The sequence below is a fragment of the Pristiophorus japonicus genome, chromosome 1 (genome assembly GCF_044704955.1).
Source record: "Pristiophorus japonicus isolate sPriJap1 chromosome 1, sPriJap1.hap1, whole genome shotgun sequence".
NCBI lineage: Eukaryota > Metazoa > Chordata > Chondrichthyes > Pristiophoridae > Pristiophorus > Pristiophorus japonicus.
This window is the reverse complement of record NC_091977.1, coordinates 120,013,710-120,302,067: the sequence shown is the minus strand read 5'-3', so window position 1 is coordinate 120,302,067 and position 288,358 is coordinate 120,013,710. Positions and strand designations below refer to the sequence as shown.

The 288,358-nt window shown below is 46.9% G+C and overlaps 1 protein-coding gene across 4 annotated transcripts; it reads left to right on the top strand.

The window, feature by feature from the left end:
• The first annotated feature begins 150,694 nt into the window (after nt 1–150,694).
• On the top strand, nt 150,695–287,380 carry LOC139265610 (beta-1,3-galactosyl-O-glycosyl-glycoprotein beta-1,6-N-acetylglucosaminyltransferase-like). 4 transcript variants are annotated; one of them, XM_070882757.1, is made up of 3 exons: nt 150,695–151,109; nt 248,501–248,571; nt 279,346–287,380. In XM_070882757.1, exon 3 carries the CDS (start codon nt 279,478–279,480, stop codon nt 280,768–280,770), a length of 1,293 nt encoding a protein of 430 aa, XP_070738858.1. In that variant the 5' UTR covers nt 150,695–151,109; nt 248,501–248,571; nt 279,346–279,477; the 3' UTR covers nt 280,771–287,380. The 4 variants fall into 4 exon arrangements, with proteins under 4 accessions (XP_070738858.1, XP_070738848.1, XP_070738866.1 ...); XM_070882747.1 differs by lacking the exon at nt 248,501–248,571; XM_070882765.1 differs by lacking the exons at nt 150,695–151,109; nt 248,501–248,571 and adding an exon at nt 177,800–177,840.
• The last annotated feature ends 978 nt before the right edge of the window (nt 287,381–288,358 follow it).

Below are 288,358 nucleotides of genomic sequence, written 5' to 3'. Positions count from 1 at the left end.
GCAGGCTAGAAGGGCCGAATGGCCTACTCCTGCACCTATTTTCTATGTTTCTATGTTTCTATGAACTCATTGAATGGCGGTGCAGGCTAGAAGGGCCGAATGGCCTACTCCTGCACCTATTTTCTATGAATTCTATGATATGTTGTGCTAGTTTACGTTCATAGTCTATCTTCCCTTTCTTAATAATTTTTTTCGTCATTCTTTGCTGGCTTTTAAAAGCTTCCCAATCTTCTGTCCTCCCACTAGTTTTGGCCACTTTGTATGCCCTTGTTTTTAATTGGATCTGCAGTCTACAGCTTTCTTCTTCGTTATCAATCATACAGCCGATTTTAGTATCATCTGTGTTTATCAATACCTCCTACATTCAAGTCTAAATCATTGACATATATCACAAAAAGACGACATTGTTTCCAGTTTCCTGGCCCCAACCATCTTCTTTTCACTCTGGACGTCCAATCCCTCTACACTTCCACCCCCCATCACGATGACCTGTGGGCTCTATGATTCTTCCTTGAGTAGAAGTTCAACCAGTCCCCATCCACCACCACCCTCCTCTGCCTGGCTGAACTTGTTCTCACAGTGAACAACTTATCCTTTAACTCCACTCATTTCCTCCAAATTAAAGGTGTTGCTATAGGAATCCGCATGAGTCCTAGCTATGCCTGCCTTTTTGTGGGATATGTAGACCATTCTTTGTTCAAGTCCTACTTGGCTCCCCTCCCTCACCTCTTTTTCCGGTACATTGATGACTGTATCGGTGTGTTTCCATCTCACCCTGAATTGGAACATTTTATTCACTTTGCATCCAATTTCCAGCCTTTCCTCACTTTCACATGGTCCATCTCCAACTCTTCCCTTCCCTTCCTTGACTTTCTGTCTCCATTTCTGTGGATAGTCTATTAACAAATATTCACTATAAGCCCACTGACTCCCACAGCTTCCTGGACTACACTTCCTCCCACCCCGCATCCTCTAAGGACAATATTCCATTCAGCCAGTTTCTCCGTCTCCGTCGCATCTATTCTGACGATGTCACCTTCCACACTAGTGCCTCTGATATGTCTTCCTTTTTCCTCAACCGAGGATTCCCCTCCTCCATAGTTAACATGACCCTCGACCGTGTCCGTTCTATTTCCCGCACTTCTGCTCTCACCCCTTCCCTTCCATCCCAGAACATTGACAGGGTTCCCTTTGTCTGCACCTTTCACCCCACCAGCCTCCACGTTCAATGGATCTTTTTTTTGATGTCTCCGCAAGATCCTATAAATCCCCTGCGAGGACAGACACACCGACATTAGCATCCTCGACCAGGCCAACATCCCCAGCATTGAAGCACTGACCACACTCAATCAGCTCCGCTGGGCAGGTCACATTGGCCGCATGCCAGACACGAGACTCCCAAAGCAAGCGCTCGACTCGGAACTCCTTCACGGCAAACTAGCCAAAGATGGGCAGAGGAAACGTTACAAGGACACCCTCAAAGCCTCCCTGATAAAGTGTAACATCCCATTGACATCTGGGAATCCCTGGCCAAAGATCACCCTAAGTGGAGGAAGTGCATCGGGAGGGCGCTGAACACCTTGAGTCTCATCGCCGTGAGCATGCAGAAATCAAGCGCAGGCAGCGGAAAGAGCGTGCGGCAAACCAGTCCCACCTACCCTTTCCCTCAACGACTATCTGTCCCATCTATGACAGGGACTATGGTTCTCGTATTGGACTGTTCAGTCACCTAAGGACTCATTTTTAGAGTGGAAGCAAGTCTTCCTCGATTCCGAGGGACTGCCTATGATGATGATCAATGGATCATCTTCCACCATTTCCGCCACCTCCAGCATGATCCCACCACCAATCACATCTTCCCTTCCCTACCTCTCACAGCATTCCTAAGGGACCGCTCCCTCCGTGATACCCTGGACCTCTCCACAATCATCCGGAGCACTCCCTCCCCTTCCCACGGCACCTTCCCGTGCAAACGCAGGAGATACAACACTTGCCCTTTTACTTCCTCCCTTTCCATTGTCCAGGGCCCCAAATACTCCTTCTAGGTGAAACAGCGATTTACTTTTACTTCTTTCAATTTAGTATACAGTATTCGCAGCTCACGACGTGGTCTCCTGTACATTGGGGAGACCAAACGCAGATTGGGTGACCGCTTTGCGGAGCACCTCCGTTCAGTCCATATGCGTTACCCTGAGCTTCCGGTCACCTGTCACTTTAATTCTCCGCTCCATTCCCACTCTGATATCTCCATCCTCTGCCTCTTAAACTGTTCCAACGAAGCTCAACGCAAGGGGGCAGGCAGATGGGCCGACCCATCAGAAATTGCCCTGGGCTGGGAGAGGTGGGAATGGGTTTCCACGATGCCCGTGCTGCTACCTGTTGGGCACGCATTGATTCCCTTATGATCGGCGGCGACCTCCTTTTTGACACCCGCGAAAAATTGCCCCATAGGAAATTACCTGCTGGAGTGGAGCGGCCACCGGTGGGTGCCACTGATAGCTTTCACTTTCCTTCCCTTTCCTGGCGCATTCATTTTATTTTAATTGTTGGGCCAACTCATACATATAAGATACTGAGGGGGCTCAATGCAGAGAGGATGTTTCCACTCATGGGGGAATCGAGAACTAGGGGATATAGTTTCAGAATAAGGGACCGCCCATTTAGAACAGAGATGAGGAGGAATTTCTTCTCTCAGAGGGTTGTAAATCTGTGGAACTCTCCACCCCAGAGAGCTGTGGAGGTTGGGTCATTGAATATATTTAAAGTGGAGATAGACAGATTTTTGAACGATAAGGGAATGAAGGGTTATGGGGAGTGGGCAGGGAAGTGGAGCTGAGCCGAAGATCAGTTCAGCCATGATCTTATTGAATGGCAGATCAGGCTCGAGGGGCCAAATGGCCTACTCCTGCTTCTATTTCTTATGTTCTTATGACTCCGAGGTCGGCCCGACAGTGGTGGCCACGGGGTTGGCCGGACCACCAACAGGCAACCTGACACCCCCTCTTGGGTAGACCGAAACCCTCCCTCGTGGCCCAGTGGGCCTAACTAAATTATTTGCAGAGTTTGCAGTGGCCCTCCCCTTTAACTGAAGGGGAGGGACGTTGTCGCGCTGATGTCAACAGTGCGGCATTGATGACTCATTGGGGCGGCCAACCCGATCCCCGACTGGAAATATAAAACAAAGAGGTGAATATTGGCGCAAGCTCCGCCCCATGGATTGGGGCGGATAAAAATTTTAAAGATCGGTAAGTGCGCCTAATCTTAGTCGGGGGCAATTTTGGCCCCCTCATCCTTTGCTTAGCCATTTTTACAGTCTCTGGACTCAACATCGAGTTCCACAATTTCAGACCACAATTTCAAGCCCCCCTTTTTTTTCTCTTTTCCATGGCAGCTGGTGATGATTCCATCATTCACAGCCCATCTAGACACATCTTTTGTCTCTTAATTTATTTCATTACCATCTCATAGTTGCCCTTTTGTCTCTTAATCTCTTCTGCCTTCCACCCTATCACAGGCCTTCCCTTTTGTTCTTTCCTCCCCTCCCCCATTCACTGCTCTTGCACTTCCTTAAGAATTTGTTATATCTCAAACTTTCCCTGTTCTAACAAAGGGTCACAGACCTGAAACGTTAACTCTGTTTCTCTCCACAGATGCTGCTTGACCTGCTGAGATTTCCAGCAACTGCAGTATTTTGCTTTTGTGACAGAGCTGTTTACTGTCCGGAGGACCAATGTCTCACAGTAATTGAATTCCCGAGGTTATTTCAATGGCTCGGAATTCGCAATGAGAATAATGGTGTGGCAATCAGCATTCACTGTTATAATGGAGGAAACCTGACAGCAGCTTCTGGAGTACACACATGCGTAGCTAAACGCGGAGTTCTAAAAGTTGCTGTCAGAGATACCTTTCTCCACCACAGGGTGCGATGTTGCAGTCTTCGTCAATAGACTCAGCATTAAAATGACTGCAATGGCGTAAACTTTCTGTACTTGTAGAATAGAAGCATAGACGTTTACAGCACAGAAGGAGGCTATTCAGCTCATTGTGTCCGCGCCGGCTGAAAAAGAGCTATCCAGCCTGATCCCACTTTCCAGCTCTTGGTCCGTAGCCTTGCAGGTTGCGGCATTTTAAGTGCATATCCAAGTACTTTTTAAATGTGATGAGGGTTTCTGCCTTTAGCACCCTTTCGGGCTTTACCACTAGTTCAGCACTAAAAAACAGCTGATGCATTCAGGAGTAAGTGAGTTTTTAATGGCGTAATAAGTGATAATTATTGCTAAACAATCTCTGGCCCTGAAGAATTAATTTTACAGATGTGGAGTTTCATTCCCTCAGAGGAAAATTAGTGTTGGAGATTTAAAAATATATATTTATTTTTTAATTTACTTTTTCTGTTTGTCTCTTTTATCTCCCTCCCTTAATCCTATTTGTCTCTGCAGCTCCCCGCAGCTGGCTGACCGTCTTTTAAATAGAAAAAGCAACACATGCACAGTATTTTGAATGGGTGGGGCTGCACATCCAAAATAAATTAAAGGGAAAATTGGCTGGAGGAGGTTACAGAGATAGAAGGGGCAAGGTCAAGGAAGTGGCGAGCTACATCGCCGAGCTAAGGCAATTTGCAGGACAATGTGAGTCTGATGGCTACCTGGAGCAAATGCTCAGAGACTTTTTTTTACTGGGCATTGGCCACGAGACCATCCTACGAAAACTTTTAACTGTAGAGACACCGACCCTCAGTAAGGCCATTGCGATAGCAGAGGTGTTTATGTCCACCAGTGATAACATCAAACAAATCTCTCAGCACACAAGTGCAATGTTCATAAATTAACTGGAACTGTGTTTGCGAGCAGAAATGTACAGGGCAGAAACCACGAGTCTGCAACTGCCAGCAGGCCTCAGGTGACCAAGATGACTCAGAGTCCAGAACAAAGGATGAATGCAAGGCAATTCACACCTTATTGGTGTTTTGGAGGCTTCCATTCAGCCTACTCATGCCATTTCAAAGGGTATGTTTGCAAGAGCTGTGGAACAATGGGGTACCTCCAACAAGCTTGCAGATGAGCTGCAAGCTCTGAAAAACCTGCTAACCACCACGTGGCAGAGGAAGATTGGTCCATGGTGGATCAAAGCAATTTCGAGCCTCAGAGAGAGGAGGCAGATGCTAAAGTACACGGGGTGCACACATTTTCGACGAAATGTCCACCTATAATGCTAAACGTAAAATTGAACGGCTTACCCGTAGCCATGGAACTGGACACTGGCGCTAGCCAATCCATCATGAGTAAAAAGATGTTTGAGAGACTGTGGTGCAACAAGGCACTCAGACCAGCCCTGAGCCTCATCCACACGAAACTGAGAATGTACACAAAACAGCTCATCACTGTCCTGGGCAGCGCCATGGTCAAGGTCACCTACGAGGGCATGATGCACGAACTGCCACTCTGGATTGTCCCGGGCGATGGCCCCACACTGCTTGGAAGGAGCTGGCTGGGCAAAATCCGCTGGAACTGGGATGACATCCGAGCGCTATCACATGTCGATGAAGCCTCATGTACCCAGGTTCTTAACAAATTTCCTTCCCTTTTTGAGCCAGGCATTGGAAACTTTTCTGGGGCGAAGGTGCGGATCCACTTGGTCCCAGAGGCACGACCCATTCACCACAAGGCGCGAGCGGTACCTCACATGATGAGGGAGAGAATGGAAATCGAGCTGGACAGGCTGCAACGTGAGGGCATCATCTCCCCAGTGGAATTCAGCGAGTGGGCCAGCCCGATTGTTCCAGTACTCAAAAATGATGGCACGGTCAGGGTTTGCGGCGATTAGAAAGTAACTATTAATCGTTTCTCGCTACAGGACCAATACCCACTATCTAAGGTAGTTGACCTATTTGTACCGCTGGCAGGAGACAAGATGTTCACCAAGCTCAACCTGACTTCGGCCTACATGGCGCAGGAGCTGGAGGAGTCTTCGAAGGGCCTCAACTGTATCAACACGCACGAGGGACTGTTCATCTACAACAGATACCCGTTTGGAATTCGGTTAGCTGCAGCAATCTTCCAGAGAAACATGGAGAGCCTACTCAAGTCGGGACCACGCACGGTGGTTTTTCAGGACGACATATTGGTCACAGGTCGGGACACCGTCGAGCACTTACAAAACCTGGAGGAGGTCCTCCAGCGACTGGATCGCATAGGGCTGCGGCTGAAGAGGTCGAAATGCGTCTTCATGGCAACAGAAGTGGAGTTTTTGGGGCGAAAGATCACGGCGGATGGCATCCGGCCCACAGACGCCAAGACAGAGGCTATCAGGAATGCGCCCAGGCCACAGAACGTCATGGAGCTGCGGTCGTTCCTGGGACTCCTCAACTATTTTGGTAACTTCCTACCGGGGTAAAACATCCTCTTAGAGCCCCTACATGTGTTATTGCGTAAAGGTGAGAGCTGGGCATGGGGGAAAAAACGAAGTAATTGCTTTTGAGAAAGCCAGAAACATTTTATGCTCCAACAAGCTGCTTGTATTGTATAACCCATGTAAAAGACTTGTACTAGCATGTGATGCGTCATCGTACGGAGTCGGGTGTGTATTACAACAAGCTAACGTTGCGGGGAAGTTGCAACCTGTCGCCTATGCCTCCAGGAGCTTGTCTCAGGCCGAGAGGGCCTACAACATGATTGAGAAAGAGGCATTAGCGTGTGTGTTCGGGGTAAAGAAAATGCATCAGTACCTGTTTGGCCTCAAATTTGAGCTGGAAACCGATCACAAGCCCCTCATATCCCTGTTTGCTGAAAACAAGGGGATAAATACTAATGTCTCAGCCCGCATACAAAGGTGAGCACTCGCGCAATCAGCGTATAACTACCATCCGCCACAGGCCAGTCACCGAGAACTGTGCAGGTGCCCACCACTTGGGTGGAAATGGTGCAGCCTGCAAACTTGTTGATGGTGGCGCAGCCCGCAGACTTGTTGATGGTCATGGAAGCGTTTGAAAATGATAAATCACCTGTCACGACCCGCCAGATTAGGACTTGGACCAGCCAAGATCCTCTGCTGTCCCTAATAAAAAACTGTGTACTGCATCGGAGCTGGGCCAACATCCCCGTTGAAATGCAAGAGCCAATCAAGCCGTTCCAGCGACGAAAAGACTCGCTGTCCATTCAGGCAGACTGCCTGTTGTAGGGTAACTGCGTAGTGCTACCCAAAAAGGGCAGGGAGACGTTCATCTCGGACCTCCACAGCACACACCCGGATATAGTAATGATGAAAGCGATAGCCAGATCCCACGTGTGGTGGCCCGGTATCGACTCTGACTTAGAGTCCTGTGTGTGTGCAACGCGCCCAGAGAGGCACCACTAAGTTTGTGGTCCTGGCCCTCCAGACCATGGTCAAGGATCCATGTTGACTATGCGGGCCCGTTTCTCGGTAAAATGTTCCTGGTGGTGGTGGATGCTTTTTCAAAATGGATTGAATGTGAATTAATGTTGGGAAGCACCACCATCACCACCATTGAAAGCCTGAGGGCCATGTTTGCCACCCAAGGCCTGCCTGACATACTGGTCAGTGACAACGGGCCATGTTTCACCAGTGCCGAATTGAAAGAATTCATGACCCGCAATGGGATCAAACATGTCACCTCGGCCCCGTTTAAACCAGCCTCCAATGGGCAGGCAGAGCGGGCAATACAAACAATCAAACAGAGCCTTAAACGAGTCACAGAAGGCTCACTCCTGGCAGCGACATGGATCTTCCTGTTATAATTTCAAATGGGCTTAGACCTGTAGTTCTGTTTGGGGTTGCCCTAATGCTACATAGTAGTGCCTGGAGCCATGGTGTTCCTTCTTGGTGATATATTGGCAAGCCGTTGTTTCAGAGTTCGATTCATTCGCTCTACTTGTCCTGATGATTGTGGATGATAAGGACAGTGTAAATCCCACGTAATGTTCAGTAACCTACAGACTTCTTGGCAGGCAGCACCTGTGAAGCGTGTTCCCTGATCTGAGTCAATGCTACTCAGGACTCCCCATCGGGGATTGTAATCCTTACACAAGACCTTTGCGTGTGATTGGCTGTGGCTCTTTTAGTTGGGACAGCTTCTACCCATCTAGAGAATCTGTCGACCATGACAAGAATGTTAGTGTATCCTTGGCGTGAAGGAAGAGATATATAATCAACCTGCAGATGCTAGAATGGTCCGACAGGGGCAGGGGGCCTCAGTTGGGGCATTACTGTGATGGGTCCAGAATTATTTTTCTGGCAGACCACACAGCGGTCTGCTACCAGCTGGGCATGTTTTTTTAAATCCCCGACCCCACCAGCTTTTCTGGAACCGTGCTGTCATCTGTTGTGAGACCAAATGTCCACACGAGTGGATCTGTTGGGCTAAAAAAGGAAGAAGCGCTTGTGGTACGATTGGCTTGTCGGTAACTCTTTGTCTCCAGACACCATCTTCACATAACTTAATTCCTGCCTCAATCCATGTCCATTTTTCCTCTTGGGAGCACTCGCCTTGCATTGTTGAAGGTCTCGAGTCAGAGTTCTGAGTGCTTTCAATCTGCACATCTGTGTTGGTCCTTCTGGGAGAACGGCATCTTTAGCTGCCTGTTTGGCTAGGGCATTTTCCTGTGCTTCTGTGGTATTTTCCTTGGTATGGGCCTTACACTTCAGGATGGACACTTCCTGAGGTAATTGTATGGCCTCCAGTAAGTCTCGGACTTCTTTTCCATTTCGGATAGGTGTACCAGCAGCAGTGAGGAATCCTCTTTTCTGCCATAACAGACCAAAGTCGTGAGCGACTCCAAAAGCATAACGCGAATCTGGTTAAATGCTTCTATGAGATCATTATCTTGTGACAAGCCTGTTTTGTTGGCTGAATTGTATCCTTGGCTGCGTCCTCTTCCCCGGCCGCGACCTTGCTGTTTTGCCCTGCACGTCTTGGCCCAGTGACCTTCTTTCCCACAATAATGACATTTTCTGGGTAATTTTCCGAATAACTATTTATCGGAATCCTGGGATTTCCATCCCATAGCCTGTACAGCTCTGACTTTAGCTCCCATATCCTGATCTAATTGGTTACATTGATCCACCAATGCTGCAAAGGTAGTTCCTCTACCTTCCCAGTCCGGTAACACTACCTTAGCATTTTGGACAGTTCTGGCTTTAGACCTGCCACGAAAGCTGCTTTCAGGGGTCCAAACACTTGTTCATCCATTTCCTCATCCGTATTATTCATATCCGAATGTTCTAGCCACGTGCATCTAAACCGCTCGTCATACTCCAGGACCTCCTCTGTTCCTTTCTGTTGGCAGGCTGCAATTTTTTCCCAGTCTGTCTTAGCTGGACTGGAGGCTTGCAGTCATGTTTAATCGCCTCCCACCCTGCATTTAATTCTTGCTCATCCTGCCCCAAAGCTTCTTCTACCTTGTCATGCAATGTTCTTCCCTGTGTTTTTGGTACCATTATGGTCAAAATTTGCACTCCGTCCCAGGGATGAAGTTGATATATATTTCTTAAGCGGTCCAATTGGTCCCACGTTTTCACTCCCCCTATCTTTGGATTGGCCAATTCCTTGGACCATTTATCAATTTTCTCTGGGTCTGCCGAATCATGAAATAAGTATTCTGCATACACCCTTTTCCTCGTTTTTTTGGTTCATCCCTCATCTGCAGTCTCTTCTGATTTGACTACAACTCGTCTTTTTTTAAACGGGGCAAAGCGCACCCCTAATTCTTCATCCTCCGACCCTGTTTCATCGGAGGATTCCGAATCCGTATCTGTTCCTCGATCGTGTCTTCGGGTTTACGCTTTTAATTTATCCAAACATGGGTACCCTGGGAATTGACCGATACATTTTCCTTTTCCTATTACTCTCTCTTGACCGAATGATTTTTTCCATTCTTTAATTTCACCTTTAAGATCTTTAACTTCCGCTTCCGACTTTTCAAGTTCAAACTTTTTCTGTCGCAGCTGTGCACAAACAGCTTGCAATTGGTCCTTTGTACTGGTCAGTTCTCGATCATGTTGGGAACATGTTATAATTTCATTTCGCTGTCAGATCTGTCCTATAACGGTTAGGGACCATCGGATTCGCTCTTTATTTTTCATACGGGTCGTTTTTCCCCAGACCCTTTTGATCTCGTCAGAGGACCATTGTCCTTTGGAGGTTCTGTACTTTTGTTCGATCTTAATACAGGTTTTAGATAAGTTGAATTGTTGCTCTATGCATTCTTTCAACTGTTGGAGGATTTCATCTATCGAAACCTCAGGTGGTGCCCACCCGCCTTTAACAGTTGTTGGCAATTCTTTGCTCTTATCTCCTGCTGCCATAATACTGATTTCTTTACTGGGGTCTTGAGTCATAGGCTTTCCAGCCGATCAGTGGGTTGGTGATTAATTAACTAACACACCGCCGAAGTTTAGACGTCTATGGGAGCTCGAGCCGACTACCAACCGGAGGGTTCGCAAACCGGAGGCTTTCGGAATCGCGTAGAAGGAGAGGCGAATTTAGACTTTTGACCGTGGACTTTTATAAAGAGGAGTCCTTACCTCAGTATGTAGGTCCGATGTCCAAAATTCAGTTTCTTTCCTCAGCGATCCTGTTGATGACGCCAAAATTGTTAGATCTCTTAATTTCCAATGAAATACGAACTCAGGTTGTAGTTTTAATGTAATTTTATTCTGGTAGCAGCAACAAGCTTCTGGCTTTAAGCCAGGCCTTTGTCCTTCTGAGACCACATGGCCAAAATGGCTGTACTTATAGCTGGCTCAGTTTACAGAAAAGAACGCGCCTTCTTTGACATTATTGGCTCAATTGATAGTCTGTTAACCTTTAATTGGCTCACTACCAAAGGCGTGAGGAGGTGCATCGCTGAGTCGGGAGCAGCACGAGGAGGTGCGTGGAGAGTCGTGAGTTCCAGTGTCGGTGAGAGGCCTATAAAGGCCCAACGCGGCGGCAGTCGGGAGCAGCATGAGGAGGTGCGTCGCTGAGTCGGGAGCAGTGTTGAGGAGGTGCGTGGAGAGGCGTGAGTTCCGGGGTCGGCGAGAGGCCTATAAAGGCCCAACACGGCGGCAGTCGGGAGCAGCGTGAGGAGGTGCGTCGCTGAGTCGGGAGCAGCGTCGAGGAGGTGCGTGGAGAGGCATGTCGGTGCAGCTACAGGGAGAAGGCAAAAAAGAAGTAGAAAGAAACAGAAAGGTGACATCACAGCCAAGGGGGTAAGTGATTGGCTGGTGATTGGTGAGTAGTTTTTCTTTTTTCTCTTCTATATCAGTGAGTAAACTCTAGCATTGTTGTTGCCAATTTAAATGTATCTAAGGGTTAAGTCATGACAGGAGAGCTCGGTCACGTGTTATGCTCCTCCTGTACCATGTGGGAACTCAGGTACACTTCCGGTGTCCCTGACGACTACGTGTGTGGGAAGTGTATCCGCCTCCAGCTCCTGACAGACCGCGTTGCGGAATTGGAGCTGAGGGTGGATTCACTCTGGAGCATCCACGATGCTGAGAATGACGTGAATAGCACGTTTAGTGAGTTGGTCTTACCGCAGGTGAAGGCTCCACAGCCAGCTAGGGAATGGAAGACCAGCAGGAAGAGCAGTGCAAGGAAGGTAGTGCAGGGGTCCCCTGCGGTCATCCCCCTGCAAAACAGATACACCATTTTGAGTACTGTTGGGGGGATGACTCATCAGGGGAGGGCAGCAGCAGCCAAGTTCATGGCACCGTGGCGGGCTCTGCTGCACAGGAGGGCAGGAAAAAGAGTGGGAGAGCGATAGTGATAGGGGATTCGATTGTAAGGAGAATAGATAGGCGTTTCTGCGGCCGCAACCGAGACTCCAGGATGGTATATTGCCTCCCTGGTGCAAGGGCCAAGGATGTCTCGGAGCGGGTGCAGGACATTCTGAAAAGGGAGGGTGAACAGCCAGTTGTCATGGTGCACATTGGTACCAACGATATAGGTAAAAAAAGGGATGAGGTCCTACGAGACGAATTTAAGGAGCTAGGAGCTAAATTAAAACGTAGGACCTCAAAAGTAATAATCTCAGGATTGCTACCAGTGCCACGTGCTAGTCAGAATAGGAATCGCAGGATAGCTCAGATGAATACGTGGCTTGAGCAGGGAGGGATTCAAATTCCTGGGGCATTGGAACCGGTTCTGGGGGAGGTGGGACCACTACAAACCGGACGGTCTGCACCTGGGCAGGACCGGAACCAATGTCCGAGGGGGAGTGTTTGCGCATGCTGTTGGGGAGGAGTTAAACTAATATGGCAGGGGGATGGGAACCAATGCAGGGAGACAGAGGGAAACAAAAAGGAGACAAAAGCAAAAGACAGAAAGGAGATGAGTAAAAGTGGATGGCAGAGAAACCCAAGGCAAAAAACAAAAAGGGCCACTAAATGTAAAGGGGCTGCAGGAGGGGTCAAAACTAAAAATCATGGTTTAAAAACTAGGATTAAAACACTCGACCTAAACGCATGCAGCATTCGAAATAAAGTAAATGAGTTGACTGCACAAATCATTACAAATGGGTATGATTTGGTGGCCATTACAGAAACGTGGTTGCAGGGTGGCCAAGACTGGGAATTAAACATACAGGGGTATCTGACGATTCGGAAAGATAGACAAGAAGGGAAAGAAGGTGGGGTAGCTCTGTTAATAAAGGATGATATCAGGGCAGTTGTGAGAGACAATATTGGCTCTAATGAACAAAATGTTGAATCATTGTGGGTGGAGATTAGAGATAGTAAGGGGAAAAAGTCACTGGTGGGCGTAGTTTATAGGCTCCCAAATAATAATTTCACGGTGGGGCGGGCAATAATCAAGGGAATAATGGAGGCATGTGAAAAAGGAACGGCAGTAATCATGGGGGATTTTAACCTACATATCGATTGGTCAAATCAAATCGCACGGGGTAGCCTGGAGGAGGAATTCATAGAATGCATACGGGATTGTTTCTTAAAACAGTATGTTACAGAACCTACAAGGGAGGGAGCAAGCTATCTTAGATCTGGTCCTGTGTAATGAGACAGGAATAATAAACGATCTCCTCGGAAAAGATCCTCTCGGAATGAGTGATCACAGTATGGTTGAATTTGTAATACAGATTGACGGTGAGGAAGTAGTGTCTCAAACGAGCATTCTATGCTTAAACAAAGGGGACGAGAGTGGGATGAGGGCAGAGTTGGCTAAAGTAGACTGGAAACACAGACTAAACGGTGGCACAATTGAGGAACAGTGGAGGACTTTTAAGAAGCTCTTTCATAGTGCTCAACAAAAATATATTCCAGTGAAAAAGAAGGGCGGTAAGAGAAGGGATAACCAGCCATGGATAACCAAGGAAATAAAGGAGAGTATCAAATTAAAAACCAATGTGTATAAGGTGGCCAAGGTTAGTGGGAAAATAGAAGATTGGGAAAATTTTAAACGACAGCAAAGAATGACTAAGAAAGCAATAAAGAAAGGAAAGATAGATTACGAAGGTAAACTTGCGCAAAACATAAAAACGGATAGTAAAAGCTTTTACAGATATATAAAACGGAAAAGAGTGACTAAAGTAAATGTTGGTCCCTTAGAAGATGGGAAGGGGGATTTAATAATGGGAAATGTGGAAATGGCTGAGACCTTAAACAATAATTTTGCTTTGGTCTTCACAGTGGAAGACACAAAAACCATGCCAAAAATTGCTGGTCACAGGAATGTGGGACGAGAGGACCTTGAGACAATCACTATCACTAGGGGGGTAGTGCTGGACAGGCTAATGGGACTCAAGGTAGACAAGTCCCCTGGTCCTGATGAAGTGCATCCCAGGGTATTAAAAGAGATGGCGGAAGTTATAGCAGATGCATTCGTTATAATGTACCAAAATTCTCTGGACTCTGGGGAGGTACCAGCGGATTGGAAAGCAGCTAATGTAACGCCTCTGTTTAAAAAAGGAGGCAGACAAAAGGCAGGTAACTATAGGCCAGTTAGTTTAACATCTGTAGTGGGGAAAATGCTTGAAACTATCATTAAGGAAGAAATAGCGGGACATCTAGATAGGAATAGTGCAATCAAGCAGACGCAGCATGGATTCATGAAGTGGAAATCATGTTCAATTAATTTACTGGAATTCTTTGAGGATATAACGAGCATGGTGGATAGAGATGTACCGATGGATGTGGTATATTTCAATTTTCAAAAGGCATTCGATAAGGTGCCACACAAAAGGTTACTGCAGAAGATAAAGGTACGCGGAGTCAGTGGAAATGTATTAGCATGGATAGAGAATTGGCTGGCTAACAGAAAGCAGAGAATCGGGATAAATGGGTCCTTTTTGATTTGGAAATCGGTGGTTAGTGGTGTGCCACAGGGATCGGTGCTGGGACCACAACTGTGTACAATATACATAGATGACCTGGAAGAGGGGACATTGTGTAAAGTAACAAAATTTGCAGATGACACAAAGATTAGTGGGAAAGCGGGTTGTGTAGAGGACGCAGAGAGGCTGCAAAGAGATTTAGATAGGTTAAACGAATAGGCTAAGGTTTGGCAGATGGAATACAATGTCGGAAAGTGTGAGGTCATCCACCTTGGGGAAAAAAAAAACAGTAAAAGGGAATATTATTTGAATGGGGAGAAATTACAACATGCTGCGGTGCAGAGGGACCTGGGGGTCCTTGTGCATGAAACTCTTTTGAGTTTACCTGAAAATAAACATAACATTAAAACCATGCCACCCGCCTGGGTGACAAAGCAGACATTTTCAAGGCCCCTTTTTTTTTTTTCTTTTTTTTTGGTTTTTTTTTGGGGCGCTAAAATCAAATTTTTCCAGTGCCCCCTATAAAAGGGGAGGGGGACACTAAAAGCACCGGCAATGAAAACAAATTAAACTTTAAAACGTAAAATCAAATTAAAATTTGGTTGCTGGGCGTGATAATGCACTCCAGTCCCTCCGGTGCCCACCTCTCGCGGAAGGCCGCGAGCGTACCGGTGGACACCGCGTGCTCCATCTCCAAGGACACCCTGGACCGGATATAAGAGCGGAAGAGAGGCAGGCAGTCAGGTTGAACGACCCCCTCGACCGCCCGCTGCCTGGACCGGCTGATGGCACCCTTGGCCGTGCCCAGGAGCAGTCCTACGAGGAGGCCTTCGGACCTACCCGTTCCCTTCCGCACGGGGTGCCCAAAGATCAGGAGAGTGGGACTGAAGTGCAGCCAGAATTTCAGGAGCAGCCCCTTCAAATAATGGAACAGGGGCTGCAACCTCGTGCAGTCAATAAAAACGTGGAACACGGACTCCTCCAGACCGCAGAAATTGCAGGCGGACTGGGAGTCCGTGAACCGGCTTAAAAATTTATTGCACGGCACTGCTCCGTGCACCACCCTCCAGGCCAAGTCCCCGATGAATAGTGGGAGGACCCCTGCGTAGAGTGCCCTCCATCGGGGACCCCCGCCTCCTCCGGACGGCAAGATGGTACGCCATGGCGTGTCCGGACGGCCGGCGAGGATGGCAAAGTTGAGAGTGTGCAGGAGCAGCCCGTACAGGAAACCCCTCCGCGCGGAACTGAAAGGCACGGAGGGGATTTCCCCGAGGCGGCTCAAGTTGTGAGGCGCCGGCCCCCGAGGGAGGTTCCGGGGTTTGGCGCCGATGAGGAATTCCGTCCGGACGGGGGTCAGTTCGGATGGGATCTCCCCACGTGCTTGAGCCTCCTCGATGCACCTAACGGAGTCAGGGCCCAGAGCTGTTTTTAGCTACTCGATGGCATTGGCCGCGTGGCGGACGTTGGCAGAGTTTAGGCGCCGCGCCAGCGTGTCTGGCGCCATCCAGCCCGCTCCTCTGCCATCGAGCAGGTCCCTGACCCTGGTCACCTCACCAGCCACAGCCCTCTCTTCCGACCGCCACATCAAACCTCGGCCGTGGAGGTACGGATTCCCGAGCAGCGGCTCCTGCAGGACGGCCGCCACTCCAGCCGGCGGAGAGCTGCGCTTGGTGGAGACTTTGTTCCAGACCCTGATGAGTTCCCTGTAAAAGACAGGCAGCTCCCGGAGGGCGGTCCTGGCACCCCCCAAGTTCACAAACAGGAGCTGCGTGTCATAATTGAGGTCGCGCTGCTGGCGGAAGAAATACCTCGCCAGAGCACACCACCTAGGAGGGAGCTCGACGTAAAGGTATCTCTGCAGGGTCTGAAGACGGAAAGTCGCGAGCTGGGCGCTGACGCACACCAACGACTGACCGCCCTCCTCAAGCGGGAGACTCAAGACCGCAGCAGAGACCCAGTGCTTCCTGTTGTTCCAGAAGAAGTCCACCAGCTTCTTCTGTATCTTGGCGACAAACGCAGGGGGCGGGGTCAAAGTGACCAGCCGGTACCACAACATTGCGGCCACCAGCTGGTTTATGACTAGCGCTCGACCCCTGTAGGACAGCACTCGGAGCAGTCCTGTCCAGCGCCCTAGGCGAGCGGCGACCTTGGCCTCCAGCTCCTGCCAGTTCGCCGGCCAGGTTCCCTCGTCGGGGCTAAGGTAGACTCCCAGATAGAGGAGATGGGTCGTGCTCCAGGCAAAAGGCCTGAGCTCCTCCGGCAGGGAGTCCACCCGCCACTGACCCACCAGGAGTCCGGAACATTTCTCCCAGTTGATCCTGGCGGAGGACGCGGCCGAGTAAATCTCCTGGCGCTCACGCATCCTCCGCAGGTCAGCGGGATCCTCTACCGCGAGGAGCACGTCATCGGCGTAAGCCGAGAGGACGACCTCCACGCCCGGCCCTTGCAGAGCCAGTCCCGTCAACCTCGTCCGCAAGAGGCGCAGGAAAGGCTCCACGCAAACGGCGTATAACTGGCCGGACATGGGGCATCCCTGGCGCACCCCTCTCCTAAAGCGAAGGGGCGCCGTCAAGGACCCGTTAACCTTAATCAGACACTCCGCGGCGGCGTACAAAAGTCGGATCCGGGCGACGAAATGCGTCCCGAACCCGAAAGCGCGCAGAGTTCCGAGCAGATAGTCGTGATCCACTCTGTCGAACGCCTTCTCTTGGTCGAGGGATAGGAAGGCGACCGACAGACCAGCCTCCTGGGAACAATGGATGAGGTCCCGGACCAGATGGATGTTATCGTGGATTGTCCGGCCTGGGACCGTGTAGGACTGGTCGGGGTGGATCATGTGGTCCAGCACGGCACCAAGGCGAGCAGACATCGCCCTGGCGAAGATTTTGTAGTCCGTGCTGAGGAGGGAGACCGGGCGCCAGTTCTTAAGGAGGCGGAGATCGCCCTTCTTAGGCAGCAGGACGATGACTGCCCTGCGCCAAGAGAGGGGCATCTCCCCGGTCGCCAGACTTTCCCCCAGGACCCGCGCGTAGTCGCTCCCCAGGACGTCCCAGAACGCCCTGTGGAACTCCACGGTCAGCCCGTCCAGCCCCGGGGATTTTCCCCTTGAGAGCCGGTCGAGGGCACCGGTCAGCTCCGCCAGGCTTAGCGGAGCTTCCAGATTTTCGGCGCCCTCCGGGCTGACCTTCGGCAGGTCCTCCCACAAAACTCTACGCGCTTCCTCGCTGGACGGATCCGGAGAGAACAGAGCCCCGTAATATTCACGGGCCCTGTTGTTGACGCCCTCCGGATCCGAGACGAGAGAGCCGTCGTCGGCCAGCAGCGTCAAGAGCTGCTTACGGACACTCTGCCTTTTTTCCAGCGAGTAGAAGAAGGGGGAGCCGCGGTCCAGATCCCGCAGGAACCGGATCCGCGACCTCACGAACGCGCCTCGGGACCCGACGAGCTGCAGGTCCTTCAGCGCGGCCTTCTTCGCTTCGTACACCGTCCGCAGGGCCGGGTCCTGGACGACTTGACCGAGACGGGCTTCCAGGTCGAGCACCTCTTTTTCTAGGCGCCCGACTCTGGCCGTCCGCCTCTTGGTCGACCCCCTCGCGTACTCTTGACAGAAGACGCAGACGTGAGCCTTGCCCACGTCCCACCATAGCCTCAAGGAGGGGAAGCCCCCCTGCTTCCTTCTCCAGTCGGACCAGAATCGACGGAACGAGTCCTGGAACCGCACGTCCTCCAGCAGCCGGTTGTTAAAGTGCCAGTACGCGGACCCCGTCCTCGCGCGGAGCGAAGCGAGCTCCGCCCACACCAGGTGGTGGTCCGAACACGGCACCGGCCGCATGGAGGCCGCCGGGACGCAGGAAACGTACACCCGAGACACGTAAAGGCGGTCGACTCTAGACCATCCTACTCCAGGCCTCACCCAAGTAAAGGCGCTGGAGTCGGGGTGGAGATTTCGCCAGACGTCCACCAAGTCGAAGGACCCGACCAGGTCCCTCAACTTCTCCATCGCCGTCATGCACTGCGGGGCACCGGAGCGGTCCCTCGCCTCGAGGGTGCAGTTAAAATCCCCCCCGAGGACAATGCAGTCGCCGACGTCGACGGAGCCAAGAAGAGCGGACACCTCTTCAAAGAAGCGCGTTTGCTGCGGGCCGGGCTGAGGGGCGTACACGTTCACGAGATGGAGCGGCACGCCCCCAGGCGAACCGTTACGTGCAGCAAGCGGCCTGGCATGGGCTCCTCGACCCCCAAGATCTCCGGCTGAAAATGCGGGCCCAGCAAGATGGCCACCCCACTAGAAATGGCGGTGAGGTGGCTCATGCGGACCTCTCCTTGCCATTCCAGGAGCCACGTGGCTTCGTCTCCCGGAACGGTGTGGGTTTCTTGCAGGAAGCACACCGCATATTTCCCCTCCCGCAGGAGCGAAAAGTTGTCAAATCTACGGCGTTCCCCTCTGCCGCCGTTGATGTTGAGGCTGGCTATGGTTATCTTCATGGCAAAAGCATAGTGCAACCTCTACCTTAACCTATTGTGGGGGAGGGAGCCGAGTCTTTTGTTGAACTCCGCTCCCTCCGCAGCCCAGCGAGGAGTCCCTCGAGCTCGCGCAGCTCAAGGTGTTGCGCCTTTGTCAAGGGCCCGCCCGCGGCCAAGGTTTTAACGGCGGCGCGGACGGACCCCTTGATCAGCTGTGGCTCGGACCATTTTTCCAGGGCCAGTCGGGCTTGGTTGCAGCGACCCCGGCTCTGGGCCAAAAAGTCCCGGAGTTCCTTTGCAGGAATGAGGATGGTCTCGGCGGCGGCCGCGAGCAGATCCACCGCCTCACTGGCGGTGGTCTCTATATTTTCTCCCGCGTCCCCCGCCGAGTCCCCGTCCTCCTCCGGGAGGTGGCCGCCAGCAGCCGGCCCATCGACCGCACAAGGTACGGCAAATGACCCGGCCGCTCCAACCGGCCCTGGCTCTGCCCCGATCCCACCCCCAGGATCGTCGGCAGAGGAGTCCCCACTGGGCTCTTTTAAAAATGGTGCTGGGTCGGGAAATGACAGCGGAAGGGGTTCCCCTTCCGCCCCAGGAACCGGGGAACAAGGAGAGACCTGGCCATAGGAAATCCCCAGGCTCCCCAAGTGCACCAGCTCCAAAGTAAGGGGCGAGGGTGGATGTTCCTCCCCCTCCCCGCTGCCACCCCCCGGCCCAGCATCTACAGTGTCATAATAAACATTTGTTTCATTTTCTGCCGGGTCGAGCGACTCCCGGGGGAAGTTGGGTATTGGCTGGGCGGGCTCAGGTTCGGCCTTTTCGGCCCCGCCCGCCTCAGTCCCCGGGTCGCCCGGCCCGGCGGCAATGCATTCCTCCGCGATCCCCACGCCCCCCAAGACAGGCAGATCTTCCAGCCATCCCTGGGAGGCAGAGGCTGGGCAGCCTCGACTGTCTCACCCTCCCCGGGGACAGACTCCTCTCGCCTACAGCGCAGCTTGGGGGCGCTGGTTGGGGACGCGGGACACGCGGCGGGCACCGACTCCTCCGCGGAGGGATGTTGTTCCCCCTCCGCCTCATCGGAGCCGCGCCTCCTTTTGTTCCTGGGGGCGTGCGGAGGCAGGGAGACCTCCATGTCTGCCGAGGCCTCCCGCTCCGCCCACCCCTTTTCCTTTTCTTGCCCGCGCCCGGGCCCCTCTGTGGTGTTGTTCAAGGGCTCGGGCACGGGCTCGGGGCACCCCGCGCTCGCCGGTGATTGGGTTGGGCCGAGCACGGTAAACAAATTGTCTGGCGCACCGAGGGGACCCGCCTCTGGATGTTTTGCCTTCTCCCGCGCCTTCTTTCCGATCGGATGCTCTTCCTCCCCCCCGCCGGAGGCCGTAATAGCAAGGGCCCCCGGCGATGCCCGCGCACCTATGGCTCCTGGCACGCGGACGCAACTAAGGGGAGGGGTGGCGGCGGCGCCAGCCTTGGCCGCCTTCGGTGGTTTGGCGGCCTTGGAGGCGGGGCAGTTCTTGCGAATGTGCCCCACCTCTCTGCAGGCATGGCACCGCACGCCGTCCGACGTCCAGAAGACGCGGTAGGCAGTCCCCTCGTGCACCACATTAAAGTGCCCTTCCGTCATGTCCTCCCGCGCCAGCCGGACAAAGAGCTGGCGGCGGAAGGAGAACACGTGGCGCAGGCTGTTCTCCCTGAGGCCGAGCGGTATGGGGTTGATCCCCGATCTTACCTCCCCCAGTTGGTGTAGGTGAGGGAGGAGGAGCTCAGCGGAAACAAAGGGCGGGACGTTTGACACGATGACCCTCTGCGCGGTGGCCTCGAGAGGATCCACCGGCAGGAACGTCCCGCCCACCGTGAGCCCCTTTTCAAGGGCCAGGGACACCGCCCGCTCCGACCCCAGGAAGAACACGGCCTTCCCAGACATCTTGGAGGCTGCGACAATGGCCGAGGGGCCGACTACCCCAGCCATCGCCCGCACGCACTCCTCGATGGTCATTGTTGGGTGAGTGTAGCTCTTGACCCCGTGTTTTTTGGTGATTAATCTGAAAGGTGGCAGGGCAGCGGGTGGCGCAGGAGGTGCCGTGGAAGCGGTTGCCACCTGCGCATATGTCCTTGCTGGCCCTGCCACCGGCGTGGATGGGGTCGCCATCACGGGGTCTCTTTAAGGGCTACACCCACCCCAAAGTCACAGGCCTTAATGGTCTTTATTGGCCTCTTGTATATTGACTGAGCAGAGGAGCCCTTAATGAGGCACACCTCTCCCCTAGTTGGCAATTGGGGAGGGGCCTTGCTCCCTCTGCTCAGTTGTCTCAATTGGTTTTTTTAAAAAAAAAATTAGGAGGAAGGGGCCTCAGAGAGAGAGGGGAGAAACAGAGTAACAGAGAAAGAGAGAGGGGGGTGGGAAGGGGGGGGGGAACTGCGAGGGCAGGTCTCCCCTCGCAGCTGTGGGTGGGTGCAATCCCCAGATGGCAAAACAAAAACACAGTCTTTGGGTTGGTCTTCAGGTGAGGGGAGAAGATGTCTTCACCTGGGGCAGCTCGAGCCACCAGGCACACACTCCTAATGATGTTTAATAGGGTGATTAAGGAAAATCTTCAGCCTGGTAGCTCCAGCTATCCCAGGCTAGGCAATTGGGGAGGGGTGGGGGGTTTCAGTTGTGTGTGGGGCCTAGTTGCAGCAAGGCCCCCACACACACTTCCACACACACACACCCCCCGCGATGTTCCGGCCCTCAGTGGTCTTCTTTCCTCCCCCCACCGATTCAACAAAGTCTTTTTGGGACTGTACCAATACACCCATCTGTTGAATGGTAGAGTCTCCCTCCTTCCACACTGGATGTTTGTTGGTCTTTCCCCCTCTCTCCAACTCTTTGCAGAAGTGGTAAATTGTTGTTAAATGTTTTCTGCTTCCTCCTCTCCCTCTGGGTGAAAGTTGGTGGTGAAGCCCCTTCCTTCCTTCTCTTCCTGGGCTGTTCTCAGGGCTCTCCAGGCAGGAGCTAAGGTTGGTAGCTGCTCCTCTCTCTGCAGCTCAGCTCCTACTGAGCAGGACACGCCTCCACTGCTCCACGATTGGATCCTTGTGCATGAAACTCTTTTAGAGTTTATCTGTAAAACATAAAACATTAAACCGTGCCACCCGCCCTGGATGACACAGCAGACATTTACAAGGCCCCTTTTTTTCTTTTTTTTGGGTTTTTTTGGGGCGCTAAAATCAAATTTTTTCCGGTGCCCCCTATAAAAGGGAAGGGGACACTAAAAGCACCGGCAATTAAAACAAATTAAACTTTAAAACGTAAAATCAAATTAAAATTTGGTTGCCGGGCGTGATGATGCACTCCAGTCCCTCCGGTGCCCACCTCTCGCGGAAGGCCGCGAGCGTACCGGTGGACACCGCGTGCTCCATCTCCAAGGACACCCTGGACCGGATGTAAGAGCGGAAGAGAGGCAGGCAGTCAGGTTGAACGACCCCCTCGACCGCCCGCTGCCTGGACCGGCTGATGGCACCCTTGGCCGTGCCCAGGAGCAGTCCTACGAGGAGGCCTTCGGACCTACCCGCTCCCCTCCGCACAGGGTGCCCAAAGATCAGGAGGGTGGGACTGAAGTGCAGTCAGAATTTCAGGAGCAGCCCCTTCAAATAATGGAACAGGGGCTGCAACCTCGTGCACTCAATAAAAACATGGAACACGGACTCCTCCAGACCGCAGAAATTGCAGGCGGCCTGGGAGTCCGTGAACCGGCTTAAAAATTTGTTGCACGGCACTGCTCCGTGCACCACCCTCCAGGCCAAGTCCCCGATAAATAGTGGGAGGACCCCTGCGTAGAGTGCCCTCCATCGGGGACCCCCGCCTCCTCTGGACAGCAAGATGGTACGCCATGGCGTGTCCGGACGGCCGGCGAGGATGGCAAAGTTGAGGGTGTGCAGGAGCAGCCCGTACAGGAAACCCCTCCGCGCGGAACTGAAAGGCACGGAGGGGATTTCCCCGAGGCGGCTCAAGTTGTGAGGCGCCGGCCCCCGAGGGAGGTTCCGGGGTTTGGCGCCGATGAGGAATTCCGTCCGGACGGGGGCAGGGCCCAGAGCTGTTTTTAGCGACTCGATGGCATCGGCCGCGTGGCGGACGTTGGCAGAGTTTAGGCGCCGCGCCAGCGTGTCTGGCGCCATCCAGCCCGCTCCTCCGCCATCGAGCAGGTCCCTGACCCTGGTCACCTCACCAGCCACAGCCCTCTCTTCCGACCGCCACATAAAGCCTCGGCCGTGGAGGTACGGATTCCCGAGCAGCGGTTCCTGCAGGACGGCCGCCACTCCAGCCGGCGGAGAGCTGCGCTTGGTGGAGACTTTGTTCCAGACCCTGATGAGTTCCCTGTAAAAGACAGGCAGCTCCCGGAGGGCGGTCCTGGCACCCCCCAAGTTCACAAACAGGAGCTGCGTGTCATAATTGAGGTCGAGCTGCTGGCGGAAGAAATACCTCGCCAGAGCACACCACCTAGGAGGGGGCTCGACGTAAAGGTATCTCTGCAGGGTCTGAAGACGGAAAGTCGCGAGCTGGGCGCTGACGCACACCAACGACTGACCGCCCTCCTCAAGCGGGAGACTCAAGACCGCGGTAGAGACCCAGTGCTTCCTGTTGTTCCAGAAGAAGTCCACCAGCTTCTTCTGTATCTTGGCGACAAACGCAGGGGGAGGGGTCAAAGTGACCAGCCGGTACCACAGCATTGCGGCCACCAGCTGGTTTATGACTAGCGCTCGACCCCTGTAGGACAGCACTCGGAGCAGTCCTGTCCAGCGCCCTAGGCGAGCGGCGACCTTGGCCTCCAGCTCCTGCCAGTTCGCCGGCCAGGCTCCCTCGTCGGGGCTAAGGTAGACTCCCAGATAGAGGAGATGGGTCGTGCTCCAGGCAAAAGGCCTGAGCTCCTCCGGCAGGGAGTCCACCCGCCACTGACCCACCAGGAGTCCGGAACATTTCTCCCAGTTGATCCTGGCGGAGGACGCGGCCGAGTAAATCTCCTGGCACTCACGCATCCTCCGCAGGTCAGCGGGATCCTCTATCGCGAGGAGCACGTCATCGGCGTAAGCCGAGAGGACGACCTCCACGCCCGGCCCTTGCAGAGCCAGTCCCGTCAACCTCGTCCGCAAGAGGCGCAGGAAAGGCTCCACGCAAACGGCGTATAACTGGCCGGACATGGGGCATCCCTGGCGCACCCCTCTCCTAAAGCGAAGGGGCGCCGTCAAGGACCCGTTAACCTTAATCAGACACTCCGCGGCGGCGTACAAAAGTCGGATCCGGGCGACGAAATGCGTCCCGAACCCGAAAGCGCGCAGAGTTCCGAGCAGATAGTCGTGATCCACCCTGTCGAACGCCTTCTCTTGGTCGAGGGATAGGAAGGCGACCGACAGACCAGCCTCCTGGGAACAATGGATGAGGTCCCGGACCAGATGAATGTTATCGTGGATTGTCCGGCCCGGGACCGTGTATGACTGGTCGGGGTGGATCATGTGGTCCAGCACGGCACCAAGGCGAGCAGACATCGCCCTGGCGAAGATTTTGTAGTCCGTGCTGAGGAGGGAGACCGGGCGCCAGTTCTTAAGGAGGCGGAGATCGCCCTTCTTAGGCAGCAGGACGATGACTGCCCTGCGCCAAGAGAGGGGCATCTCCCCGGTCGCCAGACTTTCCCCCAGGACCCGCGCGTAGTCGCTCCCCAGGACGTCCCAGAACGCCCTGTGGAACTCCACGGTCAGCCCGTCCAGCCCCGGGGATTTTCCCCTCGAGAGCCGGGCGAGGGCACCGGTCAGCTCCGCCAGGCTTAGCGGAGCTTCCAGATTTTCGGCGCCCTCCGGGCCGACCTTCGGCAGGTCCTCCCACAAAACTCTACGCGCTTCCTCGCTGGACGGATCCGGAGAGAACAGAGCCCCGTAATATTCACGGACCCTGTTGTTGACGCCCTCCGGATCCGAGACGAGAGAGCCGTCGTCGGCCAGCAGCGTCAAAAGCTGCTTACGGACACTCTGCCTTTTTTCCAGCGAGTAGAAGAAGGGGGAGCCGCGGTCCAGATCCCGCAGGAACCGGATCCGCGACCTCACGAACGCGCCTCGGGACCCGACGAGCTGCAGGTCCTTCAGCGCGGCCTTCTTCGCTTCGTACACCGTCCGCAGGGCCGGGTCCTGGACGACTTGACCGAGACGGGCTTCCAGGTCGAGCACCTCTTTTTCTAGGCGCCCGACTCTGGCCGCCCGCCTCTTGGTCGACCCCCTCGCGTACTCTTGACAGAAGACGCGGACGTGAGCCTTGCCCACGTCCCACCATAGCCTCAAGGAGGGGAAGCCCCCCTGCTTCCTTCTCCAGTCGGACCAGAATCGACGGAACGAGTCCTGGAACCGCACGTCCTCCAGCAGCCGGTTGTTAAAGTGCCAGTACGCGGACCCCGTCCTCGCGCGGAGCGAAGCGAGCTCCGCCCACACCAGGTGGTGGTCCGAACACGGCACCGGCCGCATGGAGGCCGCCGGGACGCAGGAAACGTACGCCCGAGACACGTAAAGGCGGTCGACTCTAGACCATCCAACTCCAGGCCTCACCCAAGTAAAGGCGCTGGAGTCGGGGTGGAGATTTCGCCAGACGTCCACCAAGTCGAAGCACCCGACCAGGTCCCTCAACTTCTCCATCGCCGTCATGCACTGCGGGGCACCGGAGCGGTCCCTCGCCTCGAGGGTGCAGTTAAAATCCCCCCCGAGGACAATGCAGTCGCCGACGTCGACGGAGCCAAGAAGAGCGGACACCTCTTCAAAGAAGCGCGTTTGCTGCGGGCCGGGATGAGGGGCGTACACGTTCACGAGATGGAGCGGCACGTCCCCCAGGCGAACCGTTACGTGCAGCAAGCGGCCTGGCACGGGCTCCTCGACCCCCAAGATCTCCGGCTGAAAATGCGGGCCCAGCAAGATGGCCACCCCACTAGAAATGGCGGTGAGGTGGCTCATGCGGACCTCTCCTTGCCATTCCAGGAGCCACGTGGCTTCGTCTCCCGGAACGGTGTGGGTTTCTTGCAGGAAGCACACCGCATATTTCCCCTCCCGCAGGAGCGAAAAATTGTCAAATCTACGGCGTGCCCCTCTGCCGCCGTTGATGTTGAGGCTGGCTATGGTTATCTTCATGGCAAAAGCATAGTGCAACCTCTACCTTAACCTATTGTGGGGGAGGGAGCGGAGCCTTTTGTTGAACTCCGCTCCTTCAGCAGCCCAGCGAGGAACTTTTTGAGCCGGCGCAGCTCAAGGCCTTGAGCCTTTAATAAGGGCCCGCCCGCGGCCATGGTTTTAGCGGCGGCGCGGACGGACGCGACGAACAGCCCCGGCTCGGACCATCTTTCCAGGGCCAGACGGGCTTGGTCGCGGCGACCCCGGCACTGGACCAAAAAGTCCCGGAGTTCCTCTGCGGGAATGAGGAGGGTCTCAGTGGCGGCCGCGAGCAGATCCACCGCCTCACTGGCGATGGACTCGAGATCTTCACCCGCGTCCTCCACCGAGTCCCCGTCCCCCTCCGGGAGGTCGCCGCTAGCAGCCGGCCCGTCGACCGCACGAGGTACGGCAAACGGCCCGGCCGCTCCATCTGGCCCTGGCTCTGCCCCGATCCCACCCCCAGGATCGTCGGCAGAGGAGTCCCCACTGGGCTCTTTTAAAATTGGTGCTGGGTCGGGAAGCGACAGCGGAAGGGGTTCCTCCTCCGCCCCAGGAGCCGGGGAACACGGAGAGACCTGGTTTAGAAAATTCTCCAGGTCCACCAAGTCCCTCAGCTCCAAAGTAGGGGGCGAGGGTTGTTGTTCTTCCCCCCTCCCCGCCGCCTCCCCCCAGCCCAGCGTGTACGGATTCATTAAACTTTTCTATTTTGTCAGTTTCTACCGAGTCGAGCAAATCCCGGGGGAAGTTGGGTATTGGCTGGGCGGGCTCAGGTTCGGCCTTTTCGGCCCCGCCCGCCTCGGTCCCCGGGACGCTCGACCCGGCGGCTACGCATTCTTCCTCTGGCCCCACGCCCCCCACGACAGGCAGATCTTCCACGCCCTCCCCAGGAGGCAGCGGCTGGGCAGCCTCGACTGCCTCACCCTCCCCGGGGAAAGACTCCTCGCGCCTGCAGCGCAATTTGGGGCCGCTGGTGGGGGACGCGGGACACGCGGCGGGCACCGCCTCCTCCGCGGAGGGATGTTGTTCCCCCTCCGCCTCATTGGGGCGGTGCCTCTTTTTGTTCCTGGGGGCGCGCGGAGTCAGGGAGACCTCCATGTCTGCCGAGGCCTCCCGCTCCGCCCCCCCCTTTTCCTTTTCTTGCCCGCGCCCGGGCCCCTCTGTGGTGTTGTTCAAGGGCTCGGGCACGGGCTCAGGGCACCCCGCGCTCGCCGGTGGCTGGGTTGGGCCGAGCGCGGTGGTCAATCTTTCTGGCGCACTGAGGGGACCCGCCTCTAGATGTTTCTTCTTGTTCCGAGCCTTCTTTCCGCTCGGACGCTCTCCCTCCCCCCCGCCGGAGGCCCTGAAAACAAAGGCCTCCGACGATGCCCGCGCACCTACGGCTCCCGGCACGCGGACGCAACTAGGGGGAGGGGTGGCGGCGGCGCCAGCCTTGGCCGCCTTCGGTGGTTTGGCGGCCTTGGAGGCGGGGCAGTTCTTGCGAACGTGCCCCACCTCCTTGCAGGCATGGCACCGCACGCCGTCCGACGTCCAGAAGACGCGGTAGGCAGTCCCCTCGTGCACCACATTAAAATTTCCCTCCGTCGTGTCCTCCCGCGCCAGCCGGACAAAGAGCTGGCGGCGGAAGGAGAACACGTGGCGCAGGCTGTTCTCCCTGAGGCCGAGCGGTATGGGGTTGATCCCCGACCTTACCTCCCCCAGTTGTTGTAGGTGAGGGAGGAGGAGCTCAGCGGGAACAAAGGGCGGGACGTTCGACACGATGACCCTCTGCGCGGTGGCCTCGAGAGGATCCACCGGCAGGAACGTCCCGCCCACCGTGAGCCCCCTTTCGAGGGCCAGGGACACCGCCCGCTCCGACCCCAGGAAGAAAACAGCCTTCCCAGACATCTTGGAGGCCGCGACAATGGCCGAGGGGCCGACTACCCCAGCCATCGCCCGCACGCACTCTTCGATGCTCATTGTGGGGTGAGTGTAGCTCTTGACCCCGTGTTTCTTCATAATGAGTCTGAATGGTGGCAGGGCAGCGGGTGGCGCAGGAGGTGCCGTGGAAGCGATTGCCACCTGCGCATATGTCTTCGCTGGCCCTGCCACCGGCGTGGATGGGGTCGCCATCACGGGGTCCCTTTAAGGGCTACACCCACCCCAAAGTCACAGGCCTTAATGGTCTTTAATGGCCTCGTATATTTAACTGAGCAGAGGAGCCCTTAACGAGGCACCTCTCCCCTCGTTGGCAATTGGGGAGAGGCCTTGCTCCCTCTGCTCAGTTGTCTTAATTGTTTTTTTTTTTAAATTAGGAAGGAAAGGGTTCTCAGAGAGAGAGGGGAGAAACAGAGGGTAACGGAGAAAGAGAGAGGGGGGTGGGAAGGGGGGGGGGGCTGCGAGGGCAGGTCTCCCCTCGCAGCTGTGGGTGGGTGCACTCCCCAGATGGCAAAACACACAAAAAACACAGTCTTTGGGTTGGTCTTCAGGTGGGGGGAGAAGACGTCTTCACCTGGGGTAGCTAGAGCCACCAGGCACACACTCCTAAACGATCTTTAATAGGGTGATTAATGACAATCTTCAGCCTGGTAGCTCCAGCTATCCCAGGCTAGGCAAATGTGGGGGGTGGGGGGGGTTCCAATTGTGGGGGGGGGCTAGTTGTAAGCACGGCCCCCACACACACTACCACACACACACACACCCCCCGCGATGTTCCGGCCCTCAGTGGTCTTCTTTCCTCCCCCCACCGATACAACAAAGTCTGTTTGGGGAAATGCACCCACACCCACCTGTAGAAATGTAGAGTCTCCCTCCTTCCACACTGGATGTTGTTGGTTTTTCCCCCTCTCTCCAACTCTTTGCAGAATGGTAAAGATGTACAAAGTTTCCTTTTCTCCTCCTCTCCCTCTGGGTGAAAGTTGGTGTGAAGCCCCTTTCTTCCTTCTATTCCTGGGCTGGTCTCAGGGCTCTCCAGGCAGGAGCTCAAGTTGATAGCTGCTCTCCTCACTGCTCACAGCTCCTACTGTGCAGGACACGCCTCCACTGCTCCACAATTGGTCCTTGTGCATGAAACTCTTTTTGGAGTTTATCTGCAAAACAAAACACATTAAACCGTGCCACCCTGGTCCTTGTGCATGAAACTCTTTTAGAGTCTACCTGCAAAACATAAACATTAAACTGTGCCACCCGACCTGGGTGACACACCAGACATTTACAAGGCCCTTTTTTCCTTTTTTTGTTTTTTTTTTGTGTTTTTTTTTTTGTTTTTTTTTGGGCACTAAAATCACAATTTCTCCGGTGCCCCCTATAAAAGGGAAGGGGACACTAAAAGCACCGGCAATTAAAACAAATTAAACTTTAAAACGTAAAATCAAATTAAAATTTGGTTGCCGGGCGTGATGATGCACTCCAGTCCCTCCGGTGCCCACCTCTCGCGGAAGGCCGCGAGCGTACCGGTGGACACCGCGTGCTCCATCTCCAAGGACACCCTGGACCGGATGTAAGAGCGGAAGAGAGGCAGGCAGTCAGGTTGAACGACCCCCTCGACCGCCCGCTGCCTGGACCGGCTGATGGCACCCTTGGCCGTGCCCAGGAGCAGTCCTACGAGGAGGCCTTCGGACCTACCCGCTCCCCTCCGCACAGGGTGCCCAAAGATCAGGAGAGTGGGACTGAAGTGCAGCCAGAATTTCAGGAGCAGCCCCTTCAAATAATGGAACAGGGGCTGCAACCTTGTGCACTCAATAAAAACATGGAACACGGACTCCTCCAGACCGCAGAAATTGCAGGCGGCCTGGGAGTCCGTGAACCGGCTTAAAAATTTGTTGCACGGCACTGCTCCGTGCACCACCCTCCAGGCCAAGTCCCCGATGAATAGTGGGAGGACCCCCGCGTAGAGTGCCCTCCATCGGGGACCCCCGCCTCCTCCGGACGGCAAGATGGTACGCCATGGCGTGTCCGGACGGCCGGCGAGGATGGCAAAGTTGAGGGTGTGCAGGAGCAGCCCGTACAGGAAACCCCTCCGCGCGGAACTGAAAGGCACGGAGGGGATTTCCCCGAGGCGGCTCAAGTTGTGAGGCGCCGGCCCCCGAGGGAGGTTCCGGGGTTTGGCGCCGATGAGGAATTCCGTCCGGACGGGGGTCAGTTCGGACGGGATCTCCCCACGTGCTTGAGCCTCCTCGATGCACCTAACGGAGTCAGGGCCCAGAGCTGTTTTTAGCGACTCGATGGCATCGGCCGCGTGGCGGACGTTGGCAGAGTTTAGGCGCCGCGCCAGCGTGTCTGGCGCCATCCAGCCCGCTCCTCCGCCATCGAGCAGGTCCCTGACCCTGGTCACCTCACCAGCCACAGCCCTCTCTTCCGACCGCCACATGAAGCCTCGGCCGTGGAGGTACGGATTCCCGAGCAGCGGCTCCTGCAGGACGGCCGCCACTCCAGCCGGCGGAGAGCTGCGCTTGGTGGAGACTTTGTTCCAGACCCTGATGAGTTCCCTGTAAAAGACAGGCAGGTCCCGGAGGGCGGTCCTGGCACCCCCCAAGTTCACAAACAGGAGCTGCGTGTCATAATTGAGGTCGAGCTGCTGGCGGAAGAAATACCTCGCCAGAGCGCACCACCTAGGAGGGGGCTCGACGTAGAGGTATCTCTGCAGGGTCTGAAGACGGAAAGTCGCGAGCTGGGCGCTGACGCACACCAACGACTGACCGCCCTCCTCAAGCGGGAGACTCAAGACCGCGGCAGAGACCCAGTGCTTCCTGTTGTTCCAGAAGAAGTCCACCAGCTTCTTCTGTATCTTGGCGACAAACGCAGGGGGAGGGGTCAAAGTGACCAGCCGGTACCACAGCATTGCGGCCACCAGCTGGTTTATGACTAGCGCTCGACCCCTGTAGGACAGCACTCGGAGCAGTCCTGTCCAGCGCCCTAGGCGAGCGGCGACCTTGGCCTCCAGCTCCTGCCAGTTCGCCGGCCAGGCTCCCTCGTCGGGGCTAAGGTAGACTCCCAGATAGAGGAGATGGGTCGTGCTCCAGGCAAAAGGCCTGAGCTCCTCCGGCAGGGAGTCCACCCGCCACTGACCCACCAGGAGTCCGGAACATTTCTCCCAGTTGATCCTGGCGGAGGACGCGGCCGAGTAAATCTCCTGGCACTCACGCATCCTCCGCAGGTCAGCGGGATCCTCTATCGCGAGGAGCACGTCATCGGCGTAAGCCGAGAGGACGACCTCCACGCCCGGCCCTTGCAGAGCCAGTCCCGTCAACCTCGTCCGCAAGAGGCGCAGGAAAGGCTCCACGCAAACGGCGTATAACTGGCCGGACATGGGGCATCCCTGGCGCACCCCTCTCCTAAAGCGAAGGGGCGCCGTCAAGGACCCGTTAACCTTAATCAGACACTCCGCGGCGGCGTACAAAAGTCGGATCCGGGCGACGAAATGCGTCCCGAACCCGAAAGCGCGCAGAGTTCCGAGCAGATAGTCGTGATCCACCCTGTCGAACGCCTTCTCTTGGTCGAGGGATAGGAAGGCGACCGACAGACCAGCCTCCTGGGAACAATGGATGAGGTCCCGGACCAGATGGATGTTGTCGTGGATTGTCCGGCCCGGGACCGTGTATGACTGGTCGGGGTGGATCATGTGGTCCAGCACGGCACCAAGGCGAGCAGACATCGCCCTGGCGAAGATTTTGTAGTCCGTGCTGAGGAGGGAGACCGGGCGCCAGTTCTTAAGGAGGCGGAGATCGCCCTTCTTAGGCAGCAGGACGATGACTGCCCTGCGCCAAGAGAGGGGCATCTCCCCGGTCGCCAGACTTTCCCCCAGGACCCGCGCGTAGTCGCTCCCCAGGACGTCCCAGAACGCCCTGTGGAACTCCACGGTCAGCCCGTCCAGCCCCGGGGATTTTCCCCTCGAGAGCCGGGCGAGGGCACCGGTCAGCTCCGCCAGGCTTAGCGGAGCTTCCAGATTTTCGGCGCCCTCCGGGCTGACCTTCGGCAGGTCCTCCCACAAAACTCTACGCGCTTCCTCGCTGGACGGATCCGGAGAGAACAGAGCCCCGTAATATTCACGGACCCTGTTGTTGATGCCCTCCGGATCCGAGACGAGAGCGCCGTCGTCGGCCAGCAGCGTCAAGAGCTGCTTACGGACACTCTGCCTTTTTTCCAGCGAGTAGAAGAAGGGGGAGCCGCGGTCCAGATCCCGCAGGAACCGGATCCGCGACCTCACGAACGCGCCTCGGGACCCGACGAGCTGCAGGTCCTTCAGCGCGGCCTTCTTCGCTTCGTACACCGTCCGCAGGGCCGGGTCCTGGACGACTTGACCGAGACGGGCTTCCAGGTCGAGCACCTCTTTTTCTAGGCGCCCGACTCTGGCCGCCCGCCTCTTGGTCGACCCCCTCGCGTACTCTTGACAGAAGACGCGGACGTGAGCCTTGCCCACGTCCCACCATAGCCTCAAGGAGGGGAAGCCCCCCTGCTTCCTTCTCCAGTCGGACCAGAATCGACGGAACGAGTCCTGGAACCGCACGTCCTCCAGCAGCCGGTTGTTAAAGTGCCAGTACGCGGACCCCGTCCTCGCGCGGAGCGAAGCGAGCTCCGCCCACACCAGGTGGTGGTCCGAACACGGCACCGGCCGCATGGAGGCCGCCGGGACGCAGGAAACGTACGCCCGAGACACGTAAAGGCGGTCGACTCTAGACCATCCAACTCCAGGCCTCACCCAAGTAAAGGCGCTGGAGTCGGGGTGGAGATTTCGCCAGACGTCCACCAAGTCGAAGGACCCGACCAGGTCCCTCAACTTCTCCATCGCCGTCATGCACTGCGGGGCACCGGAGCGGTCCCTCGCCTCGAGGGTGCAGTTAAAATCCCCCCCGAGGACAATGCAGTCGCCGACGTCGACGGAGCCAAGAAGAGCGGACACCTCTTCAAAGAAGCGCGTTTGCTGCGGGCCGGGATGAGGGGCGTACACGTTCACGAGATGGAGCGGCACGTCCCCCAGGCGAACCGTTACGTGCAGCAAGCGGCCTGGCACGGGCTCCTCGACCCCCAAGATCTCCGGCTGAAAATGCGGGCCCAGCAAGATGGCCACCCCACTAGAAATGGCGGTGAGGTGGCTCATGCGGACCTCTCCTTGCCATTCCAGGAGCCACGTGGCTTCGTCTCCCGGAACGGTGTGGGTTTCTTGCAGGAAGCACACCGCATATTTCCCCTCCCGCAGGAGCGAAAAATTGTCAAATCTACGGCGTGCCCCTCTGCCGCCGTTGATGTTGAGGCTGGCTATGGTTATCTTCATGGCAAAAGCATAGTGCAACCTCTACCTTAACCTATTGTGGGGGAGGGAGCGGAGTCTTTTGTTGAACTCCGCTCCCTCCGCAGCCCAGCGAGGAGTCCCTCGAGCTCGCGCAGCTCAAGGTGCTGCTCCTTTGTCAAGGGCCCGCCCGCGGCCAAGGTTTTAACGGCGGCGATGACGGACCCCTTGATCAGCTCCGGCTCGGACCATTTTTCCAGGGCCAGTCGGGCTTGGTCGCGGCGACCCCGGCTCTGGGCCAAAAAGTCCCGGAGTTCCTTTGCAGGAATGAGGAGGGCCTCAGCGGCGGCCGCGAGCAGATCCACCGCCTCCCTGGCGGTGGTCTCTAGTTCTTCTCCCGCGTCCCCCACCGAGTCCCCGTCCTCCTCCGGGAGGTGGCCGCCAGCAGCCGGCCCATCGACCGCACAAGGTACGGCAAATGAACCGGCCGCTCCAACCGGCCCTGGCTCTGCCCCGATCCCACCCCCAGGATCGTCGGCAGAGGAGTCCCCACTGGGCTCTTTTAAAATTGGTGCTGGGTCGGGAAATGACAGCGGAAGGGGTTCCCCCTCCGCCCCAGGAACCGGGGAACAAGGAGAGACCCGGCCATAGGAAATCCCCAGGCCCTCCAAGTGCACCAGCTCCAAAGTAAGGGGCGAGGGTGGGTGTTCCTCCCCCTCCCCGCTTCCACCCCCCGGCCCAGCATCTACAGTTTCATTAAAATCAATATATTGTGTTTCTGCCGGGTCGAGCAACTCCCGGGGGAAGTTGGGTAATAGCTGGGCGGGCTCAGGTTCGGCCTTTTCGGCCTCGCCCGCCTCAGTCCCCGGGACGCCCGGCCCGGCGGCTACGCATTCCTCCGCGGTCCCCACGCCCCCCACGACAGGCAGATCTTCCACTCCATCCCCGGGAGGCAGAGGCTGGGCAGCCTCAACTGTCTCACCCTCCCCGGGGAAAGACTCCTCGCGCCTGCAGCGCAATTTGGGGGCGCTGGTGGGGGACGCGGGACACGCGGCGGGCACCGACTCCTCCGCGGAGGGATGTTGTTCCCCCTCCGCGTCATTGGGGCGGTGCCTCTTTTTGTTCCTGGGGGCGCGCGGAGTCAGGGAGACCTCCATGTCTGCCGAGGCCTCCCGCTCCGCCCCCCCCTTTTCCTTTTCTTGCCCGCGCCCGGGCCCCTCTGTGGTGTTGTTCAAGGGCTCGGGCACGGGCTCGGGGCACCCCGCGCTCGCCGGTGACGGGGTTGGGCTGAGCGCGGTGGTCAAATTATCCGGCGCACTGAGGGGACCCGCCTCTTGATGTTTTGTCTTCTTACGCGCCTTCTTTCCGGTCGGACGCTCTCCCTCCCCCCCGCCGGAGGCCCTGAAAACAAAGGCCACCGACGATGCCCGCGCACCCATGGCTCCCGGCATGCGGACGCAACTAGGGGGAGGGGTGGCGGCGGCGCCAGCCTTGGCCGCCTTCGGTGGTTTGGCGGCCTTGGAGGCGGGGCAGTTCTTGCGAACGTGCCCCACCTCCCTGCAGGCATGGCACCGCACGCCGTCCGACGTCCAGAAGACGCGGTAGGCAGTCCCCTCGTGCACCACATTAAAAGATCCCTCCGTCGTCTCCTCCCGCGCCAGCCGGACAAAGAGCTGGCGGCGGAAGGAGAACACGTGGCGCAGGCTGTTCTCCCTGAGGCCGAGCGGTATGGGGTTGATCCCTGACCTTACCTCCCCCAGTTGTTGTAGGTGAGGGAGGAGGAGCTCAGCGGAAACAAAGGGCGGGACGTTTGAAATGATGACCCTCTGCGCGGTGGCCTCGAGAGGGTCCACCGGCAGGAACGTCCCGCCCACCGTGAGCCCCTTTTCAAGGGCCAGGGACACCGCCCGCTCCGACCCCAGGAAGAACACGGCCTTCCCAGACATCTTGGAGGCTGCGACAATGGCCGAGGGGCCGACTACCCCAGCCATCGCCCGCACGCACTCCTCAATGCTCATTGTGGGGTGAGTGTAGCTCTTGACCCCGTGTTTCCTGGTTATAAGTCTGAACGGTGGCAGGGCAGCGGGTGGCGCAGGAGGTGCCGTGGATGTGGACACCGCCTGCGCATACGTCCTTGCTGGCCCTGCCACCGGCGTGGATGGGGTCGCCATCACGGGGTCCCTTTAAGGGCTACACCCACCCCAGAGTCACAGGCCTTAATGGTCTTTAATGGCCTCGTATGTTAACTGAGCAGAGGAGCCCTTAACGAGGCACCTCTCCCCTCGTTGACAATTGGGGAGAGGCCTTGCTCCCTCTGCTCAGTTGTCTTAATTGGGTTTTTTTTTTAAATTTCGGAAGAAAAGGGCTCTCAGAGAGAGAGGGGAGAAACAGAGAGTAACGGAGAAAGAGAGAGGGGGGGGTGGGAAGGGGGGGGGGGCTGCGAGGGCAGGTCTCCCCTCGCAGCTGTGGGTGGGTGCACTCCCCAGATGGCAAAACACACAAAAAACACAGTCTTTGGGTTGGTCTTCAGGTGGGGGGAGAAGACGTCTTCACCTGGGGTAGCTAGAGCCACCAGGCACACAATCCCAAACGATCTTTAATAGGGTGATTTAAAGAATCTTCAGCCTGGTAGCTCCAGCTATCCCAGGCTAGGCAAATGTGGGGGGGTGGGGGGGGTTCCAATTGTGGGGGGGGCCTAGTTGTAAGCAAGGCCCCCACACACACTACCACACACACACACACCCCCCGCGATGTTCCGGCCCTCAGTGGTCTTCTTTCCTCCCCCCACCGATACAACAAAGTCTGTTTGGGGAAATGCACCCACACCCACCTGTAGAATGTTGGGTCTCCCTCCTTCCACACTGGATGTTGTTGGTCTTTTCCCCCTCTCTCCAACTCCTTGCAGAATGGTAAAAAGATGTTTAAAGTTTTCTGCTTCCTCCTCTCCCTCTGGATAAAAGTTGTGTTGAAGCCCCTTCCCTCCTTCTCCTCCTGGGCTGGTCTCAGGGCTCTCCAGGCAGGAGCTCAAGTTGATAGCTGCTCTCCTCACTGCTCACAGCTCCTACTGTGCAGGACACGCCTCCACTGCTCCACAATTGGTCCTTGTGCATGAAACTCTTTTTGGAGTTTATCTGCAAAACAAAACACATTAAACCGTGCCACCCTGGTCCTTGTGCATGAATGACAGAAGGATAGTTTACAGGTGAAGCAGGCAATCAGTAAAGCGAATGGAATGTTGGCCTTCATTGCGAGAGGGATGGAGTACAAAAGCAGGGAGGTCCTGCTGCAACTGTATAGGGTATTGGTGAGGCCGCACCTGGCGTACTGCGTGCAGTTTTGTTCACCTTACTTAAGGAAGGATATACTAGCTTTGGAGGGGGTACAGAGACGATTCACTAGGCTGATTCCGGAGATGAGGGGGTTACCTTATGATGATAGATTGAGTAGATTGGGTCTTTACTCGTTGGAGTTCAGAAGGATGAGGGGTGATCTTAAAGAAACATTTAAAATAATGAAAGGGATAGACAAGATAGAGGCAGAAAGGTTGTTTCCACTGGTCGGGGAGACTAGAACTAGGGGGCACAGCCTCAAAATACGGGGGAGCCAATTTAAAACCGAGTTGAGAAGGAATTTCTTCTCCCAGAGAGTTGTGAATCTGTGGAATTCTCTGCCCAAGGAAGCAGTTGAGGCTAACTCATTGGGTCCAAGTTTTGAGCCGCGCCTAGAATGGCGCAGTCCCGACCTGGTCGCCCATTTTTCGTGCCACAAAGTGCGCCTAAAAAAACCCACCAGATTCTCCATCTCCCTACAGGTCCTCTGGCCCTTGGCGCAGCGCAGCAGGAGCTATAGAGGGCGGAGCCAGGTCCCTGCGCTGAAAACAGTGCCGGGACCTCTGCACATGCGCGCTACAGTGGGCACGCAAGTGCAGTAGCTCCAGGTGCCCAAAACTGTGTGGGAGGGGCCGAAGCACACATCCCCTAGCCCTGGCCCAATGGCCTCACTTGGGCTGTGTGAATAAGGCTCCTCCCACGGCCAGCTCCTGCTTCCTCCCGACCTGACTCGACTCCCGCTTCCCGTCCCCCGCCTCCGGACCGGACCCGACACCGACCTGACTCCCGCTTTTACCCCCCGCCCCGGACCAGACCTGACACCGACCTGACTCCCGCTTCCTCCCCGCCCCCGGACCCGACCGACTCCCGCTCTACCACCCGCACCCCCCGCCCCCGCCTCCAGACCGGACCCGACAGCGACCCGACTCCCGCTTCCACCCCCCCCCCCCGCCCCGCCCCCACCTCCGGACCGGACCCGACACTGACCCCGACCCGACTCCCGCTCCCCCCTCCCCCCCCGCCCCTGGACTGGATCCGACCTGACCTCCCTCCCCCCGACCTGACCTCCCTCCCCCCGACCTGACCTCCCTCTCCCTCCCTCCCCCCGACCCGAACCGAACCGACCTCCCTCCCACCACTCCCCCGACCCGCGCTCCCCCCGACCCGACCCAACGCCACCTACCTGTAAATCTGGTGCTGGGGATGGGCCCTGCCCGAAGTCTCGGGCCCGGCCCGTTCAGCCTCCCTCCCCCTTCTCCTCCCCCCACCCAATCTCCTCCCCCCCAATCTCCTCCCCCCCCATCTCCTTCCCCCCCATCTCGTCCCCCCCAATCTCTTCCTCCCCATCTCCTTCCCCCCCAATCTCCTTCCCCCCCCAATCTCCTTCCTTCCCCCACAAATCTCCTTCCACCCCCCCAATCTCCTTCCCCACCAATCTCCTTCCCCCCCACCAATCTCCTTCCCTCCCCCCCAATCTCCTTCCCCCCATCTCCTTCCCCCCCATCTCCTTCCACCCCTCCAATCTCCTTCCCCCCCAATCTCCTTCCCCCCCACCAATCTCCTTCCCTCCCCCCCAATCTCCTTCCCCCATCTCCTTCCCCCCATCTCCTTCCCCCATCTCCTTTCGCCCCCTTCTCTCCTTTATCCCCTTCTCCCCCCCTCCCCCCTTCTCTCCCCCCTCCCCCCTCCCCTCCCCTCCCCCTTCTCCCCCATCCCTCCCCCTTCTCCCCCATCCCTCCCCCTTCCCTCCCTCTGCTCCCCCCCTCTCTCCCTCTACCCCGCTCCTCCCCCTCCCCTCGCTGTCAGAAACACAGACACTGACAGACAGAGAATATGAGACACACACAGACAGACAGAGAGATAGAGACACTGACAGAGACACACTGGCGTGGGGCATCCCAGCATGCTGTTGGACGGCTCCCGGTGCTGCAGTCGGTAAGTAGAAAATGTTTTATTTATTGATTTAAAAAAAAAATTATTTCTTTTTAATTTTTTTTGATTGCTTTATTGGTTGATTTATTGATGTATTTATCATTTATTATTGATGATAGCTATTTATTTGTAAAACTGAAGTGCTTAATGTTTGTAACCTTCCCTTTAAACCGCCCCTCCCCCCCCCCCCCACCACCATTCCCTACGCCTGATTTGCAACCTACGCCTGATTTTCTAAAGTGTTGACAAGGTTTTTTCGAGCGTACAAAAATCTTCACTAACTCCATTCTAAGTTAGTTTGGAGTAAGTTTTCACTCACGAAACTTTGAAATCAGGCGTAAGTGAAACTGTTCTAACTGACTAGAACTGGAGCAAACTAAATGACGAGAATTCCGATTTCTAAGATACTCCGTTCTACACCAGTTGCTCCTAAAAATCAGGAGCAAATCATGTGGAAACTTGGGGCCATTGAATGTATTCAAGTCACAGATAGATAGATTTTTAACCAATAAGGGAATTAAGGGTTATGGGGAGCGGGCGGGTAAGTGGAGCTGAGTCCACGGCCAGATCAGCCATGATCTTCTTGAATGGCAGAGCAGGCTCGAGGGGCTAGATGGCCTACTCCTGTTCCTAATTCTTATGTTCTTATGTTCTTATGTCCTAAAATGTCAAGTTGATTGATGACTTAATGCAATATGGTCTGTGTTTTCTCAAAACTGCAGCCAGGCTGCAGAGCTTGAATTCTCTAACATCCACTCTGCTAGTTACATCCTCAAAAAATTCCAGAAGATTTGTCAAGCATGATTTCCCTTTCATAAATCCATGCTGACTTGGACTGAACCTGTCACTGCTTTCCAAATGCGCTGCTATTTCATCCTTAATAATTGATTCCAGCATTTTCCCCACTACTGATGTCAGGCTAACTGGTCTATAGTTACCCATTTTCTCTCTCCCTCCCTTTTTAGAAAGGGTGTTACATTAGCTACCCTCCAGTCTATAGTAATTGATCCAGAGTCGATAGACTGTTGGAAAATGATCACCAATGCATCCACTATTTCTCGGGCCACTTCCTTAAATACTCTGGGATGCAGACTATCAGGCCCCGGGGATTTATCGGCCTTCAATCCCATCAATTTCCCTAACACAATTTCCTGACTAATCAGGATATCCTTCAGTTCCTCCTTCTCACTAGACCCTTGGACCCCTAGTACTTCCGGAAGGTTATTTGTGTCTTTCTTCGTCAAGACAGAACCAAAGTATTTGTTCAATTGGTCTGCCATTTCTTTGTTCCCCATTATAAATTCACCTGAATCTGACTGCAAGGTACCTATGTTTGTCTTCACTAATCTTTTTCTCTTCACATACATATAAAAGCTTTTGCAGTCAGTTTTTATGTTCGTGGCAAGCTTCCTCTCGTATTCTATTTTCCCCCTCTTAATTAAACCCTTTGTCCTCCTCTGCTGAATCATAAATTTCTCCCAGTCCTCAGGTTTGCTGCTTTTTCTGGTCAATTTATATGCCTCTTCCTTGGATTTTACACTATCCTTAATTTCCCTTGTTAGCCACGGTTGAGCCACCTTCCCCGTTTTATTTTTACTCCAGACAGGGATGTAGAATTGTTGAAGTTCATCCATGTGATCTTTAAATGTTTGCCATTGCCTATCCACCGTCAACCCTTTAAGTATCATTTGCCAGTCAATTCTAGCAAATTCACATCTCATACCATCAAAGTTACTTTCCTTAAGTTCAGGATTCTAGATTCTGAATTAACTGTGTCACTCTCCATCTTAATAAAGAATTCTACCATATTATGGTCACTCTTCCCCAAGGGGCCTCGCACAACAAGATTGCTAATTAGTCCTCTAGTTGGTTCCTCAACATATTGGTCTGGAAAACCATCCCTAATACCCTCCAGGAAATCCTCCTCCACCGCATTGCTACCAGTTTGGTCGCCCAATCAATATGTAGATTAAAGTCACCCATGATAACTGCTGTACCTTTATTGCACGCATCCCTTATTTCTTGTTGGATGCTGTCCCCAACCTCACTACTACTGTTTGGTGGTCTGTACACAACTCCCACTAGCGTTTTCTGCCTGTTGGTATTCCGTAGCTCCACCCATACCGATTCCACATCATCTAAGCAAATGTCCTTCGTTACAATTGCATTAATTTCCTCTTTAACGAGCAATGCCACCCCGCTTCCTTTTCCTTTCTGTCTATCCTTCCTAAATGTTGAATACCCCTAGATGTTGAGTTCCCAGCCTTAGTCACCCTGGAGCCATGTCTCCGTGATGCCAATTACATCATAACTGTTAACTGCTATCTGCGCAGTTAATTTGCCCACCTTATTCCAAATACTCCTCCAAATACTAAGTCCTTTATTTGTTCACTCCAGAGTGAGGACTGCACCTGGTGGCCTGCCTTTTTCTACTACAGCTAATCTACAAGTCTCCCACTGCTGTGCCCTCTGGTGGCACACCTTGTGATAATCCAACAGTAGCCATTTAGGATACAGGACATCACTCCCCCCTAAGCCTTTAGTGCAAATCGCCTCTGCATTGACTGTGCTCTGGGCTTAGCTCTATCTGGGATCTATCTGATTGACCCTTGGCAGGTCGTTTCAATCTTGGGTGAGTGGTTGGTGCAGTAGAGTGCTGGTGGTTGCTGTTTGTGTGTTTCCCTGACCATTCCATTCTCCCCCCTGCCCCCCCCCCCACCCCCCCGCAACACACATATAGATTATGCCAGAGGCTCATTGCATTCATCTACATTCAAGTTCAGAAAAAAGAAGTTTGCATTACATTTGTGGTTCCATTGTGAGACAAGTACGTTAGACTGGTGAGATACATTATCGATGCGGTGACCGCTGCGTAAGGACAAACTAGTTCCAGAACTGCTGGATGGTGTCCCTGCAGTCTGGTGGTGGCACGGTGCCCAGTGCTGGCAGTGGGAACCTGGTTGGCTCAAGTTGCTTGCTCTTGGGGCTGTTGCCGTGGTTCCTAGCGTCGGGCAGGTTCACAGATGCCTGTGACCTCCCTATCCTTTCTTTGCACGCTGGGTCGCTGCTGCTCCCTGAGGAGCTGTCGTCTAGCATTGCACAGGGCTAGCCTGGGAGTTGTTTGGTTTGTGATCCTGGCTGGTCCTGGTCCCCTTTGTGGGGACTGTAGCGGGTGACCCTTCGTTTCCAGGTATGGCATTGGTGGCGATGGGGTCTGGGGGCTGCGCTTTAGCACAGCTTGCACTTTCAGGCTCGTGGCAATTGGTGCCATCGGGTGCCTGAGAGGTGGAGCCGATCAGGGGCAGGGTATCGATACCGGTGCCATTGCCCTGCTGAGGTCACTTGCTCTGCAGCTCATGTGTATTGGCTGCTTGTGGCCACACTCCGTGGTGCATAACTTTGGTCCTTGAGATGCAGGCTACAGCATTGGTAGCTCGCTGGACCTGTGTGCTCCCGATGGGTGTCTGCCCGCTGCATTGGCTGCTTGCAATTGAAATCCTACATCGCACAACTTTTCATTACTTATTGTGGATGCTCTGGAGCTCCGATCGCGATCGTGCCACTTTTCCTCGCTGGTTGAATGTACACAACTCTGATGATCACTTACACAATTTACATGATCGCGCGACTTTTCCTTGCTTATTGTATGTACACAACTCTGATCGTCAGTTACATATTTTGTCTCTAACTTACAGTTGCTTGAGTGTGTGGAACTGTCCCTTTAATTGTAGTGGGTTGCAGGCCTCCTTTAAGAGAGTCTTGCTTGCTTTACCCCAATCCGCTTTTCCGTTTGGTGCCACGTGTTGCACCATCAGCGCTACACCTTGTGGTCTGGCCGCAGCCATCTTTTTCTTCAGCGCCTCACCTCATGGTTTGGGCGCTATCATGTATTCAACTGTCAATGTAACCCATGTATAAACTGACCTAAGTTGTGCACCATGAGAACACTGACCACTCGGTGATGAACTTATGAGAGACACTCCTAATCTGGACTTTCAGATATAAAAGGGGAAGCTCCACCCACCTTCTTCACTTCAGTGCTGGCTAATAAAGGTTACTGGTCGCAGAGTGACCTTCTCTCAAGTATGGGCTTCATGTGCATTTGTACTGTATAGTAAGGACATATTATTGGCGACGAGAAACTAGGATTTAAACTACGCGTGCATGGCCACTAGCAGCAGAGACAAGAGGTACTGTGTTGGTGATGATTTTATTGAGCGACTACAGCAAAGTTTTGTCACTAAGGAATGGCTGGGACAGGATTCGGCCGACAAACGCAGGGCTGATCTCCTGACGGTTTGTGGATCTAGGACGTACTCCCTGATGAAGGACCTTCTAGCGCCAGAGAAGCCGATGGACAAGACTTTTGAAGAGCTCAGTAAGTTGATCGGGGAACACTTTAAACCGGCGAGCAGCATGCACATGGCGAGACAGCGGTTTTACACGCACCGGCGGTGAGAAGGGCAAAGCGTTCCAGACTTCGTGGCAGACCTCCGGCGACTGGTGAGCCTATGTAAGTTCCCAGATGCATGCAGAGCAAAGATGCTGCGAGACTTTTTTATTGAGGGCATCGGGCACACTGGGGTTTTCAGGAAATTGATTGAGACCAAAGACTTAACCCTGGAAACGGAGGCTTTGATGGCCCAGACATTTATCTCAGGGGAGGAAGAGACCAGAATGATGTTTGACAAAAGTCTTGGTTTAAATGCAGCAAGTGGACAGGGAGTCAACATTGTTAACGCGGCACATAGTTCTCCAGGCAGACAAGGGCAATCGGACATGCCCCAGCATGTAGTCGAAGCCAAAGGGGGAATTCAACAGAGACAATGGCTAGCTGAACGGCGATTCATGCCATCGCAAGGGACAATGCGGCCAGTAATGGGACCATCAACACCTGTTAATGGTACGCTTAAGGACAGCTACAGAGACAGTCAGAGACGATCGACTGGTAATGGACCTTTTGTTTCCAACAACGGCTCATGTTGGAGGTGTGGAGGCAAACACATAGTCAGAGCTTGCAGGTATCAGCAATATACCTGCAGAAACTGCAACGTCAGCGGTCACTTGGCGCGTATGTGCAGGAAGCCTGCAGCCAGGTTGATGTACGAGGAGACGGGCCCGATGTAAGCCCTACGAGGCCAAATGGACACTGGGGTAAATCGCTGGAAGCTGAAGTTCAGCGAGTGCATGTGGAGCACATATACAGTTCATACACCAGGACGTCACCGATAATGATGAAAGTGCTCCTCAACGGCATCCCAGTATCAATGGAGCTAGACACAGGGGCCAGCCAGTCCCTGATGAGTATCAAACAGTTCAAAAGGTTGTGGGTGTCCAAGGCCAGGAGGCCAAAATTAGTGCCGACTGACGCACAGCTACGGACATATACAAAGGAGATCATTCCGGTGCTAGGCAGCGCCACGGTAGTCGTGACTCACAAAGATTCGGAAAACAGGTTGACACTCTGGATTGGCCCGAGGGATGGTCCCGCACTGCTGGGGAGGAGTTGGCTTGTTGTCATGAACTGGAAATGGGGTGATGTCAATGCAATTTCTTCTGTGGAGCGATTATCATGCTCACAGGTCCTGGACAAATTTGACTTACTATTTCAACCCGGCATTGGCACTTTTATGGGGACCAAGGTAGAGATTCACATAAACCCGGACGCCAGGCCAATACACCACAAGGCCAGAGCGGTGCCATACGTGCTGCGGGAAAAGATAGAAGGCGAATTGGACCGCCTGCTGAGGGAAGGCATCATCTCGCCAGTCGAATTCAGTGACTGGGCGAGCCCATTGTGCCAGTGCTCAAGGCGGATGGGTCTGTCAGGATATGTGGTGATTACAAGGCCACCATCAATCGGGTGTCACTCCAAGACCAGTACCTGCGACCGAGAGTGGAGGACCTCTTTGCGACGCTATCTGGTGGAAAACTTTTTTCAAAATTGGACCTGACCTCAGCTTACATGACCCAGGAGCTGGCGGGTGAGTCGAAGAAGCTGACCAACATCACGATACACAAGGGGTTGTTCGAGTACAACAGATGTCCGTTCGGGATTCGCTCGGCCGCCGCGATCTTTCAAGGAAACATGGAAAGACTCCTCAAGTCGATTCCAAGGACGGTGGTTTTTCAAGGCGACATCCTCATCACGGGTTGTGATACTGAAGAACACCTCCACAACCTGGAGGAGGTGCTACACAGACTGGACCGGGTAGTCTGCGACTGAAAAAGGTGAAGTGCGCCTTCCTAGCTCCAGAGGTAAAATTCCTGGGGATGAGGGAAGCAACAGACGGCATCAGACCTACTGCGTCCAAAACGGAAGCGATCCAGAGAGCACCCAGACCCCGTAACATGACGGAGTTGCGTTCGTTCTTGGGGCTCCTGAACTATTTTGGTAACTTTCTTTCCAAATTGAGCACGCTATTAGAGCCACTACACGTGCTCCTATGCAAAGGTCGTGAATGGGTCTGGGGGGACAGCCAGAAAAGGGCTTCTGATAGAGCACGCAATTTGTTATGCTCCAACAATCTGTTAACGCTATATGACCCATGTAAAAAACTTGTTTTAACGTGCGATGCGTCGTCCTATGGGGTCGGGTGTGTGTTGCAGCATGTGAATGCCAATGGTCAGTTGCAGCCGGTAGCTTATGCTTCCAGAAGTCTGTCGCAGGCAGAAAGGGGCTACAGGATGGTAGAAAAGGAAGCTCTTGCATGTGTATATGCAGTAAAAAAAATGCACCAGTACCTGTTTGGCACAAAATTTGAGCTGGAGACAGATCACAAACCCTTAACGTCCCTTTTGGCCGACAACAAGGCCATAAATGCAAATGCGTCGGCCCGCATACAGAGGTGGGCACTCACATTAGCCACCTATGACTATACAATTCAGCACAGACCGGGCACTGAAAACTTGCTAGTACCAAACGCTTACATGGATCATACAATACAAGCAATTTGTATGAGCATAACAATTTTTTTGCTTTTACAAAGGCATTTTCTTGGCTTTTACCTCAAACCCATTCACCCGCTTTTCATAGTAAGACATGTAGTGGTTCTAGCAGGGTGCTGAGACCCAGTAAGAAGTTACCAAAGTAGTTCAAGAGTCCCAGAAACGACCGCAGGTCCGTCACGTTCTGTGGCCTCGGTGCGCGCTCGATTGACTCTGTCTTCGCGTTGGTGCGCCTGATGCTGTCTGTCGCAATCCTCCTTCCCAGGAACTCCACTTCAGATGCCAGAAAAATGCCCTTCCGGCATTTTAACCTGAGCCCCACGCGGTTGAGTCGACCAAGAACCTCCTCCAAGTTCTGCAGGTGCTCGACTGTGTTGCGACCTGTGACCAAGATGTCGTCCTGGAAGCCATGGTGTGCGGGATTGGCTTCAGTAAACTTTCCATGTTTCTCTGGAATATCGCCACCGCTGATCGGATTCCAAATGGGCATCTGTTATAAACAAAAAGACCTTTGTGCATGTTGATACAGGTGAGGGCCTTCGATGATTCCTCCAGTTCCTGCGTCATGTTGGCTGAAGTCAGATCCAGCTTCGTCAACGTCTTTCCTCCCGCCAGCGTTGCAAAGAAGTCATTGGCCTTTGGTAGTGGGTATTGGTCCTGCAGGGAGAAACGATTGATAGTTACTTTGTAATCGCCACAGATTCTGACGGTGCCATCTCCCTTGAGGACTGGGACAATAGGACTGGCCCACTCGCTGAACTCGATCGGTGAAATGATGCCCTCTCTTTGCAGCCAGTCCAGCTCGATCTCTACTCTTTCTCTCATCAAGTGCGGTACTGCTCTCGCCTTGTGATGGATGGGTCGCGCCCCTGGAATTAGGTGGATCTGCATTTTTGCTCCTTGGAATTTCCCGATGCCTGGTTCGAACAGTGAATGAAATTTGTTTAAGACCTGGGCACAGGAAGTGTCGTCAGCAGGCGATAGCACTCGGACGTCGTCCCAGTTCCAGCGTATCTTTCCCAGCCAGCTCCTGCGGAGCAACATGGGACCATCGCCCAGTACCACCCAGAGTGGTAGCTTGTGCACCGCTCCATCGTAGGAGACCTTTACGGGAGCACTGCCAATTACAGGAATCAGTTCTTTAGTGTAAGTTCTTAGTCTAGTGCGAACTGGAGTTAAGACTGGCCTTGAGGCCTTGTTGCACCACAACCTTTCAAAAGTCTTTTTGCCCATAATGGACTGGCTCGCGCCTGTGTCCAGCTCCATTGACACCGGGAGTCCACTTAGTTCAACATTCAGCATTATCGGCGGACAATTCGTTGTGAATGTGTGCACCCCATGTACCTCTGCCTCCTCTATCTGAGGCTCTGGTTCGTAGTGATCCTCTGTGGATCTGTCCTCCTCTGCAACATGGTAGTTTGCAGGCTTAACAGGCTTAGCAGCTCGCATGCACACTCGTTGGAGGTGTCCCATTGTTCCACAGCCCTTGCAAACATACTCTTTGAATCGGCATGAATGGAAACGATGATCACCCCCACAGCGCCAACAAGATGTTAATGGCCTTGCATTCATTATCCTTGATGGTGGACTCTGAGACATCTGCAGATGTGTAGCTTCAGGTATGTGTGACCTGCCCTGTACGTTATGATTCGAAAACAACATCACTTTGTTCACAGTACTTGTAACAGCACTTATGTGCTGAGAGATTTGCTTAGTATTGTCAGTGGTGGCAATGAATGCCTGGGCTATCGCTGTGGCCTTACTCAAGGTTGGGGTCTCTACAGTCAAAAGCTTGTGAAGTATGGTTTCGTGGCCAATGCCAAGTACGAAAAAGTCTCTGAGCACGTGCTCCAAATGTCCTTCAAATTCGCAATGTCCTGCAAGACGTCTCAGCTCGGCGACATAACTCGCCACTTCCTGGCCTTCAGACCTTTTGTAGGGGTAGAACCGGTACCTCGCCATCAGAACACTTTCCTTCGGGTTCAAATGCTCTCGGACCAGTGTGCACAAATCGTCGTACGATTTCTCCGTGAGTTTCGCTGGAGTGAGCAGATTCTTCATGAGGCAATACGTTGGTGCCCCACAGACGGTGAGGAGGATCGCTCTACGTTTGGCAGCGCTCTCTTCCCAATCTAGCTCATTGGCCATGAAGTATTGGTCGAGTCGCTCCACAAAAGTTTCCCAATCATCTCCCTCTGAAAATTTCTCCAAGCTGTCCACTGTTCTCTGCACCTTTGGATTCGCTATCTGTATCTCATTGCCAGTTGTCATGTATGGAGAAAGAGTCATACTGAACACTGTGAGCTCAAAGTAAAGTGTGACCTTAGTCTTTAACTGCAGGTCTCCAGAGTGCCTCTCCAACCTGTGAAGCCTTCTTTAATACCTGTGCTCCTAAGGGATTATGGGATCCCTTGGGACTCCGGGGAATGAGTCCTCTGGTGGCTGTACAGAATAAATACAAGTCCACATATATAACAGTGGCAGGACAGGTTAACAAAGCAGTTAATAAAACCTGGGATCCTGGGCTTTATAAATAGAGGCATAGAGTACAAATGCCAGGAAGTTATGTTAAACCTATGTAAAATACGAATTCAGCCCTTCTGGAGTATTGTGTCCAAAACAGAAAACAGAGAGTCGGGATAAATGGTTCATTCTCTGGCTGGCAATCAGTAACTAGTGGGGTGCCATAGGGATCAGTGCTGGGACCCCAACTATTTACAATCGATATTAACGACTTGGAAGAAGGGACTGAGTGTAACGTAGCCAAGTTTGCTGACGATACAAAGATGGGAGGAAAAGCAATATGTGAGGAGGACACAAAAAATCTGCAAAAGGACATAGACAGGCTAAGTGAGTGGGCAAAAATTTGGCAGATAGAGTATAATGTTGGAAAGTGTGAGGTCATGCACTTGGCAGAAAAAAAAATCAAAGAGCAAGTTATTATTTAAATGGAGAAAGATTGCAAAGTGCTGCGGTACAGTGGGACCTGGGGGTACTTGTGCATGGAAAACAAAAGGTGAGCATGCAGGTACAGCAAGTGATCAGGAAGGTCAATGGAATCTTGGCCTTTATTGCAAAGGAGATGGAGTATAAAAGCAGGAATGTCTTGCTAGTTATATAAGGTATTGGTGAGGCCACACCTGGAATATTGCGTGCAGTTTTGCTTTCCATATTTACAAAAAGATATACTTGCTTTGAAGGCAGTTCAGAGAAGGTTCATTAGGTTGTTTCCGGAGATGAGGGAGTTGACTTATGAGGAAAGGTTGAGTAGGTTGGGCCTCTACTCATTGGAATTTAGAAGAATGAGAGGTGACCTTATCGAAATGTATAAGATTATGAGGGGGCTTGACAAGGTGGATGCAGAGAGGATGTTTCAACTGATAGGAGAGACTAGAACTAGAGGGCATAATCTTAGAATAAGGGACCGCCCATTTAAAACTGAGATGAGGAGAAATTTCTTCTCTCAGAGCGTTGTAAATCTGTGGAATTCTCTGCCTCAGAGAGCTGTGGAAGCTGGGACATTGAATAAATTTAAGACAGAAATAGATAGTTTCTTAAACGATAAGGGAATAAGGTGTTATGGGGAGCGGGCAGGGAAGTGGACGTGAGTCCATGATCGGATCAGCCATGATCGTATTAAATGGCGGAGCAGGCTCGAGGGGCCATATGGCCTACTCCTGCTCCTATTTCTTATGTTCTTATGTTCTTATGTAAATTATGGGACGCATGACGACAGGAGAGGGGAGTCTTGGAGGGTGAAGAAAAAAGTGGGAGAAGAAAGGGGAAATAGAATTGATTGACATAATACATTGTGCCTGTACCCTGGTAGCCTGCCAGAAGAAAACCTTTTAGCTGTAAAAGTTTGAAAGCGAAAGGAGTTATTAAAATGCAGCTGCTTCTCACTTAGAAAATAGACAGATAAAATGTTGAGGACAGACAAGATAAGGGAATGCTATAGTGGAATAGCCGAGGCCTTGGTTCAGTCTAGAGGCAATGGAAAGTTACTAAAGAGGAGGTGAAATGTTAAGTTCGGTGACAGAAGGAATCCAATCAACAACAACAACAACAATAACGTATTTATATAGTACCTTTAACATAGTAAACGTCTCAAGGCGCTTCACAGGAGTGTTATAAATACAAAACAAATAAATTGCAGCAGAAGACCAAAAGCTTGGTCAAAGAGGTAGATTTTAAGGAGTGTCTTAAAGGAGGAAAGAGAGGTAGAGAGGTGGAGAGATTTAGGGAGGGAGTTCCAGACCTTAGGGCAGCTGAAGGTACGGCCACCAACGGTTGAACAGTTATAATGAGGGATACTCAAGAGGGCAGAATTTGAGGAGCGCAGACATCTATGGGGGTTGTGAGGCTGAAGGAGAATACAGAGATAGGAAGGAGGGAGGCCATGGAGGGATTTGTAAACAAAGATGAGAATTTTGAAATCTAGGCATTTCCTGACCGGGAGCCGATCTAGGTCAGTGAGCACAGGGGTGAAGGGTGAACGGGACTTGATGCGAGTTAGGACACGGGCTGCTGAGTTTTGGATGACCTCAAATTTACATAGGATAGAATATGGGATGCCAGCCAGGAGTGCATTGGAGTAGTCAAGTCTAGAGGTAATAAAGGCATGGATGAGGGTTTCAGCAGCAGATGAGCTGAGGCAGGGGCAGAGGCGAACAATGTTACGGAGGTGGAAATAGTTATGTTGTGTTTATGTGGCTCATTTCAGGGTCAAATATGTCACCTAGGTTGCGAACAGTCTGGTTAAGCTTCAGACAGATGCTTGGGAGAGGAATGGAGTCGGTGGCTAGGGAACGAAGTTTGTGGCGGGAACCAAAGACAACGGCTTAGGTCTTCCCAAAATTTAATTGGAGAAAATTTCTGCTCATCCATTACTGAATGTCGGACAAGCAGTCTGACAATTTAGAGGCCATGGAGAGGTCAAGAGAAGTGGTTGTGAGGTAGAGCTGGGTGTTGTTAGTGTACATGTGGAAACTGACGCGTGTTTTCGGCCAAGGGGCAGCATATAGATGAGAAATAGGAGGGGGGCAAGGATAGATCCTTGAGGGACACCAGAGGTAACTACCACCCTGTTCCGCCAGAGGGACAAATACAAGGCATCTTGGCAAAACCCTTGCTCCTAACACTGGCATCTGCTCGACTACGTCAGCGTCTGAGTCAGGGATCGCATGGATGTGCGCATCACCCACGCCATGACAGGAGCTGATGACTGCTGGATGGACCACCGCCTAATCCAATCCATCATCAACATTAACATAACCCCAAAGTGGAGGGGACAGCAGAAGCAGTGCCGCAAAAAAGTAAATGCCGGGGCACTTAATGACCCAGCTAAGAGAACCCTGTACAGCCAGCGCCTTACAGCTAACCTGGCGTGCCTTGATGTCCCTGAGATGCTGAATGCCCACAGCGCTTGGTCTGCCCTCCAGGCCTCCATAACCAGTGCCTGTGGAGAAACACTTGGTCACTCAACCAGAAAACACCAGGACTGGTTTGATGTAAATGATCAGGAGATCCAACAACTAATAGATCGCAAGCACAAGGCATTTCTGAGCCTCAAGCAACAACCCAACTCAGAAGCAGCAGGGCAACATTACAGACGACTCAAGGCTGAGGTCCAACAAAAAATCCGGGACCTAAAGAACAGGTGATGGATGGAGAAAGCACAGGTGATACAACAATTGGCCGACATTCACGATATGCGAGGATTCTTCATCGCAGTCAAGGCTACCTACAGTCCAAACTCCCAAGGCCCCACCCCACTGCTGGCCAAGAACGGGGAAATACTCATCAAGGACACCGAGGCTGTCAGGGCCCGCTGGAAGGAGCACTTCGAAGATCTCCTCAATCGAGACTCTGCCTTTGACTCGAGTGTTCTTGACTCCATCCTGCAGCATGCGATCCGCCACTACCTCAGTGAAACCCCAACATTGCACAAGGTAGGAAAAGCTATAAAACAGCTCAAGAACAAGAAGGCCACGGGAGAAGATGGAATCCCTGCTGAGGCGATAAAGTATGGCGGAGAGGCGCTGTTGGCGTGGATACATGACCTCATCTCTCTCATCTGGAGGGAGGAGAGCATGCCGGGAGATCTCAGAGATGCAGTGATCATGACCATCTTTATAAAAGGGGACAAGTCCGACTGCGGCAACTACAGAGGAATCTCCCTGCTATCAGCCACTGGGAAAGTTGTCGCTTGAGTCCTCCTCAGCTGTCTTCTCCCTGTGGCCGAGGAGCTCCTCCCAGAATCACAGTGCGGATTTTATCCCCTATGGGGCACAACGGACATGATCTTTGCAGCGCGGCAACTGCAGGAAAAATGCAGGGAGCAGCGCCAGCCCTTATACATGGCCTTCTTCAACCTTACAAAGGCCTTTGACACTGTCAACGGCAAGAGTCTATGGAGCGCCCTCCTCCGTTTTGGATGCCTCCAAAAATTTGTCAACATCCTTCGCCTGCTCCACGACGACATGCAGGCCATGATCCTTATCAACAGATCCATTACAGACCCAATCCACATCTGGGCCGGGGTCAAACAGGGCTGTGCCATCGCTTCAACCCTGTTCTCAATCTTCCTCGCTGCCATGCTCCACCTCACAGTCAACAAGCTCCCCGCTGGAGTGGAACTAAACTACAGAACCAGTGGGAAGCTGTTTAACCTACGCCACCTCCAGGCCAGGTCCAAGATCACCCCAACCTCTGTCGTTGAGCTACAGTATGCAGACGATGCCTGCATCTGCGCACGTTCTGAGGCTGAACTCCAGTTGATGTATTTACTGAAGCATACAAAAGCACGGGCCTTACGCTAAACATCCATAAGACAAAGGTCCTCTACCAGCCTGTCCTCGCCGCACAGCACTGCCCCCCAGTCATCAAGATCCACGGCGCAGCCCTCGACAACATGGACCATTTCCCATACCTCAGAAGCCTCTTGTCAACAAAAGCAAACATTGATGCGGAGATTCAACATCACCTCCAGTGAGCCAGTACAGCCTTCGGCCGCCTGAGGAAAAGAGTTCGAAGACCAGGCCCTCAAATCAACCACCAAACTCATGGTCTACAGGGTTGTAGTAATACCCACCCTCCTGTATGGCTTAGAGGCATGGACGATGTAGAGAAGACACCTCAAGTCGCTGGAGATATATCACCAACGATGTCTCCACAAGATCCTGCAAATCCCCTGGAAGGACAGGTGCACCAACATCTGTGTCCTCATCCAGGCTAACATCCCCAGCATTGAAGCACTGACCACACTCGATCAGCTTCGCCTGACAGGCCACATAGTTTGCATGCCAAACACGAGACTCCCTAAGCAAATGATCTATGTGGAGCACCTTCACGGCAAATGAGCCAAAGGTGAGCAGTGGAAATGTTACAAGGACATCCTCAAAGCCTTCCTGATAAAGTGCGACATCCCCACTGATACCTGGGGGACCCTGGCCAAAGACTGCCCTAAATGGAGAAAGTGCATCTGGGAGGGCGTTGAGCACTTCGAGTCTCAACGGCGAGAGCATGCAGAGGTCAAGTGCAGGCAGCGGAAGGAGCATGCGGCAAACCAGTCCCACCCACCCCTTCCCTCCACGACTGTCTGTCCCACCTGTGACAGAGTCTGTGGCTCTCGTATTGGACTGTTCGGCCACCAAAGAACTCACTTCAGGAGTGGAAGCAAGTCTTCCTTGATTCCGAGGGACCCTATGATGATGATGATGATGATGATGATGTAGGAGTGGAAAGAGAACCCATTGTGGGTGATTCTCTGGCTACGATTAGATAGGTCGAGAAGGACGAGTAGGGATCGTTTACCTTTGTCACAGTCACAAAGGATGTAAGCCGTTTCGGTACCAGATTGAATGGAGTTCCGGGAAAGATGGAAGAAGATCAAGGGAGAAGAGGCAGATTCAATTTTACTAGTGGAAAAGAATCATATCAAAAAAGAGACATTTTGTATTTAGAAAAGTTAGTGCAACGAAAAAAATGTATGTCTACATTTCTGTACTAGTATCTGTTTGATCTACTTTGCTTGTAAAATGCTTTACATGCTGACTGAAGAAATAAAGGTATTAAGCCTGAAGCAACGAATAACTTGATTACTACTTAAGTAAAAAGACTACCTGGGTCTTTGTGGGTCTTTTAACTATCATTTTTGGCAAGGTGCCAGAACCTGAATTTACAGCTCTTTGCTCTGATAACTGTGTTGGTGTCGATATCTGACTGAGGTGAGACCTGAACCATTAAGAAATCAACCCAGATGAGCTGTGGGAGAAGAGTTAGACTAGTTGCACCATTGGCAACTTACCATGACAACTACGCTGCAGGTCACAGGATAAATAATATCTATGTTTGTGAGTAGTATACATTTTATAGGGGGAATAAAACAGATACAAAACTATGTGGTGCTTTGACGTAACAGTGGAGGAGCCATTGTGTTGCTATATAGACATCAATCTCTTATGGACATCACAGAAAGGGGAGGTTGTTGAAAGGAAGAATGGGGAGACTGATCACCTACACCTAGGAGCCAAATCCAAGTAGGGAAAGAAGTTGGATGTGGCACAGCTGTAACAAAATGATGTGAGCACCCATCTGGAGTATGTGAAAAGAACATACATTTATATAGCAGATTGACTATTTGTACTAATCCTTTTCTGTTCCTTCTGCGCCTGCGTCCTCTGGACTCCGCCCCCCGTCCAAAACCGGAACTGGAAGTTGGGACCCCTGACCGGAAGGGCCCCGCCATTGACAATGTTGTTCCTCCGAGCCTGCGGGCGGCGAGGATAGAGGCGACGGCTGGCCGGAAGAGAGGCAGCAGGTGGCTGGGAGGGAGGGGAGAGGTGGCAGGGGAGAGAGATGGCGGCCGGGGGGGTGGGGGCAGAGGTGGCAGGTGGCCGGGTGGGGTGGGGGGAGGGGGAGGAGGAGAGAGGCGGCAGCGGGGGAGGGGGTGGGGGGGAGAGAAGCGCCGGGTGACTGGGGAGGAGAGAGGCGGCGGGGAGGGGTATTGGGACAGAGGCGGCAGGGAGGAGAGAGAGGCGGCGGGTGGGCAGTGGCCGGGGGGGGGGGGGGGGAAAGAGTGACACACAGGGCGGGGGGGGGGGGGAAGAGGGGGAGAGAGACATATGGGGGGGGAGAGAAAGCCATGGGGGGAGCAGAGGCAGTGACATGGAGGGGGCGAAAGAGATAGACACGAGGATCAGAAGAGGGGGAACTCAGGGAAGATGGATCACATTCTTCCAACCACCTTTACACCCACATCCAAATTCTCGGAAAGCTCGGTGCATGTGTTACAAGGGATATTGTTGGAGTGGATGAAATGCAGAAGTCACGACACTATCACTATTCACTTCATATCCAATAAACCTGTTAACAATCCATGACCCACACAAAATGCCCCATCTATTGTGGGGGTTGCGGCGGGGTAAGATCATGCACTTGCGCTGGGGTAAGGGACTTCAGCTGGGGGAGGGATGCACCTGTGCTGGGGTAAAAGACCTTGGTGGAACTTGGTAGCTTTTGTTGGATTGTTGGAGATCTGTCCTCTCTGGCTTCTGAAGTCATAATGGATCGAATTACAATTTGCATAGTCAGCCAGAATCTGGGCTGGGAGGTTCCAGTTACACATTCCAGAGAAACTTCAGGGTGTGGCTTATCCTCCAAGGGGACCAATAAGCAATAGGTCATGTGACAATGGGGAGCCAATCAGAGACATGCTGCCATTTTATTAGTACAAATAAGCACATCTCTTTTATGACCACTGGATGTCTCAAAGCACTTTACAGAGAATGAAGTACTTTTGGAGTGTAGTCACTGTTGTAATGTGGGAAACTCGGCAGCCAATTTGCGCACAGCAACTCCCACAAACAGCAATGTGATAATTACCAGATAAACTGTTTTTGTTATGTTGATTGAGGGATAAATATTGGCTAGGACACCAGGGACATCTCTCCTGCTCTTCTTCGAAATAGTGCCATGGGATTTTTTACGTCCACTTGAGAGAGAGCAGACGAGACCTTGGTTTAATGTCTCATCTGAGAGACGGCACCTCCGACAGTACAGCCCTCCCTCAGCACTGCACTGGAGTGTCAGCCTAGATTTATGTGCTCAAGTCCCTGGAGTAGAATTTGAAGCCACAACCTTCTGACTCAGAGGCGAGTGTGCTACCCAATGAATCACAGCTGACATTGTGTGGTCAGAAGGCTATGTAAAAAAAATATTGTGAAGACCTTTTGAGGTTGAACAAACTAATGACCCAGATGGAGAATTTTCTATGAAGTGTGATAACTATAATGACACTGAAAGAAGTAAAAAAATAAAACAGGGTAACTGTGTGATGGCAATAATGCAAATAACAGTTAATCTCAACGAAACATATACTAGCTGTAAAGAGCAGAACTCTCAACAATCTAGTCAGAACAAGATCCTTCGGGCAGAGATAGAAAGTCTGAAAAATGAGCTGGGAGCATCTACAGGCAGAATGGAGATTGGCTGCTGTTCAACAGTTGGAAATGCACCAAGAAATAACTCAGCTACAAGGCTCTGCTGAAGTAATAATTAAGACATAGGGAAGATTGGATGATACTAAAGCAGTTTATCGGAAACTATGGGACTTGTCATGGGTGAATAAGGGCAGAGAGGTGGCAAGGAAATGGAAAGAGGAACAACAGGGAAGGGAGGAAGCCAAGAAGAAAATTAAAGAATTAAAAGTGAGTGTGGCAGCCTTTTCCGGGGGCAGTTATGAGATTGGAGAGGAGTCTAGTTGTAGTGACAATGACGATGAGGACCTCCATGTGATCCCATCAGCTCCTGCATATGACAGTGCAGAGACTAATGAGGGAGGAACATCCAGTAGTGCCTCAAGCCCTTCATCATTCTCCAGTGACAGGAACCAGGTCACTGATAACACTAGGTCTAAAGTGTCAAGTGTACACATATGCCCTGTAGTAACCAAGAGAGTGAAAACAAAAGGCCTGCTCAGCATAGACATGGGAACGGCACCTTATGAATATGAGAACCAGCAGGTAGATAGGGACTGACTCTTGCCGAATTGTATCAGATTGGTGCACAACTATCAAAGTATGAGGACATAGGTGACCACCATCCCGTTGTTAAACAAAGTACGGGCATTGCAGTTGTCCTATAGTCTGACAGACAAAGTTGCTTGTCGGTTAATACAAGGTGCGCTGCCACATCAGATAATCCTACCCCAGAAGTTTCTTCATGTATTTTCCCGACCCATGAGGACCGGGTTGATATGGTATCTACAGCCATTGGGTACAGAGTGGTGGCAGATATGGGCAAGGTAGTGGGTTATATGCCTGGAAATGAAAACCCTAGTCAGTTCATAAGGTCCTTTGTGAAGATATACAGCACTAATAGAGGAGTTGAAGACAGAGTGGAATTGGCAGGGAATGATAAAGAAAGAAAGACTTGCATTTATATAGTGCCTTTCACGACCACCGGATGTCTCAAAGCACTTTACAGCCAATGGAGTACTTTTGGAGTGTGTTCACTGTTGTAAAGTAGGAAACTCGGCAGCCAATTTGCACACAGCAAGCTCTCACAAACAGCAATGTGACCAGATAATCTGTTTTTGTTATGTTGACTGAGGGATAGATATTGGCCAGGACACCAGGGATAACTCCCCTGTTCTTCTTCTAAATAGTGCCGTCAGATCTTTCACATCAACTTGAGAGAGCAGACGGGGCCTTGGTTTAACATCTCATCCAAAAGACGGCACCTCTGACAGTGCAACACTCCATCCGCACTGCGCTGGAGTGTCAGCCTAGATTTTGTTATGCTCAAGTACCTGGAGTGGGACTTGAACCCACAACCTTCTGACTCAAAGGCACGAGTGCTACCCACTGAGCCACAGCTGACTCTATACATTTTGGGGGCTTGTTATTAATAAGTGTAAGCCCTTGTATGTTCAGCTTGTGAGTATACACTCCGTCAGTATGCTATGGAGTTAAGGGGGACTGCTCCAAGAGACACAAAAGGGAGGGATATCCAGGCAGCTCTCCAAGTCTGGTATGAATCCCATCTCGACCAGAAAACCCCAGCGATCCCAAAATCAAAGTGGGCAGCTCCACTCATGACTGATGAGGGAGCAAAAATGCGGAGGGCTTGCTATAACTGCAGGAGAAGGGGACATTTTGCTAAACACTTCCATGCACAGAAAAACTGCTATAACTGCGACAAGCAGGGACATGTCAAAGAATGGTGCTGGTTACAAGGAGGCGGCGCTTGTGAATAGGGACCCAGACAGAACAAACAACAGGGGGTTTTCTCCACCTCTCTGGGATGATCAGGATCTGTACTTAGAAGCTGTACGGGCCCTACACAATATGATAATGATAAGCAGGGAAGGAGCGCAGACCCTATAAATCCTTTGAAGAAAGATTGGCAGGGACAGGCCTCAATAACTGCAGTGAGTCAGCTTGAATATGAGGGAAGACCATATGTTTCAGTCTTGGTAAGAGGCTGCCGAGACAACACTTTAGTGTTCACAGGTGCTTCCTGCTCCATCATTCCCCATGAAGATATCCCCTCCAGTGAGCAGTGCTTGCAATTAATACAGGCTAGGGGGAGGAGGCATCTCGGCAGAGGTGTCCATTCTGCTTCAATTGGAAATTGGCAACATTGGCCCAAATTTTGCAGGGCCAATGACAGCATACTCATAGCGTACGCCGTCGTAAGCCCTCCGAATCACCCGCATGCATCCCAAAAATACTTTCGCTGGGCCAGAGTTGGGCTATTTGCCCAACTATGCCTTGCAAATGCCCAAGAAACCCTTACCAACATAAGAGTTAAAATGAATGTTAAATTAAAATTTTACAAATGATTAAAACATACAAAAACATTTATATGTGAATTTTGGCCTGGATTAAAATGTTTAAAATTATTTTTCAAAAAATATTTTTTTTATTTTGAATGCTTAATTAAAGGGACTTCTAATTAATTTTGAACATGGGAATTTTTATTTTTATTCGAGTTGTGTTAATTATTTATTTATTTGGGGATTTATCATAAGCTTATGGGGATTCTGTTCATAAATGGAATCCCCATAAGCTTATGTGGAATCCCCCTTTCTAATTCGTTGACCTGGCCCATGATCCCAGGGATGCTTCCTGTCATGTATGTAATCTTGATGTAACAACACTGCAATACTGTATATATGTAAGAAATGCACACCTTGACCACAGGGGGTGAACTTGTGGGAGACACTCCTCACCTGGTCATCTAGGTATATAAAGGGAGGTCCCACGCAGGGTCATCACTTCTTGATCCTGTGAATAAAGGTTCAGGTCATGGAGTGACCTTGTCCATAGAATGTGCATCATATGGATTTGTGGTATTGTGTAAGGACTTTACATTGGCGACGAGAAATGGGAATCAACGACCCACGAGAATGGCCACTGGCAGCACAGATGAACAGTACTGTGTTGGTGAGGACTGGGATGATTTCATTGAGAGGCTCCAGCAGAGTTTTGTCACGAAGGACTGGCTGGGAGACGCAGCGGCCGATAAGCGAAGGGCGCATCTATTGACCAGCTGTGGACCCAAGACTTACACGCTGATGAAAGACCTGCTAGCACCCGAGAAGCCGGCGGACAAAACCTTCGAAGAGCTTAGCAAACTAATCGGTGAGCGCCTCAAACCGGCGAGCAGCATACACATGGCCCGACACAGATTCTATACCCACCGACGTCGGGAAGGATAGAGCATACCGGATTTTGTTGCAGACCTCCGGTGCTTGGCCAGCCTCTGTAAATTCACAGACGCCTGCAGGGGGAGATGCTAAGGGATTTCTTTACTGAGGGCATCGGTCATGCTGGGATTTTCAGAAAGCTAATTGAGACCAAGGACTTGACCTTGGAAGCGTTGGCGTTGATCGCTCCGAATTTTATGGCGGGGGAGGAGGAAACCAAGAAAATATATGCGCGCAATGCGGCCTCCAACGTGACGATGGATCAGGGAGTTAATATAATAAACGCGACTCAGAGCCCCGCAGGCAGGCAAGGGCAGTTCGACACACCCCAGGCAGCAATAGACCCAAGAGTAAGTCTTCAACAGAGACAATGGCAGGCTGAACGGACATTTACGCCCCACCCAGTGGAAAATGCAGCCCGGGATGGAGCCATTGACACCCACTAACGGTGCTCAAGAGCAGTCAAAGGGACAATTAGCGAGGAATAAGAACATAAGAACATAAGAACATAAGAATTAGGAACAGGAGTAGGCCATCTAGCCCCTCGAGCCTGCTCCGCCATTCAACAAGATCATGGCTGATCTGGCCGTGGACTCAGCTCCACTTACCCGCCCGCTCACCGTAACCCTTAATTCCCTTATTGCCTAAAAATCTATCTATCTGTGACTTGAATACATTCAATGAGCTAGCCTCAACTGCTTCCTTGGGCAGAGAATTTCACAGATTCACTGGGAGAAGAAATTCCTTCTCAACTCGGTTTTAAATTGGCTCCCCCGTATTTTGAGGTTGTGCCCCCTAGTTCTAGTCTCCCCAACCAGTGGAAACAACCTCTCTGCCTCTATCTTGTCTATCCCTTTCATTATTTTAAATGTTTCTATAAGATCCCCCCTCATCCTTCTGAACTCCAACGATAAAGACCCAGTCTACTCAATCTATCATCATAAGGTAACCCCCTCATCTACGGAATAAGCCTCGTGAATCGTCTCTGTACCCCCTCCAAAGCTAGTATATCCTTCCTTAAGTAAGGTGACCAAAACTGCATGCAGTACTCCAGGTGCGGCCTCACCAATACCCTATACAGTTGCAGAAGGACCTCCCTGCTTTTGTACTCCATCCCTCTCGCAATGAAGGCCAACATTCCATTCGTCTTCCTGATTACCTGCTGCACCTGCAAACTAACTTTTTGGGATTCATGCACAAGGAGCCCCAGGTCCCTCTGCACCGCAGCATGTTGTAATTTCTCCCCATTCAAATAATATTCCCTTTTACTGTTTTTTTTTCCCTAAGGTGGATGACCTCACACTTTCCGACATTGTATTCCATCTGCCAAACCTTAGCCCATTCGCTTAACCTATCTAAGTCTCTTTGCAACCTTTCTGTGTCCTCTACACAACCCGCTTTCCCACTAATCTTTGTGTCATCTGCAAATTTTGTTGCACGACACTCTGTCCCCTCTTCCATGTCATCTATGTATATTGTAAACAGTTGTGTCCCAGCACCGATCCCTGTGGCACACCACTAACCACCGATTTCCAACCCGAAAAGGACCCATTTATCCCGACTCTCTGCTTTCTGTTAGCCAGCCAATTCTCTATCCATGCTAATACATTTCCTCTGACTCCGCGTACCCTTATCTTCTGCAGTAACCTTTTGTGTGGCACCTTATCGAATGCCTTTTGAAAATCTAAATACACCACATCCATCAGTACACCTCTATCCACCATGCTCGTTATATCCTCAAAGAATTCCAGTATATTAGTTAAACATGATTTCCCCTTCATAAATCCATGCTGCGTCTGCTTAATTGCACTATTCCTATCTAGATGTCCCGCTATTTCTTCCTTAATGATAGCTTCAAGCATTTTCCCCATTACAGATGTTAAACTAACCAGCCTATAGTTACATGCCTTTTGTCTGCCCCCTTTTTTAAACAGAGGCGTTACATCAGCTGCTTTCCAATCCGCTGGTACCTCCCCAGAGTCCAGAGACTTTTGGTAGATTATAACGAATGCATCTGCTATAACTTCCGCCATCTCTTTTAATACCCTGGGATGCATTTCATCAGGACCAGGGGACTTGTCTACCTTGAGTCCCATTAGCCTGTCCAGCACTACCCTCCTAGTGATAGTGATTGTCTCAAGGTCCTCCCTTCCCACATTCCTGTGACCAGCAATTTTTGGCATGGTTTTTGTGTCTTCCACTGTGAAGACGGAAGCAAAATAATTGTTTAAAGTCTCAGCCATTTCCACATTTCCCAATATTAAATCCCCCTTCCCATCTTCTAAGGGACCAACATTTACTTTAGTCACTCTTTTCCATTTTATATATCTGTAAAAGCTTTTACTATCCGTTTTTATGTTTTGCGCAAGTTTACCTTCGTAATCTATCTTTCCTTTCTTTGTTGCTTCCTTAGTCATTCTTTGCTGTTGTTTAAAATTTTCCCAATCTTCTATTTTCCCACTAACCTTGGCCACCTTATACGCATTGGTTTTTAATTAGATACTCTCCTTAATTTCCTTGGTTATCCACGACTGGTTATCCCTTCTCTTACCACCCTTTTTCACTGGAATATATTTTTGTTGAGCACTATGAAAGAGCTCCTTAAAAGTCCTCCACTGTTCCTCAATTGTGCCACTGTTTAGTCTGTGTTTCCAGTCTACTTTAGCCAACTCTGCCCTCATCCCACTGTAGTCCCCTTTGTTTAAGCATAGTATGCTCGTTTGAGACACTACTTCCTCACCGTCAATCTGTATTACAAATTCAACCATACTGTGATCACTCATTCCGAGAGGATCTTTTACTAGGAGATCGTTTATTATTCCTGTCTCATTACACAGGGCCACATCTAAGATAGCTTGCTCCCTCCCTTGTAGGTTCTGTAACATACTGTTCTAAGAAACAATCCCGTATGCATTCTATGAATTCCTCCTCCAGGCTACCCCGTGCGATTTGATTTGACCAATCGATATGTAGGTTAAAATCTCCCATGATTACTGCCGTTACTTTTTCACATGCCTCCATTATTCCCTTGATTATTGCCTGCCCCACCGTGAAGTTACTATTTGGGGGCCGATAAACTACGCCCACCAGTGACTTTTTCCCCTTACTATCTCTAATCTCCACCCAAAATGATTCAACATTTTGTTCATTAGACCCAATATCGTCTCTCACAACTGCCCTGATATCATCTTTTATTAACAGAGCTACCCCACCTCCTTTCACAACAATGGGAATCTCAGTTCATGCTGGAGGTGTGGGGGCAGACATGCTGCCATGACTTGCAGGTTTCAACAGTTCGTCTGCAGAAATTGCAACCTCAATGGCTATTTCGCCAGAATGTGCAGAAAGCCTGTAACCAGGTTAATATACGAGGTGGATGAACCAGATGAGGGGTCTGCGAGGCAGGATGATGCTTGGGGCAAATCAATGGATGCTGAAGTTCAGCGGGTTCATGTGGCAAACATTCACAGCTCATATACCAAAATGCCACCTATGATGATGAAAGTCCTATTAAACGGCATCCCTGTACACATGGAGCTGGACACGGGGCCCAGCCAGTCACTCATGAGTGTTGAACAATTCGAAAAGCTGTGGCCACTCAAAGCCAGCAGATCCAAACTAGAACACATTGAGATACAATTATGGATATACACCAAAGAAATCATTCTAGTGCTAGGCACTGCAATGTTGGCGGTCACACACAATGGATCGGTGAACCGGCTGCTGCTCTGGATTGTCCCGGGCAATGGTCCCGCACTGTTAGTGAGGAGCTCGTTAGCTGAGATGAACTGGAAATTGGGGGATGTGCATGCCATGTCATCTGTGGAGCCAAGGTCATGCTCACAGGTCCTACAGCAATTTGAGTCACTATTTGAACCTGGCGTTGAGACGTTCAAAGGTACCAAAGTAGTGATATGCATCACCCCGGACGCCAGACCAGTGCACCACAAAGCCAGAGCTGTGCCGTATGTGATGCGGGAGAAAATTGAGAGCGAGATGGACCAGTTGCTGAGAGACGGCATCATCTCGCCTGTTGAATTCAATGACTGGGCGAGCCCCATCATCCCCGTCCTAAAAGCGGATGGCTCGGTCAGGATCTGTGGCGACTACAAGGCCACTATCAACCGGGTGTCCCAACAAGACCAATACCCGCTCCCAAGAGCGGAAGACCTTTTTGCCACATTGGCAGGTGGCAAGCTGTTCACCAAGTTGGACCTCACTTCAGCCTACATGACCCAAGAACTAGCCGACGAATCTAAACTACTAACCATCATCACCACGCACAAGGGCACCTGTTCGTTTACAACAGGTGTCCGTTTGGCATTCGATCAGCGGCCGCGATTTTTCAAAGAAACATGGAAAGCCTGCTCAAATTCATTCCTAGAACAATCGTATTTCAGGACAACATCCTCATCACTGGTCGTGACACCGAGGAACACCTCCACAATGGGTAGGCCTACGACTCAAGAAATCTAAGTGTGTGTTGTTGGCTCCCGAGGTCGAGTTTCTGGGCAGCAGGGTTGCTGCAGACAGGATTCGGCCTACTGAATCCAAAACGGAGGCGATTCAACGAGCGCCCAGGCCCTGCAACACATCGGAGTTGCGTTCATTTTTGGGACTCTTGAACTATTTCGGGAACTTTCTGCCGAACTTAAGCACATTGTTGGAGCCGCTACACGTGCTCCTGTGTAAGGGTTGCAAATGGTTTTTGGGGGACTGTCAGGAACGGGCTTTCAATCGAGCGCGGAACCTACTTTGTTCAAATAAGTTGCTGACCCTGTACGACCCCTGTAAGAAATTGGTTCTGACATGTGATGCATCGTCCTATGGGGTGGGGTGCGTGTTGATTCAGGGTAACGCTGAGGGCCAACTACAACATGTGGCTTATGCCTCCAGGTCACTCTCTCAAGCTGAACGGGGATATGGGATGGTTGAGAAGGAAGCACTTGCATATGTCTACGGGGTGAAAAAGATGCATCGGTACCTTTTTGGCAGGAGGTTCGAATTAGAAACGGACCACAAGCCGTTAACACCCCTGCTGTCAGACAGCAAGGCTGTCAATGCCAATGCGTCAGCTCGCATACAGCGATGGGTTCTCACGCTCGCTGCGTATCACTACGCCATCCGGCACCAGCCTGGCACTGAAAACTGCGCTGACGCGCTCAGCAGGCTTCCATTGGCCACCACTGAGGGGCAGCGGAGCAAAGCGATGAGATGGTCATGGCTGTGATGCCTTTGACAGTGCAAGCTCCCCCATCACAGCCCGCCAGATCAAAATCTGGACAAACAGAGATCCCCTCCTATCCTTGATTAAAAAAATGTGTCCTGACTGGGGATTGGGCGCCCGCACGCAGAGCATGCCCTGAGGAGGTCAGACCATTTCACGGACGGATGGATGAGCTCTCCATCCAAGCCGACTGCCTACTATGGGGCAGCTGGGTAGTCATGCCCCAGAAGGGAAGGGAAGCATTCATCAGGGAACTCCACAGCGAGCACCCAGGCATCGTGCTGATGAAGGCCATTGCTCGGTCACATGTGTGGTGGCCGGGAATTGATTCAGACCTGGAACACTGTGTTTGCAGGTGCACGACGTGTGCTCAGCTAGGTAATGCCCCCAGGGAGGCCCCGCTCAGCCCGTGGCCCTGATCCACCAGGCCATGGTCACGCATTCACGTAGACTACGCGGGCCCGTTCTTGGGAAAAATGTTTCTCATTGCGGTTGATGCGTACTCGAAATGGATCGAGTGCATCATTTTGAATTTGTGCACGACATCCACCACCGTGGAGAGACTAGCGCGCGGTCCTTGCGACCCACGGCTTGCTGGACATCCTTGTTAGCGATAATGGCCCATGTTTCACAAGCTACGAGTTCCGGGAGTTCATGTCGGGTAATGGCATTAACCATGTCAGGACAGCACTGTTCAAGCTGGCCTCCAATGGCCAGGCGGAACGTGCGGTCCAAATCATAAAACAAAGCATGCTCCGGATTCAAAGACCCTCCCTTCAATGCCGCCTATCACGCCTCCTGCTGGCCTATAGGTCCCGACCGTACTCGCTCACGGGGGTCCTGCCCGCGGAGCTACTCATGAAACGAACACTCAAAACTCGGCTGTCCCTCATTCATCCAGTCCTGTCCGACATTTTTGAGGGCAAGTGCCAGTCCCAAAACAAGTACCATGACCGAAATTCAAGGGGAAGATGTATAGAAATTGATGACCCCGTATTTGTCCTCAATCACGCTTTGGGGCACAAATGGCTTGAGGGTACTGTAATAGACAAAGAGGGGAATAGGGTCATAGTGGTTAAACTTAACAATGAGCAGATATGCCGCAAGCATCTGGACCAAGTAAAAAAAAGGTTCAGCATGGACACTGAGGAATCTGAGGAAGATCATGAGATGGTATTCACACCACCGCCAGTGAACGAGCAACAAGAACATTCAGCAGCATGCACAGTCCCTGCGGTCAGCCCGCTCAGGCCGGAATCACCACAGGTGACAGACACGCATACCAAGGTTCAACAACCAGAGCCCCAACTGCGGCGCTCCACGAGAGAGCGCAGACCACCCGAGAGACTTAACCTATGATCCCAATAAGATGTTGAGGGGGAGGTGATGTCATGTGTGTAACCTTTATGTAACAATACTGCAATACTGTATATACGTAAGAAATGCACACCTTGACCACAGGGGGTGAACTTGTGGGAGACACTCCTCACCTAGTCATCCAGGTATATAAAGGGAGGTCCCACGCAGGGTCTTCACTTCTTGGTCCTGTGAATAAAGGTTCAGGTCATGGAGTGACCTTGTCCATAGATTTGTGGTATTGTGTAAGGACTTTACACTTCCGAACTGCCTGCGTCTCTGGGATCTGTGATGCTTCCGAACTGCCTGCATCCCTGGGATCCATGGGCTTTTACACAGGTGTATGCCTGCAGGCCCAGGACCCGAAGACTCCAAAGCCTGGGAGCCATCAAGTAGGTTTGTACTTTTTTTTGTGTTGGAGGCATACTCCGGAGGTACGCCTCTGACCACAGATTAAGTTTGAATTACCATTATGCATGGCCTCCACAGATGATGGGTCAATCTTAGGATCAGACGGGATCAGCAAAGGAAGACTGATTATTGATGTCACAAATCATATGATTTGGCAGGGACCTGATCCACCCCATGGCTCACATGTGCTAACTGTTGTACTTTATGTGCACTCAGTATAAACTGCAAAAAGGATGATGGTTAAAGATATCATTTGATCAGTGTCTGGCAGACTTAATTTGGAAAGATCAGAAAATATGGACACAACATAAGCATGTGGGAGGGTGACATGTATGGTGGTAGCAGTAGACAGTGAGGACCCTCTGCCCCAGAAGCTGTAGCCATATCCAAAAGATGCAGAACAAGCAACACGGGATGCCATGAAAACCCTATCAGATCAGGGGATAATACGGGAATGTGTTTCCCGTAATAACGCACCTGTAACAAAGCCCGATAGCTCGTGGAGAATGCCAGTTAAATCATAGGCAGTCCCTCGGAATCAAGGACGACTTGCTTCCACTCTTAACATGAGTTCTTAGGTGGCTATACAGTCCAATATGAGAACCACAGTCTCTGTCACAGGTGGGGCAGATAGTTGTTGAGAGAAGGGGTGGGTGGAACTGGTTTTCCGCACGCTCTTTCCGCTCCCTGCGCTTGATTTCTGCATGCTCTCGGCGACGAGACTCGAGGTGCTCAGCGCCCTCCTGGATGCACTTTCTCCACTTCGGGCGGTCTTTGGCCAGGGACTCCCAGGTGTCAGTGGGAATGTCGCACTTTATCAGGGAGGCTTTGAGGGTGTCCTTGTACCGTTTCAATGCTGGGGATGTTGGCCTGAGCGAGGACGCTGACGTTGGTGCGCCTATCCTGCCAGTGGATTTGCAGGATCTTGCGGAGGCAGCTTTGGTAGCACTTCTCCAGTGTTTTGAGGTGCCTGCTGTACATATTCAATGTCTCTGAGTCATATAGGAGGGCGGGTATCACCACTGCTCCATAAACCTGCTGAAGCACTAAAACATGGCGGAGAAGCACTACTGGCGCGGATTCATGCCCTCATCTCTCTTATCTGGAAGAAGGAGATCATGCCAGGATATCTCAGAGACACTGTAATCGTGACCATCTTCAAGAAAGGTGACAAGTCCGACTGCGGTAGCTACAGAGGAATCTCCCTGTTGTCGACCGCTGGGAAAGACATCGCAAGAATTCTTTTGAATTGCCTTCTCCCTGTGGCCGAAGAGCTCCTCCCAGAGTTGCAATGCGGATTCCGCCCACTATGGGGCACAATAGACCGGGCGGCAGGTACAATTTCTCCTTAATTGGCTTGGTGTCAAATTTTACATTTTAATACATTAAAGGTGCCATATAAATACAATTTGTTGTTGTTGTTTAAAGGCTATAATTGAGAGAACTAGGACATTCCAGAAACATATGGTGCAAATGATACACAAATAGAGAGATAGAGCAGGCAATCACAAGACTTGGGAATCATGAAAGGTGAGAAGTAGCTTCAAGTGTGGAATTACATGCTTGGGCTAGATTGTTCTAGATGGGGTTGGTGATAGCAAAGATAATAGCATTAGGGTGCTGGCCATTACATTATGTTGTGTAAGGAAATCGATGAGGGACATAGAAAATATAAGAACATATAAGGTAAAGAGATAGCAAGGGCATTGAGAGCGATCCCTAGCCCTTGGTGGGTAAAAAAGGTGCAGATTACAAAAAAATAAATTTAAAAAGTGGGACATGTTGGAACATGGAGAAGGAAAAGGCAGAGAGTGCTTAAAAGTTAGCTTAGCATATCAAATAAAAATCAATTAACTGAGACATTAAGAAATGAGCTTGGCAAAAAGGTAGGTGGGAAACAAAAAGCTAATTTAGAATAGAGAATAAGAAACATTATTTTGAGATAAATAGTGTGTGTGTGTGTGTAATTGATTGACATAAAGCATTGTGCCTGTACCCTGGTAGCCTGCCAGAAGAAAGCCTTTTCGCTGTAAAAGTTTGAAAGACGAAGGAGTTATTAAAATGCAGCTGCTTTTCACACACAAAGTAGACAGGTAAAATGTTGAGGACAGACAAGATAAGGGAATGCTATATGTGGAATAGCCGAGGCCTTGGTTCAGTCTAGAGGCCATGGAAAGTTACTAAAGGGGAGGTGACATACTGGGCCTGAAATTCGGGTCGGAGGCTTCCTTCAGACGCACACCTCCGACTCAAGAATTTTTAACGAAATTACCTGGTGGTCCCGGAGGTGCCTGTGATTGCGGTAGGAGGCCTTCTTTTCCTGTGTTTGGGAGTGCACTCCGTCCTCGAGGTTCAGAAGAAGAAAGTGGAGTCACGTGTGACTGGACAACCAATCAGGTATAGTATTCTCATTGACAGCAATGAGAACTCTGCATCTCTGAGTTCTTATTGCTATGAATGAGAAAAAAAAACATTAAACACAACATAACATTTTTTTAAAAACACCTCACACAATTAAAATTAATTGAAATTAAAGTTAATTAAAAATGTTTAAAAAATATTTTTTGGATTTTTTTTGTGTTTTAATAGGGTTTAAAATAAACTTATCTTAGTGGACAGGGTTTTAACATAAAAATGTGTATTAAAATGTTATTTTTATATGTTTTAAAACTCTTATGCTGGTAAAAGTAGATTATGTGCCTGCTTTTACCAGGCGCAAGAGTTTTAAGGACATTCACTGGGTAAGAGTTGGGCATATAGCCCAATCTCGCCCGCACAAATGTCCCGGCTTTTGCAGGGCCTCACCGGGTCCGTACATATACTGTTAAGTTAGGTGACAGAAGGAATCAATTTCAAGGGAGAAGAGGCAGATTTTACTCGGGGGACAACAATTATTTAAAAAAAAACACATTTTGTGCTTAGAAAAGTTAATGCAGCAAATGTTAATGCATGTCTACATTTTTGTTTAATCTATTTTGTTCACTTTTTTATTCATTCATGGGATGTGGGTATCGCTGGTAAGACCAGCATTTAGTGCCCATCCCTAATTGCCCTTTAAAAGATGGTGGTGAGCTGCCAACTTGAACCGCTGCAGTCCTTGTGGTGAAGGTACTCCCACAGTGCTGTTCGGGAGGGAGTTCCAGGATTTTGACCCAGCGACGATGAAGGAATGGCGATATATTTCCAAGTCAGGATGGTGTATGACTTGGAAAGTGCTTTGCATGCTGACTGAAGAAGTAAAGGTTTTGAACCTGAAGCAACGAATAATTTGATTGCTACTCAAGTTAAAAAGACAACGTGGGTCATTGTGGGTCTTTTTACCAACATACCTCAATAGTCACTTATGGTGAAGCATCCCATGATATAATAGCCCTCAGTTCTAGAGCCTTCCTTGTTCCTTATCCCTTGGTCCTTCCAGTGAGAATCGTTGGTCTCTGTCCTCTTGTTCCCTATTCACCAATCAGTGGAAGCAATCTATCCCTATTTACCCACAGTGAAGCCCCTACATTTCACTGACTCATTTACTCACCATATTGCTGCTACTACAGAAAATACTGGTCTCCAGATCCATTCTACCTCTCTCCCCCAAGCTTGTTCCCCTATCTACCCAATCCTAATCTTGTCTCTTTTTCACCCAAATCCCATGTCCCAATCCCTCAACCCAGTCTCCCTCTCTCCCCACCTCAACTCCCAAGCCTCCCTTTTCTGAGCCCCCAATTCCCGGCCCCCCCAATTCCCATCACTCCGCAATTCCCAAATCCACCCGAATCGTACTCCTGATTCGCGACTCCTGATTGTTTCCTGCTACCTGTGGCATCGGTCAGGTGATATCACGGAGTGGGGGTGGGTGGGTGGGATGGGGCGGTGGAGATGGGGCGGTGGAAAGGGGTTGGTGCGACCAGACATTTAAAGCACGAAGAGTTTCTAGGCTGAGAGCAGCAGCGCATGGAAAATCCATGCCCCATTCCCAGTGATTCCCTTGGGTGCTGGCAACCCTAGTTTTTCCCCAGTCATGCTACCCTACTTTAAAGTTAGATTCTTCCTCCTAGGGACACATACCACTTACCTAAGTCCAGGGAGTTTAATGTTTTAGCCCATGGCATAATGATGCTGCTGGTGTTTCATTGGGTAAAACAACACAGCATTGGTAAGTTTCCTACTCAGTCCAAATTGTTACATTTAGAATAACTCCACAAAACTGTACATCTTCAGCTCAAACTGTTGTGACCTTGGTCTCTTTATTGTAACTCCAAAGTGAGGAGGCAGCATGGTAGTCTGCCTTTTATACCTGCTTGCCCAGGGTGTGCAGGTCAACCTTGGGTCGCCCACAGGTGTGTCCCCTGGTGGCAAGTCTTACACATTGGTAGTGTTTACATACATAACATCATTCTCCCCCCAAAGTCTTACGTACAAGTTATTTACAAGTTGAGGCGATCCGGGACTCTGCATTCCCGGGTTGATCGCCTGCGTTGAAGTCCTGACATGGGTGAGTCGGTCGGATCATTGCTGCACAGCCGCGCGGCTGGTCTGATCGGACTATCGATCTTGGTGGGTTCATCCTCGTGGTTGACAGCGAGGTCGATTGTGTTAGTGGGTCGCTGGGGGCCAGGTCCTTTCCAGTAGTTCCTGGTTATCGGTAGTTCGTAGTTTGGTCTGGTCCAAATGCTTTCTGCGTTTGCCCATTACATGGTTTCACAACAAACACTCCATTTTCATCACAAACACTCCATTCGCCTCTTTGGCTAATATAGTTCTAGCAGTCCATCTGGGGCCATGATCATGGTCTACATCATTTATTCTGATGTCGCGTGGAGGAGCCGTACAATCATGGTGCATTCTCTGCTGAGAGCATATGGAAGGCCCGGTTCTGAGTGATTCAGCCCGGTGACTGCATAGCACTCAGAATAGCCGGGTCTGTGGAGAGTCTGCTGTGAAACGTGTGGTGATCGGCTTTATGATTTGGGCTTCCTGCTCCGGACTATTGTCGCTGACCCTAAGGTCCGGCAAGCCAAGGATGCAGATATGGTCTTGAGACTTTCAGTAGTGACAGGAGGCCGCATGGTCCCCGTGGATCCTGGGCCATGGTATAGAGGCCCAGGACCACCAACTATGTGCAGCCTCCCTGCCTTTCTTTGCAACGTTGCAGGGTTGCCCCATAGGGGCCAATCTGATGGGATGAGCATTACGTCTTTGCGACGGATGAGCTGCACAATCCCGTCTAGCAGTTCGCCGTTAGCAGGCGATAACGTGGGATTCTGGCTGGTCCAGGTCCTAGTCTAGGGGGCCGTTATGGTTGACCCCTTGCTTTCTAGCACTTCCATAACAATGAGCAGATCTGCGGCTGCGCCGTTTCCACCCCGGTGGTGGGTAATGGTAGCCAACTGAGGGCATCAGCGCCATTCTCCGTGCCTGGCCCGTGGCAGATCATGTTACAGTACACAGACGGTGTTAGACCTATTCGAGACAAAGCATTGATAATGGTGCCTCTGCTCTCCAAAAACTGTGAGATTGGCAGCTTGTCTGACTCGAGCAAATATTGGGACACACTTTGGTACATCTCTTTTGTCCCGTGAACCCAGGCCTTGGGTAACTTATTGGATACATGAAAAACCGGCTACTTTGGCTTGCTGTACAACACGCCCAATCCCGTGTGATAACACATCACTTGCTACAAGTACTTTGTTAGATACATATACGACCGGTTGGTGTCCACCCGCAACTTTGGCTTGTTGTAAGGTACCCCCGACCCCATATGATAATACATTCTTTGCCACAAATGGGCGCTCTCATGAGTTATACAGTGCAAGCAACTTATTGGAACGTGGTGGGTTCCTTGCCTTCTCAGCGGCCGCCTCTTTACCTTTGCCCCAAGCCCAGTCATCTTCCTTGCTGGACAACACATGCCTCTGTTTGGTTGTGGTGACATCCCATCATCTGGACGCACTCTCGACCTATGGTCTGGACGCACTCTCGTCCCATGGTCTGGACGCACTCTCGTCCGTGTCCGTGATGCTGACTGCCACGATCTTCCTTCCCAGGGATTTTGCCTCTGGCGTCGGGAAGAGGCATTTGGATCATTTTGGCTGGAGTCCCACTCTGCTTGGTCGACCTGGAGCCTCTTCCATTGTCGCGAAGAGGTCTTTGGCTTTGAGTGGTGGGTACCACACGTGTACCGCTGCTCGGTTGATCTTTACCTCCTCGTGGTCGTGATGAGTGGCCTGTGCCTCGGGGATCTGCAAATGGATCTGCACTTCGATGCCTGGTTCAGCTGAAGGTGGGGGCTTGCTCAGCCTTTGAGCAAGGGAGACGTCGTTCGCCGGAGAAAGTACACAGAGGTCTTCCCAGTTCCATCGAATCTTCCCAATTCACCTTCTACCAAGCAGCGTTGGCCCATCACCTGAAACAATCCACAGTGGTAACTCGTGCAATGAGTATCCCACTCATGGGATAATCTTATGTCCGCACTGCCAATAACTGATATCAGTTCCTTGGTGTAGGTGCACAGCTTTGCCTGAATCGGAATCAGTTTGGGCCGTTGTGCTCTGTCGCCCCACAGCCTCTCCAATGCCTTCTGGCTCATAATTGATTGACTCGCCCCCGTGTCCCATTCCATGGAGACTGGAGTGCAGGGCGGTTTTCCTCACGGTTTGTGGTCCAAAAATCTATGGCCTCATAAAGAATCTGTTCTCAACTGCACGTCCAATGGAAAAGACCTATGAGGAATTGTGTGCTCTGATTCGGGACCATCTCAAACCTAAAGAAGGCATCATTATCTCGCGATATCGCTTTTACAAGCATGTTCGTTCTGAGGGCCAGGACGTGGTGGAATTTGTTGCAAACCTGAGACGTCTCGCTGGGCCATGTAGGTTTAGAACCGAGTTGGAAGACATGCTGCGCGACGTCTTTGTAATAGGCATAAACCACAAGGTGATCCTGCAGAAGCTGCTGGCTGCGGAGACGCTGGATCTGAGCAGGGCCATCACGATCGCCCAGACTTGCTTAACCACGGTCGATAGTACAAAGCAGATATCCTCATAGAGTCGGAACTCCACAGCAAGTACTGTGCACCAGATTGTGTCGTCGGTTGGCAGAGCTGCACCTGGCAGGGCCTACCGACTGTGTTTGTGAAATCTGTAGCTGCTCGAAGTCCGCCATTGGGCATGAATCTAATTTCACCTTGTTGGCGTTGTGGGGACAATCATCGGCCTCATCGGTGCCGTTTCAGACAGTATATTTGTAAAGGCTGTGCGAAAATGGGGCACCTTCAACAGATGTGTCCGCAGCTCAGCAAGCGTGCTGCGACATACCACGTGGATGATGATGACCAATCCGGAGCGGATCCGGCAATACAACCCGAGATAGCCGAGGAGGAAGTGCATAGTGTACATTCGTTCATGACAAAGAGCCAAGCGATAATGATTGAAATAAAATTGAGTGGCGTGCCGGTATCTACGGAATTAGACATGGGTGGAATCAGTCAGTTATGAGCCAGAGGACTTTTGAAAAGCTGTGGGACACCAAGGCCGTGAAACCCAAGCTGAGTCCAGTAAATACAAAATTGCATACCTACACCAAAGAGCTCATACCAGTGATTGGCAGTGTAGCAGTCAAGGTATCGTACGATGGAACGGTTCATGATCTATCGCTGTGGATCGTTCCAGGCAATGGTCTAACGCCGTTCGGCAAGAGTTGGCTTGAAAAACTAAAGTGGAACTGGAACGATATTAAAGCTTTATCATCGGTGGATGACGCTTCGTGTGCTCAAGTGCTGAGCAAATTTCCCTCGCTGTTTGAACTGGGTATCGGCAACTTCATGGGAGCCAAGGTGCAGATCCACCTGGACTCGGATGCAAGACCCGTCCATCACAAAGCCCGGGCGGTCCCGTACATGATGAGAGAGGTCAAAATTGAACTGGACAGACTCCAATATGAAGGAGTCATTTCACTGGTCGAATTTAACGAATGGGCTAGTCCCATTGTTCTTGTGCTGAAGAGTGATGACACTGTCAGGATTTGTGGAGACTACAAGGTTACGATCAACCGAGTTTCGAAACAGGATCAGTACCCGTTACCAAAAGCTGATGACCTGTTTGCAATGCTAGCCGGGGGAAAGTCATTCACCAAATTGGATCCGACGTCGACCTATGTGACACAGGAGCTTGTTGAATCGTTGAAGAAACTTACGTGCATCAATACACATAAAGGGCTGTTCATTTACAACAGGTGTCCTTTCAGAATTCGCTCGGCTGTAGCCATATTTCAGAGAAACTTGGAGAGTTTACTGAAGTCCGTCCCTAGAACCATGGTGTTCCAAGACAACATTCTGGTCACAGGTCATGACACTGCCAAACACCTGCACAACCTGGAAGAGGTTCTATGTTGCCTGGACAAAGTGGGGCTCAGGCTGAAACGTTCAAAGTGCGTCTTTATGGCACTGGAAGTCAAATTCCTGGGAAGGAAGATTGCTGCAGACAGCATTAGGCCTATGGACTCGAAAACAGAGGTCATCAAAAATGCACCCAGACCCCAGAATGTAATGGAGCTGCGTTCGTTCCTTGGTCTTCTCAACTACTTCGGTAATTTCTTACCTAAATTGAGCATGTTTTAAGAGCCACTGCACAAGCTGCTCAGAAAAGGCGACAACTGGGTTTGGGGTGTATCTCAAGCCACAGCCTTCGAGAAGACTAGAAATCTGCTTTGTTCCAACAAATTGCTGGTACATTATGACCCGTGCAAGCGTTTAGTATTGGCCTGTTATGCTTCATCACATGGGGTTGGTTGCGTGCTCCAACAATCGAATGAGTCGGGCAAACTACAACCCATTGCGTACACATTGAGAAACATGTCTAAAGCGGAGCCTATGGCATGGTAGAGAAAGAAGCTTTAGCCTGCATATATGGGGTTAAAAAGATGCACCTGTATCTGCTTGGGCTTCGTTTCGAGCTTGAAACTGATCACAAGCCGCTCATATCTTTGTTTTCAGAGCACTGAGGTATCAATACCAACAAGTCATTCTGCATCCAGAGGTGGGCGCTGACAGTATCTGCCTATGATTATGTTATTCGCCATAGACCTGGCACTGAGAATTGTGCCGATGCATTGAGCCGTTTACCATTGCCCATGCCGGAGGTGGAAACGCCACAGCCCGCAGACCTACTGTTGGTCATGGATGCCTTTGAGAGTGAAGGGTCGCCTGTCACTGCTCAACAAGTTAGGACCTGGACCAGCCAGGATCCGATCTTATCAGTTGTAAAACATTGTGTCCTTAGTGGTGATTGGTCGGCCATTCCCAGGGAAGTGTGTGATGAGACCAAACCTTACAACTGTCGCAAAGACGAACTATCCATTCAATCTGATTGTTTGCTATGGGGTAATCATGTTGTTATGCCAAAGAAAGGCAGGGAGAGATTTGTACGGGATTTACACAGTACCCATCCCGGTATTGTGATGATGAAGGCCATTGCCAGGTCTCACGTTTGGTGGCCTGGCATTGACTCTGATTTGGAGTCATGTGTGCATCAGTGCAACACTTGCATGCAGTTAAGCAATGCACCAGTGGAATCTCTGCTAAGTCTGTGGTCGTGGCCATCCAAACCATGGTCGAGGATCCACATCGACTATGCGGGTCCTTTCCTGGGCAAAATGTTTTTGGTGGTGGTGGATGCGTATTCCAAATGGATAGAATGTGTAATCATGTCATCCAGCACATCCACAGCCACCATTGAGAGCCTTCGTGCCATGTTCGCCACTCATGGTCTGCCCGACATCGTTGTGAGCGACAACGGATTGTGCTTCACAAGTGTGGAATTTCAAGAGTCTATGAGACTCAATGGTATCAAGCACGTAAGGTCAGCACCATTCAAACCCGCGTCCAATGGTGAAGCGGAGCGGGCCGTCCAAACCGTCAAGCAGAGCCTGAAACGTGTAACTCATAGTTCTTTGCAGTCTCACTTGTCATGCATACTGCTTAGTTACAGGACGAGACCCCACACTCTTACCGGGGTCCCCCCTGCTGAACTGTTGATCAAGAGAGGTCTCAAGATCAGGCTCTCGCTTGTCCACCCTGATCTTAACGATCACGTCGAAAACAGATGTCAACATCAGCAGTGGTATCATGATCACACTGCCGTGTCACGCAACATCTCCATTAATGATCCTGTGTATGTGCTAAATTATGGTCAAGGCCCCAAGTGGGTCACTGGCATTGTTACGGCCAAGGAGGGTAACAGGGTGCTTAATGTCAGGAGGCACATTGATCAGACGAAGTTGCGGCACACAGACTAACCGGAACAGCTTGAAGAAAACACCATCAATGACCGACCGAACATATTCAGCCATCAGAAAACCCTGCTGTTGTCAATGAATCTGGACCTTCAATCCCCGACATGGACACTGCCACTCCCATTAGATCGGCTACCCAGCCTCAAATCATGAATGACTCGGAGAGCTCGCCCAGATCTGGAATTGAACTGAGGCGATCAACTAGGGAGTGGAAAGCCCCGGACCGTCTCAATTTGTAAATAGGACTGATACCAAGATCTTGGGGGGGGAATGATGTAATGCATGTATGCCTGGGTTTACCTGCCACCAGGGGGAGTGACTGTAGGAGGTCATTGGGCCACAAACACACACATGCAGCCCTTGTATATAAAGAAAGCCTCCATGTTTAATCCTCACTTTGAGAGCTAATAAAGTAGAGTCAGGTCGCACCTGATTGAGTTCACGGTATTAAGCCTATTGAGTTATTGCATACGCAACAATGCCAAAGGTGATGAATTCTGCAGCTTTCCTGTAAAGTGTGTCAGTGAGCTGACACATGCATGCCAGTACTGCAGCATGGCCGTTATTACTGAGATCACTTGTGGCTAACTGAAATGAGCCTGTGCCACCTTTATAGCCAAAGAGAGAGTAGAGTGGGCAGATGAACATTGTTGCAGGTTCATGCAGCAGGTGACAGAGCTATCTGATATCTCTTTGATGAAATGAAATATTATACACATCTCCTGAGCAAGATCCTCATATGACTTGTGCTGCCTGTATTTTCTAGGGGGTGGGGGGAGGGGGTAATATCTGGTGGTATGCATTCTCCTTAAAAGCAGCCTGACTTTCCTTGGCTCCATAAGAACATAAGAAATAGGAGTAGGCCATCTGACTCCTCGAGCCTGCTCTGCCATTCAATCTGATCATGACTGAACTTTTATCTCATCTCCACTTTCCTGGCCTACCCCCATATCCCTTAGTGTCCAAAAACCTATCGACCTCAGTCTTGAACATACTCAATGACTGAGCATCCACAGCCCTTTGAGGTAGAGAATTCCAAAGATTCACCACCCTCTGAGTGAAGAAATTTCTCCTCATCTCAATCCTAAATGGCCAACCCCTTATTCTGAGACTATGACCCCTAGGTCTAGACTCTCCAGCCACGGGAAACAATCTCTCAGCTTCTACCCTGTCAAGCCCTATAAGAATTTTATATGTTTCAATGAAATCATTCTTCTAAATTCCAGAGAGTATAGGCCCATTCTACTCAATCTCTCCTCATAGGACAGCCCTCTCATCCCAGGAATCAATATAGTGAACCTCGGTTGCACCCCTCTAAGGCAAGTATATCCTTCCTTTGGTTCTGTCTTCATGAAGGAAGACACAAACAACCTTCCGGAAATACTAGGGGACCGAGGGTCTAGTAAGAAGGAGGAACTGAAGGAAATCCTTATTAGGCAGGAAATTGTGTTAGGGAAATTGATGGGATTGAAGGCAGATAAATCCCCGGGTCCTGATAGTCTGCGTGCCAGAATACTTAAGGAAGTGGTCCTAGAAATAGTGGATGCATTGGTGATCATTTTCCAACAGTCTATCGACTCTGGATAAGTTCCTATGGATTAGAGGGTAGCTAATCTAACACCACTTTTTAAAAAAGGAGGGAGAGAGAAAACAGGTAATTATAGACCTGTTAACCTGACATCAGTAGTGGGGAAAATGTTGCAATCAATTATTAAAGAAGAAATAGCAGCGCATTTGGAAAGCAGTGACAGGATCGGTCCAAGTCAGCATGGATTTATGAAAGGGAAATCATGCTTGACAAATCTTCTGGAATTTTTTGAGGATGTAACGAGTAGAGTGGACAAGGGAGAACTCGTGGATGTGGTGTATTTGGACTTTCAAAAGGCTTTTGACAAGAGATTGGTGTGCAAAATTAAAGCACATGGTATTGGGGGTAATGTACTGACATGGATCGAGAACTGATTGGCAGACAAGAAGCAGAGTCGGGATAAACGGGTCCTTTTCAGAATGGCAGGCAGTGACTAGTGGGGTGCCGCAGGGCTCAGTGCTCGGACTCCAGCTATTTACAATATACATTAATGATTTAGATGAAGGAATTGAGTGTAATATCTCCAAGTTTGCAGATGACACTAAGCTGAGTGGCAGTGTGAGCTGTGAGGAGGATGCGAAGAGGCTGCAGGGTGACTTGGACAGGTTAGGTGAGTGGGCAAATGCATAGCAGATGCAGTATAATGTGGATAAATGTGAGGTTATCCACTTTGGTGGCAAAAACACGAAGGCAGAATATTATCTGAATGATGGCAGATTAGGAAAAGGGGAGGTGCAACGAGACCTGGGTGTCATGGTACATCAGTCATTGAAAGTTGGCATGCAGGTATAGCAGGTGGTGAAGAAGGCAAATGGTATGTTGGCCTTCATAGCTAGAGGATTTGAGTATAGGAGCAGGGAGGTCTTACTGCAGTTGTATAGGGCCTTGGTGAAGCCTCACCTGGAATATTGTGTTCAGTTTTGATCTCCTAATCTGAGGAAGGACGTTCTTGCTATTGAGAGAGTGCAGCGAAGGTTCACCAGACTGATTCCCGGGATGGCAGGACAGACATATGAGGAGTGACTGGATCGACTGGGCCTGTATACACTGGAGTTTAGAAGGATGAGAGGGGATCTCATAGAAACATATCAAATTCTGATGGGACTGGACAGGTTAATGCAGGAAGAATGTTCCCGATGTTAGGGAAGTCCAGAACCAGGGGACATAGTCTAAGGATAAGGGGTAAACCATTTAGGACTGAGATGAGGAGAAACTGTGGAATTCCCAACCGCAGAGAGTTATCGATGTCACTTCATTGGATATATTTAGGAGGGAGTTAGATATGGCCCTTACGGCTAAAGGGATAAAGACGTATGGAGAGAAAGCAGGAAAGGGGTGCTGAGGTGAATGATCAGCCATGATCTTATTGAATGGTGGTGCAGGCTCGAGGGGCCGAATGGCCTGCTACTGCACCTATTTTCTATGTTTCTATGTTTCCTTAGGTAAGCTGACCAAGGCCTAGAAATTTGATGCTTTTGCACCTCCCGTTAGTGCCCCCCAGAGGGCATTAACGGGACACAAATGAGTTTGCTACCGGGCGCGGTATTGTTAACGACTCCCGACATATTGGGCGGGAGTTTAGCAGTGGCACTACGGCTTTGCGCCCCGATCTTTTGTGCCTGACGATCGTGACGCATCGCCGTGCACATCGCCCCGTTCGCGTCCCGGCCTCGAAATTAGCATTCGCCCCCTGCAGCTTCACTGGTCGATAACACTTCAGCTTCAGGGGACACTTATCAGGCGGTCAGCCGCTACCGGGGCGAAAATTAAAAGGGAGGTGGCCGAGTGCTGAAAAAAAACGTACCTTTTCATTGCTGCTCCTGATGCAGTTTCTTTGTGGGGTCATGGCCGTGATCACTCAGCCTGGCACTCTGCTTGAGTACCGGGCTGATCGCGTGGCACCCCCAATCCCTGGTGATCCAAGTAGGTGCCTTTTTCTTTTGTAGTGCTGCTGAGGGGTCCACCTTGTTACTGCTCCACGAAGGAAGTGGAGCGCTTGATTTAGTGCTCCACTTCCTTCCGAGGATGGTAACCCGAATTTATCAAGTGGGCAAGACTTCTGTGCCTGGTGCTAAGTCTTGCGCCTCCTGAGTGTTACCACTCCCAAATGGTGTGATACCGAATTTCTCCCCCCAAAATTGTACACAGTACTCCAGGTCTGGCCTCATCAAAGAGCTATATAATTACAACAAGACTTCCTTACTATTATACTGCAACCCCCTCGCAGCTGGTTATGACAGCATAGAAAACAAACCAAAATAAAAACATGTTGATTACATCAGCTAACAGATTGATGGAGATTCTGTTCTATTTGAAAAACTACCGGTAAATCATAATTTCTCACTGGTCCTTCTCAGCTGTTGCCTTCCAACTCAACAGTAATTGCATTGCATTGATCTGCACTATAAAAAAGGACATTTACCATTTAAATACATTTTTGTGTTGTTTTGGTCAGGTTTTTCTCGCAGAACACAGTGATTGTCCAGGTACATGTTAAATCAAGTCATCAACCTTAACAATTTCATTTTCATCACTCATTCCACTGGTTCAATTTGCTTTCAGTCCCTGAATATAACTAATTTAATTTTTCAGTTTGCGACTTTAGGTGAATTTCTGCAGAGGTTTTCTCACTTGTCCATTGTTAAATCCCAGAAACACAATGCAAGCACCATTTACAGTGTCTGTTGGGGATTCTGCAGCTATTCTGCAGAATTTGCATAAGATTGTAAATCTACCCCTTTACAATTACATTTAAAATCTGCTTAATTTTATGTATTACATATACGCACACATATCTTTTATTTATACCAGTTACTGATACAAAAGTTTATAGATTTGTGACGAAAGCACCAATAACTTCCCAATTAATGTACGTTTTTAATTATCTTCTTGACCGTATTTATAGATGGAGTCATATTACTTAATGATAATATTATTTAAATATTTCTTTGTCACACATATATAACTTTTATTATATTATTGTATATTAAAGATTCAATATCCACTATGTTGGATTAAACTTCAAATTTAATGTGGCCAGGGTCCCTTTAAGGGTCCCTAAAATGTGTCATGAATGACATCACCAGACCCACTCCATCTAATTTGGCCGGGTAATGCGCTGAACGGGCTAATAGGCCCCATTTAAGGTAAGTTCATTTTCTACAGCAGGATGGAGCTAGCAGCGGAGTCGTGACATGCCACGGATACCGGCCGCACTGGACCTGCCAAGGTAAGGAAACTTCCGTCCCATGTCTCAGTAATGGCTAATAGATCAAACCCATTTATCTCTATTGATGCCATTAATTCATTTATCTTGTTATGACTATTTCATGCATTCATATATAGCACCTTTACTTTTAACTATTTTCCCTGATGTGGCCTTATGTTCTATTGTCCTGTTACCATTGTTTAACACTCTGTCCCTTCCTGACATAATCTGCTTGATTTTATCCAAAGCGCTACTCTGCTCTACAAACTTGACTTTTCTCTGGGTTTTATAGTAAAAATAGTATCTCCCGCCATAACTTCGGCTGTTTTCACCGTTTCTCTGGGGTTTGTGTGGATCCTCTGGTGAAGTTGCCTTGAGAGATCGGGGAACCCCCGCGGAAATTCTATCCCCGGTCTTTCTTTCACTTTATTTATACCTGGCATATTTCCCCTTTCCCTCCCCAGCCTTGGCCTAGACTCATAAATAAGTGAAATTGATTTTGTAGCTTGATAAAGATGAAATAACTATTTGTCCCCATATGCAGACACTTATCTTTAAGTGTACACATCCTTTTAGCCTGGACTGGATAACCAAAAATTCAGCTTACTTCATTGGGTTGGACAAGAGCAAAACTGTGCAGGCAGCTATACATAATTATTCTAATGAGCTGGAGTGCAAAGATTGGAACAGCCATTGCACTTCTGCACTGGGGTGGTCTCTGAAGGCAAGGCAGCAAGAAAATCTGAGTACAATTTCAGGACCTGAGCTTCCAGGTTTTTTTGGTATTGTACTCTTGCAGTACTGAATCTGAACATTAGAGGACAGTGATGTATAGATATCTATACTGTAACCAAACAATAATACTTTATCTGAGCTAGTCATTAATATTGATAAATAATCTTGGCTTTGCTTAGAAATCTCATAAGATGGAAATTAGTACATTTAAATACAGTAGCAGTTGGCTTTTTTAACATGAAGTTTGCTGTGCAATTCACCATTTTTGCAATAATGTTTTTGAACAGTTTCGAAGATGCTCTTGACATTAGATACAGTACTGAAAAAAAGAATCAGGGAGGCAGTCTCCCTTTTCAAGGGGACATCAACCCTTTTATCTAAAGTAGTACATTAAGTCATAATAGGGGTGATGTTTACCCTATCTGCTCAGCGCAAATTGGGTGGCAGGGAGTTCAAATCGGCCATGTGATTTACCCATCAAGGTCTCACTCTCTTCCTGCAGGTTCCGATTTTAACCTGCTCTTCTAAACAGGTGGGAGGGACACCCAAGTCCTTCTTTAAATATGCAAATGTCATCGGGGCCTGACTGCTATTTTAACTAGTTCAGGCCTGCGTGGGGAAGCTATTCCAGTCAGGCCAATCTAGAGAGGAGTCTTGTCAGAGGATGCCCAAAAAAGTATATGTTTTTTAAACCTTTTTGTCTTTCCTTGGGGCTGTCTAAGGAACGTTTATGCCTCCCCTGCCCTAGGCTTCCCCCCTCCCCTGACCATGGGCCCAAGTTTCCACATGATTTGCGCCTGATTTTTAGGAGCAACTGGTGGAGAACGGACTATCTTAGAAATCACAATTCTCCACATTTTTTTTTCTGCAGTTCTAGTCAGGTAGAACAGTTCTACTTTGGAACAGAATTTTTTCTTCAAAAGGGGGCGTGTCCGGCCACTGACGCCTGATTTGAAAGTTCCCACAGTGAAAACGTACTCCAAACTAAAGTAGAATGGAGCAAGTGAAGATTTTTGTAGAACTGAAAAAACCTGTTCTACACATTAAAAAATCAGGCGCAGGTTACAAATTAGGCGTCCAGAACGAGGTGGGGGGAGAAGGGAAGTCATTAAATTCTATAATAAATCCTTATTTATACTTATACAAATATTATACAAATAAATCCAACCTGAATAAACATTTATAAGCAAAGAAAAGATTAAATAAACCATCTTCCTACCTGTGTGAAAGTGCTTCAGCCAGGGAGAATTCTGCAGCCGTTCGTGCCGCTGAGCGGGAGGGCGGGGCGGAGGAGAAAGCGGTTTGTTGTTGTGGAGGGGATGGAGGGGAAGGAGACAGCGGCTTGTTGCCGTGGAGAGAGGGGAGGGAGGGGAAGGAGACAGCGGCTTGTTGCCGTGGAGGGGAGGGAGGGGAAGGAGACAGCGGCTTATTGCCGTGGAGAGAGGGGAGGGAGGGGAAGGAGACAGCGGCTTGTTGCCGTGGAGGGGAGGGAGGGGAAGGAGACAGCGGGTTGTTGCCGCGCAGAGGAGGGGAGGGAGGGGAAGGAGACAGCGGCTTGTTGCCGTGGAGAGAGGGGAGGGAGGGGAAGGAGACAGCGGCTTGTTGCCGCGCAGAGGAGGGGAGGGAGGGGAAGGAGACAGCGGCTTGTTGCCGCGCAGAGGAGGGGAGGGAGGGGAAGGAGACAGCGGCTTGTTGCCGTGGAGGGGAGGGAGGGGAAGGAGACAGCGGGTTGTTGTTGTGGAGGGGAAGGAGACAGCGGGTTGTTGTTGTGGAGGGGAGGGAGGGGAAGGAGACAGCGGTTTGTTGCCGCGGAGGGGAGGGAGGGGAAGGAGACAGTGAGAAGGGAAGCCTCAGTGCTGATGTGCTGAAGGCAATGTGATTTTATTAAAAAATGTTCAAAAATTAAACAGCTACAAAGAACTACAAAAATGGCCGAGTGCCAATGTTTTTTTTCACACTGAGCATGCGCGAACGCTCCAATGCGCACGCGCAGCGTTGCCGGCAGGAAAAAAACAAATTTAAATAATACCCGCCCCCTCCCACTTACAAAATCGGCGCGAGTGTAGGCTCCGCCCCCCTGGGCGCCGCGCCAAACAGACAAGGAGCTGCAAAGCGCTCGAGAATAGTGCGTTTTTTTTCTGGCGCCGTTTTAGGCGCGAAAAACAGGCGCCCAGCTCGGAGGGGTGCCCGTTTTTTATCCTGTGGTAACTTGGGCCCCATGAGGGCACCCTGAACTCTCTCTCAACCACTTACCAGAGTGCCGAGGACTGTTCCTCCTGCCTCCTGACATAACACTCCTGCCCGCCAGCCAGCTGCTGCTTCCCGCTGGTTTCAGGTAACTGACGGGGCCTGTACAGATGAAACCCAGGAGTTAAAATCTCATGCTGCCGAGGTCAGGATGTTTTGCCAATTGGTGCAGCCCTTGCCCATGCAACTGCCGCTGTAAGTTAAAATCGGGGCTAATATTTGTGATGAATATTGCAGATATAGAAATAAATGGCCTAAATTGGGGATGGGCGTCAGTCAGGATGAAGAGTTATTGAACTGTGTACCCCTGTGATAGATTCTCAATCCCTTTTGCAGCAAGCAGGCAAAACAGCCTCAGGCCATCCCTTTATTCTTACACAGGATTGACTTAAATTTATGTTGCCAAAGTTCTTCTGCTTCTTCCACTGCGAGGAAATATCAACTTTTGGACCTGTCCAGGGTAATAGAATTTTTTATATACACAAGAATAAAGGTTATCATCAATCTAAACATTTTTTGTTCTTTTGGAGCACAGTCTTAGGTAGACCTATTACTCAGCAGCGGTTAGCAAACTGTTGTAGAGTGTATCTCCTTATATTATTTCCTGGCAGAAGGAAAGCACCAAGTAATATTAGAGCTCATTATACTCACACAATGGTCACTTCTCGGGCCAAGATGCAAAACCATTTGAAAGGCAGCAGCCCAGAACAGTACATATGGTTTTACTAAGCATTATTGCCTTGACTTGGCAGCCCAAAATAATGAACACTTGGCAAGATGGCTTTCCAAACTGGCTTGAAAATGTAGATCCTCAGAACCTACAACCTACATTCTGCATTGCTTTGGCGGTTACTCTATGTAGAATTTGAACAAATGAAGCAGAACAATAGATTACTGACATTTTGTATTGCCTCAATGTTCTGATTGAAGTTAAGCCTCCACAGACAGAGCTTACTCCAAACCTATGTCTCTTTTCCTTATAATCTGGCTTGGACTGAGGCTTCCATTATATTGATTCTTCAAAATTCCTGTGCTCTGAGTGTATATCAGATATAATGCCACTCTGGAGCTTAGTCTCAGCCTAAGGCTGTACTCTTACAGTAGAGAAAGGGAAAATTACTTGACATCCATTTGTGGGTGAGTCCAGAGCAAGGGGGTTTAAATACAAGACAGACACCAACGGCTGGATTTTACCAACCTCGGCGGGCCCATAGTGGGCAATGTCGGTGGCGGGTCCCAGCCTCGCTGTTGGCTCCAGCCTATTGTCTGAAATGATTTCCCCCTGATTGGGCTTGTTAAGCCTGCCCAGCACATTTGCCGGCCAATTGAAGGAAATGGGCCTGATGACATAATTTGATGACGCGTCATCAGCCAGGTTCCTTAAAGAGACCATGTGCAAATTTATTTTGACATTTGTGCTGTCAGTGTTTACAGCATTGAGGTGCTGCAAACACTGACAAGCACTGCACATGGATGCAGGGCTGCATCCAGGCTCTCCCATGACTCCCTCCATATGTTTATGGAGGCTGTCACAGCACGCAGGGAGGTTCTCTTCCCTTCCAATATGCAGAAAAGACCTCCCCAAGAGACCAACACAGCCTGATTGCACATTGCACAGGAGGACACAAACAGAGATGGACCAGGACCAGGCTGCAGTGGTGCAAACCTTTCAATGATCTCAGTAGATCACGAAATGTTACTGCAAAGCCACACTCAACTCCAACCTGCTGTGCCACTCATCACATCCCCATCACTCTGCCTTCCCTACCCTACTCCTGCACATTCTTACTCACATCAACTTACCTTGCATCTCCACCCATCCCTCTCTCTCTATCTATCTACATTATCACTTCCCCATCTCACTAGTCACCTCTCACACTCACCCTCATCCTTGTCCAATCATACCAACTAACAACACACAATAGGGTAGGCACTTGGGTGTTTTATGCAATGTTCATGTAAATGTGTTGTCAAACATTGAAACTTTTATTTTCAACAATTTGCATTCTTGGACAGATCTGTGTGCACCTTTGAAAGCGGCTTAGTGAGTTGCAGTGAATGTTGAGACATAACAGTACCTGCGGTGACTCAGTGGCCTACCGTTGAGGTTTCAACGACTAGACTGTCACTATCACCTTGTTAATGTGTCTTTCTTTGTACTGCAAGGAAATTATGAATAAAATCTGGTCTGATTCATCACAAAAGACCTGAAACCAGTGTGCCTTGTTGTGGTGACGGACATAAGTCTATTCTGAGAGATGTAATAAATCTGACACATTGCATATTCCTCACAGAACATAAAGCATGTTGCGATGGCCTGATGACCGTACCCATTATACAATGCAGTCATATGTGGATAGGAAGATATTCCTGATAAAGCAGATGACCTGAGGGACAGATGTGTGTTTCTCACAAGGCACCACACATGACTTTAAAATCAGACACTCACCAACAGAGGGTCAACAATGTGAGTGTATTTACAAGTGCACAATAACAAAGGTTACATAACATTATTACATTTACAAACATTTACACCACCAACACTCATCCCTCTACCCGGCACCACCATCTCTCTTCCCCCCCCTTGAAGCTATGCCCAAGCTCCTCTTCCTCGCCCCGCCTACACCACGGTGTCCTGCTCCCCCGCCTCTCACTGCCTCTTTTTGCCGAGTTTGTGCAGGAGGTCAGCGGGATGTCTGCAGACGTGTGCATCTTGGTGAGAAGGCAGGGGGCGTGACCGAAGGCGCCGGGATCTCCTGCTCCTCCGGATCTGTCTGCCTTGAGGGTGTGGGCTCGGGGGCTTGCACTTTGCGTCCAGAAGCCATCTCTTGCCTCATCGCCTCAACGCTCTTGGTTGAGCGCTCCAACATAGCGATGAGCCGGTCCATCTTGTCATGGTGCTGCTGGGTGAAGGTGGCCATGCTGCCAGCTATCCCAGTCATGGTCTGGAGCATATCGCGACCTATCTATATGCTTGTCCGTGATAGCTGGACCATCTCCACAATTGCAGAGAGCCGTGGTGGATCCTCAGGTGGATGTTCGCTGCTGGTGGGTTCTGGCACCTTGCTTGTCTTCGTGCCACGACCTCTGCGCTTGGTTGAGCTTGCCAGTGTGGAGTCCGTTCCAAACCCCAGGAACTCGGAGGCTGATGCCGAGGTTCTGCTGACACCTGGCTCACATGGCAGGAGGCTGCTGTCATCCTGTTCCTGCTCCTGGAGCTCAAGGGATTCAAAGATATGCCCTTTTCCTCCTCTCTCTCCTCTTCTGGCTCAGGGTGGCGGAGGTGGGAGCAGTGGAAATGGGTGGTCTGGCGGGGGGCGGGGGGGGGGGTGCTGGTGGGGTGGGGGAGGGATTTGCTGTGTTGGGCTGGGGGCAATGTCGGTGTGGGAGATGTTGGGGTGTGACGGCTTCTCTGAAGGCCAGAAGTCGATGATGTGCCTTGATCCTTACTGTCCGAGTCAACATCTGCAAGTAGAGGATGACATTTCAGTCTGTGGGGGGGGCCGGGGGGGGCTGTTGGTCAGGCTGAGCTGTGAGCCGTGCCATCTCACATTCTGCCAGCGAGGAGTTGCATCTCTACATGGGCACACCAATACTTGGCAACAAAGTGTGCGGTAAACCTTGAGTGCCTTAACATTGCATGACCTTTCATGCCATGAGCGTGGCTCAGACCACAGATTAGTATAACCTTACCATGCTGTAGCACCAGATCTGCATCAATTGTGGTTGCACAGCGGCGGTAACCCACCAATGCCACCGCACGTTCCTCCAGCCTGCTCAATTCGACCACCTCTGCTGGTCCCCCACCCATCCCACACAAGCTTGCTGCCTTGGATGCGTTTTTCTTCTGCACAAAGAAACGTTGCAGGTTTTAGCCCCTTTGCTGATGCACCCCCCCCCCCCCCCCACACACACATTCCCCCACACACACACACACACATCTGGCATGCAACCCTTTTGGCATTGGAGAGGAGGGGAGCAATAAATTTTTACTCACTCTTGCTGCCGCCACCAAATCGTTCCAATGTTTCCGGCATTGGTACCCATCCCGCTCAACGTTGCCCATTGTGGACACGATCTCAGCGATCTTCCTCCAAATGCATCGGTATTGTGGTGGTGGAGGCTTGCTACGACCATCATGGGTGAGGTCTTTGTACCTGCGCTCCACCTCTGTTACCAGCTCCTTCAATTCCTCCACATTAAACCATGGAGCTCTGGGCCTGGTTTTGCCAGTCTTCATTGTTGGTTTTTGGCCACTCATCATCAATGATGAAATGAATGGATGCTCAACAGTTTGTGTGTCTCAATTTCTCCGATTGCCCCCTCTCCAACCTCCAACTCTCTCCTCAGCAACCTCCAACTCTCTCTCCTCTCAAATGCCAACTCTCTCCTCTCCCCTCTCACACTCATAGGTGGAATAAGGTAGCGTGCCTTTATGTGCATGCGCAGTACAGCAATCAGCCTCAAACAGCCCGAAATGATGGCATGTCCAAAGAAAAAACTACAAAAAAAGACCGCAAAGTCCCGCGCATGTGCATTGGAGGCCCTCCGAAGATCCCCGAGTGAGAGGCCTCCAACTGCCGCACACTGATGATGCTGGCCGCTCACTTCCGCTCCCACCCGGCGACTACCGCTGTCTGCTGACTGTCGCTGCCTGCCGCTGACGCTGACACCCACACAACGGATCCGAAAGCGGCTCCCGACAGGACCCGGTGGCAGGAGGCGGCAAAAAGGTAGGTGCCGCCCGGGGGCTGCCGAGAAATGGGTGGCGACCAAATCCGGCCCGTTTGTTATTCAATTCACCAGGACACTGGTCCCAGCATGATTCAAGTGAAGCCTGTCCCAGCAGAATAGCTCCCTCTTTCCCCAGTACTGGTGCCAGTGTCCCATGAATTGAAATCCATTTCTCCCACACCAACCTTTGAGCCACGCATTCATCTCTCTGATCTTATTTACCCGATGCAAATTTGCTCGTGGCTCAGGTGATAATCCAGAGATTATTACCTTTGTGGTTCTGTTTTTTAATTTAATCCCTAGCTGCTCATACTCTCTCAGCAGAACCTCTTTCTTACTGATGTAGTTGATACCTACGTGGACCACGACAACTGGATCTTTCCCCTCCCACTCCAAGTTCCTCTCCAGCCCCAAGGAGATGTCCTTAACCCTGACACTAGGCAGGCAACGCAGCCTTTGGAACTCACGCTCTCGGCTGCATAAAACTGTATCTATCCCCCTAATTATACTGTCCCATACCACTTCTACATTCCTTTTTATTCTCCCAACTTGAATGGCCCCGTGTACCACAGTGCTGTGGTCATTTTACTAATCCTCCCTGCAGTCCCTGCTCTCATTCACACAGGCTGCAATAACCTCATGCCTGTTGGACAAGTGCAAGGGCCGAGGTTCCTGCAATGCTACCTTCTGGATCCCCATACCTGCCTCACTCATAGTCACACCCTCTTGTCCCTGACTACGGACCAAATTTGAAGTATTTAACCTAAGGGGACTGCCTCCTGGAACAAAATGTCCAGGTAAACTTCTCCCTCCCTGATGCATCGCAGTGTCCGAAGCTCGGACTCCAGCTCAGCACCTCTGAGCCGAAGTTCCTTGAGCTGCCAACACTTACTGCAGATATAGTCGTCGTGGATCACACTACTGTCTACCAGCTCCCACATGTTACAGCTGCAAAACATCACCTGCCCTGCCATCTCTATTATATTTTATTTAACTAATTTGGTTTTAAGTTTTGAAATAACACTCAATTATCTATTTATTGTATTTAATCTATAATTACAGCTCTTAATTTAAACCAATGCCCTAGCTTTAGAGAAAAAGAGAGAAATACTCACCAACCAATCACTTATCTGCTTTCCTTTGACGTCACGCTTTGATTTTTTTCCCCCACGTTCTTGCTCCTTTCTAGCTCTATTTATGGCCGCTGCTGCTCATCTGATCCCACTATGGTCACGGGTGCTAATTCTATTTATGGGCATTGGTGTTCCTCTGATCCCGTTCGCACTGGCCATGGTGGGATTCTGAGGACCAATGTGAGATAGTTTCAGGGCATCAATGCTGATGTAATAGATGGCAGGTGAACTTGAGATGACAGAATCAATCTGCGAATGGTGAGAGGTTGTTCCAATGAGGTGACACTGGATAGAATGTTTACTCTAAACACTTGCAACCTGCATAAAGCTCAATCTGTCTTCAAAATGCAGTAAGCAACAGCTTCAGAGCTTGGAAAATGAAGAGTTGTGAAATGGGAGCTTTTATAGCACATTTTCAGCCGTCAAGTAATGAGATGATTCCATGACCATTCAACTCCTGCCCTGCTTACCTGATGTGATCCCCAAGTAGCGTGGACTCAGTGGAAGACCTGGTAAACTCTGAAGGTGAGCTGAAAATGATTGTGTTCCGAACACAGATGAAACTGCATACAGGGAGGTTAAAGTAACAGTGACCTCAGTCTTTATTAAGACACTCTAGAATGAGGAACAGGCCTTAGGGGCTGGCTTATATACAGTGATCCCAAGGGATGCTGGGATCCCTTGGGACTTCAGGGGATGTGCTCCCTGCTGTCGGAACATGGGAGTGCATGCTTTACAGATACACAACATCACTCCCCCCCAAAGTCAAAGTGAAAACTATTTACAAGGTGAGGCGGTCAGGAGCCTTTCTTTCCCTGGTGGACCTCCTCGGTACAAATGTCTGTTCTGGTGTGTTGGCTGTGTCCTCACTGGGCTGGCATGCTGTTGGCCCTGCAGGGCTGCTGGGTGAGCCTGGCCTTGTTGGGCTGTTGGGCGTGATGGGTTCGATTTCCTGGTCCGGGGTGGTGTCATTGATCCTTTGGGTGTGTGTCGTGGGCTCGAAAAAGGTGGTGTCTGCTATGGGTTGTTCAGGACAGTTTGTGAACCGCAGCCTCGTTTGCTCCATGTGCTTTCTGCAAATTTGTCCATTGTCTAGTTTGACTACAAACACCCTACTCCGTTCTTTAGCTATTACCGTGCCCGCTATCCACTTGGGACCATGTCCATAGTTTAGCACATACACAGGGTCATTCAGATCAATTTCCCTGACACAGTGGCGTGACCATCATTTACATTTTGTTGCTGTCGCCTGCTCTCTACCTGATCATGCAGGTTGGGGTGAACCTGCGAGAGTCTGGTTTTAAGTGTCCTTTTCATGAGTAGCTCAGCCAGGGGCACCCCTGTGAGCAAGTGGGGTCTCGTGCGGTAGCTGAGCAGTACTCGGGACAGGCGGGTTTGGAGTGAGCCTTCTGTGACTCATTTAAGGCTCTGTTTGATTGTTTGTACTGCCCACTCTGCCTGCCCATTGGAGGCTGGTTTAAATGGGGGCCGAGATGACATGTTTGATCTCATTGCGGGTCATGAATTCTTTAAATTCAGCACTGGTGAAACATGGCCCGTTGTCGCTGACCAATGTGTCAGGCAGGCCGTGGGTGGCAAACATGGCCCTCAGGCTTTCAATGGTGGCGGTGGCGGTGCTTCCCAACATTATTTCACATTCAATCCATTTTGAAAAAGCATCCACCACCACCAGGAACATTTTACCGAGAAACGGGCCCGCATAGTCGACATGGATCCTCGACCATGGTCTGGAGGGCCAGGACCACAAACTTAGTGGTGCCTCTCTGGGCACATTGCTCAACTGAGTACACATGCTGCATTGCTGTACACAGGACTCTAAGTCCGAGTTGATACCGGGCCACCACACGTGGGATCTGTCTATCGCTTTCATCATTACTATACCCGGGTGTGTGCTGTGGAGATCCGAGATGAATGTCTCCCTGCCCTTTTTGGGTAGCACTACGCGGTTACCCCACAACAGGCAGTCTGCCTGAATGGACAGCTCATTCTTACGCCACTGAAACGGCCTGATTAGCTCTTACATTTCAACGGGGATGCTGGTCCATGCAGTACACAGTTTTTTACTAGGGACAGTAGAGGATCTTGGCTGGTCCAAGTCCTAATCTGGCGGGCCGTGACAGGTGATTTATAATTTTCAAACGCTTCCATGACCATCAACAAGTCTGCGGGCTGCGCCATCATCAACAAGTTTGCAGGCTGCGCCATTTCCAGCCCCGTGGTGGGCAATCGTAGCCGACTGAGAGCATCCGCGCAGTTCTCGGTGCATGGCCTGAGGCGGATGGTATAGTTATATGCTGATAGTGTGAGTGCCCACCTTTGTATGCGGGCTGAGGCATTAGTATTTATCCCCTTGTTTTCAGCGAACAGGGATATGAGGGGTTTGTGATCGGTTTCCAGCTCAAATTTGAGGCCAAATAGGTGCTGATGCATTTTCTTTACCCCGAACACACATGCTAATGCCTCTTTCTCATTCATGCTGTAGGCCCTCTCGGCCTTTAACAAGCTTCTGGAAGCATAGGCTACAGGTTGCAACTTCCCCGCAATGTTAGCTTGTTGTAATACGCACCCGACTCCGTACGACAACGCATCACATGCTAGCACAAGTCTTTTACACGGATTATACAATACAAGCAGCTTGTTGGAGCATAAAATGTTTCTGGCGTTCTCAAAAGCAATTACATGGTTTTTGTCCCCATATCCAGTTCTCACCTTTACGCAATAACACATGTAGGGGCTCTAAGAGGGTGCTTAACCCCGGTAGGAAGTTACCAAAATAGTTGAGGAGTCCCAGGAACGACCGCAGCTCCGTGACGTTCTGTGGCCTGGGCGCTTTCCTGATAGCCTCTGTCTTGGCCATCTGTGGGCTGAATGCCATCCACCGCGATCTTTCTCCCCAAAAACTCCACTTCTGTTGCCATGAAGACGCATTTCGACCTCTTCAGCCGCAGCCCTACGCGATCCAGTCGCTGGAGGACCTCCTCCAGGTTTTGTAGGTGCTCGACAGTGTCCCGACCCGTGGCCAATATGTTGTCCTCAAAAACCACCGTGCTTGGTACCAACTTGAGTAGGCTCTCCATGTTTCTCTGGAAGATCGCTGCAACCGACCGAATTACAAACGGGTATCTGTTGTAGATGAACAGTCCCTTGTGCGTGTTGATGCAGGTGAGGCCCTTCGAAAACTCCTTCAGCTCCTGCGCCATGTAAGCCGAAGTCAGGTCGAGCTTGGTGAACACCTTGCCTCCTGCCAGCATCGCAAATAGGTCGTCTTCCTTATATAACGGGTATTGGTCCTGTCGCAAGAAACGATTAATAGTTACTTTATAATTGCCGCAAATCCTGACCGTGCCATTACTTTTGAGTACTGGAACAATCGGGCTGGCCCACTCGCTGAATTCCAATGGGGAGATGATGCCCTCGTGTTGCAGCCTGTTCCGCTCGATTTCCACTCTCTCCCTCATCATGTGAGGTACCGCTCGCGCCTTGTGGTGAATGGGTTGTGCCTCTGGGACCAAGTGGATCCGTACCTTTGCCCAGGAAAAGTTTCCAATGCCTGGCTCAAAAAGGGATGGAAATTTGTTAAGAACCTGGGTACATGAGGCCTAATCGACATATGATAGCGCTCGGATGTCATCCTAGTTCCAGCGGATTTCGCCCAGCCAGCTCCTTCCAAGCAGTGTTGGGCCAACGCCCGGGACAATTCAGAGTGGCAGTTCATGCACCATGCCCTCATAGGTGACCTTAACCATGGCGCTGCCCAGGACAGTGATGAGCTCTTTGGTGTACGTTCTCAGTTTCGTGTGGATGGGGCTCAGGGCTGGTCTGAGTGCCTTGTTGCACCACAGTCTCTCAAACATCTTTTTACTCATGATGGATTGCCTAGCGCCAGTGTCCAGTTCCATGGCTATGGGTAATCCATTCAATTCTAAATTTAGCATTATAGGTTGACATTTCATCGAAAATGTGTACACCCCGTGTACTTCAGCATCTGCCTCCTCTCTCTGAGGCTCGAAATTGCTTTGATCCACCATGGACCGATCTTCCTCTGCCACGTGGTGGTTAGCAGGTTTTGAAGAGCTTGCAGCTCGTCTGCAAGCTCATTGGAGGTGCCCCATTGTTCCACAGTTCTTGCAAACATACCCTTTGAAACGGCATGGATAGGCTGAATAGAAGCCTCCACAACGCCAACAAGGTGTGAATTGCCTTACATTCATCCTTTGTTGGGGACTCTGAGTCATCTGGGTCACCTGAGGCCTGCTGGCAGTTGCAGACTCGTGGTTTCTGCCCTGTACATTTCTGCTTGCAAACACAGTTCCAGTTAATTATTGAACATTGGTAGCAATTGTGTGCTGAGAGATTTGTTTGGTGTTATCACTGGTGGACATAAACGCCTGTGCTATCGCAATGGCCTTACTGAGGGTCGGTGTCTCTACAGTCAAAAGTTTTTGTAGGATGGTCTCGTGGCCAATGCCCAGTGCAAAAAAGTCTCTGAGCATCTGCTCCAGGTAGCCATCAAACTCACATTGTCCTGCAAGTTGCCTTAGCTCGGCGACGTAGCTCACCACTTCCTGACCTTCAGATCGCTGGCACGCGTAGAACCGATACCTCGCCATCAGCACGCTCTCCCATGGGTTAGGATGCTCCCGAACCAGTGTACACAGCTCCTCATACAACTTATCTGTGGGTTTCACCGGAGCTAGAAGATTCTTCATGAGGCTGTAGGTCAGTGCCCCGCAGACCGTGAGGAGGACCGCTCTCCTTTTTGCAGTGCTTCCTTCTCTGTCCAGCTCGTTGGCTACAAAGTACCGGTCTAGCCGTTCAACATAGGTTTCCCAGTCCTCACTCTCCAAGATCTTCTCCAGGATGCCTACCGTTCACTGCATCTTTACTTTGGATTCGTACACTCGTCACCAGTTATTGTGTTCCTAACACAGATGAGACTGCACACAGGGAGGTTAAAGTAACAGTGACCTCAGTCTTTATTAAGACACTCCAAAATGAGGAACAGGTCTTAGGGGCCGGTTTATATACAGTGCTCCCAAGGGATGCTGGGATCCCTTGGGACTTCAGGGAATTTGCTCCCTGGTGACGGAACATGGGAGTGCATGCTTTACAGATACACAACAAAAATAATTCTTAATCTTCTGTTAACAAGGTCATAATGACCTGAATTGCCTCCCGGCTGCTGCATGTCGGTCCTGCTCAGCGCTGATAGACCCGGTATTTGGGAAAGGCACCGGTCGACAGTGGGGTCCCAACCTGCAGTCAAAATCTTTTTTCCCCCTGCCCAACCTGCCACCGATTGCACCCACTGACACTCCCGAAAAATTGCCCCCTAAACGTCAAATAAAGTATTTAGGAAGAATTTCTTTACACAGAGAATGGTGGGAACGTGGAACTTGCTGCCACATAGAGTGGTTGAAGCAGATTGTATTGATGCATTTAAAGGGAGGCTTGATTCATACATAAAGGAGAAGGGAATAAAAGGATACAGACGCAGGTTGGGAAGAGATAGTTAGAGTGGGTGGTTGCTCGGTGGAGTATAAATACTGACAGAGACCAGTTGGGCCGAATGATCTGTTTGTGTGCTATAGATTTGTGTAATTTTGTGTAATCTAAAGCAGTGAACTCCTTGGAAATAGGTTTCTTAGAAATAATTGTTTTCTAGGGTTTGTCCCCTGGTAGGATGATGGGTGATATCCTACTGTATGTGAAGGCTTGAAATTTAATTGAAAAGAAACGCAAGTGCATTTAGGTTAGCTTAAATTACTTTGTGCTTCAAGAATTTATTTTTTGTTCAGCAAAAATGTAATTGACATTACTAAAATATGGCCTCCTTCATGATTATTCTCTGTGATTCAATTGGTGGATTTCGACTGAATCCACCAATAATCCCTCAAATTGAAGCGCTATGAATTTCAAGCAGATAGAACCAGTACGGAGACAGAAGCAGCCTGCAGCATGGAATAGGATCAGATGTAAAATGGAACAGCACTGTTGTAAAGCAAGAAAAAAGCAGTGGCCTCTCATCCTCTTCCATACGGTCTGTCTCCAGCATGCTTACACACAGTCTGGTTCAGCCTAAACAGTAACCAGGGAAGGTGATGGAATCAGTGGCAAGAGAATGGAGTTTGTAGCAAGGCATAAAGATGTGTCCAAGGCAAGCATTTCATATGGTTTGAGTGGTCCTGGAAAGATTATGTGAGTTCTTCTGTTAGAATGTTATATTGCAATATTCTGGAAGGTGCCATGGAATTTTAACCCCTTTAACAGGATTTTAACAGGACTTTCCCTCCTGCTTCTTCATCGTCCACATCTCTAGGATTTGGTGTCCTTAAATTAAACTAGAGATGACTTACTCTTTTTTATGTCCATTAAACATTCATTTGATGTAGCAATGTAATGGTTGCTTTATTCAGTTAATTCTGGAACATTCTTCTCTGTATATATTAACCGGTATCAAAAGGAGACCCTGGAGTTTATTTTAAAGCGTGCTTGCTCACATTAGGAGGCCCTGTAGTATTCAAATAAGGTCATACAAGTACACTACAGATCATTCCTCAAATGGGGTGAGGTCCCTTAGGGAGGCTTCCTCACTTCCCATTACCATGCTCTGCCTTCTGTTGTGACCTGCTTTCTTGTATAAGAAGTGAAACAGGCATAATGTTTATAACATTACTGAGAAGTGACATTGAAGAAGCCCATGTCAGAAGGGGCGGGTAAGAGGAAAAGGTGTTTCTTGCCAATGAGGACATTGTAACTTGGGCGCTTTTTGCAGTGGGCAAGCTTGTGCTGTAGAACGAGTGGTTCTGAAAGAGGATTTCCAGGAGTTAAGACAGAATCCTTTCAGGAAAGAATGTAAAGGAGAGATTGTTGGGGTCAGAATATATTGAGGTGCACAGAATAATCACCTCATCCTTAGTGAGAAGCATAGCCAGCCTTTGTTTTATTAGTTCCTGGGATGAGGGCATCACTGGGAAGGCCAGCATTTATTGCCCATCCCTAATTGTCCTTGAGCAGGTGCTGGTGAGCCACCTTCTTGAACAACTGCATTCCGTGTAGTGAAGGTACTCCCATAGTGCTGTTTGTGATATATTCACATAGCACAGCACACAGCACACACAGCTTCCTAACATGGCAGGCAGTTCTCTCGGAAGTCTCCGGAAATTTTTCTGGTTCTGTTTATTATTAACACTACACTTGCAGTACACAATACGTCCACATCCACAGTGTGGCGCTACAACCATTACAAGCTTACAGACATTACACGGCTCCCTCCTTAATGAAGAAGCCATCATAACAAACATCATACATAACTTTCATGTGTATACATAACAGAGGATATAAACTTATTTTTTTCCATCTTTACAAATTTAACTTTACCACTTGTTTTCTGTTTCGGAGAGGATACCTTCGCTCTCGAACAGAACCTTCTAAACCTGGTGTCGATTTCACATTCATTCGTGGCTCATCCTGAGGAACGTTTTCCTCCACGGTATTTCCGTAATTTTCATTTGAACTCATTCTAACTTCAGGTTCTATGTTTTCCTGACTCGGACTCAGACTTTCATTCTGATTCTCTCCTGGATTTGTTTCCAGTGCATTGGATTTAGGATTTGTTACTGGTGTATCAAAACTATCTGATGAAATAATTGAATCATTTCCACCTTCAACTCCTTCCATGTCTGTAGGTAAAATATGATCAATATGAACAAACCTAACCTGTCCATTATCAAACATCTTTTCCAAATATGTGCGAGGACCACATATCTTCACCACTCTTCCTGGTAACCACTTTAACCATTTATGGTGATGGTTCTTCACTCTCACCTTCTGGTTTAATTTCACACTTCTTTCTTTTACTCTACCTCTATCCTGATTCTCTTTCTGTCTTAATTGTGTCTCTTCTACGAACTGTGCCAAATTTGGCTTTAACAATGAGAATCTGGTTCGAGGCTGTCATTTGAGAAACAACTCTGCTGGTGTTCTACCAGTAGTTGTATGAGGAATATTTCGAAATGTAATCAAAAAAATAGCCGATTTGTGATCCAATGACAACTGTCGTTTCCTTGGATTTGGATCTAACATTTGTTTTATGAGGGCACGTTTTACAATTTGTACAGTGTGCTCTGCTGCACCATTCGAAGCAGGATGGTATGGTGGAACCTTGGTATGTTTCACACCATTTTTGCTCGTGAATTGTGCAAATTCTTCTGAACGAAATTGTAGTCCATTATCCAAAACAATTTCTTCAGGGAGGCCAAATGAAGAAAATAATTTTCGTAAAATGCCCAATGTTTTACTTGTTGTTATTTTCCACATTGGAAACACCTCAATCCACATCGAATGGCTATCAATCACAATGAACAATTGTTGTCCTTCTAATTCAGCAAAATCAATATGTAGCCTTTGCCATACCCTGGGAGGCCATTTCCATGGCTGTAATGGTACTGGTGGTGGTTGCTTGCTTACCGATTGACATGTCATACACTGACTCACGGTGTACTCTTATCAAGACCTGGCCACCATAAATAATTGCGTGCAAAACACTTGGTCAAGCACATTCCCAGGTGCTGGTCATGGAGGTCTCCGAATAATTTGGACCTGAATTTATTTGGTATAACCAATCTTGCACCCCACATGATACAATCGTTATCGACTGATAATTCATTCCTACGAATAAGGAATGGATGTGTATCATTGTCTGTTACCTGGTTTGGTCATCCATTTGCAATACACTCATACACCTTTGACATCGCTGGGTCACGTTTGGTTGCTCTACCAATCTCTTCAGCTGTGACTGGCAGTTCATCAATGTATGAAAAATAAAACACTTCTTCCCTATCGGGTGTAACTTGTGATGGGGAAGGCAATCTAGACATTGCATCAGCATTACTGTGATCAGCTGATTGTATTCAATATCATATGTATATGCTGACAAAATCAAAGCTCATCTCTGCATTCAGGCTGCAGCTAATGTTGGAACTGGGGACTTTGGATGGAGGATTGCTGTTAGGGGCTTATGGTCTGTAACGATGGTAAACTTACGGCCGTACAAGTATTTGTGAAACTTCTTGACCCCAAAAATTAATGCCAAAGCTTCCCTTTCAATTTGCGCATAATTACTCTCACTGGCACTGAGAGTGCGTGAAGCAAAAGCAATTGGTCTCTCCTCCCCACTACTTAACACATGAGAGATTACTGCCCCAACTCCATATGGAGAGGCATCACATGCTAGCTTAATCTCCCGAGATATGTCATAGTGAACTAACATGGTGCTCTCTACCAATTTGCTTTTACACTCCTTGAATGCTGTATCGCATTCTTTTGACCACTTCCAATGGACTTGTTTTTTTTTAAAGTTCATTCAGTGGATGTAATACTGTAGCCAAATTTGGTAGGAACTTCCCATAATAGTTCAAAAGACCCAAGAATGAATGAAGTTCAGTGACATTCCTGGAAGTGGGTGCATTTCTGATTGCATCCAATTTTTCCATGGTTGGATGTAAACCATCTTTGTCTACTCTGTACCCTAAGTACTCCACTGAGTTTTTAAATAACTCACACTTACGAGCAAACACTCGTACTCTGTGCTTCTCTAGCCGTTTGAGGACTTCATTCAATATGTTATTATGAATTTGCCTATTTGGTGCTGAAATTAGTATGTCATCCAAATAACATACTGCCCCTTCAATACCTTGCAAAATCTGGTTCATCACCCCTTGGAATATGGCAGGGGCGGAAGACACTCCAAATGGTAGCCTGTTAAATTGATATAGGCCTAGTTGAGTATTTATAGTTAAACATGACTTGGACTCCTCATCTAGTTCAAGTTGTAAGTAGGCATTCGTAAGATCCAGTTTTGAGAAGATCTGACCACCTGTCAGTGTTGTGAACAAATCTTCTATATTCAGCAATGTATTGGGGACATTACCCTCTAGAACCTGGTTTACGGTTACTTTATAATCACCACACAATCTTACCTTACCATCGGACTTAGATACAACAATAATGGGTGTAGCCGAATTACATTGATCTATCTTACAAATAATGTTCTCAGTCTCTAGTCTTTTGAGTTCTTGCTCAACTTCCTCCTTGAGTGCATATGGTACAGAACGTGGCTTGTAGTAAACCGATACCTTCTGTATCCTGACACTCGCCTTGAAGCCTTGGACCGGACTGCCCGTTTCGCAGAACACCTTTGGATACTTCTTGATAACCTCATCTGTTGATGAAAATCTTGCTTCCACACAGAAAATCTTACTCCAATCCAGCTTCAGTGAGCTCAACCAATTTCTTCCTTGTAAGGCAGACATGTCTCCTTTCACTACTATTAGAGGCAAGTTCTGAAATTAATCTTTATATTTCACCGGTACGGTGACACGACCTACCACAGGAATTTTCTCTCCCGAGTAGCCTCGCAGCTCTATCTTGGATTTCTCCAGTTGAATATCACGCAATTTGTCGCGGTACATTGACTCCAGTACTACACTCACGGATGCACCCGTGTCAATTTCCATTGGTATCTTGAATCCCGCAACATCTATGTGGATTTTGATGCTTTCCGAATCGCTGTCCGTTAACCTCGTGCTCCTGATGCCGTGTAATTCTAACATCTCCTCGTCCTGTTATTGTTCTTCCAAGCTATGTAGTCTCTTTGGATTTCTACTCATAGCTTTGAACGCTGGACTCATAGCTTTGAAAGCTGATTTACCCTTCACAAGATGCCCAGTCTTTCTGCAGAAGAAATACTCTGCCTTCACGTATGGACACCTTTGAGCTATGTGTTGTCCCAGGCACCTATAGCACGACTTCGACGCTCTGGTAGAATTTCCATTTTCTGAGACTTTGGGCCTCCACCGTCTTTTACTTTGAACCTGCAGGTGATTTACCTCGGTTGACTGATGACCGTAATCATTATTTAATTCTCAGGAATGTTGTTCGGCCATGCCCATCGACCTCGCTGTCTGACAAGCAATCTCAAAAGTCAAGTCATCCATCATCAATAACTTCCTTCTGATCACATCATTTTTCACCCCACAAACAAAATGATCCCGTAATGCTCAGTTTTGAAAGTTTCCAAAATTACAATGCATCGATAACTTTTTTAATGCAACGATGTAATCACTGATACAATCATCAGCCTTTTGATTCCGAATCCTGAAACGATAGCTTTCAGCAATTTCTAATGGTTTGGGGTTATAGTGCTGCTCCAGCTTCATTAAAATCTCTTTAAGTGTTGTGTCCTTTGGCTCATCAGGCACAAGCAGATTTACAAGAGTGTCATATAATGCCGGACTTGCCTCCGATAAGAAGATCGCTTTCTTACGTTCCAACACAGCCCAGTTCCAGACTGCATTATCTGGAACTTTGATTGTGTTATTTGCAGTGAAATACATTTCTAGCCGATCCACAGATGCTTTAAAATGTTCCTGGTCGTGTCTATATTCACCCAAATATCCCAATCCACCTGCCATTTTAATCTCTAGCTGTTCACACCGATTGCTGTATTGTACCTCAGATTTTTGTAGCTTTTTTCAAAGACAGAAACTTCCAAAGTCTCTCTGTCGGCTGGCTGAAACCTTCACCAACAAAATTTTAGCTTTAAATCACCCAAAAAATCCCATCTTCCATCGCCAAATGTGATATATTCACAGAGCACAGCACACACAGCTTTCGAACATGGCAGGCAGTTCTCTCGGAATTCTCCGGAAATCTGCCTACTTCTGTTTATTATTAACCCTGCACTTGCAGTACACAATACGTCCACATCCACATCCCAGTGTGGAGCTACAACCATTACAAGCTTACAGACATTACACTGTTAGGGAGGGAGTTCCAGAATTTTGATCCAGAGACGATGAAGGAACAGCAATATATTTCCAACTCAGAATGGTGTGTGACTTGGAGGTGACTTGGAGGTGATGGTGTTCCCTTGCACCTGCTGCCCTTGTCCTTCTTGGTGATAGAGGTCGCGATTTTGGAAAGGTTGTCGAAGAAGCCTTGGTGAATTACTGCAGTGCGCTGGTGGTGGAGGGAGTGAATGTTCAAGGTGGTGGATGCGGTGCCGATCAAGCGAACTGCTTTGTCCTGGATAGTGTCGAACATCTTGAGTGGTGTTGGAGCTGCACTCCTCCAGGCAAGTGGAGAACATTCCATCACATTCCTGACTTGTACCTTGTAGATGGTGAAAAGACTTTGGGGAGACAGGAGATGACACACTCACCACAAAATACCCAGCATCTGAACTGCTCTTGTAGCCACAGTATTTATATGGCTGGTCCAGTTAAGTTTCTGGTCAATGGTGACCCCCAGGAAATTTGATGGTGGGGGATTCGGTGATGGTAATGCTGTTGAATGTCAAGGGGCGGTGATGAGACTCTCGTTTGTTGGAGATGGTCATTGCCTGGCATTTATATGGCTTGAATGTTATGTACCATTTATCAGCACAAGCCGGAATGTCATCCTGGTCTTGCTGCATGTAGGCATGGACTGCTTCATTATCTCAGGAGTTGTGAATGAAACTGAACACTGTACAATCATCAGCAAACATCCCCACTTCTGACCTTATGATGGAGGGAAGGTCATTGATGAAGCAGCTGAAGATGGTTGGGCCTAGGACACTGCCCTGAGGAACTCCTGCAGCGATGTCCTGGGGCTGAAATGATTGGCCTCCAACAACCACAACCATCTTCCTTTGTGCTCAGTATAACTCCAACCCTACCTTTCTACTTTTGACAAAGTCAGTGAACTTCTGTAAGCACTGTATCCATGTGCGTTGAACGTGTAGCCACCGTTCAGCTCTTCTCCAATTTACTGTCATGCATTCTGTCTAAGACCTTTTGGCCCAATGTGAGGCCCAGCACTGCCCACTGCCTTGCCACAGTCTGCAGCAGGATCTCAGTGCCCTTTGCCTTTGTCCTCTTGCTGCTTTCATCCGACCCTGCCAGAGAAGAAGAAAAATTGTATCAGAGGATGGAATTTTAAAACCAGCAATAAACACTTAAAACCTGGAATTAAAATTGGGGCCTTCTGCCCTTCTATTCTAATGAGTACCTCCAGGAAATCCAAGTGCCGCAGTTCTTCCCAGGACTCAAGACTGCTGCACTGTGTACACATTGCTCACAAACAGCACTCACCCAGGAAAATCAGCAATATTTTCTCAATGCTCTTCATAACTATATTCTAACTATATTAGAAGTGATGTTAAACTTCTATTGAACTTTGGTTAGACCACACCTAGAGTACTGTGCACAATGCTGGTTTCCATATTACAAAAAGGATACAGAAGCACTGGAGAAAGTGCAATAAAGATTTACAAAGTTGTTACCAGAACTGAGAGGGTACAACTATCAGGAAATATTGAACAGGCCAGGGCTCTTTTCTGAGAAAAGAGAAGACTATGAGGTGACCAAATAGAATTCTTTAAAATTATGAAGGGGTTTGATAGGGTAGATGTAGAGAAGATCTACCAAAGAAGATCTACCCAATAAGAACATCAGAAGAAATGTCTTTGCTCAGAGAGTGGTGAGAATGTAGAATTTGCTATTGCATGGAGTGGTGAGGCACTTAGCATAGATGCATTTAAGGGGAAGCTAAATAAGCAAGGATATGTTGATAGGATGAGATGAAGTAAGTTGTGAGGAGACTCGTTTGGAGCATAAACACTAGCATGGACCTGTTGGGTCTAATGGCCTGTTACTGTGCTGTAAAGTTCTATGTAACAGGAGAAAGACTATTTCCAATACCTGGAGAGATGTAGTGGGGGGAGGGATTTATCCCACAAAAATGGGTAGGTTTGGGTGAAGTAGGATGTGAAAATTTTAAAAATCTCAAAGCTGAACCTAATCTGCCTCCAATCCTCCCACTTCCGGTTTTAACAGAGGCAGGACGGGGGTGGGCGACCAACTTGTTCCCAGGAGGTGGGTTGTTCATTTAAATATTATAATGAGGCTGAGTGCATCAGATTTTTTTCTCCAGTTTAGGTTTAGCCCTAGCCGGCCGGGTTACCTGGGCCTCGGGGATCCTGGCAGCTAAAGACTGCTGTGTGGAAGCGGTAAGTGCCTTTTCAGCACTGCAAGTGGGCCAGGAGGAGCATGAGTACTTCTACCTGACCGCCCAAGTTAATCACTTCCTATACCCCCCCCCACCCCCACCCCAGGATCGGACCCCACACTCTGCCGCGATCGGACCCTGGCCCAGGATAGACCCCACCGCGATCGGACCCCACCCGGATCGAATCCCTCAATGATCAGAACTTTCCCCCCGGGATCACTAACAACCCCTCCAGGATCACCAACCGCTCCACCTCCCCACCCCTACCCAGGATCGGATATATATGTATATCGAAAGAAAGAAGAGCATCATAGCACAAGGGCTAAGATTGGTTTTGCTTATTTACAGCCATGGATGAAATTGTCAAATGAATGGAGAAGTCCACAAGAATGCACTTACAATGCACGAAAATAAAAACATTTTTCTTCAGAACTTCAAGGTTAACTCTTACAAATTTAAGTTCACCAAACAGTGCAAAGCAGGAACTGAAAACCACAGGAATGACCGTAAGTTATATTCGGTGGTTTTTTGATGTAAAAGTAGGGATCCTCATACTCCATTTACTAATGTTAAATCCTGACCATTAAAATCCGATCATGTTCAATTCTCATATAATGATTTTAGATGTACAATTGAAACTCCTCTTGGAACAAAGCTGTCGTGATGTTTCAACTATTTAAGATGTATTTCTTTTGCTTGTAAGCTTACATGCTTTAACACTTGCCAGCAATCAAAACTATTCCTATATCTGATTGGCATGAGCTGGAGTCTACTTTTAAAATTCTCATTATCCTTCAAAGGAACAATGGGCTAGACTTTCCACTTCACATCGCACATCTATGGCCCATCTATCGCCTAAAATGGACCTCTATTGCCCATTTTGAGCATAAAGTGGAAACTAGGCCTAATACATCGCCGGTAAAACAGTTGCCTAAGTTTCCATTTTGATCGCCGAGATGATCGCCCAAATGATCGTCCACACAAGATCCATCCCAAGTTTTGGCACCTAGCATGCACTTCACTGGGCCGATGCAAGGTCCAAAAGAGTGCTGAGAAATAGTTGCTTTTACTGGGCCGTAAAGTAGGAAATGGGCACTACGGACGCCATTTTGAACTTCGGAGGAATGGTAGAGGATTAGTTGTGAGTTATTTAGAGAGTTAATTTAAAGATAATTGTACTCAGAATATTGGAACAGAGAATTTAAAGAGGTATTATCAAGTTATTTTTGGTAAATAGGTTTTATATATTGAAATTATTTTGTAAATAGCTTTTGCATAGTGAAGTTATTTACTGATATTGTTGGGGCCTATCAAACTGACTGGTATACAGCGAAGAGAGTACAGAGAGTGCAGTGATTATAAAGTATAGAGTATAGACTAGAGAGATTATTAAAATTAGTGAAAGTAATTATTGATAGTGATAATGATAATGATATGGGGCCTATGCTTTCCCTGCTTTTAATTGCAACTGCTGCTCACACACTGGTTACTGAAAGGATCAATCGAAGAGGTGGCAGAGTAATGCGTAGACAGAGACGAAGACAGAGGAGGAGACCGTACAGCCAACAAAGGTACTTGGAAAAGCAACCTTACCTGAACTTGTCTGAAAATGCTTGTCTTAGGAGGCTGCGATTCCGTAAGGAGATCATCAATGAGATATGTCAACTCGTCAAGGGTGATCTGCAGCCTTCCAGCACCATCAGGACAGCACTGTCTGTTGAGGTGAAGGTTACTGCTGCCCTAGCCTTCTACGCATCGGGATCTTTTCAGGCTTCAGCTGGCGACATCTGCCATATCTCTCAGCACACTACACACCGCTGCATTCGACAGATGACTAAAGTTCTTTACGCTCCCAGGATGGACTTCATAAGAACATAACATAAGAACATAAGAATTAGGAATAGGAGTAGGCCATCTAGCCCCTTGAGCCTGCTCCGCCATTCAACAAGATCATGGTTCATCTGGCCGTGGACTCAGCTCCACTTACCCGCCCGCTCCCCGTAACCCTTAATTCCCTTATTGGTTAAAAATCTATCTATCTGTGATTTGAATACATTCAATGAGCTAGCCTCAACTGCTTCCTTGGGCAGAGAATTCCACAGATTCACAACCCTCTGGGAGAAGAAATTCTTTCTCAACTCAGTTTTAAATTGGCTCCCCCATATTTTGAGGCTGTGCCCCCTAGTTCTAGTCTCCCCGACCAGTGGAAACAACCTCTCTGCCTCTATCTTGTCTATCCCTTTCATTATTTTAAATGTTTCTAAAAGATCACCCCTCATCCTTCTGAACTCCAACGAGTAAAGACCCAGTCTACTCAATCTATCATCATAAGGTAACCCCCTCATCTCCGGAATCAGCCTAGTGAATCATCTCTGTACCCGCTCCAAAGCTAGTATATCCTTCCTTAAGTAAGGTGACCAAAACTGCACGCAGTACTCCAGGTGCGGCCTCACCAATACCCTGTACAGTTGCAGCAGGACCTCCCTGCTTTTGTACTCCATCCCTCTCGCAATGAAGGCCAACATTCCATTTGCCTTCCTGATTACCTGCTGCACCTGCAAACTAACTTTTTAGGATTCATGCACAAGGACCCCCAGGTCCCTCTGCACCGCAGCATGTTGTAATTTCTCCCCATTCAAATAATATTCCCTTTTACTGTTTTTTTTTCCAAGGTGGATGACCTCACACTATCTAAATCTCTTTGCAGCCTCTCTACACAACCCGCTTTCCCACTAATCTTTGTGTCACTAAGCTTCCCAATGACCATGGAGGCACAGACCGAGAGAGCTGGGTTTCTACAGGATTTCACAGTTTCCCAAGGTACAGGGAGCAATAGACTGCACGCACATTGCCCTGAAAGCACCCTTAAAGAACACGGAGGTGTTTCGTAACAGAAAGGGGTTCCACTCACTAAATGTGCAGCTTGTTGTCAACCACAATCAAACAATTTTAACAGTGAATGCTACATTTCCTGGCAGCATCCATGATGTGCACATCTTACGTGAAAGTGCTATCCCTGACCTGTTTGTCAATCAGCCAGAAGGTCACGGTTGGATGCTGGGAGATAAAGGGTATGGCCTTGCAAGTTGGTTGATGACCCCTCTGCGTAATCCCGTCACTGAAGCACAGAAACGGTATAATGAAAGTCACATAGCGACTCGCAACATCGTTGAAAAGACAATTGGAGTCCTAAAACAGCGCTTCAGATGCCGGGATCATTCTGGAGGCAGCCTACAGTACCACCCTGACCAGGTCGCAGAGTTTATTGTGCTGAGTTGCATGCTGCATAACCTAGCTATAAAGAGAGGACAAGTAATGCCAGATCGGGCTCCAGGTCCACCTCCAGAAGGAGGTGAGACAGAAGAGGCAGCCGGCGAGGATGAAGGGGAGGAACAGGCGGGAGAGGACACGGGCGAGGACACAGGGGAGCTCAATCAGCCTGGCGATCTAGCACCGGTCCCACCACACCCCTCCCGAAGACCAGTAGCCAGTGGCAGTTACACGGCCGCTAAGCTGTTGTGTCAGCAGCTCATTAATGAACGCTTCGCGTGAACTATTATTGTGGATATTCAAATGTTCATTTACAGTTATTCAAAAGTTTCATTTGCGTGGGGCTTCCTTGTAGTGTTGCCTGCACTGGCCTGTCATCAGAATTAGTTTAAGTAACGTTTAAAGTACTGGTATAATAAAAGTACTGGTATAATAAAAGAATAAACAAACAAATATGGATGAAAAACTGTACATTTGATAACTAATGTAACTAAGAGAGAAGGCACAAAATTTGTTAAATTAAAGATTTTTTTTTTATTAACAAAGATAGAAATGGAAAATTTTTAATAAACTATTGAACAGCATCCTCCCTCCAACCCCCCGCCCCCCGCACCAACCCACCCTTCCCTCAAATCCCCAAAATGTTAACAATTAACAAAAAGGAAAAAACAGTTGAACATTGAACTTTGAAATTAGAATTTTGAACATTGAAACTTTTGCAAAACTTTTGAAAATCACTCCCCCCTCCCTATCTGCGGCCATGTTTCCCTCCAGGTCCTGTCCCATGTTCGTACCCCACCTGCCCGTTTTGGTCTACGCAGACCGACATGAACGCGTTGTGCTGTGTGTGACGGCAAGACTTCCTGCCGTGGTGGAAGTGACGGAGCGGAAGCAGAAGCCTGAGGCTCCACTTCTGAGTCAGGAGGAACTGTGTCCTCCATACTCGCTTGCGTGCTCGGGGTCTCGCTACGAGTTGACACGACACCTTGGTGTGCAGTGCCGTGTCCCGCCAGCAATGCATGCCGTAGGTATTTGGTTGCGACTGTCTGCTGCCGAATGGCCTCTAACGTCTCCGAGCAGTCTGTGACTGCTCAGAAGATCAGTTGGAGAAGTTCGTGCAGAACTCGCTCCAGGTTGTGGAGAACTGGCTCCAGTTAGCAGAGAAACCCACGAAACCATGGATAAGGTTGCGACCGATCGCGACCATCTCCCTGCACAGGGATAATAAGCTCTCCGTCTGGCCCTCCGTGGTAGGCAATTGCTCACCCCGCTGACCGGACCTCCGTGGGGTCGGCGTTTGCAACAACACGTGCCTTGGCGTCACCACCTGCACACCGCTTGGTCCCGGTGCATCATCCATATCAATATTTCAATAACCCAAAACATTACAATGCTTTCCATTACCCCATATGCACAAGGATTCAGCAGGCCTAACATGACCTCATTTGCGAACCAAGAGTACATCAAAATTATATATCAAATTGCATTATAATTGCATAACATTACATGCATAACCAAGATATTTTTAGTATGTTTTTACTACTGTTTCACACATTGCACAGTGCACAGTTCCCATTACTCACGTGACTCAAGGTTGGATTCGGCCACACCACGGGTCATGACCAAATGGCTTTCAGGCCTCACCAAGGCCACCGCAACCTCCTCGTATTCACTGAATGTGTGGACCATTGCAGAGCCGCTGCCCGTCCTCCATTGCTCTGACCGGTTGATAGATATCTTCTTCTGTAAATGATAACATTGCACGGCATAAGCTAATGGATTTGGCAATAAACATTTAAGACTGACAGATTTAAATGTTCAATTAAAAATTTGAATTACATTGCATATGAATAATATTTCATACTATAAGATTCAACTTAATGTTAGGGTGCATAACTTTATTCATAATTTAATTACATTATAATATAACAAAATGACATTGAAGATTCTAATTAAAATTTCCATACATCATTAAATAATATATATGGATGATTTTAAATATAAATTTCAACTTACTCTGGCTGCTGCCAGTAGGCTGTTTCATCTTTTGCGGCACTGGTCAGGTGTGCGTGCTTCGTTCGAATCTCAGTCCATATTCGTCTGTATGTACGGGGTGGAGGTTTCCCATGCCCACCCCGTGTCAAGTCCTCCCACCTCGTGCTCACGATATTTATGAGGGCCTCATTGGCCTCCTCGCTGAAGGGCTTGGCCCTTCTCCTCTCACTTTCTCCCTCCATTGATTTTTTTTAATATATAGCAGTATTTCAGCAATTAAATACTGTAGACAAATAAATATTATACTTATAAGTATTTATAAGTATTTTAAATTCAAAAAAAAATCGTAAGGTCTCTCAAATTTGTTAATTTTACTTTAAATTCCAAGATACCATCTACCGAACCCAAAAGCCTCTCTCCTTCTCTCTCTCTCTCTCTCTGACCCTCCCTGTGCTTCTGAGCATGTCCGATGACCCCTGACGTCTCAAAACGTAGCAAAGAAAATCAACCTAAAAAAAACTCCTACACATGCGCAGAATAGCATTGCTAGGGGAGCTTTTTTTTCTTCTTTGACTTCCGTTTTCTTTGGGCGATCATGAGATTGCCGAAAAATCAGATCGCCCATTTGACATCGTCGGGGTAAGGCCGAGTGGAAAATCGTAAAACAAAAATGGGCCTTGTGCCAGCGATCAGCACGGGTGATACATCCCACATCGCTGGAACAAGACCCAATTTTTGGGGCCTTAGCCACCTGGTGGAAAGTCTAGCCCAATATTTTCATTGACACGCAGAACCAAGGTTCAGTATTCAGACACAACTACAAAGCAAAGAAACTACCTGGGTTCTTGCAGAGAGCTGAGCTCTGGCTTCTATTTTAAACTTCAGTATTTCAAAATTGTACAACATAAAAATATAGAAATTATATCCTATTTAACACAGGAAAAGAACTCACCTACCTAGGAACCATTTTCTGCAGCTTTCTTTACAGTCCGTGAATTTTAGTAGTGAATACAAAGTGGTTCCTTATGCTGAGAGCAGGATTGGTACTGCACAAACACTTCCTCCTTCTCATCATGGGTTCATTGATTTTCATGCAGTCTTACACTTGGCATTACTGTCATCTTAGCTTGAATTGTTGAATTAAATATGTTGTGCACGTGTTTCAGGATTATAGCCCTCTCATTTTCAACTGGATAGGTTTTTCATGAAAACTGATAACTGACATCTCTTCTGAAATACAACCCAGTCAGGAGACAATGATTTGTTTTTAAGGAATTCAATGAGGGTCATTCATTCTGACAACACATCATGGTATTTGAGTATGAAATGCAGAATACTAACAACCAATAGAAATATTCTCCTGTGAAGTAACCATGATTGATGCCAAATTCAAGCAAGATATTATTTGAGAAAAATATTAATTATTATTGCAATTGTCAGCAATAAATCATGATTGCTAGTGGTGTTAGTGACTGACAATAATGTATCTGCACTCAAATGTGACATGAATATTTAGAGAATAATACATGACTGGTATGCACTATTAAATTGCCTGCCAATATTCTCACATGTCATTGTCAATGGCAATTCCTATAGTTTATGAGAAAATGTACCTATGTGTACAGACATAGGAAAGATAAGGAAAATTTGTAAACCACGTGAATTACAACCATAAACTCATAAGCTATATTTGTAGTCATACTTTCTATAATGCATATTTTTATTTTGTTAATATTTTATGTTAATGAGCTCCGTTGGGAGACCAGAGAGTGGGAACAAGAACAAATTGTCCCATCACACTGGCAGGGGTAAGGGGATGCGTTGGAGGTAGATAGCAAAGACGATGGGGGTGAAGCAGCTGGGAAGCTGAAGGTGAGGGGCAGGTGGATGGATACAGGAGAATGGGGGCTAATTGGGTAAGAGAATAGTAGCTAGGGAGAAATGGGTTGGCCAGCAAAGGATAGAAGATGGGAAGATTTGGGGAGCTGATTTTGGTTTGGTGAATGCAGAGAATTGAGAGGAAAAGAACCATTGGTGGTGGGAGAACGGTGGGGTGGGATGGGGAATGGGTGCTAAGAGGGAGATGGAGGCTATGAAGGGTGAATGGTAGAAGAAGGAACAGTGTAGTGTAAGGTTATGGATGATACAGGTGAAGAGGAGTTTGTTCAAAGAGAAAAGGGTTTAGGATACAAAAGTTCCAAACAGTTCCACTAATGTTTTCTCAATGTTTTGTCTTTTGTGCAATCAGTGTGTGCATGAGTATATATGCACATGTTGGCCCCAAATTTCCCCAGCCGCTTAGAGTGGCGTAGTTAGATGTGGTGCGCCGACTTCGTGGGGGAAAAAATGCGGCGATAGCTTACCGGGATAATTTGGCTGTTCCTGGATCACTGTGGGCCCGTGGCGTGGTGGGGAGAAACCTGCAGGGGGCGGAGCTTAGGTCGCGCTTGTTCAGCGCAGCCAGCAGGGGTCGGGGCTTGGGCCCAGTGTGCCCTCGAGTGCCGGCAGGGGGACGCATGACCATTTGTGCAAGCGCGCTTGGGTAATGCACGTTAACGCGTGTGCGCATGCGCATTGGGACAGGCACCTTGGCAATCGACCATTTAAAGGGAGAGCATCCTCAGTGCCTCAGCAACATTGACAGTGGGCCATATTTGAAGGTAAGGTGTGAATTGTGATTTTTGGGTGCCTGAGGGAGTGGAAAGGAGTGCTGCATAGATGCAAGAAAGGTGAGGACTGTGTGTTTTCAAGATCACCTGAGTGTAAATCCAATACACCAATGACGCAAGAGCGTGCAACAAGGACGAAGAACTTCTTGCATGAGGAGATGGAGAAATTAGTCACTGTCATTGAGGACAGATGGCAGGAGCTGGATATCAGTAAGAGTGGTCCCACAAAAGTTCCACCCAAAGAAATGAAGAGATGCTAGAACTTAATTGCAGAAGAATTCTCCACAGAGGTGAAGACTGCAAGAACTGGAAGCCAGTGTAAAAAGAAATGGCAGGATGTTGGTCAAGTAGTGAGTATAAGTATTATCTTGAGTTTAAATGGAATTGTAATTGTTACTGTGATCATCTGTATATGTCCCATCCATCAGAAACTCACCATGTGGAAAAATTATATTTTCACCTTTGCAGAAGAAATTGGCCCACAATAAAAGGGAGAGAACTAGAACAGGAGGAGGGCCGCCAAATCTGCACCAACTATCACCACTGGAACAGAGGGTTGCTGCCGTGCTGAGTCGCACCTGCAGAAAAAGAATCAGCTCTGCACAAGCTGGGCCCACACACGAGGGTGAGGGTCAATCATGAAAATGTATCGTTGTCTTTCAAATCAACCTGCTGACTGGCCTGCTATGCATGAGACTACTCATTCCACCCGTCGGCAGCAGTCGTGAGCAGCGTCGAGGAGGTGCGTTGGTGAGGACTATAAAAGGCACAGCAGGGAGCCCGGGGCCCAGTGTCGGCGGCAGTCGGGAGCAGCGTCGAGGAGGTGCGTTGGTGAGGACTATAAAAGGCACAGCAGGGAGCCCGGGGCCCAGTGTCGGCGGCAGTCGGGAGCAGCGTCGAGGAGGTGCGTGGAGAGGCCTATAAAAGGCGTGACTTGTGCAGCTACAGAGAGAAGGCAAAAAAGAAGTAGAAAGAAACAGAAAGGTGACGTCACAGCCAAGGGGGTAAGTGATTGGCTGGTGATTGGTGAGTAGTTTTTCTTTTTTCTCTTCTATAACAGTGAGTAAACTTTAGCATTGTTGTTGCCAATTTAAGTGTATCTAAGAGTTAAGTCATGGCAGGAGAGCTCAGTCACGTGATATGCTCCTCCTGTACCATGTGGGAACACAGGGACACTTCCGGTGTCCCTGACGACTACATGTGCGGGAAGTGTATCCGCCTCCAGCTCCTGACGGTCTGCGTTGTGGAATTGGAGCTGAGGGTTGATTCACTCTGGAGCATCCATGATGCTGAGAATGACGTGAGTAGCACGTGTAGCGAGCTGGTCTTACCACAGGTGAAGGGTCCACAGCCAGATAGGGAATGGAAGACCAGCAGGAAGAGCAGTGCAAGGAAGGTAGTGCAGGGGTCCCTTGCGGTCATCCCCCTGCAATACAGATACACCGTTTTGAGTACTGTTGAGGGGGATGACTCATCAGGGGAGGGCAGCAGCAACCAAGTTCATGGCACCGTGGCTGGCTCTGCTGCACAGGAGGGCAGGAAAAAGAGTGGGAGAGCGATAGTGATAGGGGATTCGATTGTGAGGGGAATAGATAGGCGTTTCTGCGGCTGCAACCGAGACTCCAGGATGTTATGTTGCCTCCCTGGTGCAAGGGTCAAGGATGTCTCGGAGCGGGTGCAGGACATTCTAAAAAGGGAGGGAGAACAGCCAGTTGTCGTGGTGTACATTGATACCAACGACATAGGTAAAAAAAGGAATGAGGTCCTACGAGACGAATTTAAGGAGCTAGGAGCTAAATTAAAAAGTAGGACCTCAAAAGTAGTAATCTTGGGATTGCTACCAGTGCCACGTGCTAGTCGAGTAGGAATCGCAGGATAGTGCAGATGAATACGTGGCTTGAGCAGTGGTGCAGCAGGGAGGGATTCAAATTCCTGGGGCATTGGAACAGGTTCTGGGGGAGGTGGGACCACTACAAACCGGACGGTCTGCACCTGGGCAGGACCGGAACCAATGTCCCAGGGGGAGTGTTTGTTAGTGCTGTTGGGGAGGAGTTAAACTAATATGGCAGGGGGATGGGAACCAATGCAGGGAGACAGAGGGAAACAAAAAGGAGACAAAAGCAAAAGACAGAAAGGAGATGAGTAAAAGTGGAGGGCAGAGAAACCCAAGGCAAAAAACAAAAAGTGCCACTGAATATAAAGGGGCTGCAGGAGGGGTCAAAACTAGAAATCATGGTTTAAAAACTAGGATTAAAACACTCTACCTAAACGCACGCAGCATTTGAAATAAAGTAAATGAGTTGACGGCACAAATCATTACAAATGGGTATGATTTAGTGGCCATTACAGAAACATGGTTGCAGGGTGGCCAAGACTGGGAATTAAACATACAGGGGTATCTGACGATTCGGAAAGATAGACAAGAAGAGAAAGGAGGTGAGGTAGCTCTGTTAATAAAGGATGATATCAGGTTGTGAGAGACGATATTGGCTCGAATGAACAAAATGTTGAATCTTTGTGGGTGGAGATTAGAGATAGTAAGGGGAAAAAGTCACTGGTGGGCGTAATTTATAGGCCCCCAAATAATAACTTCACGGTGGGGCGGGCAATAATCAAGGGAATAATGGAGGCATGTGAAAAAGGAATGGCAATAATCATGGGAGATTTTAACCTACATATCGATTGGTGAACTCAAATCGCACGGGGTAGCCTGGAGGAGGAATTCATAGAATGCATACGGGATTGTTTCTTGGAACAGTATGTTACAGAACCTACAAGGGAGCAAGCTATCTTAGATCTGGTCCTGTGTAATGAGACAGAAAAAATAAACAATCTCCTAATAAAAGATCCTCTCAGAATGAGTGATCACAGTATGGTTGAATTTGTAATACAGATTGAGGGTGAGGAAGTTGTGTCAGAAACGAGCGTACTATGCTTAAACAAAGGGGACTACAGTGGGATGAGGGCAGAGTTGGCTAAAGTAGACTGGAAATACAGACTAAACGGTGGCACAATTGAGGAACAGTGGAGGACTTTTAAGGAGCTCTTTCATCGTGCGCAACAAAAATATATTCCAGTGAAAAAGAAGGGCGGTAAGAGAAGGGATAACCAGCCGTGGATAACCAAGGAAATAAAGGAGAGTATCAAATCAAAGACCAATGCGTATAAGGTGGCCAAGGTTCGTAGGAAACTAGAAGATTGGGAAAATTTTAAACAACAGCAAAGAATGACGAAAAAAGCAATAAAGAAAGGAAAGATAGATTACGAAGGTAAACTTGTGCAAAACATAAAAACAGATAGTAAAAGCTTTTACAGATATATAAAATGGAAAAGAGTGACTAAAGTAAATGTTGGTCCCTTAGAAGATGGGAAAGGAGATTTAATAATGGGAAATGTGGAAATGGCTGAGACTTTAAACAATTATTTTGCTTTGGTCTTCAGAGTGGAAGACACAAAAACCATGCCAAAAATTGCTGGTCACAGGAATGTGGGAAGGGAGGACCTTGAGACAATCACTATCACTAGGGAGGTAGTGCTGGACAGGCTAATGGGACTCAAGGTAGACAAGTCCCCTGGTCCTGATGAAGTGCATCCAGGGTATTAAAAGAGATGGCGGAAGTTATAGCAGATGCATTCGTTATAATCTACCAAAATTCTCTGGACTCTGGGGAGGTACCAGCGGATTGGAAAGCAGCTAATGTAACGCCTCTGTTTAAAAAAGGGAGCAGACAAAAGGCAGGTAACTATAGGCCGGTTAGTTTAACATCTGCAGTGGGGAAAATGCTTGAAACTATCATTAAGGAAGAAATAGTGGGACATCTAGATAGGAATAGTGCAATCAAGCAGACGCAACATGGATTCATGAAGGGGAAATCATGTTTAACTAATTTACTGGAATTCTTTGAGGATATAACGAGCATAGTGGATAGAGGTGTACTGATGGATGTGGTGTATTTAGATTTCCAAAAGGCATTCGATAGGGTGCCACACAAAAGGTTACTGCAGAAGATAGAGGTACGCAGAGTCAGAGGAAATGTATTAGCATGGATAGAGAATTGGCTGGCGAACAGAAAGCAGAGAGTCAGGATAAATGGTTCCTTTTCGGGTTGGAAATCGGTGGTTAGTGGTGTGCCACAGGGATCGGTGCTGGGACCACACCTGTTTACAATATACATAGATGATCTGGAAGAGGGGACACAGTGTAGTGTAACAAAATTTGCAGATGACACACAGATTAGTGGAAAAGCGGGTTGTGTAGAGGACACAGAGAGGCTGCAAAGAGATTTGGATAGGTGAAGCAAATGGGCTAAGGTTTGGCAGATGGAATACAATGTCGGAAAGTGTGAGGTCATCAACCTTGGGGGGAAAAAACAGTAAAAGGGAATATTATTTGAATGTGGAGAAATTACAACATGCTGAGGTGCAGAGGGACCTGGGGGTCCTTGTGCATGAATCCCAAAAAGTTAGTTTGCAGGTGCAGCTGGTAATCAGGAAGGCGAATGGAATGTTGGCCTTCATTGCGAGAGGGATGGAGTACAAAAGCAGGGAGGTCCTGCTGCAACTGTATAGGGTATTGGTAAGGCCGCACCTGGAGTACTGCGTGCAGTTTTGGTCACCTTACTTAAGGAAGGATATACTGGCTTTGGAGGGGGTACAGAGATGATTTATGAGGCTGATTCCGGAGATGAGGGGGTTACCTTATGATGATAGATTGAGTAGACTGGGTCTTTACTCGTTGGAGTTCAGAAGGATGAGGGGTGATCTTATCGAAACATTTAAAATAATGAAAGGGATAGACAAGATAGAGGCAGAGAGGTTGTATCCACTGGTCGGGGAGACTAGAACCTGGGGCACAGCCTCAAAATACGGGGGAGCCAATTTAAAACTGAGTTGAGAAGGAATTTCTTCTCCCAGAGGGTTGTGAATCTGTGGAATTCTCTGCCCAAGGAAACAGTTGAGGCTAGCTCATTGAATGTATTCAAGTCACAGATAGATAGATTTTTAACCAATAAGGGAATTAAGGGTTACGGGGAGCGGGCGGGTAAGTGGAGCTGAGTCCATGGCCAGATCAGCCATGATCTTATTGAATGGCGGAGCAGGCTTGAGGGGCTAGACTCCTGTTCCTAATTCTTATGTTCTTATGTTCTTATGTTCACCCATCCTGCCCCTCCTTTCCTGCCAACCATTTGACTGATCTGTTGTATTTTGCAGAACATCCTTCTGAACATCCTGAAGATCAACAAGAAGATCCAGATGCGTCCGCTCCAGACCAAGGCGGTTGGGGAGAGGAGGTGTCCATGGATCTGTGTTCACAGGAGAATGCTGATCATGATATGGATCAGTCCATGGTACAGGGCATCACTTTGCCAGACACCTCCATGAGCTCTGCCACGACATTCCTTGGTTTCACACCTTCCGAGGTTGCGGGTCCCAGCGGAGGTGGTGGAATGCAGGTTGGAACACCCAGGACCCCACCGTTCCAGCCTGTGCCTCACACTGGAGGGGTGCCGCTAGGCAGACCCACGGCGAGGGGAAGGAGAAGCTACCCAGTCACTCCTGAGATGCAGCCTTCATCAGATGTACATCAGGTTATGTTATTGGGTGAGGAGACCAATGCCCTTACCCGATCACTCGTGACCACCATCAGTGGGATGCGTGATGAGGTTGCAACACTGTCAGAAGAAATATCAGCACGGAGACGGGAACTGAGGGCGGGCATGTCAGAGGGAGTGCAAATGATGGCAGAGGCCATGAGGGAGCTAACTGCTGCAATAAGGGCACACAGGCCTGACAATCAAATGCCACTCCCACTGCACTCTCCACACCAGCCTCTGTTGAGACCCAAGCCGGGCCCCCAGCACCCCTCCCCCCCCCACCACCAGCATCACCGCCCCTATGAGGAAGTGCACATTCGCCAATATGTGGGTGAGAGATGGGTGCAGACTTTCTTTGCTGTTGTTGTTGTTGTTGTTGAAGTGCATTGTAAACTTTCCAATTAAAGATTTTTTGCATTATAACTGAATCATGTTCCATTATCACCACACAACATTTCGGAACAACTGTAAAAAAAAAACATCCTTGACCCCTGCAGTCATGCGTCACCTGGCGCCCCTAGCCCTGGCTGATTTATCTTTCATTTATTTTTAATGATGTCATGAAGATGTTGTGCTGAAGTTATTTTGATGATGTGCTGATGCTGTGAACGTGTTTAGTGCTTTAGAATACTCTAAGTTACCTCCCCCCTCACCCCTATCTATGGCTAAATATGCTGATTTCTTAAATATACGTAAGGTTTTTCTGTGCCTACAAAAGTGGCCACATACACTGGCCTAAGTTAGTTTGGAGTAACTTTTAGCTGGCCAAATTTGCTTCCATGGCCAAAACAGGTGCAAGTGGCTGGTCACGCCCCTTTTGAAGAAAAAAAACTAACCTAAAAAAAAAGCTAACTGACTTACACTGGAACAAGTTAAATGGGGAAATTTGTGATTTTTAAGTTACTCCAAAAAAAGCTACTTACTCCAAAAAAGAGCGGGACAACTCCTGAGGAAATTTGAGCCCGTTGGGTGGTGGTGGAGGAGGTCTTTTGAAAATCCATGTACATTAACAGGAAGGGGTTGGATTTCCTCAAATATAAATAGTGTGTGATCCATGCAATATTATAATCCTGGTTACTGCCATATTTCCAGGATTCCTGCGATTCATATGGTTTTTGTGCCATTTAGTTTCAATGAGGATTACTGTAACTGGATACAGTTCAACCTGCCTACACCAAGAGAAGTGGCCAGAATATACCTCATCAAGAATCATTTCATTTGAAGAAATTCCACTACATAGCTTAAATGACAATACTGTTTCTTTTTCTGATGATTATTATGATAAATTTATTTGTTATGATTATATATGGGTTACAGTTTGTTTCTTTAGAATAACTAGCTATATAGTCATTAACACAATGCCCAAATAATCTATATGAAGGAAACAAAAGCTTTCATAGATATTGATTAATATAAACATCAATTTTGATATTTTTCAAAGCTTAAAAATGAACGAATACATACACAAAAAAGTTCAGAATGTTATTTTTAAATGAATAATACATCCATGATGTTTTGATGTTAGTATTGTTAGTGCGAATGTTTCCTGGAAGAATCACTTGTCACTCTGGGTCGGTTCCATACATCAAAACGGTTTATTACGCCGGCGGGGAGATGAAGCCACTGGTTCATCCAAGCACTTCTCTCCACCGAACAGAAGATTTCATGGATATTTATATGTTTTACAACAGTTTACTACAGCTACTTCAGCCCATTTCGGCTGGACATATCCAATCACGTTGATTATAGATTACATATAGATTCAATTAGGCCAATAGAATTGGTCTCTAAACATCAGGTGGCCACGTGATCGCCTCATGTGTTACTAAGGGTTACTCATGGTCTTGTGACATTGTCCAGGCCCCCCTTATCTTACTGTCCTTGGGTACTGTCTCTGTGTTATTTCCTTATCTTAATCCTGTTAGAGGAGTACTATTGTTCTATCATTCTACCGGGACATCTTGTCTGGGGCCTGGAGGTCTGTTGATTAAAGACATCTGCTGAGTTTGTCTTTTTTGTGTATTCCTGTGTGAGGAACGACCCAGTTATCAGAAACTAGGAATGTGGTCAATTCTGCGAGCTACATTTCCTTAGTGCTTTGCTGAATCACTGGCAGCCATTTTTATATATATCCTGCCACCATTTTACACACACATATTTGATTCTAACATTATACCACAGGTGCCTTTGCTCTATGGAAACGCCCTTCAACAGTATCATTATGCATTATGCTTAGTAACTGTGGTGCTTCTCAGCTGGTGCACATGAGTAAAGGATTGTGACTACGAGTGAACTTCTTGGTACAGAAGTGCGAGCTGAGGAAACAACTGAATACTCAATTTTTGGATTGTGAATAATAAATGTAATAACAGCCATGGGTTGATATCTGTGCAGCAGGTCAAGGATGTCTTATCCACATGCACGTCTACTTGATGTGGTTTTGTGCATTCAATGCTCAGTCCAGATATGGTCAAAGGCACCTTGGTACCATGAGCTCCATCATCCTCTGTAAGTGGTCCTGGCAAGCACTATTCTAGGAGCCTGTCCGGCTGCCTGAAACCAATCTATATTATGTATTTAACATCTCATAAATCTTCCTTAATGATGCCATCTATGTATAAGTTATGTAACCAGTTATAAAGTCTGGGGGTGCAAAATTCAGTTGGTTAGCGCCCTGGAGTGGCAGTAATGCACCGCTCATGGTTTATTGCCTGGGTGTGGCGATTTTAGCGGCAGCTGCGAAATTCAGCTGACTTTTAGCAGCAACACAACAAGAACCGCCTCGCCCTTCAGCGGAAGGAAAATCGTGACGTGAGTACGCGTGCAACGCCTCGCTAGCGCCCCGGACGCGAACTTCGGTTTTTGCGCCTCACTTACCGGCTGGTGCTGAACTCGCCAGAGAAACCAGGCGTTCATACCTGCGAGGGGTGCTGCCGGGCCAGTATTTAAATAGATGAGTAACCGGGTCACAGAGGTCACAGTGAGTGCTACGTATTCTGCTAGCAGAGTGCGTAGCTCTTGGCTTGCTACGCTGCTCATTTGTTACAGTTACCAGTAACCTAGCGGTTTGAAGCTCTGCATTTTGATGGGGGCAGCGCTGGTACACCTCCTTGGCCTGTGGCCATTAATTGGTAAGCGGCGGCTGCAGAGGTGGTATATGGGCAATGTGGGGCCAAGCATGAGAGGCCGCAGAGGTCAGAACAGGAAGCCTTACCACCCCTCCCCCGCACCCCCCCCCTCCCCACCCCACCGCAGGGTTTATCGGCAGCACTTCTGCTACATAAATATGTAGGAGGAGCAGTGCCTTTCCATAAGGAGGTGGTCACGGAGCTCTGCCATGTCCTGCACCCAGACCTAGAGGCTCACATCAGGACCAGGGTTTCACTGTGGCAGTGAAGGACACAGTAGCGCTGAGCTTCTATGCTATTGGCTCCTTCCAGGCTCCAGGAGAGGTTATCTGCAACATTTCGCAGTTTGCTGTGCATTGCTGCACTTGGCAGGTCACAGACGCTCTGTAGAGCAGGAAAATTGATTACATCAACTTTAGCATGACTAGGGAGAAACAGGAGGAGCACTCATGTGGGGAAGCGTGCTTCTCCATGGTTCCGGGCTCCATTGACTGTACTCACATGGCATTGCGGACACCTCCACAGAATGCGGAGGAGTTTTGGAACTGCAAGGGCTACCACTCGCTCAATGTTCAGCTGGTGTGCGACCACAGGTAGCTCATTCTCGCTGTGAATGCCCACTGTTCTGGCAGCAGCCACGATGCTTTTATCCTGCAGGAGAGCACTGTGCCACGACTCTTCCAGCCACCACATGCAGGTCGCGGCAGGCTGCTCGGCGACATAGGCGATGCTTTAGCCACTTGGCTGATGACACCTTTCAACAACCCCACCATCCCTGCTGAGCAGCGCTACAACGAAAGCCATGCCTGTCATGTATGTAATCTTCATGCAACTGTAACCTTCATGTAACAACTCTGTACACTGTATACACCTAAAAATGCACATCTTGAACACAGGGGGTGAACTTGTGGGAGACACTCCTCCCCTGGTCATCCAGGTATATAAAGGGAGGGTTATCACCCCTTGGTCCTGTGAATAAAGTTACAGGTCACAGAGTAACCTTGTGTCCAGTATGTGCCTCATGTTGATTTACAGTAGAGTGTAAGGACTTAACAATGCCGCCATCAGGAAAGTCGCAGAACACAATGCCGGGGTGCAGAAGCAACGGTTCTGCTGCCTTGACCGCTCTGGAGGGAGTCTTCAGTACTCCCCTGATCGAGTCTCCATCTTTACCATTGTCTGCTGCATGCTACATAATCTGCCCATCATGAGGGCCCAGGCATTGCCATCAGGGATGCCAGTTCCATCTCAGGAGGAGGAAGAGGCAGAGGATGATCAGGAGGCACAGCATGGCAATACAGACCAGAAGGAGCAGCAGCAGCTACGGAGGAGGCAACATGAGACTATTGCTGCTGCAAGGGCTGCACGTCAGCATTTCATCACGCAGTGATTCCAATGAATGGTGCAACACATGGAGAATGCCCATCATAGTCACATCGCTATCTGCTGAACTCATCGCGCAGTAAATCTAAAAGTATACAACAGCACAATAATCCAAAGGTCAAATTCCAATGAATGGTGCAACACATGGAGAATGCCCATCATAGTCACATCGCTATCTGCTGAACTCATCGCGCAGTAAATCTAAACGTATACAACAGCACAATAATCCAAAGGTCAAATCATTAATTTATTGTCTTCAACAAGAGTGTGCCCTCAAGCAACACAACACAGAACCATCATCACCAACTAATTAGCAATAAACCAACACCCCTGGAAACACAGTAACTCACAAGCAAGTGTAACAATATATATCCAAACAATGCTCCCGTTTGAAATAAAATTGCAACGTCCATGAACAATATTTCTCCAAACAACCTTCCACACAGAATAACCATGAAACACCAACAATGTACAGTAATATTCAAAAAAGATGTGCAGATATAGCCATGTTGCAAGAAATCCTTATTGGGATTTATTGGGAGCTCAGATTGCTGGCCTACTTCGGCACCATGAGTTCCCTGTTGGACTGCTTGAGACCCAGACACAGTGGCTGCAGTCAGTGCTTGCATGATATCAATCTGACTGTGCATGAGAACAGACTGAGTCAGCATGCGAGCAGGCTGAGTATTGATGCCACCAACCACTGATGCCATAACAGCACGAAGGCCTTGCATAGCTTTGGCCTGTGCTTCAATAGCTGCTGCCTCATTAGCTATGGCGCACGTCGTGATGTCTGGGTCCCCACGGTCACTCGTCAATTCCAACATCTATTGTAAATGCCAAGGATGGGTTCAATGGGCTACTGAGAGGCTCGGCCAATGCTTGAGGTGGACTCCCCAAACCTCACAGCAAGTGCATCCATCTCAGGCACCTTTGCTAATGCACCCATAAGCTCGCTGTGCATCTACAATGATTGTCTGGCCACAACCTCCAGGTTGGGGTCCTCATCTGAGTTCTGCTGAGCACCCTCTGGGGAGCTGGCCCCCGATCTTCCCTTTGCCATGGTGTTGCTACAGGCCACTGGGTGTCGGAGCATTATCCACCTCAGACCCTCATCTTCCCCGTCACTAGCAATGGAGGGCTCACGTCAGGCTCCTGGGCTTCTGGCTGATCATCTGAAAGCACAAAGTCAGAGAAGGGTGGTTACATGCAGGGGAGGGGGCAGGAATGGAACGAGTTGACAGACGAGTTACATGTAAAGTAGGAAAGGCTTGTAGTGTCATGGCCAAGTGGTCTTATAGAAGAGGGAAAGATCATTCCGTCACTGTCCCCAGGAAGCTCGGATTCACCGACCGCAACTGCACCCACTTGCGTGCCCATGATGGCAGCCACGCAGTCCTCGGCCTCGATGAGGGTCTGGAAGTCAGGCTTTCCTCTCCTCTTCATGCTGTCATAGCATCTGTCATCTGCTCCTGGCGGTTATGTGCTAGCTTGGCTTGCAATAACAAGCAGAATGTCTGAGTTAGTGTGCATCTATTTGTCTGTCATATGTGCCTTGCATAGTTGAATAGCTGTTACTGTATGGAACTCATCAGATGTCCATGTGACTCTCAACAGCTGTGCGCAATTGGTGTGTCAATGCTGGGATTTGGGGGCTACCAGCTAACATTAAAGGTAAGGCTAAAGTCTTCCATACGCATATATGGAGTGAAAAGGTAGCAAGAGGTGTGGGGCTGAGTATGGAACAAAAAGGAGACCTACACATGGAGGCCCAGGGTATGGCTAAGGAAGCAAAGCCTAACTATGCATCTGTGTTCACCAACGAAGAGCATGGAGTCCTAGACATACTGAATGAGGAGATACTGCACGCATTGTACAGTGTGTAAGACACTGAGGTTCAGATGATGACATGGTAAGGTGTGTGGAAAAGGTACTCACCCCGAGTGAGGTCGTTGAACTTTTGTGACATTGCGTCGCGGTTCTGGGCACCGTACTCCTGGCTAACATAGAAACATAGAAACATAGAAAATAGGTGCAGTAGTGGGCCATTCGGCCCTTCGAGCCTGCACCACCATTCAATAAAATCATGGCTGATCATTCCCTCAGTACCCCTTTCCTGCTTTCTCTCCATACCCCTTGATCCTTTTAGACATAAGGGCCATATCTAACTCCCTCTTGAATATATCAATTGAACTGGCATCAACAACTCTCTGCAGCAGGGAATTCCACAGGTTAACAACTCTAATATCGGCCAGCGTTACTTTCGGCACGCAATTAACGCCGATATTTAATAACACCGCCTGGCCACTGTTTTTTGTCGTAAAGATTACATTTGCCGAAACTAACGCCCAGAAAATTACCCAGCATTACTTTCGGCACCTCGCACACATCTCGCCGACAATATCGCTCGCTGAAAAAACCGCTGTGAAAAAGTTGCTCTGACCTGAACTAATCACAGCGGTATGGACGCCATTTTCTAAATCGCAGATTGCTTCATTTAAAAAGCTGCTCTGCTTCAAATTCGGGCGAGTTTGAGGTGAGATGATGTTAACAACTGAACAAACATCTTATCATACTGTGGATGATTGGAATTTACTTTAGGTGTCTTAGTGGGGACATTTATTGTTTGTGAACAATCGGTGTAATACTGATAGTTATTGGAATGGGGCCCGTCATTTCGCAGCCTGTCTTGATGAGTATGCACAAGCTGCAGATTACAGATGGCAGAAGATATATTCAACAACGTGCCCAATCTAAGACGTGCCAGACTGATGAGGATGACCAGACCTTACACCCCCGCACTTACAGGGAGAAGCGGCCTTACCTCAACTTGTCCGATAACACCTGCATTAGGAGACTGCGCTTCCACAAGGAGGTTTTCAGTGAGATATGCCAGCTCATCAGGTGAGATCTGCAGCCTGCCAGCACCATCAGGAATGCACTGTCCATCGAGGTCAAGGTCACTGCGGCACTTTCATTCTACGTGTCGGGTTCCTTTCAGGCTTCAGCTGGCGACATTTGCGCTATATCTCAGCATGCCACACATTGCTGCATTAGACAGGACACTGAAGCCCTTTACGCACGCAGAATGGACTTTATCAGCTTCCCCATGACCAAGGCGGCTCAGACTAAGAGGGCTTTAGGAATCTATCGAATTGCTAACTTCCCCAAGGTACTGGGAGCAATAGACTGTACGCATATCGCGATGCGGGCACCTTTTCAGGATGCAGAGGTTTTTAGGAACCACAAGGGATTCCACTCCCTGAATGTGCAACTCATTGTTGACCACCAGCAAATAATTATGTGAATGCCAAATTTCCGGGCAGCATTCATGATGCTCACATCCTGCGTGACAGCGCTGGATCTGACATGTTTACCAGTCAGCTACAAGATCAATATGGCTGCTTGGTGACAAAGGATATGGCCTCGCCACCTGGCTGATGACCCCCGCCCCTGCATGACACCCACACTGAAGCCGAGAAGCGATACAACGAGAGCCACAGAACCACTCGCATTATCATCAAGAAAACCATTGGCGTGCTTAAGCAGCACTTTAGATTTTTTTTTTTGAAATTCGTAGCCAATCGTTCCAATTCTTTGTCAAATCACAAACACCAGAGGTCACCTTGGGCCCATTCAAGGATCACTCTGCGCCAATGCTCTTAGCCAAAAGGCCTAGAGCCACTGCACCGTTCCTGGAAATACTGCAATACCAGGTTCGTGCCATGGAGGTGGATGGGTCAGGTCCCCCACACACCTCCGTGGAGGTGGATGGGTCAAGCCACCCCACCCACCTCCTATTTAAGCAGCACTTTAGATGCCTGGACCACTCAAGAGGAGAGCTCCAATACCACCCTGAGCAGGTAGCTCAATTCGTGGTGGTGTGCTCAATGCTGCACAACTTGGCTATCAGGAGGGGACAAGAATTATCAGAAGGGACTGACGGACCATCTCAGGAGAGAGAGGAAGAGGAGGATGAGGAGGTGAACGCTGACCTCAGGCCAGACAATCAGGCTGATGCTGAAATGATGCCCCCGCCCCTTCTAGACCGCAGGAAAAGGCCTGTGGTGACTACATATCTGCAAGACTCTTACGTCAGCAGCTCATAAATGAGCGCTTTACTTGAAAGAACGTTGTTGTTATTTACAAAGCTGCAGCACTGCTGGGTGTGTAGGTCATACATCAATGGTGTGCATCACCTTGGTGACAGTTAAAGTTTAAGTTGTTTCAAATTAAGTGTAATTATACCCTTTCATGTTAAGGAATCACCAGTGTGTAACAGTGCAGCTATCTGAGACAATGCACAACAAGATTATGTTAAATAAAAAACATTTAATCCAACTGTTTGTGTGAAATCATAATTATAACACTAAAAAACACCCCACCCCACAACAAATTTATCACATTTACATCATTCGATTGCTCACTATTTCCAGAAACACATAGCACAAATGCAAACCAGCAATGCAGCCCCCTCGCCCCTTCCCCCGACCCTCCCACCAAAATAGCACCAACAACATAAAAAGACGACCAAGACAACACCTGCGGCCATGCACCTCACTTTCCTTCCCCCCCACCCCACCACCCCCCCGCTTCTCCTCTCCACTTCCCCTCCTGACTCCAAGCCGCCTGACCGAGGAGTTCCTCAGGTGCTGCTTCATTGGGGGGGATGACGGCAGATCCGCTGCTTGGATGGATACGGGAGAGGACAGTCCCATGGTGGGAACGTGCTCCGAGCCAGAAGCAAAATCTTCCTCCTGGCTCTCATATGTCATTGGCAATGGGGGTGCGGCACCTTGGGGTGCAGTGCCGTGCTCCGGGACCACTGGGAGGTGTCTGTCACCAGTGTTCCTGGCTATCAGCTCCAGGGCCTCCGCCATCCGCGGCACGTACTCCGTCATGGTGGCAGACATACTGGCCAGCTGGAGCGATATGCCCCCCATTGTCTGTTGATCTGCTGATTTATATCAATACTCCTCCTAGACAAGTGTACCATGTATCCGCTCAGATCTGCCACTCATGGAGCAGACCTAATGTGTCGAACCAACCTCCGCTTGTTTGGCGCCGTCCTAGAGACACCTGGGGTGTCCTGTGGCAAGGTGCTTGGGCCTGGTACCTCCACGGTAGATATGGGAATGGCCACAGGAGCACTAGATGTTATGGATGTCAAATGGATTATGGAGGCTGGGGATGCAGGCTCCTCGAAGTCGGCACTGTCAATGTTGAGAAGAGACCCAGCAGATGCACGGGCGAGAATCGGTGCTCCTCAACCCCAGATGGAGGAGAGTCCGGTGAGTCCGGCCCCGTGCCCCCAGCTTCTGGGCTCGGTGTTCTTGCATGGAGCCGCGCTGCTGGCTGAGCTGCAAAACACAAATGAGGTTATTAGAGGAGAAGGGGTTGCTAGGGTCACAAGGTGAGTCCAGCATCATGCACAGCATTTGCATGACAATAGCACCACCGCTATCAAAATCATCACAGACATCACATTTTATGACCATTATCAAATCTGCATTGCAATGATTCTCATGAGAACATCATTATTTAGAGAAGAATTTTATGATTCATCTATCATATAATATTAGTCGGATATGAGTGGGTGTGGCATCTATTGACTTTACATCACACAATGGTGTATACTTTACTCATGTGGCATCACTTCAGGTTCTGCTGCTGCTTGCGTGGCCGACCGGGGGGTGGGTCCCCACTAGTACCAGCACCCTCTCCTCGATGTCGGTGAGGTCAATGATGACTGGTGGCCCCCCACCCATTCGCCTCTGCTCGGCCCTATTCCTTGAAAGCTTCTTCTGTAAAAGGTAACTACAGCACAACATGGCATGAGATCATTGCGTGATATTATTGCTAGGTACTGTCACAGAGACTGATACAACACATAACCAACAGAAGTAATCATGATTACAATGAAAATGATCATTTTTTTCCTAAAGACATACACCGTGACCACAGACTTTGAGTACAACCTTCCTGGTATAAGTGCAGGACATCACATCTGATTTTAATCATTACACTTACAATTCCAATTATATAAATATATAAGTACATGTAAATAAATGTAATACTTACTCTGGAGAATCCGACAAGGTCGTGCCATTGCTTGCAGCATTGGTTGCCCTCATGCTCCTCGTTGGTCGCCGATGAGACCACCTCGGCTATCTCGGCCCATATCATCTGGTAAGCCTCCCTGAGTCAATTGACCCCAACGTGACTCAACCTCCTGCATGAGGGAGGCATTTGCCTCGTTCAAGAACCTCCTTGCTCTTTTGCGTCCTCCCAATTGTTCCTCTCCCAGCTCACTGCTTTCGCCAGCGTCGTCAGTCTCCACAGCATGCTGGGTCGCCTCCTCCATCTCTTCCATGTTAAATATTCTTTTTCCCACAAAAACTCGATGCCAACTACCTTCTTTGTGCTTAGTAGGCTTTTTGCTGCTGGTGAATCTCCCTCGTGCCTCCCCCAACAGCCAAAGAAGCACACACCACACTCACACATGCGTTCAGTCCCTCTCTGCTCTCTGTGTCTCCTCTTATGTGCATGGAATGATAACTCTTGACCTCCTGAAATGCGGGAAACGAGCATTGCCATACCATTGCTATGGTCGGCAACACTTTACGGCAGAAGATCAAAAAGCTTTAACACTAACGCCCATTTCAGATCGCTCGCGGTAACGCCCATTTTCAAAAATGGAAAGCTAGGGTTTTGAAAATGGGCGATACTCCGGCGACATCAAAATCCATTTTTTCCACCCACGCTGGAAATAACGCCCATTTTTGGCCAAACTGCATAAAAGTGGAAAGCTTAACCCATGGCCTTGCCAGCTGGTTCATGACCCCCGCCCCTCCCCCGCCCCCGCATAAGCCCCAGACAGAAGCCGAGAAGCGCTACAACGACGCCTGATACGTCCTTACTACACAGTATAAATGCACAGGAGGCCCATGCTTGAGAGAAGGTCAGTCTGTGATCTGTCCTTTATTCCTTAGCACTCAAGTGATGAAGGTGGGTGGAGCTTCCCCTTTTATACCTGAAGGTCCAGGTTAGGAGTGTCTCCCACCTAGTGGTCAGTGTTCTCACGGTGTACAACTTAAGTCAGTTTATACATGGGTTACAATGCTGGTTGAATACATGACATCACCTCCCCCCCAAAGTCTTATTGGGATCACAGGTTGAGTCTCTCTGGTGGTTTACGCTCCCTTGTAGAGCGCCTGAGTCGGGGCTCCGGTTGTTGGGCGCTGGCCTGAGTGTCTGCTGTTTGCAGTGCCTCAGGCCTGTCCGGACTGCCCACAGTGACTGGGCTCTCCTCCCTTTGGTTCCGGTGTTCGGTCACCTGTGGTGGAGTGAACTCTATATCGTGTTCTTCCTCTACTTCTTCTATGGGGTTGCTGAACCTCCTTTTTGTTTGATCCACATGTTTGCGGCAGATTTGTCCATTGGTAAGTTTAACTACCAGAATCCTATTTCCCTCTTTGGCAACCACAGTGCCTGCGAGCCATTTGGGCCCTGCAGCGTAGTTGAGGACAAAAACAGATCATTTACATCAATACATCGCGCCCTCACATTCCTGTCATGGTAGTGATATTGTGACTGGCGCCTGCTCTCGACAATTTCTTTCATGGTGGGGTGTATAAGGGATAATCTGGTTTTGAGCGTCCTTTTCATTAGTAGCTCTGTGGGTGGAACCCCTGTGAGCGAGTGTGGTCGGGATCTATAGGCCAACAGGAGGCGTGATAAGCGGGTTTGTAGGGAACCCCCTTGGAATCTGAGCATCCCCTGTTTGATTATCTGCACTGCTCGTTCTGCCTGGCCGTTTGAGGCCGGCTTGAACGGTGCCGTTCTAACATGGTTCATTCCATTGCCTGCCGTGAAGTCCTGGAATTCAGTGCTTGTGAAGCACGGGCCATTGTCGCTGACCAAGATGTCCGGTAGACCGTGGGCGGCGAACATTGCCCATAGACTTTCTACCGTGGCAGAGGATGTGCTTGAATTTAAAATGTCACACTCGATCCATTTGGAGTAGGCGTCTACTACAACCAAAAACATTTTCCCCATGAAAGGACCTGCGTAGTCCACATGGATGCGTGACCAAGGCTTGGCGGGCCATGGCCAGGGGCTAAGGGGGGCTTCCCTGGGCGCATGGCCCAGCTGGGCACACGTGTTGCACCTGCGAACACAAAGTTCCAGATCTGCGTCTATCCCTGGCCACCAAACATGTGACCTGGCAATTGCCTTCATCGTGACAATGCCCGGGTGCCCATTGTGGAGTTCTCTGATGAACACCTCTCTGCCCATCTGGGGCATGACTACGCGGTTTCCTCACAGTATGCAATCGGCCTGAATCGAGAGTTCATCCTTGTGCCTGTGAAATGGTTTAAATTTCTCAGGGCATGCCCTGTACGTGGCTGCCCAGTCCCCATTCAGGACACATTTCTTGACTAGAGACAATAGCGGGTCTCTATTTGTCCAGACTTTAATCTGACGGGCTGTCACGGGTGAGCCTTTGCTTCCGAAAGCTTCAACAGCCATGACCATCTCAGCATCATGCTCGGTAGCCCCCTCAGTGGTGGCTAGTGGGAGCCTGCTGAGTGCATCGGCGCAGTTTTCGGTGCCCGGTCTGTGCCGAATTGTGTAGTCATAGGCAGCTAACGTGAGTGCCCACCTCCGTATGCGGGCCGATGCGTTTGCATTTATGGCCTTGTTGTTGGCCAAAAGGGACGTTAGGGGTTTGTGATCTGTCTCCAGCTCAAATTTCCTGCCAAACAGGTACTGGTGCATTTTCTTTACCGCATATACACATGCGAGCGCCTCCTTTTCTACCATCCCGTAGCCCCTTTCTGCCTGGGACAGACTCCTGGAGGCATAAGCTACCAGCTGTAACTGACCCTTGGCATTGACATGCTGCAACACACACCCGACACCATAGGACGACGCATCGCACGTTAACACAAGTTTCTTACATGGGTCATATAGCGTTAACAGATTGTTGGAACATAACAAATTACGTGCTCTATTAAAAGCCCTTTCCTGGCTGTCCCCCCAGACCCATTCGAGACCTTTGCGTAGGAGCACATGTAGCGGCTCTAGCAGCGTGCTCAATTTGGGAAGAAAGTTACCAAAATTGTTCAGGAGCCCCAGGAACGAACGCAGCTCCGTCGTGTTACAGGGTCTGGGTGCTCTCTGGATCGCTTCCGTCTTGGATGTAGTAGGGTTGATCCCGTCTGCTGCTACCCTCATCCCCAGGAATTCTACATCTGGAGCTAGAAAGACGCACTTCGCCTTTTTCAGTCGCAGACCTACCCGGTCCAGTCTGCGTAGCACCTCCTCCAGGTTGTGGAGGTGTTCTTTAGTATCGTAACCCGTAATGAGGATGCCGTCCTGAAAAACCACCGTTCCTGGAATCGACTTGAGGAGGCTTTCCATATTTCGTTGGAAGATCGCGGCAGCCGATCTAATCCCGAATGGACATCTGTTGTACTCAAACAACCCCTTGTGTGTCGTGATGGTGGTCAGCTTCTTCGACTCACTCGCCAGCTCTTGGGTCATGTAAGCTGAGGTCAGGTCCAATTTTGAAAAAAGTTTGCCACCGGATAGCGTCGCAAAGAGGTCCTCTGCTCTCGATAGCGGGTACTGGTCTTGGAGTGACACCCGATTGATGGTGGCCTTGTAATCGCCACATATCCTGATCAACCCATCCGCCTTGAGCACCGGCACAATCGGGCTCGCCCAGTCACTGAATTCGACTAGCGAGATGATGCCTTCCCTCAACAGGAGGTCCAATTCGCCTTCTATCTTTGCCCGCATCACGTACGGCACCGCTCTGGCCTTGTGGTGTACTGGTTTGGCGTCCAGGTTTATGTGAATCACTACCTTGGCCCCCATGAAAGTGCCAATGCCGGGTTGAAATAATGAGTCATATTTGTCCAGGACCTGTGAGCATGATACTGGCTCCACAGAGGAAATTGCATTGACATCGCCCCATTTCCAGTTCATGACAGCAAGCCAACTCCTCCCCAGTCATGAGGGACCGTCCCCTGGGACAATCCAGAGTGGCAACCTGTTCTCCGAATCTTTGTGGGTCACGACTACCGTGGCACTGCCTAGCACCGGAATGATCTGCTTTGTGTAAGTCCGTAGCTGTGCGTCAATCGCTGATAATTTTGGCCTCCTGGCCTTGGATGTCCACAACTTTTTGAACTGTTTGATACCCATCAGGGACTGGCTGGCACCCGTGTCTAACTCCATTGATACTGGGATGCCATTGAGGAGCACTTTCATCATTATCGGTGGCGTCCTGGTGTATGAACTGTATACGTGCTCCACATGAACTCGCTGAACTTCAGCTTCCAGCGATTTCCCCCAGTATCCATTTCTGCAATTTCTGCAGATATTTTGCTCATCTCTGCAAACTCCGGCTGAATGTATGCCTCCACGCCTCCAGCATGAGTTGCGGTTTGAAACAAAAGGTCCCTTGCCAGTCGATCGTCCCTGACTGCCCCTGTTATTGTCCTTGAGTGCACCATTAACAGGTGTTGATGGCCCCATTACTGGCCGCATTGTCCCTTGCAATGGCGTGAATCGCTGTTCAGCTTGCCATTGTCTCTGTCGAACTCCCCCTCTGGGTTCGACTGCATGGATTCATGAAAGGGAAATCATGTTTAACTAACTTACTGGAATTCTTTGAGGATATAACGAGCATGGTGGATAGAGGTGTACCGATGGATGTGGTGTATTTCGATTTCCAAAAGGCATTCGATAAGGTGCCACACAAAAGGTTACTGCAGAAGATAAAGGTACGCGGAGTCAGAGGAAATGTATTAGCATGGATAGAGAAGTGGCTGGCGAACAGAAAGCAGAGAGTCGGGATAAATGGGCTCTTTTCTGGTTGGAAATCAGTGGTTAGTGGTATGCCACAGGGATCAGTACTGGGACCACAACTGTTTACAATATACATAGATGACCTAGAAGAGGGGACAGAGTGTAGTGCAACAAAATTTGCAGATGACACTAAGATTAGTGGGAAAGCGGGTTGTGTAGAGGACTCAGAGAGGCTGCAAGGAGATTTGGATAGGTTAAGCGAATGGGCTAAGGTTTGGCAGATGGAATACAATGTCGGAAAGTGTGAGGTCATCCACCTTGGGAAAAAAAACAGTAAAAGGGAACATTATTTGAATGGGGAGAAATTACAACATGCTGTGGTGCAGAGGGACCTGGGGGTCCTTGTGCATGAAACTCTTTTAGGGAGTTAACGGAAAAAACATTAAACCGTGCTCCCCGATCTGGGGGAAACACCAACATTTACAATGCCATTTTTTTTTTTTGGCACAGAATTGAATTTTTCTCCAAGTGCCCCCTATAAAAGGGGAGGTCCTTGTGCATGAAACTCTTTTGAGTTTACCTGCGAAAACATAAAACATGTATCCGTGCCACCCGACCTGGATGACACACACAAGACATTTACAAGGCCCTTTTTTTGTTTTTTTTGGGGGGTTTTTTTGTGTTTTTTTTTTTGGGCACTAAAATCAAATTTTTACTTTTTCCAGTGCCCCCTATAAAAGGAGAGGGGGACACTAAAAGCACCGGCAATTAAAACAAATTAAACTTTAAAACGTAAAATCAAATTAAAATTTGGTTGCCGGGCGTGATGATGCACTCCAGTCCCTCCGGTGCCCACCTCTCGCGGAAGGCCGCGAGCGTACCGGTGGACACCGCGTGCTCCATCTCCAAGGACACCCTGGACCGGATGTAAGAGCGGAAGAGAGGCAGGCAGTCAGATTGAACGACCCCCTCGACCGCCCGCTGCCTGGACCGGCTGATGGCACCCTTGGCCGTGCCCAGGAGCAGTCCTACGAGGAGGCCTTCGGACCTACCCGCTCCCCTCCGCACAGGGTGCCCAAAGATCAGGAGAGTGGGACTGAAGTGCAGCCAGAATTTCAGGAGCAGCCCCTTCAAATAATGGAACAGGGGCTGCAACCTCGTGCACTCAATAAAAACATGGAACACGGACTCCTCCAGACCGCAGAAATTGCAGGCGGCCTGGGAGTCCGTGAACCGGCTTAAAAATTTATTGCACAGCACTGCTCCGTGCACCACCCTCCAGGCCAAGTCCCCGATGAATAGTGGGAGGACCCCTGCGTAGAGTGCCCTCCATCGGGGACCCCCGCCTCCTCCGGACGGCAAGATGGTACGCCATGGCGTGTCCGGACGGCCGGCGAGGATGGCAAAGTTGAGGGTGTGCAGGAGCAGCCCGTACAGGAAACCCCTCCGCGCGGAACTGAAAGGCACGGAGGGGATTTCCCCGAGGCGGCTCAAGTTGTGAGGCGCCGGCCCCCGAGGGAGGTTCCGGGGTTTGGCGCCGATGAGGAATTCCGTCTCCTTGTGCATGAATCCCAAAAAAGGTTAGTTTGCAGGTGCAGCAGGTAATCAGGAAGGCAAATGGAATGTTGGCCTTCATTGCGAAAGGGATGGAGTACAAAAGCAGGGAGGTGTTGCTGCAACTGTATAAGGTATTGGTAAGGCCGCACCTGGAGTACTGCGTGCAGTTTTGGTCACCTTACTTAAGGAAGGATATACTAGCTTTGGAGGGGGTACAGAGACGATTCACTGGGCTGATTCCAGAAATGAGGGGGTTACCTTATGATGATAGATTGAGTAGACTGGGTCTTTACTCCTTGGAGTTCAGAAGGATGAGGGGTGATCTTATAGAAACATTTAAAATCACGAAAGGGATAGACAAGATAGAGGCAGAGAGGTTGTTTCCATTGGTAGGGGAGACTAGAACTAGGGGGCACAGCCTCAAAATACGGAGGAGCCAATTTAAAACCGAGTTGAGAAAGAATTTCTTCTCCCAGAGAGTTGTGAATCTGTGGAATTCTCTGCCCAAGGAAGCAGTTGAGGCTGGCTCATTGAATGTTTTCAAGTCAAAGATAGATAGATTTTTAAGCAATAAGGGAATTAATGGTTACGGGGAGAGGGCGGGTAAGTGGAGCTGAGTCCATGACCAGATCAGCCATGATCTTATTGAATGGCAGAGCAGGCTCGAGGGGCTAGATGGCCTACTCCTGTTCCTAATTCTTATGTTCTTATGTTCTTATGTACATGTTGGGGCATGCCTGACTGCCCTTGTCTGCTTGGAGAACTGTGTGCTGCTTTAACAATGTTGAATCTCTGTCCCAACCATTCCTTAACACAGTACCTCTCATCTGTTCTGCTAGTGGCCATGCTCGTGTGGTTTAAATCCCAGTTTCTTGTCGCCATTGATACGTCCTTACTACACAGTATAAATGCACAGGAGGCCCATGCTTGAGAGAAGGTCAGTCTGTGACCTGTCCTTTATTCCTTCGCACTCAAGTGATGAAGGTGGGTGGAGCTTCCCCTTTTATACCTGAAGGTCCAGGTTAGGAGTGTCTCCCATCTCATGGTCAGTGTTCTCACGGTGTACAACTTAGGTCAGTTTATACATGGGTTACAATGCTGGTTGAATACATGATAAAGCCCATATAGTTACATGCAAAATCGTCGAAAAAACAATTGGAGATCTGAGGCAGTCTGAACCACTCAGGATGCAACCTACAATACCACCCTGAGCAGGTTGCTGAGTTCATTGTGTTGTGTTGCATGTTGCATAACCTAGCTATCAGGAGAGGACAACAATTGCCAGATGGGACCGCCGATCCACCTCAGGAGAGACAGGAGGCGGAAGAGGAGGTTGAGGAGGAGGACGAGGATCTCGGGGAGGACAATCAGCCTGGCGATGAATCCATGCCCCCACGCCCCCCACAACACTGGAAAAGCCCCGTGGTGGTTACGCAGTTGCAAAACTCTTGCATCAGCAGCTCATAAATGAACGCTTTGCGTGAACTTACGTCAGTGACAGTTACAGTTAAATTACGTTTCATCCTTGCCTGGCCTGGCCAGGGCCATTGTTTCCAACCATTGTATTGATGTTTTACCTTACTTTATTAGAAGACACTTCACAACAATCGTAAACTTAAATAAAAATATTTAATAATTTAACACATAATTAAAAAAATTTCTTATCAAACATATATAACACCTCTCCCCCTCCCCCAACCCCCAACAGTCAACAACATTTTTAACAGAATCATATAACAGCACCCTCCCACCATCCCCAACAGTCAACATTCAACAAAATTTAAAAAATAACAATATACAGCCCCCCCCCCCCCACCTGCGAGCACGCTTCCCTCCTCTACCTTGACCCCCTCCTTTTCGTAACCCCCGTTTCCCACATACTCCCCAAGTAATGGAACCAAGACGTCTTGCAGCAGAGCACCTCAAGGGCTGCTGCTGCCGGGGGGGGGGGGGGGGGGAGGCGGAGTGGGGGGGGGAACGGGGTGGTGAGAATGACCTCAGTGACTGGAGGAAAAGACATTTGTGAAGAAACGTCTTCCAAGTCAGAAGGAAATTCTTCCTCCTGTCTCGCATCTGTCGTGATGGTTAGTGGTACAGCAGCTTGGGGTGCAGTATGCAAGATTCAGCGAAAACATCGGCATTAACTTTTGGACTTAATAAGTTTTGAACTTTGCTGGGACACATTCACTGTACAGCAGAAGAGCTAACCTGGGTAAGTCCAAACATGTTTTAACTTGAATACACATCAGCTGGTTGGGAATAAGAATAGCTGAAAGCAGGAACATCATGGTTAATTGGAGGCCTTTTGTCTTGCCATCAGTGAGACATTAAGTAAAGTGGCCAGTGTTTCAGGCCTTTGAAAGACAAAGGAAAGCTATTTTGACCACAGACTCATCGGAAATACCCATCAAGGATCAGCCCAGTTTGACAAAGGCAAAGACTTGTTTTTGCTTTTCAGTTGGACAGCCTCACGCGGGAAGGACAGTTGGACTTTAAGTAGTCTTGCAGGTATAAGAGAACGGCAGTTGGAAGTCATCTCTCTCTCTCTCCCCTCTTCTACGCCAGCTGGCAACGCACAAGGACCGAGCACTCCATCTGGAATGGAGAGAAGAAACCACCATCTATGAGCCAAGAGAGCCTTGCTACTTCAAATGGGAGGCTGATCTTGAGACTGGACTTGCATACCACAGTTTAAGAACCCAGAAGAAACGCTTCATTGGGAGAAGCAGCGAGTAAGCCCGAGGATTAAGTGGTGAGCATTTATCCCACATGGATCGTTAAGACCACCGCATAGTGTGAAGGGGTGTCGTATGACCCAACCAAGCCTTAGGGGTTTTAGTGGGGAGGTTTTTGCAAGGATCATAAGCGTACGCACATTTCTGTTGGACAGATTTAGTGGTGCAATTTTGAATCCGAGCAGGGGTGTTTTAGACTTGGGTACTTGACGTTAGGGGCCTGTTTAGATGGGCCAGACTGTGTATTGTACTGCATTTGTTCGTTTTACACATCAGGGTGTGTGTTGTTTTACTGGGTGCAGGTGTGGGTTTTAACGTTAATAAAAGCATTGCGGTACTCGGACCAAGGTACCCATCCCTGACTCATTCATCTGTTCAGTACAGTAATCACTCCCAGCGTTAGAACTATTGTAACGTGGGGGTGCTTCGAAAACACCTAAGGGAAACCACTTACAAGTGCCGTATCCCCAAACTATCGCATGCCGCAAGGCATCAACAGAGTCGGTCGTTTGCCGCATTGCCGCAACTATCTGCCCCATATCCTCCGAGATTCTAGCTGATATTGTTGCAATGTTGCCGGTCAACCCACCAATCGTCTGGAGGAGCTCTCATCCTATGTCGGTGCTCGTCCTCGACAGTGACACCATGTCCTCATTGACATCTGCCCGTCGCAGTGCATGCCTATCTCGCTGACTCAATCTCCGTGGGGTTGGCGTGGGCACTGGACGCCTTGCAGCTGCAAGCCGCTTGGCCCCGCTACTTCAGCTGTTGTGGATGACGTGGCCGCAAGTACAACCACAGATGACAACTCAGGTTCTGCTTCTTCTTCCTCCTCACTTTCGTGTTCACGACTTGCACAGCTTGTTGGGCTTCCCTTTGTGCCTGTTGAGTCTGAAGAGCTGCAAAACATAATTGAGATTATTAGAAGAGAAGGGGAGACATGAGAATGCTTGCGCTGCGCTGGCATATGTACAAGGAGCAACACTACTGCAATAAATATGAAGAGACACGTTACATAGAATTAACATGAGAGTACAGAAGCTGCATGCATAACATTACATCATTCATATATTATAATGAAATGCCATTACATTACTTTAAATTACCACTGGTTTACCACTGCTTTACACTTTACTCATGTGGCGCAACAACAGAATCTGCACCACCACAGGTGGCAGAACGATTATGGGTGCTGCGTCTCGTTCTTCTAGGACGGTCAGGGGGTGCAGCTCAGCAGGCCCTCCTCCAGTCCGTCTCTGCTCCATGTGATTCTTAGATATCTTCCTCTGCAAATGTGACAAGAGCATAGCATAAGCTAATTGACTAGGTACTATTACGGAAACACAACAGATATTGTAATCCATAATTAGTCACCCCACACGCTATTCATCGTTAACTTTAATGTTATATGCTAATACAGTTTGTATCCACAACGGATGCATGGTTATAACATCTACATTGAGAAATTATTTAGTAAGATCGTGTTTATGAACTAATGCTTGACACCAGACATCTTGCGTACAATCTCCAGGAAAGGCCCCATCCACGGGCCATGTCATTCGGCGCCTGAGGGGGTAGGCAGTTTAGTTGAATCAATGGAGGTCCCCCGGGGGGTGAATCAGGACCGCTGGTGAGCTCGGCAATGACAGGACTGTAATGGGAGGGGGCACCGTGTCCATGGGCTGTGCTCGGAGATCTCCGTGTGGCCAGAGCTAATGTCCGAAAGTATCCCAGGGCAGACAGTGAGCCAGGGCAGCTCTCCCCCAGTCCAGGCTGGGTCACTGTGTGACTAACAGCAGCCGGAGAGACTGACACAGTCTGGGTAAAGGTGACCGGACCTCTCAGTGCTCAGTCGTGCCCCAACGTAATCAAAAAGGAGACGGTGCCCAAGTTAAATTTGGGCTCAATTTTCCCCAGTGATTTGCGCCATTTTTTTGGAGCAGGCTGCTTTTTTTTGGCCTAAGTTAAAAAATCCACAGTTTCCACAATCAATTTGCACCAGCGTAACTCAGTTAGTTATGATTTTTTTCAGCCAAGTTTTTTTTTCAGCCAAAGGGAGTGTAACTTGGCACCTGCACCAATTCTGGCCATTTAGGCAAGTTTGGCCAGCTGAGAGTTACTCCAGTTCTGCTTAGGCCAGCGAATGTGGCCTCTGCAGAAAAACTTTCTGCAGAGTTAAAGAAATTGACGCAGGTAAGGAAATCGGTGCAGGTAAGTGCAACAGATGCCCGGACAGCAGCAGCAGGAAAGGTAAGAGAGAGAGGGAGAGAGAGAGAGGGGGGGATGGGGGGTGGGGGATAGAGGGGTTGGGGGGAAGTCTTTCGGTATAGTTAGGTGCGGGGACTGGGAGGAAGGAGGCCAGTTGGCCTGGGATAGGGGCGGGGGAGCGGACCGGGAAGCCATTCGGCATTGGCTAGGGGAGGGTGAGTGGACCGGCAAGCCCTTCGGCCAGGGCGAGGGGCAGGGAAACGGACTAGCAAGGCACTCGGGACAGAGTCGGGCGGGGAAACAGACCAGCAAGGCACTTGGGGCTAGGGTCAGGCGGAGGAATGGACCGGCAAGCCTTTTGGCCAGAGGTAGGGGTGGGGGGACCGGGACCAGCAAGGCACTCGGGGCTGGGGGGGGGAAGCTGGAGCTGGACTGGCAAGAGGGGAAGGGCTGTGGCAGGGGGTGGGGGGAGGGAGTGGGACCGGCAAGGGGCTTGGGGTGGGCTAGGCAAGCAGACCGGCAAGATCCTTTGGCCAGGGCTAGGGGTGAGGGAGCGGGACTGGCTTTACTAATTGGATGCAAGTTGCTGCAATATATTTCAATGTGTTTTTAAGTTGATGCAATGTGTTTTAATGTGTTGGGAGCTGGCTGTATGCTTCACTTTGCAGCCTCAGCTCACGTTGTGTCCCTGGTTACCGTGGCAACCCAATCTTTTTGGCGCAGATCAAGGCTCCAGCCGGTAAAACTAAAGGACAGGTTAGGCTGCGCCAAAATGAAGAAATCCAATGGGGAAACTTAGAACATTTTTTTTGCTGTACTTGGGCCCAAAGAAAACAGGCGTAACTCTTCAAGTACGCCAAAAAAAAGCTTTGGGGAAAATTGAGTCCAAACGTGCTCACAGCACACAAAAATTCTCCTTCTAAACTAAAGTGGTAGAAATGCCAAAAGTTTGCGGTCTGTCTGTTTCCAGTCATTCCTTTAAATAATAATAATTAATACTGTTGATTAAATGTAAGGCATCTCAGCAAAATTAGACTTAAAGGGTATAGGTTCCGACCCCAGTCCAAATCTTAGCAAGGACGCTACCCAAGATTACCCAGCTTAATTACAATCCAGCAGATTAACATTCTAATTAATGAGTCAGTGCATCATTATAATTTAAAATGTAGCAATTTAATACTTACTCTTGCTGAAGCTTGTGGTACTGGTCTGTCTCATGCCTATAGTGGGCCACTGATGATACTACGGTGGCGATAGCACCTCATATTTTTTGATATGTCCAGGGGGGGGAGTTTCTCACACCCACCCCGGGTTAATTGGCCCCACCTATTTTCAACTTCATTAACGAGGGCCTCATTGGCCTCATCAGAGAAGGCTTTCGCCTTCCTTCTCCCTGACAGCTCCTCCTGCTGCATGCTACTATCGCCCGACATTTTTTACCCTCCACAGATAGCTTCCTTCTCTCTCATTCTCTCTCTCCCTCTCTTTCAGTCTTCTGAACATGCGCAGATGATCCCTGAACTCTCGAATCGTGGGAAATGTTCTTTGCTAAAAAAAAATGCGCATGCGCAGAATGGCCATTGCAATGGACACCAGCCTTGCACGACTGAATACATCGCTAAGGCCCATTTCACATCGCTAAGGCTATCTCTCAAATTAAAAAGGCAAAACTAGCGGTTTTTAAAATGGACGATATTCCAGCGATCCTGAAAAATAAAAAAAGCACTAAGGCTGGAAATATCGCCCAGAAGCGATCATGGTGGAAAGTCTAGCCCCAAGAGATAACAATAAGTTTATATAAAATATTATTACGACCTTAGTTGGACTACTGTTTACAATATTGGGCTCCACACATAGGAAGGATATTGAAGCTTTAGAGAGGACACCAAGCAGATTAATTCAGATGCTGCCTGGTATGAAGTGATGAGGAGAATCACCCTTCTCCTCTTTTAACAAGCCCGGATTCAACAGACGGTTACCTTGGATAAGGTTCAACGATCTTTTATTCCAGTACGTGCAGGGGGGGGCATCTCACTTCTCAGCCGCTTGAGAGGATCTCCAATGAGCGGTTCAAATTACACCTTAATTATACAGATTTTGGCACATGAGTGTCCTCGTGGACAAACCTTAACAGTGACATGATTGGTTGTACCAACGCATGATCGAATACTCATTTGTTTCCTTCTTCCAGGCGTTATTCGCCTTATATTGTTATATGGTTAGGTTAATTCCTGTTTGGATTTCCTTTATTGCTCCCTTGAGCCCGAGGTCAACGAGTGGTCATCTCTTGGCTCTATTGTATTTTATGAGTACGTGTGGTTTTAAGCATACCTCTTGTTTAGCCAGCTCAGTCTTGTCCTTACATGAGGAAATACAAATATGAAGAGAGACTTGAAAAGTTGGATCTGATTTCATAGGAACAACATAGATTATGGAGCGATATAATAGAAGTTTTTAAATTATGAAAGGATGGGTCAGGATAGCTGGAAGCAAACTGTTTCCAGTAGATAAAGGATCTAGAATGAGGGCCAAACACACAAGATTAAGTGTAAGAGATTTCGAACAGAGTGAAGGAGAAAATGTTTTCACTTTTATGAATTGTGAGGCTGTGGGATCCACTTCCAGGATTAGTGACTAAGGCAGAAACTATGTCAACAGAATGAAGGAAAAAGGTTTGAAGGGATATGGGAACAGGGTGTGTAAATGTGATTAGAATTATTTTCTGGGGTAAATTGTGTGTAAGTGCTGTGAATCCTTTTGCATCTTACAGAAACAGGGCTGCTCTACTGTTCTGGGTTGGATCAGAATATAATGTATTGCTACCCCAGTAGACTTTCTCCAAGTCTCTGGGTTTTGTACCGGGTGAGGAACGTTCAGACATCTCTCCACCCCGCGATCCCCTCTTCCTGAAAGGCCATGGATTTTGCAGGAACCGGGCCTCCACCCTCTTATACATCGGCAACAGAGAATAAGAAAGCTAGAGAGAGACAGAGAGAGAGCGAGAGAGAAAGATATAGACAGTGAGATGAGAGACAGAGAGATAGACTGAAAGAGAGACAGATAGATATAGAGAGCGAGAGAGAGACAGATAGATTGAGAGAGAGAGAGCAAAAGAGAGAGAATCATAGAATCATAGAAATTTACAGCACAGAAGAAGGACATTTCAGTTCATCGTGTTTGCACGGACCGAACAAGAGCTATCCAGCCTAATCCCACTTTCCAGCTCTTGTTCCGTAGCCCTGTTACGGCACATTAAGTGCACATCCAACTATCTTTTAAATGTACTGAGGGTTTCTGCCTCGTCCACCCTTTCAGGCAGTGAGTTCCAGAACTCCACCCTCTGTGGGTGATGAAATTTCCCCTCATATCTCCTCTAAACCTCTCCCCAATTACTTTTATTGTGTTCCTGACACAGATGAGGCTGCACACAGGGAGGTTAAAGTAACAGTGACCTCAGTCTTTAATAAGACACTCCACAGTGAGGAACAGGCCTTAGGGGCCGGCTCATATACAGTGCTCCCAAGGGATGCTGGGATCCCTTGGGACTTCAGTGGATGAGCTCCCTGGTGGCGAAACATGGGAGTGCATGCTTTACAGATGCACAACATCACTGCCCCCCCAAAGTCAAAGTGAAAACTATTTACAAGGTGAGGCGGTCGGGAGCCTTTTTTTCCCTGGTGGACCGCTTCGGTACAAATGTCTGTTCTGGTGTGTTGGCAGTGCCCTCGCTGGGCTGGCGTGTTGTTGGCCCTGCACGGCTGCTGGCTGAGCCTGGCCTTGCTGGGCTGTTGGGCGTGATGGGTTCAATTTCCTGGTCCAGGGTGGTGTCGTTGATCCTTTGGGTGTGTGTTGTGGGCTCGAAAAAGGTGATGTCTGCTGTGGGTTGTTCAGGGCAGTCTGTGAACTACAGCCTCGTTTGGTCCAGGTGCTTTCTGCAAATTTGTCCATTGTCTAGTTTGACTACAAACACCCTACTCCCTTCTTTAGGTATTACCGTGCCCGCGATCCACTTGGGACCATATCCATAATTTAGCACATACACAGGGTCATTCAGCTCAATTTCCCGTGATACAGTGACGCGACCATCGTTTACATTTTGTTGCTGCCGCCTGCTCTCTATCTGATCATGCAGGTTTGGGTGAACCAGCGAGAGTCAGGTTTTAAGTGTCCTTTTCATGAGTAGCTCAGCCGGGGGCACCCCTGTGAGCGAGTGGGGTTTCGTGTGGTAGCTGAGCAGTACTCGGGACAGGTGGGTTTGGAGTGAGCCTTCTGTGACTCATTTAAGGCTCTGTTTGATGGTTTGTACTGCCCACTCTGCCTGCCCATTGGAGGCTGGTTTAAATGGGGCTGAGGTTATATGTTTGATCCCATTGCGGGTCATGAATTCCTTAAATTCGGCACTGGTGAAACATGTCCCGTTGTCACTGACTAGTATGTCAGGCAGGCCATGGGTGGCAAACATGGCCTTCAGGCTTTCAATGGTGGCGGTGGCGGTGCTTCCTGACATTATTTCACATTCAATCCATTTTGAAAAAGCATCCACCACCATCAGAAACATTTTACCGAGAAACGGGCCCGCTTAGTCGACATGGATCCTCGACCATGGTCTGGAGGGCCAGGACCACAAACTTAGTGGTGCCTCTCTGGGCACATTGCTCAACCAAGCACATAAGCTGCATTGCTGTACACAGGATTCTAAGTCAGAATCGATATCAGGCCACCACACGTGGGATCTGGCTATCGCTTTCATCATTACTATACCCTAGTGTGTGTTGTGGAGATCCGGGATGAACGTTCCTTTTTTGGTAGCACTACGCGGTTACCCCACAACAGGCAGTCTGCCTGAATGGCCAGCTCATCCTTTCGCCGCTGGAACGGCTTGATTGGCTCTTGCATTTCAACGGGGATGCTGGCCCAGCGCCCATGCAGTACACAGTTTTTTACTAAGGACAGCAGAGGATCTTGGCTGTCCAAGTCCTAATGTGGTGGGCTGTGACAGGTGATTTATCATTTTCAAACGCTTCCATGACCATCAACAAGTCTGCGGGCTGTGCCACCATCAACAAGTTTGCAGGCTGCGCCATTTCCACCCCTGTGGTGGGCGATGGTAGCCGACTGAGAGCATCCGCACAGTTCTCGGTGCCTGGCCTGTGGCGGATGGTATCGTTATACGCGAGTGCCCATCTTTGTATGCGGGCTGAGGCATTAGTATTTATCCCCTTGTTTTCAGCGAACAGGGATGTGAGGGGCTTGTGATCGGTTTCCAGTTCAAATTTGAGGCCAAACAGGTATTGATGCAATTTCTTTACCCCGAACACACACGCTAATGCCTCTTTCTCAATCATGGTGTCGGCCCTCTCGGCCTTAGACAAGCTCCTGGAAGCATAGGCAACAGGTTGCAACTTCCCCGCAACGTTAGCTTGTTGTAATACACACCCGACTCCGTACGACGACGCATCACATGCTAGCACAAGTCTTTTACACGGGTTATACAATACAAGCAGCTTGTTGGAGCATAAAATGTTTCTGGCTTTCTCAAAAGCAATTACTTGTTTTTTTTTTCCCCATATCCAGTTCTCACCTTTGCGCAATAACACATGTAGGGGCTCTAAAAGGGTGCTTAACCCCGGTAGGAAGTTACCAAAATAGTTGAGGAGTCCCAGGAACGACTGCAGCTCTGTGACGTTCTGTGGCCTGGGCGCGTTCCTGATAGCCTCTGTCTTGGCGTCTGTGGGCCGAATGCCATCCGCCACGACCTTTCTCCCCAAAAACTCCACTTTTGTTGCCATGAAGACGCATTTCAACCTCTTCAGCCGCAGCCCTACGCGATCTAGTCGCTGGAGGACCTCTTCTAGGTTTTGTAGGTGCTCGGTGGTGTCCCGACCCATGACCAATATGTCGTCCTGAAAGATCACCACGTGTGGTACCAACTTGCGTAGGCTCTCCATGTTTCTCTGGAAGATCGCTGCAGCCAACCGAATTCCAAACGGGCATCTGTTATAGATGAACAGTCCCTTGTGCGTGTTGAGGCAGGTGAGGCCCTTCGAAGACTCCTCCAACTCCTGCGTCATGTAGGCCGAAGTCAGGTCGAGCTTGGTGAATGTCTTGCCTCCTGCCAGTGTCGCAAATAGGTTGTCTGCCTTAGGTAGCGGGTATTGGTCCTGCAGCAAGAAACGATTAATAGTTACTTTTTAATCGCCGTAAATCTTGACCGTGCCATCACTTTTGAGTACTGGAACAATCGGGCTGGCCCACTCGCTGAATTCCACTGGGGAGATGATGCCCTCACGTTGCAGCCTGTCCAGCTCGATTTCCACTCTCTCCCTCATCATGTGAGGTACCGCTCGCGCCTTGTGGTGAATGGGTCGTGCCTGTGGGACCAAGTGGATCCGCACCTTCGCCCCGGAAAAGTTTCCAATGCCTGGCTCAAAAAGGGAAGGAAATCTGTTAAGAACCTGGGTACATGAGGCCTCATCGACATGTGATAGCGCTCGGATGTCATCCCAGTTCCAGCGGATTTTGCCCAGTCAGCTCCTTCCAAGCAGTGTTGGGCCAACGCCCGGGACAATTCAGAGTGGCAGTTTGTGCACCGTGCCCTCGTAGGTGACCTTGACCATGGCGCTGCCCAGGACAGTGATAAGCTCTTTGGTGTACGTTCTCAGTTTCGTGTGGATGGGCTCAGGGCTGGTCTGAATGCCTTGTTGCACCACAGTCTCTCAAACATCTTTTTACTCATGATGGATTGGCTGGTGCCAGTGTCCAGTTCCATGGCTAAGGGTAAGACATTCAATTTTAGATTGAGCATTATAGGTGGAAATTTCGTCGCAAATTTGTGCACCCCATGTACTTCAGCATCTGCCTCCTCTCTCTGCGATTCAAAATTGCTTTGATCCACCATGGACCGATCTTCCTCTGCCACGTGATGGTTAGCAGGCTTTGCAGAGCTTGCAGCTTGTTGGAGGTGCCCCATTGTTCCACAGCTCTTGCAAACATACCCTTTGAAGCGGCATGAATAGGCTGAATGGAAGCCTCCACAACGCCAACAAGGTGTGAATTGCCTTTGTTGCGGACTCTGAGTCATCTGGGTCACCTGAGGCTTGCTGGCAGTTGCAGACTAGTGGTTTCTGCCCTGTACATTTCTGCTCGCAAATCACAGTTCCAGTTAATTTATGAACATTGCTATCACTTGTGTGCTGAGAGATTTGTTTGGTGTTATCACTGGTGGACATAAACGCCTGTGCTATTGCAATGGCCTTACTGAGGGTCGGTGTCTTTACAGTCAAAAGTTTTCGTAGGATGGTCTCGTGGCCAATGCCCAGTAAAAAAAAGTCTCTGAGCATTTGCTCCAGGTAGTCATCAAACTCACATTGTCCTGAAAGTCGCCTTAGCTTGGCGACGTAGCTCGCCACTTCCTGACCTTCAGATCGTTGTCACGTAAAGATCCGATAACTCGCCATCAGCACGCTCTCCCTCGGGTTAAGATGCTCCCGAACCAGTGTACACAGCTCCTCATACGAATTATCTGTGGGTTTCACCGGAGCCAGAATATTCTTCATGAGGCTGTAGGTCGGTGCCCCGCTGACTGTGAGGAGGACCGCTCTCCTTTTTGCAGCGCTTCCTTCTCCGTCCAGCTCGTAGGCTACAAAGTACTGGTCTAGCCGTTCGACATAGGCTTCCCAGTCCTCACCCTCTGAGAACTTCTCCAGGATGCCCACAGTTTTCTGCATCTTTGCGTTGGATTCGTATTCTCGTCGCCAGTTATTGTGTTCCTAACACACATGACACTGCACATAGGGAGGTTAAAGTAACAGTGACCTCATTCTTTAATGAGTGAGGAACAGGCCTTAGGGGCCGGCTTATATACAGAGCTCCCAAGGGATGCTGGGATCCCTTGGGACTTCAGGGGATGAGCTCCCTGGTGGTGGAACATGGGAGTGCATGCTTTATAGATACACAACAACTTTAAATCTATGTCTCCTGGTTGTTGACCCCTCTGCCAAAGGAAACAGGTCCTTCCTATCCATTCCATCCAGGCCCCTCATAATTTTATACACCTCAATCAGGTCTCCTCTCAGCCTCCTCTATTCCAAAGAAAACAGACCCAGCATCTCCAATCTTTCCTCATAGCCAAAATTCTCCAGTCCAGGCAACATTATTGTAAATCTCCTCTGCACCCTTTCCAGTGCAATCACATCATTCCTGTAACTTGGTGACCAGAACTGCATGCAGTACTCCAGCTGCGGCCTAACCAGTGTTTTATACAGTTCAAGCATAGCCCCCTGCTCGTGTATTCTATGCCTCGTCAACTAAAGGCAAGTATTCCATCTGCCTTCTTAACCACCTTATGAGAAAGACAGAGAGAGATAGATAGACAGATAGATAGACAGCAAGATAGAGAGACTGAGACAGAGAGAAAGAGAGTCAGAGACAGAGAGATTCTGAGAGTGAGACAGAGAGAGAGAGAGAGAGAGAGAGAGACAGATAGATGGAGAGACAGGTAGAGAGCGAGAGAGAGAAATAGAGAGGTCGAGAGACAGAGAAAGACAGAGAGAGATAGATACATTGATAGATAGGTATAGAGAGAGAGAGAGAGATCATTATCATTGGCAGTCCCTCGAAACGAGGATGACTTGCATCCATGCTGAAAAGAGATGAGTTCACAGGTGTTTCAATGAAGGACCTAATATTCCGGATCCCGAACTACATCTTGAAGGGTGGAAGATGAATGTACATGGATTTTTTTAACGTGTGGTGGCCGTTGCATCCCAGCCACCACACGGGCTTGACAGAGCTAGGTCTTGGTCCAGTGGCAAGGGTTAACCAAGACGACTGGAGACCAGCTCCGCTACACGGACCTAGTGCGCACACACACATAGCTGGCCCGTGCTGCCCTTGGGCCCTCGCCTCTTCTGGGCCCTGAACTCTCACCTCTCCTGGGCCGCGATCACATCCCTCTATGAACTCTTGCCACTCCTTCGTCCCGACCTCGCCACTCCTGCTATACCTGCCCGCACTGCAGTCAGCCATTGCCCTCCTGCAGCAGCACACGCTGCTCCCTGCAGTGGTGTGCCGCTGCACGCTGCTCCCTCTAATGGCCCCAGCCTGCTGATGGTCAGATAGAGGGACAAAGAGAGAGACACCGAGAGATAGATAAGGAGATAGAGAGAGAGAGACAGTGAGAGAGATAGGAGAAAGAGAGATAGAGCGAGGGAGATAGGGAGAGAGAGAGACAGTGAGAGAGATAGGAGAGAGAGAGAGAGAGATAGAGAGAGAGGTATAGGGAGAGAGACAGCGAGAGATAGATAGATAGATGGAGAAACAGGTAAAGAGAGTGAGATAGGGAGAGAAGGTGATAGCAGGAACGAAATTGCCCTGCGCCCTGACTGGGAGTGATAATCAGCCGGGGCCGGGACTTTCTGCACCTGGCACAGAAGACCCATCCTGCCGCTGAATTGGGCTTACCACTCCTCAAAGGAAGTGGAGCGCAATCTCGCTCGCTCTACTTCCTTTAGGGGCAGGTCTGGGGCAATGAGTGAAATGCTACCCGAATGCTCCATGTTGTGCTGATGTGCTTCAGCGCCCCTCCTCTTCGCTTAAAGGGGAGGGCCTCTGCACACTCTCTGATGGCCTCCACTAGGTCACCTAGACAGTGTGGAACTGGGCCTGCAGCCCTCCACCTAAAACGGAGTGCCGGGAGCACGATGGCGGCCCAGACCATGCTAGGGCCGGCATCCTGGAGACGACCCAAGAGTTGGCAATCCAGAAAAGATGGCGGCGCCGGGTAGTGGGGCCCTCCCCTTTAAGGAGTGCCCTGAGAGTGCATGTCGGCGTTGATATCCGCTCGCGCCAGCCTTACAGCCGGCAGGGCAATTTCCCCTGCGGGGTGGTAAGGAGTTGGCACAGGGCGGATGGGATCGGCACGTACGGCACGGGGCATGGTGCAGCCGTGGCAGTGCCTCCATAAACTCCCAGGTAATTTTCTGGAAGCCAGTAGTGCATCCTCCACCCCCCCAGGTGAAAAGTCTTCCACCCCCATTAACATCCCTTGGAGGTATTAATGGACCTCTAAAAAAGGGGCTATTTCATCCCCAAAGAAACAGAGGCAAGCAGAGAGAGACAAGAGAGAGATAGGGAGAGAGAGAGAGAGAGAGAGACAGAGAAAGTCAGAGAGACAGAGAAACAGAGAGAGGCAGACAGAGAGAGGGAGACACTGGGCCCGGAGCCAAGGACCTGCTGAGCATCTTTGCCTAGGAGCTGGACAAGGAGCTCGATGTGTACGTGAATGGCGAGCTGGAGCCTGACCTGGCGCCGAAGGTAAACGGATGGTCATGGATTTAGGGGGGGAGGGGCAGAAACTGGGCCCTGGAGCTGAAAGGTGAGGGAAGCAACCGAGACTGATGATCCGTTTGGGAGAGTGGGGTGGGTATCAGGGTAGGTTTGGGGGTGTGGGGTGGGTATTGGGGTAGTCTTAGAGGTGTGGTGTGGGTACTGGGGTAGGTCTGGTGGTGTGGGGTGCATATCGTTATAGGTTTGGAGATGTGGGGTGGGCATTGGCGTAGGTTTGGGGGTGTGGGGTGGGTATCGAAGTAGGTTTGGGGGTGTGGAGTGGGTATTGATACAGGTTTGTGGATGTGGGGTGGGTATCGGGGTAAATTTGGGGGTCACGTGTGGGTATCGGCATAAGTTTGAGGGTGTGGGGTGAGTATTGGGGTAGGTTTTGGGCTGTTGAGGTAAGCGGTGAGAATCAATTTTGCAAATTGGGAGATTAGTGAGTGTTGCACACTCACTGACCTCACCATCTACCTGCCGTTTATGTTCCCGGTGATACCGTTTACTGGCGGTGCTACAGGGGTCGGGCGGATTTGGCGTGCAGCATGGATTCGCCCCGCCCCGGCGATACTGGTCCAGTGCCCCAATGGGAGGTGCTAAGGGGACAAGTATTTTTGCCTATAACTACAAAATTCAGCCAGCACAATCATAAGCATAAACACAGTTTGTACCAAGCAGCTGAAATTAAAACTCTATTGCGATCACTGGACCCAGGCAAAATATGTTGCCTAATTTTTAGTGGATTTCTGGATTCGTTGTTCTCATTGTCACCCATTACTGAGTAAAATGCGAAATCAAGTGTCATTGTATATTTGTGAGTTTCCTCATGTGGACTCTGCTGACTCATCCCCATCAACAAGACTTAGCTTCCTCTTTTGGGACTCAGCTCCATATTCGGACTGTGATATCGCATAATCTCTTGTTTCCACTATAACTACACTTAGAGGTTGCTGTGAGGAGTTCGAGCGAATTAGGGGGCGCCCACTACTCTCCACACGTGTGCAGCAGAGCATCAGCAAACGCAGCAGCAGTGAACTGGAAAGCGAGAAGGAGTAATGTCCTCGGTAACTGCCTCTTGAACACCGTTAGTCAGCTCCAGTTCAAGCAGCAGCCACCTTGGGGTGTAGGGGACAACTGCAAGGAGAGCGCAGCGAAAGGAACAAAGCACAAGTACTGAAAGAGCGCCGCAGAAGAAACGTACCGTCGGCGCCAGTTTCCTTCATTCTGCCAGCGGGCCAGTACATTTCACAGCCGCTGATTGTCTCTTTCACTGAGCGCTCTCAGCAGCAGCCTTACTTACCCAAGGAGCCGCAAGGAACAAAATGAATCTCTTGCCTCCTAGATCTGGCCCTGAAGACGCGGTGAGCCTCAAACCTACCCGGGCGTTTATTTGATTGTAAGTTAACAGTTTCATCGTTCAGCTCGGTTTTTAAACTTTGTGTTACAGTAATTTCAGCTGCGAATCTTCTGTGACAAATGTTATATTTAATATAGTCTAATTTATTTGTCTAATCTTCGCATCGAAGTAGCGCAGTCAAATCTTTCACAAAATACACAGGCATATATTGTTCTCCGTTTTATTGTACATTTTCCAGCACCTACCAATGTGTTCAGCCCTTCATTCGTTATTTGGAGTTTAAATGGTCGCTTTTTTGACATTTTTTATAGTCAATAGAAAATAGTAAAGTTATATGTCCAGTTTATTTCCCGCAATGCCATTGAGCGGTTCTTTCACTTTGACCTAAAGGGCAGTGAGTACCGGGAGCAGATTACCGGCACGGGTGGTGGACCAAGAAACATGAATGGGCTTGAAGAAGTAACTAAATAGGTTTTTGTCAACAAATAGGATTTCTAGTTATTAGAAATGCACCACGGGAATGCTGTGGTGAGGTGGGTTAGATGGAGGAACTATTTGCCTGCCTGTAACTATTACTATGTTTGAAGGGAAATTACAATATTATAATATTGTATACCAGGAACTGTAATTTTTCACAACTCCAGAATTTGCTGGAGCTCGGCATCTCACGGCGTGTCTCTTTAGATAGACCTTTTACCCGTTGCCCGTCAGGTCACAATTATTTTGTCCTCTAAGTTGCTGGAGGTGAGAGCTGATAACGTTGTGGCGAGGGCAATGGGGCATCTTAGTGAATACCGGGACCAACAGATTATCTCCTTTAAACATTGAATTTTAAGGATTGAGAAGGTGGGTGAATTAGAGTCAAATTAGGTATAAAAAGTGAAATATTAAAGATTGAATTGAGAGGAAAGAGACAAAGGAAAATTCAGATTTTTTTTTTGATTAAAAATTTTCAAAGATCTACCAACAATTTACTACCTGAAGGAATGAGATTCCATAGTTTAAATTGTTCTGTTTCTGGGCTGGAGAGATTGATTGGCATTGCATGAACATAAATATCTTGTTTTTTTTAAAAAAAGTACTTGCGCTGTTAAGTACGAGCCCTAACTTTCTGCGGTGAGTTTAATGGGAAATTAATGTGCAAATGCAGCAACTTAATGAAACTCATGGAGGTTGAGGGTGTGTTGCTGTTTCGGCAAGAAAAGCTCCTGCGGGGTCCTTATGCCCGTCCTGTGAGCTGTAACAAATAATTAAGTATTATGAACACAACATAGAGCAGTGCAAATTGTCCAGCAACTTGTTTCACAGGTTATCTCTTCCTCTCCCCAGTTTGCTGGATGATTTACATTAATAACTGAGCACTATCAATTCTGGGCCAAAGTGTGTTGCTATTTAAGCATGTTATACATTTAGTAGGTAGTAACTATCATTGCAGAATATGTGTCCATAATACTTGGCTTGTGTTTGTCCATACATTGATGAGTTTAACATCAGAACAGGAGTTAGTCATTCAGCCTCTTGAGCCTGTTCCTCCATTCAATTAGATCATGGTTGGTCTGTACCTCAACCCCATATGCCTATCTTTGACCTATATCCCTTGAAACCTTTATCTCAGCCTTGAAAGCTTCAATTGACCTAGCATTCAGAGCCTTTTGGGAGAGAGTTCCAGATTTCTACTATCCTTTGTGAAGAAGTACTTCCTGATTTCACTCCTAAATGGCCTAGCTCTAATTCCCCCACCAGAGGAAATAGATTCTACCCTATCCTTTTATCATTTGATATATCTCAATTAGATCACCCCTCAATCTTCTATACTTGAGAATTCAAGTGAAATTTATGCAAGCTGGCCTCTAAATTTAACCCCTTAAGGCCCAATATCATTCTGATAGGTGTTCCAGCTGCCTGCTACTTTCGCATCCATGTGAAGTGATTGTGGGCACATATCTACACAAGAGTCAGGATAATTTTGGAGTCCAGTCTCATCTCATTTGGAATGTACCACCTCCAGGGGGTTATGGCAAACCATTTGGGCTTGGCACTAGGTGGAATATAAGTCCTGAGCTATGTGAAACCGGGTACAGGGCACTTCATATACTTAATGCAGAGTCTTTTAATAGAATGAGAAAGTGGACACTTGTGCCTGTCCTTTGCTGACATTCAGAATTGCCAGGGGATCAGAATTCTATCTGTAAGCATGCATGCAGAGACGTCGGTTCTTGTGAGCAAAGTGCAATTCGCAGCCCATAATAAAACTCTGATGTTGCTACTTGCCGTAATTGCAACCACAAAGGTTTATTGGCCAGATGTTCAGCATGCAGAAAATCTTCCTCCCATTCAGACCCATTGCATGTACAGTTAATGTGTTCAACTCAACCTGAATCACATTTGCACATTCAGTGCCTCTCTGATGATTCCTTAATGCTATCTATGCTTGATATCAATTGTTCAAGGTAGATATCAAAAATAAGTGATGCATAGCTGTATACAGAATCACGAATAAGAACATAAGAAGCAGGAGTAGGCCACCTGGCCTCTCGAGGCAGCTCCGCCATTTAGTAAGATCATGGCTGATCTGGTCATGGACAGCTCCACTTCCCTGCCCGCTCCCCATAACCCTTTATTCCCTTATCAAAAATCTGTCTATCTCCACCTTAAATATATTCAATGACCCAGCCTCCATAGCTCTCTGGGGCAGAGAATTCCACAGATTTACAACCCTCTGAGAGAAGAAATCCCTCCTCATCTCAGTTTTAAATGGGCAGCCCCTTATTCTGAGACTATGTCCTCGAGTTTTAGTTTCCGCTATGAGTGGAAGTATCCTCCCTGCATCCACCTTGTTGAGCTCCCTCATTATCTTATATGTTTCGATAAGATCACCTCTCATTCTTCTGAACTCCAATGTGGATTTATAGAAAGTTAAAACTTGACATTTATATATTAGGTGTGCAAATATAAAACTTAACATTATATTATATGTATATAACATATAAATATATCAGAGCAGAAAAAAATCTACAGTGTACAAAAACCTATAAGCGAGGCAACTGATGTACGCTTTTCATGAAAAAGATTGATTCCATAATTCCATCCATCACCCAAAACATGATAAAATTTGTGCAATAAAAATTGAAATTTGGTCACCTTCGAACCATAATAATTTCTCTTGGGGGGGGGGGGGGGGAAACCAATTATCAAGAAAAGCAGAATCATTCTCGATCAAATATAATCATCATTACACAATTATCATCAATCAATCATTCCCATTACGCAATAAAAGAAAAAATCAAATCGCCTATCTTCCCCACCCTCACCGCCACCAAAAAGGATCACAAAAACAACCCAAAAATCAGTAAGCAGTGTGTATGAGATTATATACCACATTAGATAGTTATGAACCACCATTCATGCAATATGTGACCCAGTTAAATATTTATAATTGACATTCACCCAGATTTTTGGCATGCATGAACTGGAAATTGTTTTGCCTAAGAAAACTGTAGGCTGGGAAATTGGACCCGATTTGGAAGAAAAAATGGTGGCTGCCTCGATCCGCCTACATTTGGCACGTAATGTGGCGTCTGCCATTTTGGGCAGGTTGGCAGCGCTGCTGTTACCTGCGCTCGCTCTACTTATTTAAATGAGCCGCATCATGACGCCAATCGGCGTGCAATGCTGAATTGACGCAATATCTGGTATTTTGGACATTGTGGCTCCTATTAACGCCCTTCCCAAGAGGACATTGCGAGCAGCTGTATGACTGCTCCCTGCCAGTGCTTCTTAAAGGGACATACGCAACTTAAAATCATAGAATGGTTACAGCATAGGAGGCCATTCTGCCTGTCGAGCCTGTGCCGGCTCTCTGCAAGAGCACTTCAGCTAGTCCCACTCCCCTGAGCTTTCCCTGTAACCCTGTAAATTTTTTTCCTTTGGGTATTTATCTAATTCCCTTTTGAAAGCCATGATTGAGTCTACCTCCACCACGCTCTCAGCCAGTATTCCAGATCCTAACCACTCACTGCGTTTAAAAAAAAAAGTTTTTCTTCACATCGCCTTTGGTTCTTTTCCTAATCACCTTAAATCTATGTCCTCTGGTTCTTTCCGCCAATAGACCCATCATGGTTGTGAACACATCCAACAAATCTCCTTTCCACCTTCTCTGCTCCAAAGAGAACAACTCGAGCTTATCCAGTCTGTCCATGTAATTGAAGTCCCTCATCCCACGGAACCATTCCTATAAATCATTTCTGCACCCTCTAGGGCCTTCCCATCACTTCCTAAAGTGCAGTGCCAAGAATTGAACACATTACTCCTGTTGAGACCGAAGCAGTGTTTTATAAAGGTACATCATAGCTTCCTTGATTTTGTACTCTTATGGGCTCGATTTTACCAACCTCGGTGGGTCCATGGCGGGTGATGTTGGTGGCGGGTCCCGACCTCGCTTTTGGCTCCAGCCCGCTGTCCAAAATTATTTTCCCCTGATTGGGCTTGTTTACCCTGCCCAGCGTGTTTGCTGGCCAACTGATGGAAGCGGGTCTGATATAATTTGATGACACATTATCAGCCGGGTTCCTTAAAGAGACCACGCGCAAATTTAGTTTGACAGTTGTGCTGTCAGTGTTTTACAGCATTAAGATGCTGCAAACACTGATGAGCACTGCACAGAGGTTCACAGCTGCACTCAGGCTCTCCTGTGACTCTCTCTGGTTCTGCAGGGAGTCATCGCATACAGGGAGATTCTCTTCCCTTCCAATGGGCGGAAGAGACCTTCCCAGGACACCAACACAGCCTGGTTGCACATTGCACAGGAGGACACAAGCAGGGATGTTGTCAGGAGGACCAGGCTGCAGTGGTGCAAATCTTTTAATGATCTCCGTAGATCACGAAACATTACTACAAAGCCACAGTCAAAATCATCTTGCTGTGCCACTCGTCACATCCCCATTACTCTGCCTTCCCTACCCTACTCCTGCACATCCTTACACTAACTTACCTTGCACCTCCATCCATCCCTCTCTACATTATCACTTGCCCATCTCACTTGCCACCCGACGCATTCACCCTCATCCTTGTCCAAATATATCAACTAACAACACACAAGGGTAGGCACTTTTTTGTTTTATGCAATGTTTGTGTGAAGTTTCTGTTAATGTCCTGTCAAACATTGAAACATTTATTTTCAAAACTTTGCATTCTTGGACAGATCTGTGTGCACCTTTGGAAGTGGGTTAGTGAGTTGCAGTAAATGGTGAGACATAACGGCAAACCCCACAATGCTGATGAGTGTGAAAAGAATGGCTTAGGCATTGTAGGGATGCTTTATGGTGTTAGTGTGGGATGGTGCCAACCTGGTGCATTGTGTGGCAGCCAGGGTGTACAGCGTCAAGTAAATCTGGCCATTCCTGCCATCCTGAGCAGCAATGTAGTCGGGTGCTGATGTCCTGTGCAATATCAGGTGATTGCGGAGAAGGTTGGTGTTGTTGATGCTGCTGGTGTTGGGGCTGATCGTGGTTGGATTCTGAGGACCAAGGTGAGAGTATAAACGGCACCCATATTGATGGAATAGATGGCAGGAGAATTTGAGATGACGGACACGATCTGTCAATGGTGAGAGAGGTTGTTCCAATGAGGTGACACTGGATAGAAAGTTTACTCCAAACACTTACAACCTGCATAAAGCTCAATCTGTCTTCCAAATGCGGTAAGCAATAGCTTCTCACCTTGGAATGTGAGTTGGGTGCTTTTATAGCACATTTGCTTCTGTCAATTAATGAAATGGCCATTCAACTCCCGGCCGCCTTTCCTGACGTGATCCTCGAGCAGACCAGACCATGTAGGTGACCTGGTAAACTCTGATGGTGAGTTCAAAATAGTTCTTAATTGTCTGTTAACAAAGTCATAATGACCTGAATTGCTGCTTCCTGCCACTGCATGTTGAGTCTGCTCAGCGCTGATAGACCCGACATTTGGGCAAGGCACGTGGCAGCAGATGTAAAGCATGTTCCCACTCGACTCGTCGATGATCGCGCCGCTGACCCACTGGAAAATTCCCGCCTATGCCTCTATTTATAAAGCTCAGCATTCCGTATGCTTTTTTAACCACTTTCTCATCCTGCCCTGCCACCTTTAACAATTGGTGCACATATACCCCCAGGTCTCTATGTTCATGCACCCCCTTTAAGATTATACTATTTAGTTTATAGTGCCTCTCCTCGTTCTTCCTACAAAAATGTATCACTTCACACTTTCTGTGTTAAATTTCATCTGCCACATGTCTGCTCATTTCACCAGTCTTCTGTCTTGGTCTTATCACTATCCTCACTGTTAACTACACTTCCAAGTTTTGTGTCATCTGCAAATGTTGAAATTGTGCACTGTACACTGTAAAGAAATGGAGTGACTCCTGACAATGTGGCTCATATCTGAATAAATTTTACAATTCAAACAATTAATAAATTAACAAGATTTTTTTTCATCCAATTCTGAATTTTGGGAATACTAGCGACAACAAACAAAAAAGAACACTGGAACTGCGCATGCACAACTACTTCCGATTCGCTGGCAGCAGTCGCGTCCATCAAGAAAAGCAGTGGTCCTAGTACTGACCCCTGGGGAACACCACTGCTATGCAAATTTTAAAAAAAACGGCAAATTTAAAAAATAACGTTCGCAACAGCTCATGTAGATTAAGCTGCATTAACTCTCGGTTAAACCGCTTTTTACCAAAATAGAGAGCCCCCAACCACCCTATCTTTGGACTTAAAAGGGGGCATGACATTTTTAGAATTGTAAAAACCTAAATGTTCATTTAAAGAGGCGAAGAATTATTTTTGTTGAAAAAAGTGGATGTGAGGGGTACACCTGTTTAGACTGTTGCTATCACGCTAGACTGAAGTCAATATAGGAATCTGTTGATTCATAGGAATCACGATGGTTAATTTGTAACCAGTGCCCCCTCCATGTGACAAATGTAACTTAAATGTATTCAACACGACGCGAGTAGGAACTGAAATCTATATCACTTGTCAGGACTGTCAACATCAGCTGTTTGGAGAAATGTTTGATCAGAAACACGGAGGCAGATCACAATCCTCTTTTAAACAAGTGGCTCATACCTGAATAAATTTTACAATTCAAACAATTAATAAATTAACAAGATTTTTTTTCATCCAATTCTGAATTTTGGGAATACCAGCGACAACAAACAAAAAAGAACACTGGAACTGCGCATGCACAACTACTTCTGATTCGCTGGCAGCAGTCGCGTCCATCAAGAAAAGCAGTGGTCCTAGTGCTGACCCCTGGGGAACACCACTGCACCTGCCTCCAGTACAAAAACAGCCGATCACTACTACTGTTTGTTTCCTGTCACTTAGCCAATTGGCAGCATCTTCCTTGGTGAAAACAGATGCAAAGTATTCATTTAGTACCTTAGCCATGACCTCTGCCTCCATGCGTAGGTCCGCTTTTTGGGTCCCTAATCAGCCCTATCACTCCTCTTACTACCCGTTTATTATGTTTAAAGAAGACTTTTGAATTCCTTTTCATGTTAGTTGCCAAGCTATTCTCATACTCTCTCTTTGTCCCGCTTATCTTCTTTTTCACTTCCCCACTGAACTTTCTATATTCAGCCTGACTCTCACTTGTATTTTCATCCTGACATCTATCATACACGCTCTTTTGCTGCTCCATCTTGCTCTCGATCGCTTTCATCATCCAGGGAGCTCTGGCTTTGGTATCGCTACCTTTCCCCCTCGTGGTAATGTACCTCGACTGTACCAGAACCATCTCCTCTTAAAGGCAGCCCATTGTTCAGTTACAGTTTTGCCTGCCAATCTTTGATTCCAATTTACCCAGGCCAGATCTGTTCTCAACCCACTGAAATTAGCCTTCCTCCAATTAAGTATTTTTTTTACTCTAGATTGCTCCCTATCCTTTTCCATAGTTAATCTAAACCTTATGATACTCTGATCACTGCCCCTTAAATGTTCCCCTACTGACACTTGCCCCACCTCATTCGCCAGAACCAGATCCAGCAATACCTCCTTCCTCATTATGCCAGAAATGTACTGATCAAGAATGTTCTCCTGAACATCCCCCTCTCTGCCCTTTACAATACCACTATCCCAGTCTATATTGGGATAATTAAAGTTCCCCCATTATCACTACTCTATAGTTCGTGCGCCTCTCTGTAATTTCCCTTAAAATGTGCTTTATATTCTTCCCACTAGTTGGTGCCTTAACTCTAAACAAATAGATTCTGTCCTTGACCTCTCCAGGACATCCTCTCTCCATAGCACTGTAACATTCTCCTTAACCAATATTACCACCCCACCTTTTTCTTTCCTTCCCTATCTTGCCTGAACACTTTGTATCCAGGAATATTTCATACCCATTCCTGCCCTTTTTTGAGCCAGGTCTCCGTTATTGCCACAACATCATATTCTCATGTGGTTATTTGTTTTTGCAGCTTACCAACCTGATTTACCAGGCTTCGTGTGTTTACACACATGCACTATAAACCTTTTAGACCATCTTGTATTCTCACTTAGTCTGACCCCACCTAATATCTTACCATTTCTTACTCTAATGTAATCTGTCTCTCCCAATCCTTTGTGCACTATGTTTCTCCCTTCTAATGGTACATCCTGGTAACTGTCCCCCTGCCTCATTAACTTTCAGGTAAGTTTAGATTTTTGCTTTTGCACTGGTTTCTTTACAGTTTATTGGAGCAGTGGCTTAGTGTAATAGTTTTTTAAAAAGTTGTTAAAGGAAATGCAGGGAGTCCTGCTGGCCGTTTGCAAGGCTTTGGCTCTTAAAGGAAGGCCTCTGCAAATACCACTTGTTCCCTGTCCTGGGGGCTCCAGTTGCAGTCTCCCTTGGGCTACATGATGATATGGAGATGGAGCAGAGGCTGCAAAGGAAACCAGCTGCTTGCAGAGGAAGGAGGAGGAAGCAGAGGGAAGAAATCCACCCAGACAGTCCCTTTCTGCCTGCGTTATCTGGGATCGAATCAACGCCTGCAGAACGAAATGCCCCCTTTCAACATTTGTCCCACACCTGACCTTCCCTCTGTTACTGACCATCACAGCATCCTCTTAGCCACAATGCTGAAATAAAAGTCACCACAAAGCAAACTTTTCAATCAAACTTTATCCATATATGCATCCAATATGACATCAAAAAATCAATTAATGACCCTTGTGCATTTCCTTAGTAAGCGTTTTACATGAGCCTTTGCTTATTCAAAATGTTGTTGTGCAGTGTTACCCCAGTGGCTGCAACATGGCTGGTGGAAGGCTGCTGACTTTCAATGGGGGAGATTGCAGATGGCCTTGCAGGAAGATCTCGAGGAGCTGGTGGCTGGGAGTGTGAAATCGAGTGATGGTGTTTCTTGTGCTTCTTCATTCCTCTCCCTCTTGGTCAACCACTGGCTGGGCAGGCTGGATTTCTTGGGTGGCTGAAATGAGGAAGGCACAAAGGTAGGGTTGTGGTGAGGGGAGGTGGGGGATAAAGCAAGAGCTGCATGCTTACACCATGTGCAGCTTGTAAATCAGAAGAGATTGTGGGATGGCAGGGAAATGGGATGTGAGAAGGAGGATAATGTATGAGGATACCAGTATCTTGTATTCTTTCAGTCAAGCCGCTGGCCAAGGGCTCAGCTATGCCATTGCCACGAATATCCTCCAAGGGAATGAGGTGAAGCTAGGAATGGGAGGTGTACCTCGTGTTTGGTAGAGATTATTGGTAGATGAGTGATGGGGTGGTTGTGCATTGAGCAGTGTGTGAGGCTAATGATGCAGTTAGTAGGAGGTGGCTTTTGAAGATGCATTCACTGACCTTGACCACTCATCTGAGAACATGAAACTTCTTTGAGCACTGGAGCCAGGTCCTGTGGTTGACACTGCTGGTAGTGACGGCCTCGGCAATCTGGTCCCACATACTTTCTTGAAGGCCTCCTGGCCCCTTGTCTGGCAGAGGATCTCTCTTCTAGTGTTGACCCTCTGTGCAAAGCTCGAGCGCTGTGTCTGAGACCCTGGCTACCCTTTCCCTGGCCTGTTGAGCTATTTGGGTTAGTGCTAAAGCAAATTTACAATTTTTGATCAGCGGAAGGCAGCTCGCCTTTAGGAGATGTAGACTACCTTTTCAGAGGAGCAGTCTGGTTTTAAATAAAACTAGCCTCGCTCGAACAACACGCACTTTGGCCCCCTGCTGAGCTCACAGCCTGTCAGCAGAGTGTCCAGCACTAGGCTATGCACTGCAATCATTATAATTAGCAGGCAGCACGAAGTTGACATACTGCCTGTGTTCTGGGTGTGGCATATCTTGCATTGCAGTGCGACGTCCATTTTTTTAGCACTACCCAATTTCTAGGCTGTAATGTTTAAGCAAAGTTTACAATTTACAGAAATAGAAAATGTTAAAATACACACAGTTCACCAGCATCTGTAAAGAGAAGAGACTAGTTACCATATTGGGTGGAAATCCTTTTGTCAAAATTGAAAGATAAGCAATTGTTTTCGTAAAAAGTGGATTTGGGCTTGTGGTGAAGGAAGCTGAGACAATTAAATGACATTGGCCTGAAGTTGTGGTCAAAGGCATACCAGAAGAATACGCCTCCAAACCAGAAAATAAATCCGAATGCCCTGGGGCTAGAAACTGTGTAGCGTCCCGTTTGGGGCGATAACTTTTGAGGGAGCGCAAAAGTATTGCTGGGCACTACACAATTCTAGCAGATGCAAATTTCCGGTTTAGCACTCCAGGAGGGAAGTGGAGCACTAAATCAAGTGCTATCACTTCCCTTGGAGCGCTAAACCAGGCAGGAGGGATGGCAGCGGCAAAGTGCTGTACAATGTCCAGCTGCCAGGATCGGAGGCTCCTTCCCTCCCTTAAAGGGAAGGGCTATTGCTGCAGGCTCTGCAAAAAATCTAATCCACTGCTCGCCGAAGGCACCTGGTGAGACTATCCGCCCCAAACACTCTAACAGAGTGCAGAACTGATCAATCATGGCAGAAGAAAATGCTACAAAAAAATGACCCAAGGACTCAAAAAAAAAAAAATCTCTTATCTCACCGGCAATCCCTTGAAATAGTACCCCCAAGCAGCCGGCCTACCTTACAACGCCTCCTGCAGCGACTGTTGCACACCAGATGACGTCACGATCTCTGGGGTGCAGGAGATCATGGCGTTGGTGGTGACTGTCGCTGCTAACCTGCAAGGCAAGTTCACAGATGTCAATTCTCTCGCCACGCTCAGTTGCAGAGCCGGTAGAGCCCCGTTATCACCCCGCCCCCCCCCGAGGCGCTAACGAGAGGCGCAAAGGAGGCTAATTTCTCCCCATGGTGTTTCCAGAGCTTCAGACTCTTCGAGTCCTGGTCCAGGCAGTTCACAAGTATCCTTGGGACCACGTGGGCCTGGTCAACCAATCAAAAAGGGATGGATTCCTATGATGCTATGGGGATTTCATTTACGTAGAAATCCCAATATAAATAAGAATTCGCACCACTTAAATAAAAATAAGTGATCCCCATTTTCAAAATTAATTAAAAGACCCTTTAAGCATTTTAAAATTAAAATTAAATTTTTTGGAAAATAAATTTATACATTTTAAAATGGACCAAAATTTACCTAAACCAGTTTTAAATGTATGTGCATATTTTAATCAGTTAAACAATTTTACTTTCACATTTATTTTACTTTAACATTTATTTTAACTCTTACTCTGGTAAAAGAAGGCCTTACGCCAAGTGAATGTGGGCATTCACTGGGCAGTAGCTGGGCAAATAGCTCAACTCTGCACCAGCGATTTTGCAGCAGATGCAAAGTATCTGTCAATGTGAAACTTGACAGCTCGCAAGTTCCTGGTTTTTGCGCATGCGTAGCGCATGTGGAAACCCAGAACTTGCGGGGCCATTCTGAGCACTTACGACGGTATACGTCATCAGCTCCGTAAATTCCAGGCCATTAAGCGAGCATATAAATAACTAAGATGGTGCAAAAGACATGGGAGAGGCCCAAAAAAGGGTATGAAAACAATATATGGGGAAGGGGAGGAGGGAATACCCTACAGGTCTATATTAATGACTTGGAAGAAGGGACTGAGTGTAACGTAGCCAAGTTTGCTGACGATACAAAGATGGGAGGAAAAGCAATGTGTGAGGAGGACACAAAAAATCTGCAAAAGGACATAGATAGGCTAAGTGAGTGGGCAAAAATTTAGCAGATGGAGTATAATGTTGGAAAGTGTGAGGTCATGCACTTTGGCAGAAAAAATCAAAGAGCAAGTTATTATTTAAATGGAGAAAGATTGCAAGGTGCTGCAGTACAGCAGGACCTGGGTATACTTGTGCATGAAAAACAAAAGGATAGTATGCAGGTACAGCAAGTGATCAGGAAGGCCAATGGTACCTTGGCCTTTATTGCAAAGGGGATGCAGTATAAAAGCAGGGAAATCTTGCTACAGCTATACAGGGTATTGGTGAGCCACACCTGGAATACTGCATGCAGTTTTGGTTTCCATATTTACAAAATGATATACTTGCTTTGGAGGCAGTTCAGAGAAGATTCATTAGGTTGATTCCGGGGATGAGGGGGTTGACTTATGAGGAAAGGTTGAGTAGGTTGGGCCTCTACTCATTGGAATTCAGAAGAATGAGAGATGATCTTATCGAAATGTATAAGATTATGAGGGGGCTTGACAAGATGAACGCAGAGAGGATATTTCCACTGATGGGAGAGACTAGAACTAGAGGGCATGATCTTAGAATAAGGGGCCGCCCATTTAAAACAGAGTTGAGGAGAAATTTCTTCTCTCAATGGATTGTAAATCGGCGGAATTCGCTGCCTTAGAGAGCTGTGGAAGCTGGGACATTGAATAAATTTAAGACAGAAATAGACAGTTTCTTAAACCATAAGGGGTTATGAGAAGTGGGCGGGAAATTTGAATCAATTATTAAAGATGTAATAGCAGCGGATTTGGAAAGCAGTGACAGGATCGGTCCAAGTCAGCATGGGTTTATGAAAGGGAAATCATGCTTGACAAATCTTCTAGAATTTTTTGAGGATGTAACTGTTATATATGTGTACTTGTATTTACTCTGTATAGCCACCAGAGGGCTCATCCCCTGAAGCCCCAAGGGATCCCATAATCCCTTCGGAGCACAGGTATTTAAGGAGGCTTCACAGGTTGGAGAGGCACTCTGGAGACCTGCAATAAAAGACTAGGGTCACACTTTACTTTGAGCTCAGTGTTCAGTCTGACTCTTTCTCTATACACAACAGTAACTAATAGAGTGGATAAGGGAGAACCAGTGGATGTGGTGTATTTGGACTTTCAAAAGGCTTTTGACATGGTCCCACACAAGAAATTAGTGTGCAAAATGAAGGCACATGGTATTGGGGGTAATGTATTGACGTGGATAGAGAACTGGTTGGCAGACAGGAAGCCAAGAGTGGGAATAAACGGGTCCTTTTCGGAATGGCAGGCAGTGACTAGTGGGGTGCCTCAGGTTTCAGTGCTGCGACCCCAGCTATTTACAATATACATTAATGAATTAGACAAAGGAATTGAATGTAATATCTCCAAGTTTGCAGATGACACTAAGCTGGGTGGCAGTGCGAGCTGCGAGGAGGATGCTCAGAGGCTGCAAGGGGACTTGGACAGGTTAGATGAATGGGCAAATGCATGGCAGATGCAGTATAATGTGGATAAGTGTGAGGTTATCCACTTTGGTTGCAAAAATGGGAAGGTAGATTATTATCTGAATGGTGACAGATTAGTAAAAGGGGAGGTGCAATGAGACCTGGGTGTCATGGTACATCAGTCATTGAAGGTAGGCATGCAGGTACAGCAGTCAGTAAAGAAGGCAAATGGCACGTTGGCCTTCATAGTGAGGGGATTTGAGTATAGGAGCAGGGAGGCCTTACTGCAGTTGTACAGGGCCTTGGTGAGACCACACCTTGAGTATTGTGTGCAGTTTTGGTCTCCTAATCTGAGGAAGGACATTCTTGCTATTGAGAGAGTGCAGCGAAGGTTCACCAGACTGATTCCTGGGATGGCAGGAATGACATATGAAGAAAGACTGGATTGATTAGGCTTATATTCACTGGAATTTAGAAGAATGAGAGGGGATCTCATATAAACATATAAAATTCTGACGGGATTGGACAGGTTAGATGCAGGAAGAATGTTCCCTATGTTGGGGAAGTCCAGAACCAGGGGTCACAGTCTAAGGATAAGGGGTAAGTCATTTAGGACCGAGATAAGGAGAAACTTCTTCACCCAGAGAGTGGTGAACCTGTGGAATTCTCTACCACAGAAAGTTGTTGAGGCCAGTTCGTTAGATATATTCAAAAGAGAGTTAGATGTGACCCTTACGGCTAAAGAGATCAAGGGGTATGGAGAGAAAGCAGGAATGGGGTACTGAAGTTGCATGATCAGCCATGATCATATTGAATGGTGGTGCAGGCTCGAAGGGCTGAATGGCCTACTCCTGTACCTACTTTCTATGTTTCAATGTTTCCATGATCGGATAAGCCATGATCTTATTTAATGACACAGCAGGCTTGAGGGGCCATATGGCCTACTCCTGTTCCTATTTCTTATGTTCTTATTATGTAGGTCTGAAATGAGAACAATTTTCTAGAATCACATATTAGGACCCTGATATTTATGGGGCCGCGTGTTCGGAGCGGGGTGGGGAGGATATTTGGACGGGAAACCCGGATGTGTGGAAAGAGTCTGGGAGTCTCTCCCACAAAAAGCAGTAGGTCCTAGCTCAATTAATAATTTAAAATCTGAGATTGATAGATTGTTGCTAGCCAAGGATATTGAGGGATATGGAGCCAAAGTGGGTCTATGGAGTTAGGATATAGATCAGCTATGATCTCATTGAATGGTGGAACAGGCTTGAGGGGTTGAATGGCCTACTCCAGTTCCTATGTTCCTATTTGAAGATTGAACTCAGTCACTTTGACAACTCATGTCAGATCATTAAACGTCTTCCTGTACCGCACATATGTTCTTCAAGCTATACTCCTGACATTGGCCTCCACTGTTACTTCCTCCCAGTGACTCTAGACCATGGCCCCGAAGTACAGTGCCACCAGAAAGCTGGCGGTGTTGAGCTTTTTTTCCCCAATTAGCGCCGCAATCATTGCGGCGGCCATTGGATCCAAATTCAGCTTTTTGACCACAAAAAAAGTGTTCCAATCTTATTAGCCCTTCAAACTTGAAATTTGCAGTCTTAATTGGGGGCATTATTCCATGGGAAATTCACCCTTATGGTGATGTGGCAGCGAGGGAACATGCGTATTGGTGCTGCTTTGGAGAGGATGGCCGTGGCTCTACAAAAGTCGACGGAGCGTCTAAGTGCCGTCATATCTGGTGGCTTTCAGACTGTGGCTGCTCACCTGCAGTCTCAGTTGGATGCCCCCCGAGACCTCGGTGTTACTTTCGTGGCTGGGTCCACCATGGGCCACGGGGGATCTTCTGGTGTGGTGCCACAGCACCGACCTGAGCTCCCTCAGATTGGTGGTGGTGGTATTGTGCCATCTCTGGTGAGTTAGTCAGGCTCCTCGGACCAGGATACGGGTGATACACACTCTCCAGCTTGCGGCATTCCTGGCTCCAGACCTGGCACTCCGCCAGTGCCTCCATGCATGGCCTTGCCTGAGCCAAGTCAGACTAAACTCTTCCAGGAGGGTGTTGGCCAGTCTGCAGCCAGCCCTTCCAGGCCCAAAGCTGCTCTAGGGCATCCTAGAAGGACATAGGGAAGACAGCAGCCTTCCCACACCCATGAATCAGCCATAGGGGAGAGGAAAAGTTGTAGGTTAGGCACACGTAAGAGGGATCATAACGAAATGCACAAGGGTGGTAAATGATGTTTACATGTTATTTTTCTGCACTGTTTATTGTTCTGGGAGTTGTTTGGAGTTATATTGATTTTGTATTAACTATTTTTTGCACCTATATCTCGGCTGCTGTATAATGTGTTGTGAGCTTCATCATAGACAGTCTCTCGTAGTCGAGGATGACTTGCTTCCACTCTAAAAATGAGTTCTAAGGTGACTGAAGAGTCCAATACAGGACCTACAGTCTCTGTCACAGGTGGGGCAAACAGTGGATGAAGGAAAAGGGTGGGTGGGGAGCCATGATTGATACACGCTCCTTCCGCTGTCTGCACTTGGTTTCTGGTTGCTCCTGACGATGAGACTCTAGGTGCTATGCGCCCTCCCGGATGCTCTTCCTCCACTTTGGGTGGTCTTGGGCCAGGGATTCCCAGGTGCCGGTGGGGATGTTACACTTTATCAAGGAGGCTTTGAGGGTGTCATTGAAGCATTTCCTCTTCCCACCTGGGGTTCGGATGCTGTGTTGAGGCTCCGAGAAGAGCGCTAGCTTTGGGAGTCTCGTGTTGTGGCTCGCCCAGCGGAGCTGATCAAGCGTGGTCAATGCTTTGATGTTGGCCTGGGCGAGAGCACTGACGTTGGTGCGTCGGTCCTCCCAATGGATTTACAGAATCTTGCAGAGGCAGCGTTGGTATTTCTCCAGCGCTTTGATGTGTCTACTGTATTAGTCCACGTCTCTGAGCCATATAGGAGGGTGGGTATCACTGCTGCCCTGTAGACTATAAGCTTTGGGCCAGATTTGAGGTCCTGGTCTTCAAACACACTCTTCCTCAGATGATCAAAGGCTGCGCTGGCAAACTGAAGTGGATGCATTGGTGATCATTTTCCAACAGTCTATCAACTCTGGATCAGTTCCTATGGACTGGAGGGCAGCTAATGTAACACCACTTTTTAAAAAGGGAGGGAGAGAGAAAACAGGTAATTATAGACTGGTTAGCCTGACATCAGTAGTGGGGAAAATGTTGGAATCAATTATTAGGGATGAAATAGCAGCGCATTTGGAAAGCAGTGACAGGATCGGTCCAAGTCAGCATGGATTTATGAAAGGGAAATCATGTTTGATAAACCTTCTGGAATTTTTTGAGGATGTAACTAGCAGAGTGGACAAGGGAGAACCAGCGGATGTGGTGTATTTGGACTTTCAAAAGGCATTTGACAAGGTCCCACACAAGAGATTTGTCATGTATTCTACTGTCATTGTAATCCATGTATAAACTGACCTAAATTGTACGCTGTGAAAACACTGACCACTAGGTGGTGACTTGTGGGAGACACTCCTAACCTGGACTTTCAGGGATAAAAGGGGAAGCTCCACCCATCTTCTCCACTTCAAGGCTGGCAAATAAAGGTTACTGGTCACAGAGTGACTTTCTCTCGTATGGGCCTCGTGTACATTTCTACTGTATAGTAAGGACATATTAAGGTTGGTGTGCAAAATCAAAGCACATGGTATTGGGGGCAATGTACTGACATGGATAGAGAACTGGTTGGCAGACAGGAATCAGAGAGTTGGGATAAACTGGTCCTTTTCAGAATGGTAGACAGTGACTAGTGGAGTGCTGCAGGGCTCAGTGCTGGGAACCCAGCTCTTTACAATATACATTAATGATTTAGATGAAGGAATTGATATCTCCAAGTTTGCAGATGACACTAAACTAGGTGGCAGTGTGAGCTCTGAGGAGGATGCTAAGAGACTGCAGGGTGACTTGGACAGGTTAGGTGAATGGGCAAATGCATGGCAGATGCAGTATAATGTGGATAAATGTGAAGTTATCCACTTTGGTGGCAAAAACACGAAGGCAGAATATTATCTGAATGGCGGCAGATTAGGAAAAGGGGAGGTGCAACGAGACCTGGGTGTCATGGTTCATCAGTTATTGAAAGTTGGCAAGCAGGTACAGCAGACGGTGAAGAAGGCAAATGGCATGTTGGCCTTCATAGCTAGGGGATTTGAGTATAGGAGCAGGGAGGTCTTACTGCAGTTGTACAGGGCCTTGGTGAGGCCTCACCAGGAATATTATGTTCAGTTTTGGTCTCCTAATCTGAGGAAGGACGTTCTTGCTATTGAGAGAGTGCAGCGAAGGTTCACCAGACTGATTCCCAGGATGGCTAGACTGACATATGAGGAGAGACTGGATTAACTGGGCCTTTATACACTGGAGTTTAGAAGGATGAGAGGGGAACTCATAGAAATATATAAAATTCTGATGGGACTGGACAGGTTAGATGTGGGAAGAATGTTCCCGATGTTGGGGAAGTCCAGAACCAGGGGACACAGACTTAGGACAAGGGGTAGGCCATTTCGGACTGAGATGAGGAGAAACTTCTTCACTCAGAGAGTTATTAACCTGTGGAATTCCCTGCCGCAGAGAGTTGTTGATGCCAGTTAATTGGATATATTCAAGAGGGAGTTAGATATGACCCTTATGGCTAAGGGGATCAAGGGGTATGGAGAGAAAGCAGGAAAGGGGTACTGAGGGAATGATCAGCTATGATCTTATTGAATGATGGTGCAGGCTCGAAGGGCCGAATGGCCTACTCCTGCACCTATTTTTCTATGTTTTCTATGTTTCTAAGGTGGTGTTGTACCTCATCACGATGTCTGCCCTTGCTTGACAGTAAGCTCCCGAGGAATGGAAAGTGGTCCATGTTGTTCACGGCCTCATCGTGGCTTTCGATAATCGGGGGACAGTGTTGTGTGGCGGGGTCAGTTTGGTAGAGGACCTTTATCTTATGGATGTTTAGTGTAAGGCCCATGCTTTCATACGCCTAGGTGAAGGTGTTGACAATGGCTTGGAATTCGGCCTCTGACTGTGCACAGACTCGGGTATCGTCGGCATACTGTAGTTCGATGAAAGAGGATGGGACGACCTTGGATCTAGCCTGGAGGCGGCGGAGGTTGAACAGATTCTCATTTGTTATCATGCGGAATGCTGAGCTGGGGCGACGTTTCCAGTCTGAGCCCCTGGATTGAGATTTCAGTTTTTTCTGTGAATCTCTGGACCTCTCTCTCTCTCCCTCTCTCTCTCCCCCTCTCTCTCTCTCTCTCTCTCTCATTTTCTCTTTCTGTTTCTCATTCCCCTTCCGCTCTCTCTCTTGCTCGTGCCTGCGCCCGCTCGCCCCCCCCTCGCGCCCGCTCGCCCCCCCCTCACGCCCGCTATCTCCTGCCCCCCCCCCCCGGCTCGCCCCCCCCCCCCCGCGACCGCTCGCTCCCCCCCCTCACGCCTGCGAGCCCCCTCTCTCTCTCACACTCTCTCTCTTTCCACGCCCCAATCTCCACCTTAAATATATTTAATCACTCAGTCTCCACAGCTCTCTGGGACAGAGAATTCCACAGATTTACAACCCTCAGAGAGAAGAAATTCCTCCTCATCTCTGTTTTAAATGGGTGACCCCTTAAATTTTAATATCGCCTCTCAATTTATAGATTTTATTCTTTTTGCTTTGCTATAACTGGAGGTGCTGTAATTCAAATAAGGTTCTGGCTGTTCCTTTGGTTGAGGAGCATGTTAAAGACTCCATGGTATTATTTGACGAAGAGAAAGGAGTTCTCCTAATGTTCTGGCAATACGTTCCTCCCTCAATCAACAAGGAACAAAATAGTTTAACTGATCATTCATTCTACAATGTTTATTGGAGGTTGCTGGTGCAAATTGTTGCCATGTCTGCTGACTTTTAAAAAAAAAGCCACTGCACTTCAAAAAGTAATTAATTGTCTGAAGCTAAATTGAATCTTGCTAATCACATTCCACTGATGCACTGCCCAAACTATAATCCTGTAGGACCAGTTTACATACGAACAATGATGGACATATAAAGACCCCCGGTTCATCAAGCATTGTTGTTGCCAATTTAAGTGTATCTAAGGGTTAAGTCATGGCAGGAGAGCTCGGACACGTGTTATGTTCCTCCTGTACTATGTGGGAACTCAGGGACGACTACGTGTGCGGGAAGTGTATCCGCCTCCAGCTCCTGACGAACCATGTTGCGAAACTGGAGCTGCGGGTGAATTCACTCTGGAGCATGCATGATGCTGAGAATGACGTGAATAGCACGTTTAGTGAGTTGGTCTTACCACAGGTAAAGGGTACACAGCCAGATAGGGAATGGAAGACCAACAGGAAGAGCAGTGCAAGGAAGGTAGTGCAGGGATCCCGTGCGGTCATCCCCCTGCAAAACAGATACACCACTTCGAGTACTGTTGAGGGGAATGACTCATCAGGGGGGAGCAGCAGCAGCCAAGTTCATGGCACCATGGCTGGCTCTGCTGCATAGGAGGGCAGGAAAAAGAGTGGGAGAGCGATAGTGATAGGGGATTCAATTGTAAGGGGAATAGATGGGCGTTTCTGCGGCCACAACCAAGACTCCAGGATGGTATGTTGCCTCCCTGGTGCAAGGGTCAAGGATGTTCCGGAGCGGGTGCAGGACATTCTGAAAAGGGAGGGTGAACAGCCAGTTGTCGTGGTGCATATAGGTACCAATGACATAGGTAAAAAACGGGATGAGGTCCTACAAGGCGAATTTAGGGAGCTAGGAGCTAAATTTAAAAAGTAGGACCTCAAGATTTCTACCAGTGCCACGTGCTAGTCAGAGTAGGAATCGCAGGATAGCTCAGATGAATACGTGGCTTGAGCAGTGGTGCAGCAGGGAGGGATTCAAATTCCTGGGACATTGGAACCGGTTCTGGGGGAAGTGGGACCAGTACAAACCGGACGGTCTGCACCTGGGCAGGACCGGAACCAATGTCCTAGGGGGAGTGTTTGCTAGTGCTGTTGGGGAGGAGTTAAACTAATATGGCAGGGGAATGGGAACCTATGCAGGGAGACAGAGGGAAATAAAAAGGAGGCAGAAGCAAAATATAGAAAGGAGAATAGTAAAAGCGGAGGGCAGAGAAACCTAAGGCAAGAAACAAAAAGGGCCACATTACAGCAAAATTCTAAAGGGGCAAAGTGTGTTTTAAAAAAAAAAACAAGCCTGAAGGCTCTGTGCCTCAATGCGAGGAGTATTCGGAATAAGGTGGATGAATTAACTGCGCAGATAGCAGTTAACGGATACGATGTGATTGGCATCACGGAGACATGGCTCCACGGGACTAAGGCTGGGAACTCAACATCCAATGATATTCAGCATTTAGGAAGGATAGACAGAAAGGAAAAGGAGGTGGGCTGGCGTTGCTGGTTAAAGATGAAATCAATGCAATTTTAAGGAAGGACATTAGCCTGGATGATGTGGAATCGGTATGGGTGGAGCTGTGGAATTCCAAAGGGCACAAAACACTAGTGGGTGTTGTGTATAGACCACCAAATAGTAGTAGTGAGGTTGGGGACAGCATCAAACAAGAAATAAGGGATGTGTGCAATAAAGATACAGCAGTAATCATGGGTGACTTTAATCTACACATTGATTGGGCTAACCTAACTGGTAGCAATGCGGTGGAGGAGGATTTCCTGGAGTGTATTAGGGATGGTTTTCTGGACCAATATGTCGAGCAACCAACCAGGGAGCTGGCCATCCTAGACTGGGTATTGTGTAATGAGAAGGGACTAATTAGCAATCTTGTTGTGCGAGGCCCCTTGGGGAAACGTGACCATAATATGGTAAAATTCCTTATTAAGATGGAGAGTGACAAAGTTAATTCGGAAACTAGGGTCCTGAGCTTAAGGAAAGGTAACTTCGACGGTATGAGGTGTGAATTGGCTAGAATAGATTGGCAAACGATACTAAAAGGGTTGACGGTGGATAAGCAATGGCAAACATTTAAAGATCACATGGATGAACTTCAGCAAATGTACATCCCTGTCTGGAGTAAAACTAAAATTGGGAAGGTGGCTCAACTATGGCTAACAAAGGAAATTAAGGATAGTGTTAAAGCCAAGGAAGAGGCATATAAATTGGCTAGAAAAAGCAACAAACCTGAGGACTGGGAGAAATTTAGAATTCAACAGAGGAGGACTAAGGGTTTAATTAAGAGGGGGGAAATAGAGTATGAGAGGAAGCTTGCAGGGAATATAAAAACTGACTGCAAAAGCTTCTATAAATATGTGAAGAGAAAAAGATTAGTAAAGACAAACGTCGGTCCCTTGCAGTTGGATTCAGGTGAAATTATAATGGGGAACAAAGAAATGGCAGACCAATTGAACAAATACTTCGGTTCTGTCTTCGCGAAGGAAGATACAAATAACCTTCCGAACGTACTAGGGGACAGTGGGTCTAGTGAGAAGGAGGAACTGAAGGATATCCTTATTAGGCGGGAAATTGTGTTAGGGAAATTGATGGGATTGAAGGCTGATCAATCCCGGGGTCTGATAGTCTGCATCCCAGAGTGCTCAAGGAAGTGGCCCTAGAAATAGTGGATGCATTGGTGATCATTTTCCAACAGCCTTATCGACTCTGGATCAGTTCCCATGGGCTGGAGGGTAGCTAATGTAACGCCACTTTTTACAAAAGGAGGGAGAAAGAAAACGGGTAGTTAGCTTGACATCAGTAGTGGGGAAAATGTTGGAATCGATCATGAAGGACGAAATAGCAGCGCATTTGGAAAGCGGTGACAGGATCGGATCAAGTCAGCATGGATTTATGAAAGGGAAATCATGCTTGATGAATTTTCTGGAATTTTTTGAGGATGTAACTAGCAGAGTGGACAAAGGAGAACCAGTGGATGTGGTGTATTTGGACTTTCAGAAGGCTTTTGACAAGGTCCCGCACAAGAGATTATTGTGCAAAATCAAAGCACATGGTATTGGGGGTAATATACTGATGTGGATAGGGAACTGGTTGGCAAACAGGAAGCAGAGAGTCAGGATAAACGGGTCCTTTTCAGAATGGCGGGCAGTGACTAGTGGAGTGCCGCCGGGCTCAGTGCTAGGAGCCCAGCTCTTTACAATATACATTAACGATTTGGATGAAGGAATAGAGTGTAATATCTCCAAGTTTGCAGATGACACTAACCTGGGTGGTGGAGTGAGCTGTGAGGAGGACGCTAAGAAGTTGCAGGGTGACTTGGACAGGTTAGGTGAGTGGGAAATGCATGGAAGATGCAGTATAATGTGGATAAATGTGACGTTATCCATTTTGGGGGCAAAAACACGAAGGCAGAATATTATCTGTATGGCGGCAGACTAGGAAAAGGGGAGGTGCAACGAGACCTGGGTGTCATGGTTCATCAGTCACTGAAAGTGGCCACGCAGGTACAGCAGGCGGTGAAGAAGGCTAATGGTATGTTGGCCTTCATAGCTAGGGGATTTGAATATAGAAGCAGGGAGGTCTTACTGCAGTTGTACAGGGCCTTAGTGAGGCCTCACTTGGAATATTGTGTTCAGTTTTGACCTCCTAGTCTGAGGAAGGCCGTTCTTGCTATTGAGGGAGTGCAGCGAAGGTTCACCAGGCTGATTCCAGGGATTGCTGGGCTGTCATATGAGGAGAGACTGGATCAACTGGGCCTTTATTCATTGGAGTTTAGAAGGATGAGAGGCGATCTCAGAAATCTCATGTACTCTCTGCCTCTCCCAGGAGATCACATCATTTCAGGTGGGGAAAAGAAACTAGGCCAATTTGAGGGAAAAAATTCTGGGAAATTCCTTTGTCACCCATCTAGGTGACTGAAACTAGTACAGAAGATCACTCTGGCCCTGAATTCCCTGTAATATCTACTTTCTGTAAGAGGTGATCTCCGCCCCAGCCAGAAGCAGGAGCAGCTCTCGTTTGAAGTAATTCAGCGAATCAGCATGCACCACACGAGATGACAGCCTGTTCCATTCACTGGGAAAAGAACCACCTCTTGACATCTAACCTGCATCTGGCTCTGTACAACTTAAAATTGTAACCTCTGGTCCTCGCTAAACTGTTTAATTGAAACAAACTTTTAGCTGGAACACAATCTATTTTCTTTATTATCTTTTAAACCTCAATTAGATCACCCTTATGTCTACATTTCTCTGGAGTGTAGAGTCCCAATTCTTTTAGCCTATCTTGATAACTACGATACTTTATACTGGGAATTAATCTAATGGCCCTCTGCATCCTTTCTAAAACCTCTCTCATCCACCGTGTGAGGGGAACAAAACTGGGCACAGTATTCAAAGTGAGGCCTGACCTTGGTTTTGTAGAAGGCCAATGTAATATGCCTCGTCTTCTACTCAATTATCCAATGAATAGACCCCAACTCCCCATTTGCTTTAGCTATCCTTTTATGGCATTGCTCATGTACCTTTAGAGATGTACAGACTAGAATGCCCAAATCTCTTTCTATCTCCACCTTTAATGCTTTCCCAGAGGGTGTATGAATGCCCACACGAAAAATACTGCACTTATCCAAGTTATACATCATTTTCCAGTCAGGAGCACAGTCTTCCAACACATTAAGAGCTACCTGAAGCAGGCAAGCATAGTCTACAGTCGTAAAACTCGCATAGATCTTTGTATCATCTGCAGATTTGCAGATTGTGCCCCCAACACCCACATCTAGCTCATTAATACAAATAGCATAGAGCAACGGTCCCAACATTGATCCTTGGAGTACACCACTGGTCCTCCAAACCTGACTCCAAACAGATCCAAATTCATTTATAACTTGTTTTGCCTACATCCTGCTAGCCCAATTCTCAATCCAGCTCAATATATTACCACTACGATCAGAGGCTTCGATCTTGCCTCTTGTACGGTATCTTATCAAAAGCTTTTTGGAAGTCTAAGTAGACGATGTCTACTGGGCTTCCCTCATCCACCAACTTCATAATTTCTTCAAAAAATAAAATTATATTTGTAAGACATGAACTTTTTTTTTTAATGAAGCCATGTTGGGTGTCCCTAATATGTTACTCTCTATCCAAGCATTCGTATAATGCATCCTGAATAATTCCCTCAAGCATCTTGCCTATTACCGATGTCAAAGACAAATAATAGGCAGGCATAGTGTTGCACTCCAACTGTTAACAATGAATGCAAACTCCTTCTGACGGGAATCTTTGGGCTAGAAATTCCTCAGCGCCCCATTTGGGGGTGATAACTTTTGAAAACTCAAATAGCACCAGGCGATAATGATTTTCTGCTCCTGGGAAATTCAGCTTTAGCACTCAGAGGGAAGTGGAGCACTAAATCGAGTGTTAACCACTTCTCTTGGGGCCCTAATGTGTGAGAGCTGGGCGGTAGTTGCAGACTGCTGAACAACTTGGAGCGCATTGCTAACGGTATCAGCGACTGCTTCCCTTGCTTAAAGGGAAGGGCTAATGATGATGCACAACCGACTTCTCGGCATTTGTGCATTACAAGGCGACCTGCACAATTGCCATTGCAGCCCCAAACACACTCAGAAAGTGGAGGGCTTGGACATCTTGCAGCAATGAAAATGGAAAATTTTCAGCAGGCACCAGACTGGTGCAAAGAATAAAGTTTGGCCTACCTGAAATCCATTCCTTTAATTAGCACTCCCCAAATGGCCAGCCGAGGTGACACTGCCTCCTCTTCCTGCAGTTGTTCACACCCGGCGATACAGCAGGAAGTAAAAGGTAATTTCACATCCAGGGCAGTAATGGGATACTGTGCACTTTGACGTCACGATCTGTGAAGCGCTAAAGGCCCAGGCGATAAGTGTTAGTGCCAGCGCTAAACTGGCATTGAAGTTTGCTGGCATGGCCGAATTCGCTGCACCCAGGTGCTAACCCTTTAGAGCCCTGTTACTGCCCCTCCAGGTGATAATGGGAGGTACAAAGCCACTGAATTTCTCCCCCTTTGTCCCTATTTATAGAAAGTAGTTTCCATCACCCGAGGGTAATTTTACAAGTTTGCAAAGCAAATTCACCAATTCAGCTTACAATACCTTGTTGGAATGCCAAATCAAATATCGCTAATCCACTTGCAATTCATTCAATCTGTCTACTGAAGCTAATAATGCAGTTTTCTATGTCAGAAATTTATGTGGGTAAATTTCCATGGGCGTTTTCCCACTCGTCTGATATAACTTCGGCAAAAGAGCAATGAAAACCCCGTAAAATAGCATAAACTATGTTTATGCTTTACACTCAGTTGCTATTTTGTGTTATAAGCTGTATTGGTGAATTTGCTTTGCAAACTTGTAAAATGACCGCAGGTGATGGAAACTACTTACTATAAATCGGGACCAAGACTCCTGTCGGAAGGAATTTGCATCCATTGTTAACTGTTGGAGTGTAACATTATGGGCCTGAAATTCCGGCCTCCTCTGGTCCATATGAAATACATACGGACCCGGCAAGGCCCCGCGAAAGATGGTTTTCGGCACGTGATGCGCATGTGCCGAAAACTGGCTTTTCCGATCTATCAAGTTCTGGCTTGACGGATCCAACGCTTCTTCAGGAGAAGGACATTCGCATGGGTGAGATTGCGCTATTTGCTCATCTCTTGCCCAGCGAATGTCCTTAAAACTCTTGCGCTGGTAAAAGCAGGCACAGAGCCTACTTTTATCAGTGTATGAGTTTTAAAACATATAAAAAAAACATATAAAAAATAAAATTTAAAAACACATTTTTATGTTCAAAACCCTGTCCACTAAGGTAAGTTAATTTTAAACCCTAATTACAAAACATTAAAAAAAATACAAAAAATATATATTTTTTCCATCACATTTATTAACTTTAATTTACATTAATGTTAAATATGTGAAGTGTTTTTTAATTTGTGTTTGGTGGGGTGAGGGGGTTGTTTCTCATTCATAATGAGAACTCCAACTTACAGAGTTGCCATTATTATGAATGAGAATACTGTGCCTTCATTGGCTGTCCAGTGGAAGGTGACTCCAGCTTCTCCCTCCACATCTCCCAAGACGTGAACGAGCTCCGATACGCAGGGAGAGGAGGCCTCCGACCGGGATCGCTGGAGGGCGCAGCAGCAAAAGGTAGGTGTGGATCTTTTTTCCTATTTTCAGGTGAGCGCCCGCGGGAAGCCCAGAACCGGGATTTCAGGCCCAATAGCTGACTATTGTTTGGAAGAAACACCCAGAAACCATTCTTGAATTTTTGAAATACCTTATTACACACGAGTATAGATTGACTGACTATGAAAACAATGAATTTTATGCAGCACAAAAGACAATATCGGGGGAACTACTTTTTTGAGTCCTAGTTATGTCGCTAAAGTAAGCAAATCCAACTTTTAGTTTTGTTAAAGCTTACATCTAGGTTGTTGGAACTGTTTGAAGAATTCCAGTGGTTGAGTTAAGAATTTATAGACAAGAAGGTGTCTGTTTGTTTGTCATAGCGTATTTTCTGTACATCAGCAGACATTTTGGCAATGGGCATAGCTTAAAAATTAAAGCACACACTGCGCTTAGACTTGGGTAAACACTGCACTTTGAAGGCCTGAAGTTATGGGTTTCATACATGCCAACCTATAAAACTAGTAGCTTCAAAATAAGAGATTATTATGGACCATATTAGCTTCAAAAAATGAATATGGCCCATAAAACACTGGCTGTGAATATATGCCTAAAGATTGATGAAGGCAAGGAATTAAAGTGATAGTTCAGTGAGATCTAAATTTGTCATAAATCTACATTGTAGATATACAGCATTTGATTTTTGTTACTGGTGGGGAGGTGGAATCCAAAGGACCCCAAAGTGCAGTTTACAGCTATGGTGGGTTTCGAAATAAATACAGTGACTGTTGAAGATTAGATTAATTTTCTAGCAAGGTCTGGGGGCCATACTTGAAACATAAAATTTTTTTCACACTCTATTTGGTGCATCTTATGGCCTACTTCAATTCTGCCTTTGAAGCCAAAAATAAATATCCTGGAAATATTAGATATTTATTTTAAAAATTAAATTACTTGTGAGGACTTGAATGCAAATTGCTAGGGTTCAGTTTCATGGAGAAAGTATCCATTCTTATCTCTATCGAAACAGGCAAAATACATGAATAAATAGTATATAGCTTCCAGAGCAAGACCAAAGCACAAATTTCTCATTCTTTGAACATTGGCTCACCTCCTCTAGCTAAGCTACCTGACTTAAACTTAGAAAACAGTAGACAGGTTCTTGCTGCAGCTGTGAGCCCACAGCTCAACCGTGTTGAAGGGGAGAGAAAACTCTCCTCAAATCCGTGAGATTGGGATGGTTTGGCCTACTGATCCTTCCTGATCAGGAGTCAGTCGCCACCCTGAGTGGAATGCCTATCCTTTGAGTGTGAGGCTCCTGTACCTGCTCTCGCTAAGCCATTATAGCTGTACAAATGAAATTGAATAATGTCTGGCTTCTCGGTTGTCACAAATAACGTTTCATTCACAATGACCTGATCCCTTTAAGTAGCTTAACACTTTAAACAACTATCGGAACTAGTCTTGTTTCTGCTATGCTGACTTCTTGCTGCGAAGAAATTATGAATTTAGCATTGCAGAAATATAAGTTTAAAAATTCAATACATGCAAAATCTATTTAATTACGTTTTGTTGCATTGAATGCCTGATATTTGATCTAATGATTTTAGATTGGTGCTCCTGGTAACAGATTATAGAACATAACTTCCCCTCCCAGTATTGTGTAGGATCGATGTAGGTGTGGTGCAACGCACCTGCAGTATAAAAATGGAGTCCGGCATCATTGAAATAAAACTACATATGGAGCGAACTATTGAGGGTGCTTCAGGAATGCAGTAGAAATTGAAAGTCTGTACACTTTGTGACTGTGCACTGAGTGAGTTACAACTTACAATTATCCATCACCTTCTTTTCAATTTTCTTGTTTTCCGTTTAGTTGTTTACTGCTGCTGGCGTTTCCTTAGCACATTAACAATAGTAGTTTTGTGCCATCAGACAGGAAAAGAGTTTAAAAAAAAAATGATTTTATGATCTATGGAACAGTAACTTTTGAAACAGTCGGCTATTGATGAAATTTGGAGAGTCTGAAAAACCATTTTAACCAGCAGGAAGCTATAATTTGCATTTCTGTGGGTTTAAATGTTTATTTAAATGTGCCACACTTTTGAATGTGTGCATGCTGCTATAACATCACTAGGATGGCAGCACCATCATGAGTAGGTGGAGGAACAACGAAAGTGTAGGTATGAAGAATTATACCTTTTTTTCCTCTAACGTGGACTAATGGAGCAGGAGGAATCTTGGGGCTAGACTTTCCACTTTCAGGCTAAGGCCGAAAAAAATGGGCCTTGTTCCAGCGATGCGGGTCCTATCGCCCGTGCTGATCGCCGGCTCAAGGCCCATTTTTTTTCCCGATTTTCCACTCTGCCTTTGCCCAGCGATGTCAAATGGGCAATGTAATTTCTCGGCGATTTCCTGATCGCCCAAAGAAAACGGAAGTGAATGGGGAAAAAAAAAGCTTCCCCAGCAACACATTACTGCGCATGTGCAGGTTGATTTTTTTTTCAGGTTGATGCTTCTTCCCACGTTTTGAGAGGTCAAGGGTCTTCACACATGCTCAGAAGCTCTGGGTGGATCTGAGAGAGAGAGAGAGGAGAAAGGAAGCAGGTCAGAAAGTCTTATCCAAATTACAGATAAATTTAAAGAATGGAGGGAGGTGCAGGAAAGAGAAGGGCCAAACCCTTCAGCGAAGAGGCAGATGAGGCCCTCGTAAGTGCTGTCAGCTCCAGGTGGGAGGATCTGACACGGGGTGGGCAGGGGAAACCTCCACCCTGTGCATATCGCAGGAATTGGTCTGAAATAGCCGCATAGTCACATCGGCCTCCAATGAAACGCACACACCGGACCAGTGCTGCAAACGGTGGAACAGCCTACTGGCAGCTGCGAGAGTAGTTGAAATTTATATTTATGTATTATTTAATGATCTAAATAGTAATTAGAATCTGCAATGTTATTGGGTTACATTTAAACATAACTAAATTTTACGCAACCCAGTATAAAGTTAAATGTACACTTGTTATCATTACTTAAATGTTCCCTTTCTATTCTTTCTGAAATGGTCACTACTTGTCATCACTGAAATGTCACTGTTGGCATGACTTTAATGGTCACTTGTTGTCATGACTTCAATGGTCACTTGTTGTCATGACTTCATTGGTCACTGGTTGTCGTGACTGAGATGGTCACTGGTTGTCGTGACTGAGATGGTCACTGGTTGTCGTGACTGAGATGGTCACTGGTTGTCGTGACTGAGATGGTCACTTGTTCTGTAAAATGTTAATTTATTCTTGTAACGTTTTAGGGATTTTGAGGGAAGGGTGGGTTGGTGCGGGGGGTTGGAGGGAGAATGTTGTTCATTAGTTATTTGTTAATAAAAAAAAATGTCTACAACTTTTGAACCTTCTCTCTTACTTACATAAGTTTTACAACATACAGTTCTTCATGCAGATTTGTTTGTTTATTCTGTTTCCCCACGGAATATCATTAAATAACTTCACTATTTAAAAGCTATTTAATAAATAATTCCAATATATGCATAAATAAGGTGATAATACCTATTTATATTCCCTCTCCCAAATTTCTGAGTACAATTTGAATCAATTTTACTCTCTAAATAACTCTCAACAATTCTCCACCCATCCTCAGAGGCTAAAAATGGCATCCGTAGTGCCCATTTCCCTCTCTAAGGCCCTGAAAAAGCAACTATTTTTGAGCACTCTTTTGGGCCTCGCATCGGCCCAGCGAAGTGCATGCTAAGTGCTGAAACTTGGGATGGGCCTTGTGTGGGCGATTATTTGGGCGATCATCTCAGCGATCAAAGAGGAAACTTGGGGGCCTATTTTTCCAGCGATATTTTGGGCCTAGTTTCCACTTTTTGCTCAAAATGGACGATAGAGGTCCATTTTGGGCCGTAGATGGGCGATTGTGAAGTGGAAAGTCTAGCCCTTGCTTTGTGGGAGGGAACAATTATTGGATCAGAAGTGGGCTAAGTGAATTTATACAGCAACGGTCAAGGGGGTTAGTGAAAGTTTCCCCTCATCTGCCTCCAAATAAGCCATAAGCATGGCCAGAAATGGCCTCCATCACAGTGTGAAGGAATAACCATAGTCTGCAACAAGTACAGAAGCAGCAAAATATCAAAAATAAAGCTTTTTCTTGGCAATACCAGCCTGAACACTAGCTGGACTGGATTCAGTAACAACAGGTTTTTTTGCACCCGGTGCTATGTGGAAATTTGAGTGAATAATTCTTTGCAGTTGGTTTGCATGTACAACAATTGTACATCCCTGTCTGGGAAGTGGCTCAACCGTGGCTAACAAGGGAAATTGGGGATAGTGTTAAATCCAAGGAAGAGGCACAGTAATTGGTCGGAATAAGCAGCAAACCTGAGGACTGGGAGAAATTTAGAATTCAGCAGAGGAGGACAAAGGGGTTAATTAGGAGGGGGAAAATAGAGTATGAGAGGAAGCTTGCTGGGAACATAAAAACTGACGGTAAAAGCTTCTATAGATATGTGAAGAGACGAAGATTAGTGAAGACAAACGTAGGCCCCTTGCAGTCTGAATCAGATGAATTTATAATGGGGAACAAAGAAATGGCAGACCAATTGAACAAATACTTTGGTTCTGTCTTCACGAAGCAAGATACAAATAACCTTCCGGAAATACTAGGGGACTGAGGGTCTAGCGAGAAGGAGGAACTGAAGGAAATCCTTATTAGTCAGGAAATTGTGTTAGGGAAATTGATGGGATTGAAGGTTGATAAATCCGCAGGGCCTGATAGTCTGCATCCCAGAGTACTGAAGGAAGTGGACCTAGAAATAGTGGATTCATTGGTGATTATTTTCCAACAATCTATCAACTCTGGATCAGTTTCTATGGACTGGAGGGCAGCTAACATAATACCACTTTTTAAAAAAGGAGGGAGAGCGAAAACGGGGAATTATAGACCGGTTAGCCAGACATCAGTGGTGGGGAAAATGTTGGAATCAATTATTAAAGATGAAATAGCAGCGCATTTGGAAAGCAGTGACAGGATCGGTTCAAGTCAGCATGGATTATGAAAAGGAAATCATGCTTGACAAATCTTCGAGAATTTTTTGAGGATGTAACTAGTAGAGTGGACAAGGGAGAACCAGTTGGACTTTCAAAAGGCTTTTGACAAGGTCCCACACGAGATTGGTGTGCAAAATTAAAGCACATGGTATTGGGGGTAATGTATTGACGTGGATAGAGAACTGGTTGGCAGACAGGAAGCAGAGAGTTGGGATAAACTGGTCCTTTTCAGAATGGCAGGCAGTGACTAGTGGGGTGCTGCAGGGCTCAGTGCTGGGACCTCAGCTATTTACAATATACATCAATGATTTAGATGAAGGAATTGAGTGTAATATCTCCAAGTTTGCAAATGACAAGCTGGGTGGTGGTGTGAGCTGTGAGGAGCTAAGAGGCTGCAGGGTGACTTGGACAGGTTAGGTGAGTGGGTAAATGCATGGCAGATGCAGTATAACGTGGATAAATGTGAGGTTATCCACTTTGGTGGCAAAAATATGAAGACAGAATATTATCTGAATGGCGGCATATTAGGAAAAGGGGAGGTGCAACGAGATCTGGGGGTCATGATACATCAGTCATTGAAAGTTGGCATGCAGGTACAGCAGGCGGTGAAGAAGGCATATGGCATGTTGGCCTTCATAGCTAGGGCATTTGAGTATAGAGCAGGGAGGTCTTACTGCAGTTGTACAGGGCCTTGGTGAGGCCTCATCTGGAATATTGTGTTCGGCTTTGGTCTCCTAATCTGAGGAAAGATATTCTTGCTATTGAGGGGGTGCAGCGAAGGTTCACCAGACTGATTCCCGGGATGGCATGACTGACATATGAGGAGAGACATAAGAACATAAGAACATAAGAATTAGGAACAGGAGTAGGCCATCTAGCCCCTCGAGCCTGCTCCGCCATTCAATAAGATCATGGCTGATCTGGTCGTGGACTCAGCTCCACTTACCCGCCCTCTCCCCGTAACCCTTAATTCCCTTATTGGTTAAAAATCTATCTATCTTTGACTTGAAAACATTCAATGAGCCAGCCTCAACTGCTTCCTTGGGCAGAGAATTCCACAGATTCACAACCTTCTGGGAGAAGAAATTCTTTCTCAACTCGGTTTTAAATTGGCTCCTCCGTATTTTGAGGCTGTGCCCCCTAGTTCTAGTCTCCCCCACCAATGGAAACAACCTCTCTGCCTCTATCTTGTCTATCCCTTTCATGATTTTAAATGTTTCTATAAGATCACCCCTCATCCTTCTGAACTCCAAGGAGTAAAGACCCAGTCTACTCAATCTATCATCATAAGGTAACCCCCTCATTTCTGGAATCAGCCTAGTGAATCGTCTCTGTACCCCTTCCAAAGCTAGTATATCCTTCCTTAAGTAAGGTGACCAAAACTGCACGCAGTACTCCAGGTGCAGCCTCACCAATACCTTATACAGTTGCAGCAAGACCTCCCAGCTTTTGTACTCCATCCCTCTCGCAATGAAGGCCAACATTCCATTTGCCTTCCTGATTACCTGCTGTACCTGCAAACTAACCTTTTGGGATTCATGCACAAGGACCCCCAGGTCCCTCTGCACCACAGCATGTTGTAATTTCTCCCCATTCAAATAATATTCCCTTTTACTGTTTTTTTTCCCAAGGTGGATGACCTCACACTTTCCAACATTGTATTCCATCTGCCAAACCTTAGCCCATTCGCTTAACCTATCCAAATCTCCTTGCAGCCTCTCTGAGTCCTCTACACAACCCGCTTTCCCACTAATCTTCGTGTCATCTGCAAATTTTGTTACACTACACTCTGTCCCCTCTACTAGGTCATCTATGTATATTGTAGACTGGATTGACTGGGCCTGTATTCACTGGAGTTTAGAAAAATATGAGGGGATCTCAGAGAAACATATAACATTCTGACGGGACTGGCCAGGTTAGATGCAGGAAGAATGTGGCCGATGTTGGAGAAGTCCAGAACCAGGGGTCACAGTCGAAGGATGAGGTGTAAGTCATTTAGGACCGAGATGAGGAGAAACTTCTTCACTCAGAAAGTTGTTAACCTGTGAAATTCTCTACTGCAGAGAGTTGTTGATGCCAGTTCATTAGATATATTTAAGAGGGAGTTAGATATGGCCCTTACGGCTAAAGGGATCAAGAGGTATGGAGAGAAAGCAGGAAAGGGGTATTGAGGTGAATGATCAGCCATGATTTTATTGAATGGTGGTGCAGGCTCGAAGGGCTGAATGGCCTACTTCTGCACCTATTTTCTATGTTTCTATGTTTACATTATTGTTCTCCCTTTAGACACAGTCATATTCAGACAGCAAAAAAAAAGCTATAGATGCAGCTCGTATGCAGTGCTATTGAGGAGCAAAGATTAGTACCCATTTGTTCTTTGCATTACACCCAATTTTTGCACACTGTTTGGAAGCAGGACAAAAGAAAAATTAGCCCTAGTGAATAAAATACATTTTATAAAAAAAGCTACTGTAAGTGGGGGAGGTGAAGTTGTTCAGGCAGAGACGGAACATAACTAACTAACTGCATATAAGGATACACACGCGTATACCTCCTGGGGGTGGTTTTACTCCAATTGCCAGAATTTGAAGCTGATGACATTGGTGCCAACTTCTCGGAGTGATTATTTGCAACAGTTTTTTGTGTCCTTCTATGCATGTGTGCCCTGAATTCCGTCCCCCTCCATCCCGCACACGCGCAGACTCCTCGAACCCGAAACCGAAAGTGGGGCTTGTATCGTGAGGAGCCAGGAGCTGCTGTGCTGCTGCTGACCACATTGCCTTGCTGACTTAGACTTTTGCCTAAAATGTCGCTGTGATTATCTACACGAACATTTTTGATTCCTTCTGTGGGAGAGAAAAAATCTGAGAGACTGTGGGGAGAGAGCGAGAGCGAGAAACTGTGGGGAGAGAGCGAGAGCGAGAGATTGTGGGGGGAGAGAGCGAGAGAGAGAGAGACTGTGGGGGGAGAGAGCGCGAGAGAGAGAGAGAGAGACTGTGGGGAGAGAGAGCGAGAGAGAGAGAGAGAGAGAGAGAGAGAGACTGTGGGGAGAGAGAGAGACTGGGGAGAGAGAGAGAGAAAGAGAGACTGTGGGGGGAGAGAAAGAGAGACTGTGGGGGGAGAGAGAGAGAGAAAGAGAGACTGGGGGGAAGAGAGAGACAGACTGGGGGGAAGAGAGGGGGAGAGAGAGAGAGACTGTGGGGGGAGAGAGCAAGAGAGAGACTGGGGTGGGGGGGAGAGAAAGAGAGACTGTGGGGGGAGAGAGAGAGAGAGAGAGAGACTGAGGGGGGGAAGAGACTGGTGGCGGGGGGGGGGGGAAGAGAGAGAGAGAGAGAGAGAGAGAGAGACTGTGGGGAGAGAGAGAGAGAGAGAGAGAGAGAGAGAGAGATGAAAAGTCCTGTCCCCTCAGTACAGATTCACACGAGGCTGTAGAGAAGTCAAGGTCACTCTGGAACTGCACCTTTATTTCACAGCTCGGGAATGCTGCACTTGCAAGAGACAGGTATATAAGGACAGGTCTCAGACAAGTGCAGCATTCTAGAGCTGTAAAATGAAGGTGCAGGTCCAGAGTGACCTTGACTTCACGACATGCCTCGTGTGAATCTGTACTGAGGGGACAGGACTTTACAGTGGCGACGAGTTACGGGATTACAGAATCCACAGAATGGCGAACAACGGATCAGATGAAAAGTACAATGTGGGAGACAATTAGGAGGACTTTATAGAAAGGCTCCAGCAAAGCTTTGTAACCAAAGACTGGTTAGGAGACGACAAAGCAGACAAGAGAAGAGCCCATCTCTTGACCAGCTGAGGCTCGAAAACATACGCTTTAATGAAGGATCTGCTGGCACCCGAGAAACCAGCAAGCAAGTCGTTTGAAGAATTGAACACACTGGTAAGAAACCACCTGAAGCCAGCGAGCAGCCTACACATGGCCAGACACAGGTTCTACAACTACAGACGCTGTGTGGGCCAGAGCATACCCGACTTCGGTGGCGGAACTTCAGAGGTTGGCCAGTTTATGTGAGTTCTCCGATGAACTGAGGAGAGAAATGCTGAGAAACTTTTTCATTGAAGGAATAGGCCACGCAGGAATATTCCGAAAGCTCATAGAGACCAAGAACCTGACCTTGGAGGCAGCAGCACTGGTTGCACAGACATTCTTGGTAGGGGAAGAAGAAACGAGGTTGATTTACAATCCAGGTACGACAACTAACAAAATATCGGAACAAGAAGTTCACAGCATTAAACAAGCTGCTACCCCCACACACAGACAAAACCAGGAGAACAAGCTCTCGACAGCAGGCAGTGGCGCCAGAAGCCATCAAGGGCCACAGGAACAGCCGTTCACACCTCATCAACCCACAATGCGAGCAATCAACTACAAACTGAGAGAAGCTCAAGAGAGATCAGCCAGAAGCAGTCTGTGCTGGAGGTGTGGGGGTGGGCACTCGTCAAGGGGATGTTGATTTCAGCAGGCTGTTTGCAGGAACTGTGACTATACAGGGCATTTGGCCCGCATGTGCAAAAAAACGGCAGCTCGGCTGGTATACGAATCGGATGGGTCGGAAAGCGGACCAGAAGACGGTGGGGACAGTACCCGGGACACCGATGTACAGCGGGTCAACACGATCAATGGCCGCTGCTCCTACAACAGGACGCCTCCTATAATGATGAGGGTCCTACTCAACAGGATATCTGTCAACATGGAGCTGGATACGGGAGCGCGTCAATCTCTCATGGGCGCTCAACAATTTGAACAACTGTGGCAGCATAAAAGAGACAGACCAAAACTCACAAGGGTCGACACCAAACTAAGGACCTATACCAAAGAAATCGTACCAGTCCTCGGCAGCGCCATGCTCTCTGTCACACACAAAGGGACAGTGAACCGACTTCCCCTGTGGATTGTCCCCAGAGACCCCCCAGCACTGCTGGGGAGAAGCTGGCTGGCAAAACTAAACTGGAAATGGGATGATGTCCATGCCATGTCATTAGAGGAATGGACCTCCTGCTCAACAGTTATAAAGCGATTTGAACATCTCTTTCAGCCAGGTGTGGGCACTTTCAAAGGGGCCAAAGTCAAAATCTACATCACACAGGATGCTAGACCGGTCCATCACAAGGCCAGAGCTGTACCCTATGTGATGAGGGAAAAGATTGAACACTAACTAGACAGGCTTCTGCGGGAAGGCATTTTATCACCTGTGGAATTTAGCGATTGGGTAAGTCCCATCGTCCCAGTCATGAAGCCTGATGGATCCGTACGAATCTGTGGGGACTACAAATCTACCATAAACAGAGTCTCCCTACAGGACCAGTACCCGCTGCCCAGAGCGGAGGACTTATTTGCCACATTGGCTGGAGGTAAATTTTTCTCAAAACTAGACCTCACATCTGCGTATATGATGCAAGAATTGACCGAGGAATCCAAGCTACTCACCACCATCAACACACATCGAGGCTTTTTCATGTACAATCAATGCCCATTCGGCATCGGGTCGGCAGCTGCCATATTTCAGTGCAACATGGAGAGTCTGCTTAAGTCCATCCCGGGGACGGTTGTATTTCAAGACGACATACTTATCATGGGCAGGGACACTGACTCCCACCTCCGTAATTTGGAGGAAGTACTAAAGCGGTTGGATCGGGTAGGCCTACGAGTCAAGAAACCCAGTGCCTGTTTATCGCATCCGAGGTTGAATTTTTGGGCAAAAGGATTGCCGCTGATGGAATCCGCCCAACAGAGTCCAAAACAGAAGCAATTCGCCTGGCACCCAGGCCCCGGAATGTCTCAGAACTGCGTGCCTTTCTCGGGCTACTCAATTACTTTGGGAACTTTATGCAGAACTTAAGCACGCTGCTGGAGCCTCTCCATGTGCTAGTCAGGAAGGGGTGCAATTGGTTTTGGGGGGACATCCAGGAACGCGCCTTCAATAAGGCACGCAACCTTCTGTGTTCCAACAGTGTTTTGACCTTCTTTGATCCAGGCAAAAAGCTGGTTCTCACATGCGATGCGTCAGCGTATGGGGTCGGGTGCGTTTTACAACATGTCAATAGTGCGGGCAAATTACAACCCATAGCTTATGCCTCCAGGTCACTTTCGCGGGCGGAGCGCGGGTACGGAATGGTAGAGAAGGAGGCGCTCGCGTGCGTGTACGGTGTCAAAAAGATGCACCAATACCTTTTCGGGGCCAAGTTCGCGTTAGAAACCGACTACAAGCCCCTCACGTCCCTCCTATCCAAGAGCAAGGCAATAAACGCCAACGCCTCGGCGCGAATTCAACGCTGGGGACTCATGCTGGCGTCCTACGACTATACCATAAGGCACAGACCTGGCACAGACAACTGTGCCGACGCGCTCAGCAGGCTACCCCTGGCGACCACAGAAGGGTCTGACGAACAGGATTGTGAGATAGTCATGGCAATCAATGCCTTTGAGTCCACAAGTTCGCCCATGACGGCTCGCCAAATCAGAGCCTGGACGGCCAGCGACCCCACATTATCCTTAGTAAAATGATGTGTCCTAACCGGTGACTGGGCATAGGCTCGCGATGCCTGCCCCGAGGAATTAAAACCCTTTCACAGGCGCATGCATGAGCTGTCCCTACAAGCCTGATGTGGGGCAGCCGCGTAGTCATGCCTCTGCGAGGCAGAGAGGCATTTGTCCGGGAGCTCCACTGCGAGCACCCGGGGATCATTCTCATGAAGGCCATAGCCAGATCCCACATCTGGTGGCCTGGTATTGACGCGGACTTGGAACTCTGCGTCCGAAGGTGCACCATTTGTGTCCAACTCAGCAATGCCCCCAGGGAGGCTCCCCTGAGCTCCTGGCCATGGCTTACCAAACCGTGGTCGCAGGTGCACGTAGACTATGCGGGCCCATTCATGGGCAAAATGTTCCTCGTAGTTGTAGATGCATTTTCAAAGTGGATCGAATGCACCATTTTAAACTCGAGCACAACTTCCACCACTGTGGAGAGCCTCGTAACCATGTTTGCAACGCACGGAATCCCTTACACATTGGTCAGTGACTGGTCCGTGCTTCAGCAGCGCAGAATTCCAAGATTTTATAATTGACCACGGCATAAATCACGTCAAGACGGCACCGTTCAAGTTGGCCTCCAACGGCCAGGCGGAGAGAGCAGTGCAAATCATTAAACAAGGTATGCTTAAAATCCAAGGTCCCATGCTGCAGGGTCGCCTGTCGCGACTGCTGCTGGCATACGGATCTCGTCCGCACTCACTGACTGGGATCCCGCCCGCGCAACTGTTGATGAAAAGGACTTTAAAAACAAGGCTCTCATTAATCCTCCCAGACATGCACAAAATCGTTGAGGCAAAGTGCCGTAAGCTGACTGAATACCATGACAGAAATTCGAGGAGGAGATGGAATGAGATAGGGAACAAAGTGTTTGTACTAATCTATGGCAGGGGTCCCAAATGGCTTGCAGGGACAGTAACGGGCAAGGAAGGAAACAGGCTACTGGTAGTACAAATGGACAATGGCAAAACCTGCCGGAGGCATGTAGACCAAGTCAAAAGCAGATTTACCAACAACACTGCGGAACCAGAGGCAGACTACAATGTGGAACTCGCACCACACCTGGTGGACAGACAGAGGGAACAACCTGAGGAAAGGGCAATCCCAACAGACAGCCCAGTCGAGTCAACAACAATCACACCAATCGAAACAGACAGCCCAGGCGAGATACCAGCAACCACACCCAAAGAAAAACAGACACCAAGGCAAATACCTGAACCACAACTCAGACGCTCCATGCGAGAGCGTAGACCACCTGAGAGACTGAACCTATAAAGACAATAAGACCTTTGGGGAGGGTGATGTAGTGAAGTCAAGGTCACTCTGGACCTGCACCTTTATTTCACAGCTCTGGAATGCTGCACTTGCCTCAGACCTGTCCTTATATACCTGTCTCTTGCAAGTGCACCCCTGGTTGTAAGATATGCTGGTGGTTACAGGTCATATCTTATTACAGTCATGTATAGTATGTTAGGATACAATTATATCTAATAATGTAAGATACATGACAAGAGAGAGAGAATGTGGGGAGGGGGGGTAGAGAGAGATTGTGGGGGGGGGAGGGGGAGGGGGAGAGAGAGAGAGAGACTGTGGCGGGGGGGGGAGAAGAAAGAGAGACTATGGGGGGAGAGAGAGAGACTGGGGGGAGAAAGCGAGAGAAAGAGAATGTGGGGGGAGAGAGCGAGAGAGAATGTGGGGGGAGAGAGCAAGAGAGAATGTGGGGGGGAGAGAGACTGTGGGGGGGGGAGAGAGAGAGAGAAACTGTGGGGGGATAGCGAGAGAGACTGGGGGGGGGAGAGAGAGAGAGAAACTGGGGGAGGAGAGAGAGAGAGAGTTTGGGGGTGGGAAGAGAGAGAGAGAGAGATTGAGGGTGGGAAGAGAGAGAGAGAGAGAGATTGGGGGTGGGAAGAGAGAGAGACTGGGGGTGGGAAGAGAGAGAGAGAGAGACTGGGGGTGGGAAGAGAGAGAGAGAGAGACTGGGGGTGGGAAGAGAGAGAGAGAGAGACTGGGGGTGGGAAGAGAGAGAGAGAGAGACTGGGGGTGGGGAAGAGAGAGAGAGAGAGACTGGGGATGGGAAGAGAGAGAGAGAGACTGGGGGTGGGAAGAGAGAGAGAGAGACTGGGGGTGGGAAGAGAGAGAGAGAGACTGGGGGTGGGAAGAGAGAGAGAGAGACTGGGGGTGGGAAGAGAGAGAGAGAGACTGGGGGTGGGAAGAGAGAGAGACTGGGGGTGGGAAGAGAGAGAGACTGGGGGTGGGAAGAGAGAGAGACTGGGGGTGGGAAGAGAGAGAGAGAGAGAGACTGGGGGTAGGAAGAGAGAGAGAGAGACTGGGGGTGGGAAGAGAGAGAGAGAGACTGGGGGTGGGAAGAGAGAGAGAGAGACTGGGGGTGGGAAGAGAGAGAGAGAGACTGGGGGTGGGAAGAGAGAGACTCGGGGTGGGAAGAGAGAGAGAGAGACTGGGGGTGGGAAGAGAGAGAGAGAGAGAGAGACGGGGGGTGGGGGGAAGAGAGAGAGACTCGGGGTGGGGGAAGAGAGAGAGAGACTGGGGGTGGGAAGAGAGAGAGAGAGAGACGGGGGGGGGCGAGAGAGAGAGAGTGAGAGAGACTGGGGGGGGGGTTAGAGAGAGAGATTGGGGGGGTTAGAGAGAGAGATGGGGGGGCATGGGGAAGAGAGACTGGGACAGAGGGAGAGAGAGAGCGAGAGACTGGGTGGAGGGGGTGAGAGGGCGAGACTGGGTGGGGGGGTTGGGGGAGAGAGAGAGAGAGAGAGACTGGGTCGGGGGGGGGGAAAGAGAGAGAGCGAGATGGTGACTGGGGGAGTAGATGGGGATAGTGGGACTGGCGGGGTGTGGGGGGGCGGTGGGGAGAGTGAGAGTGGCGGGGAGAGAGAGACACTGTGGGTGAGAGAGAGAGAGACTGGGGGGGGCGGGAGAGAAACTGGCAGGGGGGGGGAAAGAGAGAGAGAGAGAGAGAGAGAAAGACTGGGTGGGGAGGGGGAAAAGAGAGAGAGAGAGAGACTGAGGAGAGGGAGTCAAGATAGAGACTGACTGACAGTCTCTCACACTCACTCACTCATTCTCTCCTGGAAGACGGATCACATTCTTCCAACCTTGCATCCTGTGCACCCATGCCCGATTTCTCGGAAAGCTCGGTGCGTGTGTGACAAGTGATATAATTGGAGTGGATGAAACCCCGAAGTCACAACACCGTCACTATACCAAATAAACCTGTAAACAATCAGTGACCCACACACAATGCTCCGAACTTGGGAAGGGGCATGAACATGGGCTGTTGGGCTGGAATGGGGCAGGAACTTGGGGCGGCGGGGGCGGGGGGGGGGCAGGAGGGTCTTAACCTGTGAGATTGAGCTCTCTCCTGCCTGGACTCAGTAGTCAGAATGGCTCAAATTACACTTTGCAAAGTCACTGATTACGTAGGCAAGGCGGTTCTAATTGCATATTCCCAAAAAACTGCTGGATGTGTCTTATCCTCCAATGGGACCAATCAACAATCGGGTCATGTGATCAAGGGGACCCAATCCGAGCATTCTTCTGTTGCAAATAAACGCATCCCCAACTTATACTGCACATTCTGTATTCGTGTGAAGATGAACCTGCATTGTATTGACACAAAAGCAATGATTGCAGATTTGGAGTTCCTTAAAAAGGAATGGAATCATGACATAATGGAGTGTAAATGTGGGCTGATATACTGTGATCGATCTTTATCTATTTTAGACACATAGAAATCTGCAGCGCAGTAGAAGGCCATTTTGGCCCATTGTGTCTGCGCTGGCTGACAAAGAGCCGTACGGCCCTCGGTCAGCATCCCTGAAGGTTACATATAAACCAATGAACAATGGCGGAAAGGTAAAGAGCATCCGGCCCAACCAGTCCACCCCACACAACTGTGATATCCCCTGCACTGCAACATACTGCACTCCACCCCAACCGGAGGCATGTGATCTCCTGGGAGAGGCAAAAAACATTTTTAAAAACCCAGGCCAATTGGAGGAAAAAGTCTGGGAAAATTCCTCTCCGACCTATCTAGATGATCGAAACTAATCCAGGAGATCACCTTGGTCGTATTCAATTCCCTGCAGTACTTGCCATCGTATCTGAACCAGCCAACAAAAGGTTATCCAGTCCAATCCCACTGAGCAGCTCGAGGTCCGTAACCCTGCAGGTTACGGCACTTCAAGTGCACATCCAAGCATCTTTTAAATATAGTGAGGGTTTCTGCATCCACCACCCTTCCAGGCAGTGAGTTCCAGACCACTACAACCCTCCGCGGGATGAAGTCTCTTCTCAAATCTCCTCTAAAGCTTTCACCAACCACCTTAAAACTATACCCCCTCGTAATTGACCCCTCCACCAAGGTAAATAGGCCCTTGCTATCCACTATATCCAGGCCCCTCAAAATTTTATACATCTCAATGAGGTCTCCTCTCCGCCTCCTCTGTTCCAATAAGAACAAACCCAGCTTATCCAATCTGTCCTCGTAGCTAAGATTCTCCATTCCAGGTAGCATCCTACTAAATCTCTGCTGCACCCTCCTCTAGTGCAATCGCGCCCTTCCTATAATACGGCGACCAGAACCGCACGCAATACTCCAGTTGTGGCCTAACCTACTCCTGACAAAATGTCTAGAACACAAACTCCTCCTCATCAACATCTTGTTCCGCCAGAGGGACAAGTACAAGATATTGTGACTACACCCTCGCTCCAAAAACTGGCACCTGCTCGGCTATGTCATCGTCCGAGCCAGGGATCGCAAGGATGTGCGCATCAACCGTGCCATGACAGGAGCTAACGACTGCCGGACGGACCACCACCTAATCAGATCCATCATTGACATCAACATAGCCCCAAAGCGGAGGGGACAACAGAAGCAGTGCCACAAAAAAGTCACTGCCGGGGCAGTTAAAGACCCAGCTAAGAGAGCCCTATACAGTCAGCGCCTCACAGCTAACCTGGCGTGCCTTGATGACCCTGAGACGCAGAATGCCCACAGCGCTTAGTCTGCCCTCCATAAACAGTGCTTGCAAAGAGATGCTCAGTTACTCAACGAGGAAATACCAGGATTGATTTGATGAGAATGATCAGGAGATCCAAGAGCTAATAGATCGCAAGCGCTGAGCCTTAAGCAACAACCCAACTCTGGAGCAGCAAAGCAACACTACAGGCAGCTCAAGGCTGAGGTCCCACAAAATAACCCAGGACCTAAAGAACAGGTTGTGGATGGAGAATGCACAGGAGATAGAACAGCTGGCCGACGGCCATGATGTGAGAGGATTCTTCATCGCAGTCAAGGCCACCTACGGTCCAAACTCCCAAGGCCCCACCGCACGGCTGGCCAAAAACGGGGAAACAAAGAAATATAGAAACATACAAAATAGATGCAGGAATTCAGCCCTTCGAGCCTGCACCACCATTCAGTATGATCATGGCTGATCATGCAACTTCAATACCCCATTCCTGCTTTCTCTCCATACCCCTTGATCCCTTTTAGCCGTAAGGGCCACATCTAACACCAGTTTAAATATATCTAATGAACTAGTATCAACAACTTTCTGTGGTAGAGAATTCCACAGGTTCACAATTCTGAGTGAAGACGTTTCTCCTCCTCTCAGTCCTAAATGGCTTACAACTTATCCTTAGACTGTGACCCCTAGTCTGGACTTCCCCAACATTGGGAACATTTTTCCTGCATCTAACCTGTCCAATCCCGTCAGAATTTTAGATGTTTCTATGAGATCCCCTCTCATTCATCTAAATTCCAGTGAATATAAGCCTAGTCGATCCAGTCTTTCTTCATATGTCAGTCCTGCCATCCCAGGAATCAGTCTGGTGAACCTTTGCTGCACTCCCTCAATAGCAAGAATGTTCTTCCTGAGATTAGGAGACTAAAACTGAGCATAATATTCAAGGTGTGGCCTCACCAAGGCCCTGTACAACTGCAGTAAGACCTCCCTGCTCCTATACTCAAATCCTCTCACTATGAAGGCCAAAACGCCAGTTGCCTTCTTCACCGCTTGCTGTACCTGCATGCCAACTTTCAATGACTGATGTACCATGACACCCAGGTCTCGTTACTCCTCTCCTTTTCCTAATCTGTCACCATTCAGATAATATTCTGCTGCCTTGTTTTTGCCACCAAAGTGGATAACCTCACATTTATCTATATTATACTGCATTTGCCATGCCTTTGCCCATTCACCTAGCCTGTCCAAGTCACCCTGCAGCCTCTTGGCATCCTCCTCACAGCTCACACTGCCACCCAGCTTCGTGTCATCTGCAAACTTGGCGATATTACATTCAATTCCTTCGTCTAAATCATTAATGCATATTGTAAATAGCTGGGGTCCCAGCACTGAATCTTGCGGTACCCCACTAGTCACTGCCTGCCATTCTGAAAAGGACCTGTTTATTTGTCCTCTTTGCTTCCTGTCTGCCAACCAGTTCTCTATCCACGTCAATACATTACCCCCAATACCATGTGCTTTAATTTTGCACACCAATCTCTTGTCAAAAGCCTTTTGAAAATCCAAATACACCACATCCACTGGTTCTCCCTTGTCCACTCTACCAGTTACATCCTCAAAAAATTCCAGAAGATTTGTCAAGCATGATTTCCCTTTCATGAATCCATGCTGACTTGGACCGATCCTGTCACTGCTTTCCAAATGCGCTGCTATTTCTTCTTTAATAATTGATTCCAACATTTTCCCCACTACCGATGTCCGGCTAACCGGTCTATAATTACCCATTTTCTCTCTCCCTCCTTTTTTAAAAAGTGGGGTTACATTAGCTGCCCTCCAATCCACAGGAACTGATCCAGAGTCGATAGACTATTGAAAAATGACCACCAATGCATCCACTATTTCAAGGGCCACTTCCTTCAGTACTCTGGGATACAGACTATCAGGCCCTGGGGATTTATCGGCCTTCAATCCCCTCAATTTCCCTAACCCAATTTCCTGACTAATAAGGATTTCCTTCAGTTCCTCCTTCTCGCTAGACCATCAGTCCCCTAGTATTTCCGGAACGTTATTTGTGTCTTTCTTCGTGAAGACAGAACCAAAGTATTTGTTCAATTGGTCTGCCATTTCTTTGTTCCCCATTATAAATTCACTTGATTCTGATTGCAAGGGACCTACATTTGTCTTCACTATTCTTTTTCTCTTCACATACCTATAAAAGCTTTTGCAGTCAGTTTTTATGTTCCCTGCAAGCTTACTCTCATACTCTCTTTTCCCCCTCCTGATGAAACCCTTTGTCCTCCTCTGCTGAATTCTATATTTCTCCTAGTACTCGGGTTTGCTGCTTTTTCTGGTCAATTTATATGCCTTTTCCTTGGATTTAACACTATCTCTAATTTCCCTTGTTAGCCACAGTTGAACCACCTTCCCCGTTTTATTTTTACGCCAAACAGGGATGTACAATTGTTGAAGTTCACCCATGTGATCTTTAAATGTCTGCCATTGCCTATCCACCGTCAACCCTTTAAGTATCATTCGCCAGTCTATCCTAGCCAATTCACGTCTCATACCATCGAATTTACCTTTCTTTAAGTTCAGGACCCAAGTCTCTGAATTAACTGTGTCACTCTCCATCTTAATGAAAAATTCTACCATATTATGGTCACTCTTCCCCCAAGGGGCCGCACACAACAAGATTGCTAATTAATCCTCTCTCATTACACAACTCCCAGTCAAGGATGGCCTGCTCTCTAGTTGGTTCCTCGACCTATTGATCTAGAAAACAGTCATCAAGGACACCAAGGCAGTCAGGGCCCGCTGGAAGGAGCACTTCGAAGATCTCATCAATCGAAACTCTGCCTTTGACTTGAGTGTTCTCGACTTCATCCCGCAGCATGCGACCCGCCATCACCTCAGTAAAACCCCAACACTGCACGAGGTAGAAAAAGACATAAGACAGCTTAAGAACAACGAGGCTACGGGAGCGGATGGAATCCCTGCTGAGGCACTAAAGTATAGCGAAGAGGCACTGTTGACGTGGATACATGACCTCATCTCTCTCATCTGGAGGGAGGAGATCATGCCGGGAGATCTCAGAGATGCAGTGATTGTGATCATCTTTTTAAAAAAAAAAGGGGACAAGTCCAACTGCGGAACTACAGAGGAATCTTCCTGTTATCAACCACTGGGAAAGTTGTCGCTCGAGTCCTCCTCAACCGTCTTCTCCCTGTGGCCGAGGAGCTTCTCCCAGAGTCACAATGCGGATTTCGTCCCCTATGGGGCACAATGGACAAGATTTTTGCAGCGCGACAGCTGCAGGAAAAATGCAGGGAACAGTGTCAGCCCTTATACATGGCCTTCTTCGACTATACAAAGGCCTTTGACACTGTCAATCATGAGGGTCTATCGAGCGGCGTCCTCCATTCCGGATGCCCCCAAAAGTTCGTCAACTTCCTCTGCCTGCTCCATGACGGCATGCTGGCCGTGATCCTTGCCAACGGATCCATTACAGACCGGGGTCAAACAGGGCTGAGTCATAGCCCCAACCCTCTTCTCAATCTTCCTCGCTGCTATGCTCCACCTCACCGTCAACAAGCTCCCTGCTGGAGTGGAACTAAACCACAGAACCAGTGGGAAGCTGTTCAACCTTCGCCATCTCCAGGCTAGGACCATGACTACCCCAACCTCTATTGTCAAGCTACAGTACGCGGACGACGCCTGCGTCTGTGCACATACAGAGGCTGAATTCCAGGACATAGTCAACGTATTTACTGAGGCATACGAAAACATAGGCCTTACGCTAAACATCCATAAGACAAAGGTCCTCCACTAACCTGTCCTCACCACACAGCACTGCCCCCCAGTCATCAAGATCCATGGCGCGGCCCTGGACAACGTGGACCATTTCCCATACCCCGGGAGCTTCTTATCCACAAGAGCAGACATTGATGAGGAGATTCAACACCACCTCCATTGCGCCAGTGCAGCCTTCGGCCGCCTGAGTGAAAGAAAGTTTGAAGACTCGGCCCTCAAAACTGCCACCAAGCTCATGGTCTACAGGGCTGTATTAATACCCGCCCTCCTGTATGGCTCAGAGACATGGACCATGTACAGTAGACACCTTAAGTCGCTGGAGAAATACCACCAATGATGTCTCCGCAAGATGCTACAAATCCCCTGGGAGGACAGACGCACCAACATTAGCGTCCTCGACCAGGCCAACATCCTCGGCACTGAAGCACTGACCACACTTGATCAGCTCCGCTGGGCAGGCCACATTGTCCGCATGCCAGACACGAGACTCCCAAAGCAAGCGCTCTACTTGGACTCCTTCACGGCAAACGAGCCAAAGGTGGGCAGAGGAAACGTTACAAGGACACCCTCAAAGCCTCCCTGATAAAGTGCTGCACCCCACCGACACCTGGGAGTCCCTGCAAAAGACTGACGTAAGTGGGGGAAGTGAATCCGGGAGGACGCTGAGCACCTTGAGTTTCATCGCCGAGAGAATGCAGAAATCAAGCGCAGGGAGCAGAAAGAGCATGCGGCAAATCTGTCCCACCCTCCCTTACCCTCAATGACTATCTTTCCCACCTGTGACCGGGACTGTGGCTCTCGTATTGGACTGTTCAGCCACCTAAGGACTCATTCTAAGAGTGGAAGCAAGTCTTCCTTGATTCCGAGGGATTACCTATGATGATGAAGCAGAGTATTATACAATTTAAGCATAACCTCCCTGCTCTTGTATTCTATGCCTTGGCCAATAAAGGCAAACATTCCGTATGCCTTCTTAACCAGCTTATCCACCTGGCCTGCTACTTTCAGGGATCTGTGGACAAGCACTCCAAGGTCCCTTTGTTCATCTACACTATTAAGTGGCCTACTGCTTAATGTTTATACCCTTTCCTTATTAGCCTTCCCCAAGTGCATTACCTCACACTTCTCCGAATTAAATTCCATTTGCCACTGTTCTGCCCACCTGACCAGTAGATTGATATACTCCTGCAGCCCATGACGTTCCTCTTCATTATCAACCACACAACCAGTTTTAGTGTAATCTGCAAACTTCTTAATCATACTCCCTATATTCAAATCTAGGCGCAAAGTATTCATTAAGAATCATAACAACATCTTCAGCCTCCACACACACATTACCCTCATGGTCTCTAATAGGCCCTACCCTTTCTTTAGTTATCCTCTTGCCCGTAATATATTTATAGAACCTTTTTGGATTTTCCTTAATTTTACTTGCCAAGAATTGTTCATGCTCTCTCTTAGCATTCCTAATGTCCTTTTTAATTTTACCTCTGAACTTTCTATATTTCTCCAAAGATTCTACAGTATTTAGCCATCTGTATATGACATAAGCTTCCCTTATTTTCTTTATCCTCCCCTGTAAGCCCCTACTTGAATCTGACTGAATCATGATCACTGGCATTCAAGTGCTCTCCCACTAATACCCCTTTCACCTGCTCAGCTTCATTCCCCAAAACTAAATCCAAAACCGCTCCCTGTCGTGCTGGGCTTGTTACACACTGACTAAAAAACGTTCTGTTGAGCATTTCTGATGCAGGAAAATTCCTCCAGGAGTAAAGGGAGCTTCATTGTCTTTTCTGCCTGACTACAATTCACTCATTCAATGAATTGATGGTTAATGCATTTCCTTTAAATTGCATGATTTACTTAATCGCCATGGAATGCAGCTAAATGCTTTAAGTGGTAAACAACATTGTAATTTGGACACAGCAACAAATCCGAGTGAATTTATCGTGGTCAAACAGATTTATTATATTGTTTTGCTCAGCTAAAAGCAGGCTGTTGAAGGTTTCACTCGAGTTTGGGCAAGTATATCAAACTGCTTTTATAGTTCTGGTTACAGGCACATTAACTTTTTAAAAATATGTTCTACTCTTAATTCAGAGCTGCTTAACTCAAATTTTATGATGATTCCATTTTTTTTAGCATCAAATTCTCACTCTGCTGTTCATTATTTTACCTTGATTCAAATTATTGGCTATGCATCTACACGCAAAGAAATGTAAAATTTTCAGAAGTAAACTGAAGTTGCCTTTAAAAAGAAAATGAAAGTAAATCTGACAGACTAACTCTGTCCTTCTGATCTCCCAGTACTGGCTGACTTCTATAGGTTTTTAGATAATGTTTATTATACAAGCTAGTTAGTCTCCAGTGATACTGCTGGTCGAGTGTGGTCAGTACTTCGATGCTGTCGATGTTGGCTTGAGCAAGAACACTGACATTGGTGCATCTGTCCTCCCAGTGGATTTGCAGGATCTTGCGGAAGCAGTGCTGGTGGTACAGCTCCAGCAATGTGAGGTGTCTACTGTATATGGCCAACATCCTCAGCATCGAAGCACTGACCACGCTCGACCAGCTCCATTGGGCGGGCCACATTGTCCACATACCCGACACGAGACTCCCAAAGCTAGTGCTCTACTCGGAACTCCTACACGACAGGCGAGCTGCCGGTGGGCAGAGGAAATGTTTTAAGGACACCCTCAAAGCCTCCTTGATAAAGTGCAACATCCCCACCGGCGTCTGGGAATCCCTGGCCCAAGACTGCCCGAAGTGGAGGAAGAGCATCCGGGAGGGTGTTGAGCACCTCGAGTCTCGTCGCCGAGAGCATGCAGAAATCAAGCGCAGACAGCGGGAGGAGTATGTAGCAAACCAGTCCCACTCACCCTTTCCTTCAACCACTGTTTGTCCCACCTTTGCCAGAGACTGTAATTCCCGTATTGGACTGTACAGTCACCTGAGAACTCACTTTTAGAGTGGAAGCAAGACTTCCTCGATTTCAAAGGACTGCCTATGATCATGACTATTATGTTCAGAATAACTCCACAAGACTGTATATTGTAAACTCAAACTGTTGTGACCTTGGTCTCTTTAATGTAACTCCAGAGTGAGGAAGCAGCATGGTAGACTGCCTTTTATACTTACTTGCCCAGGGTGTGCGGGTAGGTGACCCTTAGGTCTCCCACAGGTGTGCCCCCTGGTGGCAAGTCTTGCACATTCATAATGTTTGCATACATAACAATGATGATGAGTGATATTGCACACAGGAGGTCCAGACCAAGTTTGACCTTCGAGTGAATTGGTGTTAGAAGCCGGGGATAATTTGATCAGGAGAAAATAGAGGAACTGGACATTTCAAAGATGAAACTATGGGAAAAAATACAGAACAAAAAAAAGGAGAACTCTGAGGAATAAATTTACTCAACAGTTTGAAAAATACTCGAAATGGAAAGGGCAGAGATGAATATAGTAAAGAATGTTAAGCAGAGTACGAATGTTATTCTTGTTTTGTTACAGTAAAACAGTGGTTGGAAATTATGTTTGAATTCTCCCTAGTGCAAAGTTGTTAAATACCTATATTTAAGAAGGGAGATAGGATATGTCCAGGGAATTATAGACCAGTCAGCTTAAAAATAATGGTATCCTGACTAAAGGAGAAAATAGAAGAACATCTAGAAACCAAAAATAGAATAATGAACAGTCAGCATGAATTTCAAAAGGGAAAGTCCTGCTTGACCAACCTCATTGAATTTTTTGAAGAGCTAACAGAGAGAGTAGACAAGGGTAATGCAGTAGATGTAATTTATCTACATTTTCAAAAGGCCTTCGATAAGGTACCCCATAATAGACTGATGAACAAGGTCAGCGAATGCAGAGTCAGCGGGTAAGTAGCAGAATGGATAGCTAGCTGGCTTCAAGACAGAAATCAGAAAATAGGGGTAAAAGGTAGCTATTTACAGTGGCAGAAGGTGCGCAGTGGTGTTCCACAGGATTAGTGCTGGGACTGCTGTTCACAATTTATATTAACAATTTAGACTTTGGAATCAAAAACACAATTTCTAGATTTGCAGATGACATCAAATTAAATAGTCAATAATGACGAGGAAATCAACAAATTAATAAACTTGCAGAATAGACATATAATTGGCAAATTAAGTTCAACACCGATAAATATGAGGTATTACATTTTGGTAGGAAGAATAATAAGGTAATTCATTACTTGGAGTTTAGGTGGGGTAGAGGAACAAAGGGATATTGGAGTAAAAATACACAAATCACTAAAAGTTGCGACACAGGTTAGCAAGGCCGTTTTTAAAAAAAAAAGCAAATCAAGCACTGGGGTTTATTTCTAGAGGTATAGAATTGAAAAGTAGGGAAGTTATGCGAAACCTGCATTGAATCTTGGTTAAACCACACATGGAGTACTGCATGCAGTTCTGGTCACCATATTATAAAAAGGATATAGAGGCATTGGAGAGGGTACAGAGAAGATTAAGGATGTTACCAGAAATGCGGAGGTATACATATCAGGAAAGGATCAACAGGCTCGGTCTCTTTTCTCTTGAAAAACGAAGGCTGAGCAGTGACCTAATAGATGTCTTTAAACTTAAACTTAAACTTAAACACTGACTTCTTTATCTCTTAGATTGAGACCATCCGTTCAAACACCTCTGCCTCTTCCCTTCCTTCTCCTAGCCCACTGGGCCAAACTTCCTCTAATGATTCCCCCTGCCTTACTCCTGAGCGCACATCTTTCTCCAGTTTCTCTCCGATCTTCCCTCGTGACCTTTCCGAGCTCATCCTGTCCATGAGACCCACTTCCCGCTCCCTTGAGCCTATTCCCATCAAACAGCTGACCACCCAACTTCCTTTTCTGGCTTACATGTTAGCTGACATTGTTAACGGTTCTCCTCCGGTACTGACCCCTCTCTCTCAAATCTGCTGTCATCACCCTTCTCAAAAAACCAACCCTCAACATTTCCATTCTTGCAAGCTAACACCTCATCTCCAACCTCCCTTTCCTCTCAAGTCCTTGAACATGTTGTCACCTCCCAAATCTGTGCCCATCTTTCCTGCAATTCCATGTTTGAATCTCTGCAATCCGCTTTCCGCGCTTGCCACAGTACCGAAACAGTTCTCATCAAAGTCACAAATGATATCCTTTGTGACTGTGACAAAGGAAAACTATTCCTCCTCGTCCTTCTTGACTTTGACATAATTGACCACTCTTTCCTTCTCCAATGCCCCTCCACTGTCATCCAATTGGGTGGGACTGCACTTGCTTGGTTCCATTCTTATCTATCTAATCATAGCCAGAGAATCATCTGCAATGGCTTCTTTTCCCACCTCCGCATCATTACCTCTGGTGTCCCCCAAGGATCTATCCCTGGTCCCCTCCTATTTCTGAAAGTAGTTCAGCTTTAAGAGCTGCAGACTGCCTAGTTTGGAATGATTTTTATTGTTTTTGTTTTCAGAAGGCAGTTGAGCTTTAAGGACTAGAGACTGCCTGTTTTTGAATGATCCTTCTTTTTCAGAAGGCAGTTCCTCTTTTAAGGGCTCGAGACGGCTTTCAAAACTGACGACCTTACTTTAAGAAAATGCAGCATTTGGGCCTCCTGCTGAGGGCACAGCCTAAAGCAGTGTGATATTTGCAGGCTGGAATATTAGCTCCTTCATTGAAACATCTGTGAACTCATCCTTTTTTGGCGTGGAAGCAAGTCAAGCTCGCTTCGAAGGACTGCCTATGATTTGCAGGCTGTGCGCTAAAATCATTCAAATTAGCAGTCAGCACCAAAAATTAACATGTTGCTTGCGCTTTCTAAATGGGGCGAGAAAATCTCACCTGCATCCCGTTTTCAGACCATATCAAATTTCATCCCCTAAAACTCTAACCACTAAAAGCACTAGCAATAAACTAAATACTTAAATTAACGACCAATTACTTATCCTAAATACTTATCTGTAATTCCTTGGGTTCTACTCTCTCTGTTGGTTGTGAAGCCATTTCTCCCTTTTTTCTCCCTGTGATGGTTTTGTGATGCTCTCTGACACTTCCCTATTTAATTAACTAAGTCTATAAAAAAAATTTTTTTTAAAGTGTATGTTAACATTCAGATGTGTAATGGTACAGCTAATGAGAGAGGGGGTAATATATTAACATGGATAGAGGATTGGCTAACTAACAGAAAACGGATAGTCGGGATAAATGGGTCATTTTCTGATTGGCAAACAGTAACTAGTGGGGTGCTGGGACCTCAACTATTTACAATCTATATTAATGACTTGGATGAAGGGACCGAGCGTAATGTAGCCAAGTTTGCTGACGATACAAAGATGGATGGGGTAACAACTTGTGAGGAGGATGCAAAAAATCTGCAAAGGGATATAGACAGGCTACGTGAGTGGACAAATATTTGGCAGATGGAGTATAATGTGGAAAAATGTGAGGATATGTACTTTGGCAGAAAAATAGAAAAGCAAATTATAATTTAAATGGAGAAAAATTGCAAAGTGCTGCAGTACAGAGGAACCTGGGTGTCCTTGTGCATGAAATACAAAAAGTTAGTATGCAGGTACCGCAAGTAATTAGGAAGGCAAATGGAATGTTGGCCTTTATTGCATTGGGGATAGAGTATAAACAGACGCACCGACATCAGTGTCCTCGTCCAGGCCAACATCCCCAGCATTGAAGCACTGACCACACTTGATCAGCTCCGCTGGGCAGGCCACATAGTTCACATGCCAGACACGAGACTCCCAAAGTAAGCGCTCTACTCTGAACTCGTCCACAGCAAACGAGCCAAAGTTGGACAGCGGAAACGTTACAAGGACACCCTCAAAACCTCCCTGCTAAAGTGCGACGTCTCCACTGACACCTGGGAGTCCCTGGCCAAAGACCGCCCTAAGTGGAGAGAGTGCATCCAGGAGGGTGTTGAGCTCCTAGAGTCTCGTTGCTGAGAGCATGCAGAAATCAAGCGCAGGCAGCGGAAGGAGCGTGCGGCAAACCAGATTCCCTGCTCACCCTTTCCTTCAACCACTGTCTGTCCCACCTGTGATAGAGACTGTGGTTCTCATATTGGACTGTACAGCCACCTAAGAACTCATGCTAAGAGTGGAAGCAAGTCTTCCTCGATTCCGAGGGACTGCCTGTGATAATGATGATGAGAGTATAAAAGCAGCAAAGTCCTGCTACAAATGTATATGGTATTAGTGAGACCACACCTAGAGTACTGCGTACAGTTTTGGTCTCTGTATTTAAAGAAGAATATACTTGCATTGGAGGCTGTTCAGGGAAGGTTCAGTAGGTTGATTCTGGAGATAAGGGGGTTGACTTATGAAGATAGGTTGGCCCTGTACTCATTGGAGTTCAGAAGAATGAGAGGTGATCTTATCGAAACATACAAGATAATGAGGGGACTCGACAAGGTAGATGCAGAGAGGATATTTCCACTCGGGGAAACTAAAACTAGGGATATTGGACTGAAGTTTGCCCCTCCGATGAGGTGCGCGACTTTGTAGATTAAAAACGGTGCCGAAAACTTACCTCGGTATTCTCCCCGCTCCTTGGAACATCACAGGCCTTGGCGCAGCGCAGCACAAGCAGTGGGGAGCGGAGCCAGGTCCCGGCGCTGAAAACCATGCCGGGACCTCTGCACGTGCGCGCTAGAGTATGCGCGCATGTGCAGTATCTCCTCGCCCCCACAATCTCTGCGTGTGCTCTGCAGGCTGTGTGGGAGGGGCCCGAAGCACTTCGCCCCTAGCCCTGGCCGAATGGGCTCCCTCATTGGTGGCCTGCTGCCTTATCAAGCCACACCAGTAAAAGGAGGTCTGAGAGAACCAGAACCCCAGCAGGTTGTCAGTGAAACCCTGCAGCTGGTTAGTATATTGATGATTTCCACAAGGGAATCCGTTTAGAAGAAGTAGATTGGGTTAGGTTAGGTGCCCAATGTTTGAAACAAATGGGAAGCATTGAGACAAATCATGATGGCAATGTTCACAAGGCCACACAATGGATGGGGTAAGTGCACTGCACTTGGTCGAAACATTGTGCTGAGTATTTATATGCCATTGGTTAGAATAAAGTAGGACCCAGCAAAGGAATGCCATTGAAGGTACTGAAAGGGACTGTAGTAGTTTGGACAAGGGTATTAATTGATTGCTTATTACTTTGGTCTTGGTGCTTTAGGTACAGGGTTCCTTCTATTTTTTATTAATTAATTGCTTATTACTTTTTGTGCTTTGTTTAGTGCTTTGTAAGTCTTGGTGCTAGGTGCAGGTCCTCTCAGCTTCCTTGTATTTTTTATTATTGAATATTTTTGTGCTTTGTTTAGTGCTTGGTGCTTTAAATGTACTTATGCTTCTTTAATGTTGTTGTGAAGGTGTTTAGTGCTTTGCAAGGTCCTCTCACTTCCCTTCTACCCCCCACCCCCTCCCCAAATCTCTGGCTACCTATGCTGATTTCTTAACTCACTGAAAGGTTTTTCTGTGCGGCCACAAGTGGCCATATACGCTGGCCTAAATTAGTTTGGAGTAACTTTTAGCTGTCTAAACTTGCTTAAATGGCCAAAACAGGCATAAGTGGCTGGTAACGCCCACTTTTGGAAAAAAAAAACTAAACCTAAAAAGAAAACCTAACTAACTCACTTACACTGGAGCAAATTAAATGGGTAAAATTGCGATTTTTTTTTTTTAAGATACTCCAAAAAAATCTAGTTGCTCCAAAAAAAACAGATCAATTCCTGGGCAACTTTGGGCCCATATAGTCTCAAAATAAGGGGCCGCCCATTTAAAACTGAAATGAGAAATTTCTTCTCCGAGGGTTGTAAATCTATGGAATTCTCTGCCCCAGAGAGCTGTGGCGGCTGGGTCATTGAATATATTTAAGGCGGAGATGGACAAATTTTTGAGCGATTATGGAGTAAAGAGTTATGGGGAGTGGGCAGGGAAGTGGAGCTGAGTCCATGATCAGATCAGCCATGATCTTATTAAATGGTGGAACAGGCTCGAGGGTCCAGATGACCTAACTCCTGCTCCTATTTCTTGTGTTGTATTGCCAGTATGTTCCCTGTCTAATTTTTTTTTTTAAACATTTTTTTCCCAAAAATTTGAAGCAGAATTACAGATCAAGATCAAAGTACAGTTTACCATGTCCTTTCAGCCTATTCTTCTACAGGGTACAGAGAAATGTAATTGCTGTTTGCATAAAACAGCACGATGCAAAATTAAGATGCTGGGAAGTAGCTTAAACATTTAGATTTTCTATTTTGGATAAATTTGCGTACATATTTTAAGAATTTAACATTATTACATACAGATTTTTTAAAGTATTCACTTGACTATTAAAATACATTTCATCTATTTATGTTAAAAGAAAAAGTTTTTGCTAAACAAGCACACACTCAAGAAGGAGTGCAGGCAAGAAATAACTGGCACAAAGCCCTGTTTAAGTTTCTGCAGGCCAATAAGTGGATTTGTGCAGAGCGATGTGTTTTGCCAGCTGTCAGGCATGAGGTCTTAATTCCAAAGTCATAAAGTTGCCAATGTCACTAGCTACAATCCAGCTTGGAAAGGGGCATTGTGAGTGGTTGGGTGTGTTTGAAATGACCTCATTCAAATTACTCAACTGGACAATGTGTGCAATGGAAGAACAAATTACACACTCTAGAAATTCTGAAAATCTCTAAACTATAGCATCACTTGACTATACCAAAAACTTGATTTGAGGATCAACCGGTTGGAAATTGTGCACCTTTTGACTGGTGGGTTGTCAACAGGCACAGCATGGACTCATTAACTAATAGTTGTGATACACTTTACAGGTTTCCTTTTATTTGCTGAAACCTTAATTGTTTTTAACATTCCAACTCTTATTCTTATTTTTCTGTTTGAGAAAACTGGCTGAATATAGTCCAAAGAGTAGGATTCATAGTCAGTTATGGGCGATTCCAGCTACAACCTACATAGCAGTTAATATTCTTAGGGATTCTTAGAAATTACTAAGCATTCCATACAATATTCTTGGGGCTTTGTGTCAAATATCCTATGAGAAGGTTTCTTAGCTTTCAGACAGGTTTAAAAGAAAGACTTGCGATATAGAAACATAGAAACATAGAAAATAGATGCAGGAGTAGGCCATTCGGCCCTTCGAGCCTGCACCGCCATTCAATGAGTTCATGGCTGAACGTGCAACTTCAGCACCCCATTCCTGCTTTCTCGCCATACCCCTTGATTCCCCTAGTAGTAAGGACTTCATTTAACTCCTTTTTGAATATATTTAGTGAATTGGCCTCAACAACTTTCTGTGGTAGAGAATTCCACAGGTTCACCACTCTCTGGGTGAAGAAGTTCCTCCTCATCTCGGTCCTAAATGGCTTACCCCTTATCCTTAGACTGTGTCCCCTGGTTCTGGACTTCCCCAACATTGGGAACATTCTTCCTGCATCTAACCTGTCTAACCCCGTCAGAATTTTAAAGGTTTCTATGAGGTCCCCTCTCATTCTTCTGAACTCCAGTGAATACAAGCCCAGTTGATCCAGTCTTTCTTGATAGGTCAGTCCCGCCATCCCGGGAATCAGTCTGGTGAACCTTCGCTGCACTCCCTCAATAGCAAGAATGTCCTTCCTCAGGTTAGGAGTCCAAAACTGTACACAATACTCCAGGTGTGGCCTCACCAAGACCCTGTACAACTGTAGCAACACCTCCCTGCCCCTGTACTCAAATCCCCTCACTGTGAAGGCCAACATGCCATTTGCTTTCTTAACCGCCTGCTGTACCTGCATGCCAACCTTCAATGACTGATGTACCATGACACCCAGGTCTCGTTGCACCTTCCCTTTTCCTAATCTGTCACCATTCAGATAATAGTCTGTCTCTCTGTTTTTACCACCAAAGTGGATAACCTCACATTTATCCACATTATACTTCATCTGCCATGCATTTGCCCACTCACCTAACCTATCCAAGTCGCTCTACAGCCTCATAGCATCCTCCTCGCAGCTCACACTGCCACCCAACTTAGTGTCATCTGCAAATTTGGAGATACTACATTTAATCCCCTCGTCTAAATCATTAATGTACAGTGTAAACAGCTGGGGCCCCAGCACAGAACCTTGCGGTACCCCACTAGTCACTGCCTGCCATTCTGAAAAGTCCCCATTTACTCCTACTCTTTGCTTCCTGTCTGACAACCAGTTCTCAATCCATGTCAGCACACTACCCCCAATCCCATGTGCTTTAACTTTGCACATTAATCTCTTGTGTGGGACCTTGTCGAAAGCCTTCTGAAAATCCAAATATACCACATCAACTGGTTCTCCCTTGTCCACTCTACTGGAAACATCCTCAAAAAATTCCAGAAGATTTGTCAAGCATGATTTCCCTTTCACAAATCCATGCTGACTTGGACCTATCATATCACCTCTTTCCAAATGCACTGCTATGACATCCTTAATAATTGATTCCATCATTTTACCCACTACCGATGTCAGGCTGACCGGTCTATAATTCCCTGTTATCTCTCTCCCTCCTTTTTTTTATAAAAGTGGGGTTACATTGGCTACCCTCCACTCCATAGGAACTGATCCAGAGTCAATGGAATATAGCGTCTTTCATGACTACTGGATGTCTCAAAGCGCTTTACAGCCAATTAAGTACTTTTGGAGTGTAGTCATTGTTATAGTGTGAGAAACGTGGCAGCCAATTTTCGCACAGCAAGCTCCCACAAACAGCAAAGTGATAATGACCAGATAATCTGTTTTTTTTTGTTACATTGATTGAGGGATAAATATTGGCCAGGATACCAGGGATAATTCCCATGTTCTTCTTCGAAATAGTGCCGTGGGATCTTTTATGTCCACATGAGGGAGCAGACAGTTTACAAGGGGAGTTGAAATCCCCTTTCTGCAAAATATTGCGGCAAAAGATTATTTAAAAATTTTAGGTCTGATGTCAGTAGTCACCTTTGTAGCCCGCAACATTTACATTTTTATAATGTAGTCACTTCACCTGGAATTGTACCTAATTGGGCCATCAATTCCTTTCAATTTAGTTCCCCAAAAGTTACTGTATCCGATCTGTACATTGTGCCTCTTTGAACATATGTTTTTATTAGGTAGAAAGCTGGATTCTAGCCTTAGCATCACTTCACAGCATCCAAGTCTTTATTGATGCCAAGTTGTCAGCCTTGGCCTTACTGTGCACAGATTAGCCATTACATTTCCTTGCATTACAATAGTACTTCAAAAGTACTTTATATTCCTATTCTTCCTTTTATTGTAGAGTAGCCAATTTTTGATTTTGGCATTCTGACAAGAGGACCCTGAGAACTCAGCCAGATATTTAATGAGGTTACTTCCTACTTTCATTTGGGTCAAGAACATGTTGACCCATCACTTTATCTGTTATCATATAAGTCGGGCCTAGAGCATAATTTCTACAGAAATGCTCACTGAGTTCTGTGTTGTTATAGCCCAGAAATTAAGCTGTGCAATATTAGTGTATGAAAGATTAACAGATAAGAAATACTTTGCTATTTAATAGAGTTGTTAACCCATTTAAAATAATCTCCAGCCTTAAATCTCTTGCACTGACTAACCTAGGAAATATTGACAAATATTAGTTGGAAGATTACCACGTCACACAATTACTCTGCATTAGTGCTTGGATTTAATTTCAGCATCTGATTGTGCTCTTAGATGCTCCAGTGGTAGTGTGGCTATTCGGCCGAGGCCTTTACTTTCTGATTTTTGTACTGCCCCATGATGGAAATTTTTTAAGATTCTAAAAAGATTTGAAAAGTTGGAAGTAAATAGTTCAGAATTCTTGAACTGGGAGTTCTAAATCCAAGATAAAGACATTTTTAATAAGTAGGCAATTCATAGTTTACAGCACGGAAGGAGGCCATTTCGGCCCATCATGTCCATGCCGTCCAACAAGCGGCTATCCAACCTAATCCCACTTTCCAGCTCTAGGTCCATAGCCCTGCAGGTTACAGCACTTCAGGTGCACATCCAAGTACTTTTTAAATGTGGTGAGGGTTTCTGCCTTTACCACCCTTTCAGGCAGTGAGTTCCAGACCCCCACAACCCTCTGCGTGAAGAAATTTCACTTTAAATCCCCTATAAACCTTCTACCAATTACTTTAAATGTATGCCCCTGGTTGTTGACCCCTCTGCTAATGAAAATAAGCCCTTTCTATCCACTATATCTAGGCCCCTCATAATGGTTATACACCTCAATGAGGTCTCCCCTCAGCCTCCTCTGTTTCAATGAAAACAAATCCTGCCTATCCAATCTGTCCTCATAGTTTAGATTCTCCAGTCCTGGCAACATCCTCATAAATCTCCTCTGTACCCTCTCTAATGCAATCACATCCTTCCTGTAATGCGGTGACCAGAACTGCATGCAGTACTCCAGCTATGGCCTAACCAGTGTTTTATACAGTTGAAGCATAACCCCCCCTGCTCTTGTATTCTATGCCTTGGCTAATAAAGGCAAGCATTCCGTATGCCTTCTTAACTACCTTATCTACCTGGCCGCCTACTTTTAGGGATCTGTGGACATGTATTCGAAGGTCCCTTTGTTCCTCTATACTTCTCAGTATCCTACCATTTAATGTGTATTCCCTTTCCTTGTTAGCCCTCCCCAAATGCATTACCTCACACCTTCACTGTTCTTCCCACCTGACCAGTTGATTGATATCTTCCTGCAGTCTGTAGCTTTCTTCTTCATTATTAACCACACAGCCGATTTTAGTATCATCTGCAAAATTCTTAATCATACCCCCATACAGTCAAGTCTAGATTATTGATGTATATCACAAAAAGCAAGGGACCTAGTACTGAGCCCTGTGGAACCCCACTGAATCCAGAAGAAAGTTTAACATGTGGAACAGGCTACCATATAGCTAGTTGAACAGAAAACATCAAAGGATTTCGAAAGGGAAATCTAAAGTGATTTATACATGATTAATACACTTTTAAAAAAAAATGTTCTAGAAATATCTCACTGGAAAGACAGTGATTAAATTGACAGGCAGGCTAGGTGGACTAAAAACATTACTATGTAACAATTCAGCTCCCTCCCGTTGCAATAAAGTGACCACATGGATATTGGGTTGGAATTTGCTCTCAGCGACGAACCAACGGCGCCAGCCATTCATTACTTGCCCAGAGACTTTCTATGGGATTTTGCACTGGAACTTGCTGGAAGGCTGTTTCCACAGGGATTCTGTGGGGCTCAGTACTAGGTCCCTTGCTTTTTGTGGTATATATCAGTGATTTAGACATCAATGTAGGGGGCATGATTACGAAGTTTGCAGATGATCCAAAAATCTGCTGAATGTGGTTGATAATGAAGAAGAAAGCTGTAGACTGCAGGAAGATATTAATGGACTGGTCAGGTGGGCAGTAAAGTGGCAAATGAAGTTCAATCCAGAGAAGTGTGAGGTGATGCATTTGTGGAAGGCTAAAAGGCAAGGGAATACACAGTAAATGGTAGGACACTGAGCATAGAATATAAGAGCAGGGAGGTTATGCTGGAACTGTGTAAACCACGAGTTAGGCCACAGCTAGAGTACTGCGTACAGTTCTGGTCACCACATTACAAGAATTATGTGATTGCACTGGAGAGGGTACAGAGGAGATTTATGAGGATGTTGCCAGGACTGGAACTTTAGCAATGAGGAAAGATTGGCTAGGCTGAGGTTGGTTTCTTTGGAACCGAGGCGGCTGAGTGGAGATTAAATTGAGGTATATAAAATGATGAGGGGCTTAGATACAGTGAATAGAAGGACCTATTTCCCCTAGCAGAGAGGTCAATAATCAGAGGGCATAGATTTCAAGTAATTGGTAGAAGGATTAAAGGGGAGTTGAGAGATTTTTTTCATTGAGTTGCTTGGGGTCTGGAACACACTGTAGAAACCCCCATCGCATTTAAAAAGTACTTGGATATTCACTTGATGTGCCGTAACCTGCAAGGCTACGGGCCAATATCTGGAAAGTGACATTGGGTTGGATAGCTCTTTTTCGGCCGGCACAGCAACAAGGAGCCTAATGGCTTCCTTTTGTGCCTTAAATTTCTATGATTAGAAAGGCATTTTGGCACAGCACCCTCTATAGGGGATCTGGGACTTGTGTAAATGGGGCAAACAACTGTGTAGCCTAGAAACGTGTCTCCGGCGGTGGTGTAAAACGAGCGGTATTGAATTGGCTGCCCGTTATACACAGTGCCTGATATTCAATTCCATTTTAGTCAATGGAATTGAATATCAGGTGCTCCAGATCCGAACATGCTGGTTTTGCGCCACCATTTAAGACACATTTCTAGGCCTGTATCCAATGTTCTCTTTAATTTTGGGGGGGTTTGTGGCCCCTTTAACGGACTGTGCAGTCCAATCAAATCTCCGTGCATGCGCGGTTTTTCCATTGTAAAGTCAGCAAGTGGCCTGCGTGGGACCTCCAGACCACTGAGCGGCTGCACAGCTTAACGGATACATTGCCTGTAACTCTTTAATCAGATTCAAGAATCATTATTGAGGAGCGCAGAGTCTGAACCAGGTTAGATTAGTTAATTCAATGCATTGAAAACGAAATAGAGGGAAAGGAAGGTTGGATTAAGAGAGAGCGTGTGATAAGAGACAGAAAGAAAAAGTGATTTAAAAAAAAATCTCCAACAATAATTAAAATACAAAGGAACACGACTCCACACTTGTAAATGCTAATATTCAGTATCGGAGAGGTTGTTTGGCACTAGTTCTGACTTTTTGCACCAATAAATATTTACTTACACTGGAATGGACAAGCCACTGTTTTGGCAAGTTTAGTGTGCATCTATCACATGAGTACAGCAACTTTACATCATTCCATGTTTTTCAATACCTCGTCTCTTTGTGAGATACTGGTATAGCGCATTTTCTGATGGAGCAGGGCAACTCAGACAGCAATTTCCTGATTTACGTGTTGAACTGCACATTTACGGTCGCCGGAAGTTGTTGTCCAAATTACACTTTAATAACGATGAGCGCTGATAGGCTGTGGTTATTTGCAAAATCCAGGCCAGTATACTCCAGCTTTGTAGTGGAGTTCAATGTCACAACCTTCTCACCTAGAGGAAGGAGGGTTATAAACTTAGCCAACCTGGTACTCCTATCTTGAACTATATTCTGTGTCACCTGGATCAAAAAGGGAGGTAGTCAGCCTACACAGTCAAAACTCTTAAGATCTTGTAGATAGTCGATTCGCTGTCTGTGAGATTGGATGAGGAGGATGCTCACATGTAATACTGTGGCTCTGGTACAAATTTTAGTCTGGTTGAGTAGGACTCTTGTTGCTAGTTCTATACATTTTCTGAAAAGCAGTGTTAACTCCATCTCTGAGTGACATTGAAGCCTGTAAAATTCAGCACAATATTAATATAGCTTGCTGTATGCCTTTTACTTGGTGTTTATAATTTAATATTTAGCATTTAAATTATATCCAGATGTACAACATCAATAATTGTGATCTATCTCTTGTATTTCTTACCAAGTCTGTAGAATTCCCTTGGTGACAGGCAATTTCCCAGTTTAAAAAAAACACTACTACCCTGTATATCAAATAAACAAAACCTCAGGAAATGTCCAGTTCCTTAAAAGCAGAGGTCAAGGAAAAAGGGCAGAAACCTGGTTTGCCCTTGGATCTCTGAGGCTAGCCTGGGTGAATGAGAAAGAGAGCTTGGCCTGTATCTGCAGTAGAGGCATGGAAATAAGTAGGGAAGGGGGTGTTCCTGGACTCTTGCTCAATGTTCCCATTAAGGTGTGCGTTACTGGTCTGGAGCTACGGCGCACCCCAAAAAAATTAAAGGGAACATTGCTCCTGCTTCATTTCTTTTCTTTTGTTCGCTAGCTTACTGGTTGTGCCAGACCAGGGGTGCTTGAAGAATTTAGCCTACCCCCAAACCTCTCCTGACTGGAGTGACAATGGGGATCCGAGATCAGGCTGGAGATTTTTGGGGAGAGTCAGATTTCCGTTTTCAGCACCAACCCAGGATCTTCATCGCCAACCAGGAGGTCCTGATGTCCAAGGCCTGACATACACTTGCAAACTTAAGAGACCAGTCATCTTCCGTGTGCATGATATTAACTATTACATGCTAATAATAATTTAAAGTGTCTAAACATTCTAATTTCCGCATTTTATTTCCTCTGAAAGCTGAAGTGGATCATCAGCAGTTAAAGAGTATCTTGCCTTTAGCCAGGAACTAAAATATTATCAAATTGTAGATGCCCACCATCCAAATCTACTGAAATTTTTAAAGCTTCAACAATGAGGACATTATAGATACTGCTACAGAAACCATCCCTGTAAGCAGACGTTCAGTAACCTTATAACTATGTCCCAACCACAAGCAGATTTTCTTTGAGCTTGGAATCTGAGTAGAAGACAAACCTTGTTTTCTTTTACATTTTGCACTAATTCATTACCCAAGTAGGTCTGGCCTCCTTCTCATTTTGGATAAAACTAGAAATTTAATCTGGCTGTCTACAAAAAAAAAGCTACTAATTGGAAGGTTTGTAACAAAGTTAGCCGTTGAACTTGCTCTTACTCTATCAGTCTAAAGTCAACTTTTGCCAATTCTCAGACACATGTCTCAGAAATATACCTTCTCACTGAAAGGGGAGAAAGAAAACTCGTAATACATTTTATGTACTCACTATTGAAATGGGAGATTTTAGCACTCGATATATAAATGCTGGTTTAAAGAAGTTTACTTAATGTTACCAGGGATTAAAGGTATTTACTCGGACTGGCAAAAGGTGGAAAGTGGTGTCCCACAAGGATTAGTGCTGGGACCACTGTTGTTCATCATTTCCATAAACTATTTTGCATCCTTGATTCGAGAGACTGCCTATGATGATGATGAAATGATTTGGACTCTGGAATCAGACGTTCAATTTCAAAATATGAGGATGACATCAAACTGGGGTACTGTGAACAGGAAACATTGAACTGGCTGAGGCACTTTTCTCGAGAAAAGAGAAGACTGAGGGGTGATCTGATAGAAGTCTCTAAGGCTATGAAGGAGTTTGTTGATAAGGTAGAATTAGAGAAGATGTTTCCATTTGCCAGTGAAACCTGAACTAGGGGCCATAAATATAAGGTAGTTCTGAATAAATCCAATAGGGCATTGAGGAGAAACCCAGAGTGGTTAGAATGTGGAACTCTCTACCACAAGGAATAGGTGAGGCGAATAGCACAGATGCATTTAAGAGGAAGCTAGATAAACACATAGGAGAGAGAGAAAGAAATAAAAGCATATATTAATGGGGTTAGACCAAAGAAGAGTAGGAGGTGACTCATGTGGTGCATAAACACCGGCATGAACCTGTTGGGCTGAATAGCCTGCTTCTGTGCTGTAAATATGACCAAAGGTATTGTATTCTATTACAAATTCCGTACAAAAGGACTGATCAAGTGAAAACCATTTCATTCACGCCTAGAGCCTGTCCTAACTAAGGAATGAAAGGATGGTATCAGTTGAAAACTAAGGCATACAATTTAGCGAAGGACAGTGGAAGGCCAGAGGATTGGGAAATTTTAGAAACCAACAAAGGACGACTAAAAAAATGATAGACAGAGAAGATAGTATATGAGAGTAAACTAGCAAGAAATATAAAAACAGACAGTAAGAGCTTCGACAGGAATATAAAAAGGAAACGAGTAGCTAAAGTAAATGTTGGTCCCTTAGAAGATGGGACTGGAGAATTAATAATGGGAAACAGGCAAATGGCAGAGACTTTGAACAAATATTTTGTATTGGTCTTCATGGTAGAGGACACTAAAAACATCCCAATAATTGATAATCATCGAGCTATTGCTGGGGAGGGGGGTGGGTAATTAAAATAATCATTATCACTAGAGATAAAGCACTAGGCAAACTAATGGGACTAAAGGTGCACAAGTCCCCTGGACCTGATGGCATGCATCCTAGGATCTTAAAAGAAGTGGCTGCAGAGATAGTGGATGCATTGGTTGTAATCTACCAAAATTCCCTGAATTCTGGAGAGCTCCAAGTGGACTGGAAAACCGCAGATCTAACACCTCTATTTAAGAAAGAGGAAGACAGAAAGCGGGAAACTATAGACCAGTTAGCCTAACATCTGTCATTTGGAAAATGCTGGAGTCCATCATTAAGGAAGTAAAAACAAGACATTTAGAAAATCATAATGTAGTCAAGCAGAGTCAACATGGTTTTATGAAAGGGAAATCATGTTTGACAAATTTGAGGATGTAATGAGCAGAGTGGATAAAGGAGAACCAGTTGATGTCATATATTTGGATTTCCAGAAAGCATTCGATAAGATGCCACACAAAAGTTTACCGCAGAAGATAAGAGCTCACTGGGTTGGTGGTAATATATTCGCGTGGATAGAGGATTGGCGAACTAACAGAAAACAGAGTCGGGATAAATGGGTCACTTTCAGGCTGGCAAACCGTAACTAGTGGGGTGCCACAGGGATCAGTGCTGGGGCCTCAACTATTTACAACTTATATAAATGACTTGGATGAAGGGCGTAGCCAAATGTGCTGATGATACAAAGATAGGTACGAAAGTAAGTTGTGAGGATGACGCAAATAATCTACAAAGGTATATAGATAGACTCAATGAGTGGGCAAAAATTTGGCAGATGGACTATAATGTGGGAAAATGTGAGGTTATCCACTTTGGTAGGAGAAATAAAAAAGAAAATTATTATTTAAATGCGGAGAGATTACAAAATGCTGCGGTACAGAGGGATCTGGAGGTTCTTGTGCATGAAATGCAAAAAGTTAGCATGTAGGTACAGCAAGTAATCAGAAGGCAAATGGAATGCTGGCCTTTATTTCAAGTGGGAATGGAGTATAAAAGTAAAAGTCCTGCTCCAACTGTACATGGCATTGGTAAGACCACACTTGGAGTACTTAGACTGCAGTTTTGGTCTCCTTATTTAAGGAAGGGTATACTTGCATTGGAAGCAGTTCAGATAAGACTCACGAGGTTGATTCTTGAGATTGTGATAAAAGGGTGATCTTATTGAAACGTACAAGATTCTGAGGGGGCTTGACAGGGTAGATGCAGAGAGGATGTTTCCCCGCATGGGGGAATCTAGAACTAGGGGGCATAGTTTCAGAATAAAGAGTTGCTCATTTTAAAACAGAAATGAGGAGTAATTTCTTCGATGAAGGTCGTGAATCTTTGGAATTCTCTACCCCAAAGAGCTGTGGAGGCTGGGTCTTTGAATATATTTAAGGTGGAACTAGACAGATTTTTGAATGGTAAGGAAGTCAAGGGTTATGGGGAGCGGGCAGGGAATTGGAGTTGAGACCAGGATCAGATCAGCCATGATCTTATTGAATGGTGGAGCAGGCTCGAGGGGCCAAATGGCCTATTCCTGCTCCTATTTCTTATGTTCTTATATTAACTATTCTGCATCAAAGTTACTCCACTAGACACACAGATGAGCACAAATTAATAGAATTCTAGAGGATACAGAATAGACAATTGATTTATTTGAAAATGCATCACCAAATGCTATTGGACAAGTAATTCCTGAATCCCAAGTGAGGCAGTTATTTCTGTTATACCAACTGATATCCAGTGGTTTCTCAAAAATCTCCAGTTATAAATGATTTATTTCTAAGTTGAGATTTTCTCATTTGTAATTTTGCAAAAAAACTCCATTTAATGACTGTTGTATGCAGAGTGGTTTCACGACCTTCCATTATGATGGCCATTTTGCGAGTCATTAACATATACAGTCCCTCGGAATCGAGGAAGACTTGCTTCCATTCTTAAAAATGGGTCCTTGGTGGCTGAACAGTCCAATACGCAGTCCCAGTCACAGATGGGATAGATAGTTGTTGAGGAAGAGGTGGGTGGGACAGGTTTGCCGCATGCTCTTTCCGCTGCCTGCGCTTGATTTCTGTATGCTTTCGGCGATGAAACCAGAGGTGCTCAATGCCCTCCCGGATGCACTTCCTCCACTTAAGACGGTCTTTGGCCAGGGACTCCCAGGTGTCAGTGGGGATGTTGCACTTTATCAGGAAGGCTTTGAGGGTGTCCTTGTAATGTTTCCTCTGCCCACTTTTGCCTCCTTTGCCGTGAAGGAGTTCCGAGTAGAGCGCTTGCTTTGGGAGTCTCGTGTCTGGCATGCAAATAATGTGGCCTGCCCAGCGGAGCTGATCAAGTGTGGTCAGTACTTCAATGCTGAGGATGTTGGCCTGGTCGAGGACGCTAGCATTGGTGCATCTGTCCTCCCAGGGCATTTGTAGGATCTTGCAGAGACATACTTGGTGGTATTTCTCCAGCGACTTGAGGTGTCTACTGTACATGGTCCATGTCTCTGAGCCATACAGGATGGCAGGTATTACTACAGCCCTGTAGACCATGAGCTTGGTGGCAGATTTGAGGGCCTGGTCTTCAAACACTCTTTTCCTCAGGCGGCCGAAGGCTGCACTGGCGCACTGGAGGCAGTGTTGAATCTTGTGGTCCATGCCGGCTCTTGTTGATCGGATATATTCAAGAGGGAGTTAGATATGGCCCTTACAGTTAAAGGGATCAAGGGGTATGGAGAGAACGCAGGAAAGGGGTACGGAGGTGAATGATCAGCCATGATCTTATTGAATGGTGGTGCAGGCTCGAAGGGCTGAATGGCCTACCCCTGCACCTATTTTCTATGTTTCTATGATAAGAGGCTCCCCAGGTGAGGGAAATGGTCCACATTGTCCAGGGCCACGCCGTGGATCTTGATGATTGGGAGGCAGTGCTGTGCTGTGAGGACAGGCTATCCCAAAAAGTTAGTTTGCAGGTGCAGCAGGTAATCAGGAAGGCGAATGGAATGTTGGCCTTCATTGCGAGAGGGATGGAGTACAAAAGCAGGGAGGTCCTGCTGCAACGGTATAGGATATTGGTGAGGCCGCACCTGGAGTACTGCGTGCAGTTTTGGTCACCTTACTTAAGGAAGGATATACTGGCTTTGGAGGGGATACAGAGACGATTCCCTAGGCTGATTCCGGAGATGAGGGGCTGATCAAGTGTGGTCAGTACTTCAATGCTTATGATGATAGATTGAGTAGACTGGGTCTTTACTCCTTGGAGTTCAGAAGGATGAGGGGTGATCTTATAGAAACATTTAAAATAATGAAAGGGATAGACAAGATAGAGGCGGAGAGGTTGTTTCCACTGGTCGGGGAGACTAGAACTAGGGGGCACAGCCTCAAAATACAGGGGAGCCAATTTAAAACCGAGTTGAGAAGGAATAATTTCTTCCAGAGGGTTGTGAATCTGTGGAATTCTCTGCCCAAGGAAGCAGTTGAGGCTAGCTCATTGAATATATTCAAGTCACAGATAGATAGATTTTTAACCAATAAGGGAATTAAGGGTTACGGGGAGTGGGTGGGTAAGTGGAGCTGAGTCCACAGCCAGATCAGCCATGATCTTATTGAATAGCGGAGCAGGCTCGAGGGGCTAGATGGCCTGCTCCTGTTCCTAATTCTTATGTTCTTATGGAGGACCTTTGTCTTACGGATGTTTAGAATAAAGCCCATGCTTTCGTACGCCTCAGTAAATATGTTGACTATGACTTGGAGTTCAGTCTCTATGTGCGCAGAAGCAGGTGTCGTTCGCCTACTGTAGCTCAAAGATAGTAGTTGCGGTGGTCTTAGACCTGGTCTGGAGACGACGAAGGTTGATCAGGTTCCCGCTGGTGCAATAGTTTAGTTCCACTCCAGCGGGGAGCTTGTTGATTGTGAGGTGGAGAATGGCAGCGAGAAAAATTGAGAAGAGGGTTGGGGCGATAACGCAGCCCTGTTTGACCCTGGTCCGGATGTGGATTGGTTATGTAATGGATCCGTTGGTAAGGATCACGGCCTGCATGTCGTCGTGGAGCAGGCGGAGGATGGTGACGAACTTTTGGAGGCATCTGAAACGGAGGAGGACGCTCCATAGACCCTCGCGGTTGACAGTGTCAAAGGCCTTTGTAAGGTCAAAGAAGGCCATGTATAAGGGCTGGCGCTGTTCCCTGCATTTTTCCTGCAGCTGTCGCGCTGTAAAAATCATGTCCATTGTGCCCCTAGGGGACAAAAACCGCACTGTGACTCCGGGAGGAGCTCTTCGACCACAGGGAGAAGACGGTTGAGGAGAACTCTAGTGACAATTTTCCCAGTGACTGCTAACAGGGAGATTCCTCTGTATTTGCCGTAGTTGGACTTGTCCCCTTTTTTTTAAAGATGGTCATGATCACTGCATCTCTCAGATCTCCTGGCATGCTCTCCTTCCTCCAGATGAGAGAGATGAGGTCATGTATTCGTGCCAACAGTGCCTCTCCGCCATACTTCAGTGCCTCAGCAGGGATTCCATCTGCTCCTGTATCCTTGTTGTTCTTAAGCTGTCTTATGGCTTTTTCTACCTCATGCAGTGTTGGGGTTTTACTGAGGTGGTGGCGGTTAGCATGCTGCGGGATGGATTCGAGAACACTCGAGTCAAAAGCATACTCTCATTTGAGGAGCTCTTCAAAGTGCTCCTTCCAGCGGGCCCTGACAGCCTCGGTGTCCTTGATGAGTGTTTCCCAGCGGTGGGGTGGGGCATTGGGTGTTTGAACCGTAGGTGGCCTTGACTGCGATGAAGAAACCTCGCACATCATGACTGTTGGCCAGCTGCTGTATCTCCTGTGCTTTCTCCATTTACCGCCTGTTCTTTACGACCCAGGTTTTGTGTTGGACCTCAGCTTTAAGTCGACTGTAATGCTGCCTTGCTTCTCTCGAGTTGGGTTGTTGTTTAAGGCTCCGAAATGCCCTGCGCTTGCAATCTATTAGCTCTTGGATCTCCTGGTTATTCTCATCAAACCAGTCCTGGTGTTTCCTGGTTGAGTGACCGAGCGTCTCTTCGCAGGCACTGGTTATGGAGGCCTGAAAGGCAGACCAAGCGCTGTGGGCATTCTGCGTCTTGGGGTCATCAAGGCACGCAGGTTGGCTGTGAGGCGCTGACTGTATAGGGCTCTCTTAGCTGGGTCTTTATCTGCCCCGGCATTGACTTTTTTGAGATACTGCTTCTGCTGCTCCCTCCGTTTTGGAGCTCTGTTGATGTCAATGATAGATCGGATTAAGCAGTGGTCCGTCCGGCAGTTGTCAGCTCCTGTCATGGTGCAGGTGATGCACACATCCTTTCGATCCCGGACGATGACCTAGTCGAGCTGGTGCCTGTGTTGGAGTGAGGATAATGCCACGGTGCCTTGTATTTGTCACTCTGGCAGAACAAGGTGTTGGTGATGACAAGTTCATGTTATAGACATTTTGACAGGAGTAGGGTACTGCTGTCGTTGGCTTTCCCTACCCCCTCATTTCCAATCTCGCCTCCTCTGTGTCCTTGCTGACCCTGGCATTGAAGTCACCGAGGAGGATCAGTTTGTCGTCCGCAAGATCGCGGGACAGGAATTTTTTGCGGTTGGAGTAAAAACCCTCTTTGGTCTCGTCTGTCGCATCGAGTGTTGGGGCATACGCACTGATGACTGTGGCACATTGGTTCCAGGATAGGTTGAGTCGGAGAGTCATGAGACGTTCATTAGCCCCGCAGGGGAAGTCTTTGAGGCAGTTAACCAGCTCGTTTTTGATGGAGAAACTGACTCCATGGAGGTGGCGTTCTTCCTTTGGTTTCCCTTTCGAGAAGAAGGTGTAAACTTCACCTTGTTCCTTGAACTGGCCTTCCCCTGCCCGCCGGGTCTCGCTTAGGGTGGCGATGTAGATATCAAAGCGTCTAAGTTCCCGGGCAACTATGGCGGTGTGGTGTTCCGGCCTGTCTCTGTTGGAGTATACACTTGTGGTTATGTATATGCAATCCAAAAAGGCAAATCTATAAAAATTTGAATCTAATAATGAACTCCATGTGCATTCATATCTTGAGCTTCATTGTTCGGCCTATGAGATATCACTTGTGTGACTTTACAAATCCAGAGAAATATATGGAACTATCCTGATTGTTTAAGTGAATCTTGCGGATATATTGAATGTTTAAAATCCAACCATAGTTTTGTTTTCATTCGCGCAAGCAGTCCCAAGTCAAGCAACAAATGCTTCCTTAGCAACCATATTACCACTAACCTATAAGAAACTTAAGCCAATTAAAACGATCTCTGCTGATGCCCTAATTGGCCTTATCCTTTCTAATAAGGGAAACCATGAACATTTGGCGTGTGGTTGATTAGCTTCATTGCAAAACACCCCGACTACCCGGTTCCAGCCCTGTAGCTGCAGTAGCTGTTTGCTGTGAGCATTAACTGCAATATGAAAATGATTTTATATGGTAAAATTAGTGCACTCAAGATTGAGCTGGCAGGTGCTCACTGGCTTTACCATAACTGCCACAGAACTTTACAGTTTTTCTGGTGAGGCTGCAGCAGTGTGCATGCAATGTGTTATCTAAAGAGGGAAGTCCTAACTTACCAAACCTCAACAACTAGCTTTTATATGTTGGCTTCGTTATTGCTATTTTCTTCATTTTAAAATGGACATAAAAGTTACAGCATCTATTCATCATAAGATAAAGCGCTCAGTAACATCCTTCAGTACAAGACGGCACATGTCCACTCCTTGTAACAGTGGACAATACAAATACCAACTGTTGCTGTCAGATGCTGTGAAACTATTGTTAGGCAATCCTACTGTTAACAAAGCATTCACTCGAGCTCTAAAAGTGTGATCGTAAAATGACCACTGCTAAAATATTTTGTTGTGGGATATAAAAATGTTCACTTGATGTGATATTACCATTGCTGGCTTTGTTAATACATTTACTGTAGCGGTTTACAATCGGTGATGTGTAGGTTCAATTGCCTAAACTGTTTCCCACGACTGCTATAAGAGTCCCAACCCACACTTGCTGGCCTTCTGGATAACGGGCCCATTTGATAATGAAATATGTGAAGTCGTCAACACCAACAAAAACTTTCATTTATATAGTGCCTTGAAAGCAGTAAAACATCCCAAGGCGCTTCACAGGAGCATATCAGATAAAATTTGATGCCAGGCCAAAGAAGGAGACATTAGGGAAGGTGGCCAAATACTTGGTTAAAGAGGTGGGTTTTAAACAGTGGGCTAAAGGAGGAGAGAGAAGTGGAGTGGCGAAGAGGTTTGGGGAGGGAATTCCACAGCGTAGGGCTTAGATGGTTAAGAACATAACATTAGAAATAGGAGCAGGAGTAGGCCATTCGGCCTCTCGAGTCTGCTCCGCCATTCAATAAGATCGTGGCTGATCTTCTCCCTCAACTCCACTTTCCTGCACTTTCTCCATATCCCTTGATTCCCTTAACATCCAAAAATCTATCAATCTCTGTCTTTAATATACTCAGCGACTGAGCCTCCACAGCTCTCTAGAGAATTCCAAAGATTCGCCACCACCTGAGTGAAGATATTTCTCCTCATTCAGTTGTAAATGGCTAATTCCTTATTCTGAGATGGTGACTCCTGGTTCTGGACTTCCCAGCCAGGAGAAACATCCTCCCTGCATCTACCCTATCACTTCTCATTCTTCTAAACTCAAGAAAATATCAGCCTAGTCTACTCCATCTCTCCTCGTAGGACGATGCCCCCATCCCAGGAATCAGTTTGGTGAACCTTTGTTGGACTCGCTCTATGGCAAGTAGATCCCTTCTTAGGTAAGGAGACCAAAACTATACACAATACTCCAGGTGTGGTTTCACCAAGGCGTTCTATAATTGCAGTAAGATATCTTTCCTCTTGTACGCAAATTCTCTTGTAATAAAGGCCAACATACCATTTGCTTTCCTAATTGCTTGCTGTACCTGCATGTTAACTTTCAGGCCCCAAGTTTTGACATGATTTGCTCCTGATTTTTAGGAGCAACTGGTGTAGAACGGAGTATCTTAGAGATCGGAATTCTCACCATTTAGTTTGCTCCAGTTCTAATCAGTTAGAACAGTTTCACTTTGGAACAGAATTTTTTTTTCAAAAGGGGGCGTATCCGGCCACTTACGCCTGTTTTCAAAGTTTCGTCAGTGAAAACTTACTCCAAACTAACTTAGAATGGAGTAAGTGAAGATTTTTGTACGCTCAAAAACCTTGTCTACACTTTAGAAAATCAGGCGTAGGTTACAAATTAGGCGTAGGGAACGAGGTGGGGGGGGGGGGGAAGGGGGGAAGGGAAGTAATTAAATTCTACAATCAATCCTTAGTTATACTTATACAAATATTATACAAATAAATCAAACCTGAATAAAAATGTATAAGCAAAGAAAATATTAAATAAACCATCTTCCTACCTGTGTGAAACAGCATCAGCATTCGAGCTGCTGTGCTTCAGGCAGGCCTTTCATGTTGGAGACAGGCAGGGGTGTGGCGTCAGTGTCTCGACGGCAGCGGTAGGCGGGAAGCAGCCTTCGAGCTGAGCTGCGGTGCTTGAGGCAGGCCTTCATTCCCCGCGAAGATGCAGCACCCGGATGGACTTGAGGCCATTCGGCCATAGGATTGCAGCGGCGTCAGTGGCTGGCCGGGAGCCGAAGAATGAACACAGGACACACGCAGCTGATTTAAGATTCTTTAGGCCGTTCGGCCACGCTTATGGGGCGGCGTCAGTGGCTCGAAGGCAGCCGAAGAATCAGGAGCGGAAGGACGGACGTGAGGCCATTCGGCCATGAGATAGAAGCGGCGTCAGTGGCTGGCCGGGAGCCGAAGAAAGAACACAGGACACACGCAACTGATTAAGATTCTTTAGGCCGTTCGGCCACGCTTATGGGGCGGCATCAGTGGGTCCAAGAAACAAATCTTCACTTTTTCTGCAGTCCTTTTAAAAATAGCCGAGTGCCAATGTTTGTTTGAGACTGCGCATGCGCGCACGCTCCAACGCGCACGCGCAGGATTGCCGGCACCACGAAGGCTAATTTAAATTGTACCGGCCCCCTGCTACTTAGAAAATCGGCACGAGTGTTAGGCTCTGCCCCCTGCTGCGAAGAGCGCGCCACGCCAAGCAGACATCGAGCTCCTTGGAGCTCGAGAATATCGGACTTTTTTTTAAGCACAGTTTTCGGCGCGAAAAACAGGCGCCCAGCTCGGAGGTGCGCCGTTTGCGCCGCGGGACGAAACTTGGGGCCACAGTGATTAGTGTACAAGGACACCCAGGTCCCTTTGAACACGAACACTTCCCAATCTCTCACCATTTATTTTTTTAAAAACTCTGCGTTTCTATTTTTCCTAACCCAAGTAGATAACTTCACATTTTGCCACATTATATTCCATTTGCCATGTTCTTGCCAACTCACCCTGTCTATATCCCCTAGAAGCCTCTTTACATGCTTCTCACAACTTACATTTCCACCTAGCTTTGTATTATCAACAAACTTGGATATATTACGTTTGGTCTCCTCATCCAAATCATTGATATTGATTGTAATTAGCTCAGGCCCAAGCACTGATCCTTGTGCTACCCCACTAGTTACACTCTACCAACCCAAAAATGTCCCATTTATTCCTATTCTCTGTTTTCTGCCCGTTAACCAATCTTCAAGCCATGCATATATATTACCACCAATCCCATGACCCCTAACTTTGTTTAATAACCTCTTATGTGGCACCTAATCGAATGCCTTCTAAAAATCAAAAAATACCACATCCACTTATCTATTCTGCTAGTTAAAACCTCATTGCTTGAAGGAATGGCCGCCAATGGTGGTACGAGGAAAGTGGGGGGATGCTCAAGAGGTCAGAATTGGAGGACGCAGAGATTTTGGAGTGCTTTAGGGCTGGAGGAGGGTACAGAGATAGGGAGGGGCAATAGAAGAATTTGAACATTAGGTTGAACATTTTAAAATCAAGGTGTTGGTGGCCCAGGAGCCAGTGTAGGTTAATGAACACAGTGGTGATCAAAACATTAATCTGTCTTTCCTCTTTTCAGATATTAATGGTCATGCTGTGTATTTCTACATTTTCAGATTTGCAACATTTGGGGTTTTTTTATACTAGGCTTTTATTCACTTAGTTTTGCTGTTTTTTTCCCATAGCCAAATTCCTGTCTTTCTACAGCTTATTTAAAAAAAACACCTAATTTTTCCTTAACCATCCCTGAAGACAATGTTCCACAGATGACAGCAGCTCTCCAGTACTTCACCCAAGTGAAAGAAGGAATTGCATTTATGTAGCACCTTTCACAACCACCGGGCATCCCAAAGCGCTTTACAGCTAATGAAGTACTTTTGGAGTGTAGTCACTGTTGTAATGTAGGAAACGCAGCAGGCAGTTTGCGCACAGCATGTTCCCACAAACAGCAATGTGATAGCGACCAGATAATCTGTATTTTTAGTGATGTTGATTGAGGGCTAAAAATTGGCCAGGATGCTGGGAATAACTCCCCTGTTCTTCTTCTATAATAATGCTATGGCATCTTTTACATCTATCTGTAAGAGCAGATGGGGCCTCGGTTTAACGTCTCATCAGAAAGTCAGCATCTCCGACAGTGCCAGCTTAGATTTTTGTGCTCATTGTCTCTGGAGTGGGACTTGAATACACAACCTTCAGGCTCAGAGGCGAGCGTGCTACCAACTGAGCCACAGCTGGCTACTGTTTATATATGAACCTTGTACAGTGAATGCTACAGGGATGTATCTGTATGTATATGTATACACAATACATACACTCACTCTCAAACAATTGCTGGTACTTTCTTAGTTACTGCATTATTTTTCAAATTATAATATTGCTAATTTCATGCTCTTTCCCCTCCATAGCATAACAGACAGGTGTCTTGAATGTAGTGTGGGCTGACCTGAGTGAAAGAGTAATAAAGATGATCGTAACACAAGAGATAATATCATAGAAATTCATTTTTCTCTCCTTGTAACAGGACACAGGAAAATGTAATAGATGCTGAAATATTAAAAGTTTCACTTCAGTTACCTCCTCTAATTGAAGTGATGCCAATTAGTATTTCACATCCTCGCAAGAGACATTCGGGGCCTATCAACACCACTAGGGCTATGCCCTACACTCACTCACTCAGTACATTTCAAAATGTTGGTAGGCCAATTTATGTAAGTAATCAGTTCTACAACCAGCATAATATCATTGGTGCGATGCTTAAAACACAATAGGATTCAGCTGTCACTGGTGTATGAAATGAACCGAGGCTATATAACCACATAGAAATGGAAACCCTATCAGCTGTCCCCTATCCCCTGTGAATTTGACCAACTTTGGCTTTGAGGCAAGTTTTCAAATTGAGCTGGACGAGGGAAAGCACCTTTTTAGGTCAAGTCAGATTCATATTTGATGGGCTTCACTGAACTCAGTTGCTGTTCATTCATCCTTCAAACAAGCCATCTGCTCAGCACTATCCACTATCCGCGTACTGTTGGTGCAAAATTGGGGTTGTTAGCACCCGTCTTTGGGGGTCTACGATTGCCCTTAGAGCGCCAAAATGGTGTCAGTGGCACGTGCACACACTTGTGGGGTGAATCACGTCGGATGCCATACTGGTGAGAGCATTAGTGCGCTCAGTGAATGTCCATCGGACGTATGCAGTGCAGGTAGATCATGGGATTGATCAGCGTGGCAACGCTGGTTTGGCATTAGCGGTGCCATTTTAGAGCTCAGCGTTCCAGCTGATACCACGTTTAGCAGCAGGGGGGGACCCTCCACCAGCACTATTTAAAGGGATCAACTATTTACAGGTTAATTGCTGGATGATTTCTTCTGGCTGTTGGTACGATTCTACAAGAGTTTGGTGCTTTGTATAGTTGTTTCAAGTTACAAATGTCTACAGGGAGTGGTGTGGCAGGTGCTGAAGGAATTTTTGCTGACTTCAAGGTTTCTGCACAAACCACTTTATGCCAGACATGGGTGCGCTAGCAGGAATTCCCCTTGGAATACAGCATGACTTGGACAGTGAGCAAAGGTCTCACAGAGTAGAACAAGCTGCTAGAAGAGGGAGGAGGAGGGGGAGAAGGGCTCTCAACAGGAGGGCATAGATGCCCTGGGTGTTCAGGGAGCAATTATCCTACCTGAACTTCAGTGAGGACCATGGCCATGAAACTTGTGTATCTGGCTCCTTCCGGTCTGGAGCTGGAGATATTTGCAACATCTCGCAGTTTGCTGTGCACTGTTGAGTAAGGGAGCTCTTTATTCAAAGAGAGCTGACTGCATTTCATTCTTGCCAGAGACCAACAGGCAGAGCGAGCATGTGGCTTCACTAGCATTGCAGGCCTTCCCATGGTGCAGGGTGCCATTGACTGCATGCACCTCGCTTTGTGGGCGCCGCATGTTAACAGTGTCTTATACCAGAACCGAAAGGGATTCAACTCCCTCAACGTCCAGCTGTTATCCGAGCATAGGCAGCGAATCATGGTCAATGCCCGGTATCCTGGCAGCAGTCATAATGCCTTCATTCTGTGGCAGTCCATTGTGTCAGCTGCATTTCAGCCACCAGGGCAAACCAAAAGATGGCTACTGGGCGATGAGGGCTATCCACAGATGATGTGAATCATGACTCTAGTGCGCAACCTACACACACGTGTATAGCATGCATAAAATGAAAGCCATGCTGCCACAAGAAATGTGACCGAGCAGATCATTGACATGCTGAAACAACGCTTCTGCTGCCTGGACAGCTCTGGAGGAGTGTTTCAGTGCTCGGCAGAGTGAATGTCTAGATTTGTGGTGGCCTGCTGCATGCTGGATAACCTCGCCATCATGAGGGTACAGTCCTTGCCACCAGCTATATGGTGAGCTGCTGTGAAGGAAGGGAAGAGGCAACCTAGATCGTCCCTTTCTAGGAACATAGGAAGAGGAGTAGGCCATTTAACCCCTCGAGCTAGTTCCACTATTCAATGAGATCATGACCGATCTGCGACCTAACTCCATATACCCGCCTTTGGCCCATATTCCTTAATACCCTTGGTTATCAAAAACCTATCAATCTCAGATTTAAAATTAACAATTGATATAGCATCAATTGCCATTCATGGAAGAGAGTTCCAAAGCTCCAATACCGTTTGTGTATAAAATTGTTTCCTAATTTTACTCCTGAAAGATTTGGCTCTAATTTCTAGACTATAGCCCCGAGTCCTAGACTCTCCAACCATCGGAAATAGTTTTGCTCTATCCAACCTATCTGTGTTCCCTTTAATATCTTGAAACCTTCGATCAATCACCCCTTAACCTTTTAAATTCTAGGGAATACAACCCTAATTTGTGTAATCTCTCCTCGTAATTTAACCGTTGGAGTCTGGGTATTATTCTGGTAAACCTACGTTGTACTCCAAGGCCAAATATATCCTTTCAGTGGTGTGGTGCCCAGAACTGCTCACCATACTCCAGATGTGGTCTAACCAGGGCTTTGTATAGTTGCACCACAACTGCTACCCTCCTGTATTCTAGTCTTCGAGATATAAAGGCCAGTGTTCCATTAGCCTTTTTGATTATTTTCTATACTTGCTCATGACATTTTCATGATCTATGTAACTGGACCCCCAAGTCACTTTGGACTGGCACCGTTTTTAGCTTTTCACCATTTGAGAAAGTAGCCCACTCTATCCTTTTTAGGTCCAAAGTGAATGACCTCACATTTGCCGATATTGAAATCCATTTGCCACAGTTTTACACATTCACTTAATCTTCTCTGCTTTCCTCCCTCAGCCTCTGCACTGAATGACTACTCATCCTTGGTGATTTCAACCTCTATCTCAATTCATCATGCTCTCTTTCCTCTGATTTCACTACCCCCCTGTCCTCCCTTAATCTCTCCCTCCTTGTAAATTCCTCGACCCGTCTTCACGGCCACCCCCTTGATCTTACCATCTCTCGTGGCCTCGCTATTCCTACTGTGTCAATTACAGATAAGGCCATTTTTGACCATTTCCTTGTATAGTATCTCTCTCCACCTACATCCCCCTTCTCCCACCCAACCCTACTTCCTTCTGCATCTGCCCCTGGAAAAAACTCTCCAAACTCTCTTACAACTGCACTTATCAACTCCAAACTGTCCAGTCTCTGGCTCTCCTTTAACTGTCATTTCTCCACTGATTTGCTCAACCACACCCTCACCACCACCTTTGATGCCCTATTCCCTATTAAAACCATTACACTCTCTCACCCTGGCCGTTCCCTCTGGTATAGCCCTCATCTTCGCTCCCTCAAGTCTAAGGGGCGCAGACTTGAATGGATGTGACAGACAACTGATTTTGCCATTCACCGCCAGATCTGACTGGACCACATAAAGCATTATTGGGTCCTACTCTTGTCTGCAAAAACTGCTCACTATTCCAGCATCATTCTGGAATGCAAAGATAACCCTCGACTACTATTCTCTACTGCTAACCATCTTCTTAAACCCTTCTCCCCTATCTGCACCACACTCCCTCCAACAACAAGTGTGAGGAGCTCATAGAAACATAAAAACAGAAATCTACAGCGCAGAAGGAGGCCATTTTGGCCCATCGTGTCCGCGCCAGCCGACAAAGAGCCACATGGCCCTCGGTCAGCAGCCTTGAAGGTTACATATAAACCTATGAACAATGATCAATGGCGGAAAGGTAAAGAGCACCCGGCCCAACCAGTCCACCCCAAACAACTGCGACACCCCCTGCACCGCAATATTCTACACTCCACCCCAACCATAGCCATGCGATCTCCTGGGAGAGGCAAAAAAACAATCTGGGAAAATGCCTCTCCGACCCATCCAGGCGATCGAAACTAGTCCAGGAGATCACCCTGGCCGTATTCGATTCCCTGCAGTACTTGCCATTGTATCTGCGCGAGCCGACAAGAGGTTATCTAGTCTAATCCCACTTACCAGCTCTAGGTCCTTAACCCTGCAGGTTATAGCACTTCAAGTGCCCATCCAAGCACTTTTTTAAATGGTCCCAGACCTCCCAACACTCTGTGTGAAGAAGCTTCCCCTCAAATCTAAACCTTCCACCAACCATCTTATAACTATGCCCCCTCGTAATTGACCCCGCCATGAAGGGAAATAGGCCCTTGCTATCCACTATATCCAGGCCCCTCAAAATTTTATACACCCCAATGATGTCTCCTCTCCGCCTCCTCTGTTCCAATGAGAATAAACCCAGCTTATCCAATCTGTCCTCATAGCTAAGATTCTCCATTCCAGGCAGCATCCTTGTAAATCTCCTCTGCACCCTCTCTCGTGCAATCACGTCCTTCCTATAATACATCGACCAGAACTGCATGCAGTACTCCAGCTGTGGTCTAACCAGAGTATTATACAATTTAAGCATAACCGCCCTGCTCTTGCATTCTATGCCTCAGCCAATAAAGGCAAGCATTCCGTATGCTTTCTTAACCACTTTATCCACCTGGCCTGCTACTTCCAGGGATCTGTGGACAAGCACTTGAAGGTCCCTTTGTTCATCTACACTATTAAGTGGCCTACCGCTTAATGTGTATACCCTTTCCTTATTAGCCCTACCTCACATTTTTCCAAATTAAATTCCATTTGCCACTGTCCTGCCCACCTGACCAGTAGATTGATATCCTCCTGCAGTACATGACTTTCCTCTTCATTATCAACCACACAGCCAATTTTAGTGTCATCTGCAAACTTCTTAATCATACTCCCTATATTCAAATCTAGATCATTGATGTATACCACAAAAAGCAAGGGATCCAGTACTGAGCCCTGTGGAACCCCACTGGAAACATCCTTCCGGTCACAAAAACATCCATCAACCATCATCCTTTGTTTCCTACCTTGAAGCCAATTTTGGATCAAACTTGCCACTTTGCCCTGGATCCCATGGGCTTTAACCTTTGTGACCAGTCTATCATGTGGGACCTTATCAAAAGCTTTGCTAAAGTCCATATACACTACATCATACGCACTACCCTCATTGACCCTCCTAGTGACCTCCTCGAAAAATTCAATCAGGTTAGTCAAACACAATCTTCCTTTTAACAAATCCGTGCTGACTGTCCCTAATTAATCCTTGCCTTTCTAAATGTAGATTTATCCTGTCTTTCAGGATTTTTTTCCAATAATTTTCCTCCCACAGTGGTTGGGCTGACAGGCTTGTAATTACTCTGCCTATCCCTTTCTCCCTTCTTAAACAAGAGTACCACATTCGCAGTTCTCTGGCACCATGCCCAAATCCAAAGAGGACTGGAAAATGATGGTCAAGGCCTCTGCTATTTCCTCTTTTACTTTGCTCAACAGCCTGGGGTGCATTTCATCTGGGTCTGGGGACTTATTTACCTACTTTCAAAGCTGCTAAATCCCTTAATAACTCCTCTCTCACTATGTTTATTTCATCCAAAATTTCATACACCTCCTCGATAGCAGTATCTGCATTGACCCTTTCCTTTGTGAAAAAAGATGCAAAGTATTCATTAAGAACCATAACAACATCTTCCGCCTCCACACACACATTCCCCTCATGGTCTCTAATAGGCCCTACCCTTTCTTTAGTTATCCTCTTGCTCTTAATATATTTATAGAACATCTTTGGATTTTTCTTAATTTTACTTGCCAAGAATTTTTCATGCTCTCTCTTAGCATTCCTAACATCCTTTTTAATTTTACCTCTGACCTTTCTATTTTCCTCCAAAGATTCTACAGTATTTAGCTGACGTTATATGACATAAGCTTCCCTTTTTTTCTTTATCCTGCCCCTGTAAGTCCCTGGACATCCAGGGGCTCTAGAATTGTTATTTCTACCCCTTTTCTTAAAGGGCACATGTTTGGCCTGAGCCCTGCAGATCTCCTCCTTGAATGCCTCCCACTGTTTCGACACTGATTTACCTTTAAGTAGCTGCTTTCAGTCCGCTATGGCCAAATCACTTCTCAACTTAGCAAAGTTAGCTTTTCCCCAATTTGGGACTTTTATTCCTGGTCTATCCTTGTCCTTATTCATAACTACCTTGAACCTGATTGAATTATCGTTACTGGCATCCAAGTGCTCTCCCACTAATACCCCTTCAACCTGTCCAGTTTCATTCCCCAAAACTAAATCCAAACCACCCTCTCTCGTGTTGGGCTTGTTACATACTGACTAAAAAGGTTCTCTTGAATGCATTTTAAGAATTCCCACACCCTCTATACCCTTCACACTATATTTGCCCCAATCAATATTAGGATAGTTAAAATCATTACTATTACTGCCCTATGGTTTTTGGACTTCAGACATTTGCCTACATGTTTGCTTTTCTATCTCCCTCCCACTGTTTGGGGGTCTATAATATACGCTCAGCAGTGTGATCGCCCCCTTTTTTATTTTTCAATTCGACCCATATGGCCTCATTTGCTGATCCCTCTAACATATCATTGCTCCTCACAGCTGTAATAGTTTCTTTAATTAATACCGCGAGTCACCCCCTTTTTATCCCCCTCTCTGTCTTGACTAAAAATCCTGTAACCAGGAATATTGAGCTGCCAAACCTGCCCCTCTTTCAGCCATGTTTCTGTAATGGCTATAATGTCATACTCCCAAGTGTCTACCTGTGCTCTTAACTTATCTGCCTTATTCACTATACTCACATTAGAATATATACATTTAGCACAGGAAGACCTCCTTGATTACTAACCCTTGTTACCTCTGTCTTCCAGATTCACTTTACATTCTTACTATCCAATTTCAGCTTTACTTCCTTCCCTATTAAATTTATATTCAGGTTCCCATTCCCCTGCCAAGCTAGTTTAAACTCTCCCCAACAGAATTAGCAAAACTCCCCGTGAGGATATTGGTCCTGGTGCTGTTGAGATGCAACCCGTCCGGTTTGTACAGTTCCCATCCCCCCCAGAAGCGGTCCCAATGCCTCAGGAATTTAAAGCCCTCCCCCCAACACCAACTCTCCAGCCATGCGCACATCCTCTCTATCCTTTTATTCTTGTACTCATGAGCACGTGGCACCGGTAATAACCCGGAGATTACTATCTTTGAGGCCCTACCTTTTAATTTTCCTCCTAGCTCCCTAAATTCTGCCTGCAGGACCTCATCCCTCTTTCTACCTATGTCATTGGTCCTGATATGGACCATGACCTGTAGTTGTTTACCCTCTTTTCCCCCCCCCCCCCCCCCCAGAATGCCCTGCGTCCGCTCTGTGACATCCTTGACCCTGGCATCAGGGAGGCCCCATACCATCCTGGAGTCATGTCTACGGCCACAGAAATACCTCTCTCTTACCCTAACTATTGAATCTCCTACCACTACAGTCCTTTTATTCTTTGTCCCTCCCCCTGTGCAGCTGAGCCACCTGCGGTGCCTTGGACTTGGCTCTCCAGAGGCACCATCGCCCTTACCGGTGCTCAAAAGAGAATGTTGGTTGGAAAGCAAGATGGACTCAGGAGGGGACACCTGCACTACCTGCCTCGCATTCTTCATCCATCTGGTGGTCACCTACTTCCCTTCTGCCTGTACGCTTTTAAGCTGCGGGGTGACCACCTCCTGAAACATGCTATCCATGTAGCTCTCAGCCTCGCGGATGCACATAGTGCCTCCAGCCGCTGCTCAAGCTCCGAAACGCGGAGCTCGAGTAGTTGAAGCTGGAAACACTTCTTGCACATATGGTTGTTTAGGCCACGTGAAGCATCCAGGACTTCCCACATGCCACAGGACTGAGCTCCCCTACCATCCCTCTATTTAAACTTATCTGGTTAAAAAGAGAAAGAGAGATACTTACCAATCAAACAGCTAATCACTTACCTGCCCGGCCGAAGCTCTGAGCTCCTCGCCAGACGTGAACTCTTTGCCGACCTCTGGGCCTCCTGCTCCTCCGACTCCGGGCCTCCCGAACACTCAGACCTCCAGGCCTCCTGAACTCTCAGGGCCTCCCGACTCGCCGACCTCGCGACTTACCGACCTCCCGACTAATGGACGGAGACTTCTTTGTCTCAAAGATTGAGACCACCCGATCAGCTGCCTCTGCCAGTTCCCTTCCTTCCTCTGAGGGTCCCCCATGCCCTAAACTCGCATCTTTCTCTAGTTTCTCGTTGATCTTCCCACTTGACCTCTCCATGCTCTTCTTGTCCAAAAGACCCACTTCCTGCTCCCATGACCCTTTTCCTACTAAACTGCTGACCACCCAATTTCCTTTTCTGGCTCCCATGTTAGCCAACATTATTACCGGTTCTCTCTCAGGTACTGTCCCCCTCTCCTTCAATTCTGTGGTTGTCATCCCTCTCCTCAAAAAAAAACCTTGATCCCACTGTGCTAACTATCGCCCATCTCCAAACTCCCTTTCCTCTCCAAAGCCCTTGAACGTGTTGTTGCCTCCCTAATCCGTGCCCATCTTTCCTGGGACTCCATGTTTGAATCCCTTCAATTTGGTTTTCGCCCCTGCCACAGTACCGAAACTGCTCTCAACAAATTCACAAATGACATCCTTTGTGACTGACAAAGATAAACTATCCCTCCTCACCTTCCTCGACTTGTCTGCAGCTTTTGACACAGTTGACCACTCCATCCTCCTCTCCACCATCGTCCAGCTGGGTGGGACTGCAATCACCTGGTTCCATTCTTATCTATCTAATCGTAGCTAGAAAATCTCCTGCAATGGCTTCTCTTCCCACTCCCGCAAGGATCTGGTGTCCCCCAAGGATCTATCCTTGGCCGCCCCTATTTCTCATCTATATTCTGCCCCTTGGCGATATCATCCGAAAACACGGAGTCAGTTTCCACATGTATGCCGACGACACCCAGCTCTACCTCTCCACCACTTCATTCAACCCGCCCATGATCTCTAAATTGTCAGACTGCTTGTCCGACATCCAGCACTGAATGAGCATAAATGTTCTCCAATTAAATATTGGGAAGACCAAAGCCATTGTCTTTGGTCCCTGCCACAAACTGTGTTCCCTAGCCATTGACTCCATCCCTCTCCCTAGCATCTATCTGAGGCTCAACCAGACTGTTCGCAACCTATTTGACCCTAAAATGAGCTTCCGGCCACATATCTGCGGCATCATTAAAACCACCTATTTCCACCTCCATAACATTTCCCGCCTCCGCCCCTGCCTCAGCTCATCTCTTGCTAAAACCCTCATCGATGCCTTTGATAACCTCTAGACTTGACTACTCCAATGCACTCCTGGCTGGCCTCCCACATTCTACCCTATGTAAACTTGAGCATGCCTTAAAAGGAATAAGTTTGTATATGCAGAAGGCACTGGTTGGATCTGCTGTTTAACAATTTATTTTAATGCATATATAGATTGGGAGGATACATGGTGAAGGTTCGTGAATATTGACGTTTAAATATAGATTTCGGAGAAAGCTGCTTGTGCCTTTTTCAGCAGCTTAGATTTCCTGAAAACTGTTTTGTTTGCAAACTCACTAGATACTCCTGGCTCGAGGAGCCAGGTGGCCTACTCCTGCTTCTATTTCTTATATTCTTATGTTTTATACTTCTTGTTTACGTACATTCCGTAACTTCCTTCCTCTGGTTTTCCGCTGCCATTGTTTTCACAAAGAATGTGCAAGAGCTTCCTTGCAAAGTGAAATACTATTCTGAAGGGGGCAGAACAATGTGTTCTTCAGTCTTTCTGATTTCCCACCTGTTCCCGCTCAGCATTCTGCACCATTTTAAAATGGGTGTTAAATGCCAGCGAGATTGCTCACTGTTGGGAAGATATTCCTTAAGGTACAGAGTCATTTTCTTTAGCTTTCCAATGAAAGATATGGGAGTACAGTGTGTCCTTGTCGTTGGATATCATGCAAAAGGATGAAGGAATGCAGGTGACATTGGAGGAGAATGCCTATATCTATAATGCCATCAATTGAACCTACAAATCTAGGTATACATGGAGGAGAGCTGTTTCTGCAGGCTCAGGAAGGCATTTACAGAGTTGAGCCATCTGCAGGAGGCCGGCAATCAACCTCTACCATATGGCCTTCAGTTCCAGTGCAGTCAACTTTTTATGCCTCTTCTTTCCAAGCTAGCATTGAGAGCTTCTGCAATATTAGCCAATGTGCTACCCACACATATATCAGATAAGTAATTGATACATTGTATCGTGACCAGCCTACCCAATTCCATGTTGGAGAGCATAAAGTAGGGCGCTGAGAGAATCTGGATGTGCGGGGCCACTGGCACTCCTGATAGGCTGCTCTGCAAATCCGCAAATCTACAATAACCATACTGGATCCAAGCAATACATTGCAATATATTGTGTGTAATCTTTTTTAAACATTTTTTAAATTTTTATTAATTCCTGGGATTTGGGCATTGCTGGCAAGGCCAGCATTTATTGCCCATCCCTAATTGCCCCTGAGCCACCTTCTTGAACTGCTGCAGTCTGTGTGGTGAAGGTACTCCCATAGTACTGCTGGGGAGGGAGTTCGAGGATTTTGACCCAGTGACAATTAAGGAATGGCGATATATTTCCAAGTCAGGGTGATGTGTAACTTGGAGGGGAACTTGCAGGGGATGGTGTTCCCATGCACCTGCTGCCCTTGTCCTTCTCGGCAGTAGAGGTCGCGTTTGGGAGGTGCAGCCGAAAAAGCCTTGGTGAGTTGCTGCAGTGTATCTTGTAGATGGTACACACTGTAGCCATGATGCGCTGGTGGTGGAGGGAGTGAATGTTTAAGGTGGTGAATGGGGTGCCAATCAAGCAGGCTGCTTTGTCCTGGATGTTGTTGAGCTGCTTCTGTGTTGTTGGAGCTGCACTCATTCAGGCAAGTGGAGAGTATTCCATCACACTCATGACTTGTGCCTTGTAGATGGTGGAAAGACTTTGGGGAGTCAGGACGTGAGACACTCACTGCAGAATACCCAGTCTCTGATCTGCTCTTGTAGCCCACAGTATTTATATGGCTGGTCCAGTTAAGTTTCTGGTCAATGGTGCCCACTAGAATGTTGATGGTGGGGGATTCGGTGATACTAATGTTATTGAATGTCAAGGGGCGGTGGTTAGACTCTCTGGTTGGAGATGGTCATTGCCTGGCACTTGTGTGGTGCGAATGTTACTTGTCACTTATCATCCCAAGCCTGAATGTCATCCATTTCTTGCATGGACTGTTTCATTACCTGAGGAGTTGCGAAAGGAACTGAACACTGTGCAGTCATCAACGAACATCCCCACTTCTGACCTTATGATGGAGTGAAGTTCATTGATGAAGATGGTTGGACCTAGGACACAGCCCTAAGGAAGTCCTGCAGCAATTGACCTCCAACAACCACAACCATCTTCCTTTGTGTTGATATTGTTTTTTCTTTGTAGCCTTGTGAATAACTAAGTGGAGCAATCAATAAAGAAAGAATTTGCATTTATATAGCTCTTTTCACATCCTCAAGTTGTCCCAAAGTGCTTCACAAGCTTTGAATTACTTTTGAAGTGCAATCACTATTGTTATGTAGGCATACATGGCAGTCAATTTACATACAGCAATTAGATAAATGATTAATTATCTGTTTTTGATGGTGTTGGATGAGAGATAAATGTAGGCTAGCCCACCAGGAGAACTACGGAAGTGTTTGTAACACCTAAAGCTCTGATTGGGTCCCCTCGATCACCAGACGTGATTGATGATTGGTCCCCTTGAAAGATAAGACACACCCAGCAGTTTCTCTGGAATGTGTAATTCGAAGTGCCCTGCCGACGTAATCAGTGACTTTGCAAAATGCAATATGAGCCATTCTGACTGCCGACTCCAGACAGAACAGGGGTCACTTGGAACGAATAGGGCTCACTCTCACGAGTTAAGACCATCTCCCAACCTATCAAACAAGTTCCTGCCCCCACCATATAATTGCCTGACCTTTCCCCCCCCCCCCAATTTTCTGACATTCACACCTCCCCCCCCCCCCTGCTTGACCTGATCCCCACCCACCCAGCCTGAGTTCTTGCCCACACCTCTCGCATCGCCCCTCTCCTCCCCCGACTGAGCTCCTGTCCTTCTCCCTCTGCCTGAGTTCCTGACCATCTCCCCATGCCCGAGTTCTTGACCACCCCCTACCTAAGTTACCCCCACCCCCCCACGGATTCTTGACCTTCTACCCCCATCAAGTTTCTAACGTTGCCCACCCCTCCGTCATTGTTGAGACGTTGTGTGTGGATCACGGATTGTTAACAGGTTTATTGGATATGAATTTAATATTGACACTGTCATGACTTCTGGATTTCATCGAGTCCAATTTATATCACTTGCCACACATGCACCAAGCTTTCCGAGAAATCCCTCTCTCTGCCCCACTCTTTCTCTCCCTCTATCTCTCTCTCTCTTTGCTCCTCTCTCTCAAAAGGCCATTAAAATATTTGTGTAGATAATCACAGCAATATTCTAGGAAAAAGACCCGGAGGCTTCTTTAGTATAATCATTGATTTTCGATAGATAACCCAAAAAGCCCCAGTAACAGGCTCAGACTCAAGCTCCAGACTTGGCAACGTGGTTTGGCCCCAATTCCGGTTTCCTCATATATTGTACAGCACATGCGCAGAAAGGTGCGATGTCCACAGTGTGCATGTGCAGAAGGACACAAAAATGTTCATGCACATGATCACGCTGGAGAACTTTTAACCTATTTTTAGGGGTGGGCCTGAACCTGAATATTGACAAGACCTTTTGACCTATAAAGGTTCCCCTAAAACCTTAATATCCAATAAGACTTCTAGTTCTTTATCTCGATCCTTGCTTCAAGAACCCACCTTAAACATGTCTTCTGATTTTGGCCATATGTCATTGTTTATAACTTATCGAAGTCGTTTTTTTGTAGAATTCCTTTGATATCTCTCTGTTTATACTAATCCAGGATTTCTTCCTGTGGGAAACGTTTCATATCGCCCTTGTCTCCTTTGATCCCATGAAGCCAAACCAGAAAACTGCTTGCCCCAGAGCAGTTATCTCTTTTACAACGTATCAACATGTTTACGTTAACACCTACAACTTCCATTCATTATCTTTGCCAGCAGGTTTGTTAAGGTAACTTCAAACCCTACTCTTCGCATTATACATAAAATATATAAACCAATCTTAACTTAAAAACAACATAATTGCTTAGCAACAGGGATGTTGTATATAGTACAAAGAACTATACCATCCATTTCTAAGCATTTTTCTGATTCGAATAGTCATTCTGTCTGCAGTTCAAAACAGCGATTTAAACACAGCATTCTTATCCGTTTTATACATTCATATCAGTTTTATACATTTTTAGACATCCCTGATTTCTAACAATTGAATGTGAGCCTGAGGGAATCTATTGTTACCTTCCTTTATATTCTCAATACCCTTGGTAGGCAATGATATAAGGTGATTGCAAAGGGAGTTAAGGGATTTGAATTTGTGGTAACTCATCCATTTGGGCTTTGTTCCCTTTTATTACAAGTCATCTTGGCCTACAAGCAGAGAAGTAGGATTGAAATGTTGTCCATTAAACAGAACATTCATCACGTAGCTAGGATGTGTTGGAGATTCAGAGAATTCTCAGCAGACTGATCAATGCCTTTGCTGAGTGAAGTACTATTAAGAATTTAGTGTGAACAGTTTCAGATGGAAGTTGAAGCCTATATGTGTAGGCTGCCATATGTTTAAAAATTCAAAGGGCTACAAGGTTGTATGAAGGCTTTGGGAAGGGTGAGCAGCGGATTTACAAAAAAATTATAAATCCTGGGTTGTGGGTGCTGCTGCATAGGTTGCCATTTATTGGCCATCCCTGAGAAGTTGATGGTGGGTCCCCTTCTTGAACTGCTCTAGTCTGTGTTGAAGATACTCCCACACAGCTGTTGGGGAGTTCCAGGAATTTGATCCATCGGCAATGAAGGAGAGTAACGGGTTCTCAGGACACACATTGTGGCATGCATACTTGCTGTAAAATTGCTGGGTCATCATCATTATAGGCAGTCCCTCGGAATCGAAGAAGACTTGCTTCCACTCTTAAAATGAGTTCTTAGGTGGCTGAACAATCCATTACGAGAGCCACAGACTCTGTCACAGGTGAGACAGATAGTCGTTGAGGGAAGGGGAGGGTGGGACAGGTTTGCCGTACTCTCTTTCTGCTGCCTGTGCTTGATTTCTGCATACTTTCGGCGATAAGACTTGAAGTGCTCAACGCCCTCCCGGATGCACTTACTACCATGGCACACTGTCTCCTGTCTGGCATCTTCATTCACATTGGAAGCCAGATGTTCTAGGTGATGCTCAGAGCAAATTATCCTGTCCTCTATCTACGGACAGGCATTTCTGGAAGCTCTTCTGTTGGGAGACTACCCAATGCCAACCAGGAAAACCATCCTTTGCCTTGCTGCATGCATGAGCACTTCAAGGATGCCAAGTCTAAATGTTGCACACCCATTCAGGAAATCTCCATTGATGAGAAATAGTGTGAAGCTTTAATCTCCTTCCCTTGAGATCATATAAAATGGAAACACTTTAAGTGGCTGTTAAAATGTTTTAAAATTTCTTGTCCAGCCATTTGAGCTCCCATGAATAGCCTACTGTGCAGACAGGGTGTCATCATGAGTATATAAAGTTCTGGTGGGGGTGGGCTCATATGACAAGTTAGCAAGTTCTCTTGCAATGCACCATTCCTGCTGGTAACGCATGTGATCAGGAAGTTTTCCTCTTTACCTTCAGATTCATTCCGTGTTCTTTGCTGGTTGTGATTGTGCTGAAGTAAAACATTATTTTGATATATCATGAAGACTTGCTTTCTGAAGTGAGAGATCAAGCTGCATTTTGCACTTTAGACATGGGCCTGAAACAGCAAAGGTAGTTAACTAATGGTGTACTTATACTTTTTATGTCTTATAATACTGTTGTGAAGCACCTTGGGACATTTTACTACGTTAAAGGCACTATATAAATACAAGTTGTTGTTGCACTTGGTTTAGTTTTGAACTGCTGTCATTTATGTCAGCACTGTAGTTTGAAAATTTCCAAAGCCAATTAAAACATGCTGATAGACTAGATAAAGTAGCTGGCAAATAAGTGTGTGTGCGACATGGCTGTGCGGTGGCCATTCAAGGGGAATGCGCATTGCCGCGGCCGCCGTTTTATTTTTTTTGTCGGCTGACTGCCAGGTCGGCCCAACAATTATGCGCCCGGGTTTGGCCGGGCCACCAGCATGCAGCCTGCCACCCCCTCTTGGGTGCTAGGCCGCTGGCCCGGCAAAAACCCTCCCTGGTGGCCCAGTGGACCTAACTAAAAGAATCGCAGAGTTCGCAGCGGCTCTCCCCTTTATGTGAAGGGGAAAGACGTGGTAATGCACAAGCGTCATGATGTCATCAGTGCTACGCTAATGACTGATAGCGGCGGAGACTCCATCCCGTCTCCACTTCCGCCCCTCTAGTGTGCTTACTGCAGCACTACCGCCCCCATTATGACCGACATTCTGGCTCGAGAAAATATGACAAAGAGCTGAATTTCGCGCAGGAGGCCACCTTATCCATCACAGCGGTGAAAACACATCAAAAGTGGTAGGTGCGAACCGTTTCGGGCGGCGGTGAATTTCTATCCCATTGACTCATGGTAAGATTGGTTGCTCTTTCTGGCATACAAGGAGTCATTTTACTAGTCCACACTATTGGTAGGAAACTTTGCTTGCCGGCTGTGAATTGAAGTGTTTCGGGGATGCATTTCGCAGAATTTTTGATCATTAATGACTGGAAATTGTGGTCAGCATGTGCCTGGAATTTTGATGTGCACTGCTGAATGGCCGGAAAATTGTGGTCACTAGCTATATTCAGCAGTGCACAGATGCGAGAAAGCAAGTCACCACATGCTGCCTACTTTGCAGTAGTAAGAATTTCACTTCCTCCTTCGTGGACAATCGGCAGCAGCATGACAGGGTGCTACAATTTTGCAGCGTGCCAGGATTAGCAAAGGTCGAAAGAGTCATCTAATCCAGCGACTTGGCCCTAAATGCTCCTGTGTTCAATGCCATTACCTGTTTCAGTGGAATTGCTCATGACATCTGTGGTTTCCCAGAACGTGAGCTGAGCACTTGTATAAAGAATTTCATTCATGTACCAGTATTCTAATTGAACACACTATTGGGATATTGAAGGTGTGCTTCAAGTGCCAGGATCAATCAGGAGTATCCGGCAATATAGTCCAACTAGAAACTACAGGATCGTGGTTATCCTGACAGACAGCATCTATGCCTTGTCTTGCCACTGACCTGCAGGAATTCAAACTTAATGGTACCAGTGAGAGCAGTGAAGCCCTGCCTCATGATTATCTAACCGATTGCCAAGCCTATCTAAGATTTTAATGGACCACCGTCAGCCATCTGCCATTCCACCCCTCTAACTTCCTTTTTAAAAGCTCCCCTAAAACCCAGCTCTTTAACCAAGCTTTTGCCACTACCCTAATATCTCTCTCTAATTCGACATCCGTTTTTTTTTATGGCATCTCTGAAACACTATGGAACTTTTTTTATGTTAAAGGCACTATATAAATGCAAATGTTATGGTTTCACTGCTGTGTCAGAAAGCTCAAGGGTTTTCTGTTCTCCTGCTGACCTGATGGACGTTTTCTCCCCCAAAATTATTTTGTATAGTAAAACACATTATGATGATGCCAGACCCTTCAGGCTTTCACAGGCCTTTAAATCCTGCCCCGTGAGTGACCTCTCAGTCCGAAGTATTTCTGTTGCCTGGAGCTTGCCTGATTTATTGGCGTGTGAGTTGTAGCACACTCGTCTGAGTCAGAAGGTTGTGGGTTCAAGTCCCACTCCAGGGACCTGAGCACACAAATCTAGACAGACACTCCAGTGTAGTGCTGAGGGAGCGCTGCACCATTACAGGTGCCATCTTTCAGAAGAGACATTAAACCGAGGCCCCGTCTGCTCTTGCAGATGGATGTAAAAGATCCTATGGCACTATTTCGAAAAAGAGCAGGATAGTGTCCTGGCCAATCAACATAACGACAACAAATTATCTGGTCATTGCTGTTTGTGGGAGCTTGCTGTGCGCAAATTGGCTGTCGTGTTTCCCACATTACAACAGTGATTATAGTCCAAAAGTACTTCATTGACTGTAAAGTTCTTTGGGATGTCCGATGGTCGTTTAAGGTGCTATATAAATGTAAGTCTTTCTTTCTCTCCTTCTCTCCTTCTCTCCTTCTCTTTCTCTTTTTCTCTCCTCTTTTTCTCTCCTTCTCTTTTTCTCTCCTTCTCTTTTTCTCTCCTTCTCTTTTTCTCTCCTTCTCTTTTTCTCTCCTTCTCTTTTTCTCTCCTTCTCTTTTTCTCTCCTTCTCTTTTTCTCTCCTTCTCTTTTTCTCTCCTTCTCTTTTTCTCTCCTTCTCTTTTTCTCTCCTTCTCTTTTTCTCTCCTTCTCTTTTTCTCTCCTTCTCTTTTTCTCTCCTTCTCTTTTTCTCTCCTTCTCTTTTTCTCTCCTTCTCTTTTTCTCTCCTTCTCTTTTTCTCTCCTTCTCTTTTTCTCTCCTTCTCTTTTTCTCTTCTTTCTAAAATGAGACTGACCCTGGAAATGATGCTGTGGTTGGCGCTCATGATGGTGAACACGAGTTATGCTCCACCCCACTTCCAGTCAGAAAATCTAGGCTTGGTCTCTTAGTTTGCGGTTCTGGGTTCGGGGTTCAAACTTGTTTTTTTCTCTTAATGCATCTAGGAGTTACCTTTCAGTTTTGTTTCATATATCAGTGCTATTGCTATTACTTGTGGTCTCGATGCAGCTTCCTCTAAGGGAGGGGCCCATCCTGTGGCTTAATATATAGGGGAAATACATTTGAACACTCGGCTAAAAATGCAGTGACACTGCCTGGTCATTAACTTTAGCGCCGGGCAATGTTTACCGCCTCCAACTGGGATATTGACTTTAGCACCCCAAGAGGGGAGTGGAGCACTAAGGGAAGTGTTCCACATTCTTCTTAGGGCACTAACCCTGATTCTTGGGACGCTATCACGGGAGCGTTGATGAAACTGGCATCCTAGCGCATAAAGGCTGGACCACCTGAAAACTGGGGGGAAAAAATGGAATGGAGGAATGTTTACATTAGCAACAATGTTGAACAGCTAAGAGAGTTACATGAAGATAAATAAAGTCCATTCTAAACACCTACCTGCTCATCCCGTTGAAATATCATCTTGGGAGCTTCTTTGGGATGCATGCTTTCCCTATTGGGATTAGCGCCAGGTGCTTTCGCAGGCAACACCATTCAAGTTCGCGATCTCAGCACTAAAGGGTGTTGCACTCTCATTGTCACCAAGCGATGATGCTTGAGTGTGCAGTGCTACCTGTCAGTGCCACCGCTAAACCTCCACTGAAGGCTGCGGGAGGCGCTGACAGCACGGCGCTCGGCCGTTAAGTGCTTAGCAGCCCGTTGGCGCCCCTCTTGGGCGCAGCCACCCAATTTTTAACCCATAGATTGTAATTTTCTTAAATGGATAGAGTCCCCTTTGAGATGGTGGCAGTACCCTGTTCATGTGTAGAGGTTGAACTTTCAAAGAATGAGTAAGCCTCCTTTATCCAATCCAAAATTTTCCAGTATACAAATGCTATTGGGCTAGACTTTCAGCACATCATCGCCCAATTATCGCCCATTTAGCGCTGATATAAGAGCTGAGATGCAGGCTTATCGCCCTTATTTGCTAAAAAGTGGAAAACCTTTCTAAAATGAGGCTGACCCTGGAAATGATGCTGTGATTAACGCTCATGATGGTGAACACGAATTGTGCTCCACCCTACTTCCAATCAGAAAATCTAGGCTTGATCTCTTCGGCCTCAGCTGGCGATATTTGCGGTATCCCTCAGCACGCCACACATTGCTGCATTTGACAGGTGACTGAAGCCCCTTACGTGCGCAGGATGGGCTTTATAAGCTTCCCTATGACCAGGGAGGCACAGACTGAGAGAGAGAATTACAAACTTCCCCAAGGTGCAGGGAGCAATAGACTGTACGCACATCACGCTGCGAGCACCTTTACAGGATGCAGCGGTGTTTCGGAACCGAAAGGGATTCCATTCCCTGAATGTGCAGCTCATTGTCGACCACAAGCAAATAATCATGGCAGTAAATGCAATATTTCTAGGGAGCATCCATGATGCGCACATCTTGCGTGAGAGCATTGTCTCTGACCTGTTTGTCAGCCATCCTCGTGGGTCATTGATTCCCGTTTCTCATCGCCAAATGTAGTGTCCTTACACCTTACTATAGAATCACACAAGGCATGTACTGCAGAACAAGATCACTACGTGACCTGAACCTTTATTCCCCAGGACCAAGAAGTGCTCACCCTGCGTGGGACCTCCCTTTATATACCCTGGATGACCAGGTGAGGAGTGTCTCCCACAAGTTCACCCCCTTTGGTCAAGGTGTGCATTACTCAGGTGTATAAAGTGTACAGTGTTGTTACATAAAGGTTACAGTAATGTGAAGATAATAAACATGACATCAACCACCGTATGCCCCACATGTGACAGAGACTATAGGTCCCGCATCAGACTTTGCAGTCACTTGCAAATTCATTTTTAGTGTGGAAGCAAGTCATCCTGGACTCCGAGGGACTGCTTATGATGATGATGAATATAGTAATGAAAAATCCATGCAAGCAAAATGATAATCTGGTAGAGTCACAGTATGAATGCCTTTAGTATACAAATTTTAAGTGCAGTTGAAAGTTCCATGACCAATTAACTAATGAGTTAAGGATTGAAGAAATGATCTGGACTGTGTTAATCCCTTCTGTCAAAGGCAGAGAGCATTAATTCACCCCCAAATTTCTTTAAGTAACCCAGAGAGCTATAGTATATCAATGTGAGATTACTGACTGTTTTCATTGAAATTGATAATGAAAGTATACAGTAGAATCTACATAAATGGCAGATTCCATTAAAGAAGTGTCACCAAAGCATTTTCTAAATTTGAAGTGGGAGAAAAGGCAAAAGAGACATGTATCATTTTCAGCAAAATGTAACCACACATGATTTGTGATGACTTGAGGCCAGATTTAAATTATACAAATATTTATTGTGCTTATAAGTAAATTGTTTGACATTTCTTCATGAAAACAGTGACTTTTAAAATAAAAAGTTGAAGACTTACTATTTTTGTAAACAGCTTCACTTTCATATATACTTATATACAAGCATGAAGCAAATAACATAGACCAATTTTATATCTGTATGTAGCGTCATACATCATCGTAATCTTTGGCTGCTCTTATACAACTCGTAAATTTATCATTTATCAATGGGCAAGACTTGAGCCACATTTTGGCAGTGTACAACTCCTGTTCATACAGTAATTCCATTCATGGCCTAAATCTCCATTGATCTCAAATGGAACTCCTTTATTGTTAAAACTAACTCCGAGAAGCTCAATTTCCACTTTTGTGCCAAATGTATATTTTACTCCCGAATGATTCTTTACAGTTTATAAAGCTCAGACCCATTCAGGACTCGAATACTTTCCAATGTCAGGACAGGATACAGGAAGTAGCTTGGTAAGTGATCTCTCCCACCTCCAGCCTCCAACTTCTTTCCATCTCAGCCTTTCTTGCCTCGGAACTTTTATTCTTTTAAAGCTTTAAATATGTCATTAGGGAAAGTGTTAAATCCAAGGAAGAGGCATATAAATTGGCCAGAAAAAGCAGCAAACCTGAGGACTGGGAGAAATTTAGAATTCAGCAGAGGGGGATTAAGGGTTTAATTAGGAGGGGGAAAATAGATTATGAGAGTAAGCTTGCAGGTAACATAAAAACTGACTGCAAAAGCTTCTATAGATATGTGAAGAGAAAAAGATCAGTGAAGACTAATGTAGGTCCCTTGCAGTCAGAATCAGGTGAATTCATAATGGGGAACAAGGAAATGACAGACAAATTGAACAAATACTTTGGTTCTGTCTTCACTAAGGAAGACACAAATAAGCTTCCGAAAATACTAGGGGACCGAGGGTCTAGCGAGAAGGGGGAACTGAGGAAAATCCTTATCAGTCGGGAAATGGTGTTCGGGAAATTGAAGGGACTGAAGGCCTATAAATCCCCAGGGCCTGATAGTCTGCATCCCAGAGTACTGAAGGAAGTGGCCCTAGAAATAGTAGATGCATTGGTGGTCATTTTCCAACATTCCATGTACTCTGGATCAGTTCCTATGGATTGGAGGGTAGTTAATGTAACCCCACTTTTTAAAAAAGGAGGGAGAGAGAAACAGGGAATTATAGACCGGTTAGCCTGACATCGGTGGTGAGGAAAATGCTGGAATCAATTATTAAAGATGTAATAACAGCGCATTTGGAAAGAGTGACAGGATCGGTCCAAGTCAACATGGATTTATGAAAGGGAAATCACGCTTGACAAATCTAGAGTTTTTTGAGGATGTAACTAGTAGAGTGGATAAGGAAGAACCAGTGGATGGGTGTATTTGGACTATAAAACGGCTTTTGACAAGGTCCCACACAAGAGATTAGTGTCCAAAATTAAGGCACATGGTATTGGGGGTAATGCATTGACATGGATAGAGAACTGGTTGGCAGACAGGAAGCAAAGAGTGGGAATAAACGGGTCCTTTTCAAATGGCAGACAGTGACTAGTGGGGTGCCGCAGGGTTCAGTGCTGGGACCCCAGCTATTTACAATATACATTAATGATTTAGACGAAGGAATTGAAGGTAATATCTCTTTGCAGATGACACTAAGTTGGGTGGCAGTGCGAGCTGTGAGGAGGACTGGGACAGGTTAGATGAATGGGCAAATGCATGGCAGATGCAGTATAATGTGGATAAATGTGAGGCTATCCACTTTGGTGGCAAAAACAGGAAGGTAGATTATTTGAATGGTGACAGATTAGTAAAAGGGGAGGTGCAAAGAGACCTGGGTGTCATGGTATATCAGTCATTGAAGGTAGGCATGCAGGTACAGCAGGCAGTAAAGAAAGCAAATGGCATACTGGCCTTCATAACAAGGGGATTTGAGTACAGGAGCAGAGAGGTCCTACTGAAGTTGTACAGAGCCTTGGTGAGACCACATCTTGAGTACTGTGTGCAGTTTTGGTCTCTAATCTGAGGAAGGACGTGCTTGCTATTGAAGGAGTGTAACGAAGGTTCATCAGACTGATTCCCGGGATGGCAGGACTGACATATGAGGAAGACTGGATCGGCTAGGCTTATACTCACTGGAATTTGAAGAATGAGAGGGGATGTCATAGAAACTTATAACATTCTGATGGGACTGGACAGGTTAGATGCAGGTAGAATGTTCCCAATGATGGGGAAGTCCAGAACCAGGGGTCACAGTCTAAAGATAAGGGGTAAGCAATATAGGACCGAGATGAGGAGAAACTTTTTCACCCAGAGAGTTGTGAACTTGTGGAATTCTCTGCCACAGAAAGTTGTTGAGTCCAGTTCATTGGACATATTCAAAAGGGAGTTAGATGTGGCCCTTATGGCTAAAGGGATCAAGGGGTATGGAGAGAAAGCAGGAATGGGGTACTAAAGTTGCATGATCAGCCATGTTTCTATGTTTCTATGTCATCCTACATATTCTTCCTTCTGTATACATTCCCATTGTGTTGAGCCCCAATACATGCCCACAGTTCATAAGTGTCAATTTTTTTTTTTGTTCTTAGTAAATGAGCGATGATGGCCTGGTCACCTTTATTATTGCTTCAGGAATTATTAGAACTGCATGGCTTACTAGGCCAGTCAGAGAACATTAAAAGTTAACCACGTAGTGTGTGCCTGGAGTCAAATGTAAGCCAGACCATTTACTGGGGTCAGGCTCCCTTCGCTGAAGTGAACCAGTTGGGATTTTATGATGGTCATGTCTTTTCCAGTGTTACCTAACCTAATACCAAAAATTTCCCCATGATATGCACAGAAAGCTAACTGAGGATGATATGTCAACAGAAAGTATGAAAGAAATAATCTGGAAGCTGGAAACTCTCTGGCAAACCAGCCATCGAAAAGATCCTATGATCCACTGACCTGCAGCTTAGTGCCCCTTTAAATATAGCCTCAGTGGCTCTGAGACACCAATCCCGTTGAATTCTATGACTGTTTTTAGTTAAAATTCTGTTGAGGTCCTAATTGCATCGTAGGACGCTATTTATATTCTTGCGACTCCGGCCTACCTATGGCGGGTGCCTGTTCCAGATCCATAAGCTGCATGGTTAAGGTGGCTGTGGGTGGGAGCATGTCGAGAATGCAGCAGAGTTCACGACCACTATTTTAATCACCCGCCTACCCTATTATCAGGTGATCAGGGCTTAAGTCTTTTGAGGAGATTTTAACTTTACAATAATGTAAAATGTCAGCCCTTTTTACAACTCTACCAATTTTTATTTCTATTAACTTCAATGGAAATAAATCAGTTGAGGTATAAAACAGGCTGCCGACCTGGTATCACCCATTTTACTCTATCGCATAGTCAAGATTTACCCCTCTGCATTTCACTGAAATCCTAATTTCCATACAGTATATCTGGATACATGCAAACAGCAAGAAGTTTTCCTCTTTCAAAAAATGGGTCACATTCAACAGAATAACAAATAGGAGCTTGCTTTGTTTATGTGGAAAAGTGATCCATTATTCATAACAAATGGCTCCCCTGGGACTTGAGTTTTAAATGTCACTCCCTTTTTTCGCAGTAAAGCTTCTGCACCTTTCAAACTTTATTCTCTTTGAAACCTGAATGTTTTATGGGTTTGTGACTGACTGCACAATGCTGCTGCCTACCAAAGAAATCGTGGCATTGTGTGAATTTCAGGTATGTTGTACAGCTTGGCACAGACGCTATAGATCTGTTTCGCCCTCTACACCTGTCTGAGACTGGACATCAGTTTATCGATGCTCCATGCTGACTCTACCCTACCTACACCAACTTTATCCCACCACGAGACCTCTGACTTTAACTCTAGACTCCCTCCTATTAACTCCTCTATATTCCCTGTTTACTACAAGGATGTATGTATTCTAATCTTGCTACATAATCAGGTCTATGCAACTTGAGCTTTCCCTCACTGGTTCCCGCACCATAACCTCTGGGGCCCCCAAGGATCTATCCTTGGCCCCCATTATCCTAGTGCTCGTTGACCTACAGTGTCTCCTGTTTAAGCAACAGCTCGATTGAAAAATTCTCATCATTTTTTCAAATCCCTCCATGGCCTCACCCCTCTCTATTTCTAATCTCCTCCAGCCCTACAACCCTCCGATATATCTGCGCTCCTCCAATTCTGGCCTTTTGCGCATCCCTGATTTTAATCACTCCATCATTGGCAGCCATGCCTTCAGCTGTTGAGGCTGAGAGGTCTGGAATTCCCTCCCTAAATCTCTTTGCCTTGCTACCCCTCTTTCCTCCTTTAAGATGCTCTTCAAAACCTACCCCATTTGCGCTAATATCTCCTATGTGACTTGGTGTCAAAATTTGTTTGATAACGCTCCTGTGAAGCACCTTGGGATGTTTTGCTATATTAAAGGTGGCACTCTAAAAGCAAATTGTTGTTGTTGTTGTTTTTGAAAGGTTAGACACAAGTTCAGTGCCCAGAATATAACTTATGGTCAAGAACATGATTGCAATAATGTAAATTTTCTAAAGCTATTATTCAGTTGTATTTGTTAAAAATATTACATTCGGAAGTTGGCAATATTTATTAGTTTCTTGGTTGAAAAGTAGGAGGGAAATTAAACTACACAGGAGTTATTGTCTGGAATAACAATAGAGGGTAGAGTAAGAATTGCAATAAAGACACAATGGTGGGAGTTGGGTGTAACAGTATGATACAAAGCTATTTCTTCATCTTTGCAACCTGGATTTGGATTCACATCAGACTTTTAATTCTGAATTTGTGCTCCGAGCTTGGAGCCATGCCCACTGGACACCCGTCCAAAATTCTAAGATGCACCCTTGGCGGCCAAGTTATGTGTTGGGAGCGCAAACTCATAAAATTACCCATATAGCAAATAGGGTTTCTGACTTTATCAGCTATAAAGGTCTTAAGTGAAATGAGTTTAGGGTGTCTCAATTCAATTCCAGTGGATGTAAGCCCACTATATTAAACTGCCCACAATTCAGTAACTTTTTTTTGGGGGGTGGTGTTGTGGAGCTGGAGGAGATTACAGAGATAGGGAAGGGTGAGGCCATGGAGAGATTTGTAAACAAAGATGAGAATTTTGAAATCGAGACATTGCTTAACCGGGAGTCACTGTAGTTCAGCGAGCACAGGGAGGATAAGTGAGCAGGACTTGGTGCGAGTTAGGACACAGGCTGCTGAGTTTTGGATCACCTTTAAGTTATGTAGGTTAGAGTTGTGGGAGGCCAGCCAGAAATTGTTAAGTCTAAAGGTAACAAATGCATGGATGAGGGCTTCAGCAGCGGATCAGCTGAGGCAAGGACGGAGATGAGCAATGCTACGGAGGTGGAAATAGGCGGTCTTAGTTATGCTGCGGATATGTGGTCGAAAGTTCATGTCAGGAGGAGGCAATTTGTCCCCAGTGCCGGTGCTCTCCTGCAACCCCATTCCTCTCTGATCATTTTATATTCCTCATTTTCAAATATTTATCCCATTTCCTTTTAAATGATATCTCTAGGGAATCTGAGCTCCTGAAATGCATGATAGGGTAGATTTTATGAATTTATGCTCTGGGTGATGGCTGCACAGATGCCATAATTCCCACTGCAATATCTTCTGGTTAACATATCCTGTAAGTACTCATAAAAGAAGCTATAAACCCATTTCTAGCAATAGTCATTACATTAGAGGATGTAATTACTATTACAAGATCCCCAAGGACTGTATGTGTTGCTTAGTAATAGCATGAGATTACAAGGAGTCTCGGTTGCAATAGCTATATTATTTGTTGATGGAAACCTAAGCAGCATTCATCACAAGATGTCACAGTTCCAATGAAACTTGACTACTGCTTTGGTTTAAAGTGTCTGAATATGTTACAAAGTATTACAAAGTATTTATAGCACAGAAACGGGCTATTCAGCCCAACGGATCCATGCCGGTGTTTATGCTCCACACGAGCCTCCTCCCACCCCTCTTCATCTACCCCCTTCAACATAATCTTCTATTCCTCTCTCCCTCATGTACTTATCTAGCTTCCCCTTGAATGCATCTATGCTATTTATCTCATGAACTATTTGTGCTAGCAAGTTCCACATTCTAACCACTCTCTTTGGTAATGAAGTTTCTCCTGAATTTCCTTTTTGGATTTATTAGTAGCTACCTTATATTTATGGCATCTCATTCTGGTTTCGTCCACAGGTGGAAATATTGGGGCCGAAATTCAGGCACGCCAGAAAGCTGGCGCACCTATGATTTCTTTACCCGTTTTCACCGCCGGGAGCGTGGAGGCTCAGTCTTCTCTTTTCTAGAGGAAAGATCCCCAGCCTGTTCAATCTTTCATAATGGGTATAATCTCTCAGTTTTGGTATCATTCTAGTAAATTTTTTTTGCACCTTCTCCAGTCCCTCTATATCCTTTTTATAATAGGCAGACCAGAACTGTTCACATTTCTGTAAGTGTAGTCTAACCAAAGTTCTATACAAGAGCAACAGAGATGGAAGACATCTCACATGGATGTATTAGGATATTATTATTAATAAAATAAGAACCAATAATGTAATTGTAAGCGACAGACGTACTGAAGCACCTCTGTCACTCATTTCCCATATTATCGGACATGGAGGCCCAATATTTTCAACATGCCTGATAGGGTCAGCGCAGCCCAATGCGGCTGACCAGTGCAAAGTCTGTTGAGAGTCTACACAGCAAACTGCACAAGACTCATTAGGGCCATGACAATGATTTAATTTTGGGGTTTGGTCCATAATATGACTGGAATGTCCGAGGAGCGCTCTAGTACTATGGCACCAGCTGGTAATTGATGTTGAAGGCAAGGCCTCTGTTTTTTTTTTTTAAATTCCCCTGACTGGCTCTTCAGTCTTCTATTTCCCCTGCTCTCCCCCACCACCACCTTCCCCTTCACTGAGAAAAATCTCCTGCCACTCAATCGCAACCATTAGCTGGTTGCTGGTGCCCAGAATTGCACTTACTGCCCCTCCTTCTCCATCCACCCTCTCCCAGCTTGATGCATCACGAATGACACAAAAGTGCCAGAAAAATATTGAAATAGGTTGACCGTGCATTACGGGGTGAGGTCACATCACCCATGCGTAGCTGCACAGATCCTTGAACAGTGCCCTGTTGTAATTTACAAGCTTGATTTCAAAATGCAAATTTTTCATACCATCAAAATCCTATAGCATTTCAGGCTAATTGGAAGCGATATTTGCCTTTTTAAGAGAGATATGCTTCTGTCGGCCCCAACTCAGAAGCAGCTGGTCGTCTTCTTTCATATGGTAGTAGCAAAAAAAAAAATTAAATATCAATGTCATATATCCAGGCCAAAGCATCTGGTGTAACAGCGAGGATATCTTGTAGGCTGATTGCAAATTTCCGCTGAGGGGCAGTGTTTGATGATGTGCTCCAGAGTCTGATTAGGAGTTCTGCATTTGCATGATGAAGAAGGTGGCAGCATCTACCATGACCGGTTTTGAGGCGGTTGAAGGTTGTTTATTGTTTGAGAGGAAGGTTTGATCCTTGTACTGTGGGGCCCTCTATAAGGAATCCATTTGGTATGTCACAGTTCTTCCAAGCATTTTGCCATTGGTTATCAAGGCTGAGGGAAGATTATTGAAGGGTTTTGCCGACTGGTAGAATAGATCCAAGGACAGAAAGAGACAATGAGAGTTTGTATGAATTTCAGAATGTATTAATCTTTAATAATTTATAAAACATTAATATTTTGCAGGTTTGTCATGAAACTGAGACTACATTCTCCAAAATAATCAAAACAGATACTAAAACTGCCCCGGAAATCTAACTTTTTTACCGAGATGACAGTCTGCTGGTTGCTCCAGCCCACCTATACATATATTTATCAGCCAGTGCTGCTCTAAAACAGCTACTACAGAGCTCCAGTGTGTTTATGTAGTAGAACAGTGTAATCATGCTAGAGACTTCCAGATGCTCTGTGCCTTGGTTTTGTCAGCTGACTCAGAGCAGTCCCGAGTGGAAAATATAATATTTAATGCAGTGAAACTAAATTACATTACATACAGTATCTTGTGCATTTCAATTGACTTTAATTACATTTTCAGCTAATTCTGCATAGTTTTCATGCTGTCCACAACTCTTTTTCCCTGGATCACGACATGTTGGAATCAAAAACAATTGCAATCAGAGCCAATTTGGTCAGCTAAGTATTGGCCTTTTGGATTTTCTGGACTAAATGCAAATTGCAACAGAGAATGCTGCCACGCAAGCATTCAGATTGCAGACTGGTGCATAACTTCAGTCTTTATTAAACTGTCGATCAACCTATAACACAAGACTGACCCAAAAAACATATCAACAATCTATAATGTTATAGGGGAAAAGCTGGTTTGTGGTTTGTGAAAATGAAAGTGGTGAACTATGCATACAGGTCTGCTCAGTGATGCAAATGGGGCCGACCTGAAGGTCCAAGTCTGGATGACAATGAAAACTCCTGCTCAGTTATACCTTTTGAGCCCTTTAGATTATGTGGTGGATATTTTAATGGAGTGGCTCATTGAGGGGTATTAATTCTTGAGACCGATCAGATGGACTGCAGTCTTTCCTGTGTTCCTAATAACTCGTTGTAGGTTGGCTGCTGAATGCATCAGTATCATACAGTTATTAATAAATAAAAGTTCAAAAATGGCATGGTCTCTTACCTGAATTCTGACCCTTAATCTGACAAAAATGGTATGTAAAGCCAATCTGTAAAAAGCACAGAAAAGGCTCTGGGTGAATACTCAGTCTTACTTCACAACATTTGATATGAGAATTGGGTCAAATGTATTAACATCAGCAAAGACTCTTTAAGGGAAACAATCCCAAGTGGTTTGATAATGATATAGTATTCATTTATGTTAAAATAATTCATAAAGGGTTTTAACAAACATATTAACCAATGTACCTTGAATAATAAAGAGAACATTGAGCCCTGTAGAAAGCAGATTTGGAGAAATGCATTGAATTTAAGAATATTTGGTAATCCAGACTACTCTTGAAAGTCATTCATAAACTGCTAACTTACCCTCACATGACGCCTTTAACATAGTCATTTTGCAAGGTGCTTCACAGAGGTCTAAGGAAAAATTGGAGGAACTGACCAAAAGCTTGGTCAAAGGGGTGGGTTTAAGGAGAGTTGTCATAGAGAAGAGGGTTGAACATAACATAAGAAATAGGAGCAGGAGTAGGCCATACAGCCCTCGAATCTGCTCTGCCATTTAATACAATCAAGGCTGATCTGATCATGGACTCAGCTCCATTTCCCTGCCCGCTCCCCATAACCCCTTATCCCCTTATCGTTTAAGAAACTCTCTATTTCTGTCTTAAATTTATTCAGTGTCCCAGCTTCCACAGCTCTCTGAGACAGCAAATTCCATAGATTTACAACCCTCGGAGAGAAGAAATTTCTCCTCATCTCTGTTTTAAATGGGCGGCCCCTTATTCTGAGATTATGCCCTCTAGTTTTAGTCTCCCCCATCAGTGGAAACATCCTCTCTTGTCAAGCCCCCTCATAATTTTATATGTTTGACAGGCAGACGGGTTTCAGGAGGGAATTCCAGAACATGGAGTCGAGGCAGCTGAAGGCATAGCTACCTATGGTGAGGAAAGAGAGGAGAGGATGTACCTGAGGCCAAAAGCAGAGGAAAGGAAGGTTTGGAGTGAGTGAGCTGATTGTAGGGCTGGAGGTGATTACAAAATAAGGGAGGGCAAGGCAATGGAGGGATTTAAATTCAGGATGATAATTTTAAATTTGAGCCCTTGAAAGACCAAGAGCTAAGAGATAATATAGTAGGTCCATGAGGACAGGTTATGGGCAAGCTGGACTTAGTGCGAGTTAGGATATGAGTAGCAGAGCTTTGGATGATCTGAAGTTTATGGATGGGAGGCCAGTCAGGAGACCATTGAGTAATTGAGTCTGGAGGTAACCAAGGCATGAATGAGCATTTCAGCAACAAATAGGCTGAGGTAGGGATGGAGGCAGGCAATGTCATGGAGGTGAATGTAGGCAGTCTTCGTGATCGAATAGATATGGGGTTGGAAGCTCAGCTCAAAGTCAAATAGGATGTCCGTGTTGAAAAAAGTTTGGTTTAGCCTGACATTATAACCAAGGGGGGGGATGGAGTTGGTGGGGAGGGTATTGACTTGCTGCCGGGGGCCAAAGAAGATGGCTTGGTCTTCTTAATGTTTAATTAGAGCAAATTCCGGCTTATCCAAGACTGAATGACAGACGAGCAGTCCAAGAATACAAAGGCAATGGAGGGACAAGAAAGGCAGTGCTGAGTGTCATCAGCGTACAGGTGTTTGGGGTAGCAGAGGTGCGGAAGTGGGTCGGGAGTGGGGCAGATGTCAGGCGGTGCCATCAGTGTACAGGTGTTTGGGACAGCAGAAGAGTGGAAGTGGGTTTGGGGCGGGGCGGGGCGGATGTCGGGCGGTGTCATCAGCACCACGCTGCTAATGTCAGCATGACATGGACATGCCGCATCATGCTGATGTGTCACAATGTCCCTCTCCTTCAGTTAAAGAGAAGGACCGCTACAAACTCTACAGCCACGTTACTGGTACCCACTGGACCACCAGGGAGGGTTTAAGCCATGCTAACGGCCCGGTACCCAAGAGGGGGTGCCCGGCTGTCTGTTGGAGGCCTGGCAGAACCCATGGCTGCCATTATTTGGCAGACCTCGGAGTCAGTTGACAATTAAAATAAAATAGCGGCAGCGGCAGTGCGCCCTCCCCTTTAAGGGCGGCCCCCAAGAGTCGAATGAAGCATGGAGGAGAGGAGGATGGTGAGATTGACGGTGTCGGAGGCTGCGGAGAGGATGAGGAGGGATAATGCATCACGGTTGCAGTTATAGAGAGTATCATTCATGACTTTGGTTCGGGTTATTTCAATGCTGGGGGGAGGCAGAAACCTGATTGAAAGAGGCAGTCCAATTTTAACGCCAAGTCAGTTTTCAGCAGGTGAGCAGCAGTTTCAGTTAGAAATTTACCCACTTCTCCAGAAATGAGACTAGGGGTGTTTTACCTCCCAGCCTCATTTAAATTCCTACGGCTGAATTCCCACCATCGTGTGGCACAAGAACTGATATCAGGTAAGTGGCGGGATTGCCTGTTCGAGCTATTCCACGGGGCCCTGCGGTCAGGGGTGTCAAATCAGTGGAAGAGAAAGCAGTTCTGCTCCTCCTGCCCTTGTTTCTATTGAGAAAGCAAATACAGGACACAAAATTCTCAAAATCTACAACAGAAACAGTTCCACCAGGACAAACATTCACTCTCTCCGAGGCTGCAGTGTGTACCATCTACAAGATGCACTGTAGCAACTCACGAAGGCTTCTTTTGGCAGCACATCCCAAACCCGTGACTTTTACCACCTAGAAGGACAAGGGCAGCAGGCGCATGGGAACACCACCACCTCCATGTTCTCCTCCAAGTCACACACCATCCTGACTTAAAAGTATATCTCCATTCCTTCATCGTCGCTGGATCAAAATCCTGAAACTCCCTCCCTAACAGCGTTGTGGGGGTACCTTCACCACACTGACTGTAGCGGTTCAAGAAGGCAGCTCACCACCACCTTCTCTAGGGCAAGGACGTCCACATCCCATGAACAATTTTTTTTTAATAGCCTAACCCACTGCTTTACTGACCTGTACCATTAGGAGATTAATCAGTTCCCATCATTTCAGATGCTGTGTGAACACCATAAAGCACTTCCACTTTTAAAGCATGGACACAGCAATGCAATTTGTCAATTATTTTTCTACTTTTTTCCCCCTCTGCTTGCTGCTATCCCACAACATGTCTTACTGACATTAGAGTGGAACCACTGTGCCACCTAGAAACATTTTCATAAAACTTTTTTCTCAATATGACCACAATGATTTACCATGTTTTACTATAAACGATGATGTATTTTACTAATTAAAATCTTTCACCATAGAATTAATTATTTTCAATTATAGTACATCAAAAAATGAGATTGAACTATCTAACTATAGTGATATAGTATAGTAACTATAGGAATTTTATGATCTTTTTTTACCTCTACCTATCTGTACCTTTTTGTTTGCGGGAGAATGTGTTATATGCAAGCAGGGGGCCGACTCAACTCTACATGACTCAGTTTTACGTTAGTTGCTTAGCAAAACTTGTTTGTTTGATTTCTCAGAATTAAATTATGAGGATTGAGGATCCATCACAAATCAAGCATGAATACTTTAAGCTGCTGAAGAAAGAAACACATGTCCTGCAAATATTATCGATTAGAACAATACAAGATACTGATCAGTTCCTCTGGAACTAAGTGCCTGTTGCCCAGAAGTTGCTCCGTTTTTTTGGGGGCAACTTGATTTTTCTGGAGTATCTTAAAAATTTTGCACATTCAATTTGCGCCAGTGTAAGTGAGTTAGTTAGGATTTTTTTTGTTTAGTTTTTTTCAAAACCTGCCACCTATGCCCGTTTTGGCCATTTAGGCCACTTTGGACAGCTAATGGTTACTCCAAATTAACTTAGGCCAGCGTATGTGGCCTCACAGAAAACCTTTGCGGAGAGTTAAGAAATCAGCGCAAGTAGGTACATCGGAGACCAGCAGAACTTAATGACTTGACTAAAGAATGTGAATAGGATTAAACAGCTATACAGGACATCATATGACAAACTTCGCAAAGTTAATTTACTATACAACAGAAGCATTCATGGACGCTTAAACTACAAAATTAAAAGAAGTAAAGAGACAAAACGTATTTACATAATTTTTTCAAAATATCCAAAAAAATAGAAGTACCTCCTGCTCATAATTCTTATGTTCTTATGTAGGAAAGTATTTTCATCAACAGGATTAAGGAAAGTCTTGAGTAAGCTCATTAAAAATACTGGCTACACAGTTATCACCCCCGTCCCGCCCCCGGATCAAAACTCTCCTTCCGCCACCGCCCCCCCCCGCCGATTAAAATTCTCCCCGCACCAACCTGTTTGTTTTAGCCTTAGCCCAGGAAGGCAGCAGGCCGTCCTGTGCGGCAGGCCACTTGGCCCGGGATAGGGGCGGGACGCACGGATCCCACGCTGCAGCACGCACACAGAGGCTGAGGGCAGGAGCTACTGCACATGCGCGCACACTCCAACATGCATGTGCAGAGCTGCCAGCACTGTTTCTGGCGCAGGGTCCTAGCTCCGCCCCCAATCGACAGGCCACGCCGCGCCAAGCCCTGGGAGAGGCAACACAGCGGCCAGAATCCGGGGAGATCTTTTTGGCGCCGTTTTCAGCCCACAAAAGTATTTTCATCAACAGAGTTAAGGAAAGTCTTGAGTAAGCTCATTAAAATTACTGGCCCACATCACTGCCCCCCACCCCCGCTCCCGATCAAAATTCTCCAACCCCCCCCCCCACCCCCGATCAAAACTCTCCTTCCCCCATCCCCCTGGGATCAAAACTCTCCTCCCGTCCCCCTCTCCCCACCCCCTCCCCCGGAACAATACTCTCTTCCCCCGGATCAAAACTCTCCTCCCTCCTTCCCCCGGATCAAAACTCTCCTCCCTCCCTCCCCCCAGCCCCCCGGGATCAAAACTCTCCTCCCCCCCCCCCATCTCTCCTTCCCCCCCATCTCCCCCCCCTCCCCCCCCGTCCTGCCGGGTGAGAGTGGCAAAAAAATGGGTGGGCCATATTTGAGCCCTAAAAGCTGGCAACTGAAACTGCCTTTCACTATCATTTTGGGACATTCCAACCTAGGAACAGAACAAAAATGCTTCTTGTATTTTGGGTCATCTTAACCTTGTCCTAGATTATTTCAGCTTTCGTATCTTAAATCACTCTCATGGATGAGTCCCAACTCCTCAAAACTTTCAAGACTATCCGTCCTTGCATTGAGATCTAAAATTTCTGTAACATGTCTTGCTATGTGAAAAGCAAACCCAAACTGGTACTTTTAGGTACTGGACTGTATTATGACCGAGTCTTTTGAAAGGGCAGAGCTCCACAGCAGACCTCAACAGTAAACAAGCAAATATTGTTAACAGTTTTATAGCAGTTGAATATTCACAGTGAGAGCTCTTTTATCTAACTCTTCCAAGTAGACAAAATAATGTTTTAAAATTCTCAATGCTAAAGAATTTTTCTTTTTAGTAATGACCTTTTAAGTAGACATGGCATTTCTTCTTTTATCTTCCAGGGATATTAACCTATCGGACCTGAGTTTTCAAACTGACTGGGGGTGAAATTGGGTCATTTTGCAAAACAGGCAAAAGCAAATCGGCAGCCCAAAATATACTCCAGCCGATGTTCTTTTCCAATCTTATAAATCTTTCTTATAGATCTTCCAACTGGTTTTAATTTTAACAAAATAGTTTATTTTATAGCACCGAAGGAGTTGCCAGGATACTCCAGATGGTAAATATTGAGTCATTCAAATGCAGACTGAACCAATCTCAAAGTCTATGGGTGCCAAATTAGGATTGTTAGCGCCCATTTTAGGCCGCTGCAAGTACACTTAGAGCTGGAAAATGGTATCAATGGCGTGAGCGTGTGGGGCAGATTGTGCCAGATGTCATATCGCCATAGTCACTGTTTCCAGATCAGATTCACTTCCTGAATGACTTCTAGCATCTGCTCCAGCTACAATGCACCTCCCCTATAAGAAGTGCAGGCTCGCTTTAACACCAAGTTGGCATGCTGCCTGCATTACATTGAATGGGTGCGTATTAATCGCGAATTGCAATCTCTGCACCTGTTTTCGGAGGTTATCAAATTTAGCCCCTGCTATATGTGAAAACTGAGTTAGATTTACTCTCAAGCCTGTTACCAAGGAGACTAACAATAAACAAAATTTGAATCATGATGGGCTATTTCTTACTGCTAAACTCTGTGCACAATGACTATGTCTTAAAGTGACAGCTACCAAAACAACATGGGTACTGGGTTTAAACTGGTGAGATTTAACTTTCCCATATACTTAGTTTATTTACATTTGATGCCTTCTGCCCAACGTTTCCGTTAAACTGCGCAGCCATGCAGTGGTGTGGAAGTCCTGAGTAGGCTGCTCAACGGCTTTACAATGGTAATAAACGCACATGTGCAAAAAATTGAATGTGCTGAACAGATAAACGAGTTAAAGAGCTCATGCACAGGTAAAAAAATTACAGGGAACATTGTATCTAGCTCTTGACACTTACATCTCCTCCAACATAAGGGACGCTGTGATGCTATACTGCTCAGTGCCACCTCCTTCATGTTGCTTTTCCACTCTCTGATGTGATTGCTTCTATTCACTGTGTACTTCAATAATTTTCATACTTGGGCAGAGAGTGTGTTATCTAAATGCAGATAATAAAAATAGGAAGTATAGTAAATGATTCTGAGCATCAAAGAATGCTGCAAGGGGATGCTGATAAGATAGTGGAATTTAATGTCAGTAAATCATGGTTAAAAAAGTAAAATTAATATTCATTTGAATGGGGTAGGTTGGGTGATGTGGAAGAGCAGAGGGATTTAGGGGGTTCTGGTTCACTGGACATTAATGACATGTACACTGACGGCACTCAGCTCTACCTCACCACCACCTCTTTTGACCCTTCCACTGTCAATATTTGTCAAAATGTTGGGAACACCAAAGCCATAAGGTTGGTGAGCTGCATACGCAAATAGCACATGGGGATATGATGTTGTGCCGATAACTGAGACCTGGCTCAAAAATGGGTAGGATTGGGTTTTAAATATTTTTAGGGAAGGAAAGAAAAGAAGCGGGGTGGCAGTATTGGTTAAGGAGAATGTTAGTGCTGGAGAGGGATGATGTCCTGGAGGGCTCAAGGACAGAATCTATTTGGTTGGATTTAAGAAATAATAGAGGTGCCATTAAATGATTGTTTATTCTATAGGCCACCAACTAATGGGAAAGATATAGAGGAGCAAATTTGCAGGGAAATTAGAGAGGTGCAAGAATGATAGAGTAGTAATAATAGAAGACTTCAATTATCCTAATATAGACTGGGATAGTAATAGTTTAAAGCACAGGGAGGGGGAAGAATTTCTGAAGTGTGTTCAAGAGAACTTGATCAGAAAGTTTCCAGCCCAACAAGGAGCTGGATCTGGTTCTGGGGAATGAGGTGTGTCAAGTGGAGCAAGTGTCAATAGGGGAACATTTAGGTAATGGTGATAATAGTATCATAAGGTTTAAATCAATTATGGAAAGGATAGGGAGCAATCTAGCATAAAAATACTTAATTGGAGGTAAATTGGAATCGAAGACTGGCAGACAAAACTGTAATCTAACAATGGCCGCCTTTAAAGAGGAGATAGTTTGGGTACAGTCGAGGTACGTTACCACAAGGGGGAAAAGTAGGGCAACTAAAGCCAGAGCTCCCTGGATGACGAAAGAGATAACGAGTATGATGAAGCAGAAAAAGATCACGTATGACAGATGTTAGGTTGAGAATATAAGTGAGAATCAGGCTGAATATAGAAAATGAAGAGGGAAAGTGGAAAAGAAAATAAAAAGGGCAAAGAGAGAGCATGAGAATAGATGTCAGCTAACATAAAAGGGAATTCAAAAGTCTTCTACAGATACAGCGTCAAGAATCCAGAACCCTCAGGACTGAGGCCGTTCCGGATTACAGGTATTTCCAGACTTCGGAATGTCTTGCTGACGTCACAAATCCGGAAATACCTGAGCTGTTGAGGAGGTGTTCGGGCCGACCAGCCCTGCCGAGGAGGTGTTCGGGCAGGCCGGTGAGGAGGCCCCGAGGTAAGGGCAGCGGCAGCGAGGTGAGGCCTGAGGTTGGCAGCGGCGGTGGGTAAGGATTCCAATCATCCCAGAGTCTGGATTCCAGAACATTGTGGATTCCGGAACTCCAGATTTTTGGCGCTGCACCTGTATTGGCATATAAATAATAAACGGGGAGTAAGAGGAAGGGTGGGGCCAATTAGGGACCAAAAAGGAGACCTATGCATGGAGGCAGAGGGCATGGCTGAGGAACTAAATGAATACTTTGCATCTGCATCTGTCTTCAAGGAAGAAGATGAGGCCAATGTCAAAGTGAAAGAGGAGGTAGTGGAGATACTGGATGAGATAAAAATTGATAAAGATGAGGTACTAGAAAGGCTGGTTGTACTTAAAGTTGATAAGTCACCAGGATTAGATAGGATGCATCCGAGGATGCTGAGGGGGATTATGGAGGAAATCGCGGAGGTACACACCATAATCCTCCAATCCTCCTTGGATACTGGGTGCCAGAGGACTGGAAAATTTCACATATTACACCCTTGTTCAAAAAAGGGTGTAAGGATAAACCCAGCAACTACTGGCAAGTCTAGCTTTTAGAAACGATAATCAGGGATAAAGTTAACAGTCACTTGGACAGTCATTAAGGAAAGCCAGCACGGATTTGTTAAATGTCAACTTGATCGAATTTTTTGATGAGGTAACAGCGAAGGTTGATGAGGGGAATGCGGTTGACGTAGTGTACTTGGACTTCCAAAAGATGTTGAAAAGAGTGTCACATCATAGGCTTGTCAGCAAAGTTGAAGCCCATGGTATAAAAGGGATGGTGGCAACATGGATACGAAATTAGCTAAGTGACAGGACACAGAGAAATGGTGAACAGTTGTTTTTCGGACTGGAGGAAGATATACAGTCGTGCTCCCCAGGGGTTGGTTCTATGATCGCTGCATTTCTTGATATATATTAATGGTTTGGACTTTTTTTGTATTCATTCATGGGATGTGGGTGTCATTGATAAGGTCAGCACTTATTGCCCTTGAGAAGATGGTGGTGCGCTGCTTTCCTGAACTGCTGCAGTCTGTGTGGTGAAGGTACTCCCACAGTGCTGTTAGAGGGAGTTCCAGAATTTTGACCCAGCAACGATTGAAAGAATGGCGATCTACTTCCAAGTCAGAATGGTGTGTAACTTGCAGGTGATGGTGATTCCATGCATATGCTGCCCTTATCTTTCTAGATGGTAGAGGTCGCAGGTTTGTGAGGTTCTGCCGAAGAAGCCTTGGCGAGTTGCTGTAGTGCATCTTGTAGATGGTACACACTGCAGCCAGTGGTGAAGGGAGTGAATGTTTATAAAATGGTGGTTGGGGTGCCTATCAAGTAGGCTGTTTGGTCCAGGATGGTGTCGAGCTTCTTGAATGTTGTTGGAGCTGCACTCATCCAGGCAAGTGGAGAGTATTCCATCACTCTCCGGACTTGTGCCTTGTAGATAGTAGAAAGGCTTTGGGCAATCGGTATTGACTGGCCACAGAATACCCAACCTCTGACCTGCTCTTGTTGCCACAGTATTTATGTAGCTGGTCCAGTTAAGTTTTTAGTCAATGGTGACCCCCAGGATGTTGATGGTGGGGAATTCGACGATGTTAATGCCGTTGAATGTCATGGGGAGGTAGCTAGACACTCTCGTCCTGGACATAGTCATTGCCTGGCACTTGTGTGGCGTGAATGTTACTGCCATTTATCAGCCCAAGCCTGAATGTCATCCAGGTCTTGATGCATGCGGGTATGGACGGCATAATTATCTGAGGAGTTGCACATGGCACTGAACACTGTATAGTCATCAGCGAACATCACTTCTGACCTTATGATGGAGGCTAGGTCATTGATGAAGCAGCTGAAGATGGTTGGGCCTAGGACATTGCCCTGAAGAACTCCTGCAGCCATGTCTTGGAGCTATGATGTTTGACCTCCAGCTACTACAACCATCTTCCTTTGTGCTAGGTATGACTCCAGCCAGTGGAAAGTTTCCCCCCTGATACCCATTCACTTCAGTTTTACTAGGGCTTCTTGATGCCACACTCGGTCAAATGCTGCCTTGATGTCAAGAGCAGCCACTCTGGAATTCAGCTCTTTTGTCGATGTTTGGACCAAGGCTGCAATGAGGTCTAGAGCCGAGTGGTCCTGGCGGAACCCAAACTGAGCTTCGGTGAGCAGTTTATTGGTGAGTAAGTGCAGCTTGATAGCACTGTCGATGACATCTTCCATCACGTTGCTGATGATTGAGAGTAGACGGATAGGATGGTAATTGTTCGGATTGGATTTGTCCTGCTTTTTGTGGACAGAATATACCTGGGCTGTTTTCCACATTGTCGTAGAGATGCCAGTGTTGTCGCTGTACTGGAACAGTTTGGCTAGAGGCGCAGCTAGTTCTGGAGCACAAGTCTTCAGCATAACAGCTGGATGTTGACGGGGTCCATAGCCTTTGCTGTATCCAATGCACTCAACCGTTTCTTGACATCATGTGGAATGAATCAACTTGGCTGAAGACTGGCTTCTGTGATGTTGGGGACCTCAGGATGAGGCCGATATTGATCATCCACTCGGCACTTCTGGCTGAAAATTTTTGCAAACGTTTCAGCCTTGTCTTTTGCAATGACGTGCTGGACTCCGCCATAATTGAGGATGGGGATATTCCTGGAGCAGCCGCCTCCCGTTAGTTGTTTAATGATCCACCGCCATTCACAACTGGATGTGGTAGGAAAGCAGAGCTTTGATTTGATCTGTTGATTGTGGGATCACTTAGCCCTGTCTATAGCATGCTGCTTCTGCTTTTTAGCATATATGTAGTCCTATGTTGCAGCTTCCCCAGGTTGGCACCTCATTTTTAGGTACGCCTGGTGCTGCTCCTGGCATGCTCTTCTAAACTTCTTGTTGAACCATGCTTGGTCCCCTGACTTGATGGTAATGGTAGAGTGCGGGATATGCCAGGCCATGAGGTTACAGATTGTGCTGCTGCTGCTAGCCCATAGCGCCTCATGGATGCCTAGCTTTGAGCTGCTAGATCTGTTCTGAATCAATCCCATTTAGCACGGTGGTAGTGCCACACAACACGATGGAGGGTGTCCTTGGTGTGAAGATAGAACTTTGTGTCCACAAGGACTGTATGGTGGTCACTGCTACCAGTGCTGTCATGGACAGATGCATCTGTGACAGGTAGATTGGTGAGGATGAGGCCAAGTAGGTTTTTCCCTCGTATTGGTTCTCTCACCATCTGCCACAGGCTCAGTCTGGCAGCTACGTCCTTTAGGACTTGGCGAGCTCGGTCAATAGTGATGCTACCGAGCCACTCTTGGTGATGGACATTGAAGTCCCCCACCCAGAATACATTCTGTGTCCTTGCTACACTGTGCTTCTTCGAAGTGGTATTCAACAGAAAGGATGACTGATTCATCAGCTGAGGGAGGGCAGTACTCTTGGGTGTATCAGGCACAATTTCAAATTTTGCAAATGACACAAAACTTGAACGTATAGTGCACAATGAGAAGGATAGTGATCAGCTTCAAGAAGACATAGACGGGCTGGTGAAATGGGCGGACACGTGGCAGATGAAATTTAACGTAGCAAAATGCGAAGTGATACATTTTGGTAGGAAGAACATGTAGAGGCAATATAAACTAAAGGGTACAACCTTAATGGGGGTGCATGAGCAGAGAGAGCTGGGGGGTATATGTGCACACATTGTTGAAGGTGGCAGGGCAGGTTGAGAAAGCGGATAAAAAAAGCATACAGGATACTGGGCTTCATAAGTAGAGGCATAGATATAAAAGCAAGGAAGTTATGATGAATCTTTATAAAACCAAAAATATGTTCCAAAATCTGGACATTTTTTTTAACGGGGCCTCTCTGTATGATCAGTCCACACTGATATAGCCCAATTCCTCTTGATCAAATTAAACTCACTTTAACTCGACCAGAACTCTTACACAATACTGTACAATTACTATCCCCATTTCCCCCCACCACCCCAAATCTTTTCCCATCCTCCTGAAAAGAAAGAACGACTTGTATTTATATTGTGGCTTTCACGATCTCAAGACGTCCAAAAGTGCTGATCTTTCCTGAGGCATGCTTCCAGAGATGTTAAGGAGCTGGTTATTGGCCAGAAACACGCGATACTGTCACTAGAAATGAGATGGTAGTCCACCTATTTTTAAACTTAATCTAGAGGTGTGTCAACGACACAAAAAAAGAGCAACTTGATTAGATAATCTGAGGGTAGAAGTGCCCATCAGTGAAGTTTGCATACAAGCACTTATTGCACTCAAAGGGTTGGAAATTAATTTTTTGGTGATAGCGGTATTTTATCGGCATTTTTTGCCAAAGATACCGCTAATCACTCCGCTATTCTTTTAAAGGGCTAAGTTTCGATAGAAAATGCACCTAGCGGTAAAAATCGGCGTTACACGAGAATTTGTGGCAGAAACCTCGGTCCTCGACAACTTTAGTCTGAGGCCAATTACCGCTGTGAGAGAGGCCTTGGGAGGGGGGAAAACATAAAACAATTACAGAAAACAGAAAATAAAAAATCACAAAACATTCACACGACACTTAACTATTGAATTGCTGAAAAAGAATTTTAAAAAAAATAAAGACTTTAACTTACATTTTTTACAGGTCTTCATACCTACCACTGTTATTGGGGCTGCAACACAGGTTTTTCTCGGGCATTTTTTTTTGCCCAGAATACGGGTGCGCCAAAAGTCAAAATGAAGGCGAAAGCACTATTTCCAGTCTTGCATGCTGGCGGTCCGCTTTTCAGTGGTATTTAAAAACCGCCGGCGCAAGACTTCAGCGAAACTAATGGACCACTGTTTTTTGCCAAAAACGGCAAAATATCGCTGAAAAAACAGGCGCAAGGTTGATGAATTTCCAACCCATAGTATCAACCGGAAGTATCCATTATTAAACCAAAATCAATCTTTCTCCTTCCCAACCCTCCCCACTCCAACCTTCTTACAGCCTCATACTCAGCTCAGGGGTTTCCGGATTCAGGACATCGGATTTCGTCTCCAAAATCCAGAAATACTCAACTCAGCCCAGGGGTTTCCGGATTCGGGCTGTCGGATTTTTGTTCCGAAATTCGGAAAAACCAGAATGGCCATGGTCTCAAGGTTTCCGGATTTCGGACGTTGTGCCTGTAATACTTAAAATTAAGCAGATTTTAAATGTTATTGTAAATTGGTGGATTGGAATCTTATGCAAGTTCAGCGGACGAGCTGTGGAATCCCTGAGGATTTCTGCAGCTCTTCTGTTGCAGTTAACAATGGACAAGTAAGAGAACTTCTGCAGAAATTCACCCTAAAGTCAGACTGAAAAATTAAATTGCTTAAAAATGTCATTAATATTCAGGTTGAAAGCAAATTGAACCAGTGGAATGAGTAATGAGGATTTAAAAAAAAAAAAATTTGTTCCTGGATATGGGTGTCGCTGGCAAGATCAGCATTTATTGCCCATCCCTAATTGTCCTTGAGAAGGTGATGGTGAGCCATCTTATACAACCGAGTGGCTTGCTAGGCCATTTCAGAAGGCAGTTAAGATTCAACCATATTGTGCGTCTGGAGTCACATATAGGCCAGACCGGGTAAGGATGGCAGATTTCCTTCCCTAAAGGACATTAGTGAACCAGATGGGTTTTTACGACAACCCAGCAGTTTCATGGTCAGTCATTACTGATACTAGCTTTTTATTCCAGATTTAATTAATTAACTGAATTTAAATTCCCCAGCTGCCGCGGTGGGATTTGAAACCACATCTCAGGGTAATTAGCCCAGACTTCTGGATTACTCTGGATCCAGTAACATAACCACTATGCTACCGTACCCCTAATGTACCGTACCCAAATTGTTACAGTTGATGACATGATTTCACGTGTAACTGGGCAATCACAGTATACTATGAGAAAAACCTGTTCAGAAACAACACAAAAATGTAGTTAAATGGTATACGTTATTTTTTTAATAGTGCAGATCAATTCGCTGCAATTACTGTTGAGATCGAAGGCAACAGCTGAGAATGACCAGTGAAAAATGTATTTCCCTCACCATCCAGGGTAGCATTTGCAACTCTTCAGGAATTTCTGAATTAATATTTACCAGTAACTTTTCAAGTAGAACAGAATCTCCATCAATCTGTTAGATGATGTAATCAACATGTTTTTATTTTGGTTTGTTTTCCATGCTGTCAAGTAATCAGCTGGAGCAATGGCCACGGGACTCACGCCTCAGGTTGACATGCATGGTTCCCAAGCTGCGTAAAGCCTATGGCCATACAGAGAAATTTAAGAAGTAGGGCGGAAAATACTCTTAAGTACCTGTAAAGTACCTCATGATGATTTCAATTGGGTCCCTCGCTGCTGCAAGTTGTATCGGCTCCACAATGGCAGATGCGCCTGTGGGAAAGGCGTGTGGGAGCGAAATGACAGTGGGTTCCCAACCCACTGTCAAAAATAACAACTTTCCCACCCATCTCGCCCACTACCACCCCAGAAAATTCAGCCCATTGTCTTTGGTCCCCATAATGAACTCCGATCCCTAGCCACTATTTCCATCCCTCTCCTGGCAACTGTCTGGAAGCTGAGCCAGGTCATTTGCAACCCTGGTGGTGTGTTTGATCCCAAGATGATCTTCTAATCACGGATCTGCTCCGTCACCAAGGCAGTCTACTTCCATCTCCAACCCTGCCTTAGCTCATCTTCTACGGAAAACCTCATCCGTGCCTTTGTTACCTCTAGACCTGACTATTTCAATGCTCTCCTGGCTGGCCTCACATCTTCCACCCTACATAAACTTGTGCTCATCCAAAATTCTGCTGCCCTTATCTTAACTCTCACCAATTCCCATTTGCCCATCACCCCTATGCTTGCTAACCGACACTGACTCCCTGTCCGGCAACACCTCAATTTAAAAATTCTCATCCTTGTTTTCAAATCCCTCCATAGCCTCACCCCTCCCTAGCTCTGTAACCTCCTCCAGCCTTACAAGCCTTCAAGATCTCCAATTATGGCATCTTGAGCATCCTCAATTTTAATCACCCCACCATTCACAGCCGTGCTTTCAGCAGCTGTGCTTTCAGCTGCCTTGGCCCTAAGCTTTGGAATTCCCACCCTAAACCTCTCTGCATCTTTACCCCTCGTTCCTCCTTTAAGATGCTCTTTAAAACCTACCTCTTTGAATAAGCTTTTCGTCATCTGTCCTGATAGCTCCTTCTGTGGCTCGATGTCAAATTTTGATAATGTTATTGTGTAACGCCTTGGGATGCTTTACTATGTTAAAGGCACTATATAAATGCAAGTTAAAGGCACTATATAAATACAAGTTGTTACTGTTATTTAAAGGTACCAACACAAGTGGATAAAACCATTCAAATAAAAAATTGGAATTTTGAGTTTTAATGCAAAGGGTATAGAATATAAAATTTGAGATGTGATGGTCAATCTATATAAAACCTTAGTAAGACCACAGTTAGAGTACTGTGTGCAGTTTTGTGCTCAATACTAAGAAATATGCTGAGGTAATAGAGAGGTTACTGCACAGATTCACTAGGATCTGGTGTGAGGAAATACAAATATGAAGAAATACTTGAACAGTTAGGTCTGATTATGTTATAAGAGAGGAGATAAAGGGGTGATTTGATAGAGCTTTTTTAAATTATGAAGGGATAGGACAGGCTAGATACAAAGAGACTGTTTCCGTGATCGAAAGAAATAAGAAAGACTTGGATTATATAGCACCTTTCATGACCACCAGATGTATCAAAGTGCTTTACAGCCACTGAAGTACTTTTGGAGTGTAGTCACTGTTGTAATGTGGGAAACGCGGCAGCCAATTTGCGCACAAGCAAGCTTCCACAAACAGCAATGTGATAATGACCAGGTAATCTTTTTTTTTTGTTCTGTTGATTGAGGGATAAATATTTGCCAAGACCCCGGGGATAATGCCCCTGCTGTTCTTCAAAATAATGCCATGGGGTCTTTTACGTCTCATCCGAAAGATGGCACCTCTGACCGTGCAGCTTACAGAAGTGCATTTATTCATCTTTATTACAGCAAGAAGTTAAAATGATCTCTTAGCTACAAGAATGATCAGGTTGTTACACTGTTAACCTTACTCATTATATTTAATCCTCTCAAAGCATTTTACATAGGATTACATAGGATATACAGCACAGACTACATAGCCCTGATGACTACATGTGCGGGGAGTGTATCGTACATGGAGTGCATTGCGGCACTGGAGCTGCGGGTGGATTCGCTCTGGAGCATCCGCGATGCTGAGGATATCGTGAATAGCACGTTTAGTGAGTTGCTCAGACCGCAGGTACGGGTTACACAGACAGATAGGGAATGGATAACCAACAGGAAGAGCAGTGGAAGGAAGGTAGTGCAGAGATCCCCTGCGGTCATCCCCCTCCAAAACAGACACACTGCTTTGGGTATTGTTGGGGGGGTATGACTCATCAGGGCAGGGCAGCAGCAACGAAGTCCATGGCACCGTGGGTGGCTCTGCTGCACAGGAGGGCAGGAAAAAGAGTGGAAGAGCTATAGAAATAGGGGATTCTATTGTAAGGGGAATAGATAGACGTTTCTGTGGCCACAATCGAGACTCCAGGATGGTATGTTGCTTGGTATGTCCCTGGTGCAAGGGTCAAGGATGTCTCGGAGCGGTTGCAGGACATTTTGGAGCGGGAGGGTGAACAGCCAGTTGTCGTGGTGCATTTCGGTACCAACGATGTCGGTAAAAAACTGGATGAGGTCCTACAAGATGAATTTAGGGAGCTAGGAGCTAAATTAAAAAGTAGGACCTCAAAGGTAGTAATCTCAGAATTGCTACCAGTGCCACGTGCTAGTCAGAGTAAGAATCGCAGGAAAGCTCAGATGAATACATGGCTTGAGGAGTGATGCAGAAGGGAGGGATTCAAATTCCTGGGACATTGGAACCGGTTCTGGAGGAAGTGGGACCAATAGAAAATGGACAGTCTGCACTTGGGCAGGACCGGAACCAATGTCCTAGGGGGAGTGTTTGCTAGTGCTGTTGGGGAGGGTTTAAACTAAAAAGGCAGGGGGATGGGAATCTATGCAGGGAGGCAGAGGGAAGTAAAAAGGGGGCAGTAGCAAAAGGTAGGAAGGAGAAAAGCGAGTGTAGGGCAGAAAAATCAAGGGCAAAAATCTAAAAGGGCCACATTACAACATAATTCTAAAAGGACAAAGAGTGTTAAAAACACAAGCCTGAAGGCTCTGTGTCTCAATGCGAGGAGCATTTGTAATAAGGTGAATAAATTAACTGCACAGGCAGCAATAAATGAATATGATATAATTGGCATCATGGAGACATGGCTCCAGTGTGACCAAGGCTGGGAACTCAACATCCAGGGGTATTCAACATTCAGGAAGGATAGACAGAAAGGAAAAGGAGGTGGGGTAGCATTGCTGGTTAAAGAGGAAATTAACGCAATAATAAGGAAGGACATTAGCTTGGATGATGTTGAATCTGTATGGGTGGAGCTGCGGAATACCAAAGGACAGAAAACGCTAGTGGGAGTTGTGTACAGACCACCAAACAGTAGTAGTGAGGTTGGGGACAGCATCAAACAAGAAATTAGGAATGCGTGCAATAAAGGTACAGCAGTTATCATGGGCGACTTTAATCTGCACATAGATTGGGCTAACCAAACTGGTAGCAATACAGTGGAGGAGGATTTCCTGGAGTGTATTAGGGATGGATTTCTAGACCAATATGTCGAGGAACCAACTAGAGGGCTGGCCATCCTAGACTGGGTGATGTGTAATGAGAAAGGACTAATTAGAAATCTTGTTGTGCGCGGCCCCTTGGGGAAGATTGACCATAATATGGTAGAATTCTTTATTAAAATGGAGAGTGACGCAGTTAATTCAGAGACTAGGGTCCTGAACTTAAGGAAAGGTAACTTAGATGGTACGAGACGTGAATTGGCTAGAATAGACTGGCAAATGATACTTAAAGGCTTGACGGTGGATAGGCAATGGCAAACATTTAAAGATCACATGGATGAACTTCAACAATTGTACATCCCTGTCTGGAGTAAAAATAAAACTGGGAAGATGGCTCAACCATGGCTAACAAGGGAAATTAACGATAGTGTTAAATCTAAGGAAGAGGCATATAAATTGGCCAGAAAAAACAGCAAACCTGAGGAATGGGAGAAATTTAGAATTCAGCAGAGGATGACAAAGGGTTTAATTAGGAGGGGGGGAAAATAGAGTATGAGAGGAAGCTTGCTGGGAATATAAAAATTGACTGCAAAAGCTTCTATACATATGTGAAGAGAAAAAGATTAGTGAAGACAAACATAGGTCCCTTGCAGTCAGATTTAGGTGAATTTATAATGGAGAACAAAGAAATGGCAGACCATTTGAACAAATACTTTGGTTCTGTCTTCACGAAGGAAGACACAAATAACCTTCCGGAACTACTAAGGGACAGTGGGTCTAGTGAAAAGGAGGAACTGAACGATATCCTTATTAGGCAGGAAATTGTTTTTGGGAAATTGATGGGATTGAAGGCCGATAAATCCCCGGGGCCTGATAGTCTGCATCCCAGATTACTTAAGGAAGTGACCATAGAAATAATGGATGCATTGGTGATCATTTTCCAACAGTCTATCGACTCTGGATCAGTTCCTATGGACTGGAGGGTAGCTAATGTAACACCACTTTTTAAAAAAGGAGAGAGAGAGAAAATGGGTAATTATAGACCAGTTAGCCTGACATCAGTAGTGGGGAAAATGTTGGAAACAATTATTAAGGATGAAATAGCAGCGCATTTGGAAAGCAGTGACAGGATCGGTCCAAGTCAGCATGGATTTATGAAAGGGAAATCATGCTTGACAAATCTTCTGGAATTTTTTGAAGATGTAACTAGGAGAGTGAACAAGGGAGAACCAGTGGATGTGGTGTATTTGGACTTTCAAAAGGCTTTTGACAAGGTCCCACACGAGAGATTGGTGTGCAAATTCAAAGTACATGGTATTGGGGGTAATGTACTGGTGTGAATTGAGAAATGGTTGGCAGACAGGAAGCAGAGAGTCGGGATAAATGGGTCCTTTTCAGAATGGGAGGCAGTGACTAGTGGGGTGGCGCAGGGCTCAGTACTGGGACCCCAGCTTTTTACAATATACATTAATGATTTAGATAAAGGAATTGAGTGTAATATCTCCAAGTTTACAGATGACACTAAACTGGGTGGTGGTGTGAGCTGTGAGGAGGATGCTAAGAGGCTGCAGGGTGACTTGGACAGGTTAGGTGATTTGGGAAATGCATGGCAGATGCAGTATAATGTGGATAAATGTGAGGTTATCCACTTTGGGGGCAAAAACACGAAAGCAGAATATTATCTGAATGGTGACAGATTAGGAAAAGGGGAGGTGCAACGAGACCTGGGTGTTATGGTTCATGAAAGTTGGCATGCAGGTACAGCAGGCGGTGAAGAAGGCAAATGGTATGTTGGCCTTCATAGCTAGGGGATTTGAGTATAGGAGCAGGGAGGTCTTACTGCAGATGTACAGGGCCTTGGTGAGGCCTCACCTGGAATATTGTGTTCAGTTTTGGTCTCCTAATCTGAGAAAGGACATTCTTGCTATTGAGGGAGTGCAGCGAAGGTTCACCAAACTGATTCCCGTGTTGGCTGGACTGATCTATGAGGAGAGACTGGATCGACTGGGCCTTTATACACTGGAGTTTAGAAGGATGAGAGGGGATCTCAGAGAAACATACAAGGTTCTGACAGGACTGGACAGGTTAGATGCGGGAAGAATGTTCCCGATGTTGGGGAAGTGCAGAATCAGGGGACACAGTCTAAGGATAAGGGGTAAGCCATTTAGGAATGAGATGAGGAGAAACTTCTTCACTCAGAGAGTTGTTAACCTGTAGAATTCCCTACCGCAGAGAGTTGTTGATGCCAGTTCATTGGATATATTCAAGAGGGAGTTAGATATGGCCCTTACGGCTAAAGGAATCAAGGGGTATGGAGAGAAAGCAGGAAAGTGCTTCTGAGGGAATGATCAGCCATGGTCTTATTGAATGGTGGTGCAGGCTCGAAGGGCCGAATGGTCTACTCCTGCACCTATTTTCTATGTTTCTATGAAACAGGCCACTCGACCCAACCTGTCCATCCTGGCGTTTAAGCTCCACTCGAGCATCCTCCCATCTTTCCTCATCTAAATCTATCAGCATAACCTCTATTCCCTTCTCCCTCATATGCTCGTCTAGCCTCCCCTTAAATGCATCTATACTATTTGCTTCAACCACTCCCTTTGGTAACAAGTTCCACATTCTCACCATCTTTGGGTAAAGAAGTTTCTTCTGAATTCTGAATTCCCTGTTTGATTTCTTGGTGACTATCTTATACTGATGGCCTCTAGTTATGCTCTTCTCCACAAGTGAAAACATTCTCTCTACCACTCTATCAAAACCTTTCATAATTTTTAAGACCTCGATTAGGTCGCCCCTCAGCCTTTTTTTTTCCAAGAGAAAAGAGACCCAGCTGTTCATCCTTTCCTGATATGTATACCTTCTCATTTCTGGTATCATGCTTCTAAATCCTCTCTGCATCATCCAGTGTCTCTATATCCTTTTTATAATATGGCGACCAGAACTGCACGCAGTACTCTGTGTAGTCTAACCAAGGTTCAATACAGGTTTAGCATAACATCCCTACTTTTCAATTATATACTGCTAGGTTTGCTTTTTTATGGCCTTGCTAACCTGTGTTGCAATTTTTAGTGATTTGTGTAATTGTACTGTGAGATCCCTTTGTTTCTCTACCCCACCTAGATTCTCACCCTCCAAGTAAAAAGTGACCTCCCTATTCTTCCTACCAAAATGTAATACCTCACTTTTATCTGTGTTGAACTTCATTTGCCAATTATATGCCCATTCTGCAAGTTTATTAATGTCTTCCTGTAATTTTATTGCAGTCCTCTTCAGCATTGGTGTTATCTGTTAATTTAGAAATTGTGCTTTTTGATTCCAAAGTCAAATCGTTAATGTAAATTGTGAACAGCAGTGGTCCCAGCACCGATCCTTGTGGAACACTGCTACCCACCTTCTGCTACTGCGAATAGCTACACTTTATTTCTACTCTCTGCTTTCTGTCTTGAAGCCAGCTAGCAATCCATTCTGCTACTTACCCGCTGACTCCGCATTCTCTGACCTTGTTCATCAGTCTATTATGGGGTACCTTATTGAAGGCCTTTTGAAAACCTAGATAAATTACATCTACTGCATTACCTTTGTCTGTTCTCTCTGTCACTTCTTCAAAAAATTCAATAAGGTTGGTTAAGCAAAACTTTTCCTTTTGAAATCCATGCTGACTATTCTTGCTTTCTAGATGATCTTCTATTTTCTCCTTTAGTAGATTTCCATTATTTTTCTTACCACCGATGTTAAGCTGACTGATCTATAATTCCCTGGACATGTTCTATCCCCTTTCTTAAGTATAGGTATTATGTTAGCTATCCACCAGTCCTCTGGCACTACACCTTTTTCTAAACGAATTATTAAATATGTGTAGTAATGCCTCTGCTATCTCTTTCCTAGATTCTTTTAAAATGTGTGGATGCAATCCATCCGACTAGGTATTTTATCATCTTTGAATTTGATTAGTTTATTTAATATATCGCCTTTTAAAATTTTAAATGCGCTTATCTCATTACTAACCTCATCATCCAATGTCACATCCACCTGTTCTAACTCCCTGATAAATACTGAAGTGAAATAATTATTTAATATTTCTGTCATCTCTCTATCGTTACATGTGGTATTTTCCTGGCTATCCCTTAATGGCCCTATTCTCATCCCAACCTTTTTTTATTGATGTGCCTGTAAAATATTTTACTATTTTGTTTTATGTTCCTTGACAGTTTAATTTCATAGTTCCTCTTTGCCTTCCCAATAGTTTTTTTTGACTTCTCTCCTAATCTCTTCATATTCTCCCTTATCATGCGCTGCCCTGCTGTCTATGTACTTAATGTATGCCTTTTTCCTTACCCTCAATTGTTCCCTTATGGCTTTATTCATCCATGGAGTCTCATTAGTGTTTTGTTTGTTCTTTCCTTTTAGCAGAATATATTTTTCCTGCACTCTGTTTAACACCGTTTTAAATGTTTCCCATTGCTGTTCTACATCGTGGTTTGCCAATATTGTTGCCCATTTTATTTTCTCAAGTTCTATTCTCAACCCCTCAATCAGCTTTTCTTCAATCTATTAACCTGGTCTTTGTCAACCTATGTCCTTTTCAATTATTATCTTAAAGCGTATTATATTTTAATTTTGATAATAGGAATTGTAGTGTATGTTTTCATATGATTGAAAGTTTTGTAAATCTTTGCATGTTCAATAAATACTTGAAGCTGTAATGTGATTTTTTTTGTTTGCATTTTGTTACAGTTATCTCAATCTTTTTTCAAAGACACATGAGAACCAAGACTGCACTCAAGAGTGAAGGCTTGATTGGCTAAGTGGAAAGGAAACGGACGATGAGCATAAGATAAAGTTGGATATATTAAGAAAGAACCAGAAATGTTGTACAGAAGATTGCGGTATTTCAAGTATCGGCTGTTTCGATGGATTCTGACAGGAATCTGCTGTTTAGTGACATTAATATTTCTTGTAAATCGTGACAAGGGTCCTGTAAACCAATACCGAAATTTGGAACTTGTTGAAGAGGACCCCAGATATTATGTAAACTGCACTGCCATTATCAGTGGCGATGAAGAGTCAATAAAACTGGCTAAACTTCAGACACACTCTAATGTGTATAAAAATCATCCTGTGCTGAGTGAGAAAGATTACATAGACTTGACAAAAAACTGTGCCAACTTTACCAAGTTACAAAGATATATCACATTTCCACTTAGCAAAGAGGAAGAAGAATTTCCAATAGCATATTCAGTAGTAATCCATCACAGAATTGACATGTTTGAAAAACTTTTACGGTCTGTATATGCACCTCAGAATTTTTACTGTATTCATGTTGACAAAAAGTCACCTGAGACCTTCTTGGATGCAGTTAAGAGCATTGCCTCATGCTTTGACAATGTCTTTATTGCCAGCCAGCTTGAGAGTGTAACCTATGCATCCTGGAGCAGGGTTCAGGCTGATATAAACTGCATGAAGGACCTCCTTCAAAGGAATTCAACATGGAAATACTTGATCAATCTATGTGGCATGGATTTCCCCTTAAAAACCAATTTGGAAATGGTGGAAAAACTCAAGGCCTTAAAAGGAGTAAACAGCCTAGAAACAGAGAAAACCTCACCCCATAAAGAAAAGAGATGGAAACATCATTATAAGGTGGTGGATGGGAAAATAAAGGATACTGAAACTGATAAAGAAGCTCCTCCAATTGAAACACCAATGTTTTCAGGAAGTGCCTACTTTATTGTTAGTAGAAGTTTTGTGGAATATTTATTTAGAAGCCCTAAAATACAGACTTTTATTGAATGGGAAAAGGACACTTTCAGTCCAGATGAACACATGTGGGCAACACTCCAAAGAATGCCTGATATTCCTGGATCAGTCCCTGTTAATAACAAGTTTGATGTCTCTGACATGAACTCTTTAGCGAGGCTGGTAAAATGGAGCTACATGGAAGGCGATGTTTCCAAAGGAGCACCTTATCCACCCTGCACTGGTGTACATGTCCGTTCAGTGTGTGTATATGGAGCAGGGGATCTGAAATGGATGCTGCAACAGCATCATCTATTTGCCAATAAATTCGACATGGCGGTTGATGGCATTGCACTTCAATGCTTAGAGGAGCATCTAAGACGTAAAGCTATTTTCAAATTTTTTAGCTATACGGAGGCATAATCATCCTAAAGATCTATGGGTGAAATTTCACAAGAAAAAAATGGGAGGATGCTTGTTTTTCTTTATACTTGATGATCTGCAAACACATCATGGGGACATGTTGCTTTGAAACATATGGCCTCCAATATTGATGGACAGGTTGCAGAGTGTTAGTTACCCGACGTGCATCTATTTTTTGCAATGGGTTCCCCGCCAAGAAGCCAGAAGCCAGTCTTATTGATGAGCTTGGCTCCATTTCTGGGTGGGGAACAGTCTGCAGGATGCAAGTAAGGAACATGCTGCTGGGTTAGTGGGATCTTGGGGAGGAGGGAGCGGATCCCCTATCTTGGTGGGAATCTGATCCCTGATCCTGGGGGGGGGGGAGGGTGATGGCAGGGAAAACATTAGCTTTGTGGGCCGGAGGGGAGCACTCCTGCTCATCCTGGCCCACATGCAGTGCTGTAAAGGCACTTACCTTTACCCCAAAGCTGTCCCCGCCTCCTTTAAGTTGCACAGCCAGCCACAGTTAAACCTATAAGGCAGGTTAACTCTGAGGCTCACAGCCTCATTATAATATTTAAATGACCAATGCCCCTCCTTATTGGCTGCCCAACCCCTGTCCTGCCTCCGTCAGGTTTGAGATTTTTTTTAAGTTTTACATCTCGCCCAATCCACCCGTTTTTGGGGGTTAAAATTACACCCATGATCACTGTTCCCGATAATTTTTGGGGGTTGCACAGCACCTTTTAAATTACCGCGCATGTGCATTTTTTCCATTATAACTCCATCGAGCGGCCTGCGGGGATGTGCAGATCACTGCGCCGCCACATGGAACATTGCCCACGATTCCTGCGACTGCAATTTTGTTTGCAAATAGATAATTATAGAGAAAAACAGGCACTCTCCTATGTTTGATTAAAAGAGTAATTCCACCAAATTTGCCAGGCTGGTACTGGTAGATGGCATGCAAGATCGGGCTGCTTTCTGTAGTAGAAGACATGATTTTAAAAAGCTTGCCTCTGTGTTCAAGGCACTTCCTTGCCAAATTGAGATCAAGCTGAATATTTAAAGGAGAAAAAGCAGAGTAATTCATGTTGTTCATCGATACTAAATACAAAATTGCATTATTGATTTTTTTAAATATTCTAATACTTTTGCTTATAAAGCAGGGACCAGTTGAGAGCCACTTGTTTTAAAATACTCTGCTATTACAATATTATATTCAATAAATATCTAATGACACCCAGTATTCTCAATAGCGATGAGCTCTGGACTTCCCAATCTGCTTCAATCCAAATTTAATAATTACAGTTTACTTGCATTTAGGCCCTTTGGATTCTCTTCCATGTACCCCTTTAAGAAAAAGAGTATACATAGTGAAAGTTTTGCAAACATTTTCACACTAATATCTGTGGTTAAAATGATTTGCTGGCAAGTAGTTCACTTATTTTTTATTTTGGTTTAATTTTTAAGATGATTTTGTACTGTGTATGCACACCACATCCAATTTACATAGAATTCTATAGAAATTACAGCACAGGAACAGCCCAACTTCTTTATGCTGGTGGTCATGCTCCACACGAGCCCCCTTCCACCCAACTTCATCTCACCCTATCAGCTTATTCTTTTTTTCCTTTCTCCCTCATGTACTTATCTAGCTTCCCCTTAAATGCACCTATGCCACTTTCCTTGACTACCCCTTGTGGTAGCATGTTCCACATTGTAACCACTCTCTGAGTAAAGATGTTAACCTGGATATCCAGTGCAGGAAGAAGCATCTCAATTGAAACCATATTTTATGTACCCTTTAATGCAGGGTGTAGTTTTAAAAGAGCGTTCCTATGATTAATTCTAATATATTTAAATGTCAGGAATGCAGTTTTTGTCATTGGTACATGTGTGTGTTTACATTAACATTGACATTGGTTTGGATGAATTACACTCCCTCTAAGTCTCATCTCTTCCCCTCCATATTTAAGTTGAAGCATTTATTTTATTATTCAACAGTTGAAATTCTTGCAGACTGAGAAACAATGCAATTTTCTCTCATATTCTGAAGTAATACTTCACATTTTCAGTCCAGGAAACTAGCCTACTATTGTGTGTTCTGTTGTTTATCTTTATCGTAGCTCCATTTCTTCTCTCTCTCTGCCACAATTCCACACACTATTTCCCATCAAGAGCTGGGAGAGTATAACAATGCAGCCTTGTCATAGACGATGCTACAGTTGCCCAATAGGAAATAAATTCCCACAGCAACTAACTTGTTTTACATAGTAGACGCAAAGAAAACAATAACTATTTCCCTTCCTCTTATAGATGTAAGTTGTCAAATGATATCTGTAACAGAGCTAAAGCTTCTATGTCAGGAGTTCAGTTTGATTTCAAATGGTGGCTTGCACTGGTGAAGAAGAGAAAATGGATGTTGCTTCATTAGGACAAGCACAAAGCATTTGGCAGCTTTCGCTTCTGCTGAAATCGAGCAGAGGGGGGGGGAAATCAATCTGCGGTGTCTCATTCACGTGACTATTATTTGTTAAGAAGCATTTCAAAAATTGAGTCAGAAATTCAGTATGGTGTATGGCACACGTGTGCCCTGTGTATCACGGGTTTATTTTACAAGTGTTTACTTTTTCATCTTGGAATTATTTATGTAATTTCACATGACCATGGTTTTCTTGGGGTCATGAACGGTGCCATTCCTCCGAATCAAATGGATTACCTTCAAGCAGGTTCCAGGTCTCTGAGGTTATCAGGTGAATTCTTTAAATTAAATACACTCGGGAGTTGATGTCATTCAGCATTTAGTGACTCCCCCCGTACAAAAAAATCAGCAATAAAGGTGTAGGTTGAATTCCTTACTTGCCTCAGTCTTTCTTTCCTCCTACAATCCTTAGACTTTTACCATCTAAGACTGGTATCACCTAATCATGCTTCCAGTTTTACCTTGTCTTCTCTCTCACACTTTTCAACACTGTCCTGCATTGTGGGCGTTGGCCCTTCAACTTGATTTCTCAATTTAAAACAAAATGGGGGTTTTCTAATGCTGAGTACCATCCTGTTCTGAACTCTATCTATTTAATGTGTTAGACTTTGGACTTTCAATTACTGGAAAACCAAATGGCTTCTTGAGAGCCAAAAGAAAGATAAGCATAAAGTTTTAAAGTTCAAAAAAAATTTTCAATCAGTAGAGTCGGCTGGATCATGTAGCAGAAAAGGTAAAAGTATGATTTTAAAATAGCAAAAGTGGGGAAAAGGAATAGGAAAAAAGAAAAACGGGTTAAAATAAAGACAGGGAAAGTAGAATTATTGTGTTTTCAATGTTTTATTTTTATTTAAAATTATAGTTTAGATTTAATATAACAATAATGAACTCACTTTTGGGGCTAGATTTTCCTCAGTGATGGATTTACAATGTAACTCAGCTTGGAATCAGACCAATTTTGTTCAGTGCACCTTCATGATATATTCATGGTGAACTTCCGGGACTGTTAGTACCCTCTATAAGTAGTCTGCCTCTTTGTGAGGTGGGGGTAAAGATTTATCAGGTAAGATGTTACTATCTGAAATAAGGCACAGGAATATCTAGATTTTTTGGCTCTGAGGGTAGGATGCCCATTTGAAGGAGGTGGCTTTGGCAGTGGATGCTACCTTCAGCAACCCCTACATGGCTGTTCCCTGTCGGAAGGTATTCACTGATTTCTCCAAGACCTAGCACAACATACCATAGCCTAGTGGTTATGATCCTGTCATCATCATCATAGGCAGTCCCTTGGAATCGAGGAAGACTTGCTTCCACTCTAAAAGGGAGTTCTCAGGTGGCTATACAGTTAATGCTGGAATTACAGTCTCTGCCTCAGGTGGGGCAGACAGTGGTTGAAGGAAAGGGTGGGTGGGGAACCTGGTTTGCCACACGTTCCTTCTGCTGCCTGCGCTTGGTTTCTGCATGCTCTTGGTGACGAGATTCAAGGTGCTCAGTGCCCTCCTGGATGCTCTTCCTCCACTTTGGGTGGTCTTGGGCCAGGGATTCCCAGGTGCCGGTGGGGATGTTGCACTTTATCAAGGAGGCTTTGAGGGTGTCCTTGAAATGTTTCCTCTGCCCATCTAGAGCTTGCTTGCCATGTCGGAGCTCCGAGTAGGGCACTTGCTTAGGGAGTTTCGTGTCGGGCATGTGGACGATGTGGCCCGCCCAATGGAACTGATCGAGCGTGGTCAGTGCTTCGATGCTGGGGGTGTTGACCTGAGCAAGAACACTGATGTCTATCCTCCCAGGGGATTTGCAGGATCTTGCAGAGGCAGCGCTGGTGGTACTTCTCCAGTGCTTTGAGATGTCTGCTGTATATAGTCCACATCTCTGAGCCATATAGCAGGACAGGTATCACTACTGCCCTGTAGATCATAAGCTTGGTGCTAGATTTGAGGTCCTGGTCTTCAAACACTCCGTTCCTCAGGTGACTGAAGGCTGTGCTAGCGCACTGGAGGCAGTGTTGAACCACTGGAGGTAATTATGAAACTGTACTAGTAACCCAGAGGGCCATGATTTTCATAAAAACCCAACTGGTTGATTAATATGCTTTAGCGAATCTGCCATCCTACCAGGTCAGGCCTACCAGTAAGCCACTCAGTTGTAAGACAACAGCTATAACAAGGGAAATATTGGGCAGAACTATTGGCAACAATGCAGATATGATTCAGATAATTCCATCCCAGTTGATCTTGCAAAGTCCTCCTCACTATATCTGGGGACTATGCTAATTTTGGGAAAGCTGCCTACAGGCAAATCAAGCAACAGCCTGCTTTGTCATATTTACAGAATCATATCCTTCAGCAATTCACTGCAGCCCTAGGACATCACTGCACATATTTCTCAGGGCAGTATCCTTGGCCCAATCATCTTCAGCTACTTCATTGACAACCCTCTCTCTGTCAAAAGATCAGGAGTGGGGCTGTTTGCTGATGTCAAGGCACAAATTAGGAGTACTCGCCAATCTCCTGGGAGTGCACAGTCAAGAAACAAAGTAGTCGTCTTGATTAGTGCCCTGTATCTGAATTCAATCCAGCAATGGCGCATTGTGGCTTTCACATGTACTATCTATAAGGATGCACTGCAGCAACTCAACGTATTTATTTTGACAGCCTACTTTGACAGCCGCTCTTGGCCTTGTGACCTCTACCAGTATGAAGTCCTTTTACTACTTTTCCTGAAAAGGCGCAATAACCCACAACCAAAGTCAAGAAAATACCACCACAATCCCCCAAGGCCCCTTGCTGCAAATCATTAATGAGCAACCTTAGGTCTTCTGGTTACTGGAATAGTGGTAGAAGGCTGGAACTGAAATGGAACAAAAAAGTAGGCACCAACAGAATCTTTAAAGACCTCAGATTAGGCCTCTGTATGTACAGTTCCACTGGGCAGGACTTGTGCAGCTTTCGTTCTGTCCAGTGTAAGTCCAAAATTGCATTGTACTTCATAGCATCACAATTTGTGGGGACTAATGAGCCCCCCCCACCTCCTCCCAGTTTTCCACATGCACCTGGGTCACTCCCATGAAGACCTCCATCAAAATGGCAGATGTCACTGGGAAGTGGGCGGTAATTGTTGCGCCAATATTTTCAGTGCATTACCGCCTATTCTCACCCAAATCAGAGGATGAAAAACAGCCCCTGTGCCTTTGTCATCTAATCTCAATCTAAATAAGAATGTTTTAATATATAACTATACTTAAGTAAGTGTTGTGATAATCATATTGGCTGATTTCCAGGAATGTTGTACAGACATCACATTGTGGCATGTTGTCTTGGGAGATTAATGATCTGTCTCCATACAATGCTTCTCATCATGGATCATAATTCTACTGATCATTATCAATAATTTTACATCACAGCACTCAGTACATGAATAGTGTGAAATCTCCCTTCGGCTGATTTTTATGTCACACATCATGCTGTGATTGTTCTTCAAATTTGTTTTGTTTTTATTGTAAAATGTAATTGAATTAATTATTTAAAATACATTTTTGTACTTTTATTAACTATTGGATTACTGTATATAATGTGACAATTTGCAGTGATAATTTACTGTACAGAACTTAAACTGTAAAATGAACTGAGAGATTGGGGTGGTTGAACCAAAAGTGCTGGACATAAGATGTGTAAATACTTTAAAGGAGCAAATAAATGGTAGGGCTGAAGGTTCATGGGGCGAAGGAAATACCTTGTGAATTACAGTTCTTCTTGCTTAACTACGAATGTTAAATTTGTGGGTTAATGATTATTTTGATTGCTACAAATGCAATATACTATACCAGCACTTTGGCTGATCTAAAGGCCTGAATGTAATTGAGAGGCTATTTTTGATTAATTTTTAAACAAAATAAACCTACAATACAACCTTGAAACCAAAGTGTAAAGCAATATATTAAAGTATTGCAGCATTACCTGAAAGAATTGAAACCATGTATTTATGAGAGTGCTACCAGAATGGATGCCCTGTTAAAATGTGTATTGATGCTTGACTTATTCTGTAGCTTGGTTTCACGGTTTAATGGCACAATTTAAAAAAAAGAAAATTGTTTCAAATTTGCATAAGCATTGAATAACTCCAATGGAAAGCTTTATTATATATCTAAAATAAAATGTATGCATATGTTGTTACAAGGGTTGTTATTTCTATTGTATCTCAAAATCTATATAACCAGCTTATGCATACACACCTCCAGAAGACTGTTTTGTTGTGAACATATGAAAAAGGATAAGACCAACTGGTCTCTTTGGACATGCCTAAGATATCATTAAATTAAATCTGGAATTCTAGGAAAAGATGTGTGAACATACCAGTGTGCTTGTACACAAACTTATGTTATTTCAGACTCCGTTGCAGAGAGATGAACTGACACATTTCTCATTAATGATTCCCATTAATGAATAAGCTTCATGAAAATATTAATACAGCAGAAGATCCACAGAGCTACAAACTTTACCATTCTGAGTTTTAAAAATTGTTTTATTTAACATTACCCCTCCAACCTGTATCTATTCTTTCTACGTTTCAGCTGATTATCCATATCCAGGTTTTGCCCTGAATCCCCACAGCTTTGAGCTTAATTAGTAATCTTTTGTGTGGAACTACAAATGCCTTTTGGAAGTCGACTACAGTTGTCTTGAGTTGATATCACCTCAAAGAAATCCAGTTTAAAAGGCCTCCGGATAGATTTCTGGTTGACCGATTAAATGCTGAAGCAGATTGCTTGAACTCCTCATTGGAACTCCTCATTGGAACCAATGTCCTAGGGGGAGTGTTTGCTAGTGCTGTTGGGGAGGAGTTAAACTAATATGGCAGGGGGATGGGAACCAATGCAGGGAGACAGAGGGAAACAAAAAGGAGGCAAAAGCAAAAGACAGAAAGGAGATGAGGAAAAGTGGAGGGCAGAGAAACCCAAGACAAAGAACAAAAAGGGCCACTGTACAGCAAAATTCTAAAAGGACAAAGGCTGTTAAAAAAAACAAGCCTGAAGGCTTTGTGTCTTAATGCAAGGAGTATCCGCAATAAGGTGGATGAATTAACTGTGCAAATAGATGTTAACAAATATGATGTGATTGGGATTATGGA

Coding starts and splice junctions, on each gene's coding strand:
- LOC139265610 (XM_070882747.1), top strand. CDS start 279,478: ATGTTGTACAGAAGATTGCGGTATTTCAAGTATCGGCTGTTTCGATGG.